The 281662-nt window shown below is 47.1% G+C and overlaps 5 protein-coding genes, 3 non-coding genes and 3 pseudogenes across 12 annotated transcripts; 5 read left to right on the top strand and 6 right to left on the bottom strand.

The window, feature by feature from the left end:
- Positions 1 to 8183: 8183 nt before the first annotated feature.
- On the bottom strand, positions 8184 to 18176 carry STMP1 (short transmembrane mitochondrial protein 1). Its single transcript, XM_075558710.1, has 3 exons — positions 18023 to 18176; positions 9752 to 9805; positions 8184 to 8684 (listed from the first exon to the last, which is right to left on the bottom strand). The coding sequence occupies exons 1-3, from the start codon at positions 18035 to 18037 to the stop codon at positions 8610 to 8612; spliced, it is 144 nt and encodes a 47-aa protein (XP_075414825.1). The 5' UTR covers positions 18038 to 18176; the 3' UTR covers positions 8184 to 8609.
- A 1933-nt stretch (positions 18177 to 20109) lies between these two features.
- NUP205 (nucleoporin 205) lies at positions 20110 to 86109 on the bottom strand. The gene is made up of 43 exons (XM_075558709.1): positions 85918 to 86109; positions 79102 to 79244; positions 77700 to 77871; positions 76323 to 76467; positions 75831 to 75990; positions 75255 to 75483; positions 72446 to 72610; positions 65507 to 65682; positions 64583 to 64699; positions 64268 to 64405; positions 62904 to 63054; positions 60447 to 60652; positions 59420 to 59602; positions 59137 to 59187; positions 58366 to 58575; positions 55083 to 55182; positions 54596 to 54733; positions 53388 to 53577; positions 53033 to 53153; positions 52227 to 52308; positions 51778 to 51942; positions 51185 to 51309; positions 46532 to 46646; positions 45039 to 45188; positions 43819 to 43890; positions 43366 to 43523; positions 42892 to 42972; positions 41513 to 41704; positions 38306 to 38564; positions 38118 to 38216; positions 37281 to 37429; positions 35724 to 35915; positions 35051 to 35172; positions 33480 to 33618; positions 32869 to 32995; positions 27474 to 27550; positions 25586 to 25714; positions 25288 to 25414; positions 24708 to 24874; positions 22876 to 22999; positions 22559 to 22687; positions 22137 to 22210; positions 20110 to 20441 (listed from the first exon to the last, which is right to left on the bottom strand). The coding sequence occupies exons 1-43, from the start codon at positions 85943 to 85945 to the stop codon at positions 20289 to 20291; spliced, it is 6030 nt and encodes a 2009-aa protein (XP_075414824.1). The 5' UTR covers positions 85946 to 86109; the 3' UTR covers positions 20110 to 20288.
- LOC142456589 (tetraspanin-6 pseudogene) lies at positions 28923 to 29950 on the top strand (annotated as a pseudogene).
- A 26463-nt stretch (positions 86110 to 112572) lies between the features above and the next one.
- On the bottom strand, positions 112573 to 112693 carry LOC142457619 (small nucleolar RNA SNORA61). The gene has a single exon (XR_012786321.1). It is a non-coding gene; the product is annotated as a small nucleolar RNA SNORA61 (small nucleolar RNA).
- Positions 112694 to 113974: 1281 nt separating this feature from the next.
- On the bottom strand, positions 113975 to 114138 carry LOC142457660 (U1 spliceosomal RNA). The gene has a single exon (XR_012786358.1). It is a non-coding gene; the product is annotated as a U1 spliceosomal RNA (small nuclear RNA).
- Positions 114139 to 132127: 17989 nt separating this feature from the next.
- CNOT4 (CCR4-NOT transcription complex subunit 4) lies at positions 132128 to 268312 on the top strand. Of its 5 annotated transcripts, none has more exons than XM_075558704.1 (12): positions 132128 to 132344; positions 206032 to 206296; positions 217712 to 217909; positions 224656 to 224742; positions 225430 to 225531; positions 226104 to 226229; positions 228987 to 229111; positions 236797 to 236854; positions 238895 to 239144; positions 240340 to 240834; positions 266165 to 266377; positions 267022 to 268312. In XM_075558704.1, exons 2-12 carry the CDS (start codon positions 206123 to 206125, stop codon positions 267321 to 267323), a joined length of 2130 nt encoding a protein of 709 aa, XP_075414819.1. In that variant the 5' UTR covers positions 132128 to 132344; positions 206032 to 206122; the 3' UTR covers positions 267324 to 268312. The 5 variants fall into 5 exon arrangements, with proteins under 5 accessions (XP_075414819.1, XP_075414818.1, XP_075414820.1 ...); XM_075558703.1 differs by having other exon boundaries at positions 228987 to 229120; XM_075558705.1 differs by lacking the exon at positions 224656 to 224742 and having other exon boundaries at positions 228987 to 229120.
- On the bottom strand, positions 197797 to 198097 carry LOC142456588 (large ribosomal subunit protein eL43-like). Its single transcript, XM_075557737.1, has one exon. It carries the CDS (start codon positions 198095 to 198097, stop codon positions 197819 to 197821), a length of 279 nt encoding a protein of 92 aa, XP_075413852.1. The 3' UTR covers positions 197797 to 197818.
- Positions 202067 to 202579, top strand: LOC142456587 (large ribosomal subunit protein eL29-like). Its single transcript, XM_075557736.1, has one exon. The coding sequence runs from the start codon at positions 202097 to 202099 to the stop codon at positions 202577 to 202579; it is 483 nt and encodes a 160-aa protein (XP_075413851.1). The 5' UTR covers positions 202067 to 202096.
- LOC142457449 (U2 spliceosomal RNA) lies at positions 217003 to 217159 on the top strand (annotated as a pseudogene).
- Positions 264644 to 264747, bottom strand: LOC142457494 (U6 spliceosomal RNA). The gene has a single exon (XR_012786221.1). It is a non-coding gene; the product is annotated as a U6 spliceosomal RNA (small nuclear RNA).
- Positions 268313 to 281615: 13303 nt separating the features above from the next.
- Positions 281616 to 281662, top strand: part of LOC142456207 (farnesyl pyrophosphate synthase pseudogene) — a 1001-nt pseudogene continuing 954 nt past the window's right edge.

Genomic DNA, 281662 nt, shown 5'->3' with positions numbered 1-281662 from the left:
TCTAGCTGCTACTTGTCAGCTACATCCTGTGGGGAAAAGGGTCCCCCCTAGTTACTGTACTGTCTGAATTGATTTTAAGTTACTGCTGTTGCTTGTGTGGCTTTCCACAATAATTTATCAATAGCATCACTCCGTTCTTTGGGAGTCCATAGTGATAGGTACTTTTGGTCCACGTAGCACTTGCACTTTGGGATGAACCAGGCACTACTAGTGTCTGCACCTCAATGAGGGGAGACCAAATGACAGTGAAGACCCTGCTGAGAGACCACTGCTTGGTGTCTCACAGCTGGGCTGGGAGAGTCAGTTTGCTTTAGAATGTGGGTGAGAAGCAGGTTATTTCTGTCTCCTGTTGCCAGGGTAACAGAATCATCAAGTTCCTGCCCCCCGCCCCACCCCTGTACATCAGAGAACTTAGTCCTTAAGGCACTGTGTCAGACATGAAGACAAAGCGCTGATCATCAATGTGCGATTGGGAGCTTAAGTAAAAAAGAGAGCGAGAAGTGGCTTGGAATCATCTCACCCTTCACAGAACCTGATTTGCCCCTGATGAGAAGTAGTACAGATTCCACACCTACTGCAGGAGCTTGCTGTCTTCAGTGCCCTCACCTGGCCAGCTTGGAAACAAGCATTCATTGAAGCTTGAAGAACTGCTTGAAGACCAAGGAGTACTGCGCTTTCCAGAACCAAGGGTTCCAGCCAAACAAAGTTGCCTTCCCGGTGACAGCCAACGCTGGGTCTGACTCCAGCACTGCTTGGTTTGAATCTTTTCTATTTTGTTGTCAAGAGTATAGGCAGCAAAACACACAGCAATTCGACAATCCCCACGTGTACCACCAGGTGACGTCGATTGTAATTTTAGAGTCATACCGCCATCTCACGATCCTTGTTGGAGTTATTCCTCCCACATGAACTCAATGGTCCCTACACTCCTATCTAATTTTTTGAGTTGCTCTTGTCAGTTTGATCCCATGGAGACGGTTCTTAAACGAGCGTAATTCTCAAGGATGAGATGTCTGACTAGTTCAGCCAAACCACTGTTTGGTTTTAAGAAAACGTGCAGGGATGGTTTTGACTTAAAGCTTAAAGATGATCCCAGAGTAACCGTTTCACGAACGCACCCTGAAAGCCGGTGTGACTACAGAAAGCCTAGCGACCCCAAGAACTTGACATTCTGGTTTGCACTCTTGGATCTGGATTCTTCTACAGAACCTTTGATCAGCATGTTCAGTCATGGCAGCCAGGCCCCACAGAGGTTCTCTGGTCTCCGGCAGCAGCAGCAGCAGTGGCTCACACACTCTTTCTCCTCTTCCTACGCCTGTCTGCTTCCTCCTCTGCTGCTCCAGTCAGAGACCAGCTGTCATGGCCATGCCTCGATGGCTGCTGGCGAGCTTTTAAACCCCAGGCACTAGACCACAAACAAGGGGGGGGGGGGACACAGATACATCATAGGCCAATTGACTGGATGTCCCATGAAACCATGACCCTAAACTTCCAAACAAGGCATCAAATCCCACAGTGTCTGGTTGCACTTCCACAGCTCCTCGTGTGTGTGTGTTGTAAATATCTCCCACTCAGCTTTGCCAATTCACCTTTTTATAACACTGACAATGACTGGCTATGCAACTCCACCCTTAATCAATAACCACTCTTAAGGCTTCTTGCTAGTGTTCTGGCACTTGATGCTTCTCCTGTGCTGGCACAATTCTGTGTTGATGGAAGGGCTGTGGGTGGCCGTGTTCCAACAGCTCTGCTCACAGATGACGACGACACAGAGGACCAGAGTTCCAGCTTATTCTGGAATCAATGCCTGCATCACATGTGCTTGGCCCAAGTTGGCGTTGGCTTAAGTCCCCCATAAGAACCTAGCATATACTCTTTTACATTAACATGTGCACGTCAAACCCCACCTTGGAATACATTTTTAAAAATAGGTCATGTTCCTTCCACGGTTGGTATCGATTCCCCTATCTCTAGCTGAAAACCAACCAGAATGGCATCGCACGTGGGGTCTATGCTGTTTGAGAAAGGATCTCTGAATGCTAGAGTTGCTTTCCAGGTAGAAGGAGGCTCCAGCAACTAACAGACAGGGACTCAAGCTGGACCGAGTGCCCAGGCCACCGTCCCCAGGCCGGAGTGGTGCAGACTGCCCCCCCTGGTTCACAGGGCACCTTTCTCTCCCCAATCCTATATACTGTGTGTGTGTGTGTGTGTGTGTGTGTGTGTGTGTGGATGCCACCTTCCATGAGGCCTCACGCACAAGCAGTGACTCATGTAGATCAGCCACCCTGCCCTGCCCACTTTCCAGGAGACCGCATGGCTCTGGCCTTCTCTGTTCCCGTCCTGGCACGCCTTCTCCTTGAGCCCGGTTTCGGACAAGTTCCAACCTGAACATCGAGGGCTCGCCAACTCCCTATTAGGACCAGGCAGGCCCTGGAAATAGTTTCCCTTTCCCAGCCTCTTCCTGCCCACAGGCAGGGCCTCTGCAGTCAGAGGGGAAAAAGGGGCTCATTCAGCCACTCATGCCTCTGTAGTGAATGATGCACCATCCAAGGCAGGAGGCTTCTGAAAAGCCCCATTCCCTCCGGGACAGTAGGCCCTTCAGTAAACGAGCAATGCAGGGCGAGCCCGGGACATGGGCGACCGCAGCAGAGAAGCAAACACCAGCAACGTCTCTGGGGGCTGAGAGAAAGCCAGGTACCTAGTCATCTAGCCGATAGTCACACAAGTAAAACGGGGGCCTTGAGTTCAGGAAGAAAGGGGACTTGTGCCTCTCCATCAGAAGGCAGCAGCCGCACGAACCAAGGCAGAGGGAAGACAAACGAAGGTGCCGTCCTGGCGCACAGGCCTTGCTCCCTTGCACACGCTGCCAGCCGTGCCTTTGCTTGCCTGTGTTCTCCTTTGGGGGCGGGGAGGTGGCTTCACTTAGAGCTTTTCCCTTCCAACTCTTCATTGTGCGTTGCGTAAAGGTTTGCACGGCAGCCCGGTTTCCCGTTCAACAGTCCGCACACATGTGGTTGCACGTCCTTGATTGTGAGCCCCACAATGTAGCACTAAGCCACTTCTGCCAGGTTTCCTGTGGTCATTTCTTTCCTTCCCGACCACTCTGAGCTCCGCCCTTGCGTCAGTGGTTGACTACTCTAAGGCATGCAGACAATCGTATTGTTGTTCCCGTCATAGGCTTTTGGGGGGTTTATGGCTGTAAATTAAGGTGAGCTCATTTCTACACCTGCAGGGTTAGAGGTCACAGCCTTGGGGGTACAAGTGTCTACGCAGCCAGTAAAGTCCAGTCTCTTTTATGATGTTTTATTCCACATTTTCTCCCTATCACCTTCTAGAAGGTCCTGTCCCCAGCAGCTGGGTACTACCTAGTTCTCCTGGTCTTGGGAGTGTGGACACTGCCGTTCACACTGGTCTATAGTCCATTGAACTGGTTATTCCCATGGCTCTTCAGCTACTTCACTAGTGTTCCCTGCAGGCAGGGAATTGCCTCTTGCCTGGCTCTACCCACAGCTTCTCAAATTCAGTGTTCAGTACCCAGCCACAGGCAGGTGCTGCAAAAATTGTTCTTACATCCTTTCAACGGCTCATTCATCCAAATATTTTTACCATTTGGGGTCCATTGTTTTTCCCTTGTCCCTGGGTTTGTTAACACCACTTCCTTACCCCCCCTACCCCCCCACCCCAAGTCCCCCCGGAACTGTCGGTCCCGTTGTTTTTCCTCCAGATAGTTCATCCAGCCTGTCCTATTCAGACAGACCTGAGGAGTCACTAACATGCATGAAAACAAGACAGAAGAAAACAAAGCAACAGTATACAACCAGACAACAAAACAACAAAAACAAACCACTGACAAAGAACAGAACAAAACAGTTCACAAGAGAAAAGCTTGTAGTTAGTTCAGGGATCGTTTGCTGGCCCTTAGGAGCGTTTTCCAGTCCAGTCTGTTGGGGCACCACGCCCTGGCCCCAAAGTCCACTTTCAGCATTCCCTGGGGACCTTGCCACTCCATTCCCTTGCTGTTCCGCTGCACTCCCCCAGTGATTTGCCTCAGTGTGGTGGGATCAGGTCAGGTGCAATTCCCACACTGTGTCTCCGGTGCTGTCCCCTGTATCGCCCTTAGTCACTGAGGGGCATCATGTCTCATAGTAGGGCCAGCCATGTTGTTCTCTCTGTGGACTGGCTGCTCTACTCAGGAACATCCTCCTCATGGCCTGGTGGGCCTGGCTGTGTTCCACTCTCTCCTCCTGCCCCTTCGTCTGCTCCCGTGTGCTCTGATCAGATATGTCCATCTCCCGGAGCTGCAGTCAATGCATCCAAATATTTTTAACGGGCAAAAGGGAGTGCATCTTGCAGCTCTCCTCATACTCCGGTCTGTGAGGAGAGGGGCCTCATAAAACAGCTAAGGAAGAGGTGTTACCCCAGACGCTTAGGCACACCCCACACCTGACAGGGCTGAGTCCCACCTGTGTCCAGGTGGACACCTTGCTGGGAACTCCCAGCCCTTGCCCTGCTGGAGTGTTCTGGATTGAATTGTGCCTCCTCCAAATTCTAAGCCCAGCCCTGTGGTTGCAGGAACCACTAACTACAAGCTGAAAGGTGAGCGGTTTGAATCCACCAGTAGCTCCTCGGAGCAAGATGAGGCCGTGTGCTTTCGTAACGATGGCAGGTTGGGGGTCCCTGTGGGAAGAGGTTCTGTTGTGTCATCCAATTTGACTCAAGGACAGTGGATTTGGGCAATGTTCACACCCATGGTGATAATCCCATTTGGGAGCAGGCTTTGTGGTACCAACGAGGCAAGATTAGTAGAGTATGTCTTGAGTCAAGTTCTTGAGAGGTGTAAGTAGAGATGGGAGAAGGGGCAACACCAGGCCACCTGAAGGCCATCGGGGACGGGAGCCTAGAAGATGGGACCCTCCCCGCCACAGCCCAGTGGAGAATTTGGACCTCGGGCCATGCAGGGGGGTGGGGGGGTAGAGCATGTTTGTGAAGTCACCCGTGTGCTAAATTTGCTGCTGCTGAGCACAACTGCTGAGGACAACTGAGGGCAGTAGCTGGCCGGCTGTGGACCCACCTTGGAACACTGTATGTGGGAAAGGGGAATGTGGGTACAGGGTCTGGGCAACTCCTCTCCCACCCCCAAGGAAACATTCTGGCGACAGACTGTGTTCCCCCTGTGGGAAGCCCTCCATCCAAGTGAGCTTAGTTCACAAGGCACAACAGTGGCCTGACCTTCCACCACTTAAGCGCCTTCATCCCCAAGCAGCTACTACACCCACATCCCAACACGCTATGCAGGCTTTTCACCAGGCATGCTCTTTGACGACAGCTTTCTGAGCGCCACACGGTAGGGCCCCCAGCCTTATCCTTGCTAACTACTTAGTTGCCCCAGGTCCAGGGCTGTGAGCTGCGTGGTCTAAGGTGCTTGTGCAGCTGCTCCTCACAACAGAGGGTCCCCAGAATGATAGCTGCCTGCTTCATCACAGGTTCCCACACAGGTGCCGTGTGTGGACTGGCCCGGGCTTGTCACAGAACAAGCTGCAAAGCTGCACGCCACGCAGCGCAGCTGGGATGCTTCCCAGGATGCCGAGGGGGGTATGATGTCCACTCCACACTTCACAGAGCCAATGGGCTCCGAGATCCCCAGTATCACCCGAGGGCCACCTGCAAGGGGCATGGTTGCTACCCATGCATGACATCTGGCAGACATCACCCATAGGAAGCAGTCGCTTTATTTTAACGTCACTTTAACATCGCATGATCGGTCATATCACAACTCCCCCCGAAAAAAAGTCTCTAAACTTATCAATGAAACTTCCCAGCAAGCTTCTTGAAGCCACACCCTAGTGAGCTAAGTTGGCTGTTGTTAGGTGCCACCGAGTCGGTTCCGGCCCTTAGTAACCCTATGCACGACAGAGACCCATGCTCACAACTGTTGCTATGCCCAAGGTTACCCTTAGACAAATCCCACTACTAGGATCTTATCAAGAGCTCCTGCAGAGACGGGCCCAATAATGTCAAAGTCAAGGTTATCTCAGCAATCCAAAGGCAGGAAATCATCAGATTTCAACGGTCACATCCACGCCGTAGAACCTGGGGCCCTATTGTACCACTACAAAAATCACGCAGCTGTTAGTACATAGAAATGCTGAGTGGGAGACAAGCCAGTCAGGGTGCTGAGTAGCAACAATGAGACAGAGAACTTTTCTCTAGTTCTTAAATGCTTCCTCCCCACCCCCCATGATCCCAATTCTACCTTACAAATCTGACTAGACCAGAGGATGTACACTGGTACAGATAAGAACTGGAGACACAAAGAATCCAGGACAGATGATCCCTTCAGGACCAGTGGGGAGAGTGGCGATACCTAGAGGGTGGAGGGAAGGTCGGGTAAAAAGGGGGAACCAATTACAAGGATCTACATATAACCTCCTCCCTGGGGGACGGACAACAAAATAGCGGGTGAAGGGAAACATCGGACAGTGTAAGATATGACAAAATAATAATTTATAAATTATCAAGGGTTCATGAGGGAGAGGGGAGTGGGGAGGTAGGGGGGGAAATGAGCTGATATTAAGGGCTCAAGTAGAAAGCAAATGTTTTGAGAATGATGATGGTAACAAATATACAAATGTGCTTGACACAGTGATGTACGGATTGTGATGAGAATTGTACGAGCCCCCAACAAAATGATTTTAAAAAAAAACAACAGGTAAAACTTAAAACAAAAAAAGCAAAAGTGGGAAGCCGCCGGCCACTCTGAACCGCTGCTCCATCTCAGTATGCACACCTCTGAAGGCCGTGGTTCCATCTCTTAACCTCCCCAAAGGATTTTCCAATCTCTGGTTAGCACCATGTCAAAAGGCAGTTCGGGCATCCTTGAGGGACTCAAGCGGTCTTCCTTTTGGATGTTGAATCAAGTCTGTAGGGTTGAGGGGGGCTCCCGCAACAGCATTCTTCTAGGACGGCCTTGCTGACCACGGAGAGTGAGCAGGTGCACTGTCACAAGGAATCCCTCAGCGCAACCGTCCTCTCTCACCACTGTCCTTTCTCATCATTTCCCCCCAATAAGCCCCTGTGATCTCCCTGAGTCCTTCAAGAAAACCGATCAAGACAACCCCTTAGCAACCCCGAAAAACAGACCTTCTGGGCTGACCTGTCTTGAGATCCCCGCGGAAGCCACTGTGTTAATGGGCCTTCTTTGTTCCAGGTCCTCTAATGAGCCTGAAGGGCGCCCGAGTGGAATAGTGGGTATTCGTGGTAGGCTGCCAACCACAAGGTCAGCAGTTTGAATCTACCGGGGAAAGATGACTGGTCACCTCAGAAACCCGACTGTCCTAACGCTGTGCTGAGTCGAGCTGACTGAATGGCGGTGAGGAAGGAGACTGAGACGAGTGGATGACGGAGAGACCTGTCTGTGTGTGGGCAGGCTCGGTGCGTCAGAAGCCCGGGCGTGCATGAGCTGGAGCCCGAACAGCAGCACTGACACCTGACTGACCTCCAGAGCGACGGAGCACCATTTAAAAACAGGGCGCCAAGGGGCAGGCGTGGATGTGTGGCGGGTGCCCTGCGCACACGTGTGCCCAACAGGGGGCTGGCAGCATGGAGAGAAGCTTGAGCCAGGCCTCGGGGAGGCCCTTTCCACCAATCACCCTTGTACTTGACTCCTGGAAACCGTGACTGTGCAAACACCTCTTATATGAAGAAAACATGTCTTATTTGACGGACGGCCAGGGCCAGATCAGAAGGCAGGGAAAGCACGTCCGAATGGCATAGGCAGGGCCGGGCCCTCCTCCTAGATGGCGGCTCCGACTGCACACGGCGGCCACACTTTTGAGGAGGCTCTCGCTCAGGTTGTAACATAAAGATGTTGTTTTGAAAACCGTGACAGGGTCTAAAATTTCCTGAGATGACTTCTCCATTACTCGTCTCTCTAGCCCCTGCACTATGCAGTCCCCTGGAGGGAGCAGAGCCGCCCAGACACCATGGGCACCACGGCCGCCTACATGCTGTGATCATGGCCGAAAACCAGAAGGACCTCTGCTCTCCACGGGCGCAATCCCTGGGCCTAGTAAGTTCCCACAGCAGTTTCTCAGAGAGGCAACCGTAAACCTAACCTCTGGTTAAATGAGCAACGCTCGCGCTGCCCACCACAGTGTAAAACAAAGGGGCAATTCCCTGGAAGCTGGCGTCAAGCTCATAATTTTAATTGCTTTGAAACTGCATCATGTAACACCACAGAGTTACCAAGCACCTGTTACAACGGCTGATGCTGTGAAATTGACAGGATGTGTACCTGACCAGCTATACAAAAATCAAGATTTCTTTTGAAAAAAGGGTGGTAGGAATCCCCAAGAACAAAGGCGAGGCGGCGAGTTGCAGGTGTGTTTACTGCCCTAGCAGCCCCATCCAGTCTGAGGGTCCCCTGAGCAGCTGGAAGAAGGGTGGGTGTGGTGGGGATGTGGGATCAATACTGGGAACACTAACTGGTGCCCCATTTGGGCTGTAGAGCAACTCGGGGCCTGACACAGCGATAGAAATGGGTCTGAGTTCAAGGTGAGGCAGCCCTTAAGGGCAGGCCCATCCGTGAGTCCAAGGGCAACGCAGTCGTCTCAGGAGCTAGGTGGCTTCTTCTTGGTGTCCAAGTCCTTCTTAATGTCTTCAAGTTTCTTGGATAGGTTTGGTATCTTTGAAAAGGAAAACAAGATTAATGCCATTTTGCATCTATCAAACCCAAGAAGGTCCCGGCTTATGTGGGTTCTGGTCTGTTCTGACAAGTCAAATACCTTTTTAAAAAATGTTTTCATTATTACTGCTTTTTACGATAAACCGGTCTTTGTTTGCTGGCTTCCACGGAGCCAGAGCCGGAGCTTCAGCGGCCGCATGTGGTGAAGTTCCATGGCTGGGTCAGCGCTGTGAGGTTGGACACTGACTGATTTCCCAGCGTGACAACACTGACTCACCGACCTCAGCTACTGGGCAGCATGTGCCTGGGTAAATCTGCACCTGAGCCCCACCAGTGAACAGCGGGCAGAGCCTCAGCAAACGGCAAGCTGACATAACACACGTTACCAGCAGTGAAACCCACCCCAAGCTCCAGCTACCCAGGCCTTTGTGGACAATTGGCTGACTCTGACCCCAAGCCAGCCTCCCTCCCTGACTTGTGAGTCAGCTGTCATGTCCCATTCAGCCCCCCGCTAGCCACACTGTGCCACAAAGGGATGACTGCCCAGCTGAGAAAATGACCAACAGGGGCCAAGCACAGTGACCAGAGCTTCGGTTAACATGTCTCCCTACGTTGACCCTTTAACCAAGTGCCAGCCTCCTACTTACTCCCTGCACCCCACCTCTAGGCTTGGACAGTGGTCACCTGGTTTCAAGGTCCCCATCTATACGGCGAGGGTGATAAAACCCCGACTGCACAACCCTGTCCTCCCTAAGCCTGTCCTGCTCTAGCTCCCCATGCCTCTGGGACCTCCCCACTGGGCAGGACAAGGAGGGTGGAGCATCCTGAGCCTGTCAACACTGGTAGTAGGGCATTGCCCTCTAGTGGTGACGTGGAGGAGACCCGCTTCAGTGGCGTCTACACAGATACTTTTGAATATCAGAAAACCTTTCTACAAAGTTCCAGATCTTTCCCTCACACCCACGACCCTTCTTTCTGCTGAAAGGCATACCTTACTTACCTCAGCAATGACAAATCACCATAAAACAGTTACATGGGGTCAAGGAGGACATGCAGACAGTCACTTACATCATAGTTCTGAGCCAGATACATCCCAACGATGTTGCCAAACGTGAATCCAAGCTGCAAGCATAGAAGGGAAGGGGTTACTCGGGCCCGAGTTCTGAAGGCAACCTTACAGTGAGGATCTTGTGTCCAACCTGAGGGCGCTGCGGAAGGGAGCCAGTTTTCTTCTATGAAACAAGCACAGAAACACTCCCCAACGGTCATTCAAGAGCGGTGAAGCCAAGCTAAGAATGGTGGCACTGAGCAGTAAAGGCACCCCACACGGTCCTCTCACAGACCCTACAATACTTGGTTGCTAAGTTCTAGAAACCACTTCCTGGTCTTTGACTAATCAAACATGTCTTACAAAGGAGTATTTTACCAAGCGGCAGAGTGACTACACTCTATGGACTGGACCCATGCAGACACAACAGGTTTCCGAACCCAGCGAGAATATTCCATTTGCTTTAAAGAGAGAGAGAGGAGCTGAGAATGTCAGCTCAGCCCCGAGCTGGAAGAACACGGAATTGGAAACACTTTAAGGGAAAAATCAACTGTTGTTTCAACTCTCCCACTGCCTGGCTGCGCACCTTCAGGCAAGACCCTGACCCTCACCCTCTCTGGAACTTGCCAATGTGCACTCCCAGACTCAGAAAGCATTGCCCCACAGTGTCCTCGCTCCTACTTCACTGTCAACGTGGCATCTACCAACAGAGGACTCGGGACTGGTTCACCTGCAACACGGACGGAGTTGGAAAGCATCACGATGCATGGAAGAAGCCCATCATGATTCCCTACACAGGACATGTTCAGAAGAGACAAAGCCCCCGACAGAACACAGACAGTGCTGCCAGGGCTGGGGAAAAGGGCACGTGAGGGGTGAAGGCTCATGGGCATGCACGCCTTTGGGGGCCACGAACACGTTCTAGACTCCGTGGTGGCAGCTGCACAGCAGGAGCTCCTGCGCTAGGGTGCACTTTAGGGTTGGATTGCCCTGCATGTGGGTTCTCTCTCAATACGCCGTTACAAAGACACGAGTACAATCTGCCAAAATGTCAGCTCCCCGGGATAAAGGCTTGAACACACACGGTCTCCCCACGCTTCCTAGAGAGGACTGTGTTTGGAAAGGGGGGCAGTGTGAGAGCAGGAAGTGAGGATGCTCAGACAGGCAGTGCTTCCAGCAATGCCAACCACAGCTTCTCCTCTCAGTCACTCCCAGTTCTTTCCCCATGAGCATGAACCTGCTCTCTGGCTTCAAGAAACGTACAAGCAGAGCCAACTCTAAAGACACCTGACTGCTCTGACAAGCTGCTCCAGGCCCTGCTGCCCCGTGGGAAAGTGGCTGTCACGTGGGGAGGTCAGCTTTTATCTGGGGACAGCTCATGGTAAAAGCCCAGCGTGAACACTGCTGACAAGTCTGGAAGATGACTCATCATAGCCCATCTTCTTAAACTACACCCCGAGTCCTGGTTACAGCGAGAATCTGCAGCAACTTGTATTTGTTTCCAAGGGTTTGTGAAATCTAAGCAGAATGTCCTTTTCTTTACCAAGCACGGCTACAACTGGCATTCCAAACAGCCCCGCGGGGCAGAAGGATTTGGTTTGAGGTGAGCAAAGCCAGAAGCAGTGAGTGGGAGGGAAGCTGCTACTGTGGCTTTCAAGCTTTGCTCCAGACGCAGCGAGACCATCCATCACAGAGGCATGGGTACAAACGGCCCTGTGTGCCTTATCTTCCTCAGCCCTGCAGTTCATTCAGCCGCAGCTGCCTCAAGAGGCGGGCCTGGGGAACCCTTCCAAACAAGCTAAAAATAAAAGTCTCCCTAACCTGCTAGAAACTGTCACACACAAACATCACACTAAAGTGAAAGCGGCACTCCCGTGAACACGGAAGGGAGACACCTGGGAGGTGCCCTGCAGACACAGTCCATAAACCCTGAGAGAAGTCGACTGAAGCCCTTGGGAGGGCACCGTCCTGTCACTTACTGGTGAGCCAGCTGCCTTCACAGTATCCCCTCACCGATTTCCCCTGGGCGCCGCCCGAGCCGCGGCCAGAGCTGGGTAGACACTCAGTCTATGAAAATTGCTAGCATGTCCGTTCATCAGCAGGGAGGTCACCTCACAAAGGATGCCACTCACAACAGCAACACAAACAAGAAAGGCCTGGGAACACAGGAAAGCAGACAACGTGCTGGCCTGTGACCTAGAGGAGTAAAATGCTGTAGAAGGACACGTGAGAACCAGACACCCGGAGAGCTGGGCCCATCCGTGCACGGGCCTCACACCTCAGGAGAGCCTCCTGCAAGGAGCAGGGAGCGAGGCTGGACGGACAAACAGGGGGATGGGACGTGCCTGAAGGCTGGCCGCCCAGAGGGTGGTTAGGATGGAGGAGGCTCATTTAGCCAGTCTGAAACACAGGTTGTCTGTTGCCGCGGGTGAACAGCAGAAAGGTACGGAGAAAGGCAGGTGAGAGGTGAGAAGAGGCAGTTCCATGGGGGAAGGCAGTTTCTGTCAGCTTGTGAAGAGGGTGACTGGGCACAGTCAGCAATGGCAGGTGCGAGTGGAGCAGCAGCCCGGTCCTCCCGTGGCTGGGGAGTCATGCCGTCAAAGGACTGGAACATGACGATATTGGTAGAGGCGCGGGCAGCAGGAAGTGGCAATCACAAAGAAGGGGGGGGGGGAGTGGAGCAGTCTATCCCAAAGGAAATCAAGGTGGAGGAAGGTGCCAAGCACAGCTCTTCAGCTCCCTAAGGGGCTGGCGTGGGGGCTGGCGTGGGGTTGCAAGTGCTCTTTAACTGCAAGGAGAAGAACCAGGGGAGGAGACAGGGACCCAGACTGAAAAGTGATGACCTGTGGAAGCAGTGACCTGGGGCAACTTCAGAGTCAAACCAAGCAGTGGTGACCTAACGCTGGACTAGAGAGACTTCCAAGTGCAAGCTTACAACTGACACCAGCTAGCAGCACAGTAGGGAAGTGCCCAGCAACTAAAGGTTAGGAGTTCAAACCCACCAGCCACTCTGTGGGAGGAAGCTGTGGCAGTCTACATCCAAGATTTTCAGCCATGGAAACCTTATCTAGGATTGCTAAGCCAGAATGGCAGGGATTTAGCTTATGTTTATGTACAGCTGATCCAAGGGCAGCCTAGAAAGATCTGCTCACCAACAAGTTGGAGGGACACAAAGAGAAAAGTTTCCCTTAGAGGGGTAGTGAAGGGCTGGTGGCTTCCAGTACAGCTGATCCTTACTGAGCTGGGGAGCTTCTCACACTTCATGAATGACCTCGGGCTCGCCACAGCCCTGTAAGAGAGGACCCATGACCGCCTGGGCTCCGCTGGGAAACCAAGGGTCCCAGAAGTCATGTTTGCACAGCACGTCAAAATATGTGTGTCTGGCACCCAGTAGGTTCAGAGAACACAAAGCACACCCCCCCACCACACACACACACACACACACACAAACACTCACTCACTCTGCAGGCAAGTCCATTCCAGTTCACAGTGACCCCAGAAAGGGTTTCCGTGGCTGTCCACCTTCATGGGAGCAGGCAGCCTCGCCTTTCTCCCTCTGAGTGGCCAGTGGGTTTGACCTGCCCATCTTGCAGATAGTAGCCCAGTGCTTGTCCTACAAGGCCACAGGGCTCCTTAATATGGAACTTATCATGAAACACGAGCCAAAGATCAGGTGGCTTATTTAGGGTCTGAAAAACTTGGTCAGTGGCGTCAGGGGAGGGGCGAGGCAGTGGGTTCAGAGGGGCTGGGGCTGAGGCAAAGGAGTCAGGCAGAGGGTGGGCAGGGCCAGAACAAGGAGGAAGAGGCAAGCCTTGTGTGAAGCTGTCAAAAGAGGTGAAAGATGATGGCCTGACAGGATTAGGAGGGAGTCCAAATGAAAACAGGGGGATAAGATCAAGCAGCTTCTCAACTGGGACACCCAGATACTGATTGCCACAGTCCCGGGCAGACAACTCTGCCCAGTACATGCCAAGTGTCAAGAGTGCCCTGTGGCCACAGACTTCAGGAGGGGGAGGAAAGAGAAGTTACCAGCCCAACAGGCAGTAGGCTTCCCTTCAAAGGCACAAGGCACCTTAAAATGACCAGACATGAATCACAGTACAGCCAGTAGTCACAGAAGGGGCCCTCATGGCACTGCCATCAGGTGTTGGCTGCCTAGCCAAAAGTTGGCAGTTTGAGCTCATCATTTGCTCTGAGAAAGATGGGGCAGTCTGCTTACATAAAGACTGGGAAGCCTCGGGAAAGGAAGCAACAGGATTAGGAGGAAAGGTTTTCAAGATTGGGATGATGGGGGAATCTTTCCATCCAGGAGGAATACCCGCGAAAGGACTTAATAAACGGCACAAACGAGCACATGGGCTTTCAAACAGGCAGACCGACCCAGAGGGCTTCCGAGGCCGCCCTCTTGGCCCTATCTCTCCAGGTGGATTCCAACCCCTGACCTCTCTTTCAGTCACTGCCCCACTAGGGCTCCTTAGAGAAGACATTTTGAACTGTGTGGTGGCAGTGCACATGCTAATTTAAGTGGCTCATTACTTGCTTCCCTCCCACCCCCACCCCCGAGGTCAACGAAAGCCCTCACCTGAGAAGAAGCGAAGCGAACCAACACTCTGCCAAAGAACCGCCCCTCAAGATTCCAGACCTCAGTGCGGGTCCGCTGTCTGCGGAGCATCCATGTGTTTGTTTGTTTGTTTGCTCCTTGGAATAAGTCCAGGAGGGCAAGTCCAATTCTCAGGGGTGGGACCTGAAGTTGCGGGAACCTGAATAACCTGTCCGTGTTCCCACTGTTGTTATCAACCAAATTCAAGTCCAACTCTTCAGCTATTACATGAACACAGGACCATGTGATGACCGGTCAGGGGTGAAAGCCACAGGCGCACACCTGCGACATCTACCCATCCTTACTTCTTCTCAGATGATGACTCAGAGCACAGACAGTAAGGAGGGGGCAGGGGGAAATGTGGACAGTAAGGCCACCGCACTGCTGCCAGTGGGAGGTAGGGACACCCACCCGAGAGCCCAGCAGGCGCTCCCAGGCAGTTCTGCGCCAGGGAAGGCTTCCACATCACTCATTTGACAATCCCCAATTCTCAGTCACATCTGCATTTGTTACACACCCATCACCTTCTGCCCTCTAGTCAACTACGACCCACTGCCACCCTGCAGGACAGAGCAGACCTGCTGGTTAGGGTTCCCAAGAATGTGACTGTTTATTGGAGCAGTCTCCTCTTTCTCCCGGCTGAGTCTGAACTGCCAACTTTGAAGTGAGCTGCCTAACGCCTAACCCATGGCATTACCAGGGCTCCTTTTATAACACACAGCAAGTGTTTATCCCACACCAAATATGCTCCATCTGGAGTGTGACTGAATCGCTGGCCTTCCAACTGATCAGAGAGTTACAGACAGACTGTCTTACACAGCGGGGCTAATCCAGATGGCTGGCTGTTCATCAGATGAGTCAGGATAAGCTTGGAGTTTGGCGGAATTACAGGTAGGCCCAGCCTCACATTTTGGCATTACGACCAGCTGGCTCTTAGTGTTCGAGTACCTATTCCAGTTAGTGAATATCAACCACACACAACATTGCAGCTCAGGATTTGAGGCCGCTATCACTTCTCAGATGTTGAATCGTATCCTTCAGAGAGAGATTGAGATAGTGATATAAAAGAACAATCATACTCAGGTGGCGACGAAGCATGGTAGTAGGGCAGGAGGAAAGTCAAGGGAGATGGAGGAAAGAGCTAGGAGTCAAAGGGCATTCATGGAGGTCTAGACAAAGACGTGTACATGCAAATATATATAGGAGGATGGGGAAATAGATCTATGTGTCTATATTTATAGGTCAAGTATTAAGGTGGCGGAAGGACCTTGGGCCTCTACTCAAACACTCCCTCAATGCATGAATACCTTCTTTTATTAAATTGGAATTCTATGATGCTCACTCTCCCGACACAACGGCTGGAGCCAAAGTGGGTGAACAAGTAAATGTGGTGAAGAAAGCTGATGGTGCCCGGCTATCAAAAGAGATAGTGACTGGGGTCTTAAAGGCTTGAAGATAAACAAGCGGCCATCTAGCTCAGAAGCAACAAAGTCCACATGGAAGAACACACCAGCCTGTGTGATCGAGTGGTCCCGAAGGGATCAGATACCAGGCATCAAAGAACAAAAAATCATATCATTGACTGCACACCTCCATGATAGGATCGCTGAAGACAAATGGGTGTATAAGTAAATGTGGCAAAGAAAGCTGATGGTGCCCGGCTATCAAAGGATATTGCATCTGGGGTCTTAAAGGCTTGAAGGTGAACAAGCGGCCATCTAGCTCAGAAGCAAAAAAGCCCACATGGAAGAAGCACACCGGCCAGTGCGATCACGAGGTGCCAAGGTACCAGGTATAAGGCATCATGCAAAAAAAAAAAAAGATACAAGTGTGTGTATGTATGTGTATATGTATATATGTATATGTATATATATATATATATATATATATATATACCGTATTAAATGAAGGGGGAAGTGCAGAGTGAAGGCCCAAGTGTCGGCCAATGGAGATCCCCTCATAGAGGGGTTTAGGAGAGGAGATGGGTTAATTAGGGTGCGAGGTAGTACCGATGAAGAACACAGCTTTCCCCCAGATCCTGGATGCTTCCTCCCCCCAACTACCATGATCCGAATTCTACCTTGCAGGGCTGGATAGGACAGAGGCTGTACACTGGTACATATGAGGGCTAGAGGTACAGGGAATCCAGGGTGGATGATACCTTCAGGACCAAGGGTGTGAGGGGCGAAGCTGGGAGAGTGAAGGGTGAGTGGGTTGGAAAGGGGGAACTGATTACAAAGATCCACGTGTGACCTCTTCCCTGGGAGAGGGACAGCAGAGAAGGGGGGAAGGGAGACTCCGGATAGGGCAAGATATGACAAAATAACGAGGTATAAATTACCAAGGGCACATGAGGGAGGGGGGAAAGAGGAGGGAGGGGGAAAAAAAAAAAGAGGACCTGATGCAAGGGGCTTAAGTGGAGAGCAAATGCCTTGAGAATGATTGGGGCGGGGAATGTATGGATGTGCTTTATACAATTGATGTATGTATATGTATGGATTGTGATAAGAGTTGTATGAGTCCCTAATAAAATGTAAAAAAAGAAGAAAAAAAAAGAACAATCATGATGAAAACTAAAAACAACAACAATGGTGTATTCCATTTAGGTCAGAACCAACTTCAGATGGAGTCACCCAACTGGAGCTTCATCTTAAACCAGGGACCACCTGTATTTCTGCTCCTTTCCATGCTTACACTACACCTAGTTAGGACACTGGAGAAACTTCCAGAAACAGAGGTGCAGCCTTGTTGGGGTTGAGTTTATAGACAGGAACCTTCTTTTGGGGACACACACACACACACACCAGTCTGAACTCACTGCCACGAGTGGATTCTGACTCAGCCACCCCGTGGAACAGAGGACATCTGCCCCTATGGGTTTCCAAGGTTGTGACTCTTTACAGGCGAAGACTGCCTCCTCCTTTTCCCAGAGGAGCCACTGGTGGTTTCGAACTGCTGGCCTTAGGTGAGCAGCCCAACGTGTAACGCACTGCGCCACTAGAGTTAAAAGTCAACCACCACCTTTCTAAAGCACAACGGGGACTGTTTCCTTCCCGGATTTGACAACCTCAGGAAAGCTATTCCCACACCCCGGCTCCTACCTCCCAGGCAAAAAGCACCGCGTTTGGAACACACAGAAGCTGGGTGGGAAGGCTCTGGCTTGGGAGTTTGACGGGCCTCTCAACTGAATCCTCTCGCAGGCGATCTTGGAAAGACGCCTGGCTTTGCCCGAAAACCGGTTTTCAGCTGAGTCGTGGTGCCGCGAGCCACACCGTGCCCACTCGTGGGAACACTCGCTGCCCGCCAAAGCAGCATTCTGGAAAGGGTGGCGGGTGCCCCGGCGTCGGCGCCATCCTCAGGGCCTGGCACTTCTCGAAGGTCCCAGGAGGCCTATTACAGCCCGGCCGCGCGGGGACTCGGGGAGGGTCCCAGAAACGCCGGCCAGCGGGGTGCCGCCCCGGCCCGGAGGCCAGAACCCGAGGTCCCGGGCGGTGGGGGGCGGGGCGTGCAGGCGTGACTGGCGGCAGGAAAACACCCGCGACGGAATTAGGCGCAAGAGCACCACACAGCCCCACAGCCCGGCCCGCGAGGGGGGCTCGGCCTAGGCAGGCCCGGCGCAGTCAGCGACGCTGGGGGCGCCCGACTGTGCGCCTGGGAAGCCGCTGGCTCTTCGGACGCTCCGAGCACTCACCAGGAACTGGAGCATGATGTCAGCGGAGAAGCGAGCAGGCAACGCGGCGGACTACGACTCCTAGGCCCGGCCGAGCCTGCCTGCCTGCCTGCCCGGCGCGAGGGGCGGAACCCGCGGTCGGCTTCCGGGTCACGCCCCGCCAGGCCCCGCCCCGAGCCCCTCCGCCAGGCCCCTTCCCGCCGGGACCAGCCCGGCCCTTTCCTCCACTTCGCCCCGCCCCTCCCCGCCCACGCCGTCAGGCTTCGCCCCGCCTCCTCAGGCGCCGATGGGAGCGCGCTCCGAGCTCGCTGCTCTTTCGTAAGCAAAGCCCTTCTCTCCCTGCCTGCTGCACCGACTGCTTAGCGCCCCAACCGCAGGGCATCGCCCCCCTTTCCTCACCCCCCCATTCTGCACATCCGGGGCCCAGGGGTCTTGTGTTTTAACCGCCTGTCCTCCGCAGCAAATGAGTTTGGGGAGGGCCGAGGGACTAGCTTAGAGCTTCAAGTCCAATTCCACCTCCCGCCCCCCCCACACACACACCCCACCCTCGCCAAGCACCTACGACGACCTGTGCAAGTGGCATAACTGGCACTGGATCTCCTCTAAGTGACGTCGTTGGGATCGAGGGAGGCAAACCCCGAGTCCCGCTTCAGTCCCTCCGTGGGCATCTCGGCGCACCCACCTTCACTGCAAGATGAGCCTCTCCCTCTTTGGCCTGCTGAGCTGACCCTGAGCAGCTGCGATCGCTTTAGAATCAAATCACCAAAACGACGAGGCTTCTCTCCACCTCGGCTTTCTTCCAGCTCTCCAGTTCCTCCATTGTTCTCTGCTGTCCTGAATGTGGCCCCAGGATTATCGGAGCTCAGGCACTAATCTTGTGCAACCACACGAGTGGATCACTTTCCTCGCGAATTTCAAGTTGGAACCAGGTGCCCTCTAGCCCATCACCTCTTTGGGACACTTATTTTACCTTGTAAATCTAATCCTTTCTCAGCCCCAAACTAGTGCCTGCCTCTGCCCCCGACAGTAAAGCCTCCCACATGCCTGGCTACACCAACCACAGGCATGATTGCCAATATTTGGATTCAGTTATTGATTCCTTCCCATCCCCTTGGACTTGTTTACTAACGGGAACCTCCCTGCTAACCATGTCTGTCCTACTTGGGTGGCTTAAATACTGCTGGAACAGAGCTCCGCCGCCAGCATTTCCAACAGCATAGGGTCACCTGTGGTGGACAGGTTTCAGTGGAGCTTCTGGCTGAGACTAGGAAGACAATCTACTTCCAACCATTAGCCAAACAAAGCCAAGCATAACACGCCACCACGAGGGGTTATCTGCTGCATAAGCACACTATGCTTGGTAACGGGGAGGACAAGGAGGTGCCTCGGAACATGGACTGGCACAGTGGCTGTTGTGATGGCCTTCAACATGGTGGGGACTGTGCGGCTGACTGATGCAAGACTGGGCCACCTTCCAGTCTGCTGTACACAAGGTCAGGGCCCAGAGATTACCAATAGCAAGTGATGGCAGCAAGGGAGCCTCAAATATAACAGGGACAAGGTGTCTGTAAAGCTACACTGAGAAGTCACAGACACTTCATTACAAGGTATTTAGAAACACAGTACAGACGAGAATGCATTTCCTTCTGCTCCAGGACGGCTCAGCTTCTCACCTCCCCGCAGCAGTCTTTGGGCACACTGGGCCAGGAAGCGGGAAACGTCCCTTCAGATGGGGAGCCACTGGGCAAGAACTGGAGTGGTGGCTGGCCGAAAATGCTCTGGCTCCAACCACAATGCCAACCATGTAAAAGAGGTAAATCTTTGGCTCAGGCGCATGTGCAGAAAAGATGGGCAAGAGGGCAAGAGCACACATGATGAAAGGTGAGGAGGATGGGCTGCCTTGGGGAAGCATTTCTAGAATGCATGGTTCGTGGTTCTGAGAACAGGCTACGTAAACATGGCCGAGGCTAGAGGTGGGTCCCTGTAAATGTCCAAAGAAAGAGGGAGAGAAATCAGAGTAAGTGCACTTCCCATCTGCCAAGGAAATCCACCCCATTGTCCATTCCCTCCCCCCCCCCCCCGCCCCAGATAAAACAGCATACATCTGGTTTTTTTATATTTTTAAAAAGGGTTTATTTTGTACTAGTAAGGACGGGACCAATAAAAGAAGTTTACAGAAAAGATGTCCATATGTAAAGAAAAAAATACAAAATATCTTTTGTTCATAATTTAGAAATAAAGTAATCTCTAAAAAGAACCCCTTCCCCCATCCCTCTTTCCCGGCCCATCAACTCCTGGACACCCTCAGCAGGCCCCGGACACGCCGGACCAGGGCTTGGATGAAGCTATAGCGAGAGCGGACTTTGGAGTACAGTCCTTCAATGTCCAGAAGTTTCTTTTGCAGCGATTCTCCGAAGGCATTGATGGAGTCGGCCTGAAGCTGGAGGGACACAGATGACAGCGCGTCTTTAGAACCACAGACACCAACACTCTCCCCACTCTACGCCCAGCGATCCAAAGTTCCAGGGTGGCCTTGTGCAATGGACTGGACCTGGCTCGGATGCCAGACTCACCGCCCAGCAGACCCAGTTCCCCATTCCCTCCCGAATGCATTTCCCCAGGTCCTTTCCTGTAAGTAGCTGAACGGTTGTGGCTGAAGATATCCTAACACACACAAAGGAGTCCCGGAGGGCCCCTGGGGGATCTGTGGAGAGAGGCTGCCTTGGGGAAAAGAAACAAAGAGTAGGAGAAAAGCAAGGAGGGAGCTTTTCCTTTGCTATCTAACTTCATTTTATAAATTAAAACAATTGCATACTTTCTAGAAAAATGGGGAGGGGTGTAGTGGATAAATCCTGTTAAGTTCTTCAGAGTTCGTGAGCTGTTGGGAAGCACATGTTGTTCCGGATGGACCTTTTAGAGACCAAACCACAAGCTCCCTGTCACCCAGGCAATTCCCACTCATAGGACAGTGAAGAACTGCCCCTGTGGGTTTCTAAGACTGTGAATCATACCTTTCTCCCTCGGAGTTGCTAGGGCTTTGAACTGCTGACCTTGCAGTTAACAGCCTAACAACAGGGCTGCTCTTTTGAATACAGAAATGTTAAAATGAAGCTCAGCATTGGACAGCCCTCTTTGCCCTGGGGTCTGCATCAAAATCACAGCAGACCCTTGTATGAAATGGTCTATTAGTGTCGTGTTTGCCCCAACTGCACAGCAGACCATGTCTACACAGAGCAGGAACACGGCTGTTCATTAAACCTGCATCTGAGTCACCTTCCATGGTGGGTTCTTCAACGATTTCTGCACATGGCAAGCCTCCCTTCCTTCCCCCAGGAACTCCCCACAGCCCAGTCACATGGAGGGAGTCACTCAGGGCGGGGTGATCCCGAGGCTGGGGCCTGTGCTGGCTGAGGTTAGGAGGGACCAGGTGAAGGAAAGGCTACCCGTCAGCCGCCTCGTGGTAGATGGAGCGGGCCTCCGTTTCCCTGCTAAGAGCAGATGTGACCACGGTGCCACAGGAGTCTCTCGTGGTCACTGTCCAGGGCTGCTCGTCCATCCCTCCCCACACGTTGCCCAACAGTGCTGTGCTTGGCACGTGCTTTCTCCAGGACATCACTGGGGAATGAGGCTGTGTTATGGTCGCCACCACAGCGGGGGCTCAACAGCTCCTCCCCACTGAAAATCACATGCCAAGTGATATTTGTGCCAAAAAGCCCTACAAGGTTCATTTTAAATGTGGGTATGTGTGTAAGGGGGTGGGGGTGGGGCGGGGAGACGACAGTGCTCCAGTTCTCTAAATGGCACCTGGAGTTTCCAGGCAATAATGCCTCCTACTTTCTGAGCACTTAACTGTATCCCATGGCCTGGACAAGGGGGTGCATGGCCAGAAAACCGCCCCAAATTCTGACAAAAGTCTATGTGAATGTGATTCTCATTCACAGGGTCCAGGTGAGGAAAGAAAGGCTCAGACGTTAAACTGTTCTAAGTTACACAGCTGCCAGGTGGTCACACCAGGTCTCTGTATGCAGCCCTGGAGTGGATGCTCATGAACACGTCAGGCTTGTGGGCCCTCATCTTTTGTGGTCCACATGTGGGGACAGACCCACCCCTGGTCCCCGGCTGGGTTGGACCTGACCTGGTCTACGTCGTGCTGACTCACGACGGTCAGCCCTCTCCTGAAGTCCAAGCTGGTGTCAGGGGCGAAGGAATCTAGAGATGAAAGGCACAGTCAGACCGCATGGCGAGAAGCACAAGGCCTGGAGGAGACACGAATCAGGGACGCACAGGAGCACACTCCAGGGGAGAGCTCGGGCGCCCAGCCAGCCAGCTGATGCCAGGGGAGGTACCGCACCAGTCTAGGACAGGGCTCTAGCTTGTCTCCTGCCACGGCATGCCCGTGGGCTCTGAGCCAGGGCCAAGGCTGACCATGGAGTTATGGGCCGCCTCTAAGAGGTGCTTGCTGAGCCCCATAACATCGTACCAGGTCCTAAGGAGCTCTGATCCCTCTTGTCCTCTCGCTCTTGTTCTGTCCCCAGCAGAAACAAAGCCCCAGCCTACCTTGCAGCCTCCTGCCGGCACACAGGGTCCTGGAGGGGAACAAGGGGTCCTGGGCGTCGGGGGGTGTGCAGTGCAGCAGGTAGTACTCCAGGTGGCGCCAAAAAACGAACAGGCAGGTCTCTATGATGACTGCAGCACTCATTAAGGACAAGCCCCGGATCAAGTGTGAGAGGCAGGAAGAAAGCAGAGGAGGCGGTGACACCAGCTGGGCATGGGTGCACTGCCCCCATCTGACGGGCAGCCCTGGCAGGCACCCAGCTGTGTGCAGGGCCCTGGGGGGCTCGGTGGCCGCAGACCCGAGCACTGCAGAAGGATACAGGAGCAGAGTGAGAGCAGGGTGGCGCGGTTGTTGATGAGTGTCACCAGGCGCCGGCGCGCCAGGACGTACTTCTGTGCGGTGGGGATTTTGTCAACTCCGGCAGGCAGCACGGACTGGCACAACTGAGAGAGAAAGGGAACAAGGTGCACTGTGAGAGTGGCTCGGGCAGGCAGAAACAGGGCAATCACTGGAGAACCTCTTGGAAGCCCCCGGCCAGAGGAGGGCACACAGGAGTCCCAGGAGTGGACGAACTCGCACACAAATGCCGCCCCTACTGCCTCTGCTAGCCTCGTCCCCCAGACAGGCGACTCCAATCTGATGCCTAACCCGCGGCTTAGGGCTCAGGGTTCTGAGCGCAGCCAGTGGTTTTAGCCTGCCAGCCGCTCCACAGCAGACATGGCCGCCTGCTTCTCAGTGCCAGCCAAGCAGCTCTTCCGTCCCAAGGGACATCGTGGGTGGCTGGGAGTGCCACCAACCCCTGTACTGTCACACTAAACAGGGGACAACGACTTCTTCCCAGGCAGTGAGGATCTCAGTGTCCGGGGAGATCTCTGCCAGCCATGTGGAGTCTTCTGGAGAGAAGGGAAGGAGCGTCCAGAGCAGAACAAAACAAGAGTCCACTGGAGTCTCTCCAACCACTCCTCTCAAAAGGCTCAAGTTGACAGGGAAATTACCATTATCTTTTCATTCCATTTTCCACAAACTCTTTGAGGCTCTCTCCAATAAGCATCTCAGCTCAATTTCACATTCTAACCCTGGGTTTGCCTGTGGCGGGCCTGGCGGGGGGGGGGGGGGGGGGGGGCGCGTTTAGGATGAGGTCACCATCCTCCAAACAAGAACTAGCATCTCCCCGCAAAAGACCCACGAGCTGCCCATACCAGAGGAAAGACTGGCAGATTGAAACGGCAGTCCCACACAAGAGGGTAGGGGTGGGTGTCACCTGACCCCAATCTCACCTTCTTTCTACCTGCTAACCAGGTGTGTCAGTGAGGTGACCTGTGCCTGGTCCCTCACAGGAGAAGCGGAAGCAGCCTCCACCTGCGCCTCGTGTCAATAAGGGAGAGCACTCGGCTCTGGCTGGGGCCGCCCAAGTGGAAGCACTCAGTGCCTGTGCCCTCCTCCTGAGAGCAGCAGGGGGACGGAGGACACCGGGCTGAAATAGGACTGGCGACTGCACAGCCACTTGAGCAGAGTGCATAGGTGCCAGGCCACACACCCCCTTGGAGTCGATCTATGGGCCATGGGGAAGAAGGCAGGCCGGCCACCCAGGGGCCTTGCAGGAGCGAGTAGGTAGTGGAGACACTGAAGGCCACAGTGGTCATCTCCTGAAACAGCGCTGAGCCAGACCCCCGGCTTAAAGCCCAAGGGCACAGAAGAGCTCAGCTTAGAGAGAACAATCACATCACAGACGGATGGATGTTTATATACATAGTGTTTGGTCAATTTCAGGCTCAAGAATTTGGTAGAGTTCTTCAGTTTCGTCATCACTAGCGTTAGTAAATTTGAATAACAGTTGTCTTAATTGGATGGACACCGGGCTGCGAGAACGGGATCAAACATGACAACAGTGAGGGGGGCACAGGACCGGACAGCGTCCTATGTGGTGGAGCCAACTGGATGGTCCCCAACAGTCTACCAATTTCACGGCATGTGATCAGCTTTAGAGCCAGTTGTCTTCCTCCAGCCCGGAAACTGGTATTCTAGAACAAGAGCCCCTGCGCTATTTTCCAACCAGGAGGCGCTCTGCTCATGGGGCATGGTGCTCGAGTGTGGCTTCTCCAAGCCACCCCGCTCACAGGCCTTAGGCCAGCACCTCAGGCCCGTCCGTACCTCTTTTATCTCGTCAGGTGGGAGCTGCTCCACATTCTGCAGCTTGTTGACGCTGCGCCGGTGACTGTCATAGTAAGTGAAGAAATCGTTGGCGCTCTGCTTCAGCAGGTAGAGGATGATGCCCAGGCCGGGCAGGCGCCAACAGGGAACCACCAGTGCTTGCGTATCTAACAGAGTAGATGACATAAAACCACACTGGGCTTGTCATTGTTTGATAGGACTTTGACGTGACCTGCTTTAAAACATGGGTGCCCAGACACTTGAGGGCAGGTAAGCCATCATGAAGACCAGGCAGGCGTTTCTAAAATACCGCCGGCAGATCAAAGGTGTGCCACTCCTCAAAACCACCCTCTCCCCACAGGGCTCCTGCAGCCTGGCCGCAGGAAATGCTCCCCACCCCACGACACCGTTCTCGAAAGCGCTCCAGACTCCTGGCGCTGTGCCAAGAGCAGCTCCAGACCACTCTTTAAAAAGCCTGTGAAAAACCCCATTAGCGACTCATGACAGCAACAAATGTGCTTCCCTGGGGCCCATCGCAGCCACTGCGCTCTTCCCGCGCAGCCAGGCGGCCCAGGCTCACCTTGCCGAGGCCCGTCTCTGTTCATGGTTTCGGAAAGGCTGGGGGTGAAGAGACACACCGTGTGCTGGAATGTGGGGGAGCTCTGCAGCAGAAGCGACTGGCAATATTCCATGACGTTGGCACAAATCTACAGTAACAGAAGAGCCGCCCCAACGGCGTCAGCCTGCAAAGTGACCTGATAGCATGGCACCCTTTCTAAAATGCCTCACCAGTGCAAAGTCTTTGTTATTTAAATTAAGTATTTGCAAAAGTATAACACGTCGGTTAAGACACACATCAAGGCTCCCAGCCTCCGTACCTGCTGCATGGCCAGCTCGATCTCATCTTTCTTGCTCACTTTATCACCTTCCACATTGTCCTCTTGAAACTTAAACTGCCGAAGTCTGTCAGAGCCACCAAAGCGGGTGAGCAGTCCTAAGCACTGACGCTGAGCAAGAAAAGAGATTTTGTTGATGTCGAGGCAAACCAAACACCAAGTTCACTGCCATCGAGTCCACTCTGACTCACAGCAAGTCTAAAGGATCAGGGAGAACTGCCCCTGTGGGGTTCCCAGGCTGTAATTCTTCGCAGGCGTAGAAAGCCCTGTCTTTTTCCCACGGAGCAGCTGGTGGTTTCACACAGCTGGCTTTGAGGTTAGCAGCTCAAGATGAAACCGCCAGGGCTCCAGTTATATCAAGGTTGGAAGTTCAAGATCAGTGGCCTATCTTTCCTGAATGTGAAGCAAAACAAGCAGACTCCCATGAGGAGCATGGAGGGGCTGCTTGAAATCAACCGTATTCTCCACAAAGCCAACTGGAGTCAGAATTATTAAAATTCATCTTTCTGCAGATGTATTTGATTGCAGGTCAATAAAAGAAGCCCAATTGTTAAAAATTAGTCCCAAATATTATCTAAACATTCATCAAGGAATTTTCTGCGGCAAACTGGCATGTGTGTGTGTGTGTTTGTGTGTACCTATAGCTGGGAGCCCAGGAGGTGTAGTGGTTATGTGTTGCGCTGTCATCTGCAAGGCCAGCAGTTCAAAACCACCAGCCACTCCTCAGGTAAAAGATGGGGCTTTCTACTCCCATAAAGAGCCCAAGGGCTCAAGAAAATGTTTTAAAAACAGTGGTGGCAACAAATGTACAAACGTGCTTGACACAATGAATGGATGGATGGATTATAAGAGTTGTACAAGCCCCCAATAAAATGATTAAATAAAGCCCCCAATAAATGATTTAAAAAATTATCAAGAGTTCATAAGGGTAGGATGGGGGAAGGGGGAAATGGGGAGCTGAGACCATGGGCTCAAGTAGAAAGCAACTGTTTTGAAAATGATGACGGCAACATATGTACAAATGTGCTCGACACAATGGATGTATGTATGGATTGTGATAAGAGCTGTACAAGCCCCCAATAAAATGATTTTAATAAATAAATAAATAAAAATAATACAGAATCTAAATAACTGCTGAGGCCATATTAATGAAGGGTAAATGCAAGATAGTATAGATAGCAATTCAAGTAATGTAAAAATTAATACACTACAATCAGAATCCTAATCATGTAATCTGATCAGCTAAATTAAAGTGGACTATGAAAGGAAAAAAAAGTAGAATTCTTGGGAACTCACAGGTGCATTTCTAACCTGTCTTAAAGGGTCGTCATGAGTTGGCATCAACTTCATGGCATTGAGTTTGGTTAAATGTGCCCGTTTGATTTAAAGTGGTAGATTATTCTACCAAGGGGGTGAATTTCAATCCAGACCTGAAGGGTGACTCAGGGCCATAGTCTTGGGGGTCCCACCAGTCTCTACCAGACCAGTCAGCCTGGTCGCTCGGATGATTTGGTCCCCCATTTTGCCCCCATGCCATCCCTGACTGTCCAGTGCGACACTTACCTTGCAGTTCGCTGGTCGTGATAGCGACTCGTAATGAGTGTTACAGAAATGCTCAACTACAGACAACCAACAAGTGGAGCGCAGTGTTAACAATGGCAAGCACATTTTAAAAACGATGGTGCTCAATTCTGTTCAACACCAGGTGTTCCTTCCAGTCAGGTTCAGTGACAGCGGAGACTACCCCACAGACAGAGAGGAGCTCAGTGTCAGACACGCATCTCTGAGAGGGACTGGCATCAGAACGTTTCTCAAAGAGAGTCGATGAGCCAGAGCTGAACTGCTATTGGAAGAAATCAGGAACCATTACCTGGAACCGTCCGATATGTCCCTGGAGCTCCATGAGTGAGCCTTCATTGATGTCAACATCGAGTTCACTCAGTATGCCTGCAAGATTTAGAATGTGCTTTTAGGTTTCATTTTAGAATCCACAGAATGAAAGCCAGAAAACTAGGAAAAGCCATCCTGATGGGTCGCATGTACCTATGATGCACACGCAGACCCTTGCCAGGGCAATGAGGCAGTTAGTGTGTTGGGCCAACCTGGCCGATAAACACAGGTGGGGTTAACTGAAGGGCCGAGGGAAATGGATCGGTGAGCCTCGCCTTTCTAGTTCTCAGGTCTTTTGCTTTGTGATAGTTGGACCAGGGTGCAGCTGCCTTAGCCAGTTCCCTGCTTCAGCTGGCAAAGCTCACTCCCTACAAGACATCCCTGAGGAGAAGCCGCATGGACCTACCCTGATGCAGCCCTGGGTGCTGGAGCACCTGTGTGGAGACCCCTGCCAGCGCTGAGATGCTTACACACTCACTGACTCGGCTTTCCTCCTGCTGTCGGCGTCATTTCCTGTACTTTGTGAGATGGAGGAGGACTTTGTGGATTGGTGTTGGACATATGGGTTAATGTTGGACTTGTGGGATTCAGTAGCACTGGGTTGGGATGTTTTCTTGATGCACATTTAACCTTTATATAATAGTCTCTCATATATTTCTGTGGATTTGTTTCTCTAAAGTACCCAGACTAACACAGGCAGGGCTTAGAGAAATCAGATGCCTTTCTTGATGTGCTCATTCGCATGCAACCTGAACACTGGAATGCATTCATGGAGGGTTAAGAGAAAAAAGCAATGCCTTTTATGCCTAGGGTGGGTTTCATATTCTAAACTCTCCTAGGAGGTGGTAATTTATGCGGCAGGTTAATGGTTAGAAGTAAAAATTAGATTTTCTTGGAAATGTAACGACAATAATAAAAACCAAACTTTAAACCCACTGATTCTATCTTTTAAGCTGCAGCCATCAAAGTCGCCTGGTACTGGCATAGCAACAGGCACATCGTCCAATGGAGACCAGAAGTAAACCCACACATCTATGGCCAACTGAGCATTAACACGGGTGCTGAGTCCATTTGCAGGGAAAGAATAATCTTTCCAATAAATGGTGCTAGGAAAAGGATTTCCACATTCAGGAAAACCAAATAGGATCCATGACTCACAGCATACACATAAAAATAACTCAATCTTTTGTGCAATTTAAGCACCTACACGTATAAAACGAGGATTCTTAGTACAGTGGTAGTAGCACTTTGACAATAAACAATGGATTACCTAATAGAGGAGCACAAAGCACAAAGAGCAAAGACAAAAAAAAGATGGGCCCTGAGAAAAACTTTGAACTTTTGCTCATCAAGACTTTACTTAAAAAAAATGAAAGGGGTCTCCGCGGCTCGCTCCCTTGGTTCCGACCGCCTGGCGTGGCGGTGCGGGGGCCTTAGGCGAGCCATGGCGTCGCCTTCTCAGAGACTACAGACTAAGCCAGTCATTACTTGTTTCAAGACCGTGCTCTTGATCTACACTTTCGTCTTTGGATCACTGGTGTTATCCTTCTTGCTGTTGGCATTTGGGGCAAGGTGAGCCTGGAGAATTATTGTTCCCTTTTAAATGAGAAGGCCACCATTGTCCCCTTCGTGCTCATTGGCACTGGCACTGTCATTATTCTTTTGGGCGCCTTTGGCTGTTTGGCTACCTGTCGAGCTTCTGCCTGGATGCTAAAACTGTATGCAATGTTCCTGACTCTAATCTTTCTGGTCGAACTGGTTGCTGCCATCGTTGGATTTGTTTTTAGGCACGAGATTAAGAACAGCTTTAAGAATAATTATGAGAAAGCTCTGACCCAATATAACACCACAGGAGATTATAGAAGTGATGCACTAGACAAGATACAGAATAAATTGCATTGCTGTGGTGTCACCAAATACACAGATTGGGAAGCTACTAATTATTACGTGCAGCACAGATACCCAAAGAGCTGCTGTAAAACCGAATGTACTCCGAACAAAGATGCAAGTGAAGTCAACCACGAAGGTTGCTTTCTAAAGGTAACGACCATAACAGAGTCAGAAATGGGAATCGTTGCAGGATTGTCATTTGGAGTGGCTTGCTTTCAGCTGATTGGAATCTTTCTCGCCTACTGCCTTTCTCGTGCCATAACAAATAACCAGTATGAGATAGTGTAGCCAACAGATCTGCGGTTTACTCCTCTCCAACTTAAGTGTAAGAACACTTGTCAGCCCTTTTTGAAGGAAATAATGAGATCGCCTGATTGGGAGATACTGGCCCAATAAACTGAAAAGCCACTGAGACAACTCACCAATAGACTGACACAATCAAGACATTAGTCCAGTAGGCTGACTAAACGACATTTGCTCAATATGTTCAAAGTCCGCCACTTAAGTCCCATTCCTGTTAGATCATCACAACATCTCCTATTGCCCTGAAACACTGGAAGAGCTAGTAAATTGTAAAGGGAAAAAAAAAAAATGAAAGGACAAGTATCAGCTGGAAGAAATTCCTCAGGAACTATTTATCTAAAACGAATCTAATGACAGGAAGGGAGCGCTTCAGCTGTGCAGGAGGCTGTGGGTGACCGGGGAGGATCTACATAGATTAAGACCCTGATCGGGGTAGAGAGATGTGAACAGCAGCTATCAGCACCGGAGAAAAGACAATAGTTTAATATGGAACTTGTGATTGGATGCCCTTTGGACACATTTAAGAGTTCTAGCTGTTTAAAAAGCAAAAACGGTGAAAGGAAAAAAATCCATGAGGACGAAGCGCAGACCAGGGGTGGGGGGTCTTGCTCTCCTGCAGAAGGCACTAGACAGTGGGATGTCAGAGCATCCACGGTGAAACCTTACACTCTGATCTTCCTTTGGCCCCTCTTAAAGTTCTTCTAGTTTTTAATATGCTCGGTTTCCTTCCCAACTGGGGTTTTTTTCTCTTAATTTGTTATGATTGTTAGCTTTTTTGACTGTTTTGAGTTGTTGTATGTTTTTCGGTATATGGAATCCAAGAAGGGTGAATCTATAGAGGTAGTAACTGCATTCACGGTTCCTTGGGGGAAGCTGGGGGAAGTGGGGGAGACAGTGACAAGAGCACAAGAAAAAGAAAACGTTCTAAAACTGACTGTGGAAATGACAGTACAGCTCTTCCTGATACGATTGATCTATTGAAAAGAAGCCCGGTATCATTAACCATCAGATACAAATGGAAACCACAGAGAGATGCCACTTCACTGCCACTAGGGTGACTGCGATTTAAAAGAAAAGAAGAAACAACCAACATTGGTAAGGATGCGAGGACCGCGAGCGGTCCTTATCGCCTGCTGGCGGAAATCACAATGACACAGCCACGGCGGCCAGTGTGGTGGTTCCTAAACACACACACACACACGCGTGTGCGCACACCGTCGATGCAGTCAGTTCCAGATCATCGTCACCCTCCAGGAGAGAAGACAGAACTGTCTCCCCAGGGTTGGAAGCTGACTTGCTCATCCTTCTCCAGCAGTGCGGCTGGTGGGTCCAATCTGCCTACATGGTGACCACAGCCCGACACGTAACCCTGCCCACAGGGCTGCAGAGCTAACCTAGGACTGGCCCTTCCACCCTAGCTTGAAGGCAGCGATTCAGAGGAAATGGGTCCATCAATGCTCACAACAATCAAATGGTGAAAAGACAATAAGCTAAAAGCCCACCACGGATGGCTGGAGGAACAAAACGAGGTGCACCCAACGGAATACTGATCCTGTCAGGACAAGATGTCAAGTGTTGCCTCTTGCTGCAGGATGGACGGGGCTTGCGGACACTGTGCTAAGCAAAAGAAGCCAAACACAGAAAGGCAAGCAATGTACAGCGCCTCACTTTCATAAAAGATCAGAGAAGCCAAACCGAACAGATGTACAAATGTACTTCAAGTAACTGATGGATGGTATGTTACAAGAGCTGCTTAAAAGCCCCCAATAGAATGATCTATAAAATTTTAAAAAAGAAAAAGTAGCAACAAAGAAAAGCCAAACGGATCGAGACCGTGTCTTGAGGTTACAAAGGCAGGAGTGGGGTGAGGGCTTGTGCATGTGCACAGTCGGTCATATCTGCTCTAAGTTGTGCACCTGAAAGAAGTCGAACTACCAAAAGCCGCGTGATATATGACAGCCACAATAACACAAGAATTAGCTCAGAGGCTGCTTACGAACAACCAAAGCGCTTCAGGAATTTTGGTGCCTTGGTTCAGAGTCATGGTTTCACAGGGCAGCCCAGGTAATTGGTCTTAAGAATGCTGTTTCGTGCTTCTGTTCTACTGAGATCTTTGCATAGTGCCTGGGATCTTAAAGCTTGCAGCCAGGCCGTCACCAAAGACACAGTAATTGCTTTTCACTGGCATGGAGCAACAGGGAAATCAGGAGAAATCAGGATTAGGAAGAGGATTGTTCACCATGAGATCAGAACTGAAGGTGCCTGGCTACGATTACTGAATATTTTGATAAGCATTAGAAAAATCCCGATGAAAAGGAGGAAATGTAAAACAGAATTTAAGAGACTCTTCAGTTTTCTAAATCCAGGGACTCTGGATGAACCCCTGAAGTCATCGTTAAACCAGACCAAATGATAGTTAGGCATAAGTAGCATGGTTGCTTTTTCCAGAACTATCTACACGGCATCAAATCGACAACAAGCAACTAAGCGCCAAGACAAACACAATGGGAAGCTTAGGGCCAGCGGGTCAATGCTATGAGAAAGGAAAAGGAAGGGGGAGCATGGCTGCACACCTCCAAGAATGCCATCAGTGGCACGGAAGTGTCCCGGTGGAAGCTGTTGGATTGGTGCACTCAGCTTGGTGGGCGTTGTCTCCAGCCACAACAATATACATGAAACTGCAGGCCGCCTCAGCCGTCCTCACACACCCCTAACCTCCAAGAACATAATGCACTTTTTCCAGGGGAGAGGAACCTCAGTACAAACTTGGGGGTTTCCTATCTTTCTCCACTATGACAATGTCTAGGGTTCAGTTTGAGTGTCCTCCTATCACGAAGAATTCAGACTTCATCAGTTTTTAATCGGTTACAAATTTATGAAAAGGGACATAGTTCATTTGTAAAGCAGCCTGCAGACAGCAGCTGCATCCTTTCAGGGACAGCCGCAACACACTGAGGCCTCATTCTGTCTATGTCCCAGAAAGGTCACAGTCCAAGCCCACCACCAGCCACTGCCCCGTGGGAGAAAGAGGTGGCCGTCTACCTCCACCAAGATGCCAGCCCTGGGCACCCTGCGGGGCAGTAAGACTGACAACAGACTGGGTGCTGGTAGGCCTGGCTTCTTGGTAAAGTTCGCTGGTCTGTAAAGAGGTTCTGGAAGCACTTGCAGCAGAATCAACTCACCGGGCAGTGCAGCTTTGCTGATGATTCCTGTCAGCAGCGCCAGCTCCTGCAGAGAGCCCGCACTGATGTCCTGGCAGCGCAGGATGGCCTGGATAGTGTCGGAATGCGAGATGAGGAACTGCAACACCTAGGCCACGGGAAGAGAGGAGACGGGGGCAGGTGTGAGCCAAGTGGACCTTTGTGTGAAACATCTCTTTACCAGGTTTCATTAAAAACAATGAAATTAAAATTGCTAGAGTTTACAGGGAAAAATTATATTCCTACTAGAAAACTTGCTTATGTAAACTAGTCCCCCCTCTGAATCTTCTAAGTTAGATGTGGCCTTTAGCACATTCTGTAGGGAGCACTGCACTGGCCTCCTCGCAGTAAATGCTGCTGGAACTCCATCTCAAAGCTGCAGTGACCACTTCCTGTTAGAGGAGGGCAAAGGCAGCTCTCGAGGTGCTGTCCCCCAACCCCCTCGTCTGCTCCCAGGTTTCACTCACAGGCACCAGAGCAGACCAACATCCCTCAAGGGCAGAGTCCACTGGACCTTGAGCCCTTGGCATTCCTGACTCAGCTCAGCACCCACATGGGATTGCATATGTCTCTGCTCCGCCCAGAGCGCTCACCTGGCCCGCGGCCTGCAGGTGCTGGGCCATGCTGGATGTGAGGATGACCTGGCAGAGCTGGAGGGCGGGGAGCAGGATCTGCCGGTACCGATCCACCGGGGTAGGGATGAACACTGGGAGGTCCCTCAGGCCAAACATTCTACCAGCGCAGAGAGAGGAAAACATTGTGAGGGTTAAGGGGTCCCTGACCAGCCCATTTCCATCAGCGGGACAGACACCATGTGACAAAGAGTTCTGTGCTTCCCACACATCATTATTGGCTCAGAGAGCTTCCGTAGTCAAGGAAGAACTATCTGAATGTTTCAAATTTCATCAAAGAAAAGCTGCATACTTTGAAAAGACAATGCCTAACACCAAACCTCAGACGCTCCTGTGGCTCCAAGGGGTCCCTGGGCCTGTGGGTAAGACACAGAGGCAAACAAAACTCGACCTCTCTGACCTCCCACTGCAGGTGAGGGAGCCCTGTCCATGACAAGAAAGACTGTTAAAAAGCAGAGGTTTGCTGGTAGCAGCACTTCCGCTTTGGGGCTCTGTCTCCGACACTGCCTGATCAATTCCGCTCTGTGAGAACTGCTGGCAGGGTGAGGTCTGTGGCCTGGTGGATTGAGCGAATGAGGGCAGGGTTGTGGAGATGGAGTGGAAGCACAGAAAGAAGCATCAAACAAAGAAGCTTCTCCTCTGGGGGTGAGAGTTCTGCAGATAAACCTGATGGCGTGACTCCGTAGTCCTCAGTCAGCCTGCAACCAGCAGGGTATGTGGAACAGGCAGAGTTCGAAAAACAAGAGAGACCTCATTTCAACTCCCAGAGAAACCTGCTCAAAAGCTTGAACCTTGAGAATTCCACCAGAAGGGGGTTTGCTTGAAAGCTCTCACAGCAGCAGGCATTGAGGGGGTAAAAAAAGGGAAAACTGGGGTAGAAAGAGGGAACCGATCTCGGGGATCTACATATAACCTCCCCTCTGGGGGATGGGCAACAGGAAAGTGGGTGAAGGGAGACGCCGGGCAGTGTAAGATAAGATAAAATAATAATTTATAAGTTATTAAGGGTTCATGAGGGAGTGGGGGAACAGGGAGTGAGGGGGAGGGGAAGAAAATGAGCTGATTCCAGGAACCCAAGCAGAAGGAGAATTTTGAGAATGATGAGGGCAACGAATGTATAAGTGTGCTTTACTCAATTGATGTATGTATGGATTGTGGTAAGAGTTGCATGAGCCCCAATAAAATTTAAAAAATAAAAAATTTTTTTAAAAAGGGAAAACTCTGAAATCTGTAGACATATCACCAGAAATAGGAAATCCACAATTAATCAAATTTCTCAATAATACTGAAAATAGCCACTCTACCAACAAGATGAAGGTGGGCCCGTCCGGTTGCACACTGACTGTGCAGGGCACTCACACTTGCCCTAGAACACACAGCATGCCCACACCTTCCTTCACGCACAGCCAACGGCAGAGGCCACATCCAGATACATGAGGAGGGCCCAAGAGAATGCCACGTGACACCAAGGCTATGCTGGAGGCTCCCTCCTGCTCAGCCCACTTTCTGGGCCTCCCCCGGGGGATACTTACCCCTGAGGGTCCATCTCAGGACGCAGGTCATACACCTGGCACTGTGCCAGCCGCACGATCACCCCGGCCCGCAGCAGCTCCAAAGCGCCTTGCTGGGGCTTAGCCACTCGGGTGAGAAATGCCTGGGGAGGGTTACAGACAGATTCACGGCGATGCAGTCAACAGCCAGGGCCCACATATACCAGGGACTATGCGCTCCGTACCCCGCCACTCTGCAGGAGACCCCTGAGTCTATCTGCTCTAGGAGAGGTACAGGCCCGGAAACCCACTGGGAGCATTCCACCCTGGCTGTGGGACCACTCCGAGTCAGAACTGACTGGAGGGCAGTGGGTGGGGCTTGGGGTTTGTACTCTACTGGAAGTCTTGTGCTGCCAGGAGGATCAGCCCAGGCACGTGTGACTGTGGTCTAGTTGGCCCGGCTCCCCTCTCTCTTTCCCATGTCCTGAACAGGGGGACAGGGACAGCATCAGCATCATCAGCCAGACTCTCAGGATCCCACCCACACAGCCTATGCACATTCAGGATACCCACCTACCGCAGACCCGCACTGGTACCAGTGTGCACACGTGAGGCAGCTGACATGACAAAGGGTTTGAATTGAAGGGCACTGCCACGCTCTGCCCTGGGTATCAGCCCCTAGAGGAAGTCCCACGGCCTGCAGGGCCTGACTTACCATTTTGGATTCGTACGTGTAAAGGGCTTTCAGAAGGGGCGGTTGGGGAGTGAGCAAGCTCTGCAGAATCCGGTCATCTTCCGCCAAGCCGTCCACCAGCACCTTCAGGTAGCCGCTGTTGGACAGGTAAAGCAGCCACTGCTGCTGCTTGTCCACAGAGATGATCCGGTCCAGCAGAGCCAGGGCCAGCATCTGGGGGCAGACAGCATACCCACAGGTCTCCCACATGAGGCCCCAAACCACCCACCATCCTCCTTCCCTGTGAACACTCTGCGTCAGCCCCAAGTGTGAGGTCGCAGGTGGTTTACAATAACTGCCTCGTTTGTGTGTGTTCCAGAAGACAAAATGGAAAATTTTGCACCCAGAATCTTGCTTTACATATCAAAAGCAAAGCTTTGGGGGATCCTTCTGAAACACAGCTAACACACTGAAAGAACGGCAATGAACATATTGCAGCAGTCTAGCCACTGTGTGTTGTCAAAAAAAGAGTCTTTAAAAAGAGATCATTGGTTTCTGACCTGTAAACTTCCTATGTGCTTCACATAAAGCCTAGATACATGGAAATGGAAGGATAAAAATCAGGAGTCCAATAAACGCAATCCATGCATTTTCGTTCATCTTCTACTGGCTTCTTAAAATGACTGCATTCTTGGGAGAGCTCAATAGATAGTACAATTCGTATCCTATTTCTAAGTCTTGTTTTTTCTAATTCTTGTTTTATTACAAGACCTTCAAAGACATGATGTCAATGTGATATAGTTTTCCCACTAACAAGAGGCGATCACCACATGCCAGTATTTTAAAGAAATACACAAATTCTTGCCACAAAAACACAAGCACCACCACCTTTTGGCAGCAGGTGGAAGGAGAGCAGCCCAGTGTTAAGGCTGCCGGTCAGCGTTCTGTGCACTAAAGACCTAGTGCGCTGCGGCTCCGCTGCCTCTACCACGGTCAGGCTCACCACGCAGTCAGCCACAAGGCTAGTCCAGGGGAAAGTTCTGGACAAAATTGAACAAAACTATAAAATGAAAGTAAGTCCCAAATCACAGCAGATAAACACATTCGCTACAGCACAGTGAAAAAAATCTGTTGTGTGTCATGGACTAAACTGTGTCTCCCACAACATATACATCCATTTGGCTAGGCCGTGATTCATGTGGCCCTGTGTGGTCATGCGTGTTCAGATTTAAGGGGCCTGGGGTGGCATGCAACAGCCTGAATCAAGGCCCAGCTTGGATCCAACAGCAGGTGTTTCCCAGTGTGCCTGCATCACCTCTATCTTACGAGAGTGACGAGGAAAGAAGAGTGGGCAGAGCGAGGGGCCTACTACCCACCCAGCAAGAGCCTGGCTGAGGGTCATCTTTGGACCCGTGCTCCCTGTGCGGGGAACCTCCTAGAACCAGGAGACTCCAGAGAAAGCCTTCCTCCAGAGTCGGCACTCGGAATTCAGACTTCCAGCCCCTAGGCAGAGAGGACCAGCTACCACTAACTGGGCCCATGCGTAACACCACTCGGCCAAGTGGCCTCAGCTGACACTGCACTGAGCACAGTGCTCACCCTGCCGATCTCGTGGCCGTCGCAGGCGTCCCGGCACACCACCTCCATGAGCGCCGCGCCGTAGCTCTCAATGATGGCGATGTTCTCTCGCTGCAGCTTGCTAAACACGTCTTCAGGGGCGGTCAGCCGCTCCCACATGGTTTTCTTGGCTGAAAGGGTGACACAGACACAAAGAGGAAGCACCTAGTGAAAGGGCAGTTTGGTAATGGAGTGATCAGCTCCTCCGATAATTAAAGACGCTAACAGCAGTCCCGAGAACAGCCTTGCTCAGTGTTCACGATGAAACTTCACACTAAGAAACTCTACTTCTGGGGACCTATCTGGGGAAAACAGAGCCAGCTGTGCCCCACAGACACAGCGTAAGCTGTGCTCTAAGGATGGGGTTGCCATGCCCACTGCTCGGTGGGATGGAGCCCATGGGAGAAGTCATAAAACTCTATGAGGCGATTTTCAAAAGTCTGTGTAAGTGGAATTTCAAAGATGCTGTAATTTTCCACAGAATTCAAAAGCCCCTTCATAGAGAGCAAACGAGCCATATGAGGCTGCTATCTAGCAGTTTGCAGTACTCAGGTCCCAGCTTGAAAAAGAAAAGACAGCCATCGAGGCAGACTCAGCCTGCTGCGGCTTTCACCCGCAGAGCAAGCCCTGGGCGTGAACTGCTGGCCTTTTGGTGAGCGGCTGAGCTCTTCATCACTGCGCCACCGGGGCTCCTTCAGAGCGGGAAACATGCTTCCTAGACGTCGGAGTAAATGCTGGCACGGTCACAGAAAGATATACCGTTCCAGTTGCCTTTGGTCAATCCCTGAAGACAGAGTGACCAGGGCAGGCAGACTCTACCTGCTTCTAAGGTGTCGGGCTCGTCCGGTCTCTGGGCAATCTGCAGGTAGTAGAGCAGAGAGCCATACAGGTGCGTCCTCACGCGCTGGAAGCCACCACCTAAGAAGGGAAAGCAAGGCGGGACCCTCTGCATTAATGCTGAAGTCGCTACGGAAACGGCTATGTAGAGAGAACTGAGCGGAAAGAACCTGTCTTCAAAATGAAGTCCAGCAGCTTCTTCAATATGATGTGAAGGGACGAGTCTCCAATGGAAGCAAAGCCCAGCACAGGGCTCTCGCCCGAGGGGAACGCCCCATCAGACAGGAGCTCAAAGGGGGCCTCTCCAGGCCCCAGGACCAGCGGCTGCTTCTGTTCTGTGCGCACGGCCTGGCTGAGGTGGGCCGTCAGGGTGAACACGGCACCGGCCACCACAGGCATCAGCTCCTGGGCGGCCTCGTCGTCCAGGATCTTAGGGGAGAAGGAGAAGCTAGGGTCAGGGCTCTGCCCCCAGGACCAGCGGTCACGGGTGTGATGCGCCCGCAGATCTCCACGATGGGAGGCATGGCGGGAGGGACTGCATTGTCTAAGACAAAAGACTAGGTGCCAAATGTGAAACAGACCTTGAATTGCTCATTGGTACGTCCAGTTAAGTCTAAAATACACACAAGTCAAAATACTAGCTGGAGTCTATTCTCCACTTCAAGAACATCTCAAGGACAAATCTGATGCATTAAACAGTAATAGCAGAAGACCTTGGACGTACTGTGCGAGGACAACAGAACATGACACAGGAAGAAAGCAAAAGGTCATTAAAAAGACAAGAAACAAAGAAAAGATCGATGTGGACGTCAGAAGAGACTCTGAAACTTGCTCTTAGAGTGCAGTGATGGTGAATTACCGGTACTTAATGTGGCCCTTCTAGCCAAATGGCCTTTCCCTGCACAGGTCTAGTAAGAAAGCAGGGAGAGACACCAGTAAGAGTCACCTGTGAGTAATTGCAAACAGGACCCCCGGGGATGGCACTGTGCTGTCCGCAGCAGAACCAGGAGGCAGAAAATGGAACAAAGGGATGGGCTTTCCAATCCACGGACCAAGCAAAGCGGAGTGCTTCTGTGCAGGAGGCTGTCTTGCAGCGCAGGGTGCGTTTAAATGGGAAAGTGGAGCTGAGTGCCTTCAGGCTGAGGCTTTCAGAAGTGAGGTGTCTCTGGGCACTTATTCAGGGAGCTGGATTTGCTGCTCCACAGAGCTTAAGCAGAACGGCTTCCAGTTGAGGCCTACAGCAAAGCAGCAAGCTCTTTGGGGCATTTATAATGAGATTGGACAGAATTTTGTGGCACATCCTAATCAACAGCCTTGAGCATTTCTCACTGGTATGACAACTAGTTAGCTTCCTTAATAAACCTTTTAATCATGCATTTTGTCTCTAAGTTGCAATGGATACTAGAAACGAGCCAAGTAGAACAGAGAACCTTAATGAAGACACAGCACAGCTGTGACTGCGACAGTTGCTCGAAAGGCCCACGGAAGAAGATAAAGCCAAAGGGCTGAACTGAAAACGTCAAAGGGCAGTTGGAGACGACAAAGTTAGACATTATAATGAAATGTGCAAAGAACGAGCGTTAGAACACACAGAAAGAACACGTTCAGCAGATCTTACTTACACTGAAAGCAAACAAATTCAAAGCTCGAGTTGCAATCTTGAAAGATTCGATGGCAAAATGTTGAATGATGCAGGAGGCATCAAAAGAAGATGGGAAGAAACTGGTCGACATTCCACCATTTCAGGAGCTAGCATATGATCAAGGACCAAGGGTACTGAAGGAAGTCTCAGGTGCACTGCAAGCAGAGCCCAAAACAAGGCTCCAACATTTGATGGAATCCCAATGGAAAGGCTTCAGCAAGTGCTCACTCTGTGCCAGGAAATTTAGCAGCAGCTACTTGGTCAAGTACCTGTAACTGTGCCCACGTGATGCAAGAGTGCTCAAACGATAAGATAATCTCCCAAGCTTGCTGAAGATCATCCAACAATGGTTGCAACAGTACATTAACAGGTACATTAACAGTACATTAACAGCTGCCAGAGGCTCAGACTGGATTCAGAACAGGAGGTGGAACAAAAGATATCATTGCTGATGTCAGATGGATCTTGGCTGAAAGCAAAGACTACCAGAAAGATTTTATGTGTTTCATTGCCTCTGCAAAAGCCTTCGACTGTGTGGATCATAACCTATGGGTAACCTTGAGAAGAATGGCATTTCCAAATCACTTCATTGTGCTCATGAGGAAACTATGTGGATCAAGAGGCTGTCAATGGGAGGGGGGGGGGAACGGGGGAGGAAATACCGAATGGTTAAAGATCAGGAAAGGTGTGTTCCAGGGTTGCATCCAGAGAAGCTGGACTATGCAACGAACATGACCACAGAATCAGAAGGCTTATTAACACCTGCCATATGTAAATGACTCAAGTTTGTTTGCTGAGAGTAGGAATTGAGGTGCTTGCTGATGAAAAGGGTAAGTACTGCAGCCTTCAGTGTGGATCACAGCAACAACAATGTAAGGAAAGTGAAAGTCCGCACAACTGGGCCAAAGCTGTCAATGATTTAATCTCGTATGGACCCACAATCGATGCTCATGGAAGCAGCAGTCAAGAGATAAAGTGATGGATTAGGTAACTCTGCTACACAAGACCTCTGTAAAATGTTGAAAAGCAAGGATGTTCTATGAGGACTCAGGTATGCCTGACCCAAGCCTTTGAATGGCTCCATATGCCTGTGAAGGTTGGACACTGACTACAGAAGACCAAAGAACGGATGACTTAAATTACAGTGCTGGTGACAAGTATTAACGCACCACAGACCGCCATAAGGTCCAACAGATCTGTCTACATACAGCCAGAAGGCTCCTCAGAGGTAAGACCAGCCAGGCGACTTCTCACATACTTTGGGCATGATGCCAGGAGAGACCAGTCCCTGGACGGCACCATGCTTGCCAAGTGGAGGGGCAGAGAAAAAGAGGAAGGCCCGGGTGAGCTGGATTGGCACCGTAGCTACAACAATGAGCTCAACCGTAAGAACAACCGAGGATGGCACGGGTCCGGGCAGGGTTTCACGTGAGTCAGACTGGACTCGACGTCACCTAACGAGGTGACAGTCTCTAGGAGGTGTGGCCTGTTTTCGGAACTGGGTTCCTGTGCCGTATTCCTCCCCCACTTTCTAGAGCCCGTCGTGGTGGCCTTGATGATAAAGGTCAGGAATGTTAGGCAAGCATCATCTAGTTCTGCTTCTCGAGAACCATCTTAGCATCTGCTCGACTCTTAAGACAAACTCGGCAACTGTCCAGGCAGGTGGCAAGCCCTGTTGGTCTGGGGCCATGTGAGTGCCAGCTGGCCGGGTGACGGGGCACGGGAAGCACCTCACCTTATCGTGTAAGTCTTGCAGGAGGTCTCGGATGATCAGCTGCCGGTCCTCGGCCTGAATGAGGTCCTGGGGACAGGCTGTCAGAATGACTTCCACCAGCTGCCTCCACGACTCCAGGGCATGACGCTTGGCATGCAGACACTGCAGCAGCTTGTTGCGGCTCACCACGTGCTGGAGAATGGTGCTGATCTCCTGGGGCCAGCAACGGAGACAGCAAGTCACAAAGAGACAGACAGGGTCTCACTGAAGTCACCAGCTTCCCAGGCTCTACACTCAGAATGCACCCACGGGCCCTCTGGAAGCACACTTGGTGCACAGCAGACAGCAGGCAACATTTCCGATGCGTTCATCGGCCAACCTGCTGTCCTTGAGTTGATCCCAACTCTTAACAACAAGAAATACAAGAACTGCCCCTTAGGGTTTCCAAGGCGATCATCTTTGTAAGAACTGCTGCATCTTAATCCTGTGGAGGAGCTGGTGGGTTAGAACTGCTACCTTTTTGGTTAACAACCAAATATTTAACCAATGTGCTCCTTCCCCCTCCACCAAAATTCCATTCCCCTCCCCCAAAAATCCATTGCCATGGAGTCAATGCGGACCCAGAAAAACCGTGCACTGAGTTCAAAGCTGTGTATCTTTAGTGAGCAGCCACCCTTATCTTTCTCCTGCAGAGAAGCGTGTCGGTCTAACTACTGACCTTGGGACTGATTAGCAGCCCAATGCCTCACCCACAGCACCACCACGGCTCCTTCTATCAATGGCCAAGGTTATGAAAATCGCAAACTTGTATGTACGTAAGTGTGTGCTGCAGGCAGGAGGCGTAGGTGGTGTGAGTGGAGATAAGTTTTGTTTTTTTTTAAACACAAATTCACTGTTACTGAAGTAATTCCAACTCACAGCCACCCTATAGGGCAGAGCAGAACTGCCCCTGTGAGATTCCAAGACTGTCAGTCTGTTCTGGGAGTACCCAAAGTCAGACACACATCCTTAAGTCCAAGCAAACAACTCACTGCCAACGAGTCGATGCCGACTCAGAGGGACCCTATAGGAAAAGGTAGACCTGGGAGACTGTAAATCTTTATAGGAGGAGAAAGTCTCACCTTTCTCCCACTGAGCAGTTGGTGGGTCAGAACCGCTGACCTTGCAGTTAGCAGCCCAAACCACAACCCACCACACCACCAGGGGCTCCCTCATCTTTAACTAGCCTGGAAGAAAAGGTGGGACAGGCTCATTTTGGTACCCCAGGTATGAACTTCCGCTGCATTTATCAAAACACTAAAGTCAAAGTCAGAGTGTCCATTCCACTTTCAATGTCAACCAGCTCACTAACAAAGGAACTGCAAGTCGGCCGGAGACAGCACATGCTCAGCGGGGCTTACCTCCATCAGGAGAGGCCTCTGTCCTATGGCGGCCATGCCCTGAAGGGCATTGACTTCGGCGATCAGGACCCTGTGAAGCAGCTAGAGGAAAGAGAGGCAGAACCACTTCAGGTGTGAGTAGTGTAGCACAAGGCTGCCGACGGCTTGACCGAGAACTTCACCAGGGCACTGCCCGATGTCCACACCAGGAAAGTGAGTGCAAGACCGCAGGCAGCTTCCTCCTGCTGGGGGAGAGAGGGCCGCACACAACACTGACCAGGGACGGTGAAAATGCCCACAGGGTGCTAACGGAGCGGGATGACTATGAAGAGGCTGCAAACCTTCCAACGAAGTCAGGCTCGCCCAGCCTGTGTGCCAAAGTCTGACAAGTGAGTCACCAGAAGCTCCCGATGGCGAGGCTTTGCTTCTTTCATCCTTTCTGGTGACTCCAAGTCTGCACAACAGGCCACCACACATGCTCAAAATCTCCCTCACCTTCACGTTGCAGACGGTCTGTCCCTGTAAGTTCTTGTGTTCACAGTTAGCAATGACCTGCTCGATCTGGGCCCGATCGAAGAAGTCCAGCTGCAGAGGCTCGGGGAACTCCTGGCTGAAGTCAATGGAGTCGAGGATGCTGAGAATTTTCCGTCGGACTAGAAGACAAAGGGGAAGAATTCCCTTTCACTTCAGGGCGCTGAGGAGGCAGAGACCATGCTGACATCGACAGCAGAGCTCAGCTCTCACACACCTGGTTGCCAACAGTGCGCTCCATCCAGCATCCATATGGCTAAAACAGTCACATGATGAGAATGGGCTCGGGGGGAATGACAATGCTATACATCCCGGCTCGGAAGCTGTGGGCCCAGGCATGGCCACTGCCCAGGTGTTTTACAGGTGATTTCACATGTTAACTCCACAAACACAGATTACAAATCCAGGAGGCAGTACCTTTTGTCGTCGTGTCAAAGTGCAGGAACCCCGAGATGGACCTGTTTTCATCTTCCATTCCACCTTCTGTGTCTGGGGAGCAACAGAAAGAAGGGGTCAGGAGAGAAGCAATTCATACAGCTACATCGATGAGAAAATAACAACCCAAGACGTGCTTTCTAGGCTGATGCCTCTGGGTCAAAGAGCCCTTTCCAAACGGCTAACTACAATGCCAAGGCTGATGTGGCTGTCTCCCTACATTCCCCGAATTCTTGACTTTTCTATAAAACCCACTTCACAACTGTACGGAGGTTAATCAGAACTCTAAAGCAGAGTCAAGGCCTAATCACGGCAATAAGATGATGTACAAAACCTGTGCCTAATTTGTATGCATGAGTCATATGGACTCATTTGGCCTTGGGGAGGCTGGCTCAGGGTGACCAGCTCCACCGAATATTTTGTGTGCATGACTATCAAATGACATTCAAGTACTGTACTTTAAGGAAAAAAACTCTAAAGGCAAACGGAACTGAAGCCCAGCCATGTACTCGGACCCAAGCGTTGTCATGTGGGCCTGGTGCTGCACAGGAAAGCAGGATCCAACAGTCAGTCCCTGGGGACTCAGGTCCGTCGTGTCAGGGATACCAAGGCCAACTGGCATAGCAGTCAGTCCACAAAGGCAGTTTCCGACATCCCCTATGGTCAAGAGGGACTGCAGTCATGAATGCTTGAAAGTGGCCGTGGACCTCAGCAGATAAGTGTAAAGAAAACCAAGGATGCAAGGAAACGATTAGTTATCATTACTGGGCCAGGTGAACCACCACCTCATTACCCTGAGCCCAGATGGACAAGATGGCGTTCGACTAGCACTGCCGACCCTGCTCCCAGAGGACTCACAATAGAAGGTCCTGGATAGAGTGAAAGAAAAACATGGAACAAAACTCGAAACTGTTCAAAAAGAACGGCCTCCCTAGCCTAACCGACGGTGGGAACCCCGGAGACTATGGCTCCCAGCTGTCACCCTTGCGTCTGGAAGTGAACTCAACCGCCAGCCGAGGAGAGACGGGCCTGAAGGGGAGCGACAGCAGCAGGACGCACAGTACACACTCCTGAGAACCAGCTCGGGACAAGGCTCAGGAGGCAGGACAGAGCAGGAAAGAGGGACGGAGGTAACTTAGTGATAAACGCGTGAGGGAAGGGTGGAGAGCCAACTTGGTCCGTAACCCCGGGCACTCTCTTACCCGAGTACGGTTTCACTGGCATGTCATCCAGCAGCAGGTGCAGGAGCCTCTGGGTATGGGACCGCTGCCGATTCAGGGAGGTAACCCTTAGCTCTATGGACGCGGTCTTCATCAGCCATGACATTTGGTTCAGAATGGAGATCTCATAGTCTGGAAAGGCAGGGCATCAGTTCAGTCCCCAGGGTAGCCACACAAAAGCACAACAGGCCTCGCCCCCTGAGCTCATCCTTCAAGCGTGGCCCGGTGCACCCAGTCAATGAGGACACCTGGCAGCACAGGGATGTGTCGCTCTACACACATCCCACACTGGAAAAACAAAGGCTTACACGAGATGAGCTAGAGCAAATGAGGGAAAACGAGAACGGCCAAGTCTTCACTCCCAAGGTAACGTCACTCAGATGCACACATCTGTGAGTCTGTTGGATTTTAACTAACATGAATACAGAGCTTGAGACTTCTTCAAAAATGCATGATTCTCAAATATGTCAGCATGTGTGGAAAGGCTCCCTTGATTTGAATTTCACAAAATAAATGCATTAACTAAATTGGATAAATTGCTGTATCTTCGTATCTTCAGGTAAAGGCATCTAGTTGGCCATACAGGAGGGGTGGGAGTCACTGGTGTGTAAGGAGACTTTCAATCCAATGTCACAATAGCATCCCTAGTTCAAGTTCTAATCTATGATAGCAAACAATAAAACCCACCAAGTAACACTAATATCAATACGACCACTACTGCTTTGAGAAAAGATGCCCTAATTGGAAAGGTATTAGCTGTTCTTTTTAATGAGGTGGGCATATGTAAACAAAGTGAAACGCGTGGTGTGCAATGAAGCGGAGCTCTTCATGCCCTCTCATGCCACCCTCCACACAGCAACCTGGAAGCTGACAGCTACTGGCCCTGAGAATCCTGTGAGATCTCGGTGCCTAGGCTTCCAAAGCGTAGAGATGTGACAAAGTGAAGGTTTGAAAACACAGACCACCACTCGCTGGTTATAATCCAAACTTAAAAGCCATAACAAAGCAATCCAGAGAGAGCCGCACAGGGAGAGCAGCTAGTGGGCCAGCAGAGTGCCTGGGAGGACAGGGCTAGTCTGTCAACAAGCTACAGAAACAACGATCCCTCCACTGGGCCAAGCCTTCTCCTCTTCGTCAGAAAACCTGGACTGTCTTCAGCATCTACAAAGACATCGGTTTAGAGAACCATTTTCATTCTCGATTCTACATTTCCAGAACTTTCTTGTCCTTTCCACCTAACCTTCAATTTTCATCTGTCAGTAAGAGATCGAACTCCACCCTTAGCAGACTGTGTTTCCCTAACTGGCATCTCAAAAACGTTCAACAAAGGTCACCCTGGGTGATAGAACAGCAAAGGGGGACTCAAGGGAAGGCAGCAATTTCCCAATCCTCTAGCTGCTCCCCATAAGTAAGTAACAGCACTCAACAAGGACTTGCAAATGCGTTGTCATCATAAGGGAAGCCAATGGACCTACCTCTGTTGGAAAAAGGCAGATGTTGCAGTTGTGAGAATAAGAAATCCTGGCTGGTTCTCAGGTACCGCATAGTGGGGCCCGACGTCTCAGAGCAGGCACACAGCTGATAGATGACCTAGGAAAACAGTCCCCTTCGCAAGTCAGTCCACCGAGCTTCAATGTCGATCGCTAACTGGATCTACTAAGACCCAGTAACAGCTCAGATAGACACATGTAAAATGTAAGCTCAGAGCTGTATGCAGTCCCTGCCACCCCTAACTCAAGGAAATGTTCTGGAACACAAATGAGATCCCTGACAACAACATTATAACACTCACCTCCAAACCGTTCTGAAAACATTCTCTTTCAGATGCCGTCAAGAAAAAAAAGAGAAAGAAACAGAAAAGAGCTTTCACAGTGTTTATTTTCCCAGCTAGGTTAGCAGCATCCAACAACTCACTCTGAGTTAGTGCTCCCAGTGGCGTCACCTGGGACAGTTTTCTCTGGCCACATAGAATTTTGTTTGTGAAAGCAGTTTCGCTCACACCTCGTTTTTTACAATGGCTGATTTAAGAGAACAGCGTGTGGCTGTGAAATTATTTTTCCTGCTCAGGGAAAATGCTGCTGAAACTGTTATGAGGTTGAACACAGCTTACAAGGACAGCGCTATGGGAAAAACTCAAGTGTAGGAGTGGTTTTCTCAGTTCATAAGAGGTGAAATGCCGATTGATGACAAATGTCATTCCGGACATCCATCAACTTCCTGAACAGACGAAAATGTCAACAAAATTAGTGCACTTGTGCCTGAAGACCAAGTATGACAACGAAGGAGCACTGAAGAGATGGGGGAGCAATCTGGACTTTCCTGAAGCTCAGTTCATTGAACTAAATGGAAGATTTGGGATTGAGAAGGGCCACTGAAAACTTTGTGTCTCAGATTTTCACTGATCAGCAAAACGAGTGACAAGTCAAAGGGCATTTATAGAAGTCCAGATAAAGGCATGTACATATGCAAATATATTCATATATGAGGATGGGGAAATAGCTTTATGTGCATAGATTTATAGGTTTAGTATTAAGATAGCACAGGACATTGGGCCTCCACTCAAGTACTCCCCCAATGCAAGAATATTTTCTTCTATTAAATTGGCATTCTATGATGCTCACCTTCCCAACACAACCACTGAAGACAAAGTGGGTGAATACGCAAATGTGGTGAAGAAAGCTGATGGTGCCTGCCTATCAAAAGGTATAACGACTGGGGTCTTAAAGGCTTGAAGGTAAACAAGCGGCCATCTAGCTCAGAAGCAACAAAGCCCACATGGAAGAAGCACACCAGCATGTGCGATCACGAGGTGTTAAAGGGATCAGGTATCAGACATCATTAAAAAAAAAACAAACCTTACCATAGTGAATGAAGGGGGAAGTGCAGAGTGGAGACCCAAAACCCATTTGTCAGCCACTGGAGATCCCCTAACAGAGGGGTCTAGAGGAGGTGATGAGTCAGTCAGGGTACGACGGAGCACCAATGAAGAATACAGCTTTCCTCCAGTTCCTAAATGCTCCCCGCCCCCCCCGCAACCCACCCCAATACCATGATCTGCATTCTACCTTGCAAGCCTGGATAGAGCAGAGGTTGTACACTGGTGCAGATAGGAGCTGGAGGCACAGGGAATCCAGGGTGGATGATACCTTCAGGACCATGGGGTGTAAGTGGTGATACTAGGAGGTATGGAGGGAGGGTGGTTGGAAAGGGGGAACAGATTACAAGGATCTACATGTGACCTTCTCCCTGGGGGACGGACAACTGAAAAGGATGAAGGGAGATGTGTCGGACAGGACAAGATATGACATAATAATAATAATTTATAAATTAGCAAGGGTTCATGAGGGAGGGGGAAGCAGGGAGGGAGGAGAAAAAATGAGGATCTGATGCCAGGGGCTTAAGTGGAGAGCAAAAGTTTTGAGAATGATGATGGCAATGAATGTACAAATGTGCTTTATACAGTTGATGTATGGATTGTGATAAGAGTTGTATGAGCCCCTAATAAAACTATTTTTTTAAAAAGTGACAAGTGGAAACATGCCATGCTTTGAAAAAACAGCTCCGAAGTGACCCAGACTTTTCTTCCAAGGTCATTACTGAAGACGAGTCTCGGTGCTATTCTTACCTCCCTGAAAGCAAACATCAATCAAGCCGGTGGAAGACGCCATCGTCACCTCACTCTAAAGAGGCTCATCAAAGTGAAATCAAAGATCAAGACGGTGCTCATTTGTGTTTTTTGGTGTGAGGGGATAGTGCTTGTGGAGTTCGTTCCACCAGGTCAGACTGCAAATCAAGCTTTCTATTTAAGGGTTCCGAAAAGAGTGTGTGACAAAAAAAGGCCTCATTTGTGACAAGGCACCTGCTCACACAGCCATTTTGGTGCCCGTTTTTGGCAAAAAACAGCATGCCTCTGCTGTCCTATGCACCTTACTCACCTGACCTTGCACCCTGTAATTTCTTTTTGTTTCCACAAATGCAGAGGGACAGGATAACACAGGAGAGGTGAAGAAAAAAATGATAACACAGAAGAGGTGAAGAAAAAAATGAGGGAGGTGCTGTTCAGCCATCCAAACACGTTTGAAAAATGTTTCCACTAAAAAACATAGAAAGAAAAATGTTTCCACCAATGGCATCGCTGATTTGACAAATGCGTTCCATGTAATGGAGAGTGATTTGAAGGTGGTAAGGTAGTTTTGTACAATAACTTAAATACATAGCTTGGGGAGGAATTCCAGTTATTTGGGGGTACCCTCTTGTAATCAAAGCGTTTTAGCATCTTAACCACTACTGGTAACCTGGAATTAACTTCTGAGGATCTGAGGTATCCTGGTATCAGGAGAAGGGTAAACTCAGCAGGTTGAAGCAATCGCTGAATGAAAAAGGATGGTGGTGCCGTGGTTGCACACTGGGCTGCATCCCACAAGATCAGCAGCTCAACACCATCAGCTGCTCTGACGAAGGACATTACCCATGAAGAATTACAGTCTGGGAACCCACAGGAGCATTTCTACCCTGCCCTCCAGGGTCACTGAGTCAGCACCACCGTGATGGGAGGGAAGGAGTTTGAGTATCTGGCAACGTGACAGTGAAAGCTCCCGTCCACTAGTGACTGGGGAACTAAGCATGTTCAAGTACCAGGTGCTTCAGTCACCTAGGGGCACTGCTGGGTGAGCATAGGACTGGGAACTGCTAGCTTGGGGGTTCACACCTACCACTGCCCCTGTGGCACAAAGATAAGGCCGTCTGCTCCCCTTTCTCAAAATCCAGACCCCCCCCACCCCCACCCCCACCGGGACAAACAAGAAAAGCCATGGGGAAAGGGAGACAGCAGCCGGTGAAAGGTTATGAAAATAATAGTAATTTATAATTTATCAGGGGGGGAGAGCTGATACCAAGGGCACAATATTTAAAGTAATGTCTAGAAAATGATGATGGCAACATATGTACAAATATGTCTGATATGATTGATGTATAGATTGTTGTAAGAGTCCCAATAAAATGATCTTTTAATTAAAAAAAGAATCCAGATTCTCAACTCATCCTTTAAAAACCCATAAAACCCAGAGGGCCTGGCGAAGCTCACAGCTGAACCTGAAGGCTAAAAGGGTGCCCTTTCCCCAGCTGGCCAGCTTCTCCCAGCCCCCACCCCCTTGGGACCCCCGTTTGGCTTCGCTCCCTCATTGTCCCCGCCTAGCTAACATGATTGAGCCTCCCAATCAGAGCAAGCTCGAGGGATCAAGTCTGTAGCTCGGCACGACACCGTACTTCAGGGCTGACCTGACGAAGAACCCCAAGAACCGTCAGGGGCTATGTGGACAGCTGGGGACAGAGTGACAGAAAAAACAGAAGGCCAGGGGAGGCGGCCCAACCACAAGCAGTGACGGCAGCGTTTCTGACACGGAAACGGGAAGTGGGCACCACTTTCCACAAGGAGGCCTTTGTCGTAGCTCATAAAGCATCCAGCCCAAGCCCGTGGCCATTGAGTCACAGAGGCCCTGAGGGCAGAGCAGAGCTAACTACCCCACAGGATTTCTGAGGCTCTAAGTCTACACAGAGCAGAAAGCCTCAGCGTTCTCCAAACAGCTGGCCTGTGGGTGTGGCCCAGCAATGCTTAACCCACGGTGCCACCAATGCTTCTGTTATAAAGTACTTATACAGTAACAATGAATTCTCGTCTCTGAGTAACACAACTGTCCTCATTCAAGGTCACACTTGACTTTCTACCTCCTCAGAGTGCTGAGTGTGCGAGTTCTTACAGGTGTGTTCGCTTGGCTGTGCCTTTAAGCCCACCACGGCCTCCCTCACAGCCCACAGTGGGGACTCAGAAGTTTCAGAGTGAGCCTGCGGGGGGCTGGGGGCCTGGAGCTGGCTACTTAAGGGGCACAGGCAAAACCCAGAGGTCTCTGACCCAAGCCCACGGCTTTCTCCACCAAAATGCTACCCGACCTGTCAAAACCCCACTGTCCTCAGTTTCCAAGTGATGAACTAAGAAACTCAGAAAGCCTTTGACTCTGGGTTCTTGGGGTTTGTGCTTTGTGGATTTTATCTATAAACAGAAGGCTGCTCAAACGACTCCATGAGCTTCCTTCTGCCCCTGACCCCAAACAGACCAGCGGCCCACCTGTTACCTGGTAGCACAGCTCAGCGAGGTGAGGGGACTCCTTCACAGCCACAGGACCGCTTCTCCCCTCGGTGCCCTTCTCCAGGATGTTCAAGATGGCGTGGAGGCACGTCCGTGGGCAGCCTAGCACCCCTGCACACCAGAAATGACATTCAACTTGGGGTTACAGTGTGTCTGCACGAAAAACCATTCAGAATGGGCGTTCACAAATGGTACCTTCTTAACACCCAAAAAGCCCTTTCAATTCCCAACCTTGTCCTTAAGCTTTGTCAGTGGTTCTCAACCTGTGGGTCCAGACCCCTTTGGGGGTCGAACGAGCCTTTCACAGGAGTCACCCGATTCACAACAGTAGCAAAATGACAGTGAAGAAGTAGCAATGAAAATGTTCTGGTTGGGGGTCACCACAACATAAGGAACTGTATGAAAGGGTCGCGGCATGAGGAAGGTTGAGCACCACTGCTCTACGTCCTCAACGTGGGCCACCAGATCTCCTTTCAAATAGCATTTCCTGCTTTGGGGCAGCTATCCTGTGAGCCACAGGTCGATGCCCCACCGTCCAAATCCCCGTGCACAGAGAGGGCTGTTTCTCAATGGCCACACCTGGGTCTTGCAGGTTTGTGGTGGCGACGGGTTTCTTTAACTCAAAGCCCAGCAGGTAGAGGGCAAGGTTGGGTGGGTTACGCTCCAGAGAGGTGATGAGGAGATTCAGGATGTGGATTCTTGTTTCGTGACGAATGACGGCGACTTTCTTTTCAGATTCTGACCCTGAATTTGGAAACCATACATCAAAATGATAAAACAAGATAATGCCAGTAGAGCCAACACTTAAAGTATGAGAACTTTCATTCCATATTCCACACGTGGTTTTTTCCTCTTTCATTTTAAGTTTACGTCCTTAGTCTTTACACTGGTTTCAGATTTGTCCCAAAGACGTTTCCCCAAAGCGTTACCCATTTACTCTAGTGAATGAGAGCTCAGGGAGCTCTTCCCTCACAGTTAGGTATTTCGGCAGCGTAAAAACATCGGCATGGTAACCCTGTAAGGCCTACCCTCTTCTGGCCGTACGAAATCTTCAATGTCTTCACTATCCAAACACTCCACAAACCCAGCCATCAGCTTCTGACTTACACTCTGAAGTCACACAAACAGAAAATGACAAATTATGAAGTTTGTAAACAGTAGCAAGAAAATGAACAGAATGATATGCAGCGATAAGCTCGGATCTCTAAAAAGGCACCTCTGCTCCCTGTAATGCATCTAATAGGATTTGGGTATTATTTTACAGGAAAGCAGCTCCTTCCTTACTTTCCCATCCATTAGTGCTATATAGGAATAGGTAAAAATATTTTGTTAAATCCCATTTTTGGATTAAAATCGTGTGCCCCTCAACCTCCTCCCTGAAAATGCAACTTTTTCCAACTCAGCCTGAGCCTGCTGCTCCACAGCCTCTCTGTCAGCTGCCCACGTCCTGGAGCGCTCAACTCGAGCGTCACACAAAATCCTCATCCTTCTTCCTCTAAGATGTGCCACTTATCACCAGTGGGCTATTTCTGGACAGAGATCGGAGATGCCTCGTATTCTTTCAGAAGTCTAGCTGGATGCTAAAATTGGTACTTATAATACATGAAGGTGAATGGAGGCGAAGTGGAAATCTTCCACTTCACTCAGCATGCCACACCGGCTGCTGACTCACAGCAGCCCCGCCCTCCTGAGCCGTGTTTCCTCGGCACGGACCCTGGTGCAGGACCTGCCCTTACTCTCCGCTGGAAGTTTGACACAAAACAAGAACTTGGTTCCTCCGTAAGCACTGGGGTTTGTGGCTGCTCAGAATGCACCAAACCACTAGCTTACCCACCTGGTCGTGTGTGAAGTCGCCCACCAACTTTATCTGAATGTTGGAATTGCATGAGATGCAGCAGAGGATCTTGGCACTCTCATACGCCAGCTCGGGGCTAGTGTTGCCATGATAGAGGCACCTGGAAAACGCCCAAGAACTGGGTGAGCAAGCACGCAGGTCAGGCACCCGCATAAGCCAAGTTTTGCGGATGAATCAGAAAACGGCACCCCTTTGTGGCAATGTGGCCAGAGGACAGCTGCTCGGCTGCGTTGCAGCCCCACTCCGACCCCCCAGACCCCAAACCGTATCGGGCACTAGACATGAAAGTAGCAGGCCCCCGTGAGCATTTCCCGCCTCTGCTGGCGCAGCCCACCTGGCAATGTTCACCACATTGTCCGCCTTCTTCGTCCTGGGGTTGATGCCCTGTAACAGCTGCTCCAGCGGGGAGACGATCAGGGCCAGCTGGCTCTCTCGGAGCAAGTCCATGAAGAGGTTCTCCTTCTGCAGCGTGAGGTCCAGCAGGGCCAGGCAGTGCTGCACGGCTTTCTCCAGGTGCTTCCTCCCTGGGCGACGAGAACAGAGGCAGGTGGCCCAACGTCAGCTGAGATGCATACAGGCAGCTCTTGCAGCAGCAAGACCAGGGTACAAGTCCTAGCTCCAAAGGGCTGTCAGCTTTTCAAACTTTTAGGAAGAACTTCACAAAAGAGGACTTTTGTGGACCACAGGATGGTTTCTCCAATCCTTTCTCCTTACCTCTTCCCTGGTCATTTAAAGCCGTGGTTCTTGACTAGGGGAGATTTTTGAGGTAGGGAGCTATCACACAAGGGCAGTGTGCCTGGCATCTCAGAGCACAGACTGACAATGCCTAGGAGGGCACCCCCAACGTGGGTCCAGCAGCCCCAGCACCCAGTGCCAGGAGCCCTAACTGTGGGAACAGAAACGACAAACGAGTTGCTGACAATCTTCCATCCATGTTTCACACACTAGCCCATTTCTTCCTAGCTCCTTATGAGGACATTCAGGTTACAGAGCTGCCCTTTGCATTTACTGTGCAGTCACTGTGAGAAGGAGGAAGCCTGAGGACTCGGGGTCAAGCTGTCAGTTCACATCACAGCTCAGCGCCTTACTGAGCAACGGTGTGTATGGGTCGCCTCTGAAGGAGGCCAGACCCAGTCCAGAGGCTAGGTGCCTAGTGAACATTGTGCCAACGGAGGGCCCACGCTCGGGAACAATAATACTTAAAAAAACAAAACCCCTCACTGGCCACTTACTATGGTAAAACCGAGAGAGCATTTACTGACAAAGTGGGCCTGAGGAAGTAGGCGAGAAATGAGAATTGCCACAGGAGAGCCTGGTTAAGAGAGGGCCCCATGGGGCCTGCAACACTGAAATTAGCCTGCCCTCGCTCACAGGCCAGAAGCCACATGTGACTCTGCGTGCGGCTCACTGAGCACACGGTTGCAGGTGCAGGGCCTCACCAGGGAAAAGAACTTCCAGCAGCACCTACCGCAATCCTTCCTCCAGTCACAGAAGACCAAGCGCTCCAGGGCTCGCCCAACACGAAGGGGGCGTAGCACCTACCAGGGAACGGGGCATAGGTGTCCAGCTGCTTGACGCCTTCCTCCAGCAGACTCAGGGCCAGTTCCAACATCGGCGACTCGTTCAGCAGGTGATACATCAGACTGAAGCCAGGGGGCTTGTAGGCTATGATTTCTTCCCCTATACAGAGCAGAGCAGAGCACAGAGCAGGGAGGGTGGAGTGCACGTCTGCCACATCCTCGGTGTGCAGAAAGCATGTGAGATTTCTACACGGCATATAAACACAGGGGGGCAGGCTTCAATTTAGACACAAGGACACCAACCCCGCAGTGGCTGGCCCCGCGGTGCTGGGCTCTGCTACAGGCTAGCTTGTTCCCGAGGCTACACGGCAGTGCCCTGCCTTTTCAGTCAGTCACATTCCATTTCATTGTCCGTCAGACAATGGAAACCATGTCACCGCCCGATTACATTCTAATTGCATACTTTGTACACAGCTGGCACCTGGTCTGACCAGACAGAATCCAATTACCTTGCAATTCCACAAACTGGTCCACAAAATCTTCGAGCTGCGGCTCATAGTCTCTGAGCAGTTTATAAAACACCTCCAGAACCACCTCGGCCACTTCCCACTAGAGGGAGACACAGACAGTTCAGAGATGGGTAGTTCTCGTCCCTCCCAAAATCAAGCCTCGCCCCTCGGCCCTGGAGTGACTTAGACAACAGATTCAAATAAAACTAGCATTGCTTCCTCGTTTAGCTAAGTTTTCAAGGAAGGCACTGACCCCTCTTACACATTTCTAATGCAGCTATCTGGGCTACGACAGGCGGTTGTCTTTAGCCACGAGATCAGCGGTTCGAAACCACCACCTGCTCTAGGGAAGAAAGGTGAGACTCTCTGCTCCCAGATGTAAAATTCGTCTCGGGATCTGCAGGGGCAGTTCTACTCTGTCCTATAGCGTGGCTATCAGTCAGCATTAACTTGATGGCAGTGAGTCTGGTATGGGGGTCCGTATTTGACATGTAATAAACAACACCTAACGCAAGCCGTTCTCTCGACTGTGGGATAGCTCGCGTTCTCTCAGATCCAACTGGAAAGGACATGAGCTCGCCATTGAACCTCTCTCTTATTTCACAGGTCAAGCCAGAGACACTCAGAGTAGATCCCAGGCCCCCGGCCCCCAGACGAGGCTCATCCTTTGGCTGTCGCCCTAGGTGTGAAGCAGACACAGGCCAGGGGAGCACCCCAAATGACCACACAGCCCCTTTCTCAGAATGTACTTCAGAGCTATGTAACAAGAAGGGAAAATAAAGGCCAGGGACTTCGAAAAGTTCAAGGAAACCTGGCATTAGAAGATAACAAACTTTTCTCATGAACTTCTTGAAGCCCCATCACTAATCTACGCAGACAGGAACCAAAAAGCCATGGTGTAGATGTCAGTCAGGCTGGGCTTGGAAACTGGGTACGATTTAACAACTGCTACTGTCCCTGCACATGGGATCTCTGGTGGGGTAGTGGTTCCGAGTTGGGCTGCGATCCGCTTGGTTGGCAGTTCAAAGCCAATAGCTGCTCCAAGGGAGAGACTGGGCTTTCTACTCCTGTAAAGTTAGTCTCGGAAACCCACAGGGGGTCACTGAGTCAGCACTGAGTTTGGGTTTTGTTTTCTTGGGTGTTTGTTTGTTGTTGGTGGTGGTGGTGGTATTTTTTGGGGGGGGAGGGGCATTTCCCCTGCACATAGTTTAGTTAAGGATGAATTTTGGAATTGAGATAACTGGCTGGCATTTCAAATTATGATTTTAAAATTATTCCCCTTTTCTAAAACTTCCAGAGTTACCCAGTGAATTTTTTAAAATTTAAGAATAGACATAGCTGCCTGATAGTGCTATTAGGTTTGAAAAACATAGGTCTGTGACTCTTGCTTCCTCCCATTTCTCAGAGCAAGGCTCTGCCTCTGGTGAACAGCGGGGGCTCCTGCACACAGACTAAGCCTCGAGTGGGCTCAGCAGTGAGGTAAGTGCACAAAGTCCACAGGGCTTGTTGGAGGGTCAGTATGTACAGTCATGGTTATGAACAGTTGAGCTGCTAACCTCAAGGTCAGCAGTTCAAATCTACCAGTCACTCTGGGAGAAAGACCAGGCCTTTCGCTCCCAGAAACCCACAGGGACGTTCTATCCTGTCCTGTAGGGTCCTACGGGTTGGAATCGACTCAGTGGCAGTGATTTTGTGTGGCAGTACTGAAAAGAACGGTGGCCCAGGAAGTGATTGTCCCCTGATCATATGGATTAAGACCTGCAGAGAAGGTGGCCAATAAGTCCGGAACACTTGGGTCACAATGACCTTTTTTAGGAAAGGTGGGGGAGACACTGAAGACAAGCGCAAAAGAAGCACCAGTAAGAAACACAGCAGATCGCTCTGCTGAGGTGTACGCAGCGAGACTCAGGGCCCGCCAGGCCACTGGTGGTGTTTCCAGCCAATCACAAAGCATGTTCACAAGTCCTGCAAGGTTTAAAAGAACGTCTCCCACTCCTGGGGGTTATTTCTGCAACCTGGGGGAACACTTTCCAGCAATTGGCCAAGAATGAACTTCCCTTTAATGTGGGTAATTAGTATGCAGCCACCTGAACTGTTTTCAAAGGCTCTTTAATGAAAAAGAAAGAAGCTCATGATACTACCCTCCACTGTCACTGACCTGGACCAACAGAGGGGAAAGACTGACAATAGTCCACCTTTGGCCAGCCAAAGGGTTACGGGTGATAGAAGTTCTCTATTTTCTCTTCTAGATTTTCTTAATTGCCCCAATTCAGCATCAACTAAATGATTTTTGATCATCAGTAACACACACACACACACACACACACACACAATACACCCAACAGGCTCAAAAAATAAGAAATGAAAGAACAGGGCAATAAAACTATATCCACCTATGGGTATCCAGTCAGGCAATAAATCAGTCATGTAAAGTACAGTGAATTAATTATGGCAGAACATGAAAAGTCTCTTACAGAGCTTACTGCTTATGAGTGTGGATTAAGAATCTTGGAGTTCTAGGTTCAAATCCTGGTCCTAGACCTTAGACAATGTCCTTAGCCTTGCACAGCCTTGTCTGTAAAACGGGAAGACTACCAATGTCCGCCTCACAGTACTTGTGGCATGATGTAAGATGACAACTATAAGCTTGGGTGGCACCTTCAAACCAGACCAAGCTGCACTGAAAGCCAGTGGGCCCTCAGTCTCCACCTCCAAGCCCAGGAAGATCTGCTAACGCACCACAGTCCCTAAGCCCTGGCTCCACAGCCCAGAAGGAACACAAAAAACTCGGGTTCAGGTTTCCCCTCGTGTCAACCTCTAAGCCCAATAAAGGAAGTACACTTCCAGCAGCCAAAGTTTGACCTTTCTGGTTCATTGTGGCCATTCTTCAATGAAAGCTCTCAATGAGTGGTTCTCAGCCTGTGGGTCGTGACCCCTTTGAGGTCGAATGACCCTTTCACAGGGGTTACCTAATACATCCCGCATATCAGATATGTATTTACATTACGATTCCTAACAATACCAAAATGACAGTGATGAAGTAGCAACGAAAATAACTTTATGGCTGGGGTCAGCACCCCATGTGGAGCTGTATGAGAGGGTCACGGCGTCAGGAAGGCTGAGAACTGCTGCTCTAAATGGTAGCACATTCCTACCAACTCAAGAGTCGGCTTTGGATCTAGGGCCCCAGCTTCTCTGTTAGTGCACATGCTGTTCCAGAATTCCCAAGGTGAATTTTACCAGCTTTTGGAGGACAGGATATATGGTTTGCTGGGGACACCACCTTTTCGGCTGCTCTCCGGTAGGCCCTTGTGCGGAATCGCAGGAACACGGAATCTCGAAGGAACTGCAGGTAAGGGTCGAAGCCCGGGGGCCGGAGGCCCGCCCCCAGGTTCGAAGGGAAGGAGCTCTCCACCAGGGTGCTGATCAACTGGCAGAAGGCCCGCGTCAGGGGGTACTCCTCACACCGGGACTCTATTTCGTTCAGTTCAACCTTCCAAAGACACGGACAGAGAAGTCGGTCAGATGAAACAGTTCGGCTGCCACGGCTGGCATTCAACACACAGGCTCCCACTGACACAGCCACCAAAGTGCAGTCCCCAGAGACGCATGGCAGAGCGAGGAACAGGCGCCAAGTGCTGTGTGCGTCTCTATGTGTCGCGTGGGAGATGTTCAAAGTCCCACCCGCTGTTGGCTAGGATGGGTGAGGAACAGAAACCCTGAATGCTGTTTTCTAGGGATGAGAAGGGAGAAAAGGGAAGCGAGAGCTGGACACTCCCCGTTCCAGGCTGCTTCCAAGTGACCTCATTGCAGGAGCACCAACAGAGAGCGCTCGATTGAGAGTTTGCCATGGAACGTTATTTACCGGCTCAGAAACCCCTGAGTATGTTGGTTCTTTTCACTGAGAGGCTTCCTCTGAATCTCAACACAGAGCAGAAAACTCTCCGGTGAAGAGATGTTCCCCTGGAAGATTATAGCCACTTAACAGGGTTGGAAGGGTCTTTCTTCACCTTTTTGCATGGACACAGCGCTTAGACGGAAGAGAGAGCTGTACCTCGATACCGATGGCTTGTCTCTGGCTGGGCACCCTCACCGTCTGCAGGATCTGAAAGGAGGCGGCGCTGGCATCAGGAGCGCCCCTCACTCAGCATGGAGAGCAGGGACTTTTCAACACAGCCACCGCCACAGCACCCACCTTGCCCACTAGTAACCCCACCGACTGGGTCACCAACCCACATGAGAGGCCCGTCAGCCCCGGCCACTCCACACATAGGAAGCACCTATGACCTCAAGCCCCCAACATCCAAGCACACAGCGATCTCCCACCACAACCCTACCTGTGTGTACTCCAGGGACTGCCAGAGGGAAGCAGCGATCTCCGGAGACTTCCCAAAAGCTGCCAGCGTCTTCAGAAGTTCAGCCTTCAGGACAGGGGGGATGCTGCACTGCAGGAGGCCCAGAATCACCACCACTGGCGTCCACTGGGGATGCTCACAGAGTGCCAGCCGGGCATTCTCGCTCTGAGGATTGCACAAGAGGATAGAGGGTGCTCAGGACATGGAGTGCGGCCCTCATGCCAATCTCAACCCTGCCGGGCTGGCACACACTAGACCAGAGGACCCGTCCATGGAGGGGAGCTGCTCACGGCCACCGAACAGAGCAGAGGAGGGAGACTCCTCGGAACTCCTCTCCAGTACAGACACCCAAACACACACAGAGGGGGTCTGCCAGAGCCACAGAAACCTCACTGTGCATTTTAAGTCATTCATGGAATCACGTGAGAGACTGTATGGTAATACACCATATAAATAAACAGATAAATAACCACTTCGACCTTTACTGGGGGAGTGGAGGCGGGGTGTGGTCATCAAGTATCTGTGGATTCAGATTCAAGGAAACTCATGACTAACTTTATGTTCACAGCTGCATGACTGAGCATTATTAGGAATTGCCCATCAACCTGAGCCGGCATAAGGAATGTCAGAGTAGGCAACGGAGCTTTCCAGTGGGTAAGAGAAGATCTACAAGAGATTTCATTAAGATCATTTGGTGTTAGGAGACAGGCACACACACAGTAGAAACCCTTCTAGACGCGCACGCAGGAGCCATTCTCTCCTCCACCTTTCTCTTGTCTCACGGCGTGAGCTATGATTTTCAAAACTCAGCATGTGACAAGAAGCAAGACTACTAGGGCTTACCTTGTAACGGTCAAGATAACAAGGAGGCAAAACACACAACGCTAGGGAGAAGCTAAATGTAATAAATTTTAAGCATGAAAACAAAATTGGGGGTTTCATTAAGATGGCCCTGGGCTAGAAAGATACCCTTCACCTGTAGAGTCCTGTGGAGGCGGGGGCCACCTACCCATGTAATGATGGTGGCCGTCAGCTGCAGGAAGGCAATCAAGCCGTCCTGCTCCTTCTGGGTGATGCCGCGGGAGGGCAGGTGGCGGTACTGGACGCTGTCGGCACTGGGCAGGTCCTTGCGGAGGTGCTCGTGGTACAGCATCAAGGAGTGGAAGAAATGTTCCCAGGACACCGGACTGCCACCAGCCCCCTGGATGTTTTCAACTGCAAAGAAGCAACACAATATTGTAGTCCAAACTTGGTTTCCAGAGGTTTCCTGGAAACGGGAGAGGACACGAAGTCACACTCATACGCTGGTTTTGCTAAATCACAAGACGCGCTGGAAGGCATCTCTGATTCACTTACGCCTCACCTCCCAAGTTGCCGCAGCCAAAGTAAGAGAGCTGTGCTGCAGCGGGAGCTGCGCTGCCAGCGGACTGTGGTCGTGGCAGGCTGATTCCTAAATAAGGCAGGCTTCAGGGTGCCAGGGGGCATCGTGCTAAGGTAGGCAGTGCATAAAAAGCAAATCCAAATCCCCTGGTGAACCAGAACCTGGACTCATTCTTCCGTGGGGCTAAGAAAAAGATGTGGGGCCAATGGTGACTGCACCCAGCTGTGGACCAAAGAGCGGATGGTGTGAAACTCTACTCTGAGATCCTGCACAAAGCAGCCAATAAGTCTGTTCCGAGCACCTGGCCACTAACAGACCCTATGGGGGGAAATTAAAAGCCTCTGGAGACTTCCTGGAGCCATGGAGGCTAGATGGACCCCCAGATAACTACAGACCTGATAACCTTTCAACCTTAAAACCCCAAACCTCTTGAAGTCTTTTTGAAATGAAACAAGAGCTAGCGTATCTAGTAAAGAATGCCTGCCTTGAGCAGTCACACTCTCTCTCAAGAACTGTCTCTGCGAACAAACCAACGACAGCAAGGGCAAGGAGCAGACAGGAGGTCACACGGAGGGGAGGCTGAGCAGGAGGGCTGCACACGGGAAGAGTGCCGCCCAGGGCGCTGGATGGATAGGGCGGGGGCAGCGGTGAGCGTCTTGCTGTATTTCTGCACGATGACAACTTTTTTTTTTTAATTGAAAACTCCACGGTATACAAATCTGTCTTGGAAGACATACAGCCAGAATGCGAGGATGGTGAGACTTCGTCCCTGAGAAGGTAAAGGAGAGGCAGCGAAAGAGAGGAAGGCCCTGGCTAAAATGGGCTGACACAGCGGCTGCGACAACGGGCCCCACATATGTATGATTGTGGGGATGGTGCAGGACCAGGCAGTGTTTCGTCCTGCTGTGTGCAGGGTCACGGTGAGTTGGAGCCAACCCAATGGCAGCTAACAGCCACATGGTGCACAGCTCTGCTCGGACACAGACAGGCCATGGGAGCCTGCACCAGGTGGGCAGCACCAGTCCTTTTTAGATGGAGGTGCTGCCTGGGGGCCTCCAGCCTCCCCAGGAGAGCTCTGTGCAGTTGGCAACTGCAGTGAGGCCCGGAGAGCGCGCGCTCAGCCATCACCTGCCAAGCTCCGAGGGAGAGAGCATGGCCGCACTTCAGGCGATGTGTGGACAGAGCCCGTCAGGCGCCGCTCCAGTCCAGCTCAGACCCTCCAGTTCCCTGTGAGCTGGGAGGGGCACAACATCTACAGTTGTTTCCTCCCCAAAGCAGGCGTTTCATTTATTTCTCTTCCCTCTTGCCCTCAGATCCAAGTCGGAAAACGAAATAAGCAAAAGGGTTGAGAGAAAAACGTAACCGAAATTCCAAAAAGAAGCATGAACTCCAAAAACTTCCAACTAACTTGCTGTCAAGTCAATTCTGACTCAGAGCAACCCTCTAGGACAGCGCAGTCCTGGCCAGTGGGGTCCCCACGCCAGAGGTCTATGCGGAAGCAGAAAGCCCCCTCTTTCTCCCAAGGTGGTGGTGGTGGGTTCACACTGCTGACGTTAGCAGTCCAACAACACATCCCCCACGGCAGCACCAGAGCTCCTTGAAAACAAGCACACCTCACTGTCACAGCGACCCAACAGGACAGGGCAGAGATGCCACTCTGAGTTTCCAAGATTCTAACTGTTTACAAGACAAGAAAGCTTCATCTTTCTCCTGTGAAAAGGGCAGTAGTTTCGAACTGATGACCTTGCAGTTAGCAGCGCATGCATGCGTGTGTGTGTGTGTGTGTAGCAATAAATGAAAGAAATCAAACATGCGCAGCAAGGATCTACTTGGGGCCACGCGCTAGATGTGCCCCGAAACTGACAAAAGGACCAGGCTCCCTGAAGCAGAGCAGTGCGGAGCTCGCGGGTGGGACAGCGCAGTAACCTGACAGATGAGGCCGACCGGGCTTTTCTGCCCTGCGACAGGAAAGGGACTCACACCTTGAGAAGAAACAACCACAAACAGTGCCAGTCTGGAACAGGCGAAGAGATGCTGGCTCACAAGGGCCCGCACCCTGGCAGCCAGTAGACAAGAGCTCCTTACCATGACTGCTCCCGTTGACCTTGAGCAGGCTGAAGCAGTAGTGGGCACACTGGGGCCCGCTGGCCAGGCCCCGAAGCATTTTCAAATAAGGAATATAAATAGTTGGAGGCAGCAGGTCACCCATCTGCCTAACGAACTTTGATAGGACAACCTGAAATTGGGAGGGCGGGGGAACATATAAATAAATATTAATGAGGATAAGTCAAAAAACCTCGTTACAAAAGCCACAGAGGCCCAAATGCACAAGTACTGCTTCCTGACAGCTCCCCGGCTGGGTCTCTACACATCTGAAGGCAGGATTTCCAGCTCTCTAACCCAGCGGTCTCAACCTGGGGGTCGTGACCCCTTTGGGGGTCGAAGACCCTTTCACAGGTCGCCGGATTCCTAACAGGAGCAAAATGACAGTGATGAAGTAGCAACGAACATAACTGCACGGTGGGGGGGGGGGGGTGACCACCACACGAGGTACTGTACGGAAGGGTGTGGCGTTAGGAAGGTTGAAAACCACTGTCCTAACCCTACCTGTCCCCAGGCATTCTGTGCTGGGCACCTCGAGGAACTCGAGACATGTTGCTTCTACGCATTCCTTGAACTTAGGAATACAGGGTCAGAAGGGGCAGGATCAGGGCTGTAGGGCAGTGGGGGTACGGTTTACCAACAGATTCTCATAGGACCGTCCTTGCTTAAATGTGTGGATCAATCACCATCCAACCTCTTCCGAGGTGAGGGACAGACCCACAAGCAATGTTCAGACACACGGTCAAAAGGAAGAAGAAAAAAGTAACGGCTCCTGAACTCAGTCTAGATCACAACTTTGAGCTACAGAGCAGGAGAGCTGTGAGGCTGGAAATCACCCCGTGAATCCTGGGAGGGCCGAATGACGACTGTGTGTCCAAGAGCCTGCCTCTGTGTAACACAGGGAGGCAGGAGCCCTGACTGCGCTACCGACAGGCACTGTCACCAGGATCTTGGCTTCCATTTCACTACTTGCATCTCTCTCCCCATCAGCATGGTCAGAGGGACGCAAACTCCTCACTATCTTGAGGACTAAATCATCAACACACTTAAATACACAGCATGGGAAAGACTTACTGACAAGGATACAGACACCAGACCCCTTTCTGCCGTCACTGCTCCTGACACGCACCCAGGACCTAACACAGGGCTGGACCATGTGAACTCCCGAGTGCTCAGAACTGACTGGGCGACGGGCTTCACACTCCCCGAAGTTCATGAAAAAGTATAGCCTCCTACAGATCACACAGACGTCGTTTGTGTTTAATAGCAACAACCTCAGGGACAAACACTTTCCTTCCCGGGTGAAATGCCCAGCCATCACTGACGAAGAGACGAGGAGGACTCACCTGGCGTTGTGGGGGTCGCTGGTGCGCCACCCCCAGGTAAGAGCCCATGACGGTGGAGGTCTGAAGGGGCTCCGAGGGGCACCAGTACTCCAGGGCGAGCTCCAGATTAAATGAGTTCCTTTTGTACAGCTCCCCCATCTGCAGAGAGCAGGCACAGGTGCCGCAGGGAGACGCTGTCATTACACAGGGCACTGACAGCTTCCAAATGCACACTGCTCGTGAACTTGCACGAGGAAGGTCATAGCCTGGAAGCTTTCCGAAAGGAGGGGAAAGACGCAGAGACTGAGCTCCCAGCTGGCCCACCCAAGGGCTTACCAGGAGCATGAGGTGTTCCAGGTCCTTCCGAAGGGAGAGCGGGGGCTCATTGCCCATCTGCAGGCTCATGTGAACCATGCGAGCGTCTTCGTCGGCTCGATTCCGTAGCTGCTTCACCTGGTCAATGCATTAAGGACGGTTTACCCCGGGTTCATGACAACGAAACCAGACATCAGGCCGCACTGCCTTGAGGAGCTTCCATTGAAAACAACAACGGCATTGTTTAACATCCATGCATTTCAATGATGTAAGAAAAAATGCTGGGAATGTTACTGACTTATTGTTATTATTATCCACATTTTCTAATATCCGGAGCCCTCAGTGAATGTGTACAATGGTTCCACATCTGCACTGGGGGCAGGTTGTTCCCTCACCAGGCAGGACCATCCAGAGTATCCTGGGAAGTCTCGTGTGCCTGCAACGACCTACTAACTGGCAGCCAATCCCACTTCTGGTTATTGTGACAGGCAAAAACAGGCCCATTCTCTTGCCAAGCACCCCAAGAGGGCAGGACAGCCCTGGCTGAGAATCACTGCCTTCCGATCACTGGGTGAAACATAGGAGAAAGACACAAACAACTGTGTCTTCCAAATCCCTAACCACAGATCTCAACACTTCTTTCTAAACATTCGCTGGAACAAAATCAAGCTCCCTGCCATTGCATCAACTCGGACTCAGAGCAGCCCCATAGGACAGGGCAGAACTGCCCGTAAGAGTTCCTGAGACTGTAACTCCTCACAGGAGTAGAAAGCCCACAAAGTTGTTGGGTAGACACAAAAAGGAAAAGAATTAGAGACCCTGGACGTCAAAAAATATTTTTAATTTTGTTCCTAAAAAGATACAGCCAAGCCTTCGTCTTTCCATAAACCAGTGCCATCTGGACACCGGAGCAGGAAGCACGTCCAGCCTTAACAGGCCGCCTACCTTCATGGGCATAAGTGCCAGGAAATCCGTAATGAGATTATGGATTCTGCGGATATAGAACTCCTCCTGGTAGAAGTTCTCCGAGCCGACCACCGACTCCGTGAGGAACAGGAAAACATTGTCAGCAATCGCCAGCTCGGCCATGGCTTCGTCTGCTTCTGTGAACTCAGCCAGAGCTACAGACACATTTGGGGAAACAGCACAAGAGGGTGAAGTCGTTAACCCAGGTTACAGTATCGGCAAACACTGTGCCGACAGTACTGAGTCTCGGTTTCTTGCCAACTCTCTAGCATATGCTATGCACAAAACGAAGCTATCGGTGTGTAACGCTAATAGAGTCACATGCCCAGGAGGCTGTGAGAAAAGTGCACGACAAAGAAAAGTGTCCTTCATAAAAACAATGATGGATGAAGTTAGAGAACTGTGCCATGACACTGCTATCGACAGAGGGCTAGTTCGCACCCTAACAGGGAGACACTGAAATGACTTCAGGCTTTGCTCTCCGGCAAGCACTCGGTGGGGCATTCAGTCTCAATGACAGCCAAACTGCGGCCTAACCAACTGGGTATTTGCCATCAAGCAGCTAAAATTTTAAATAATTAAGCTTTTAAAAATTCTTTTATTAAAAGAGGGGGCTCTTTTCTTATGGCAATCTATGCATCAACTGTGTCAAGCATATTTGTACATCTACTGCCATCGTTAAAAAATTAAACATTTAACAGGTCTACCTAATTTTTTTCTTGGAAAAATGTCAGAAAGATCTCAAAATAGACAAAATTGATGAAGCTCCTCATACCCATCACCCAAACCTCACCATTATCAATTTATGACCACACGTATGTCACCTGAGCCCCCATTTTATCCAAAGAATATAATTCCACTCAAGAAGATATGCAGAGGCTTCAAAAAATCCATGGGGTAAAAAAGGTATTATAAGAAGATAAAGGCGTATGGAAGAGACCAGACCAAAACCAGGGATGTACATGGTAGACAATGGTGGAGGAGGTGGGGAAAGGAAAACAAAAGGATGAATACAAGGAAGAAAAGGGTAGTGGGGTCATGGGGCATTAATCCACCCAAGGGGAGAGTATTGTTTATATCTCCACAGGGAAAGTGGGACCAGACTTCAACCCAGTGTTGCAAGGTGTGAAAGCAATATCCCGGCGTGGATTAGGGAACCAGTGGAGAGGTCTGGGAGGCTGGCCCCAGCACCATAAATTAAGTGGATTCCTGCCCCTCCCCCGAAAAGAATTTGTTCCAAAGGACGACATTGACTCTGCAGCTCCGGGAGATGAACATATCTGATCAGAGCACACGGGAGAAGATGAAGGGGCAGAAGGAGAGAGTGGAGCACAGCCTGGCCCACCAGGCCGTGATGATGATGTTCCGGAGTAGAGCACCCAGTCCACAGAGAGAACAACATGGCTGGCCCCACTATGAGAAATGATGCCCCTCAGTGACTAAGGGCGATACAGGGGACAGCACCAGAGACACAGTGTGGGAATTGCACCTGACCTGATCCCACCATACCGAGGCAAAGCACTGGGGGAGTGCAGCGGAACAGCAAGGGAATGGAGCGGCAAGGTCCCCAGGGAATGCTGAAAGTGGACTTTGGAGCCAGGGCGTGGTGCCCCAACAGACTGGACTGGAAAACGCTCCTAAGGGCCAGCAAACGATCCCTGAACTAACTACAAGCTTTTCTCTTGTGAACTGTTTTGTTCTGTTCTTTGTCAGTGGTTTGTTTTTGTTGTTTTGTTGTCTGGTTGTATACTGTTGCTTTGTTTTCCTCTGTCTTGTTTTCGTGCATGTTAGTGTCTCCACAGATCTGTCTGAATAGGACAGGCTGGATGAACTATCTGGAGGAAAAACAACGGGACCGACAGTTCCGGGGGGACTTGGGGTGGGGTGGTAGGGAGGGTAAGGAAGTGGTGTTAACAAACCCAGGGACAAGGGAAAATCATGGGACCCCCAAATGGTAGAGAAGGGGGAGTGGTAGGCCTGGTGGGAAATGATCAAGAGTAAGGTTGCTTAGAGAAGAGGTATACTCTAGCCCAGGTAGCGACGAAGCATGGTAGTAGGGCAGGAGGAAAGTCAAGGGAGATGGAGGAAAGAGCTAGGAGTCAAAGGGCATTCATGGAGGTCTAGACAAAGACATGTACATGCAAATATATATAGGCGGATGGGGAAATAGATCTATGTGTCTATATTTATAGGTCAAGTATTAAGGTGGCGGAAGGACCTTGGGCCTCTACTCAAACACTCCCTCAATGCATGAATACCTTCTTTTATTAAATTGGAACTCTATGATGCTCACTCTCCCGACACAACGGCTGGAGCCAAAGTGGGTGAACAAGTAAATGTGGTGAAGAAAGCTGATGGTGCCCAGCTATCAAAAGAGATAGTGTCTGGGGTCTTAAAGGCTTGAAGGTGAACAAGCGGCCATCTAGCTCAGAAGCAAAAAAGCCCACATGGAAGAAGCACACCGGCCAGTGCGATCACGAGGTGCCAAGGGACCAGGTATAAGGCATCATGCAAAAAAAAAAAGATACAAGTGTGTGTATGTATGTGTATATGTATATATGTATATGTGTGTATATATATATATATATATATATATATATATATATATATATATATATACCGTATTAAATGAAGGGGGAAGTGCAGAGTGAAGACCCAAGGCCCAAGTGTCGGCCATTGGAGATCCCCTCATAGAGGGGTTTAGGAGAGGAGATGGGTTAATTAGGGTGTGAGGTAGTACCGATGAAGAACACAGCTTTCCCCCAGATCCTGGATGCTTCCTCCCCCCAACTACCATGATCCGAATTCTACCTTGCAGGGCTGGATAGGACAGAGGCTGTACACTGGTACATATGAGGGCTAGAGGTACAGGGAATCCAGGGTGGATGATACCTTCAGGACCAAGGGTGTGAGGGGCGATGCTGGGAGAGTGGAGGGTGAGTGGGTTGGAAAGGGGGAACTGATTACAAGGATCCACATGTGACCTCTTCCCTGGGAGAGGGACAGCAGAGAAGGGGGGAAGGGAGACTCCGGATAGGGCAAGATATGACAAAATAACGATGTATAAATTACCAAGGGCACATGAGGGAGGGGGGAAAGGGGAGGGAGGGGAAAAAAAAAAAGAGGACCTGATGCAAGGAGCTTAAGTGGAGAGCAAATGCTTTGAGAATGATTGGGGCAGGGAATGTATGGATGTGCTTTACACAATTGATGTATGTATATGTATGGATTGTGATAAGAGTTCTATGAGTCCCTAATAAAATGTAAAAAAAGAAAAGAGGAGAAAAAAAAAAGATAAAGGCATTTTTCCAGGAAGTTTTTGAAGTCCTCTTAAAAAACAAACTGAAAATAGGGCATACCCAGGCACAGCATCCCATTATCAGATCTTAAAAAGCTATCAACCGTAATTCCTAAAATCCCTTCCTGTCAAGTATGTAGACTAGTATTTCACCAAGTGGTGGTACTGTCCCAGGAGGGCACTGGAACGATCGGGGTGGGGGGAGGTTGCGGGTTGGGGTTGTTGCTGCAGAAGCAGACCCCTAGCCCCCACACTTGACCCTAGATTACAGGTGGTAGGACAAAAGGGGGCTTTTCCCCTTAGTGGGCTAGGGGGAGGGGGCAGCAGTAGCCCAAATAAGCTGGGAAGCCGACGGTAGACAAAGGTTAAATTCCCAACCGTCTTATAAATACCCAGGAAAGTTTTGGTGGAGTTCTGCTAATAATGCGTTCTATGTTTGCTTCATGAATCGGGATCTACGTAAGACTGCCCAATAACTGGCACGCTCCCTCCCCGTTGCCAGAAACCTCCTGAAGAGACGTGTCTTAGTCCTCCGTGCTTCCCACCCCTGCAGCCTGCCACTGCATCTAAAGGACAGTTTGTTCTAGAGGCCAGATCTGCTTTCCATCGATCAGAGTACTGGTTCTCAGCGTGTAGGTCGAGACACCTTTGGTGGGTCGAACGACCCTTTCACAGGGGTCGCCAAAGACTGTCAGAAAACACTTATTTCCAATGGTCTTAGGAAGCAAGACTCAGCTCCTCTATTCGTCTCCAGGCGGGCACGCCCACAAACAGATATGCCCACCTACAAGTACCCAGCATAAAGACCGTTCGCTACCCATGCTACACCATACTTCAAGCCAAAATTTCATTTATTTGTCGTTAGAAATATTTTAAAAAGAAATATTTCACAATATGTAATTACATATTGTTTTTTGTGATTCATCACTATGCTTTAATTATGTTCAATTTGTAACAATGGAAAATATATCCTGCATCAGATATTTACATGACAATTCATCACGGTGGCAAGATGGCAGGTATGAAGTAGCAGTGAGAAGAATGTTCTGGTTGGGGGTCCCTACCACACGAGGAACTGTAGGAAAGGGTCTCGGCATGCGGAAGACTAAGAACCACTGGATCACAGGTAGCTCTGGGAGTCCTTCTTTCAAAGCACACCTTCCTAGGTAACCATGTGGTGGTCTCGATTGGGAAAAGAACTCAGCATATGGTGTTCTGACGGTCAGAGACCCACACAGTCTGAAAGTGCACTGTGCTGCCTTGAACAGCGTTGGAAGAGGCCTCAGTCAGAACAGTCTCCACCGCAAGAAAGCAGGCATCACTGTCTTTGCTTCTTGGCTTAGGTTTTGAAAAAGACATTTCGTATATTTTTCCTTACCATGCAGAACAGTTTCTCAAATCCTTACTATGATCAGTAATGATTATTAAGTAATACTAATGCCAATGTTTCACTTGAACTTGGAAACACTGGAATTAAAATGGCAAAGTGATCCATTAGTATTTTAAAATTTTGTAGTTTCGTAATATTCCTAACATATTGCCCCCCCCCTTTTTTAATGAGGCTGTTAGTAAGCACTTATGACCAATTTTTCAGAAATCTAGCATGAGAACAGAAACTAATTTTTAAAACTTCTGATCACTGCTCCAACATGCAACCACACCAAGTATCCTACAACTGACAAAGGGACATGCAAAATGTGGTTCAGAGGGACACTGGACAGAGGCCTAGCTGCTTCTCACCCATGTTGTAGTGCAGGAAGACGAACATCCCACTGAGTGAAATATGACGACGGGTGGGTGTCCTTGACCTCACTTATGATACAGCTAGGAACAAGGAACAGTAAGTGGTCACCAGGGCCTGGGGGAGGAGGGGTTTAATGGGAGCCATTGCTGCTCTGGTAGTGTGATGGTTATGCAAGGTCAGTAGTTCAAAACCACCAGCCATTCTGTGGTGCAAAGACAAGGTTTTCTATCCCCATAGAGAGCTTCCGTCTCAAACGCCCACAGAGGCAGTTCTACCCTATCCTATAGGGTCTCTCTGAGTGGCATCAACTCGATGGCAGCGAGTGTCACTGACAAAGAAGTCCTGGGCTTTCGCAGGGAAGGAAGGAAACTATTGGAAGTGGAGGGTGGTGATGGTACCACAAGACAGTGAACATGACTTCACGTCACTGAGGTGGTACACTTAAAACCCGATTCAGAAGGCAAACTTTGTGTTACATGGATTTCCCTATACATAAAAATGAAAAAGGAAACAAACTCTGAACTACTTCAAGAAATCTGCCATTTAAAAAATGCTATTCAGTTTTTCCGTGATTTTTAAAATGCAAATATCCACTGAAAGTCTTCCGCTCTTCTGAAATGTAAGTGATAACGCGTCCAGTTACTGACACTTGTGAAAAGGCATGAGCATGGAGAGCAGGGAAAATCAGAGACATCAGGTCTGAGCCAAAAATCTAGGCCTTGAATCCAGGTCTGTCATGCCCAGCCTGTTCCCACCTGGCAAACTGTGGCATAAACACCCTACCAATGGGGAGTGGGTTACAGCTTAGAGATCTGATGAACCACTACATAGTCACTTCGAATTATAAAAGGCAATTTGGGGGCCAGAAAAATTACTGACATAACACTTACCAAGAATATGCTATAATTGAAAACAGAGTTAACATACAAATGCAAAAGCCTCAATCATCTATCTATCAGCCTTTGTTCTCATACGCCTAAAGAAAGCTGCCACAAAAGCCCTCTTAACACACTGCACGGGCTAAAAGGCTTTCTCAAGACCTCGAGGGCCAGCATGACCTGAGCGAGAGCACCATGTCCCAGAACAGAGCAACTGAGAAGCTGCTGCAGCCCTCACAACAGGGAGCACTGACCTGCAGGGTGAGACGGACTTTGCAGGCTGTGCCGAGCGACAAGCCTCTGAGACTCAAGGCATAATAGCTCAGTTCTCGTCTTGCCAGGTCAGCGTACACCTCGGTGTTTGATGATTACAGGAAGGTAAACAGAGGCTCAGAGCCTCGGGAGAGTTGTGGACAACGTGACTCATCTCCCAGACAGTGGGGAATGGAGGGTGAAAAGGCAGGTCACAAGCATTCTTGCCTGGGCCAAACAACTGTCTCTTTCTACCATCCTGGACTCTAAAGTACTGTGCATTTCTAACCTGACACCATGTGGCAAACGGATTGGTTTGTGAGCAAAAACAAGAAGGGAAAGTATGGAAATATAGTTTTTTTAAGTTATTGAATGCAAAGCACTGAGACAGGCTTCAAGAAAGGACGTAACCGTTTACAACTAACCACCTTTGCAGGGTTCTTTTTGAGAAGCTAAGTTACACTGCTGTTCTCGGTCTCAGATGTTCACTTGCACAGATCAGCTTTATAAAAATAGTGAAAGTAAAAGGGCATAAGAAGGAGAACTGTAAAAAGAATAGAAAAAAAAGAAGAAAGAGGCCTTCAACTTGTGTCAGAACACTCAGTGCTAGTTGTTGGAATGGAGCGCGTTTACAAGGCTCCTTACCACACTCTCCGTCTTGTACTCCATGCTTATTTGGATACTGCACCCGAGAGCCCCTCCCAGACATCAGTGATGCTGACACCTCTCTGTCCATAGCACATTACCTGTCACGTCGGGCAGCTGCGAGATCCCCCTCAGGGCCAGTGCCCAGGCGAGCCTGACGGTGGCCTGTAGGCCGGGCAATTTCCACAGCTGGGAATCTTGCAGGCGAGAGTGGATGGTGGCAATGTACTGCCTCTCCGTCAAGAGTGGGAGCTGCTGGAGTATATCTGGAAACACAAAGACAGACCACTGGGCCAGAGCCGGAGAAAGAACCAGTGCTTATTTTCCACACAAACGACAGGAATGTGATGAACTGACAGGAAGGGGTGACAGAGCAACAAATGCATGATCTACCGATTGTACACAGTCTGAAAGTGAAGGAGAAAACAGACCGTGAGGCTAACTAACTCTCCATTGTTTTTAGGGATTTGTAGACAAGCCCTAACTACCTAAAAGAGCATAAAGAAGCATTCCACCTTCCTGCATATGAAACCTAACATATTAACCAATGCGACCTAAAGATCAAATAAAAAATTACTCTCCAAACCCCTCATGAGAGTCTGTTCCTTGATTTGGAGAAGGTTTCCTGAGACATCAGTCACCTAGTGGACTGATAGGATGGGCTTCTGTCTGTAAGCAGCTATGCAGCACTCAGCAAAACTGATCTCCACGCCCCTGGAACAACAGGGTGAGGAGGAGTCGGAACAGGAATGTGCTGCCTCCATGAACAACTGCCTCCTCTGCCCTAAGACCAAAAGAACCACAACACTGGATGGTGCCCAGCGACCGCTACGGAATCCTAATCACAAGAGGGAGAAGCAGCAAAGAACTTGAAATTCTCATGGACTCTAGGTTTTCTGGAGTCAGGGAGCCAGGGTGAACCCCCAAGAACAATTGCTCCATGATCATCTTTAAACCATCAACCAAATCTATCCCCTGAAATCATTAAAAAAAAAATTTTAAATCATTTTAAAACTGAATGATCGTTTGGTTTACCCAATAAAATGGGATGCCTTCAGCAGTGAGCTCTTCTAAGTTAGAACTCTCTACCTGGGATCAAACTGACAAGAGCCACTCCACAGATCAGATGGAAACCTTAGGGGGCACGGAGTGTGCATTACTGGGGAGGAACCACCCAAAGAGTGTGATCAGTGACACTGAACTGCACACGCAAACCACTGAATTGATGTATGTTTTGCTGTTTGTCAGGAATGCTAGTGGTGTAGCAGTTAGACCCTCAATGGCTAGCCACCCTGTCAGTGGTTTCACCTCGCCAGCCACTCAAGGGGGAGAGATGTGGCCGTCAGCTCAGGTCAAGACTGGCAGTTCTACTAGGTCCTTCAAGGCCAGGATGGGTGGAGATGAACTCAGTGGCAGTGGGTTTGGTTTGGGAGTTTAGCTGTGTTTGCTGCGGTTTGCTCAACAAGTTGAATAAAATTGGGGAAGAATACTAGAAAAGTGGCCTGAATTTAAAACAACAAACAAACACTGATCCAAACAAAAGAAGCAAGGAGCTACTCAGGCTTACAACACATATGAAACAGCCACGCAATCCTAAACAGACTCATCCCGCCATACAGCTCTACAGATAAGCGCAGGATTCTGAATAAACACAGAGAGAAAAATCCAGGGACCATCTCAGGATTCAATGGATTCCTTTGCTATTTTCTGGGAACTATCTAAAAATTCACTTAATTTCATTCATCATTTTCTGATACTTCCTTCTAACAACCATCTTATGAGTAACTTCTAACAAAGAAAAACTCATTTTAAATTAATTCTCTTCTATCACATATGCAGTAACCATTTATGCCACCCATGTATTTATTAGTCAAGACCAACAAGAATGACCTAATGTATTTATTAGAATGACCAACAAGAAGTTAGAATCAACATGAAGTAATAGAAGTACTAGTGGTAGAGTGGTCAAGAATTGGGATGCTAACCACAAGGTCAACGGTTCGAAAACACCAGCTGCTCTGGGAGAGAAAGTTAAGGCTCTACTCCCATGAGGAGTTACAGTCTAAGGAAACCTACAGGGTCTCTAGGAGTCATGATCCAATTCAATGGCAGGGAGTTTGGTTTGGAACTGGAAATGATTTCAACTGAAGTCAAAACACTGCATCTCCACCTGCGATATTTCATTCCACTTGGCTTATGAGGACCCCAGCTTAGCAACTTCCATTAAAGCCTTTGGGCTGCAAGACGCCCCTGGTCTTGCCTACCTCGAGCTAGCTCTGTGCCTCACGCCATTCAACACAGGACTTCCAGCCGATGCTTTAGCTCTCTGCTCCCGGTGACACACGTGTGACAACTTGCTTGGGGCTCAAGGTGGCTGTGGTGACGCCAGCAAAGGACAGTCACCAAGGAGGTGGTGGCGGTACCCAGGCTCCCCCACACCTAACAAGCGGCCTCGACCGCACACCCTCCAGACAGAAAGCACTAGGGACATCTGTGACAGTCAATGACAATCATCTATTTTTGTGGGGCTCACTGAGATCCTCACTTCTGGGTACCAACTGCTTACAAGGTACCCCTCAACACAGAAACTGTAAGTCAGATTACGGAAGTGAGACTTACCCATGCTGACAACATTTTCATAAAAGGTTTAAAAGCGTGGAACATTATTAAAGAAACCAGTAAGCTAGGCCTACATGCAGAGACTTGCCCGTTCCAAATGCCAAAAAAACAAAGAAACGTGCAGGAGACCTGCCGCTTTACTCAAAATGTCACCTCAGAGCTCAACGCCCCAACTTGGGGACACTGCACAGAAGGAGAGGGGGCGGGGGGAGAGACCACTCTCAAAATTTCCATCAGCAGATGCCGCCCTTCTTCCCATGGGACCTAGTGTTGGCAAGCCAGGGCCAGTACCATCGCGTTCCTCGGTGCCCTGCTCAATGAAGCTGGTGTCGAAGCAGTACAGGAGAGCCATGAGCAGGGCCAGGTTCACTGCATCCAACGCGCCGTTGGCCTCTACGGTCACTCTCTCCAGATGCCCAATAAGGAGCAGCGTGTCATCTTTGCCCAAAGGGGACTGGCAAGCCCAGGCAAAAAGGCTTTCGGCCAGGGACTGCCTGCATTCCTTGATGAGATCGGACACCTGGAAGTAAAACAGCATGGTAACATAACAGAAAAACTAAACCAGCCCTCGGTCTTACACTGAAACAGAAAACTATCTTTTCTACCAGCCAACTTGATAAAGCCCCTTTGGATCTACAAGGGATCTAAACGCTCACCCACAGAACTCCGAGCAAACCCGCTTTCCCTAAATCTGCTCCTTAACAGGGTGGCCACTATCTTGAAGAGCAAGTAGACACACACGTCAGGGTCAATTAAGAAGCTGAAATGATTGCAAGCAAATTCTCCCCTGCCTTCTTCCTCTTCTCTATAGGAAGGCCCTTGCGATTCACCCCGACAAGCCACAAGATGACCTCACGGGACCCTTGCCTCTTTGCGATGCTTCTCACTGCCCAAGCCTCTCTCTCGCTGGAGCTTCTCAAACTCAGTGTTCACGTCAATCTGTGACACGAGGGTAAGAATTTTGTAAGTCAATCCTTGCTCCATCAGCTCATCTGTAAAACGCGTTGTCATGGAAACCAGCTCTGGACTGTAATGAAAAGAAATCGAGTGAGCAAAGCCATGAAGAACAATAAACTCGCTAACGAACACCCCCAGCTCTTTTACTTAGTGTGGTGGGTGAGCAGCAGCGCTAAGCAACAAGGGGAACTCTACAACTTGGCTCCGTCATCAGGGATAGACATTGGGCTTCAACGGGTTTCTACGCAAGAATAACCGGATGCTTCTTTATTAGGAAACCCTATCAGGTTTAAGTTGTCACTTCGCTCTGAGCAGAATCAAACAGTGTTAGTTTTTAGAGTTGACGCATTTACACATAGTGAGGGAAGTCAGGCTGCCCAAGATGACAGGAAGCAAACAGACCTGAGTTCCAGGGTCCAGGTCTTTCCTCGCCGCGACTGCACCAAGGCTTTCAGGGAGTCTGCGATGCACCGCTTCCCATCCCAGTACAGGAGCACGGCGACGAGGCCTCGGGTAAGGCCGGGGAAGTGTGGCTGCTGGTGCTCCCCTGGAAAAGGGGGTGGAAACCAAGGCAATGAGCAAACACGTGCATTTGGGATGAAGATGAGAGTCCCAACGGAAAAGTTCAGGTCCAAGATTCTCAGATGCTCTGGGGTGAAGGGTATAGCAGCGCAAACTGCCAACAAGTTTCGCTGCAGACCAGAAGGCTGGAGGTTTGAGGCCACCCTGAAGCAGCACCTTGGAAGAAAGGCCTGGTGATCCACATCTGAAAAGCCAGCCCTGTAAAATGAACCTATGGAACACCTCTCTGCTGTCACAGGGGGGGGTGGCCAGGAGTTGAAACAGACTCGGAGGCCTGTGGCTGTTGGTCTGCATGACCTCTTCTCCTTAGCAGCCTAGAGGGGCCAGCCAGCTAGGCCTGCCCACAGCAACGACACAGAACGCACCATCTAGCAAATTCCCAAGTTGACCCTTACTCCACAGTCTGAGTGCTCTTTAGAAGTCAGAATGACAAGACTTCGTCTCACAGATTTTGAACATGTTGCCAGGATAGATGAGTCCCTGGAGAAAGACATCGTGCTAGGTAAAGCAGAGGGGCAGCACAAAAGAGGACAGCCCTCGACAAAATGGACTGACACAGTGGCTGCCATTTGTGAGGATGGCCCAGAACTGGGCAGTGTTCCGTTCTGTTGTGCACAGGGTCGCTGTGGGACGGAGCCAAGTCAGTGCCACCTACCAACCACACAGTTTACGTGCTCCCTCCCTCCCTCGTTAGGTGACAGTCAGTTCCCAGTTCAAGCCCTCGCTACTGGTCCTGCTTGGAAGACTGTCAGGCTGGCACTCTCACAGGGCCGATGACCTCTTTGGCAGTATCTGGTGACAGCTGCCTACATGCAACCTGCCTTGTTTCATTTCCTCCCTGGGACTCAGCAAGACCAAAATGACCTGTTTTGGCCTCTTCTCCCCTGACCTGCCACCCCAAAGAGCATCTCCACACAGCAGTATGGTGCCTCACAACTCAACTTCGCACCGCGGAATGTCTGCAAGGCTCTCCTCTCCACCACATAAACGCCTCTCTCACAGCATCAAACTGCCGGTAACAGCTCCGGTGCCTCCCCCTCCAGCAAAAATACCACAAAGAACATTCTCTGAATAGGTTTTCCATTTTAAAAGAGGGAAAGGGGAAATCCTTAGAAAAGCATTTGGATCTCGAAAAAGGCCACATCTGAAACCAGGAGCGGGTGATTTTGAAGTACCGACCCACCAATGAGAACCTACCGGCAAGCAGGAGCTCCACGGCGGCCAGCTCCCCGATGTCAAAGAGGTCGCTGAGGATAAAGGCCTCCTTAATGAGCTGCTCAGGGAGAAGGCGGGTCCCCTGCTGCCCTTGGATGGCAACACCCTCGGTGCTGGCTTTCTGAACCTTCTCGTGCTGCTGAACATTCTTTGGCTGTAAGGGTAAAAACGCGTAAATGAGACACTGGAAGGACAAGAGCCCGCAGAAGACAAAGTCCTAAGCACTCCCCAGGGCGGAGTGTGCGTGACAGCACAACCTGGCGACTTTAGAGGCTTCGGTTCGGACCAGTCCACCCAGGAGGCATGTGGCCTACCTTCAACCGCTTCTCCTCTTAACTCCTTCTTCATGATCTCGCTCAACTCCGATCGACAAACATTTCAGAAAACACTCCATACCGCATTCGGCTTTTCAAGTACCAAAGGAACTTTGCCGATTCTACAGTTAATGAATGTAAAAAGTGTGGTCTTCAGACGGCAAAGGGAAGCCGAATCAAGGAACTGCTGACTGATCAGTAAAACTAATGAGTGTGCGCTCACACATTATGTAAAGATGGTCTTCACCCCAGTTAGCCAAGGGCATCTGGTACAGAATTACTTGGTGCATCCATCGTAAAACCTTACAATGTCAGCTCCTCTATAAAACACCACCTGGATCATCTGATCCAAACCGCAGAGGAGGAAGCAGGACACCAGGTAAGTTAGGAGGTCTGCCTGTGGTCATGTAACCCCTCGAGGTAGAGCCACGATTAGAAGCCAGCTCAACAGTCTCCCAGGCTCGGGCACCTTCGGCAGCACCATCCGAGGAAGAGCAGGCCAGTTCTCTGGCGGCATCACCCCACGTAATAGCACGCAGGTGGGCCTGCTAGCATCAGAGGGAAAGGTGCAACAGCACTCGAGGGAGGACCCAGACGTGAAACCCCTCCCTGAAGCACCCCAGCCCTGGCTGCACAAGATTTCAGGGTGCAGTGATAAGCGGCACCCACGAGTTCATTCACTCCGCTCAGGTCCCACAGAAAAGAATGTAAACTTTGGTGTGTGCCTGGAAAGATATCCAATGGAGCCGCCTCGCCAGGCTCAGAGGCCTTGCAACCGGAGGTCAGAACTCTGAGAAGGAAACTCTCTCTGAGCTACACTGAACTTCCCAAACTACATTCAAATTTGACTAGGTTGTCGCCTAGCGACACATAAAGAAGACAGCATTCGCCTCTGCGGAGAACGAGCGAGAACAGCTCCTAAGAAAAACTTCAGCTTAAGGAGAACATGACTCTGGAATGAGCCCACAGCAGTTCATCTTTACAAGCATTCAGAGTTCACTTGCTCCCCTCCAACAATGTGAAAAAAGCAAACCCAAGAAATAAAACCAAACAAGAAAAAAAATTCCTACTGGATTTTTGAAGAGTGAGATGAAGTCTGGCTTGTGTTTCTTCAGAACCATGTCGAGCAGGTGGACGGCTTCGGGTTGTCTTTTCCATAGCGTGCTCCCCACCGTCTGCCAGATGTCCTTGTAGGGACCCCACAGGCTAGCCGCTTCAAGACAGACACAGACAAGTGACCGTCAAGTAGAACACAGCACAGTCAGTTCTGCACACGTCAGTCAGTCACCCTCCAAGTCGCTTACAGATCCCCCGGCACCCTGGCAGCACAGATGGGGAAGGGCTCAGCTGTAAACTGAACCCTACCCAGCAGCTCCACAGGAGGAAGACCTGGCAACCTGTTCCCAGGACACCAGGAGCAGGAGGATGTGGCGCAGAGAAGCCACCAATCCCAGCTAACCTCCCGCATGCACCGCATCAAGGAGAAGCTGTTCCCGCCATCGGAGTTGGAGTGAGTTCATTACATGCGGGACCAGCATGGCCCAAGCATGATGTTATAAGTATGCAAATGGCCCTTGGCAGCAAAAAGGTTCCCTCCCCTTGCGTTAGACAATATACAGTCTGGTTCATAAAATGCTCCAGGTGTCTGGTGCCACAGAGACTAGGGAACCGGTGGGTGGGGTGGGGGTAGGGGTGTAAAAAATGTGATAGTCTCTTAAAAGGGAGCTTGTGGCAAGTCGAAGCTCAGTTATCTAAGGTCTGTCTGGTCTCATGTGGTTGTTTTAATGGACGGAAATCAACTTGGCAACAACCGGCAAGCATGGGAGAGAAAACCACTGTCAACAAGTCAAACCTGACTCACAGAGAGCCTACAGGACAGGACAAAAAGAGAGCAGAACTGTCCCAGGCTGTTTCCAGACTGCAATTCCTTACAGGAGCAGCCAGCCTCATCTTTTTCCTATGGAGTGCCTGGTGGATTTGAACTGCTGACTTTGTGATTAGCTTGCCAATACTTAACCCACTAGGCCACCGGTCTCACCAGCAAGCACGTACAAGTACAAATCAGACATTCAAATAGAGCCATTGAGTATTCTCCATCAGCAATGTAAACATTTTATCTAATATAAATGATGCCCTTACTTTAAATGTTTTTGCCATTAAAAAAATGTTTTTATAAAACCTACTACATCCTTAGAAACAGAATGACCTGAAACAGGGAATGATAAACCACTTTAAACTCCAATTTCCTTATGTGGGAGGGGTCCCTGCGCTCCACAAGGTAGCATGTGTGTGGGGCACAGTCTCTGACATAGGCAGGGGCTCCCCTCCCAGCAACAGGAAAAGGAGATTTACAAGAATCTGAAACTTGCTTACCACATGTATCTCGGAAATCTGATGATAGTCTGTTTCTCTCCTTAAAAATAATACTGATTGCACAGCTTTTTAATATATTTAAAACATGAAACTGTACGGAATGCAAGTTGTCCATGCATGTTAATATGCAAGATAACCCACTGCCATCGAGTCAATTCTGACTCACAGCAACCCAAAATCACAAGGTTGAACTGCCCCTTGTGGGTTTCGGAGACTGTACCTGCAGATGGGATTAGGAAGCCTCCCCTTTCTCATTAACAGCATGCCAGTGGGTTTGAACTGCTAATTTGGTGCTAACACTTAACCCACTCCATGCCACCAGGGCTCCTTGAATCCACAATAAACAAAACCAAATTCACTGCCATCAAGTCAATTGCAACTCATCTTGTCCCTCTATGGGTGTTCTAATGTGTAAATTAATGAACAGGCAACGGAACTTCTTAAAACATGTTTCTTTGTACCACATATATTTAATAAGATCAGTGGGTTCTGACAAACCCCCACAACTCTTTTTATGAGGGCACATCCAGTAACAGAACAAAACTCTACACACACAAAACACTGATACTGGATGGAAGGGTCCTGGTGGCATAATGGGCTACCCACTGAGCTGCCAACTGCAAGGTCAACAGTTCAAACCCACCAGTTGTTCCGCAGGAGGTTTACAGCCTCGGGAGTGCTACTCTGTGGTAAAGGGCCACCATGCCTGAGTCAGAATCAATGGCAGTGAGTTTGGTTTGATACCGGATGGGCTCCTGGGTCCCTTGCTAATGTGACATTACAGTGGGGATTTGTCTACAATGTGTCTTTAGTTGGACCCCTTTTAGTAAAGATCTGTTGCCAGTGACAATGAATGGCAACCACTCAGGACTACGAGTTCTTAAAAGGGTGAATTGTCCATTGAGAATGCCCTGAGGGCTCAGGCCCCCAGCATTGGGGGCCCCCCTGGAACACTATCTGGAACACACTTATCACAGAATCCAGATAATGCACAGTCCAATGGGGGCAAGGAGGTCCCTGGGGCAGGCGGGCTGGGAGGGGAGGCTTCCTCAAGGGAGTGACTACGAGGCTGAAATCTGAAGGATAGGAGTGGACATGCACTGGGAGTGGGAGGTGAGGGCAGGCAGTCCGGTCCAGGCAGGGGCCAGTGTGGGGGTTCCCAAGGCCTGAAGACATAGTGACCTCTGCTGGAACTAAAGCACCCAAGAGAGCTGGAGGCAGAAAACAGGGGAGCCCCCCACCATGGCGGGCTTCCTAGGCCTCATTCAGGACCTGAGCCTTTCTTTCTTTTTTTAATCATTTTATTAGGATCTCACACAATTCTTATCATAATCCATACATATATCAATTGTGTATAGCGCATTTGTACATTCATTGCCCTCATCATTCTCAAAACATTTGCTCTCCACTTAAGCCCCTGGCATCAGCTCCTCGTTTTCCCCCTCCCCACTCCCCCATGAACCCTTGATAATTTGTAAATTATTATTTTGTCATATCTTACATTGTCCAACATCTCCCTTCACCCACTTTTCTGTTATCTGTCTCCCAGGGAGCTTATATGTAGATCCTTATAATCGGTTCCCTTTCCAACTCACCCTCCCTCCACCCTCCCAGTATCGCCACTCTCACCAATGGTCCTGAAGGGATCATCCATCCTAGATTCCCTTTTTCCAGTTCCTATCTGTACCAGTGTACATCCTCTGGTCTAACCAGATTTCTAAGGTAGAATTGGGATTATGATAGTGGGGAGTGGGGGAAGGAAACATTTAGGAACTAGAGAAAAGTTGTATGTTTCATCGTTGCTACGCTGCACCCTGACTGGCTCGCCTCCTCCCCTTAAGGAGATGTACAATTGCCTACAGATAGGGTTTGGGTCTCCACTCTGCACATCCCTCATTCTCAATTATATGATTTTTTTGTTCTGATGATGTCTGATACCTGATCCCTTCAAGCCTTTAAGACCCCAGACACTATATATCTTTTGATAGCTGGGCAACATCAGCTTTCTTCACATTTGCTTATGCATCCTTTTGTTTTCAGTGATCATATTAGGGAGGTGAGCATACAATGATATGATTTTTTTGTTCTTTGATGCCTGATAAATGATCCCTTCGGCATCTCATAAGCACACAGGATGGTGTGCTTCTTCCAGGTGGGCTTTGTTGCTTCTGAGCTAGATGGCTGCTTGTTTACCTTCAAGCCTTTAAGATCCCAGGCTATATCTTTTCATAGCCGGGCACCATCAGCTTTGTTCACCATATCTGCTTATGCACCCGCTTTGTCTTCCGGAAGGTGACCATCATGGAATGCCGACTGAAGCAGATGCAACATCCCTGCTGCAGAGTGGGTGGAAGATGAGTTAACCTTCCGGAGAGCAGTTAGGAGGGTGGGAGTAAGAGGTGACAGACAGGTCTTTGGAGAGGCTGGCTATGAAGGAGAGGACAAACACAAGGTGGAGAAGGGCACCAACGGGGGTGTGAGGGGAACTGGCAGAGCACAGGCAGTGGGCTCGGTCAATCGACAGGAGGGGGAGCAGAGGGGAAGGCTGCAGGGACGGGGCTGCCTTCATCAGGAAAAGGGGGGAGCTTGGTCAAAAAGGCTGTAGATCACGAGGTTCCTGTGTGACAGCCAACCACGCAGACAGGGAGAACTGTCTTCTGGGACGGTAACTCTCAGGGGGGTAAAAGCTTTTCTAATCTGGAGAGGTTGGTGGAGGGACTCCATGGCAGTAAGACATGTGACAAACTAATCACAATGTTCAATATGAAACCCCCTCCAAAGGGCCTGGCCAACAGAAAAGTGGGTGAAGGGAGACAGCGGTCCGTATAAGACATGAAAAAAAAATTATAAATTATCAAGGGGGAGGGAGGAAAAAATATAGGGAGCTGATTGATACAAAGGCCCAAGTAGAAAGAAAATGTTTGAGAATGATAATGGCAATATATGTACAAATGAGCTTGACACAATGGATGGATGTACAGATTGCGATAAGAGCTCCTTATCATTGTACTGCTTCTGTAAGGATGCAGTCACAGAAACCCTAGGGCCGCTAGGACTTGAAATCCACTCTCTGGTAGGGGAGTGCCTAGAACCCTGAGACTGCATAAAGGTAAACAAGTGGCCATCTAGCTCAGAAGCAACAAAGCCCACATGGAAGAAACACACCAGCTTCTGTGATCACGAGGTATTTAAGGGATCGGGTATCAGGCATCATCAGAACAAAAAAAAATCATATCATTGTACATGAGGGGGGAAGTGCGGAGTGGAGACCCAAAGTCCATTTGTAGGCCACTGGACATCCCCTTAAAGAAGGGTCTTGGGGAGGAGAGGAGTCAGTCAGGGTGAGAAGTAGCAACAATGAAGTGTACAACTTTCCTCTAGTTCCTAAATGCTCACCCCCTTCCCCATTACCATTATCCCAATTCTAATTTATTAATCTGACTAGACCAGAGGATGTATAGGGGTACAAATAGGAACTGGGAACACAGGGAATCCGGGACAGATGATCCCTTTAGGACCAGTGGTAAGAGTGGCAATACTGGGAGGGTGGAGGGAGGGTGTGGTAGAAAGGGGGAACCTATTAGATATAACCCTCTCCCTGGGAGACAGACAACAGAAATGTAGGTAAAGGGAGATATCAGACAGTGTAAGATATGGCAAAATTATAATTTATAAATTATCAAGGGTTCATGAGGAAGTGGGGAGGGGGGAAAAATGAGGATCTGATGCCAGGGGCTTAAGTGGAGAGCAAATGTTTTGAGAATAATGAGGGTAAAGAATGTACAACTGTGCTTTACACAATTGATATATGGATTGTGATGAGTTGTATGAGCCCCCAATAAAATGATTTTTAAAAAACCTCACTTCCAGATTCTGACTCATAGCAACCCTATCGGAGGGTAGAGCAGTCTATGTGGGTTGCTGAGACTGTTAACTCTTTACAAGAGTAGAACGCCTGGTCTTTCTCACAAAAAATGGAGTAGTTATATATGCTTCAGTAGTAGCCTATAGTAGTTTCTAAGGAACCCAGGTGGCATAGCACTGGTCTGCTAAATTCAAGGTCAGCAGTTCAAAGCTACCAGTCACTCTGCTGGAGAAAGATGAGGCTTTCCAGGAGTTATTGTCTCTGAAACTCAACAGTGCAGTTCTCCTTGGTCCTAAGGATCACCTGAGTTGAAATCCACCCAGTGCCAGTGAGTTTGATTTTATAGTTCACGCTACTTAGATGAGGAACCTGGGTGGCACAGTGATTACACATGATGGGCGGCAATCCTCAGGCAATTCGAAACCACTAGCCACTCCTTGGGAGATAAGGAATTTCCAGTTGCCTACACTCACTGAGGCAGTTCTACCTAGTCCTATCGGCATTGGCGCTATGGCGGTGAGGTTTGTTTGGGGAAGTTACTAAGCCTCTTGAAGTCTCCATTTCCAAACTTGTAAAATGAGGCATTTAAATGCAGGCCACGGCATAGGTACATCAAAGGGATTAAATGAGATGACACGATGTCAACACTAATGTTTGGGCTGCAGCTGTGCTCAAGACATAAACGCTGTCAATATTATTAACGAATTTGGCCTGGTGTTACTTGTTCCGGGTAGCAATTCTATGAAATATAGAACCAGAACTCTTTCTCCACCCCCCGCCCCACCCCACCCCTCAAAAACGCCCTGGCTACTTAGAGACTCCCAAGAAAGCGTCCTCCTGAGCTAACTTCGCTACAAGAAGTCACTCCATCGTTTCGTCATTGTGCCCAAACTTAAGGGCACCTCAGTTACTGGCATTCTCAGCAGGGAAGTCCACGTGTTCCAGGCTTCTGACACCCTGGCTCCGCCCATTACGTAAGCACTGGAAGGGGAGCCCAGGTAAAGCACCCGATATCAAAGCGTTCTTGAGAGAGGTACGGTCCGCACCCCAGATCTTCCAGAGCTCCTTCACCGCCCTCCAAACCGCACCGACGCCGGGAAAGCCGGCGGTGCAGGAGCATCCAGGGCCGCCACACCCGCAGGGCTGGGGGTCACCAGCGGATCCCGTGGGAACCCCCGTCCCGCCGGCTTCCGGATTACAAGCTCCTAAATCGAGGGTCCTCAGTGCCTGCAGGTCTCCCCTACGAGGGGCTCAGGGGCCTCCCGGTGGATTTGGGGTTGGGGCTTGTCAGGCTCCGCTCGTGGCTCAAAGAGGAGACCTGACCCGAAGTCAGGGCCGAAGCCACCTAGCAGGTCGCAGGAGGGAAGCCAGACTCGACCCGGGCTGCGAGAGGCTGCACAGGCGACGGCAGGCGACGAAGCCTCACGGCCTCGAGCCCCACACGCCGTCCCGGGCGCGAGCCGCAGCGCCAGCGCGCGCCATTCAAACGAGAGGGGCGGGACCCGAGGCCCACACTTAGACACGGGCGGGCGCCCACCCCAAAGGGGGCCTTGGCCTCGGAGGGGCTCACAGCCCGGGGCTCCCCCGGAAGAACCGGCCCTCGGCCAACGCTGCCCGGCCGTGTTACTTCTCCCCCAGGCGCACTCACCCGAATTTACCGCCAACGGCGCCGCCATCTTGCAGGAGAACTAACGAGCCTTCCGGCCGCGCGGAGGACCCCGCTGGGCGGGCTGTCCGCGGCGCCGTCCGAACAGAAAGGGGCGCGTTGTCCCCCGAAAGGCACGCTCTGCGCGGTGCGAAAGGCTCGAACGCGCGCTCCGAGTCACAAATGTCACTTTTCACCGGGATTCTTCATCGTATTCAAATGAGGGGACGGCGACCGGGGGAGCCGCGAGGGGGCCTCGGTTTTACGTCCTCTGTGCGTTGCATCCTGGGAATTGTAGTTTTTCCTAATGACGAGCGAAGTTGGCTAAATGTGGGAAAAGACATGCGGAGACAAGTTATTAAAATGATGCCTGTCGCTGATAGCAAAAAACGACGTGCATTAAAATAATTATCTGAAATAAAAATGAACTCTTCTTTACATGATACACTTCAAACGCCATTGAACAGATACAAACCGTAAATTTTCATTACACTGCAATAACAATAACCCAATAATGTATTGTGGCAACATAGTTGCAGAGAATTAAATAAAGGGGAAGCAAATTATAATTTTATTATGAAAATTAGACTAGTGAGCCCCCAGCTTTAACAACTTAGCCAATTCTCACCTCTCTTAAACCAATTCCAGACATATTGCATAAATAGTAAGTATTTTCCTACTCAAGTACCCCAGCTAGAGTCTATTTCTTCACTTGTATAAAACTAAAATACAAACAATCATTACCATTCACTATCATATGCTGGGCATATATCAAGAAACTCGTAAAAAAAAAAAGAAAGAAACTCTTATGTATTATCTCATTTAATCCCAGCGATAACTCTATGAGGAATGATAAGAATTATTAGCTATTTGTGGTGCTCTGTGTACCTTTTAATCTCACATTATCAATTTCTCCAAGATTCCACTGACACTCAGAGGAAATAGGGCTTACATTTCCAGTTGACTATCAGAAATCAAAATTAGGCCGTGTAGACAAATTCTGGCATACCACCAGAATGTTGTTGATGTTAGGTGCTATGGAATCATTTCTGACTTATAAATCACCAGGAAGCTACCAAACATTCCAGCCTGGTTTAGCAGAGGGCATGGAAGGAGGAGTATCATTGATGCCATTACACGGAGCTTAGCTGAAAGAGTATCACAAAGAAATAGGAGCGGTACCCCCCCCCAAAAAAACACAGATTTTTTTCAAAGCTATCTATTTAATTTGTTTTGCAAAACAACGTTATCATCTTCATAGTACTCTCTACTGCATTTAATACATTTGTCAAATCTGCTATTCCATTCTTGGAAACATTTTTCAAACTCATGTTTAGATGGCTGATAGCATCTCCCTCGTTTTTGTTTTGTTTTTTCTTTACCTGTACTTCATCAAATTGCTATCCTTTCATGTCCCTCTTCATTCGAGGAAACAATGAGAAGTCACACGGAGGAGAACAGAGAAATATGCTGTTTTTTGCTAAAATCTGGTGCAGTGACATGGCTGTGTGAGCAGGTACATTGTCATGGTGGCAAAAACAGTCCTCAGTCTGCCCAAATTAGGCCTCCCCCTCACACTCACTGTTACACAATCTTTTCAGAGCCTTGATTAGAAATAGCCAATAGAAAGCTTGATTAACAGTCTGACCTGGTGGAATGAACTCCAAACGCACTGTGAGTCAATGTTTTCCGTCCATTTGGGAAGTAGACATTTGTCATCAATTGACATTTCACCTATTTTGAAATGAGAAAACCACTCGTACACTTGAGTTTTTCCCATAGAGCTGTCCTTGTAAGCTGTGTTCAACCTCACAACAGTTTCTGCAGCATTTTTCCCAAGCAAGAAACAAAATGTCATTGTGGCATATTGTTGCCGTAAGTCAGCAATCCCCAAAACAAGGTGTAAGTGAGTGGTTTTGTGAAAAAACTCACTGCGTCCAGAAAGAACCTCTCCAAGCGGCGCCACTGGGTGCAGGAACTCAGAGCGAGTTGCATGCTGCTCGCCTTCCAGGAAGAATGCGTGCCATGAAAGCTCTATCTCCGCCGAGCACAATTCCTGTTTGGGGAGCACCCCTTCATCAGCCTGTGCTTCACTGATTGTGCAAAGGTATTCAACTGTGTGGATCAGAGATGACAGATACCATTGCAAACGGGACTTCCATGTCAGTTCATTGTGCTCACACAGAACTTGTGCATAGACCAAGAGGTAGGAGTTCAAACAGAACAAGAAGATGCTTCCTGGTTTCCAGTCGGGGAAAGTGTGCGTCATGGTAGTAGCCTCTCCTGATACTTGGTTAATCTGTATGCTCCCCAGAGGCAAGGAGGTCGAGACTGCCTTCCATGAACTTTGGACATGTCGTTAGGTGAGCTCAGTCCCTCAAGAAGGACATCGCGTTTGGGGAAGCAGAGGGGCAGCAAAAACGAAGAAGGCCCTCCATGAGATGGATGGGTTGACAGGGTGGCTGCACTGATGGCCTCAAACGAAAGAGCAATGGTGAAAACGGCACAGGACCCGGCAGTGTTTCCTTCTCTGTGCACAGGGAAGCCACGAGTCGGAACTGGCACGGTGGCACCCAGCGGCAGCATTCACAACAATCTGTATGCCAAAGAAAGAACAGGAGAATCTGGACTACATGAAGAATATTGTGACCTTGGGGTGGGAGGAAACTTGCAAACAACCTGTGTGATACGCAGGTCCTACAACCTTCCTTGCTGAAAGGAAAGGGGACTTGAAGCAGTTACTGATGGAAATCAAAGACTGCAGTCGTCCGTGTGGATTACACCTCAACTTGCAACAAAAGCTCTCACAACCAAACCAAGAAGCACCACCACAATAAACGGAGAAAGGTTGGAAGTTGTCAAGGATTTCGTTTTACCTGAATCCACGATCGATGGATCAATGCCTGTGGAAGCAGCCGTCAAGACATCAAACGCCATGTTGCACTGAGGCAAATCTGCCTTAAAAGACTTCTTTCCAATGTTAAAAAGCAAAGAGGTCACTTTGAAGACCAAGATGAGCCTGACTGAGCCATGGCACTTTGAAGTGCCTCGTGTGTGACAGGGTTGCTATGGGTCAGCATTGCCTCAGTGGCAGTGAATGAGAGCAGGTGTTAATGAAAGGTGGGCCAAATAAGAGCCTGCACTAGAATGGATGCCCCTTGGAATGGTGGTGCTAGCAGTGAATAGACTACATACCACGGACTAACAGAAGAGCCAACAATCTGCCTTAGAATATTGCTTAGAAGCAAAGATGGCGAGACTTTGTCTCACATACTCGGGGCAAGCTATCAGGATGGACAAGTCCTTGGAGAAGGGCCCCACGCTTCCTAAAGTGGCGGGGGGGGGGGGGGTCAGGGAAAACGAGAAAGACCTTCCTGAGATGCACTGATACAGGGGGTTCCAACAATGCACTCAAACAACACGGATGGCTGTGAGAACGGCAGAGAACCGAGCACTCTTTAAGGCTGTTCATGAGGTCACTGTGACTCAGAGCCAGCTCAAGGGCACCCAACCACAGGACAGCAGGAAATCGTGGAATAAGCTGATAGGAATCGTCAGGGGGTGGGGAGGTGGCGGGAAAGAATTTTGAGCATATCCATTCTTTGGAACAAATCACAGTAAGTTGGCTGGCCCTGTGTGTAGTCAGGGTACGTGCGGAAGGATTTTTTTGAAAGTCATTTCCATTTAGAGGCCCATGCCGGAACTCCAATGACAATGCTTTCAAGGAGGGAAGGGGGAGAGAATGAAAAAGCTAAGGGGTTTTCCATGACGTTTTGCCGGAAAGTGAGAAGGAAATGGGCAGGAAGTGGAGTTCAAAGAAGATTTTCTTTCTCTGCACCACGTTGTACGAGCCTTCCTCCCACACACAGTCCTGAAGTCCACACGCTGCCCTCTCCACGGATCCCTTTGCTTTCTGAGAAAGAACTCTTCCACCTTCCTGCGGCTCACCCACAGCCCTCACCACCCGTCTGTCCACACTCTAGCTCTCTCACCACATTCCTCCACCGTAGCAAGCAGGAGATTGCCCCCTCACTGCCTCATTTTCAATCTGCTCTCAGGAAGGTCACCAACAGTGACCCACTATCAAATCCCATGACCTCTTTTCGGAGTTTCTTAAAAACGTGTTTCTCCGCCTGCTGTTGGCCTGTAGATCATCACCCAGTCGGGTGTGCCTTGCTTTCTAGTTGTCTCTTATACGGCTCCTGCATGAAGCTCTATTCTTCTTCCCCCCCCCCCACTTAACTGTGGCCCTTCCCCTGGGGGTCCCTCCCCTGGGCTATGTTCCTTTTATTCTACACGCTTTCTCTGAGAGACCCTCTGACTTCTAATTCCCACCTGCTGACTGATGGACCTGATTTGGGGTCTCTAGTCTGGGCCTCTCCCCTGGCTTCGGGTGAGAGAATGCCCACGAACCAGCTGAGGCCATCCTGGAGTGCAGGATCTGTTTGTGTTGGTGTTTGCTGGCCCCACGGCCTCTCTCAGGAGCCCCGGTGGCACCACATTTAGGCACGTGGTTACTGGCCAAAATTGATTGGTGGATGGACTGAACCCATCAGCCATGGCTCCTTAGAACGGTCCGGCCATCTGTCCTCGCAAAGATGACAGCCATGGAAACCCTGTGGGTGGGGCCTGTCTACGTGTCCTACAGCATCGGTAGGAGTCGGGATCAAATCGCCAGCATTGGATGTGGAGGTTTGGGACCTTAGTAATCTACTGGGAAAGAGAGAAGCCATGTAGAAAAGTGTTAAGAAACCAGACCCTCGAGTTGGGCTTCTGGGGTTCAGATGAAGATACCCTGCTTGTCGACAGGGAAGCTGTCCTTGATGCCTCTGTGTCCTCGCCCACAAGGACCAGGATGACAAGAGTCCTCGCACGTAACGTTGGGGATGTGCCCGACACACGTGCTGCTAACAAGCGCTTGTTGAGTGAGCATGAACTCTCTTCCAGGTGGTGGTATGGTGGGCTAGGCCTTGGGGTGCTAAGCAGCGGCTCAAATCCACCAATGACCCCACGGGACAAAGAGGGGCTGACTGCGCCCCTAAAGATTCACAAAGTCTCAGAAAGCCAACACAGGGGTGAGTCAGAATCGACTGATGACAGGGGGCTAAGATGTTTGATGGCGTCTCCATCAGCTAGTGTGACTTCGGCAAACTGCGCTCTTTCAGTGGGCACATGAAGGGAAATTGAAAAAATGTAAAGGCTGTTATTCACACACTGGTGATTGCGTTTGTTTGTAAATATATATTTATGGCTCGCGGATAATGTTTAAATGGCTCTGAGGGACAGGATTGGCTCACCCATCTCAAGAGTTTGCCAACCCCTGCTCTAGGGGAAGGGCCCATCAGTCAGTCGACTGGGCAGACTGAAGAGCAGTTCAGCTGGTCCATTGCAAGAAAAGGAAGTCCACCCTCTTCCTCACCCAATGAGTTTAGATTGTGCATAACTCAACTCACTTCCCTAATTAGTTGGGATTTAACTACAGACACAAAGCTCTTTGAACTCTGTTAAGGACTGAATTGTGTCCCTCCAATATGCATCAGGTTGGCTAGCTTGTGAGGCTCACAATTATGGACTTAATGGCCATTTTGTGATCTGATGTAATCATCCTCTGAGTTGTAAATCCTAACCTCTGAGAAGCCCAAGAGGCAGGATTTGAGGTGGCTATAGTCATGACGCAGGCTACAAGCAACAGGATTACCTTGCACCTTTGTCAGCCTCTTGGCAGGGGCAGTAAATTATTTAAATAGCTCTTTTGGCCAAAGTATTTACCTCCCACCAAATGACTTTTTCCTGGTACGAAGGTGGAGAAAGAGACAGAGAGGATTCACCTGTGAGTAATTGTGAACAGGATTCCCTGGCATGCCCTCCTGCTGTATATAAAATGAGCCCTCTGAGAAGTAAGAGGAGGGATCTCATCACCAGCAAGAGCCAGGAGCACAGCACATCTTCTGGGCTCTAAAAGACTGTGCAGTGAACCTCCTGGATCCAGGAGACAGCTGGGGCATCACAGGAGCAGAAGCAGAACCAGGAGCCAGACATGGAACAGAGTAATGAACTTACCAACCCAAGGAGCAAATACAGCTGAGTTCTTTTATTCAAGAGGTTGGCTTGTGGAGTGGCGTGCCTCTAGGCACTTAATTGGGGAAGCTGAGCTTGCTGACCCACAGAAGTGGATTTGAGTGCCCTCAGGCTAAGGCTTACAGCAGAGTGGTAAGCCCCTTTGGGCATTTATCAACAGACCTGAAAGAACTTTGTCCTGATAAACCACTCAACCTCGAACATTTCTAGCTTCACTTGTTAACTTCCTTAATTGACCCTTTAATCATGAATTTTGTCTGTGAGTTCTATGTAGTCATTGCAATGGCTATTAAAGCCCAGAGAAATAAAACCCAAAAACCAAACCAAACTCACTACCATCAAGTTGATGCCAACTCATAGCGACCCTATAGGACAGGGTAGAACTTTGCCCATGAGTTTCTGTGGCTGTAATTCTTTATAGGATTAGAAAGCCCCATCTTTCTCCCACAGAGTGGCTGGTGGTTTCAAACTGCTGACCTTGTGGTTGGAAGCCTAATGCATAACCACTACACCACGAGGGCTCCTAGAGAGGTAAAATAGAGAACATCAAGACATCGCAGAACAGGGCCAATGGCCCTGGAGGGTCTTGGGAAAAGAAGGAGGTGGGGAGAAGGGTGTGGTGAGCAGACAGGGCCATGGACAGGGGAACAACTCGGGAATTGAAACCAACATCTAGGAGGGTATAGTGATCCTGTGTGTATTAGAGCAACACCAATCTATCTCAGAGGAAGTACCAAGAGGTGGAAGAAGGGGGAAAGTGATGGTGGGGAAGGAGGAGGAAAAGGAAATGGGAAAGCTCTAGGAAGCAAAGCTATAGATAGAGGTATTAACAGAGGTGTGTACTTATGTAAATACATCAATCCATAAAAATACAGATATCCCCCCACCCACTGTCATGATCCAAATTCTACCTTACAAATCTGGCTAGACCAGAGGATGTACACTGGTACAGATAGGAACTGGAAACAGGGAATCCAGGACAGATGACCCCTTCAGGACCAGTGGTGAGAGTGGTGATGCCTGGAGGTTGGAGGGACTGTGGGGTGGATAGGGGAAACCAATTACAAGAATCTACATATAACCTCCTCCCTGGGTGATGGACAACAGAGAAGTGGGCAAGGGGAGATGTTAGACAGGGTAAGATATGACAAAATAATTTATGAATTATGAAGGGTTCATGACAGAGGGGGAAATGGGGAGGGAGGAGGAAAATGAGGAGCTGATATTAAGGGCTCAAGTAGAAGGCAAATGTTTTGAGAATGAGGATGGCAACAAATGTACAAATGTATTTGACACAATGGATGGATGTATGGATTGTGGTAAGAATTGTACGAGCCCCCAATAAAATGATTTTAAAAAATAGAGGTATTGGCCTATGTACATAGATTTATAAGGCAATTCAGTGAGGCTGCAGATGGGCCTTGGGCCTCAGCTCACACCCTCCCTCAATACAAAAGCACTTTGTTCTAACAAAATGTCATTTTGTGATACACACACACGATCGCTGAAGACAAAATGGGTGCATAAGCAGATGTGGTGAGGACAGCAGATGGTGCCCAGCTATTAAAAGATACAGCGTCTCGGGTCTTAATGGCTTGGAGTTAAACAACAGCCTTCAAACATGCTCACATGGAAGAAGCACACCAGCCAGTGTGTGTGTCATCGGGACCCGGCATCAGAAGATTCATAACAAACAAGCAAAACCTTGTTGATCAGAATGAGGGGGTTGGAGCAGAGACCCAAAGCCCATCTGTGGACAATGGCACATTCCCTCACAGAGGGGTCGCAGGGAGGGGATGAGTCAATCAGGGTGCAGTGTAGCAATATACCTCTGATCTTTTGAGGCCTCCTCACGCCACACTATCATGACCTCAGTGCTCCTTCCCTCTCTGGACTGGACGGGCGGAGCATGTCCATAGGTATAGGCAAGAGATAAAACCCACAACACACGGAACCCAGGAGCAGGAATGGGAATAGCGATACCAAAAAGGTCGGGGGAAGGGGGGGAAAGGGGGAGAAAAAGAGGGTACCGAAAGCAATGAATGGCACACAACAAACACCCCCATCCAGGGGGAAGAACAACAGAAACCAGAGGGGAGGGAGACAGCGGTGGGTGTGAGGTATGGAAATAATAATCTGTAATTTATCAAGGGGCCTTGTAGGGGAGCTGATCCCAATGACTCAATGGGAGGTAAATGTCTAGAAAAGAACGATGGCAATATATGTGTTAATATGTTGGATACAATTGATGTATGGATTGTAACAAAGGTTGTAAGAGACCCAATAAAATGATCTAAAAAAAAGACATTGCAAAGTTATAAAAGATTAAATGAGCAAGCAGAGATGAGCAGTCCCCCTACGTCCAAGAATGAAGGGTTGGGGTCCCTACCCGGAAACCCTCCCATGGGAAGGTTCATGCCCATATTCAAGGAGATTTCTGAGGAACCCTAGGCTCACAGATGTTGAGAGGAGACAAGGCCCGTCCCCCAGAGGCCGTCTTCCTCTAGGGATGCTGCCCTGAATTCAGACTTCTAGCCTCCTAAATTGTGAGAAAACACAACAAACAGTGTTTGTTAAACCCCCGTGTGTGGTATGTCATAGCACAACTGGATCATTGAAACAAGATCTTAAAACAGACACCGCTGCAGTTGAGTTGACTCCGACTGGTGACGACCTTCCATAAAACAGAATGAAACCTTGGCGCGGATCCTGCATCGTCCTCACAATTTTTAGCACGTTGGCATCCTTTATTGCAACTACTATGCCAATCTACCTCATGGTGAGTCTCTCTCTCTCCATCCCTGGCCGTCTACTTCACCAAGCATGGTGCCCTCCAGCAGCTGATCCCTTCTGATGACACAGGCAAGGCAAGCGAGTGGGGCAGTGCTCGGCTGTGCCCCGCGGGGTCTTCATGGGCTGGTTTTCCTAAGTGGATCACCAGGCCTTTCTTCTTTGTCCACACTCTGAGTTTGGGATGGGAGCTCGTCTGTATGAGTCACCATGCTGGTGTGCACCAGTGGTGGTGTGTTGATCTGGGTGCGTTAGAGAAACAAATTCATAGACACTCATGTGTGTAAGAAAGAGCTTTATCTAAAGAGTACTTATATATTAAGAAAATATCCCAGCCCAGTCCAGATCAAATCCATAAGTCCATATTAGCCCATATGTCTGATGCCAGTCTATAAAGTCCTCTTCAGACTCATGCAGCCATGCAATGACACCGAAGCAGGAAGCTCACAGGCCATTGGGTGGAAAGTCTTGTGGATCCAGTGGTGGTGGAAGCATCTCAGTACTGGCGAGGGTCTCCACATGGCTCTTCCAGCTCCAGGGCTCCGGCTGCATCAGTGTAACTCCACGTGGCTTGTCAACAGCACTGTCTCACAGGGAGTGAGTGTAACTTGGCCTCCAGTGAGCTACTTATCTCCTTCGTGCCTCCCACTGAGGTCATCAAGCTGTGACTGGATTGACAGGCTAGACTCCACCCCTTCGCAAGTTGACAGGAGGTGATGTAACTGCCACAAGCCGCTTCCAACGTCACAGCAGCACCCGAGCTCCCACGGTGCAACGGACAGAACGACAGGTGGTGTGAGGGAAGTTACTTGGGGTTGAGGAAAATCAAAATTAGGGGAAAGACTTTGAAGTGGCATGTGGATGGGTGTGGGACAGATGATAGTGTCAGGGGGCGGGGCGGTGAAGAGGCGAGGTCTCAGGTTTGCTGTTGCCCCAGCCTCCACAGGCCTCAGGACTCAGAAGCAAAGGAGCCACAAGTACCTTGGGTTCCCGCGACTTGCACTGGAGGGAGTCTGGCTATCAGGACAGGTCCCAAGTGGCTCCAGAGCCGCAGCTGCCCCACGGGCATGGAATGCATGCAGTCCCTGAAGGAGAAAGCAGTGGGCCCAATGAGGGCAGGTTTCCCCAGGAGAGGCCTGCCACTGGCAGCAAGTGCATCCTGTGGAAGGGCTTCCTGCTCTAACTGACCCTCATGCCTGCCCGCCTTCAGCCTTGCTCGTATCTGGTTCACCTCCCGCACTGCCGTCCACTTCATCCTTGACGTCAGACCCCCCAACATCCTGAGGGGAAGGCCACCCCACTTCAGAAAACTCCTAGAAATCAGACTCCTCCTTCCCCTCTGTGTCCAAGTCCATTCTCATTCCTGGAGAGCCTGGAGAGCAGTGGTTCTCAGCCCGTGGGTCACGACCCCTTTGGGGGTTGAAGGACCCTTTCATAGGGATCGCCCGATTCCTAACAGTAGCAAAATGACAATGATGAAGTAGCAATGAAAATAATGTTATGGAAAAAAAATAATGTTATGGTTGGGGGGTCACCACCACATGAGGAACTGTCTTCAATGGTCACGACGTTAGGAAGGTTGAGAACCACTGTTGTAGAAGAATTCAGAGTGGCCCTGGTGGGTGCCCAAAGCTGTGCATCTCGTCAGTCTTGATGATTTAATTTTTCATCTTTTTTTTTGGGGGGGGGCGCGGGTAAGTCTTTGAACTGGGCCACTCGGCTGCAAAAGGCCTCTTTAATGTGTTTAAAAGCAAAGAGGTCAGTGTGACGACTAACGGCCTCCTGACCCAAGCCACAGTATTTCCAGTCCCCGCCCGTGCAGGTGGAGGCTGGACAGTCACTCCGGAAGACCAGAGAAGACTGGAGGCCTTTGACTTACGGTGTTGGGCAAGAATATTGAAAGTATCGTGGACTTCCAGAAGAACAAACAAATATGTCCTTTTTTAAAAAAATACATTTTATTGGGGCCTCATACAGTTCTTATCACAAGCCATACATACATTCATTATGGCAAGCACATTTGTACATTTGTTGCCATCATCATTTTCTTCTTTCTTTACTATTTTTAAAAATCATTTTATTGGGGCTCGTGCAACTCTTATCGCAATCCATACATCCATCCATTGTGTCAAGCACATTTGTACGTTTGTTGCCATCATCATTCTCAAAACATTTGCTTTCTACTTGAGCCCTGGGTATCAGCTCCTCATTTCCCCCCTCCCTCTTTCCCTCATGAACCCTTGATAATTTATAAATTATTATTATTATTTCATGTCTTACACTGACTGCTGTCTCCCTTCACCCACTTTTCTGTTGCCATTCCCCCAGGGAAGTGGGTATATGTAGATCACTGTGATTGGTTCCCCCTTTCTCCGCCCACCTTCCCCTTCCCCTCCTGATATGGTTACTCTCATTATTGATTCTGAGGGGTTTATCTGTCCTGGATTCCCTATGTTTCCAGCTCTTACTGGTACCAGTGTACATGCTCCGGTCTAGCAGGGTTTACAAGGTAGAATTGGGGTCATGATAGTGAGGGGGAGGAAGCATTAAAGTTGTAGGTTTCATCAGTGCTACACTGCAACCCGACTGGCTCGTCTCTTGCTTGTGACCCTTCTGTAAGTGGATGTCCAATTACCTACAGATGGGCTTTGGGTCTCCACTCTGCACTCCCACTGACAAACAAATCTGTCTTGGAAGGTGTGTAGCCAGACACTCCTTAGAAGTGAGACTTGGGCTATAAGACCAGGAGGAACCAGCCCCTAGAGAAGGACATCATGCCTGGTGAAGTAGAAGGGCCCTCAATGCGATGGACTGACCCAGTGGCTGTAACCATGGGTTCACGTTTATCAAGGATTGTGCAGAAGGTGCAGGGCGGCCGGGCAGTGTTTTGTTCTGTTTCCAGAAGTTCCCTTTGAGTTGGAACAGCCTCGATGACACCTCACAACAATAAATCTTTAAGGGAGCACATGGTCACACATGTCCTCCTCAGAGCCACTGGGGGATTAGAACCACAAACCCATCGTTCACAGCCGAATGCTTAACACAGAGCCACCAGGGCTCCCAAACTGAACCTCGTAGTCACTCCCCTCAGCTCTGTGGTCGTAATCCCCATAGTGACTGAGAGCCACGTGCTCAGCCCCTCCAACGCTTGAGACCCCAGGCCCTGGGCCAGAAGAGCTCCCTTCTTCATGGTCGGCAGATTCCTGGGTGGTCCTGGGTGGTCCAAATGGCTAGGCGGGAGATTCGGTGTTTCTGTTTGTTCTATCTCCCGGTTTGGTTGCTTCGTGCCTGGGGTTTTCAAAGCTTGCAGGAAGACACCCACGGCACAAAAGTGGTTTCTGTTGATCTGGAGCCACAATGGAAAGGAGAGGCAGGTACAGGAGGAGGGCTGTGGGCTGTGTGGCCAATCGCCTCCATGGACAATTGCTTCCTTTGGCAGGAGACTGGAGGAACTGGATGGTGCCCAGATGGCAGTCTTCAACCTGTGGGTCCAAGATTCCATAGAAGAACTGTGGGAAACTCACCCTGAGGGAAACAGGACGAGGACTGCATTCCCTAACTTGTCACAGAGGGAATCTGGGAAGCTGCATTCCACGGTAGGAAAGCCACCACTCCGGTAAGTTAGAGATCAAGCCCAGGTACATGATCCTGCTTTAAATATCCTTCCCGCAGATTCTCCCCTAACAGCTATGCTGCCTTAAAGCGAGCACACGGGTGATTCTGTCTCCTTATAGAAGCAGACTTTTTTGTTATCGCCTCCCACCGCAGCACCCATCCCCAATCAGTCTTCCCCACAATGCAGGTGTTCGGTTTCCTCACCTGTGAGCTCAGGGACTTTACTGTGGTTACCACCCACCTTGTGACGTATGTAACTCCCGAGTATGCTACCGACAAATAGCCCAAGACAGCAAAGAGTCGCTCTCTCCTCCTCCTGCCCTCTGTGCGTGGACCTGGCTGCTAAGATCATGGCCGTCCCAGAGGTGAGCATGTTATCATGAAACGTGTCTGATACTTTCTTTTACTTTCTCTCCTCTCTTCTATGACTCACTATGATCTTCATGTGTTATAGCCGTACAATCACGTCCACAGACCCCGCTGCAGTTGTTAGAAGCTGGTTTCCTCTGACAAAGAGCTCTAACCAAATTGGGGAACCATAGAGCAGAATTTCACATTTTCATGGACTCTCGGTTTTCTGCAGGCAGGGAGGTTGGAGGAACCTCTTAAACCGAAAACCAAAAATAACCCCTGAAGCCCTGTGAAAAACCGAACAATTGTTCCGCATAACTGACAGACCAGGTCTGCCTGGAGCGGGATGGTCTTTAAGAACTATGCAGGAGACGTCGGACAGTGTAAGACGTGACAAAATAATAACAATTTCTAAATTGTCAAGGGTTCATGAGGGAGGGGAGGCTGAGAGGGAGGGGAAATGAGGAGCTGATATCAAGGGCTCAAGTAGAAAGCAAATGTTTTGAGAATGATGAGGGAAACAAATGTACAAATGTGCTTGACACAATGGATGGATGGGTGGCTTGTGATAAGAGCTGCATGAGCCCCCAATAAAATGACTTTTTTTTTAAAGAACTATATGCGAGCAGAGGAGCCCAGGTGGTAGATCGAGTTATGGGTGGCCTGGGATGCTGGTTATGAGTTGGGGTGCTGACCTCAAGGCCAGCAGTTCGAATCCTCCAGCTGCTGCTCAGAAGAAAGATGAGACTTTCTTCTTCGGGAAACATATACAACCTCGGAGCCCACAGGGCAGTGGTAGCCTGTCCTGGAGGGTCGCTGTGAGTAGGAATGACTGACGGCCGTGAGAGCAAGTTGACAATAGCCGCGGGAAAGACTAGAGAGCGGACGTAAATGAGGCAGAGGAGGGTGAGCATGTGTGCACAACTAGAAGGATGGAATCAATGTCGCTGACCAGTAAGTGTCGAAACGGTCGGGTTGCTGTGTGTTCTGCTGTGGACAGCCTTCAACAACAAGAACAGCTGAGATTTCGAGGAAAGGGTTGTCCTGGAGCCAAGGGCCCGTCCCTTGCGTGTCAGAGGGGAACTGTGCTTCGCAGGGTTTGGTTTGGCATTTGATGAATTTTTAATTGGGGGGTGGCTACATTTCAGACCATCAAGTCTGCATTCAACAGTTCAAGACACTCACCCGCCGCCTAGCCTGCCCCCCGCCCACCCCCTGACTTCTCCTCCCCCTCTTACAGCTCCCATGCTCCCTTTCAGCCCAGCCAGAAGCTGCCAGCCCGCTACCCACTGCTTCACCTTCCCAGCCTGGCCCTCCTCCCTCCCTCGGGACGCTCCGAAGTCTGTCCCCTCTGCTATGCAAGTCTTGGTCTTGGTTTGATGCTACTAGTAGTGGTCTCGGACAGTATCTGTCCTTTTGTAATGGGCTAACTTCACTCAGCAGAATGTTCTTGGGGTCCACACACATCATAAGGCGCTTTGTGGTTTCATCGTTTTTACTTTTAGTGGCACATTAACATTCCACTGTGCGTACGCATCGAAGTTCCTTAGGCATTCTTCTGCTGGTGGGCATTTGGATGTTCCCAACTTCTTGCCATTGGGAACGGTGCTGCGGTGACCACGGGGATGCATCTCGTATGGCTCACCAGGTGGTGCTCTGGGCATGCACCCAGCAGAGGGATCGCTGGCTCCTACGGAACTCCTATTCCCAGTACTTTGAAGTGGCACCATATTGCTTTCCACACTGGTTGTACACCCATTGGGTTCTTTTTAGTAGTAGAACTGCAGGCCTTTCTGTGAATAACATGTGAGCCAGTTACTCACTCAACTTGTTGGAGCCTGACTCTCCCCATCTATTAAAATAGAAATACTAATACCTCCTATGGATGGCTGCAAAAAGTCAGTGAAGTATTTTAACAGACAACACTAAGCAGATATGTTTAGGTAGTCACGGGAGGATCAAGGAACCCTGGTGGTGCAGTGGTTAAGGACTCAGCTACTAAGAAAAAGGTCAATGGTTCAAACTCACCAGCCTCTTCAGAGGGAGAAAGATGTAGCAGTCGGCTTCCACAAAGGTTACAACCCAGGAAGCCCTGATCAAAAACCCAAACCCAAACCCACTGTCAGTCCAGCTCATGGTGGCCCTCCAGCATAGAGCAGAGCTGCCCCAGGAGGTTTCCAAGATGCTAAATCTTTGCAGGATCAGACAGCCTCGTCTCCCTCCCACTGAGTGGTTGGTGGGCTTGAACTATCCACCTTGTGATTAGCAGTCCCATGTCTAACCCACAGCACCATCAGAGCTCCTTAACTGATTTCATGGCAACGGGTCATAAGAGGGCCAGCCTGAAGAGTGATGAGAGTGGGCGTAGAAGAAAGAAGAACCTTTGAACGGGGTGTCTGCTGCAGATGTATTAATTCAGTACAAACAATAGGATCACCTTGATGAATTGTATTGATGAGATTCCCGTGGCAGTGTTAACTCAAGCAAGGTGCACATCCCTGTACATTTTAAACTGCACATTCACTAAGTGCGTAAGTGGTAATAAGAAGGGATCTAAATGCACTTTAAATGAGGCAGCCAATTGATATGGCTATCGGGATTCATAGTTGAGTTTGTTGTGATTTTAACACTTCAAACCCCAGCCATATGCCCGGTAACCCCAAAGTGAGGCAAATTTAATTTGGGGGTGCAGTGGGGTAGAGGAACTATTTTGCATTCAAAAATTGTCGCTTGTTTTTGTATCTAAAATTAACTCAGTGGAGAAGACTTGAACAATGCTCATTGAAATTTACCAAGCGCGCCATCACAATGGTACAAAGCACATTCTCTTGAAATGCCCAAGAAACAGGCGACCAGAAGGACAACATAAAGTCAGAACCCCGTAACAAGGACAATCTGCCCCCACAAAATGTAGAAATTAAACACCACACTGCTAACTAAGGGCGAGAGAGAGAGAGAGAGAGAGAGAGAGAGAGAGAGAGAGAGAGAGAGAGAGAGAGAATCACCAGCCTAAACTAGATGAAAATGAAAGCACAACCTTAAAAAGGTGTGAAACACAACAAAAACAATACACGATCGAGGGGCAGGGAGCTGCATGCGCCCCAAAAAAATGATGAAAGAAAAGGAAAAAAAATAATAAATGGGGAAATGTATACCTTTGAATCAGAAGAGGAAGCAATCAGTGCTGAGGTTGTCATCTCACGTGGCTTGAGGAAAGCACAAAACAGGAAACCTGGGAAACACTGCGCAGGGTCGCTCCAAGTCAGAAGGGACTTGATGACAATGGGCAAACCTAAAGCCAAACGCGCTGCCCGATTCCCGGCGATCCCAGAGGTCAGAGAAGAACTTCTCCCTAAGGTTTCTGAGGCAGTAAATGCATACAGGAAGAGACAGCCTCGTCTTTGTCCCACAGAGCGGCAGGCGGGTTTCAGCAACCCAATTCAGGGCCCACGGTGCCACCAGAGCAGGGGAGGAAGAAGGTAGTGAATAGTGGAAGCCAGCCCAACAGAAAGCAAACAGGTAACAGAGAAAAGGGTGAGTTCTTTGAAGAAGCAAAAGCACGATTGATCACAAGGCGCAATCTGAGGCCACCAACATGAGGAATGAAAGAATCAGTTCCGATTCTGCAGACACTTTGAGGCTAATCCTCCCTCGCTCATCGCCATCCAGTCAAGGCTGACTCAGAGCGCCCCTGTGGTTTCTGAGACTGTGACTGTTTACAGGAGTAGAAAGCCCAGCCTTTCTCTGAGGAGCTGCAGGTGGTTTTGAACTGCTGACCCTGCGGATCTCAGCCAAACACATAATAAGGGACTATTAAAAAGAACATTTTGCAAATACATTCCACAAATTAGATGAAATGGTCAATTTCCTTAAAAGTGAAAAAACTGTCCAAAAATAGAAAACTCCAAAACTCTCCAATGCTGTGCAGAAAATTGAAGTCATAATTCAGATCCTGCTGCAGAAGGAAAACTCCAGCGCCCTATGGTTTCACTGGTGAACATTAGCAAATGTTTAGGCTAAGACCTGATACCAGCCCCATACAAACTATTTCAGACACATGAGGACTAGTTCATTTTATAAGGCCATAATTAACCCCTTAAAATGAAAGACATTGCAAGAACACCACAGATCCAAATCCTTCATGAACACAGCTGTCAAAATCCTTGATATCAGCCACTAGTAAAAATAGCAAGACGCATTCAGCATCGTGTTAAAAAAAAAAGTTAGTATCTCAAGACCAAGTGGGCTTTAAAATTCAATTTTAGTCACTTTGTTTCAGCCACAGAGGTGCTGACTCTTACTAATCGATTCTGTAAGGAGAGTAAAATGGCAAAAGAGAGCGCTGATTCATTTACCCGGAGAAATCCTAGGCGGCGGAAGCCTGGGCGCAGGCTGGTCCAGGCAGCGCCCTCCCTACAGATACAAATCAAGCTCTTTGCTCAACAAGAAGCAGAACTCTCAATTTTGGTTACCTCGATTTTTTACTTTTTGTTTTTTTTCCCAGCGCTGAGTCTGTTCGTGGCCTTTTTAATGAGATTGAAAATCACTCCTGCTTTTTGGTTGTATCTTGTGGTGTGTCTGTCTGAAACACTTCTGGTGGGAGGGGTGGCGGCGGTGGCGTATTGTTTGCAAGTTGGGCTGTGATCTGAAAGATCAGCAGTTCGAAACCACCAGCCCCTCCGAGGGAGGCAGACGGGGCTTTCTACTCCTTTAAAGAGTTTTGGTCTTGGAAACCCATGCGGGCAGTTCTCCCTTGCACCAGAGGGTCTCCCTGAGTCAGAATCGACCCGGTGGAGGGAGGTTTATTCTGAGTTTTCATATCTTGTCAGTGAGAGTCCTGGGCAGACTCTTCCTTTCTCTGCTGGAGACCCAGTTTTGATGCCAGTCAATGCTTTCCATATGCAGCCTCCACCATCTGTCAGGGGAGGGTTTCCTGTTTCAATCAGGCTGACCCAGTTTCAGGGCAGTGTCCAAATTCAGGTAAACTAGGAAGAAAGGCCTGGTCATCTGAAAATTCAAAAAACAAAAACAAGCAAACTCTTGACACGGAATTGATGTTGACTCACGGTGACCGCCTTGTGGGTTCCTGAGACTCTAACTGTTGATGGCAGAAGGAAGCCCGTGTTTCTCCGGCGGAGCAGCTGATGATTTTGAACTGCCAACCTTGTGGCTCACAGCCCAAGGCGTAACCATTACACTACAAGGGCTCCGAAAAGCCAGCAAACAATCACATTTCTTACAAACGATCATTTCATCCCTTCAATAGTATACTGAGCAATCTCACTCTTGGATAAATTTATTTGTGAAATTACACATTTCATAGCTAACTCCCTCCACCCTTCCTTGTAACTTCGACCAAGTAGCCTGGATCCTGACATACAGAGTCTCACTCACTCACTCACTCACTCACTCACTCACTCACTCACTCACTCACTCACTCATTCACAGCCATAGAGTGGATTCAGACCCCTCACAGAGCAGGGTAGAACTGCTCCTGTGGGTCTCTGGGACGGTAATGGCTTACCGGAGTAGAAAGCCTTATCTTTCTCCTGTGGCACAGCTGGTGGATTTGACCTACTGACCTTGTGGTTAGTAGCCCAACCCATAGCCCACTACATCACCAGGGCGCTGTACAGTTCTCTAATTGCTTATTTTTAAGGCAAAAGTTAACCAAATTTTCGCTTTGCTTTTTTGTTAAACCCCTTGACTCCTGAGTGTTTTGAGTACTGTCTCAAGAAATAGTGCTGTCAAAGGAGCCCTGGTGGCCTAGTGGTTAGGGGTTGGTCTATTAGCTACCAAGGTAAGCAGTTCGAAACTGCCAGGAGAAAGACTAGGCTTTCTGCTCCTGGAAAGATTCTCCAGAACACACAGGGGCAGTTCTCCTCTGTCCTGCAGGGTCACTAGGAGTCAGAATGGACTCAGGGCAGTGAGTTTGGCTTGGAAGGAAACCCTCTGTCACTAAGATGCTGAGAATCAGACTCTACCCACAACAGCGGCGACGGCAATCCCAGGGGTGGGGCCACCTAAGGGAAAGGCAGGCAAGCGTTGGAAACCACCCAGTGGTACCCTCGAAGAAGAGTCCTGACCATCGGCCTCCACTAAACCTTCACCCAGACCCACTGGCTCTAAGTGGATACCAACCCACAGTGACCACCTAGGCCAGAGCGGAACTGCCCAGAGGCTTCTCCAGGCTGTGCATCTAGATCAGCGGTTCTCAGCCTTCCTCACGCCGCGACCCTTTCATACAGTTCCTCATGTGGTGGTGACCGCCCCCCCCCAACCATAACATTATTCTCGTTGCTACTTCCTAACTGTCATTTTGCTACTGTGACGAATGGTCATGTAAATATCGGATAGGCAGGATGTATTTTCACTGTTACAAACTGAACATAATTAAAGCATAGTGATTTAATCATAACACAATATGTAATTAAAAAAATTATTTTGGGGGCTTGAACAACTCATCACAATTCATACATACATCCACTGTGTCAAGCACATTTGTACATTGGTTGCCATCATCATTCTCAAAACATTTGCTTTCTACTTGAGCCCTTGGTATCAGCTCCTCATTTTCCCTCTCTCTCTCCCTCCCCACTCCCTCATGAGCCCTTGATAATTTATAAATTATTATTTTGTCAGATCTTACACTGTCTGATGTCTCCCTTCACCCACTTTTCTGTTGCCCATTCCCAAAGGAGGAGGTTATATGTAGATCCTTATAATTGGTTCCCCCTTTCTACCTCATCTTCCCTCCAAATATGTAATTACATATTGTGAGATAGTTATGTGTTTTCTGATGGTCCTAGGCGACCCCTGTGAAAGGATTCGACCCCCAAAGGGGTCTCAACCAACAGATTGAGGACCACTGTTCTAAATGGTAGCAGACTGCAGGTCTTTCTGCCCAGGGGCCGCTGCTGGGTTTAAACAACTGATTTCTTAGTAGGTAAGCACTAAGCCACGACTTCACCAGGGCTCCTTCTATTAAGATCACAGCCAAGAAAGCCCTAGGAGGCAGTTCTACTCCGTCACACACGCGTCACACACCAGGGGTCAGAAGCAAGTCGACCGCCCCTAAAGAGAACAATTTCTCACTTCAGCCACGAGGGGTGGGGAGGAAGGGCAAGGGCCGTGGTCCAGGACCCAGGCATGGATGTGGTTGGAATCAGATGGTCAGCAGGGCCAGCTGGGAAGAGTGGCAATGGGGCTTCCTCTCCAAAAGCAAACTCACTGCCGTAGTGACCCTGTAGGACAGGGTGGAACTGCCCCATGGTTTCTGCAGTGGTAACAGTTTACAGGAGTAGAAAGCCTTATCTTTCATCTGTGGCACAGCTCGTGGATTCGAACTGCTGACCTTGTGGTTAGCAGCCCAACCCATAATCCACTACATCACCGCGGTGCCTTATAGTTCTCTAATTGCTTGTTTATAAGACTGTAATTCTTTATGGGAGTAGAAAGCCTCCTTTCTCCTGAGGAGCAGCTGGTGGTTTTGAACCGATGGCCTTGTGATTTGAAGCCCAATGCATCCCCCACCACACCACCAGGGCTCCTACATAACTACTTAGGGCCCACCAAAAGATTAGAATGGCAGCAGCCTGGAGGAGGAGATAACCCACCCGACAGACCATCTTGGCCTTTTTGACCTCTAACCTATTTCACACCATCTCCTAACTTACTCCTGTAGTGACCTATTAGAATGTTGTTTGGTGTGCAGGTGGAAAATGTGGGTCCCGGGTCCGTAGCCAAGGATGACTCTCCAGGGCAAAGCTTCACCCGACAGAGCCAGCTGCTGGCCCCCACCCGCTGGCTCCTGAGTATCTGAGAAAGATGCCTATCACCACAGGGTGCGAGAGAACCTCAATTGCTTGCGCCCAAAGGGTCTGGTAGACGTTGGACCTCCGCTAGAGGAAAAGCTGCCTCCTTACAGCCCACTGTCCCTGAGTCGATGCCGACACGACTTTACAGGAGCAGGCGGCCTCATCTTTCTTCCAAAGAGCAGCTGGAGGGTGTGAACCACGGGACGGATATGTGGTTACCAGCTCCACCTACTGCCCCACCAGTTAATCTAACTTTAATCTAATCTCGGTTTGCCGAGCCTGGTTAAACTGTGCAGCACCGGCCTGTTCTCTGTGCAGGGGGTTCAGGCACCCAGGGAGAGAAGGGTGTCCAGCTGTTCAACAGGGTAACTGAAAGCCTTAGGCTGAGAAATGAGACAAGAGGAGTGTTAGCTGCTGTCCCCCAGGGTCTGGGCCGAGGCCTGGAAGCCAAGTCGGAGATAATGAGTCCCCAGGAATTTTGGAGGATGGTAGAATACTGAGCCTCCAGAGCTTGTCGGGGACACAGCACAGGGCAGGCCACCCCCTCCCCCTGGGGCAAGGGCTGCCACCAGCAGGGCACCATCCCAGTGTGATGCCGACACACTACCACTGAGATGAGTTAACTCAGTGGTGTTCACTGCGTTGATAACCGGAAGGCCAGCAGCTTGAAACCACCAGCTGCTTCTTGGGAGAAAGATGGGACTTTCTATTCCCATCCAAAGTTAGTCTTGGAAACCCACAGGGGCATTTCTATGCTGTCCCATAGGGCTGCTTTGAGTCAGAAGTGACTTGATGGCAGAGAGCTTGGCGTTTTGAAGATCTTGGGGGATCCCCGGTGACACCATGGTTAAGCACTAGGCTGGTACCCAAAAGATCAGTCGTTCCAAACCATCAGCCCCTTCACAGGAGAAAGAGGCAGCCATCTGCGGGAACACAAAGATGAGGGAAGGTCTTGGAAGCCCTGTGGGGCAGTTCTTCCTTTAAGGTTTGACCCTTCAGCACTGAGACTAGATGCAGGAGCCCTGCTGGCACTGGACCACTGACCTACAGGTCCATGGTTTAAATCCACCAGCACCTCCGGGGAGACATGGTTTGGCAGTCTGCTCTCCTGGAGATTACAGTTCAGTCGTCCGCTCTGTGCTACACGGCGCTGTTCCCCACTGCCATAGGGTTGGTTACAACGCATCCTGATCCTATACAGAGTTTCTGAAGATGTCTATCTTTACAGGAGCGGATAGCCTCACCTTTCACCCTATGAGCAGCTGGGGGGTTTGAACCGCTGACCTGGCAGACAGTGGTCCGAGGCCTAAACGACAGCGCCACCAGGGTGCTATTAGGTCAAATCAACTAGGTGACACCCAGCAAAAGCAGATCTTAAAGAATAGAAAACACAACAGCAGAAAACACCAGAGTGTCTCCTGATTGATGAGGTTATTGATCATCTTTTCTCTGCCCTCCCACCCACTCCAGTTCCTTCTCCACCCAGCAGCCGACCGGGCCTTTCCATGACATAAATCCAGGCTCGGCCGTCCTCCACTGAAAGCCTTTAGTGGTGCCTCACTGTGTGAGGTTGGACCAAAGCAGCATAGCATGACTTGTAAAATTTTGTCTTGACTAACTTTTAAGGTTAGGTGTCATGCATTTCCAGCTAGTAGCTGCTGCTACTGCTGCTGTTCAGTGCAGCCGAAGCAATTGTGATTCATAAGGACACCCCCTCCACACACACACAATTATTGTTCTGTTTGAGCCCATGTTGCAACTCTGATACCAAATCCATCTCATCGAGGGTCTTCTTATTTTTCGCTGCCTCTCCGCTTTACAAAGCATGGTGTCCTTCTCCAGGGACTCTCTCCAAAGTGTGTGAGGAGAACTCTCGCGTCCTCGCGTCTAAGGAGCGTTCTGGCTGTCCTTCTGCCGAGACAGAGCTAGTTGGTCCTCTGGCGGTCCGCGGCAGCTTCGATGTTCTTCACCATCATGCCAACGCAGCACAACTTCCACAGGCAGAAGAGCTGTTGGCACAGGTGCACCTTAGACCTCAACACCACGTCTTTGCTCTTCTATATTAAAAAAAATCACTTTATTGGGGACTCATACAACTCTCATCACAATCCACACATCAGTTGAATCAGGCATGTTTGTACATATGTTGCCCTCATTCTCTTCTAGACATTTACTTTCTACTGAGCCCTTGGTATCAGCTCTTTCCCCACCTCCCTCCCCTGACCCGCATAACCTCCTGATAGATTGTACATTGTTATGACTTTCATCTCTCACACTGACCAATGTCTCCCTTCCCCCATGTTTTCTGTTGTTCTCCCCCCCTGTAGAGGGGTGTATGGTTATGTGCCATTGCGATGATCGGTTCCCCCTTTTTCCCTTCCTCTCCCCCTCTTACTCCTACTCTTCCGGCATCACCATTCCCACTCCTCGATTCTGTGTCGTGAGCTCCCATCCCTTTCTATGCCTGTGCACATGTTCCCGTCTAGTCTAAACTGGGAAGCAGCACTGGGATCATGGTGGTGGGGGTGAGGAAGCCTCAAGGAACCAGAGGAATATAGAGTGTTTCATCGATGCTTTACTGCACCCTGGTGTCTCATCCCCTCCCCGTGGGCCCTCTGTGGAGAGACTGTTGCACTGTCTACAGATGGGCTTTGGAGCTCCGCTCCAGCCCCCTTGTTGTCAACAATATGGTTTTGTTATGTGTCTGGTGATGTCTATTACCCGGTCCCTATGACTCCTATTCATATATACTTTAAAGAGATTTTTTTTCTTTTTTCTCTGAGAGAGTTCCAAAAATAGTTTGATAGCCGTATTGCTAACTCCCTCTGCTCTGATCTTGTACTTCCAGTGTAAAGAAATGACATTCATCAGAACATACAAGAATTCAGGCTGCTTGGGAATTGTACTTCTCAGAGTGAATTAAAAAGAACCTGGCATTCTGAGTTTACTATGATCAATCTCTCATGGATTGCTTGTTAGCCTGAGTCAGGCCCCCAGTGTTCACACCACTCTGGCTGATTCACAAAGCAGATTTCCAAGCCAGCATATCCAAGGACTCAAAATGAGGCAGGCTCACTCACTTCAAAGCAGCTTATGGTTTACTGGTTTTTTCTCTGCCCTCCCACCCACTCCAGTTCCTTCTCCACCCAGCAGCCAGCCGGGCCTTTCCATGAGTAAATCCAGGCTCTGCCTTCCTCCACTGAAAGCCTTTAACGTGCCTCCCTGTGTGAGGTTGGACCAAGTGAGTTCTCTGGCTGGAATGAAAATCGATGACTTTGTATCACTCAGCTCAATCCTTCAGACAGAAGCTTCCTAGCTGGAAGGACCTGGAAAGCCTGGACCCAATGTCTTCTCCCCGTTCACCTCTCAGCACTCAGTGGTTTTCTGGTTTTGTTTTTTTTTTTTTTGAAGTAAGTTATTTATTTATTTACGAGCACCCCCGGTTGGAAGTTTCTTTTGCATCATGATCTCCATATACTGGCTGCCATAGTGTTGATTCTGAATCAGCGTGACCCCGGGAGGGCCACATTAGGGTCCTCAAAGGCTGGTTTCTTTCAGAAGCACACAGACTGATAGGTCTTTTCTTCTACAGTCTATCGATGGGTAGACTTGAACCGTCAACCTTTCCGTTAGCAGCTGAGTGCTATGAGGGACATACATGTAAATAAATGTGATGTCATCAGTTAACATGGCCTTTGTGGTCATAATTCCTTCTGTGACGTATTGTTCTGGGCCCTGTACCGGTGGCTCTGATCCCATTTTGGAGGGTGTTCTCTGCTGTATAGATGGACAGAATGAAGGTGGGATTAAGTCCTGACCGTAGTGGGGGTGTGTACAAAGCCACACCCTTTGCTTTCTTTGGGGTATGGTCCGTGAGAGACAAAACCTACACCTTCATCAAAGCCCTTCCTCTGGCAGAAAACCCCCTGGAACACACAGCGAATTTCCAGGACTACCAGAAGAGCACATGAGATCTCTGTCTGGAGGGGCAGAGACTGAGACCAGAGGCATCCAAGACGGTGCCACAGAGACGCAGAAGAGCAGCGCTGACACTATGGGGTACTGTGTTGATTAGAGAAACAAATCCAGTGACACCCAGATACAAGGGGGTACCCCCCCTAGATGGATTTTTTTTTACCTCAAAGCTGTGTATTTAATTTTTAAAACAAAATCTCCTTATCAGCTTCAAAGTACTCTCCATGACACTTAATGCTTTTGTCAAATTTGTGATTCCATCTTGGAAACATTTTTCAAGCTCATCTGTTTGGATGGCTGACAGCACCTCCCTCTTTTTTCTTCACCTCTTCTATGTCATCAAATCAGTCCTTTCATGTTCCTCTGCACTTTCAGAAACAAAAAGAAGTTGCACGGAGCCAGGTCAGGTGAGTAAGGTGTGTGGGGCAAGAAAGGCATGCTGTCTTTTGCCAAAAACTGGTGAACTGGGATGGCTGCGTGAGCAGGTGCATTGTCGTGATGGCAAAACCAGTCCCCCGTCTGCCACAAATCAGGCCTTTTCCATTGCACTCTGTTAAGAATGAAATCTCTTCAGAACCTCTAAATAGAAAGTTTGAGTAACAGTGTGACCTGGTGGAATGAATGCCAAATGCACTATCCCTCTCATATTATCCAGTTTTTGTGGGTACCCCATCATATGTATAAGAAAGAGCTTTATATCAGTAAGTAATTATATATCAAGAAAATGCCCTATCCAGTCCACCTCTAGTCTGTTAGTCCAATACTAGGCCATAAGTCCCTCTTCAGACTCCAGCAGCCATGTGCAATGCTGCAGACAGAATGCAGGACGATCACGGACCGGTGGATGCTGAGTTACGTGGATCCAAGGTCTGTAGAAACATCGCAGGACCAGTACCTGTCAGGGTGGACACCAGGGTCCCAGCCAGTGGGAAGGTGGAGTGGTAGAGAAAGGGAGACCCCAGAGGAAGCGCCATCAGTCTGTGATCTGATTGACAGGTTGGATTCTACCCGGACACTTTCGTCCATCTTCAAGATGACATAAAGTTATCTATGGACCACAGGTACCTTCTTTAATCTGGCCCAAGACTATGGGAGAGTGCAACAGAGCAATGGGCAGCCTCACGTCCTGACCCCTAGAGGCAGAAACCAGGGGACCATGTGGCTGAGAGGCTGGGACAGAGACTTGGCTGCTGGTAATGGAGCGGTATTGCTGTGGCCCAGTGACCAATGGCCAATGCTGTGGACCAATGACCTTGAATAAAGAAGACAGAAGAAGTATCAATGTTGTGAATTGTGGTGCTGGCAAAGAATATGGAAGGTACCGTGGAGTGCCAAAAAAGACAGACGAATCTGCCTTGCAGGAAGTATGGCCACAGTGCCCCTTCGAGGCGAGGACGGTGAGATTTGTCTTACATACTGTGGACCTGACATCAGAGGGGACCAGTGTCTGGAGAAGGACAAAGTGCTTGGTAAACTAGAGGGGCAGCGAGGGAGAAGACTGCCACACAGTGGCTGCAGCAATGGGCTCAGGCATAGGAAGGATTGGGAACCCGGCAGTGTTTCATTCGGTTGCGCCTAGGGTCACGATGGGCGAGAACTGGATTGATGGAAGTGATAACAAAAATGACGATGACTATCCTTACCGATTATTGATCCTGACTTGTGCTGACCTATTAGCTTCCCTAATAAACACTCTACATAGTGAGTATTGGCTGTAAGTTCTGGGTGGCCACTTCAGTGACGTGCTGAACCCAGCAGAGAAGTAGAGTCCCGGGGGAGAAACGGTTGGTGTCAGAATAGGTGACGACTGGCGGAGTGTGTAGACATGTCTGACCCTGCCTCACAGCAAGAGAAGCCAGAGGATGTCGAGTATGGCCATGTCCCCTCAGCTGCTTTAGTGCAGCCAGTCAGTCCTTCTCGTCCTCTGGGTCTTGATTGTAACATTACTAGTGAAGCTTTCTTCAACCCGTGCCGGGGGTGCCGCCTGCACACTTGGTTTCTCCCCCCCCCCCCCATGGCATCCTTTCCTGTTATTTTTCTAAAGCTGGCTCATGTGTCACAAAAGAATCTACATCAGTTTCATTTTTACTTTTCCTCCTTTTAAGCCCACTCAGACCAGTGTTTAGATCTGATGGGGGAGGAATCTAGAGGGTTTTTAAGGCTGTGACCCTTCTCTTAAAATTAAAAAAATTTTTTTAATGTTGATTATTTTCTCTTTTTATCTGTGGAATATAATACATATAAAGAAAAAAATGTTACTATTCATAGTTGCCCAGCACATTGAACCAGCACAGTAATGGGGTCCCAGTAAAGCCTTTTGTATGTGGTTCTTTCTTTTTTAAAAGTCATTTTATTAGGGGCTCATACAACTCTTATCACAATCCATCCATCCATCCATTGTGTAAAGCACATTTGTACATTCATTGCCCTCATCATTTTCAAAACATTTGCTCTCCACTTAAGCCCCTGGCATCAGCTCATTTTCCCCTCCCTCTCTGCTCCCCACTCCCTCATGAACCCTTGATAATTTATAAATGAGCATTTTGTCATATCTTGCTCTGTCCGAAGTCTACCTTCACCCACTTTTCTGTTGTCCATCCCCAGGGAGGAGGTTATATGTAGATCCTTGTAATCGGTTCCCCCTTTCTACCTCACCCTCCCTCCCCCGCTCCCGGTATCGCCACTCTCACCACTGGTCCTGAAGGGATCATCCACCCTGGATTCCCTGTGTTTCCAGTTCCTATCTGTACCAGTGTACATCCTCTGGTTCAGCCAGATTCGTAAGGTCAAATTGGAATCATGATAGTGGGGGGGAGCATTTGGGAACTAAAGGAAAGTTGTATGTTTCATTGTTGCTACATCGCACCCTGACTGGCTTGTCTCCTCCCCGAGACCCTTCTGTAAAGGATATCCAGTGACCTACATGTGGGCTTTGGGTCTCCAATCCGCACTCCCCACTTCCCCTGATTCACAATGATATGATTTTTTTTTCTGATGATGCTTGATACCTGATCTCTTCAAAACCTCATGATTGCACAGGCTGGTGTTGTTTCTGAGCTAGATGGTCGCTTCTTTACCTTTGAGCCTTAAAGACCCCAGACGCTATATCTTTTCATAGCTGGGCACCATCAGCTTTCTTCACCACATTTGTTTATGCACCCATTTGTCTTCAGCGATTGTATCAGGGAAGTAAGCACACAATGATATGCTTTTTTTTGTTCTTTGATGCCTGATAACTGATCCTTTCGGCATCTCGTGATCATGCAGGCTGGTGTGCTTCTTCCATGTGGGCTTTGTTGCTTCTGAGCGAGATGGCCGCTTGTTTACCTTCAAGCCTTTAAGACCCTAGACACTATATCTTCTCGTAGCCTGGCACCATCCGCTTTCTTCGCCACATTTGCTTATCCACCCTCTTTCTTCTTTTTTTATCCCCCCAGGGGAGAGCGCAGACACAGTCCCCCACTACCACAAATTATGCAGTCTAGTTTCCCACATTTGGGGAAATCGCAGGGGTCAGCACATCCAGAGTGCAATGGATAAGCCTCGCCCTGGGAAAACCACCTTTGTGATCAATGTATCTCCCCTGCCAGGTAAGTATACCCTCTTTCTTCTTTCGTACTCCCGGCCCCACTCTCCTTCCTCCTTGTCCCGCCCCCTCCCAACGCCATACAACCCCACCCCCACTCACCAGTACCCCTGGCCAGTCACAGACTTCAAAGTCTTTTCCTTTGGTGTGAAAAACCATGTTATTCATTGCTTTTTAGTGGTCGTGCAGTGAAATAGTTATCTTTATGAGAATGACTAACTTTGCTTAGCATAATGTCCTCCAGTTGGGTCCATGTCTTGAGGTGTTTGACAAGTCAACTCACTCTTGTTGTTTTTTATTAATAAAACATTTTATTGGAGGCTCTACCAGCTCTTATAACAATCTATACATCAATTGTATCAAACACATTTGCACATACATGTTACCATCATCATTTTCAAAACATTGTCTTTCTGCATGAGCCCTCGGTATCAGCTCCTCTTTGTTCCTGTCTCCCCCACCCCACTGTTGTTTTTGAAGGATGCAAAATATTCCATTTTGTGTTTGTACCAGAATTTATTTATCCAATTACTCCTCAGGAGGGGTTTTTTATTGTTTCCTTTTTTTTTTTTTGCTATTCTAAATATTGCCATGCATATATCTATTCACTTCATCCTTTATTTCTTTAGGGTATATGCCATGTACTGAGATTACAGGATCATGAGGTATTTCCATTTGCATCGGTTAAGGAACAGTCATACTGGTTTTCCTTGTGGTTGGACAGTTATGCAATCGCACCAGACATCCAAACTCTCCACTTCTTCACCAGCATTTATTATTGTTTTAAAGTTTTTTGCTGAGTGTCCTTGTGAAGTGGTGTGTTATCATTGCTGGAAACCCACCAGCGGGCCCTCTTGCTTGTTATAGGGCCTGGATACACATGACCCCAAATAGGACAAAGCCTTATACCAAGAGAGAATATTTTAAATCAAAACAGAAGTAGCAAAGCCAAGATGTATGGTTGCCCTATATTTTATGTCATGTTGACTTCAGAATTATGGGTGGAGGAAGGAATCACTGAGTCACAACTTCAGGGGATCAAGATTGAGGGAAAGATTTCTATAACTCTTGCTGATTTATGAAGTGCTCCCGGGTTGAGCTGTGACTGAGATACACGTTGGGAGGGAAGAAAGGTTGGTGGTGGAATCCAGATGGAAAACATCTCAGCCAAAGGATCAGAAGTGCCCAGATGTTTCCCTGGTGGTATGTTGTGATTCTTTGTGTCTTGTATTTTTCCTACAACAAAGACCCTAGCCAGTAGCCAGAGCTTTTCTTCATCCCTTCCTCAAAATTCTCTGCACAAAATTGCCCGGACTCAAGTCTATTTTTTAAAATCATTTTATTGGGGGCTTGTACAATTCTTATCACAGTCCATCCATCCATCATCCATCCATTGTGTCAAGCATATTTGTACATTTGTTGTCATCATCATTCTCAAAACATTTGCTTTCTACTTGAGCCCTTGATATCAGCTCATTTTCCCCTTCCCTCCAGCTCCCCCTTCCCTCAAGTCTCTATTTTAATCCCCCTTGAAATCCCACCCTTGAATAAACCACTTGTTCAGAGTGTGCGAGATGAGCTAGGTGCTCCAAATGCCTTTGGTTACACTACATTCTATTCAGGTAAATTCAATCCAACAAATATTTGCTGAGAACCCACCTTAAAAAATGCACTATTGTATGAAACTGGTATTATGTCCCAATAAAACTTCATATTTAAAGAAGAACAGGCCAGAGGGCCAGCCACCAGTAACTGAAAAACAAAAACCAAACCCACTGCCATCCTTCCCATTCGGGCTCCTCGTGACCCTGCAGCAGATGAATCAGCAGAACAAAGCCCACAACACACTGTGCTAGAGAGATATGAACAGAGCACCTGGGAAATATAAGTACGAAACAGAGAAGATGAATACCTCTTCTATAGCATCATGGGTGGAAAGGAGTTTTTCCCAGAGTACAGGAGAGGAGCAAGAGAATGGACCAGAAAAGGGGAAAACTATGTCAATTGCTTTCATTTCCCCCTCAAAGCTCATGCATTGAAGTCCTAGGCAGGCTCCCTGGTGGGTGGACCCCTGGTGGCATAGTGGGTTATTTGCTGGGCTGCTAACAGCTACAGCAACCATTGGCACTCACCAGCCGCCCTGTGGGAGGAAGAGGAGGACTGCTGTTCCCGGGAAGATTTATTCTTGGAGACCCAAAGAGGCTGTTCTACTTTGTCTTAAGGGGTCACTAAAAATCAGAATCAATTCAATGGCCAGTGGGTGAGTAGGTTCATGGTTTATCCAATCTCATGTCTGGACCAACCATAGAAAACTTGGATTGGATATTGCATGTGGCTGTATTTCTAATGGGCTGGATCTTTACAGCTTACAAAACCACGTCCCCTTCCATATATTATCTCATCGGTCCCCAGAACAACTTGGTGACTAAGATATTTATTATTCTCTTGTACTGCAGATGGGAAAATGGAAGACCAGACAAGGTACGCGACTTGATCAACACCAATCCAAAAATGGCACAGCTGGGATGAAAGTCTAGGTTTTCTGGTGGCAATTCAGTGTTCTTCCCAGCAGGGGAAAGCTGCTGCTGTGATCTGTGTAGGTGATGGAGCAAGCTTCTAGAGCTGCTCTGATATTTCCAAAGGGGCCCCCTTGGAACCTGTACTCAAAGCTCTTCCTAAGAGGGAGACGAAGGAAGGGGTTTTTAGTTTTGTCGTTCATCTAAGCAAAAGACACAGGACAACATAGTGTTGCAGAAATTGTAACTGTCTCTGAAAGAGGAGGTGGAGGAGACATGTGGGCAAAACCAGCTGCCCTTATCTTGTCGTATCACTAGTTCGGTCTTAGCATGGAGGAAGAAAAGCAGATACAGTCATATAATGCTTACACATGGCAAATATTGTGCTAAGTGAATGTGAATTTATTCCTTACAAGTGAGGATGACAAGACTTTGTCCTGTGTACTTTGGGCATATGACCGGACGTACCAGGCCCTGGAGAAGGGCATTGTGCTTGGTAGAGAGTCGGTGGAAAAGAAGAACTCTCAATGAGGTGGATTGACATGCCTGCAGCAATGGGTAGACACAGCAATGATTGTGAGGATGGGGCCGGACTCGGTAGTGTTTCCTTCTCTTATGCATGAACTTGCTATGTGGAAAAACCAACTTAATGGCACCTAAGGATAACAACAAATTCACTGACGCCTCGATGAGGGGCTGGTGCTGCAATTATTCCCATGAGACGGAAGAATCGGAGGCACAGAGAGGTTAAGCGGGCTGCCCAAAGTCACCCAGCCAGGGAGGGAAGGAGCATGGTGCAAGCCTAGAGAGTTGGTGCCCTGCAGTGAATTATTTAATGGGACTCTTCCAGCCCTAACTGGTAGATTCCTCGGGCGGGAAATGCCTTGGCCCTCAGTGTTGCATGAGAAAGAATTCACGCTGAAGCCTAGTTTGTGATCCACGTGGGTGTTTATAAAGGATAGAAGTTCCAGGCAGTACAGTAACTGAACACAGGCACCCTCGTGGTACCTGAGGCCCAGGAGAGACCACGGAGGACCTGAGTGCAACCATGGTGGAGCAGCTGGGGGGAAAAAGAGGGCGGTGGTCTCCAGGTTCTGTTTAGGGTCTTCCACTAGGAGGCATGGTCAACAGTACTGGTTGACCCCATTGGCTGGATTAAGCCCACCTGGCCTATTTGGGGGCCCACCCAAGTGTACCTGGCTCAGGGGCCTGAATTGGCGCTTACCCTTTAGCCTGCACTGGCTTCCAATCTCCTGTAGGGGGCCCCTAGGCATGGAAACGAGCAACCCCCTATCTTGCTACCCACCATAAGCGCTGTACCTCCCACCAAAAGACCCTTTCCTGATGGATCTGGGGAAGAGAAAGTAGGGAAAGCTATTGGTTGGGCTCTATGATTCAGTTGTGAGTGATTGTTAACAGGATTATTTGTGCTGGCCAGCCGTCTGGGTGTAAAATGAACCCTCTCCGAAGTAGGAAGAGGGGACTTCACAGCCAGCAGGAGAGAAGAGCAGGAGTGGAGCATGTCTTTTGGACCCTGTGTCTTGAACTTCCTTGACTGAGGAGACCGCTGTGACATCAGAGGAGTGGCAGAAGCGCAAGGCGCAGCAGCAACAGAACCACGGACCAGAGCCTGATCGGTGGTAGAGGTGGGGACTTCCAAGCCTACAGAGCAAATAAAATTCAGTACCTTCAGGCAGGTGGCTGGCTCACTGGAGTGGGTTGGGGGGTGGGGGCGGCTAGGTTTGCTGACGCAAGGAGCTAGAGCTGAGAATCTCCTTCTAGCTGAGGCTTAAGGTAAAGTTGCTTGCCCTTTGGGTATTTACTGGCCTAACAGAGCTTTGTAACATTGACCCGCTAAGTTCCTTCATAAATCCCCAAACTGTGCGTGTTGCCTGTGATTCCTATGTAGCCAATGCAGTGAACTCTCTAAGCCAGCGGAGAAGCAGAGCGTGCCTTGGGAGGGATGGCTGGAGAGGGAGGTGCTTGTCTGGTCTCAGCCTTGAGCACTGTTGACAGGGAGTTTCATTAGTCTCCCCTTTTGAGTCACTGCAGGAGGTCGGATGTCACTCCCCCAAGTCACTTGCTTTTTAAAAATATTTTTTATTACGTCATTTTCTTTTTTACAGTTGGGCTCATGGACCACTTAACCATTGTAATAGATTGCCTCTTTTGGTGCCAGCAAAGCTCCTTCCTTAAACAGCCAGGGCTCCCTCTCCCCTTGGCTAGGGGGGTTCCTCCCTGTTGTGCCCCATTCACGTCTACCTAACTTCATCAAAACATTCCCCACTGGGGAATAAGTTGCTGGCCCTAGGAGCTGAGGCCCAAAGGCTCAGGAGACACCAAGTTCAATTGACGTCACATAGTCCATAAAGACAGGGTTCTACGCCCACTTTGGTGAGGAGTGACTAGGTTTGTTGCTTGTTAGCGGCCATCTAAGGTGCAATATCTGTCTCTTCCCATTCAAAGCAATGAAGCGTGAAGAAAACCAAAGAGCCAAGGAATCACCTCAAAAAGTATGACAAGCGAGGTAGGCACTGCTTTGCAGTGAAGGAAACAGGCCCAGAGAGGGTCAGCCCTCTGAACAGGCTCATACAGCTAGTAGAGCTGGCACGGAGCAGCAAAATCAGAGCTATTGTTCTTAACTGTTGCTGGCCCAGTGCACGGATGGAGGGATCGTTGGATGGATGTATGAAGTACCTACCTGTGTGTACCGCATAACCTGGCCAGCATTCTGGGGCTGCTCTCCTCCAGGCTGTTACAGTCAGCTGGTTTTTCTAGTGGCTACTTGACGACTTTCATTTGGGCTCTGACTTGTCATTTTCACTGGCCTCTCGAGGGGAAAGATGATGACTATTTCTGATGCTGCTGGGCTGGATGAAGAATCACATAGTTCTGCCTCTTGTGATTATGATTTTTTTTTATAGCTGCTACAAACATCTCAGGGTGGAAATACCAGTCGTTCTCTGAACTGGGATCTCATGGCACGGCTTGGTGCCAGTAGAACACCGAACGGGAAAGCTAACACTCCAAGAATGATCTTGATTTCCAAGCATGAGGCCGCGTTTTGTGGAACTCTAAGATTCCCCAGCAAATTGGTAAAGTATTTCAACAAAATTGCAGGTACAGGCCTAAAGTGCTTAAGCAGAACTTTCCACTGTGACATTTTGTACGGGTCATTACTGCTCTGATTTGTTCTACAGAAGCTTGAAAATAGGATCCTGGCTGCTTAAGAAATACTTGACATCTTCAAACTAGACTCTTGGGTGGGGAGGGGGGGAAGAGGCAATAGTTTGGAAGTTGATATGCTTGAACATACAATGATTTAAACTTATTATTTCCTGGTACTTCAAGAGCGGAGAGCGAGAAATGGCAGTGCTCCCTCTGTGATAAATCACGAGTTCCTATCAGTTTACCTTTTCTCATTTGTATGGCCAGTGCTAGTGATCTTGTGGTCTGCCATCAAGTTGGTACCCAATTCATGGCACAGTGGGGGGAAAATGTTGCCCAGTATTGTACCATCCCCATGGTCATTTAAGAATTGGACCATTGTGACTAGAATTTCTATGGACCAGTTTTCGGATTTCTTCCTAGTTCGTCTTAGTCTGGAATCTTCGATGAAAGCTGTTCAGTAGTAAAGCAACACGTCAGCCTCTGCTGACACTCAGGTGGTGGCTGCCAAGGAGGCTCACTGGCCAGGAATCGGACCTGAGGCTCTGACATGGGAGGAGAGAGGCGACCACGTGCGTATTGGAAATCTTGACTCAAATGCAGCCATTCTTCGTTTGAATTCCATCGGCACAGTTGAATGATAGTGAAGCATAGTGAAAGTCCCATGGACGGCCAAAAGAACAAACGAACTTATCTTGGAAGAAGTATGGCCAGAGTGCTCCTGAGAGGCAAGGATGGTGCGACTTCATCTTACATACGCTGGACGTCTTGTCAGGTGAGAGCAGTGCTTGCAAAAAGACGCCAAGCTTGGTAAAGGCGAGCGGCGAAGGACAGGACGGCCCTCCACGAGGTGGATGGACCCAGTGGCTGCAACAACGGGCGCAGGCATAAAAACAATTGTGAGGGTGACGCAGGACTGGACATTGGGCATTGGACCCTGTTGGGCACAGGGTCACTATGGGTCGGAACGGACTGGATGGCACCTACCAACTGTAACAACATCTGCCAACTACTTACCTGATATGGATACCTCAACACGCAGCGCCCTGTGGATACTTGTTAAATGAGTAAGTAACCCGCTTATAGAAATGATGATGTAGTCAGATGGCCCCGCTTATGTTCTAGAGCGCTTCCTCTCCAGCACAGACACACGTCCACAAAGAGGTGGTAGTTAGCCCAGAGTCCCTGTCTGCCCGTGTTTCTGTGCCCCTCAAGCCCAGAGAAATCAGACGATTTCGGCTCCAAAGGAAATTGCTTCAAATGAACTAGTTTTTCAAGCTCACCCATTAGAATCGGATATCACTATGGTTTCTTGTCTATGCCTCTTGATTTTCCCCACTAGAAATAATGTCTTTTATTTTGGTACCATTTTGAGCATGTCTCTCCTCTTTCCCTTAGCCAATGGATTCCTTCCACAGAAAGAATGGCCATGACCAGTTCTTGTGTTATCCCTTCAGGAAGATTCTCTGCATATTAAAAAAAATCTCCCCCTACAACTTATGACCACACACACACACACACACACACACACACACACACACACACACACAGTCCCCTGCTTTTTCACTTACTGGCATCATTCTTGGTGGTGGTGTGGTTACATGTTGGGCTGCTCTCCAGAAGCTCAGCAGTTTGAAAGCACCAGTTGCTCTTTGGGAGGAAGAGGAAGCTGTCTACCTCCATAGAGAGTGACAGTCTCGGAAACTCACGGGGCAGTTCTACCCTGTCCTGTAGGGTCGCGAGGGGGTGGGCATGGACTCAATGGCTATGAGTTTCTGTTTGGGTGTCCTGCCAGTCTGTAAGCATCTGCATCCTTATTCCAAATGAATGTCTGAATTCTATAGCACAAATATGCAGTCATTTATTTATAGGAGCCACAGTGGCACAGTGGGTAAGTGCTTGGCTGATAACCGAAAGGTAAGTGGTTTGACCCACCAGCATCCCTGAGAGGCAGAGATGTGGCAGTCGGCTTCTGTACAGATTCACAGCCTTGGACGTTCTTTGGAGGGTATGAATGGGAAGACCGTTCTTTTCAGTCCCATGAGTCAGAACTGGCTTAGACAGGAATAGATTTTTATTTATCTGGTCAGCGGTGTACATTTAGACATTATGTTTTTGTGCAGGTCTGGGAAGTGTTTTGTTCTTTTGTACACCTACTCAACAGCGCTCGACAGGAAGTTGACGACACCAGAAGCAGGGCACAGTTCTTTATGACGCTGTAGCACAGAGGGAGTGGAGTCCTAGTACCTTGCGTTAGGAGAGTGCGCTTGGGTTGTTCTTGTAACCTCAACAGTGTCTGTTACACTGTAGGTGAAGGCCGAGGACAAGGAGGCGTCACAGGTGTGTGGAGCATTCCATTCGCTTCTCATTCCATTTTCCCACACACTCCTTGAAGTCCCCTCACATTTGTCGACCGAATGAAGGAACTGTTAAGTTTGGACCCTCACCATTAGTTGGCACATGCCTGGCTGAGGGGGATCCTTGCGTCAGTAGACAGGGGGTTTGCATTCAGACCTGTCTTGACTCAGAAGTCCAACTGCTTAATCACTGCCGAGCTCACAGTGGGGCCATGCCCACCGCAGACGCGCTCATCAGGCTGCCTCATGCCCTCCTCCTCCTCCATCTACACATCAGCACAGCAGGTGAGCTGGCATTTTTTAAGGTGCCAAAGCTACTCTGTATTCTAGGTAAGTGTGCTCCTACTTTCTGTCCCAAGTCTTCAGTGAGTGCTGGCGGCAGGCTGCTGCGGACTTCAGGGAAATTGCTCTTCCAGTGTTGATTCATGGCTCACATTGCCTCCTTGGCCCAGAACAGACACACATTTGGTGGCCGCATGACTCAAGGATGGGCCTTTGGAGCGGGTTGGCCAGGACCTAAATCTGAGTAGCAACCTTGACTCAGCACCATCTTCAGTTTCTTCCAGTGGCAAAGGCCCTCCCCTGGAGATTCTTCCTTTCAGGAGATTCCTTGGAATCTTCTTCAGGTGGACTTGATGCAGATATGGGTCTTTCAAGGAGGCCACCCCTCATTCTCAGTGAGGGGTGCAGACTCATCTGAATCCCAGCTTGTGGACACAAATGACCTTCTCCCTGAGGCCCTTTCTGAATACTGTGAGGCGTTTCAATCATAAATCATACAGTGAAATCTACAAGAAGGGAAGCTTGTGCGACCAAGTCTGTACTTCATATGGAAATTTATAAAAAGCCAAACAATGGTGACCAAAATGGGGTTGGGGATGGGGAGAGAGGAGCTACAGTGAAGGGGCAAGAGAACAATCAAGAGGGTGAGGAAGCCACTGTTTCTTGTTGGTGGTTGTGGTAGTTACATAATCTGGTGTCAATTTGGGAGGATTAAGAGTGAAGAGGTGGAGTCTAGTCTGTCAATCGGGTCACAGCCAATGAGGCCTCTGTGGGTACGGCCTTCCCCTCAGGATTCTGGGAAAACTCTGGTATTTCTTCCTTGGAGGGGAGACACATTCTTTCTCTCTCTCTCGTCATTCCCTTGGAGACGCTCTACTGACAAGACACATGGCGCTAAGCCCTGGAGCTGGAGAAGCCACATAGAGAACCCTGGCAGTGCTGAGATGCTTACAACGCCACTGGATCCAAAGACTTTCTACCCACTGGTCTGTGATTATCCTGCATTGCACATGTTTCATGAGTCTGAAGAAGACTTTATAGATTGGTATTGGACTTATGGGCTAATATTAGACTTATGGGCTTGGACTGAACTGGGTTAGGATGCTTTCTTAATGTACAGTGCCTTTTATATAAAACTCTGTCTTATATGGGTATGAATTTCTATGAATTTGTTTCCCTAGTCTACCCGGGCCAACACAGCGGTGGACGAAGTGATTGCGAGCCTGCCCCAATGGTTCAGAGTCCTTCCAAAGCCAGTGTGAGGTTAGGGCTTAGGCGAAGGTACACGTGATGTGGGACAGGATTCCAAGAAGTACAAGTGGAAAAATAGGAGAAGTAAAAGAAGGAAGAGAGAGCAAGCGTGGGCTAATGGCCAGTTACCTGCGGTGGGCAACTGTGACTCAATCCTGCGGAAGCCCCTCTGACACACCGTGTGGCATATGCTCAAAACAGTCCCGCCAGAGGACAGAGAAGCTGTCTACCTCTGCACCGAGCCCCAAACTCTGTCCTTTGAGGGTGCCCTGTGCCCAAACACTCGCACACTTCCAGGCGGTTGTAGCTGGCAGCTCAGCTTGCGTGACGCACAAGAGAGCCAGACATGGAACTTGACTTTGGAGACTGGGAACTGGCTTCACCATTGGCAGCAGCCGTGAACTCCGGTGGGCTGATGGGACCTGGCAGAGAGCTTCACTGGCAACCCTCAACACGCCAATGTCACACAGACTCCTTTACTGCAAGTAATACAACATTCATCTTCAAATGGTCTGAGTTAAAGATGAGCGGTTTGGGCTCCTATCAATCAAATAAAGTCTGAGGCTGGATTATGAATCTCAAACAATGCCATCAAGTCTTGCTCCATCTCTGAGAGATGATATCTGCTGGGCGGACTTCACTGTCAGGGTTTGTGCGGTAGGAAGCTAGCTTCTGAAAACTCTCACATTGATTTCCTCCTGGATCCTGGTGGCATACTGGTTATGAGTTGAACTGCAATCCCCAAGGTCTGCAGTTCGAAACCACTGCTCTGAGAGAGAAAGATGGGGCTTTCTACTTCCTAGAGTTACAGTCTTGGTAACCCACAGGGGCAGTTAGTTCTATCCTGTCCTACAGGGCCGCTATGAGTAAGTATTGACCCCATGGCAGCGACTTGGTTGGGATCTGTGAACTCAAGATCAGTGGAAAAGAGAACCTTGCCTCCGGGGAAGGCCGTTGTTTAGTTGTCCCTATTTTGAACTTCAAAGAAAACGTCATAGGTATGACTTCCTTCCTTTGCCCTATTTCTGTTACTGAAATCTAGTCAGTAAAGTGTATAGCTCTTTTTTTTTCTGTGTAGTGTTACACTGTATTCAGTTACGGCAATTTATTTATCCGTTCTATTATTGATTGATATTTGGGTGGCATCCAGCATGTTTACTATCCCGGTGAATGGTGTCCGGAACAGGCTTGAACAAGTTTCCTGCTATACTATGTACATATGAGGAGCCTGCCGAAAGTCCCTGGGGAAATCCCATTCTCTTTCTACACAGTACAAAGGCTCCATTAGTACAGATAACCGAGCAGACCACTCCTACCAGGCAATCCAGCTACCCTAGTCAGCTCTAACTCACAGAGACCCTATAGGGCAGAGCAGAGCTGCCCGTGGGTTTCTGAGACTGAAAATCTGAACTGGAGTAGACAGCCTCATTTCTCCCTGACAGCCGCTGGCGGGCTCGAGTTGTTGTTGATCTTGGAGTCAGTACCCCAATGTCTCTCACTATGCACCAGGGTTCCTTAGACCACGCCTAGGCACACCTCTAGACATATACAAAACCAAAACACCAAACTCATTGCCATTGAGCTGATGTCCATTCATAGCGACCCTGTACAGCAAAGCAGAGCTGTACCTGTGGGTTTCTGAGACCGTTTCTCTAGATGGGAGTAGAAAGCCTCATCTTTCTCCCATGGACCAGCTGGTGGCTTTAAACTGCTGACCTTGTGGCTAGCAGTCCAACATGTAACCATTATACCACCAGGGCTCCTAAACATATACAAGTATATATTATTTATGTGTATTCATATACTCACATACAGCAGGCTTCAAATGTTGTGGGAAAATTCCATACTGTTTTCATGTATTTTTCCAGGAACATTTTTAAACCCCTTCATATAGATGCTCAGGATAGTCATTTATATTATATATGAGGGAGAACTTCAAAAACTTCACAGGAAAGGACCAGTACCTTTTAACCCCATTTTCTTTTTAAAAATAGTTTTATTGGCGTACACTTCACACCTCACACAATGTAGTAATTCAGAGGAGCTGTGCCATCACCACACTCAGTGTCAGAATATCTTCTTCTCTTACTCGTTGTTAGAACCCCCTTTGTGCCCCAGCCGCCCCTGCCCTGCCCCTAGTAGTTACTTCATCTATTTCCAATTCCACAACTTCTGCTTGACTCTTCATGCTGTACAGCCATTACTGATATCCTTTTCCAAATTATTCTGCCACCATTGACATAAACTCAATGGCCCCTTCAGGACAACCAACTCTTTCCCCTTCACCTATGGCAACCACTGGTCAGGTCTGTCCCCCCACCCTCTCATACGCAACCCCCCCCCCCCCCCCCGACAACCACCATGGTTTTCTTGATATAGTATTCACATATCACATACTTCCATGGTTAAATCACTTTTAAAATGCGTTGTGTAACCACAATCAGTTCTAATGCTCCCTTCCCCTCCCACATTGTTTACTTCCCAAATCTTATCCTCCCTATCTCCCACCCCCCACCCCTACATCCCCTATAAACCCTTGTATCAGTTATTATCTCTATGCATCTACTCCTTCTGTGCTTTACAAACTGGGAAAACAAACAGAAACAATAAAAAACAAAAAGGAGATAAAGTGGTGAGGATAAACTAATAACATTAGAAAGATAAAAATACAAATAACGAGTAAGAAAGAAAAAACTACCATCACTCTTTAAAAAGCCAGGGAAGGAATTTTTTCATGGAACAAGCAAAAAATTTACAGCTAGAACAAATTCAGGTTGGGTCAAGAGGGGGTCAACTGACCAAGAATCAAGTTTGATTCAGCATAATCAAGATTACAAAGATCGCTATCTGACAGTAGAGCTGTTTGAGACCCTTGACTGGCTAGAAGGGGTCTGCCAGCAGTTAATCCGACTCCATACTCTGCAGATGAGTTTTGGATTCACTGTTCTCTATAGCCTTCTACAAATAGGTGTGCACAATCTAAGCTCTGATAAGTTTCCCTTCCTCCTATCTGGATCTTGTTATTGTCATCTTTGGATCACACTGGTGTGCTTCTTCCGCATAGACTTAGTTGACTGCTCACTTAGATGGCTGCTTGTTTGAAAGCCTTTAAGAGCCCAGATACTATTCCGATTGATAGCCGGGCACCTTCCGCTCTCTTCACCATACTCTGCTGTGGCACCCGTATCTTCCACCTCATGAAGGTGAGTATTGACCGAGGCCACGCTATCCCAGCTAACTGTTCTTGGATTGGGGCTGGACTTTAAACTAAAGACAAAAAACCTTAGAAGAAAAAGTCGTCCCCCCCCACCCCCCACTGTCATGACCCCAATTCAACCTTACGAATCTGGCTAGACCAGAGCATGTACACTGGTACAGATCAGGGCTGGAAACACAGGGAATCCAGGACAGATAAATCCCTCAGGACCCATAATGAGTGTAGAGATACAAGGAGGGGAAGGGGAAGGTGGGGGAAAAAGGGGAACTGATCATAATGATCTACATATAACCCCCTCCCTGGGGGTCGGACAACAGAAAGTGGGCGAAGGGAGACATTAGACAGTGTAAGACATGAAAAAAAAAAGATAAATTATCAAGGGTTTGTGAGGGAAGGAGGGTGGGGGAGGGATGGGAAAAAAATGAGGAGCTGATACCAAGGGCTCAAGTAGAAAGAAAATGTTTTGAGAATGATGAGGGCAACAAATATACAAATGCGCTTGACACAACAGATGTGATGAGAGATATGGATTGTGATAAGAGTTGCAGGCGCCTCCAATAAAAGGATTAAAAAAAGGAAACAAACAAATAAACAAGTGAAACATTGGCAATCCGGAATACACCAATAACATCATCACATTTTTTCCCAGTGACAGCACTCCGGCCACTGTTGTTATGAGGCGACTTTGTGAGAACAGCTTCACCATGAGTGTTGTTGCCCTACACAGTTTGCTCTCCCATTTGACTGAGTTCTGTTACCCAAGTATGGGGATTGGTACCAGAGGGAAACTTCCTGGATTACCGTGATTCTTCCAAGTGCAGATCCCTGCCCAAAAGATCAAAACCTGTCCTATCACTGCGAGGGGGAATCGAGGTACTAAATATATGGTGATTCTGGGTCCCTTCCCATCGGACGCCCCCCCAAGCCAAGGGCTCTCCACAAGGTCCAATGACTGCCACTTCCACAGCCCTGGGGCAGCCCCACTCTGCTTCCTCTCCCATCTGAGCACCCCAGTTCTCAGTCCAAGGGTGCAGGCAACTTTGAGGCAGGGCTTGGTACCTTCAGCCAGGCTTCTATGTTAAGCCCTTCTGGTGAAGCCCTTAGCCTATTTTCCGTGAACTTTTTGAAGCCCCCTTATATACATTCCTAGGGTACGAATATATATTGGAGTTCCTGGGTGCCAAGGGTTAATGTGCTCAGATGTTAACACCAAAAAGGGTAGTTCGAGTGTACCCACAGGCATCTTCAGAAGGAAGGCCTGGAGACCCATTTCTGGAAGAAAATAACCCAACAGCCAGCCATCGAAAACTCCGTGGAACAAAGTTCTGCTCTGACACACATCGGGTCACTGTGAGTCAACTCCATGGCAACTGGAGTTGTTTACTTTGGCCTCCAACCCCACCCCCCACCTCCGGGCCATCATGCTCTGAGGACGGGGCAGAGCTGGACTGACCATGTTCTGCTGGCTAGTGCCCAGAGCAATGCCTAAGATCCAGGGGAAAGGAAAATAACTCATTAAGCAAAGAGAGGATATGTCTCACATTGAAGAGTAATATTAAGCAAGCTGGGTAATAGAATTTCATGACATTTAATGTTATACAAGAATGGCAGAGATATGGACAAGTCTATATCATATAGACGCATAGATAGGCATACACGAGGATTGGTAATAGTGTAGTGAAAAAAGACTGGCTGGAGAGGGCAGTGGCTCTATTACTAATTAGCTGAATTCTAGGTCTCCAGCCCTGCTGGGGTAGCAGTTCTGTGTTGAGCTGCTGAGCCCAAGGTCAGCAGTTTGAAACCACCAGCTGTTCTATGGGAGAAAGAAGACGCTTTCTATTCCTGTAGAGTTATGAACTAGGAAACTCAGAGGCAGTTCTCTTCTCTTCTATGGGTCACTTTGAGTCGGCATGGATTTGAAGGCAGCCAGTTAGCTTTGGTTTTGGCTTATCAATGAATGCAACTCCACACATGGGATAGTGGCCCCTAGTGCTGGGCATTCCTGGGAGCCAAGACTGTCCTGTAAAGTGCAGAGCCCGTCGACTCTAGATGTCCTGCGATGCATGGGAACCCAGGGGGCACAGTTGTCTACATGCTTGACTGCTAACTATCATCTATCTCTTCCAGGAAAGGGAGATGTGGTGGTCTGCGTCCCCAATGATTTCAGCCTTGGAAACCCATTGGGACAGTTCTGCTCTGTCCTGTAGGGTGGCTATACTTCAGAACTGGTGGATGACAACGGGCTTGTTTGGGTTTTATTTGGTTCTCCCAGTGAAGAGCTGTCTTGAGTTCATCATGTTTCGAAACAGCCCACCATGTGTGAAAAGCCCGTTTATGAGTCTGAACCTACAACCTAACCTCATTTTACATGTGAGTTCAAACCGTGTTTTTGCTTTTTAGGCTGGTTATAGTGTACAGGGACCACATACTAGAACCATAGTATCCATTATAAGGCGTCAGTCATGGTCACTGGAGAGTCTTAGTATTGTCCATCCAACCACCAAAACCACCCCCCCACACCCACCCCCCGCCATAGAGTTGATTATGACTCATCACGACTCTATCCAGGGTCTTGAAAGGTTTGTAAATCTCTGTGGGAGCAGACAGCTTCATCTTTCTCCCTCAGAGTAGCTGGTGAGTTTGAATCGCTGGTCTTGCGGTTAACAGCCAAAGGTTTACCTGACAACTCTACCAGGGCCCCTTGCGGTGTCCACCAGAGGTGGCCAAACCATCACTTGTCAGTTGGTGTAAGAACGTGTCACATTCATGGGGATTTGGTTTGTCAGTGCAAGCAAATGATGATTCGAACATAGTTTCGAGTTTTATCATTCCTGGGCATTTACATACAGGAACATCAATCACTTTACCTCCGTGTTTGTTTTTCTTTGTCCACCACGTATCTGTCAGTTGTTTTGTACTGTGTGATGTTATGCCGCTGATAGGTGTTGTTACCGGGTCTTTATAAACACCAGCAGGGTCACCTGTGGTGGGCACATTTCACTGGTGCTTCCAAACCGGAAATACTAGGAAGAAAGTGACTTCTGAAAACTAGTCAATAAACACCCGGTAGATGACAATGAAATATTCTGGTAGTGTGCTTCAAGATGAGCCCGTGGCTTGGAAATCAGAAAACCAAACCCTTGGCCATGGCCACTGAGCCGATTCAGACTCAGAGTGCCCCTACCGCCCAGGGTAGAACTGCCCTGTGAATTTCCAAGACTAACTCTTTAGGGGGAAGAAAGCCTTGGCTTCCTCCTGTGCAGCAGTGGGCTGTTTCTAACCGTTGACCTTGCCGTCAGCAGCCCGATAAGTAAGCACTGCATCACGGGGCTGGAAGGCATACAAGATCCACAGTGGCTGCAACAATGGCCTCAGACATGCCACCCATCGTGGGGATGATGCCGGACTGGGCCGTGTTTTGTTCTGTTCCCCGGGATCGCTGTGAGTCAGTGTTGACTGGTAGCAACAAAAAACAGCATTTGCTTTGTATTTCTTTAAATTATAAATAGGGCATTCTTTTGATTTCAAACAAAGGAAATCAATATGTAAGTAGGCTATACTATCTAGGGATTTCATTGTAGGATAATTAAGGGGACATTTTGAAAATACTTAGTATCTCAGAAGGGCTACTGGGTAAGCCAAAGTTGCCAATCATTGGATTAGTGATATGTAAGACTCATCCCTTCCCATTTTATGGCTATAGTTCTGAACTTCAATAATGGGAAGGAGTCTTTTTATTTTTATTTATTGATTCCATTATTTTGTTTTTATCCTATTAAATTGGTTACATTTATAAGCAAAATGAGCATAGAATAAAAGAAAAATAACCTATCACCTATACTGATGGTTGAGGCATTTAGCTCCAGGAGAGGATGACCCACACGACGAATCAGATTTCCTTGCTAGGAAACTCTTATAATGATTGTATAATTTCCAATCTATGGTGAAGTGTGAGCTTATTACATACTTTAATTCTCACCATACACTCGCGGCCTGAGCTTGATAGAGAAGGAATCGAAACATGGAAAATTTGCATTGGAAAGGCAATGTAATGAGCGCTTCTCAGCGTGAGGTTAGGTTCAAAGACCTACAATCTCTCCCAACGCCTCTTGCTGTTGTTTTCTTTATTAGTTATGACATACAGTTCCTGGTATGTTTTACATCGTTTGCTTCCTCGTCCTTCTCCACCACATCAACACACACACACACACACACACACACACACACACACGCTCAGGAGTCCGACGGCTATTGGTAGCATGAATGTGCGAAGGAAACACGCAATAAGCAAAATAACAACTGCTTGGAGCGCCACTTCCACCAGAATTCCAGGAGGCGGGCGGAAGGGGCCGGTGCATTGCTTTGACGTTTGTGATGTTGGTTTCCCGGCGCTCCTAAGAGCCGTGGCTGCAGTCTTACCTTCCTACCTTCCCTTACCACTCTTACCTTGGACTGTGTGCGGCGTTTGTGAACTTGACTCCCAGAAAGTGTCCCAGGCAGGGTATCGGGCGAGCCGTAACTTGCACCTTCGCCTGCATAACGTCCTCACATTTCCATCATCAGGCACACAGGCGTGGGTCTTCGGTTCCCTTGCACAGGGCAGTTTAGGGTATGTCTTCCTTGCAGAAGCACGGCGAGGTGGGGACCAGGGGCGGTGACAGCTGCAGAACGTGGTTCCCCCTAAAAGCGCACAGACCCCCGCTCGCTCTCGGTCCGCACGCAGAAGCCAGATCCCGCTGCGAGTTCAGCTTCCCGATCAAATCCCGCGCTCCACCGGGCCGACCTGCTCGCCCCGCCCCTTCAGATACCTACAGTGGGCGGGGCTAGGGGCGCCGAGGACGCCCCTAAAGTCGCCTCAGGTGCCCCGAGTTTTGGGGTCCCATGCTTCAGCAAACCCCGAATATACGGACCCCCCTCACGGAAACCCCTGGCCAAATGACTGCGCAGCGATCCCAGCGGACTGAGCAGGGAGCAAACCCCGAAGGAAGGCGGCAGCAGCCCGGCAACCACGTGAGGCAGGCGACCCCGCCTGCCCTCGCAGCGAGGACTACGACTCCCGGCGTGCCGCTGGCAGGCGGCCAGCCGAAAACTACAACTCCCAGCGTGCTGCGGGCGCGCACGCCGCCTCCGCCCACTTGGCCGCCTGCCGCTCCTCCGCCCCTCCCCCGCCCCGCCCGCCCGGATCGGCGTGCGCCTGCGCACGGCAGGCCGGAGGAGTCTTACCCTAATGTAAGATGGTGGCCCGTCTGGCTGTAAAACCCACCGAAAGCTGAGAGTCTCTCCCTCTCAGCCGTAAAGGTCGGACTCGCTGAAGCAATCAGGCCCGGTTGTAAGGAGTTTTTTCCCCCGGCCCGTGTTCACTGGTCTCCGGCAAGGACGCGGCGGCGCGTGGAGTCGGCTCCGGGAACAGCGAGGCACGGCTGGCGGGTGAGTCCTGCGGGGCTGGGCGTAGGGGAAACCCGGGCGGACCCGCTACGAGAGAGCGGAGGCTTCGCCGGGACTGTGCAGGCCGCACCCTCCCTCCCCACCCCCTCGCCTCATCCTCACCCAGCTCCGGCCGGGTCTTCCTCCTCCTCTTCCTCCCTCTCCGCTCTACGCCACAGCGGTTACCGCCGGGAAGAGGCAGCGGGCCCGGCTCGCCGTCGGAAATTTCCCCCGCCGGCCCGGACCCGCGGCGGCGGCTCGCCTCCTGCCTTCCTCCAGCCCCGTGCGGGCAGGGCAGGCACCCCGGGCCCCCGGACGCCGGAGCCCCGGCCCCGCTGCCCGCGCTCCTCCCGGCTCCCGGCTCCCGGGCCGGGAAGCCGGCAGTCCCTGCCGACTCGGCGCAGCGCCGCGCCGAGCCCCCAGCCCTGCGCCCCGGGGTCGGCGCCCGGAGGTGGCCTTTGCCCCCTCGCCGGCCCGGCCCCCGGAGTCCCTTCCCCGCCGGGGCGTCCTCCGGGCGGCACTCTCGCCCGGGGCCACATCTGTCAGCCTCCAGCTGCCCCGGGAGTGCATGGCTTCGGCCGCTGCCCGGTCCGAGCCACCTGTTTCGCCGCCTCGCTGGGGACCGCCCGGCCCTGCCCTCTTCCCCCCGCACACAATTCCAGAGACCGGGGAGGGCCCGCGGTGACCCTTGCAAAGAAAGTCCAGGAAGTTGAGCCGAGAAGGAAGCCAGGTGGGGACGCCGGAGACGTTCGGAGGGAAGACGCCCGGCTCAGGCTCGGCGGGCAGGGACGTTTCCCCTGGGCTCGGAGGGTTCGCTCCGTTGGGGCTTGGCTTTTTGATGTTTGGGGGCTGTTCCCCGCCCCTCCCCCACCCCTGCCCCCTGGATCTGTTTCCCTTGCTACCTAGCCATCCCCCAGGCCGCTTAATGTGGGCTCCGTATCCCAAACTCACCGCCATCTAGTCGAGTCTGACTCCCGGAGACCCCATCCATGTGCTAGTCTCAGCGTTTCCAAACCGGATCGCAGTGGCGCGCACCCCAGCCTTGGCTGTGAACTCCGCAAACGACTGGAAGGGCTCCCCGCCCCGCCCCCCACCCCATTAGATGCGTTACCTGTGGTTCTCAAGGCGCTAAGAATTGGTTCCTGACCGATGGTTAACGTCGGTGGGTGACCGAGTTGATGACGGCTCCGTTTTGTGTTACAGTGGAGAAGGACCACTTCAGCGATCCCCGTATTTATCTAGTGTTTCTGGAATTGGGGATTCCTCGCTTTTAGCACTTCTAGGATAGTAGTTATCTGGGGGAACAGGGCTTCTCTTGAGGGGAAGAGAAAAGTTAGGTATATGTATACAACAGAAAAATCAATAGTTGTTTTGCTGACCTGAATCCCTCAGATTTTTTCCCACAGCAACGGAGGGGGGCTAGGAAGAGAGGTGACAAAACTACACATGCCTGCATTAGGTGGCACTCATTGGCACTGTGAAAAGCATTGACAAGGAGAAGCCAGAGGTGGCTTATGATGTCCATGTCCATGCTTTGCTGACAGCTTAAACTGGCAGTGATGTATTGACTGAGGGCCTAATGGGAGGAAGGCGCCTTTGCTGTGATCAGGCACTCTGGAATCATTTGCGAGAAAAGTAAACAACTTTACATAGACTTTGGAGAAAAGCAGACAGCTACATAGATCAGATCCTTACATCTCCAGTCGAAAGAGAAATAGGACACTGTGTTCTTAAGAAGTAGGAGAAAACATGGAAGGACTAGCCGGCTCCTGCATCTTTGAGCTGTAAGAGCAGTAATACTGCCTTTAGCATGAAATCAAATGCATGCAGTTGCCTCAGTCATTTCTGCACGTTACTGGATTATTGTGAGTTTTACAAACATTTTCTGTAACCTTGGGAACCTCACTTTGGACATTTCTGTGTACTTGCTTGTGACAGTTGATTGCCTTTACCAAAACGTACCCTGAGGTTGGAAGCGCTGTTTATAAAACTTTTTTCCACTCAGCCACTTAAACCCATTCAGGGAAGCTAAATAAATCCGTACTCCTCTGAGAATTGGAAATACTTTATATAGAAAACCATGACTTAAGTCATTACTTGACTTTTTTTTTTTTTTTTCAAAAAAAGCAATCTTCCTTACATCTAGTTTATCCACAGGAGCATATTTAGTACAGCGGAGCTTCACCTTGGAGTATAAACCACTTCACTTTTCTTTGTAGTATAGAAGTGGAGACGTTTTCCACAGTGAGCAATACCAACATGCACAGGTTTAGAAATTCTTGGCAAGTTTTACTCGCCAAATTGTAAGAAGTGCTGTCTAGGAGAGGACTGTGTGGCGCAGAGGGGTCACTTCTTTGCATGCAGCTTTACTTTGCTAAAGATACTTTGTCTCCCCAAATATTTTCTCAAATGACTTTCCTCTCCCTGTACTTCTTGATGGAGCCATTGCCTTCTTTAGCATCAGCACCTTCTTGCAGTGCAAGTAGGTCGGGTAGGGTCTTTCGTCTGTCTGAAGAATACAGATCAAGTTCTTTGACATTTTTGCCAGAAAACAGGGAGCTGAAATTTCAAAAACGTTTTTGTGTGCTTAAAATTTCCTCTGACATTATTAACCTTGCAACTTCATACTTTTCATGGTGTCTTTTGAGAATTTGTAGCACTTTCTGTCAGGCAATAGTTTGAATTCTTCAGATGAATGGGTTATTTTCAAGGAAGATTTATTGTTTTTAATATGAATTTCTTAAAGTTGGTGTATCATAAAACGTACTTACAGAAATTCGGGTAGACAGAGCTTTGATTTCCTCAGGATGAGACAGAATCACATGCCAAGATGCAGGTAAATAAAATGGTGTGTGATGCCCTTCAACTTCAGTCTGTCAGCATTGACAAGCGGTGCTGTCGACGTTGTAGAAGAGGGAAGTCATTGCTTAAGGCTCAACTTGCATTAGGGGAGTTTTGTCTCAAAGATGATTTTACTTAGAAAAATCCTTAAAAGCTCATTGCCATTTAGTTGATTCTGACTCATAGTGAGTCTACAGGACAGGGTAGAACTGTCCCTGTGGGTTTCCCAGGCGATAACGCTTTATGGGAGTAGAAAGTCTTTTCTTCAGCCCATAGAATGGCTGCTGATTTTGAACTGCTGACTGTGTAGTTGGCAACCCAGTGCATAGCACACTAGGCCACCAGGGCTCCAGTGCTGACCTCTGCTTTCCCGCTGATCTCTAACTGGCCCTTGTCTGGGAGCTGTCCCTTCTACATTGCTTTCTGAATAGTTATGCATATTTTTGCATGCCTGCAAATGACATTGGATTGGGTGTATTTAAACATATTGTTATCATAGCAGAGACTAGAACTGCCCCGGGAGGTTCTCAAGGTTGTCCTCTTTGTGGAGACTGACTACCCTTTCCTTCTCGCCTGGGTTTGAATCCCTGACCTTTAGTTAGGAGTGGAGCACTTTAACCATTGTGCCACCAAGGTCCCTTGTTGGGACTAACACAAAGCCACCAGCAACTAAACCCATTTCCATCCAGCTGGTCTCCGCACCTCCCTTCTTACTCGCCCCCCAGCAACCCTGTAGGACAGGATTGGATTCTGCAGGTGTGTATTTTTATGAAACCCGACTTTTTCTGATGGAATGATTGATGGGTTCAAGCTCCTGAACTTTTGGCTTGCAGACAAAGTACTTTAACCACTGCATTACCAGGCCTCTTTCGAGTGAGATGCAAGTTTTCGTTTCTGGAAACTCTAGCCTGTGTTGGAAATGCAGCCAGCTGTCATTAAGGATAGATGTTTGGACAAGTCAATCAACTTAGTTGGTTCTGGAGAAAACAGTAGAGAAATAGGTTATAGAGAGTTGTACTGTTCTAGAAACACTATAACTAGAGTGTACTACATCCTTTTCTCAGAGGAGTTCTTAAATCTAAATGGAGCTTGTAAATGGTTTTCATCCCACAGAACAGCATGTGTTTGATATAACTTGTTAACACAGTCTGCTATTATAAATTGCATGCTACCTGAGCGATCTTGGGGGAATAGTAAATGCCCATCGTTGAATAAAACGTGGCAATATTCCTGATCTTTCAAAGATTGTAGGATAAGAACTGAGTATATCAAATCATAAAAAAGTATAATTTACTGGTTGTGCTGAAGGAAAGAAGGTAAGCAATGTGATTGTAATTGCTGTTTAACAGTTTCCTAAGGGAACTGTTGTCAAAACAGTTTTTAATCTCATTATTACCTGTCCTTTTTTTTAATTAGAAAAGGCTATGTGGTAAAAATCACCATATGTATTTATGTATGTATGTATGTATGTATATATATGTATATATATATTTATATATATAATTAGAGATTTACTTACTTAAGAGCTAATCTCAGCATTATTTTGGACTCTTGGAATAGCTTTCCCCTCGTAGAGTTTTCCTCAGAGCAGAAGGGAGGAATTGTCTGCCGCTTAACAGGGTGATGCTTACTTTTACTTGTAAGGAAACTGAACTTTAAAAATCGTCCAAGGCGAGGCCTTCTGCGCTTGAGTAACTGTCCTCCCGAGGAGAGTATTCTGGAGGATGGCTTCACTTTGGTCAACTCTTGTTTACATAGGAAGTTGTCCTATTTTAAACTGTAATTTAACTGGATGATGGACAGATGATGTATTGCTATTAGGATAAGCCTTGCTATTTATATATATCATCTGTTAAAAAAAACAAACACCCAAATGTGTGTTTACCATGTTAATTAAGAGCTCACCTCTTGAGTATTTTAAACAAAATGAGTAGAAGAGAAAGTAGGAATAATCAAATTGGCTCCTGTGTTTGCCTAAAACCAGTTTTTTTGTTTTGTTTGATGGTGGTGAGGGAAATCAAGTTAAATAAACAAGTATAATGAGTAGAATAAAACACCTGCATTCAAAAATAGATGCTAAATGACTGCTTTTGGAGGGAAATTGGTGAGTGATATAGGGAAGAATGATTGAATTTTAGAGTGACTATCGACTGAAATATCTCAGTCCTTTGCAGCAACAAACAGATACATTGTCCTTATGCCAAATATCTGGAATTTGTTCTGCATGATTTCCAGGTGCTGATTTTTGATTGTTTACGAACCTGTAGTTCATTTTCTATTCTGACATCAGGTGTCTTCAGATAGGGGGTTTTCTGGAAGAACATTCCCTGATTTTCATTATAGAATATTGATTATACTTACTTTCCCACATCTTTTCTCTCTTAGTTTTCGGCCTCTCAAGTTTTGCTGATGATTTTTTTCTTAGTTTTTGATTTCTATAATTCTATGTTTTCCTCTCTCTGGAGACCAAAGTATTTGTGGGTAAAGGAAATGTGATGTATTTTGTTTTGCCACTTAAAATGAAGGAATGGGACCACAGCTAATTCCATACTCAACTACTAGCCGGGAAGGCTGGCCTTTCAATCCACTTAAAGAAGTGCCTTGGAAGACCCACCTGGCAACCTGCTTTCTAAAAGGTCGCGGCCTTCAAAATCCAGTTTTAGAATCCCCAAGGAACAGTTCTACTGTGTCCTAAAGTGTTACCATATGTCCGAATTGACTGGATGGCACTGGGTTTGAGAAAGGACACATCTCTTCTAGGAACTTGCCCTCTTCTTGGGAATACAGTTACTGAAATACCCAGTAAGGGGCATGTTGCAGAACGAACCTTCACAGGGTGGCACAGTGTCTGTCCGGGGGTGGGAGGTTGGGGGTACCTGCAGAGTAACATGGGAGTGCTAAGCTTTCTGGAGAAAGTGGGGCTTGAATCAGGACTATATGCAGTTTGTATGGGCAGAGTATCTCCAGCAGGAGAACATTCCAGACATCTAGGGGGGGGGGACGGGAATGAGCGAATCATGTATTGGGATGAGGGGGGAGGCAGCAGGCTAATAGAAGATGTCAGGTGTCACCTCAGTGGAAGGAAGTGCTCTTTCTGGGATGGTGTTCTGCAGGTGTGTCCCTAGGTTGGAGCTAGATAAGGAAAGTGTAATCCATGGCAGGTTGCATTGGCGCTGCTGAAGCCAGTGGTTGTCAGCCCTCCTAATGCTGCGACCCTTTAATATGGTTCCTCATGTTGTGGTGACCACCCCCACCCATAAAATTATTTTTGTTGCTACTTCATAACTGTAATTTGGCTACTGTTATGAATTGGGTGACTGCTATGAAAGGGTCGTTCTAACCCCCCCAAAGGGGTCGCGACCCACAGGTTGAGAACCACTGGCAGAAGCAGTGTTAGAGACTGGTGGTAGTGGTAGTTAGTTGTTTGTGTGTCAGAGGCGCAGTGAGGTCGTGGCACCATGAAAAGGATTTTGTAGCAAGATTGCTCTTTTCACCATTATAGCACACTGTGGGGGTGACAGCTGAATAGGGCTTGAGGTAAGGGGCCCTTCTGAGACGGGAGGGTGGACAGTCTCAGACTCGAGTCGCTAACGGATCCCATCTTCTTTTTAGTGCTTCTACAAAATTGTCACCAAGGCTTTTGGAGAGTTGAGGCTCGGAATGTGCTTTCTCTTTGCTGTTGATAGTAAACTGCTGTTTGTTAGCCACGCCCAGCATTTGCAAAGGAAGTGATGCTTGATTACTCAACAATCGAAAACAGCTATCACTGTGTTCAGATAATTTTGCTTGTTCAATCACTGGGGGTTGTGAGTTTGGAAAATGAAGACAGAGCCTTGATTCCTTTGGGTAGTAATAGATGGAGCATATTTACTTTGTAAGGAAGAAAATTATGTCCCGTGTGCTTCCTATGTGTATATTAGTTCAGTTGGGGTTTGCAGAGACTTCCTGTGTTTGAGTAGCTTATAACCAGCATATATTATTGGCTACCTACGAAGTACAGGAGCGCTTGGAGTCGAGGGAATGGTGGGAAATACTGATGAAGCCGACTACTAAATATTGCCCGTGAAGCCCCGGTTCATAAAGGGTGAGGTCAGGTTGGGGTGCTGAAGAATGTACAGAGGTGTCTCTGGTGACCCTGTGCTGCCCACCAGCTGTTCCAGGGAGAAGGATGAAGAATGTAGGGGCGTTGTGAAATGAAATTTTATTCTTTGATGTGTTTTACCTTACAAAGGCAATCTTAAAACCCAAGTCTGTTTTGACACCAGACAGAGCTATTTGGGTGGCCTTTCCCCCCCTAGGTTCTGAAACCCTTGACGCTATCTTTGTTGGTCTGTTGACCCTTCGTTAAGCCAACTGTGCGCATCTATTGTATATTTCTATGTAACATATTCATTCTCCTTGCCCTGGGGAAGAAATGTTCACAGAATTTTCTGGAAGCTGGGGGCAAAGCCCCAGGTTTCTTGCTTGTGACTTTGTAAGTGATAGATGAATAGTACCGACTGGCTGTTCGTTTTCCTCCTGTTGCCTGTGGCCGCACAGGTAGGCCCTCAAGGTATTCAGCGTGGGGTCTCAGGATTCTCACCATGAGTCTGGACACAGCACTCGCCCAGGGTGCTCACCTGGTTTGCATCCACTTTGTTGTAATTTTCTCAGTGATTTCCTTACCCGCCATTGTGGAAGGTAGGAGCCAGTCATTTGCTGGGGGCTTTTTAGACACTGGGAAATATTAATGACAAAGGTGATGATGCACTCTAGTACATGTTGGGAAATGTCTGCTTGCTTGTCATTGACCTTCTCTCCACTCTAAAGCCTCTTTAATCCTGGTAACACGGCAGACTATTTTTGATATTTTTTGCATCTTTATTTAGCCAGTCATGTCTTACATGCTATGGCCACGTGCAGGACACTAGAAGAGGACATTGTTGCTGCCCGAGCATTTGTTTTTTTTTTTTACATTTTATTAGGGACTCATATAACTCTTATCACAATCCATACATATACATACATCAATTGTATAAAGCACATCCATACATTCCCTGCCCCAATCATTCTCAAGGCATTTGCTCTCCACTTAAGCCCCTTGCATCAGGTCCTCTTTTTTTTACCCCTCCCTCCCTTTTCCCCCCTCCCTCATGCGCCCTTGGTAATTTATACATCGTTATTTTGTCATATCTTGCCCTATCCGGAGTCTCCCTTCCCCCCTTCTCTGCTGTCCCTCTCCCAGGGAAGAGGTCACATGTGGATCCTTGTAATCAGTTCCCCCTTTCCAACCCACTCACCCTCTACTCTCCCAGCATCGTCCCTCACACCCTTGGTCCTGAAGGTATCATCCACCCTGGATTCCCTGTACCTCCAGCCCTCATATGTACCAGTGTACAGCCTCTGTCCTATCCAGCCCTGCAAGGTAGAATTCGGATCATGGTAGTTGGGGGGAGGAAGCATCCAGGATCTGGGGGAAAGCTGTGTTCTTCATCGGTACTACCTCGCACCCTACTTAACCCATCTCCTCTCCTAAACTCCTCTATGAGGGGATCTCCATTGGCCAACACTTGGGCCTTGGGTCTCCACTCTGTACTTCCCCCTTCATTTAATATGGTGTATATATACATATACACACATATACACATACATACACACACTTATATCTTTTTTTTTTTTTGCATGATGCCTTACACCTGGTACCTTGGCACCTCGTGATCGCACTGGCCGGTGTGCTTCTTCCATGTGGGGCCGAGCATTTGTTTTTACAGGGCACCTACTGTGTCAAAGAGGAGCGCTGGTGTCTTAGTGCTTACAGGTTGGGCTGCTTGCTAAGCTCATGGTCTGCACTTTGAAACCATCAGCCGTTCCGAGGGAGACGCGGCCTTCGATTCCTGTAGAGTTAGTCTCAGAAACTCACAGGGGCGAGTTTTTCCTACCCTGTCCTATTGGGTTGCTGTGAGTCAGCATCAACTCAGTGACAGTGAGTTTGGCTTTTTTGTGGTTGCTTCCACAACCCCTTCCAGATAGTTTGTGAATTAGGGACTAATGTGAACTAGTCTCAAATTATTAGTAGTTGACATATTTTGTTCTTAGAGTGGTTAGGAGGAATCTGGCTGGGGAGAAATGCCTACAGGTGTACCTCGGGTAGCCAGTCGGTTGGGTGCAGTGCATGAACCAGACCAAGGAGAGCAGCAGACAGTGAAGTAGAAAAAACCCTAGAATTTTCTTGGTGGCATTTTGCTGTAAGGCATTGAGAGCACTGCCCTGTAGGCTTTCTTCTGTGTGTGTGTGTGTGTGTGTGTGTGTGTGTGTGTGTGTGTGTGGCTGTTCTTCCTTTCTGGGAAGGATATATACACGTTAGTGTTTTCCACATCAAGCTCATGTCTTTTTCTAGGCCTGTGTATTTTAATCTCTTCATTGCAAAAATGGACAGTGTCCTGCCTTTTCTTTTTCTGCTGGAAAGGCAGGGGAAATTGGAAGGAGAAGGGAGTAGTAGTTATGAAATTCATTTTCTTTGGTTCATTGGTTTGAGATGCTGTTGGGCTAGTTCCGACTCATAGCACCCTGCCCAGCCCTGCGCCCTCCTCCCACTTGTTCTTATTCTTGAGCCCATGGTAGCCACTGTGTCAGTCCATCTTGTTGAGGGCTTTCTTCTTTTTCGCTGACCTTTTGCCTTTCCAGGCCTGATGTTCTTCTCCAGGGACGGGTCCCTCCCGATAATATGTCCAAAGTATGGGAGATGACACATGCAAAGTCATTCCTGCCATCCTCGCTTCTAGGCAGTATTCCAGGAGTCATGTTACAGTCAGTGTTCTTCGCCAACACTGGGATTCAGGTGCATCAGGTCTTCCTTATTCGTTGTGCAGCTCTTGCGTGCATGTGTTTGGGTCAGGCTAAGCTTAGTCTTCAAAGGGACATCTTTGTCTTCGTCTTCAAAGGGACACGGCAGATTTGCCCGATAGCATTAGGCGGTTTGATTCCTTGACTATGACTTCTCTGGACATTGGTTGTGGATCTGAGTAACATGAAATTCATGGCAGCTTCAATCTTTTCTTTGTCATGGTGTTGTTTATTGGTCCAGTGGTAAGGAACTTGTTTTTTAAAATATTGAGGTTTAATCTCTATTGAAGGCTATGCAGTCTCTGATCTTCATCAGTAAATGCTTTAAGCCCTCTTCAGCAAGCAAAGTTGTGTCATGTGCATATCATCTGACCCTCATGCCCTGTTCTTCATGTGAGTCAGTTTCTTGGATTATTTTCTCAGTGCACAGTTGGAGTAAATACGGTGAAAGGACAAAAAACCCTGTTGCAGACCATTCCTGATATGTAGCTTGTTTTATTTGCACGACTGCCTTTTGGCTCATGAAGTGCTGAAAAGGAAGGATGGCATTTTGAGGACAAAGGTGTGCTTGACCCAAGCTATAGTATTGTGATTTGCCTCATATGCATGTGAAAGCTGGGCAGTGAATGCGCAACACTATAGAAGAACCGGTGCTTTTGAGCTGCCTTGCTAGTGAAGACTGTTGAAAGTACCTTGGACTGCCGATGAGCGGATATTGGAAGAAGTACAGCCAAAATGCTCCTTAGATGTGCGGATGGTGAGACTTCATGTCATGTACTTGTGGCTTGTCAGGGGGACCAGTCCCTGAGAAGGACATCGTGCTTGGTAGAGCCAACACAAGAGGACGACCCTAAAGGAGCGAGGAGGACACAGTGGCTGCAGCAATCGGCTCAAACAGCATAATTGTGAGGGCCTGGCGGAGTTTCATTCTGTTGTCCGTAGGGTTGCTGTGGGTCAGAACGAACAATGCAGCACCTAGCAAACACACTAACGTAGGATCCACGTAAACTCATTGAACTGTTCTGGAATTCTCTTTTAGGAATGATATTCAGAGCCGTAATTTCCCAAGTTGAGTGCCTTTGTGTATGTAGTCAAGAACACAGATTGAACAATTTTTTGTGATCTCAGCTTTTAGCCAAGACTGCCTTCAGCAGTGGTGCCCTTTGTCCGAGAGCCTCTTCCGAATCCAGCTCGACTATTCGGCAGTTTCTTGTCACTGTACTGCTGCTAAATAGAATGTTACTTACGTGTGATAATAATGATTTTACTCAGTCATTAGAGCTATTCCAAAATTATTTTATGCAGGACCTCTGCCTTTCATTTCCACTTTTATTTAATCAGTTATAAAATCACACTATGAGCCTTTGAAAAGATTCTGTAGCCAAAGAGTTGGTGACAGAATTAAGGGTACCTGCTTGTATAAGCTAGCTACCTGTGTTTTGTTTTAAAATTTCTATAGCCTACTAAGTCTTTTCTGTCACAACTAGACCTGCCCCAAGATACACATTTTACTACCGGGAAGTAAAGATGGTAGTCTTTGAGGTACATATGTTTCCTGCATGCTATTGAAGTCTATTTTGATCCTGAGGAAAACAAGGATGACAGTAAGATACTTTAATATAGTCATGCTAACAAAGAACACTTATTAGTCATGTGTCACCCTGCACTCTTTTATCTTGCTGAGTGAATATTTTCTGCGGCATTGGGGCTCTCTGAATAATGTATGGTGTTTGTGTTTAGAGACTGTGCTCTCTTTGTTATGCGATTGGATACTTTTAAAAACTTGGCTTGATACTAAAGGGAATACTACTTAATACTCTTTAATACTTAGGTCTAACCCAAGAGCTTTTTTACTTGTGAGCATAGTTTTCCATCACCTCTAGTTCTCAGCTCAGGCCCTCAAGCTGCCCTGCTGTGGTTTCTTCTTCACAGTGAATATAGACAGCAGGAGGACGCGGGCTTAAGCTAAGGGCCCTAACGCTGGGGACTGGCGGACGACTATGAGCTCATCAGCGCTATCCCTTTCCACCTGTGAAGCCATTGCTAACTACTAAACGCAGTGCCTCTCACCTTTGTGAGATCCTTTGTAAAATGGAGCCAGTAGAATTGTATGGAACGAATGCATTAATGTATGTAAAGTGAAAGTGACAGCGTATATGTGGCATCTACCCCCTGTCATCTGCTCACAGCTTCCCCAAAGAACAGAGTAGATTTGCTCCTGTGAGTTTTTGAGGCTGCACATTTTTTATGGGGGCAGACAGCCTCTTTTCTCTCCTTCAAAGTGGCTGGTAGGTTGGAACCACTGGCCTGTTGCTTAGCACACCCATGCTTAACCCGTAGCACCACCAGGGTTCCTAGTTTGGCGTATGGCAAGCCAAATATGAGTTTTTGCTAATATTACACATTTGAAAAACTCAAAGAACATTTACCTTTTAAGTCAATTACCTTTATTTTTAACAGTTTATTGGCTTCATCCGCATATCATACAATTCAAGAATTCAATCATACCAAGAAAAGTTCAATCATTACCACAATCTAAAATTTTTTTTGTCATTTTATTGGGGGCTCCTACAATTCTTATCACAAGCCATGCGTCCATCCATTGTGTCAAGCACATTTGTACATTTGTTGCCATCATCAATCTCAAAACATTTGCTTTCTACTTGAGCCCCTTAATATCAGCTCCTCATTCCCCCCTCCCTTATTAACCCTTGACAATTTATGAATTATAATTATTTTGTCATATCTTACACTGTTCAGTGCCTCCCTTCACCCACTTTTCTCTTGTCCATCCCCTAGGGAGGAAGTTATATGTAGATCCTTAAAATCGGTTTCCCCTTTCTACCACACCCACTCTCCCATCTCCGCTGTATCGCCACTCCCACCACTGGTCCTGAAGGGATCATCCGACCTGGATTCCCTGTGTTTCCAGTTCCTATCTGCACCAGTGTACATCCTCTGGTCCAGCCAGACTTGCAAGGCAGAATTCGGATCATGAAAGTTGGAGGGGGTGAGTGGGAGGAAGCATTTAGGAACTAGAGGAAAGTTGTATTCTTCATCGGTGCTACATCGCACCCTGCCTGACTCATCTCCTCCCTTAGACCCCTATGCAAGGGGATCTCCAGTGGATGACAAATGGGCTTTGGGTCTCCACTCTGCACTTTCCCCTTCATTCACTATGGTAAGATTTTTTTTTCAGATGATGCTTGGTACCTGATCCCTTCAACACCTCGTGATCGCACAGGCTGGTGTGCTTCTTCCATATGGGCTTTGTTGCTTCTGAGCTAGATGGCCGCTTGTTTACCTTCAAGCCTTTAAGACCCCAGTCGTTATACCTTTTGATAGGCGGGCACCATCAGCTTTCTTCACCACATTTTCTTATTCACCTGCTTTGTCTTCAGCGGTTGTGTCGGGAGGGTGAGCATCGTAGAATGGAACTGACCCCTTTTTAAAAAGTTTGAGGACCCCTGATTTAAGAAGTACAGGAAAATTGTATGTTTCATCGTTGCTACCCTGCAACTTGACTAGCTTGTCTGATCCCCTCGACCCTCCAGTAAGGGGGTGTCCAGTTGCCTACAGATAGGCTTTGGGTCTCCATTTTGCACTCACCCTCATTTACAGTGATATGATTTTTTTGTTCTTTGATGTCTGACACTTGATCTCTTTGACACCTCGTGGTCACACAGGCTGGTTTGCGCCTTCCATGTGGGCTTTGTTGCTTCTGAGCTAGATGGCTGTTTGTTTACCTGCAAGCCTTTAAGACCCCAGATGCTATATCTTTTCATAGTTGGGTACCATCAGCTTTCTTCTCCACATTTGCTTATGCACACATTTGTCTTCAGCGATCCTGTCAGGAAGGTGTGCATCATGGAATGCCAATGTAATGGAAAAAAGTGTTCTTGCATTGAGTAAGTACTTGAGTGGAGTCCAATGTACATCTGCTGCCTTAATACTAAACCTATAAATATATGCACGTAGATCTATTTCCCCACCATCCTATGTGAATACATTTACATATATACATGCCTGTATAAGTACCCTTTGTCTCCTAGTTCTTTCCTCTATTTCCTTTTACTTTCCTCTTGTCCCACTATCATGCTCAGCCTTCATTTGGGTTTCAGTAATTTCTCTCAGTTACATTGCCCTTACCAGGCCTCTCACACCCTCCTTGCCACTAATTTCGGATCACTTGTTGTTCCCTTGTCCCTGGGTTGGTCAACCCCACCTACTTACCTCTGCTTCCCCCTCTCCCATGTCCTGTTTCCTCCCCGCCCCCCCCAACCATTTGTCCTTTGTTTTCTCCTCCAGACTATTCATCCAGCCTATCTTATCTAGGTAGATCTGCAGAGGTAATCACCGGGAAAACAAGGCAGAGCAAGACAAAGTGACAAAGGAGAACACACACAATGATGACAGCAAAAAAGAAAACCAATGACCCATAAAAGAATAAATTGATTTAAAAAAAGAAAATAAAAAATTTAAAATTAAAAAAAGAAAGAAAAACCTGTAAATAGATCAAGGTCTGGTTTTTGACATCTAGGCGTGTCCTCCAGTCAAGTCTGATGGACATGCGACACTCTGCCCCCCGAGTTTATCCTTTGTACTCCCTTGGGAGCTCCCTGCTCTGCTCCCCCCTTTGCTCCGCCGCACACCTTTAGTGGTTTGCCTCAGTGTTGTAGGGTCAGTCCGGGCCAATCCCGACACCGAGTCTCCAGTGTTGTCCCCCATAGGGCCATGGGGTCAGCGAGGGACGTTGTGTCTCATAATGAGATCAGCCATGTGGTTCACCCTGTGCATTGGCTGTTCTGAGTGGGCCTTTCGTCCTCCAGGCCAGGATGTGTACCACTCTCTCTTCCGATTTTTTTTTTAAAACTTAGTGGTACATTTTGGAAATCTTTTTACTCCCTCCTTTCCTACAACTACAGAATATTTGTTTGTGTGGATAGCCCACAAGTCACTTCTTCATTTTCTCTTGTGAGTCTTTATAACTCTCATTCTTTTTTTAAAAATTGTTTTATTAGGGGCTCATGCAACTCTTATCACCATCCATCCATACATCAATTGTGTAAAGCACATTTGTACATTCATTGTCCTCATCACTCTCAAAACATTTGCTCTCCACTTAAGCCCCTGGCATAAGGTCCTCAGTTTTTCCCCTCCCTCCCCGCTCCCCCTCCCTCATGAATCCTTGATAATTTATAAATTACTATTTTGTCCTATCTTGCCCTTTCCGAAGTCTCCCTTCATCCATGTTTCTGTTGTCCATCCCCAAGGGAGGAGGTCATATGTAGATCCTTGTAATTGGATCCCCCTTTCTAACTCACCCTCCCTTCACCCTCCCAGTGTAGCCACTCATACCACTGGTCCTGAAGGGATCATCCGCCCTGGATTCCCTGTTTCTGGTTCTTATGTGTACCAGTGTACATACTCTGGTTTAGCCAGACTTGCAAGGGAGAATTGGGATCATAGCGGGGGTGGGGGGGTGGGGGGGGGGAAAGGAAGCATTTAGGAACTACAGGAAAGTTGTATTTTTCATTGTTGCTACCTCGCACCCTGACTGGCTTGTCTCCTCCCCGAGACCCTTCTGTAAGGAGATCTCCAGTGGCCGACAAATGGGCTTTGGTTCTCCACTCTGCACTCCCCCCCTTATTCACTATGGTAAGATTTTTTGTTCTGATGATGCCTGATACCTGATCCCTTCACCTCGTGATCACATAGGCTGGTTTGCGCCTTCTATGTGGGCTTTGTTACTTCTGAGCTAGATGGCTGTTTGTTTACCTTGAAGCCTTTAAGACCCCAGTTGCTATATCTTTTGTTAGCGGGGCACCATCAGCTTTCTTTGCCACATTTGCTTATGCACCCATTTGTCTTTAGCGATTGTATCATGGAGGTGAGCACACAATGATGCCTGATAACTGATCCCTTTGGCATCTCCTGATTACACAGGCTGGTGTGCTTCTTCCATGTGGGCTTTGTTGCTTCTGAGCTAGATGGCCACTTGTTTGCCTTCAAGCCTTTCAGACACCAGATGCTATATCTTTTGATAGCCGGGCACCATCAGCTTTCTTCACCACATTTGCTTATTCACCCGCTTTGTCTTCATCGCTTGTGTTGGGAAGGTGAGCATCATAGAATGCCAATTTAATAGAAGAAAATATTCTTGCATTGAGGGAGTACTTGAGTGGAGGCCCAATGTTCTTCTGCTACCTTAATACTAAACCTATAAATATATACACATAGATCTATTTCCCATCCTCATATATAAATATATTTGTGTATATACATGTTTTTATCTAGACCTCTATAAATGCCCTTTCCTCTATTTCCTTTGACTTTCCTCCTGTCCCACTGTCATGCTCAGTTCCCATCAGGGTTTCAGAAATTCCTCTTGGTTACATTACCCTTGATTATACCCTACCAGGCCTCCCACACCCTCCTTACCACCGATTTGGATCACTTGTTGTTCCCTTGTCCCTGGGTTTGTTAACACCACTACCTTTCCCCCACCTCCTCCTCCTCCCATGCCCCCCCCAGAACTGTTGGTCCCTTTGTTTTGTCCTCCAGATTGTTCATCCAGCCTATCTTATTTAGACAGACCTGTGGAGATAATAACATGCACAAAAACAGGACAGAGCAAAACCAAGCAACAATATACAACAGACCAATGACAAAAAACAACACAACAAGAGAGAAAAGCTTGTAGTTAGTTCAAGGATTGTTTGTTGGCCTTTAGGAATGTTTTCCAGTCCAGTCTGCTGGGGCACCACGCCCTGGCCTCAAAGTCCACCTTCAGCATTCCTCGGGGACTTCGCCGCTCCATTCCCTTGCTGTTCTGTTGCACCCCTTTAGTGTTCTGCCTCTATGTGGCGGGATCAGATCGGGTGCAATTCCCACACTGTGTCTCTGGTGTTGTCACCTGTAGGGCCATGGGTCAGTGAGGAACATCGTGTCTCATAGTGGGGCCGGACATGTGGTCCTCTCTGTGAACTGGCTGCTCTAATTGGGAACATTGTCCTCACAGCCTGGTTGGCCAGCATGTGCTCCAGTCTCTCCTCCTCCCCCTTCATCTGCTCCCATGTACTCCAATCAGACATGCCCCTCTCCCGGAGCTGCAGACTCAAATGCAGTCCTTTGAAATAAATTCTTCTGAGGAGAGGGGCAGGTGTTCGTTCACATAGTAGTTGGGATTGGGGCCAGCCCCCAATCTGAACCTTTTAGAAAATGTCTGGATACTAGTAATGTGTTCAGTAGCTATGTGACCTGCTACAAATACAATACAAGTAGTATGTTTGGAGGGGTAGTTGGAGGCCTGGCCTGGAAAATGAAGTTGAGTTGATGTGATCAGAAGTGGCTGTGGAGCATTTTTAACTCAGGCAGATATATTGGTAAGACAGATGCAGAAGTGTGTAAAAATGAGAGGTGTTATTCATACCACTGCCACTGAATCAGTTCTAACTCATAGTGACTGTTTAGGACAGGGTAGAACTGCCCCTTTGGGTTTCTGAGACTGCTAACTATTTCTACCCCCCGAACTTTTATTGGCATATAGTTCACATTTCATACAACTCAGTAGTTGAATCACATCAAGAAGAGTTGTACAGTTACCATCACAATCAATTTTAGAACATTTTCTTCATTCTAGTACACATTGTTTTTAGTCCCCCCCCCCAATTTGTCCCATCCTCCTTTGCTATACCCTTAAGGAACTTTTTATCCAGTTACTGTATAGATTTACCTATACTGGATTTCATATATAGAAAAGACATTAAGATAAAAACAAAACAAACAAAAACAAAACCTAAGAAGAATAACTCAGTAACACATAAAAATCTCAATAGCAAAGAAAGCAGAAAATATTAAAAACTTTAATATTTAATTAAAAAGTTAGTGGATCTAAGGGAGATCAAATGATAGGAGGGTGTTAAATTTTAACCTAACTGCATCTGCAGCCGTCCACTTTTCAATACCTTCTGCCTGATAGGATAGTTATCCCCATCCCTGGTCTATAAGCAGAGGGGCTTCACCAGTGCTCAACCTCGTGGGGATCCTGCACATGGATTGTGGGCTTCCACTGCCATCCACAGCTTTCTGTAAACTGGGTGTTCAGAGACTGTAACTCTCTTTTTAAAATTATTATATTGGGGGCTCTTACAGCGCTTATCATGATCCATCCATGTGTCAAGCACTTTTGTACATGTGTCACCATCTTCGTTTTCAAAATATTTTCTTTCTACGTGAGCCCTTGGTATCAGGTCCTCATTTTCCCCCTCACTCTCCCACAAACCTTTGATAAATGATACATTATTATTATTTTCATATCTTACATTGTCCTCTGTCTCCCTTCACCACTTTTCTGTTGTTTGCCCCCCTGGGGTGGGGTGGTGGTGGTGGTTATATGTCGATCATATAGTTGGGATTCGGGCCGCCCCTGCAGACCTCTCTATTGGTTCGCTGCTTCATTCCAGTGTGTTGCATTCACATCTTGGCGCGCCGGAGTGAAGTCTGGTCCCTCTCTCCCTCTCCTGTGGAGATACAAACAACACCCTCCCCTTGGGTGCATTAGTGCCCTGTTCCCCCGCTACCCATGTCTTTTTTTTCTTTCTTTTCCCCTCCTTTTCAGTTGGCTGCCATATGATATGTATCCCTGGATTGGTCTGGCCCCTGCCATAGTACCTGGACCTCCCGCCAGGAATGTATGTTTCGAATAGCTTTTCTCCTATGCTCCTTTTGCATTTTGCAGCTTAACCTCAGTGGACTTATGTTCTACTTGTCCTTTTGTACTTGGCTTACTTTGCTTAGCGTAATTTCCTCCAACTCTTCCCATGCGGCGATGGGTTGCATGAGTCCACCACTGCTTTTTAAGGGGTGTGTAGTACTCCACTGTATGTATGTACCACAGGAGAGCGTGACTCTTTATTTGGTGGTTTCAAACTGCTGACTCTGCTGTTGGCAGCCCACCACCAGGCCTCCCTTTTTCTGAGTCACTCGGTTATTTCTGTCCAGTGGCTGCTGATGTATAGCCACCCTGTGTGGAGGGTAGAGCTGCCCCTGTGAGTAGTAAGTCTCATCCCTCCCCGTGGAGCAACTGGTGGTTTTGAAAGGCTGACTCTGCGGGTAGCAACCCAAGGAGTAACCACGACTTAATATGGGAAGGTGGTTTTTCCTTAGTGGAATGCAATTACTTGACTATGTGAACAGACTATAAAAAAGTACATAGCGCTTACTTATTTGTCAGTCATAGAAATCCATTGTTTGTGACTGGACTCTGAGAAGACAGCCCACATTCTGCATCCTGCTCTCTGATGTTTTCTTTTGGCCTCCGCCTCCTCCTCTCAGCCAGCAGCTGGTTAGCGCCTGCAGATGCCTCCTGAGCTCTCTCAGTGCTTTGTCTCCTGAGCAGGGTGCCAGCCACAGGGCGTGACAGGATGCTGACTTCTGGACTCCTTGGTCCAGGGCTTTTTACGCCTTTCTTCTTTCAGGGCTTCCCCACAACACAGGCAAACATTGCTGCTGCTGCTGCTGCTGCTGCTGCGGGCTCCTTTGGGCCCCAGGCAGCCAGGCACTGTTGTATTCCTCGGTCCTGGGGTCTCCTCCCTTGTTTTGCAGTCATGAAATTGAGAATGCTCAGATTGGCAATCCACAACGCACCTGACAGTGGCACTTTCTTTCTTCAGTTCTCCTTGGTCTGTGACAGCAGTGCCCGGGACTCAGGACATCCTGCTTCATGGGAAAACCATGTTTGTTAGTGTCACCATTGATTTGGACAGCGCAGCCCTCCCACTTGTCACCCAGCGTCAACAGCCGCCTCCGTGGCTGTTTGCTACTCATCAAAGACTGGAGCTTGCTTTCATCTGGCACGTCAGTGAGGGTCCCGCAACCGATGGTCTCCCCTCCCCCGAGCTCCATAGAGAGGGTTGGACAGACGTTTGTGTTGGTTTTATTTAGTCTGTTTTGTTAACTGATCTAACTACCCAAGGTGCCCAAACAGTGCCTGGTACATAGTAGTGGCTCTGCCAGTATTTGCTGGATGAGTGACTCTTAAGGGAGACCATGAGATAAGGTAGAGAGAGGCACAGAGGACCAGAGTTAACCTACTGTGGTCCCTCACTGTAAGGGATATGGGTGGGGCTGGCTCAGTGGTAGAATTTAATGTGGAGACCTGGATTCTCGTTCTGGGCCAGTATACTTTGAGTACAGCCATCATCTGTCTCTTCAGTGGCTGCCTGAGCATTTCTGGGATTGTGGACAGATTTAAGTGTAGCTTCTACTGATATATCAGAAGAAAGGCCTGGTGATTGACTTGTGAACATCAGCCAGTGAAAACCCTGTGGATCAAAACAGATGGATCAGCAACTGCACCTGACGAGTGCCGGACTGGCCACCATTCTGTTTAGTTGTGTAGGGGATTGCCGTGGGTCAGAGACCATCTTGACAGCAGCAACAACATGTAGGGGCACCATTAGGAATGACATGATGGCAGCTAACAGCAACACCACTAAAGGGACAACCGGAGAGGTAGATGGACGATGGGAAAGACGTCTTGGAAACCAAAAGAGGTTTTGCATCAAAAGTCAGGAAGAGGCTAGGATGACCCACGGTCTTGTTGGTTTTGGGTAGCCAAGAAGGGATGTTGTTGCCATTGTCTAATACATCAGTCAGGGAGAAGGGTCCTTCACGATACTATGATGATTGACAGCCACTGCACCTTAGGACAATTTTAGGAGACGGGTGGGAAGCCATTTAGGGGCCAGGAGGTGTGTGGAAGATGAAACGTAGAGTCTGTAGGCCAAGACCTATAAGTAGGGGAGTGACTGTAAAACTGGCAAGAATAGAAATGATCCCAGCTTCTGTGGTCTTGGATTTGTGCTATGAGAGATTTTATTTATAGGAGATGGGAAGACTGGAGCCGTTTGTGTTTCCTCATTCCACACACATCCCCAGGTCTCTGACTCAAGGCAAGGTGCTTAGTGTGTTTGTCTCAGTCTTCTCCCTTGTGCAGTGGAGACCACAGTAGAAGCTGTTCCATCAATCTGTGTGAGGGTTAGTTGATTGTGAAGAAACACTTAGAGACATGCCTGGTGTGTGGTCGACAGTTGATCAAGGTTAGCTGTGCTGGTGGTGGGGTGGTGCCACCATCATCCTCTGCTCAGAGGGAGGTAGAGAGTGAGGCCAGAGGTGTGAAGGGAAGAAATATGGGGAGCAATCAAGAGCGTGTTGCCAAGTCGGGGCAAGAACTAAATGAACAAACTTCTGCTCTGGCTGTCCCCACTGCCTCGAACACTCCCCATCGTTCTCCCTGGATTGGTTGGGGGTTTCGAACTGCTCAACCCAACACATTATCACTGTGCCACCCAGGCCCCCCTGGAACACTAGTCCACCAAGTAGCCCTCTGGCTGTCTAAGTTCCCTCAGGCCTGTGCTCACCTTGCTAACTTTTTAGAAGGGTCTACTTTGACCATTTATGTACAATTGTCATCCTGACCTGTTCCCCCAATGTCTACCCTGTTTTCTTCTGTAACACTTCCTCTCTGATAGAACATCTAGTGTACGCATCCGTGAAATATATTTTTGTTACTCATCTCCGGTAGGGCTGCTTGCTTTGCTCTCTGCTGTATCCCAGGTGCTGGGAATAGTATTTGGCACATCATGTGCTTAGTATACAAGTGGGGGCTTCAAAAAGTTTGTGGAACAATTCCATTATCTTTCAGTTACGTTTCCCCCCACAGTTTTTGAAGCGTCATCTGCTTGTTGAATGAAGACATTATTCTGCCACTGGGACAATGCCTGGGGAAATGAATTCACGTGCTGGTAGTGATATGTTAGTGGAAGACAGCCCAGCATCAGAGCTTGTTGGACACGTCATGGTTAACTTTATTCCTCCTCTTTCTTTAAAGGAGTTTTCTCAGAGTTCAGTTGGCACTAATTTTCCTAGAAATTATGTGGAGGATAAAATTTGTAAAATCTGGAACCTATGTAAGGCGGAAATGCAGGTATTTTCTACTAGTAGAAGGTGATAAAAATGGCACGACTGGACCCTGTTGAAAGTGATCTTGCAAGGCCTGTGTAAACAAGGCAGCAGTCTGGGTTCTGGGAATGTATGTCTCACACTAACAAGCCTCCAGGTGTGAGGCGAGAGTGGTGCTGGTTTGTTATTAGTTGAGGCTCTGTGTCAACCTGTCTGGACCGTTGTTGCTTCTAAGGAACGCTCTGGCCGTACTTATTCCAAGACAGATTGGTTTGATTATAGTTTATATGTAATTAGTCAGCACAAGCTTATATCGAGTACTTGATAGATACTAAGTGCTGTTCTAACCTCCTCATAGTATGCTTTAAAAAAATTCCCCAATATCCCAGCAAATAGATTACAGTTTTAAAGTACTTTATGAAGATTCTCATTTTTCCTTGCAAGACTTCATCAGGGGCATGGGGAAGTCCTCTGCACCAAGACTGGGAGCATGCTTCCCAGACTGCTGACTTCCACTGTCAAAAACCTCACTGCCATCCCATGGAGTCGTTTCTGATCGGCGCTGTGGGTACAGGAGGAACAGCCTTGCCTTTCTCCTGGTCTTCCATGGTCAGGGAAGTCCACATGCCCTATTCCTTCTCTTCTCCTCTCCCCTCACCACTCCAGTCTACACCGCGACGTGCCTGCAGTCAGCCGAGACTAACCTCATCATGTCCTTTCCCGGTTTATGCAGGTACTATTAATCTCCAAAGTGACCCTTTGTGTGTCCCATTGTCATCCCCACCAGGCTCTGCCCACTTCTTCTTCTGTGCTCCGCTCCAACCTCTGACATCCAGCTCTTTGTGTGTACCCAAAGAAATTCACATTTCATCATTTCCTGTATCCCTGGTCCAAACATTTCCTCCACCTCATACTGCTTCTTCCCCAGCAACCTTCTTATCTTAAGAGCCATCATTAAGCGCCAGTAGGAGCCCCATGCAATGAGGCCTAAGGCCACCTTTCCCCATTCTGACCTCCACTGAGCAGAAGTCAAGAGGGAGCCCGAAGATGGGGCATATGTCCTCTGCCTCTTCCTGTCTTCCCCCAAACTCACTTGTTATCAGACTTGGTCCATAAACCCTTATGTCTGATGGCATCTACAGTTTCTCTCTCTGGGTATTGTAGCTTTTAGCTTCTGGTCTTTCCCCGGCAACACCAGACCTCCTTTCATTCTCGACGATTTCAATATATACCATCTGATCCTTCAGATAAAGAGCCCTGGTGGTGCAGGCCTTTATGCTTCCACCTTCTAACCTCTAGGTCAGCAATTTAAATCTGTGCTCTTCAATTTACACTACATCACCTGGACAGTTTTGGCATCCTTGGGGGGCTCAAACCATATTTCTTGTATCTTGTTCTTTGAGTTTTGGGAACAGAAGGAAGTCTGAAGGCGCAAGATCAAGACTGGAGGGTGGATGAGGTAAAGTTTCCCGAAGAAATTTCTGTAGAAGAGCCTTTGCTTCCCTAGAAGAACGAGTAGGTGCATTGTTTTAATGGAGAATCATTCTTCTGTGCAACTTTCCTAGCCTTTTCCTCTCCACTGCAGGTTTCAACTTCTTTATAATAAGCCCCCTGTGACTGTCTTCTATCCTTGGAGAGAATCTATCAAGAGCACAACTTTGGAATCCCTCAAACAAGTGCTATAACCTTCTGAGCTGGCCCAACAGATCCTCTTCCAAGTCACTGTTTGGATCGGACTTTTTTGGGGAAGGAACCCTAATGAGACTAAGACAAGTGTAAGACTGGGAGAGCTTGTCTGCAGCGTCCACTGCTCACAGAATCTGCATGTGTGAAATGGAATCTCAGTAGCAGCAATACTTTTTTAACCCTCTTTCTGTTTTCTTCATCCATTCATTTTCTCTCCTAGAAGACTTATTTTATATCTCCACATTCCTCCCAAACTTCCAGCCAGCTTCTCCTTATTCACTCCAGTTGACAGGCCTACTTTCTACTTCACTGAGAAAGGAGAGGCAGCGTCTCGTGACATCCACCACTGTATCTGTGCACCTGAAGTCTACTCTGGGCCTTGCCTTCTCTCTGTGACTGCAGAGGAACTGTTTGTGCGTCACCCAATTCCAGTTCCTCCAATTTGTGCATCAGATTTCTCATATTTATTCTGTATAATGCTCTAGCAATTCCCTCTATTGATGTGCATCAACTTTTCCTTTTCTACTGTATCATTCCCATCAGTGTGATTTTTCTCATTATAAAAGCATCTCCTGACCACTCTAGGCTGTTTCCACTGCTGCCGAACTCTCAAGGCATTGTCTAAGTGCTTTGGTTCTAATCATCTTGTCTTCTCTCATCATCTCTTACTAGGTCATTGCAATAGCCCTTGAATAGGTCTCCCAGCTTCTACCTTTGCCCACTACAGACGATTATTTACACAGCAGTTAGAGTGGACCTTTGAAAACATAAGTCTGATGACCAGAGATCTTGCACAGCAGTTAAGAAATTGGTGAGTTGGTAAGAGTAGTGATCCTTGTACCTCCACACCCCCCAAAAAAGATGTGTTTTTACCCCAAGGAAATTTAGAAGAGGGTGGGCATTGCTAGCCCTCCCTGCACACTGCGCTGAGTGGAAGTGCTCTCTTCAGAGAACTGTTGCTATAGTTCAAGCCCACTGTCCACCTCCTCTAGTAGTACCTGGCTCCCCACCACTCCAAGTTGATGGCTCGCCGTTTACCCCTGCCCTTCTTCTGTTTTCCCAGACCCCCAAATAGAAATGCATTTCCCACGACTTTCAATTCTTCTTTGAATTAGTTGTCTTTTTAAAACTCACTATTGAGCCGGTTCCGACCAAAAGGACAGAGTGCAATTGCCTCTGTGGGTTTCCAAAACTGTAGCTCTTTTAAAAAAAAATCATTTTATTGGGGGCTCATGCAACTCTTATAATTCATCCATCCATCCATCCATCCATCCATCCATCCATTGTGTCAAGCACATTTGTACATTTGTTGCCATCATCATTCTCAAAACATTTGCTTTCTACTTGAGCCGTTGGTATCAGCTCCTCATTTTTCCCTTCCCTCCTCTCCCCCTTCCTGATGAACCCTTGATCATTTTTAAATTATTTTTTATATCTTACACTGTCCGATGTTTCCCTTCACCCACTTTTTCTGTTGTCCATCCCCCAGGGAGGGGATTATATGTAGATCATTGTGATTGGTCCCCCCTTTCTACCCCACCTTCCCTTTCCCCTTCTGGTATCGCTACTCTCATTATTGGGCCTGAGGGGTTTATCTGTCCTGGATTCGCTGTTTCCAGCTCTTACCTGTACCAGTGTACATGCTCTGGTCTAGCCGGATTTGTAAAGTAGAATTGGGATCATAATAGTGGGGCGGCGGGAGAGGAGGTAAAGAGGAAGCATTAAAGAACTAGAGGTAAGTTGTGTGTTTCATTGGTTCTATACTACACCCTCTGTCAGGGGATGTCCAGTTGCCTACAGGTGGGCTTTGGGTCTCCATTCCGCGCTCCTCCTCATTCACAATGATAGGATTTTTTGTTCTTTGATCCCTGGTACCTGATCCTATCATACCTTGTGATCACACAAGCTGGTGTGCTTCTTCCATGTGGGCTTTGTTGCTTCTCAGCTGGATGGCTGCTTATTTATCTTCAAGCCTTTAAGACCCCAGACTATCTTTTGATAGCGGGACACCATCAGTTTTCGTCACCATAGTTGATTATGTATTGCTTTGTCTTCTGCAATCGTGTTGGGAAGGTGAGCATCATGGAATGCCAGTTTAATAGGCCAAAATTCTTGCATTGAGAGAGTACTTGAGTAGAGGCCCAATGTTTGCCTGCTATCTTAATACTAAACCTGTAAATATATGCACATAGATGTATTTCCCCATCATCATATATAAATATATTTGCATATGTACATGCCTGTATTTAGACTTCTATAAATGCCCTCTGCCTCCTAGAGACTGTAACTCTTTGTGGGAGTGGAAAACCTTAACTTAACCTCTTGCAAGTGATTCGAAGTTTTGAGCTGCTGACTTGTGTTAGCAGTCCAGTGTGTAACCTAGTACACCACTGGGGCTCCTTAATTCTTTTGTCACATATCTGAATCTCATTTTTCTGGCATAGGAATGAGTGGGTTTGACTTTTATTAATAAAGTTCTGACAATTATATTGCCCACGACGGTAAAAGGGCAGTTGATGGAAATAGATGAAGAAGAAATCATGTGTGAAATTGTGGGGGAAATGAAATATATATTTTGTGTGTGGGGGGTGGTCCTCTGAATGTACTTGTCATAAACTAATGCAGATAATTCCTAGTGGGGTTAAATTGTATTGCATATATGGAATCTTGTAGATTAGGTGAAAAAAGGACTTCACAGTCCATTTCTCTCTCTAAATTATTTTCTCTGAAGGTAAGTGCTCTCTAATCAGTTTTCCTTTCTGTGAAGGCTCTTGTGGTGCTCTAGGGTTGTGGTTTAAAGTTGAACTGTTAAGTAGTACATTTTTTAGAAGTCTGCCTTTTGTTATAGACACCAGCACATGCAGAACCCTACTTTATCAGCCCTCCTGCCTCTGCTCTCACCCCCACTTGATGTGCCGATGCTTGCAGCATTGCGTGCATCTCAGAGAAGGCTTTTGTACTGGCATCAGTGTCTGTATGTTACATTCTTTCAAATCATCACATTGGCACTCTTGGACTGAAAGGAGCCCTAGTAGTTCTATGGATTAGGCCTTGGGGTGCTCATCACAAGGCTGACGGTTCAAATCCACCAGGCCCTCTGGGAGAAAGATGAGGCTGCCTACTTGCATAAGGATTTAGTCTCAGAAACGGTATATGTCTTCACTATGAATTAGAATGAATTTGATGGCAGTGGGTTTGGCTTTTCTTGGCTCTTATATAGGAGCCCTGATGGTTTAGTGGGTTATGTGATAGGCTGTCTACCCCTCCCTCATTAAGACAAACTCATTGCCTCCTTTGAGCTGCTGTTGTCACTTTGAGCCCATGTAGGTAGTTCTTACAGACCAGACTACTCAAGGCAGCCCTGTTTTATCAGCTATGCTAAATGATCACTTCAGGGGGTTCCAGATGGCTTCAGGAGTTATTTTTGGTTTTAGGTTAAGGTGACCAGATTTTCACATTGGTAAAGTGGGACACCATTGATAAAACTCATATCCTGGTGAAATAGCCACACAGCAGCTGAAAACTGTATACCCTACCTTGTTGTGCATTCTTTCCAAAAATCTGGATTTTTAAAAAATGCCACGGGATGTGTGAAAAATTGTTGAAAATTGGGACGTCTGGTCACCTTATTGTAGGTTTAAAGATGATCTCGGGGCAACAGTTTCAGGGGTTCATCCAGCGTTCCTGCCTTCATGAAAATTTGAAATCTTTGAGCCTCGTCACCAAGGAGGCAGTTGTTCATGGAGGCAATTAACCACACATTCTATATCCTCTTCTGTTCCTGATTCTCCTTCTTCCTATGTTGCTCCAGTTGAATTACAAAACCCAAACCAAACTCACCGGCAGCGAGTCAATTCTGACTCATAATGACCCTAAAGGGCAGGGTAGAACTGCCCTGTGGATTTCCGAGCATGTGCTTCTTTGTGGGAGTTGAAAGCCTTGTCGTACTCTACCTCTCCTCCTAGTTTAGTTTTTATCATGAATTTTGTCAAATACTTTTTTTTATTTAGTAAATCATTTTATTGGGGCTCATGCAACTCATATCACAATCCATACATACATCAATTGAGTAAAGCACCCTTATGCATTCATTCCCCTCGCCATTCTCAAAATTCGCCTTCCACTTAGGTTCCTGGAATCAGCTCGTTTTCCTTTTTTTCCCTCCCTCTCCCCCTCCCCATGAACCCTTAATAGTTTATAAACTATTATTTTATCTTACGTCAAATACTTTTTAATGTCAGCTTATTATGGTTGGTTTACAGCTGTTGAACCAGCCTTGCATACCTGAATTAAATCCTGTTTGGTCTTGGTTTATACAGTGATAACTTAGTTGTCGAACTCATTTCGTTCCATATTCTTGTTTGAACATTGTAAAGTTTGAGAATTGAACATATTTTTCCCATAGTAAATAATGGAAAAACAAACACTTTGTTCTGAGGTCTAAAAATTACACTTATACATTCACTGTGGAGACTTTTAGCCCTCTTGAATATCACTGCCCCAGATACTCTATTGCCATGGAGTTGTTTCTGATTTATCCAAATTAGCAGTGATTTTTCAGCCTCTTCAGTGGCCTGGGTTCTTTGTTTTGTGGTTGATGGTTTTCATCTTTTGCTACATTAGCCACCCTAAACACTTTTTTTCCTCCTCAGAAACGTTGATAATTCAACTTAGCCATGTTACATTCAGCCAGATCAGACAAATTTCATGATGATTTCTTCAACTCTGTTGTGGATCTTAACAGTTTTCCTCTTAGCTCTACTGCTGGTATCACTCATTTTCTCTGGATAGTTTACATATACACATGCATACATGTGCAGGTGTGTAGGCGCACCAACAAAATTAAGAAGCACACTGACAAGTGTTTTAGTGCACTGACACAGTTCTATATGTTGTCTGCGGGAGGGTGGTTCTTAGACTGAAGCATCACCTCTTGGTGTTTGAGTTGAGATGTGACATACTCACTCTTGTCTTAGACAGATTTTTTTCTTTCTTTACTTTTTAATCATTTTATTGGGGGCGTGTACAACTCAGCATCATCCATCCATCCATCCATTATGTCAAGCACATTTGTACATTCTCAAAACATTTCCTTTCTACTTGAATCCTTGGTATCAGCTTCTTATTTTTCCCCCCTCACTCCCCCACCCCCCCATGAACCCTTGACAATTGACAGATTATTATTATTTTTGCATGTCTTACACTGACTGATGTCTCCCATCACCCACTTTTCTGTTCATCCCCCAGGGAGGAGGTTATATGTAGATAATTGTGATCGGTTTCCCCTTTTCCCCCCACCTTCCCCTTCCCTTTCCCCTTCTGGTATCTCTACTTTTATTACTGGTCCTGAGGGGTTTATCTGTTCTGGATTCCTTATGTTTCCAGCTCTTATCTGTACCCGTGCACTTGCTCTGGTCTAGCTGGATTTGTAAGGTAGAATTGGAGTCATGATAGGGTGGCAGGGGGAGCATTAAAGAACTAGAGGAAAGTTGTATGTTTCACAGATGCTATACTGCACCTTGACTGGCTTGTCTCCTCCCTGTGACCCTTCTGTAAGGGGATGTCCAATTGCCTACAGTTGACCTTGGGTCTCCACTCCGCACTCCCCATCATTCACAATGATATGGTTGTTTGTTCTAGGTCTTTGAGGCCTCATACCTGACCCCATGAATACCTCATGATCACACAGGCAGGTGTGCTTCTTCTATGTGAGCTTTGTTGCCTCTTAACTAGGTGGCCACTTGTTTATTTTCAAGCCTTTAAGACCCAGACTATCTATCTTTTGCTAGCCGGGCACCATCAGTTTTCTTCACCACATTTGCTTAAGCACTCACTTTGCCAGACAGATTTTTCAAGTCAGATTTTTGGTTCAAGTATGGAGCAACCTACAAACACTGAGCAGATTTTTTCGAACTTTGCTTTCAAGTGGTGGAAAGTTTGACTTGGAACAGTTCAGCAACAGGTGCATCATTGTAATTCTTTAAAATGTTTGATAAGATTCCTCAGTGAGACCATATGGGAAATGGATTTTAAGTAGTTCTGAATTCTACTTCTTTAATGATTATAGGACTGTTTCCATGGTAATGTTTGATCTTGATTGAGTTTTGAAGACTTGGTCCATTTTTTCAAAATTGTGATTTTATGGGTACTGTTTGTAGTATTTTTATGTTTTTAAATGCATGCAGGATCTGTAGTGATGATGCCCTACTTCATTCGTTATTGGTGTTCCACACTGTGTCATTTTAAATCTTTGTCAGTCTTTCTAGAAGCAGAACCATTTCATTGACTAATTTTTTTTATTTTTAACAAAGTACCAGCTTTTTGTTTCATTGCCTTTTATTTTTCTGTTCTCAATTTCGTTGGTATCAGTTCTGCTTGGTTTGGGTTTCTTTTGCTCTTTTTATAGTTTTTTGAGATGCTAGCTGGGATTATTGATTTGAGACCTTTCCTCTTTTTAAATTTATGCAAATATTTCCGGGGAGTGCAGCTTTTTCAGCGCCTTGTTTTGCCTTTCACTTAGCTCTGTGTGTTTGTTTTAATTTCCTTGGAGACTTCTCTTTGATCCAGGATTATTCAGTAGCAAGTTGTTCATTTCCAACTGCTTGGAGATAATGCCTATTGTCTTTCTGTGATTGATCATTGGTTGAATTCCATTGTGGTCTCAGAAAATACTCAATAGGATTTTAATTCTTTAAGACTTGTTTTATGGCCTATTGGATTACTTATTTGGAGGAGTGGTTGTAAAGAATGTGTTCTATTCTTGAGCCCGTAGTTTTGGTGGGTAGACTTTACTGGAAGGAGCCCTGGTAGCACAGTAGGTTAAGCATTGGGCACCTAACTGGAAGGTTGGCTGTTCAAGCCTACCAGCTGTTCTACAGTAGAAAGATGAGCCAGTTTGCTTTTGTAAAGATTTACCATGTCAGAATCCCAATGAGGTGGTCCATCCATGTCCCGTACGTTCGCCACGAGTTGAATTAGTGGGACAGTCTTACTGAGAATGAGCCTTGGTAGTTAAACACTTGGCTGCTAACCAAAAAGCTTCACTGGTTGAACCACCAGCCGTTCTGGTGGCAGTCTGTCTCTGTAAAGGATAACAGTCCTGTGACCCACACACAGTTCTCCTCTGCCCTGTAGGATTGGCTACCCTTCAGTGTGTGTTTTTGGTTTTGGAGTCTTACTGGAATACCACCTTCTTCTCTGTAGACAGTTCTCTTCCATTCATGGGGTCAGATTCCCACTTTGGGACATGCTAAAGATGAGATCAGTGGTACTGATATTGATGGTTTCTTTCCTTTTGTCCTTAGTTTCTTCTTTTGGAATTCTTTAATGGTCTCATTTGACATTTTTTTGTTGTAATTCTAAACACAATTTAATGTTCTTCATCTAAATACTAGTTTTCATGTTTACAGTGTCATTTCTATTTCTTGAGTGGCACACTGACCTTAAAGTACCACTGCTACAAGGTGGACTATGGCAGTATGTTTTTGTCATTCTTCCAAAAGCCACCCACAGAGTATATGTTCCTTGGATAAACCTAGACTGGATTAGAAATTGTTTGCCTAGGATATTGCTAGGCATTACTAGGGAGGAAAATTCAGTGTTCTCAAGGCATTTCATCGGGCACAAGATTAATTACCTCTGTATTTTACTAGAATAAGGCACCAGACATCCAATTCTCCTCCCCTTCCTTCCCTCCTGCCCCCTTTTTCTTTTGGGCTTTTTATTGTGATTTGGGTGAAAGTTTACAGAGAAGATAGGTTTTCCACACAACAGTTCCTACACAGGTTGATTCATGACATTGATTGCATTCTCCACATGTCATTGTACTTTTCCTATTTGCTCCCTCCCTGTGTTTCCCATTTCCATAAACCCTTCTTCTTAGTCCTTCCTGCCTTTGAGCTTTATCCACCGGGAGATGCTGCCCTCTGATCCCTTTCGATAGGACTCTTCTAAGGAGTGCACACGTCCACTCACTTGGCAGGCTGGTGTGTCATTTGGCTGCAGGCTGAGCCACAGGGTGAGTTTGCAGAGTGACTGAGGGCCATATAGTCTCAGGGATCCACCAGGAAGCCAGATTTTAAAGAATTATTTTGAAGACACCACATTCTTAATGGGAAAGTCTCATAGAAATTCAGAAAAAGGAGTAATCAAAAACTGTGACCAGGATTAATGCATGTGGTATCATGGGGAAAATCATATTTGACTAAGACTTAGTGGTTAGTGGAGTAGGAGAGGAAGTTGAAATGGGACTGGGCTACACACTGTCTGCCCCAGGGAATTAATTGCTGAGCCAAAGGCCTGTGGCCTGCAGAGAGGAGGGAGATGTGCTGTGAGGCAGCAGGAAGATGGAGGGCATTCTCCAGGAAGGAGGAACCCGGACTGCTGAAGGCAGTTTCTGGGGTAAAACTTCTTAATCAGTAGAGTGACTTGAAGAAGGAGAATGAATAGCAAGCATTGGCATCACCTGGGTTCGTTAGAAATACAGAATGTCTGTCCCCGTCTCAGGCCGACTGCATCAGAATCGGGTGTTTTGTGTGCACAGCCAAGGTAGGTAAGTGCTGGTTGGAAGGGAATTATCAAACACTCCTTGGTGTGGGTTGAATTCTAGGGGCGGGATTATTGTAGGGAGGATAGATAGACTAAGGTCCTGCACTAGCCATCCATTTGAAGGAGAACCGAAGGCCACAAAGAGAGACTTCTTAATGGAATGCAGTCAGTGGAATTTAAAGAACAGGATTAAAAGGATGGAGGATGCTGAGTCAAAGACTGATCTAGTTTTGGTGTTGGCAACTGAAAACTCGGTAGACCGGTGCAAATAAAGCCCCCAGGTCATAAAAAGCAGTGCTTGTTCTTCATCGCCAGGCTCCCAGAGCTTTTTGTTAACAGAGAAAAATCCTTACAAAAACTCTGGAGAAAATCATGAAAATGAGCTTGAGTGAATCAAGCTCTTCTAATTCCAAAATGTGAGCTGACAACAGTGCTTTCATGTACTTGCTTGTTATCGTGATTTCTTACTAATATGTGCACTTGACTTTACACTTCGTTACTAGAATAAAACAGTTTAGTATTTCTGTAAATAATTCTTCATGTTTCTTCGTTTTTAAACTCACTTTAAAGGAATTTTTATCATAATAAAGTGCATACCCCTCAGTCAGATTAAAACAAAGTGTAAATTAAAACCAACATTGATTTTCTAGTCACTTTTTACATTGGTAAGGATTAAAATATTTGGCTCTGGCTTTTTTTTAAATAAAGTTTTATTTCGTATATAAATCATTTTATAGAGGGCTCTTACAGCTCTTATAACAATCGTTACATCAATTATATCAAGCACATTTGTACATATGTTGCATCATCATTTTCAAAACATGTTCTTTCTACTTAAGCTCTTGGTATCAGCTCCTTTTTCCCCTCCCCCACTTTCCCACCCCCATGAATCCTTGATCAATTATATATTATTTCGTATCTTGCACCATCCATTGTCTCCCTTCACCCACATTTCTATTATTGATCCCCCTGAGGGTTATTTATCCAGCCTTGTCATCAGTTTCCCTTTTCTCCCCCTTCTCTTGCTCCCTTCTTGGTTCTGGGCTTTGATGAGAATGTAAGATGGGTACTTTTTTGGGGGGAGTACAACTTTTTGTTTGTTTTTATTACTATTTTTAATCATTTTATTAGGGACTCATACAACTCTTATCACAATCCATACATCCATCCATTGTGTAAAGCACATTTGTACATTCATTGCCCTCATCATTCTCAAAATATCTGTTCTCCACCTAAGCCCCTGGCATCAGCTCCTTACTCCCTCATGAACCCTTGATAATTTATAAATTATTATTTTATCATATCTTGCACTGTCTGACATCTTCCTTCACCCAATTTTCTGTTGTCCGTCCCCCAGAGAGGAGGCTATATGTAGATCCTTGTAATTGGTTCCCCCTTTCCAACCCACCCTCCCAGTATCGTCACTCACACCACTGGTCCTGAAGGGACCATCCGCCCTGGATTCCCTGTGTTTCCAGTTCCTATCTGTACCAATGTACATCCCTGGTCTAGCCAGATTTGTAAGGTAGAATTGGGATCGTGATAGTTGGGGAGGAGGAAGCATTTAGGAACTACAGGAAAGTTGTATGTTTCATTGTTGCTACATCACACCCTGACTGGCTTGTCTCTCCTTCCCAAGACCCTTCTGTTACGGGATGTCCAGTGGCCTGCAAATGGGCTTTGGGTCTCCATTCCGCACTCCCCCCCCCATTCACAATGATATGATTTTTTTTGTTCTGATGATGCCTGATACCTGATCCCTTTGACACCTCGTGATCGCACAGGCTGTTGTGCTTCTTCCATGTGGGCTTTGTTGCTTCTGAGCTAGGTGGCCGCTTGTTTATCTTCAAGATGCTATATCTTTTGATAGCCAGGCACCATCAGCTATCTTCACCACATATGCTTATGCACCCGCTTTGTCTTTAGCGGTTGTGTCGGGAAGGTGAGCATCATGGAATACCAGTTTAGTAGAAAAAGTATTCTTGCATTGAGGGAGTACTTGAATGGAGGCCCAGTGTCCATCTGATACCTTAATACCAAACCTATAAATATATGCACATACATCTATTTCCCCATCCTCGCATATAAATATATTTACATATGTACATGCCTTTATTTAGACCTCTATAAATGCCCTTTGCCTCCTAGTTCTTTCCTCTATTTCCTTTGACTTTCCTCCTGTCCCACTGTCATGCTCAGTCTTCATTTGGGTTTCAGTAATTCCTCTTGGTTACATACCTTTGATCACACAGTACCAGGCCTCCTATACCTTCCTCACCACTGATTTGGATCACTTGTTGTTCCCTTGTCCCTGGGTTGTTAACACCTCCTTCCTTTCCCCCACCTCCCCCTCTCCCATGTCCCAACAGGACCGTCGGTCCAGTTATTTTCTCCTCCAGACTGTTCAGCCAGCCTATCTTATTTAGACAGACCTGCAAAGATAATAACATGCACAAAAACAAGACAGAGCAAAACCAAACAACAATATCAACAAAACAAAACAAGAAAGAAAAGCTTGTAGTTAGTTCAAGGACTGTTTGTTGGCCTTTAGGAGTGTTTTCCAGTCCAGTGTGTTAGGGCATCAAGCCCTGTCCCCAAAGTCCACCATCAGCATTTCCTGGGGACCTCACTGCTCCGTTCACTTGTTGTTCTGTTGCACCCTTAGTGTTTTGCCTCAGTGTGGCAGGATCAGATCAGGCGCAGTTCCCACACTGTGTCTCTGCTGTTGTCCCCTGTAGGGCTATGGGTCAGTGAGGGTCATCGTGTCTCATAGTGGGGCCGGCCATGTGGTCCTCTCTGTGGAGTGGCTGCTCTAATTGGGAACATTGTCCTCATGGCCTGGTTGGCCAGGATGTGCTCCACTCTCTCCTCCTCCCCCTCCATTTGCTCCCCGTCTGCTCTGATCAGATATGTCCCTCTCCCAGATCTGCAGATTCAGTGCCGTCCTCTGAAATAAATTCTTCTGGGGGGAGGGGCAGGTGTCCACGTTGTTGGGATTGGGTCCGGCTCCTCAGGCCTCTCCACTGGTTCCCTACTCCTTGCAGCATATTGCATTCACATCTTGGAGCACGGGGTTGAAGTCTGGTCCCTCTTGGGTACAACTTTTTAAAGGAGAATTTGTTAATGTTTGTCAGAGTTAAAGTGATCCATACCATGCTTTGTTTGTAGAACTTTGTTATACAAACAGACTGCTTGTAGATTAAGTACCTAGCAGGCCAATTTATCAAGATGACCAATGTATTTGTGAAAATTTCCTCTAATAAATATGACCAAATTTTCATAGTTTTTTGGGGATAATATTTCCAGTTTATTCTTCTCTTCAATTAAAAAAGCTAGGTGATTTTATTTTTTTCCTTGTCAATGCTTTTAGGACTCTTTTTCCAGTTTCAAAGGTATACTTAACAAATTTGGACTAAGTTTTATAGCTGTTTTATTATTTTTACTGAAAGATTTATAGCTGTTTGTACTGAATGGTAGGATTCGAACAGTACTTGATTTTTTTATGAGTTCTGGTTGGTGATTTTAATTTTCATTTTAACATCATTTCTAAGAATGTTCAGTTTGTAAACTTTTATCAAATTTTGACTAAAATTTATAGCTTTTTAATGTTTTTTTACTGCAAGATTTATAGCTGTTTGTACTGAATGGTAGGACTCTAATAGTACTTGATTTTTTATGAGTTCTGGTTAGTAATTTTCATTTTTATCATAACATCATTTCTACGAATATTCAATTTGTAAACTAAGGATCATACCATGGTTGATTTTTTTTAATGAAAATATTTACTCTTCAGAAAATCTGTTCATGTAAACACATCATTATGTAACTATAAATTTAATAGATAGACTTGCTGTAGATGTGTGCAGAAAATGTCTAGAACAATCACATTTGTAAGAACACCAATACTTTGGTTACTAATTTCTGAGAAAACAAAGCCTGGTATGCTAGTTGAGGCATTGGGGAATAACATTGTAATTACTTAAAGAATGAAATTCTTTATTCAAAAAGAATATCAAAGAACTCAGAAAGGGGGTAAATCTTGTCACAAAAGTTTTTATTGATTAGATATGCAACATTAAAATTTGTTGATATGCTCTTAAGTTTATAATCAGTTACATATGTCCAGTTTGTGTAGATCTTTGAGATGAATATGTGAATTTGGTAATTTTAGTGAATCTATTGCTTAGCAAGTTAAGTTTTGGAGACTTGATTTACTTCTGATATAGAAACATACTGGAACATAATCAAGAATTGCATTACAACATTGTTATTTCAAAAGAATGAGCTAATTGGAATAAAGTCGATTCTGTTGAACTGTGATCCATTTGGCTTTCAAGGACTGACTGAGATGTAATCACCAGGTCTTTCTTCCTAGGCACTTTTGCATATACTTAAAACTCCAAGCTTTCCGTTAACAGCCGAGCATGCATGTTTTACCATTTCCACTACCACTGAACGACTAGAAGCTACCTAATTTCATGTGTAGTAGGGGTACATGTCCAGTAGGAGGCACCAGCCTCTAGAGAAGGGCATCATGCTTGGTAGAGTCAGCATAAAAAGAAGGGAAAACCCACAGCGAGATGAACTGACACAGTGGTTGCAGCATGTAGGCTTCGACATAGTGACTGTAAGGATGGTATAGGACATACTGTGTGCATAAGGTTGCTATGAGTTGAAACCAACTTGGGAGCACCTAATGACCACAGGGGGCTTACTTAATTACATGCGCATCCATGTGATGGGCTATGTTGTAGTCATGAAAAGAGACTGTGGCAATTTCCGTAACAAGATAAATAAAATTCTAGAGTAAGGACTTCATGCTTGGTAAGGAAGAGGGTCAATAAGTCTAAAAAATTAAGGTTTAGAACAGCACACACAGTCAGTCCTCTCCAGTTAAAAAAAGGGCGAGGACAGGGAGACCTTGACATGTACATGTATGTTTAATATCCCTGGAAGAATATGCAAGCATTTTTTTGCACTAGATGCCACTAGAGTTCAAAGATGGAAACAAAGTGTAATATGGATACCATTTCACAATGTTTGAAATAAAGATAAAAAAATATGGCATATTCATTACAAAAGCCAAAAAGCCCCCCAAAAACTTGTTGTTAATGAGTTGAACCCAACTCAGAGTGAGCCTGCAGAATGACTCTTTGGATATCTGAGGCTATCTTTCTCACAGAGTGGTGGGGGTTGAACTGTGGACCAGTTAGCAGTCAGGGCTTGGCTCCTTCATGTGTCAAGTTGGTTCCGACTCCTGGTGACCCTAGACCACGTGAAAAATGATCCTCTCCCTCAAATCTTGAAAAATAGACTCTTAGTGATAACTCTTAAAAGCTTATTTTACTGTAGTTACTTTCGATCTTCATTTTGTATTAGCTCATTTGATGATTGTAGATCTGGTGTTGTCTGGTTGTTATACTCTTTACCACCTTAAGATACTGTGTTAGTCTGAGTGCTTTAGAGAAACAAATCCACAGAAGCTCATGTATAAGAGAGAGTTTTATATAAAGGTTAGTGTGCCTTAAGAAAACATCTACACTCTGTGCTGCCCAAGCCCACAAGTCCAACATTAACCCTCATGTGCAACACCAATCTACAAAGTCCTCCTCCATCTCACAAAACGGACACAATGATGCCGACAGCAGGAGGAAAACCAAGTCAGTGAATGTGTAAGCATCACAGCTCTGGCAGGGGTCTCCACATGGTTGTTCCAGCACCCAGGGCTACATCAGGTTAGGAGGTCCATGTGGCTTCTCCTCAGGGATGTCTTGCAGGAAGTGAACCTTACCAGCTGAAGCAGGGCACTGGCTAAGGCAGCTGTACCCTGGTCCGACCATCAGAAAGCAAGAGACCCAAGAACTAGAAAGTTGAGGCTCACTGAGCCAGTTATCCCTCCGCCTTTCAATTAACCCCACATGTGTTTATCTGTCAGCTTGGCACAACAAACTAAGCATCTCAGATACTTTCTGAAATAAGGTGAGGTTATAAACTAAATTTTTGTGGTTAGTATCCCCACTCATAACCACTACGCCACCAGGGCTCCTATAAACTAAATTTTTAAGCAGTGTTTTTAATGGTCATTTAATATCCCATTATACTTCTGTTGTGAAAACGGTGCAGTTGTTGTGTATTACCACATTGATTATCTGGGTGATATTGTGAGTTGGGTGGATAAGCATCTGTCTTCCTCACTGTTATGTGTCTCTCACTCTAAGAACTAGAGCAGGGGTTCTCAAACTTTTTAAACAAGGAGCCAGTTCACTGTCCCTCAGACCATTGGAGGCTGGACTATAGTTTAAAAAAAAACTATGAACAGATTCCTATGCACACTGCACATCTTATTTTGAAGTAAAAACCAAATGTGGCAAAAACACCCGGCGGGCTGGATAAATGTCCTCGGTGGGCCGCATGTGGCCCGTGGGCCGTAGTTTGAGGACCCTGCACTAGAGAGTGGGTTGGGGATGGCAGCCCTCCCAGGGAGAAACACCGTCTCAGTCTTCGATGTAATGCATATGAGGGATGTAATGAAGGACAAGAGAGGGTTGACATGTCTGACTTCCTTTGGCTTTTGGATTGCCAAGAGGCAAGAGAGTCAGGCATTCCTCCACATTCTGACTTTCTTTGCCTCCTCTGACACCAGCCATTCCTCCCACACCACTCTGCATCTGTGCTGAATTCAATAATTCTTTGCAATGGCCACACAGAACTCACAATTAGGGTTTTTTGGCGTGTGTTTTTTTTCTCCCTGGACGTTAATAGGTTACCACAGTCAAGATCAGTGAACATCAAGGATACTCATTGGTTTCTTCAGCTAGCAACCAAGTCTCTCTCCAGTTCTCAGTCTCAGCCCTTGACCTTTGCCTTCCTCAATGGGCCAGGAAGCCAGCCCTCCTGTCACTCTGTCCCACAGTTCCAGATAAGGAGAAGGTACCCCATGTAATCACGCCACTGCCCCACTGGGTCTCTGTGCCACAGTTTGTGACCCAACAGAGGTCCTGGATGTGCTCTGCTGAGAACCTCGGGGATGTGGGGGAGGGCTCGTCTTCTGCTGCTGCAAAGATGGCTGGCTCATCTGAACAGCCAAGGGGTGGTCACAAAACTGATCAGTCCCCTCTCTTACTGTTACACATGCCCTGTTTGCACAAGAGATATCACTACACCACAAGGGGCCCTCAAAAAGTTCATGGCAATTCTCTTGTGTTCTAATTCCATTTTTCCATGAACTTTTGGAAAGCCCCCTCATGTGCTTTTTTGACTCACTGGATGTAGAGACCCTCCAAGGATATTATGACTTTGAGCATTTTAATCAGTTATACCAACGTTGATGGGATTTTCATCCGATTGTCTTCTGGGGGAAATGATAGTAAACTCTGAAGTTTATTGGTCAAGTTTCTACAAAGACATATTACACTTTTTCAGATGCCTCTCCCATTTTTATTTTACACAAACATTTTTATAGCAATTGGTTATTCATTTGCATTTTATGCGGAATGGTTTACTTATTAGAGGTTTGTCCGTAATATATTTTGCAGACGTTAGCTCTTGTATTTGTACGTTTTCATTTGCACTTCTGCCCTGCGCAGTGTTTCTCCACTAGATTCCACACAGTGCAGTTCTGTCAGGAAGAGTTGACTCATCAGTTTGGGGTCAGCAGCATATTTCACCATGTGCAGTTTAAGTTGTTAATTAACTCTGCCAGTAATACTTTTTATGAATTGGATAAAAGATGGATGCTTTATTTCATAGTTAATTCATGAGAAAATTATAAGCAATTTGTCTTAGGGATCATGGAACTCCTAACTATTAACAAATTCCCTGATGAGCCCCAGAATTCTCCCTCCTTGTGTATTGTAGTTTCATCTTCTTGAAACCATTTCTCACGGGTTGTCCTCTTTAGTGCTGGAGCCTTTCTGTTGCAGAGGGGAGGGCCTAGCGTTGGCGTCTGCCTGTTTGGGACTGATGCAAAGCTTGGATAGTGTGTAAGCCTCTAGTTGCCACGGATGGTTTCTGGCTTCAAGAGCCTGGCGGAGTAAATCAGCACAGTCTGGGCACCTCAGGCCACATAGGTGAACTTCATACCAACTGACCCCGCCGAGGCAGCTCAGCTACACGGACCGTTCACTGGGCTCCCAAGTACTAGGCAAGGTTGAAGCAGCTGTGTTTCTCTTAATTAAATTAATTCACTTATGCTAAATTTGTAGACATGAGAATATGAGGTCGGAAGATAGTCACATCATTCTAGCTTTTGCATTGTATTGATTTTCAAGAAGATTGGCCCAATTTATAATGTTAGCAGCAATGTATAGGCCCTTTGGTTTTAAAATGTTTGACTTAATTCAGCGTAAGTGGTTGGTTTGTAGGGTTGCTTTCATTTGTATTTTCCAATAAGGACAAGCCTGAAGCAGGTGGAGCCTTTCTGCACTGCTGGAATGTTTTCCGTCAAAATTGTTTGGAGCTAGGTGATTGCGCCCTGAGATTAGTGTGCCTCTGGGTAGAAAGTCTGTTCTTCTCTTGGAACGGGGCAGTTTGTTCTTCTTTTGTCGTATGCTCTTCAAGACTGAATCCTGCAATTGGAGGAGCCCTGGTGGCACAGTTGTGAAGCGTTTGGCTGCGAACCCCAAACTGGGCAGTCTGAACCTCCCAGCCGCTCCACAAGGAAAAGGTGCGGCTGTGCGCTTCGGTAGAGGCGTAGCGCTGTGCTGTCCTGCACGGTTGGCAGCAACTTGACACTACTGGGCTTGCTTTTCTGGGTGCCCTGCAGTTGAACTGCCACTGAGCTTGAATCTGTTTCTCCATGTGTGCCTCTTGGTATAGACCCTTAAGCATACTTTTTCTTTTTTTGCCATTTTAGTAGTGCCATACTATCTTTAGCAGAGGAGTAGATAGAAGAGCTTTTTGTTGTGTTTACTGACTTGTTGGTTAGCCCATGAGATTAGCTGTACTTTTTCCTTGTCTTTGTTGAGTATGGCTCTTTAATAAGTGATGTCACCAAGAGGACTTTAGATAAAGCATGCTTCTAGTCTATCTGTCTATCAGGAATAAGGAACACAAAATAGGAGCCTGAGTGTTCATTTCTTTCCCCTTTCTGTCACTTTCAGGACTCATAAACCTCAAGCCAACAGTTTGATTAAAACCAGATTTTAAGACAAACTATTTTTTTATGTCAGTAAGAGAGTAAATTGTGGTTATACTTATTAAGAGATTTGCCTCTTATCTTACGATTCAGCTATTTGCCTGTAGCTGTAGCTACATGTCTTCGTAACTACATAGCTGAGGCGTTGCCCCCACCCTCCCGCTAAGTTTCGTAGAGCCCGTTATTTCCATCCGGAGCTAGCTTGGTGATGGGAGGGGTGCCTGCCATGGCCTACTTGTAGTGAGGATAGTCTGTCTGTGCAGTGAGAACTCATTTAGAACATGTGCCTTGCACGCTCTGCTTGTTGTAGGGACACTGCCCTTTCAGGACTAACGTAGTGACTAGTGGAGTGACAGATGTCACACATGATGTAAGTTAGGAAGCCAGACAAATCAGTGTGTGCTTGAACTGAGGAAGTGGTGTCAGAGAATATAAGAGCATGCCGCTCAGTAGTTCGCCTTCAAAGCTAACGGTTCCACATCTAACGTTCCCTGTCGTCCTGTGCTTAACCAAAGCACAATATTATCATACTCTTCTAATGGTTACGTCATAGGTCCTAATTTATTTACAATTCTCATACCAGTTGCAAAGGGGCTCCTTCTAGCCATGTGTCACGATTCTTACAATTAATAATTGTAAAGTTTTTTTAATGAACTTAGAATATTATAAGGTAACAGAGTGTCTTAGCTTTCTTAAAAGTATCAATACCTCCTCTCCCCCAATGAAATGTATAAATCTAGAACAAGGGTTCAACAAGAAGTTTGCAGCCCACTGTACTTTCAAGTATTCTTCACCAGCACCTTCACTGAAATACATCAGTTCTTATTCCTTGTCGAGCTTTCCATGCATGGGAAGTGATGGAAAGCACCATGGTGTGGGTCGGGCGTGAGGAGCCCTGGTGGCATGGTGGTCAACCTGTTGGGTTGCTAATTACAAAGTCAGCAGTTCCAAGCCAATACCCACTCCGAGGGGGAAGATAGGGCTTTCTACTTTTGTAAAGAGGTACAGTCTCAGAAACTCAGAAATTTACAGCGTCCGTTCTGCCTTGTCCTGTAGGATAGCTATGAGTCAGCATCAATTTCATGGCAGTGAGGTGGTTATTTGTGGTCTTGTTTTGGGGTCGGGTACACCTTAGTCCTCAAAGCAACGTCCTTTTTCTTCAGCACTTTAAAGAGAGATCTTGTGCAGCAAATTTGACCAGTTTCAGTACATCCTGTTTCTTCATGGCTGCTTCCATGAGCATTGCTTATCCAAACAAAATGATTTACTTGGCAACCTCATGGTTTTCTCTGTTGACTATGATGCTTGCTGTCTATTGCTTTCTCTATGGCTGAGTAATGCTCCACTGTATGTGTGATAGGCCACGCATTTTCTCTGCCACGTGACATTTTTTATTGTTTCCACCTTTCGCTCATTGCGAAAAGCCGTGTATCTGCATCTAAGATTGAGATGGCTGACTCATATGTTCATTTTGGGGGGGCACTACCAAACTATGTCTTCTCCTGTTGTTGATGACACGTATCCTTTGTTTTAGGGTGTGTAATAAAATCCTATCGTTATAAAATGCCTGTGATGATGGTGTGGTGGGTTATGTGTTGAGCTGCTAACCACAAGGTCAGTAGTTGGAAATCACTAGCCCCTCTATGGGGAAAGCTAAGGCTTTTCGACTTCTGTAAAACTCTACAGTCTCGGAAATTCAAGGGGCAGTTCTGCCCTGTCCTCTGTTAGGAGTTAGAATCGGCATGATGGCAGTGAGTTGAGTTTATGTTGACCGTGCTTGTCTGTGATTATATAAAAACCCAGAAAGGCTCTGTATTAGATACAGCTGCTGTCCTAAGACGACCCTCATCCCAGGACCCACAAGACCTTGAAGTCCAGACTGCTTTACTCTTAACAGGAGCCCTCTCGGAGCTGGGCCATTGGTTCAGTCAGCTCTATCATCCTCAAGGAGTCTGCCCTTTGGTTGCCTGTTTCCTGACTTGTGCTGTGGGCGAGAGGGCCTGGGCAGAGCCACTGTAGCATTAGGAAGGTGGTCAGGAGGGTGTACAAGTCTTGCCAAACTAATTGCCATGGAGTCTATTCTAACTCATGGCGACCCTGTAGGGATTGTCCCTTTCCTTTTTCTGAGCCGTCCATCTGTAGTGGAGCAGAAAGCCTCATTTTTCTCCCCTGGAGCAGCTGGCAGGTGTAGGCTGCAGACCATGTAGTCAGCAGCCCCATGTGGAGCCCCCTGTGGCATCAAACTTCTAATGTATAGTCTTTAGCTTGACTGAATGTGCCCACCCAAACTGTGGGAGATGCTTTTGCTAGAAGAGCAGGAGAACAAATGTTATTCAGTGACAAGCTCTGTCAGAAATACAATTGTGTCCTCTTGCTATTTGGGTGGAGTGGTCATTGTGTGTACCCATACATAACACATGGGCACGGAGCCCACCAGGAGAGGGAGAGAAAGCCATTCTGCATTAAGATGGATGTGGTAGGAGTTATTTGTATGTTTATATAAAGTTATGTGTATAAATGAATAAAAGAATGAATCCTGCCATTTTATTTAAAATTAAGGAAGTTAGTTTGTTGAGCCCAGAGAGCAGTGGCATAGAAATAATCCAGATTTATTAACGTTTAATCTGTTTTAATAGACACTTTGTCTTCCGCCTCATCTTCGACTTAGTGCATCAACAGCAAGCTGACGTCTAAATTGCTGTGGGTATGCGGAGTTCTGCTAGTGTTCAGACTCAGCTCCAGCCCACATTAGTACAGCTCTCATCGCAAATGTGTTTTTATTCATTAGGCAAATTCCTTTGTGCAGTAACATAGATTTTTCAAGTCATGGAAGCATTAAACCTGTAGGATCATAAAACACTGGCTATCATTAACTGTTTCTTAAGCAGCACTGTCTTTTATTTCTGTTGGCTGTCTTTTTTTCATGTTTTTATTTAATTTCTTTTCAATGCAATCATTCTGTGCTTAAAATTTTTTTTGATCCAAGAGAGACCATAGAAGTTTATGTAATTAATATAAACTCTTCGTTTTACTGATGAGGAAGCTCAGGTCCATAGTGAGTTAATACCTTCACCAACTTCTAAAAACTACCTGTTGTATGAGGGTCGGCAGTGTAGGCCACGCATGTCTTATTCCCTGACTCTTGCCAGCGAGGCTGTGTGGAATTGCATTACAGCATGTGCTCTCGATTTGCATGCGTGCAGGTCTTCCTGGGAACGACGATCTGCAGGAACGGTAGTGGACAGAGTCAGGGAGCCAGGGGAGGAACGAGTCCACTGAGCAAGGGTCTTCATCTTTGGGACACGTGCTCATTCATTATTCACAATTTGAATATTTCATCGCTCTTTTATTTTCTTAGGGAGCCTGGTGGCATAATGTGGTTCAAGTTGGCATGCTAACCACAAGGTCAGCAGTTCAAAACCACAAGCTACTCCAGGGAGGAAAGTTAGGCTTCCTACTCCCATAAAGAGTTAGAGTCGTGGAAGCTCACAGGGGGCAGTTCTCTCTGCCTCTAGGGTTCTTATAAGTCAGAATTGGCTTGATGAAAGTTAGTTGAATTGTTTTGAGTTGTCACTGGCCATAATGTGATTGTCCAAAGAATAAAATTTGCTGAAGCTGTTCAAATATCTTACTGAAGTCATATTTTGGTAAGAAAATATTTAATATTTGATTTATCTTTTTATTGTATTTCCTCTGCTTTTTTGCTTCAAGATTTTATGTGAAAACAAGGATGGACTGTGGAATAAGATGGATACAATCTATGTAACATGAAATAATAACTTTTCACATTTGAGGGGCTTCAGAAAGTTTGTGCAAACCTGGAATGAAAAGATAATGAAATTACTCCATTAGTTTTTGACACCCCTTCACCCCCACCCTGCTGCGCTCTTGTGGGCACTCTTGCCTGGACCAAGACATTGAAACATCTCCATCACCCCACAAGTTTGTCGTGCCTCTCTCCAGCTAAAGGTCCACCCGGGTCACCATTGCGCTGACTTCTCGTTAGCTCCGGCTAGTCTGGAAGTTTGTGTAGTGGAGCCTTGCTTAGCATTTTTGAGTTGTATGCATTCCTTTGGGTTTATCCTCATGCTCTCGAACGAGTGCTGGTGGCAGTGTTGTTAAAGTGCTTAGTTGTGAACCCCAAGACAGGCAGTTGGACCCACCAGCTGCTCTGTGGGAGGAAGACGGGTGGTCCCTGTGGAAACCCTGTGGGCCAGCTCTCCTCTGTTCTGCATGGTGGCTGACTTGGGATCTGTCCGACAGCAGTGGAGCTGGGCTCGCTGCTCTCAACGTAATGCTAACAGTTTTGAGATTCAACAAAGTAGTAGCTTCTGTCCTGCTGTCAAGTAGGATTCCATTGTAGGAATATCTTGATTTTCCTACTCATACTGTTGATAGACATTTAAATTGTGTCCTTTTCCCGCTGTTCTGAATAATGTTGTGGACCTTGTTATACCAGTGTTTTTGTAGGACTGTGTATACCTAGGAGAGGGGTTTCTGGCTCATAGAGTAGGTATGTGTTGAAATTGATTAGATACTTGGAATTGTGAAGTTCCTTAGTGAGTGCTATTCGGGTGGTGTGTAATGGTATCTCTGTGATATTTAATATGCTTTTCCTTGTTGACCAAGGATCTTTAATACCTTTTTTTGGTGCTTAGTGTCTGTGTAAATAGATTCTCTGCTTTTCTTCTTAATCTATAGAAGTTCTTTATATGTGAATATTTGGGATAAGAGCCTTGTCCGGTGGCTTTGTCATGAGTGTTTTCTTGTAGTATGCAGCTTGCCTTTCATGTCATTTTAGTGTTTTTTGATGTACAGAAGATTATAATTTTAGTGAAAGCCATTTTATCCATTTTAAATTTTAAACCTAGTGTTTTTTGTGTCCTAAGATAACTTCCCTATCAAGAAGTCCTGAAGATATCCCATGTTTTCCTTCTAGAAGCTACATGAATATTCTCCTTAACTCTTAAGTTAAATGATTGGTCTTTTAACCTTTCTTTGTCGGAGTTCTTCACATATTTAGCACGAGTCCTTTGCCAACAAAAGACCAGCGAAAGCATGTTCTTTGGCATTTACGTTTAACCCTGTGGTTAATTTAAGGTTAATTATGTGTATATTGTGCGCTCCAGTGTAGAGATCCACTTTTTCCCCCAAATAGACAGGCACTCAGTTTCTACAATACCCTTTATTGAAAAAGCACATCCTTTTTCATTGCTTATAGTTATAGCTGCCCAAATATCAAGGATTACCAATGCCAGCACTGCCTTAACATGACTGCAACTGAATAGTAAGCTTTGAAATCTGGTGTGCAAGTTCTCCAACTTTGCGTTTCTTCAAAATTGACTTCTGTGTAGGTTCTTTCTATTCCTATATAAAAGGGGGTCCACACAAAAAAGACCCCAGGGGCGAGCTGTGTCACACTACGCGTTTTCCCGCTAGGCAAGCATCAAGCAACTTGCTCTGACTGAGTGCACCCAGTGGTGTCGCCTGGGAAGGTTCTCTCTGTTCACAGTGAGTGTTTTTTTTGCAAAAGCTGTGCTAGAACCTCGTTTCTTGTGATGGCCAATTTAAGAGAACGGCATGCAGCTGTGAAATTTTGTTTCCTGCTCAGGAAAACTGCCGCAGAAACCGTTGATGTTGAACAAAGCTTTCAAGGACAGAGCTATGGGAAAAACTTAAGTGTACAAGTGGTTTTCTCGTTTGAAAGAAGGTGAAATGTTCATTGTTTGATGACAAACCTCATTCTGGACGTCCATCATTCCCAAACAAAGGAAAATGCTGACTTGTAGTGCATCTGGAATTCTTTCCACCAGGTCAGACTGTTAATCAAGCTTTCTATTTAGAGCAGTGATTCTCAACCTTCCTAATGCCACGAGCCTTTAATACAGTTCTTCATGTTGTGGTGACCCCCCCCAACCATAAAATTATTGTCATTGCTTCTTCATAACTGTAATTTTTCAACCGTTATGAATTGGGCAACCCTGTGAAAGGGTGTTTCGACCCCCAAAGGGGTTACAACCCACAGGCTGAGAACTGTTGATTTTGAGGTTCTGAAAAGATTGTGTAACAGTGTGGGACAAAAAAGGCCTGATTTGTGGTAGACAGGGCACTAGTTTTGCCACCACAACCATGCAACTAACTACTCAATGCAGCATCAGTTTTGAGCAAAAATCAGCATGCTTCTCGTGCTCTATGCACCAGGCTCACCTGAACTAGCTCCAAGGGCTTCTTTTTGTTTCTCTGAATGAAGAGACATGAAAGGACAGTGATTCAGTGAAAAACAAACAAAAAGAGGGCGGTGTTATCAGCCATCCAAACAGATGAGTTTGACAAATGTTTCCAAGAATGGAATTGCAGATTTGACAAATGTATTAAGGGTAATGGAGAGTACTTTGAAGGCAATAAAGTTGTAAAAAAAAAAAAAAGTAAATACATAGCTGGGGTATGTGTGTCTAGTTTTTTTTTTTTTGGGGGGGGGGTATCCCCTTTTATACTTTAGCATCAACCTGCCAATTCCTATTTAAAAAATCCTGTTTGAATTTTGTTTCTAATTGTGTTGAAAATACTCATCAATTTTAGGATAATTGATTTATTAAAAGTATTAAGTTTTCCAAGCAGCCATCTAGCTCAGAAGCAACAAAGCCCACATGGAAGAAGCACACCAGCCTGTGCTATCATGAGGTGTTGAAAGGATCAGGTATAAGGCATCATCAAAACAAAAAAATCTTACCATAGTGAATGAAGGGGGAAGTGCAGAGTGGAGACCCAAAGCCCATTTGTCAGCCACTGGAGATCCCCTTGCAGAGGGGTCTAGGGGAGGAGGTTAGTCGGTCTGGGTGCGATGGAGCACCGATGAAGAATACAGCTTTCCTCTAGTTCCTAAATGCTACCTTCCCCCCCCACCCCCCCCACCATCGTGATCCGAATTCTACCTTGCAAGTCTGGCTAGACCAGAGGAGGTACACTGGTGTAAACAGGAGCTGGAGGCACAGGGAATCCAGGGTGGATGATACCTTCAGGATCAGGGCTGTGAGGGGCGATACTGGGAGGGTAGAGGGTGAGTGGGTTGGAAAGAGGGAACCGATTACAAGGATCTACATGTGACCTCCTTGGGGACAGACAACAGAAAAGGGGGTGAAGGGAGAAGTCGGACAGGGCAAGATATGACAAAATAATAATTTATAAATTATCAAGGGCTCATGAGGGAGGGGGGTAAGCGGGGAAGGAGGGGAAAAAAGAGGACCTGATGCCAAGGGCTTACATGGAGAGCAAATGCTTTGAAAATGATGAGGGCGAGGGCAATGAATGTACAGATGTACTGTACACAATTTATGTATGGATTGTGATAAGAGCTGTATGAGCCCCTAATAAAACGTTTAAGAAAAAAGGAAAAAAAATAATTGTTTTCCAAGTCATAAACATGATCTATTTCTCCATTTATTGAGGTCTTTCAGTCTCTGTAGCATTTGATGTTATTATAAATGGGCTAGGCATCAAACTGCTAACCACAAGATTGGCAATTCAAAGCCTCCCCCCTTTTCCCCTCGGCTGTTCCTAGTGAGAAAGGAGAGGCTGTGTCCTGTCAAGATTTACAGTTTCAAAACCCTATGTAGGGTCACTATGGGTCAGAATTGACACGGTGGCAGGAATGGTTGGGTTTATTGTAAATAGTACTGCGGTTTTTACTGTGTGCTTTCATTGTATAACACTAATGTTTAGAAAAGCAATGGATTTTGTATATTGGTCTTATATCCAGTGACCTTGCTGAATTTATTCAGTAGTTCTAGTAGTTTAATTTTTTTCTTTCTTTTTTAGGTGGGGGGAGGGTTTCTATGGACAAAATTGTGTCACCTGCAAATAAAGAATGACTGTACTTTTCCAAGGTTTTCATATTCATTCAATATATTTTTCACTTTTCACTCACGAGGTTGTCTGGGGCAGATGTTCAATAAATAGATTGAAGCAGACATCTTGATTTTAGGAAAAAGTTTGATTGTTTTTTTTAACCTTGCGCGGTAGTGGTGGGGGAGGAGGAGGAGGGGGTGCTAGTGCTGGTGCTGGTGAGGTCACGCTTGCTCTGACTCATACTGACCCCATGTGCAACTGAACAAAGCATCCCCCAGTCAAGTTTGAAGCCATTGTTGCAGCTGTGGTGTCGCTCTGTCTTACCAAGGGCCTTCCTTTTTAGCTTGGGCTTTTTGTAGATGCTCTTACGACATTCAAGACCTTTTCCTTATTCTTTTGCTGAGAATTTCTCATGAATAGATGTTGAGTTTTGTAACTTTTTTGCATTTATTGAGGTGATCATTTGATTGCTCTTTGTTTTGGTAACGTGAATTACACTGACAGAATTTGAATGCTCAGCCAGTTTTGCATTCCTCTGATAATCATGTAGTCATGATACATTCTTTTTAATATATCCCTGTACTTGATTTCAGGAGCCTGGGTGCAACAAGTGGCCTGTGATCAGCACGACCACAAGGTTGGCTTGTCAAACCCACTCCATGGCCCCAGAGAAGTAAAGGCCTGTCAGTTGCTTTCTGTCAAGTTGTCCACCAAGGAGATCCTGTGGAGCAATTCTCTGTAACGCAAGGGGATCATTGTGAGTCAGGACAGACTGGACGGCAGCCAACCAACACATTCGATTCATTAGACTAATGCTTTTAAAGTAGAATTTCTGTTCTTTAGGGTTCTTGTTTATGCATTTTTTGGGGTTATTTGTTTTTCTTTGTAATGTTTTTGTCAGGTTATGATAGCTCTCGTGAAATGACTTGTCTCTTCTGTGACACAGCTATCTTGATGAGTCCATTTCAGAAAGTTGTGTTTTCAAGGAATCCAGGCATTTCTTTTCATTTGTTAAATTTATTGACATAATTCCATGATTCTCACCTTCCCAGCACAATCACTGAAGACAAATGGGTGCATAAGCAAATGTGGTGAAGAAAGCTGATGGTGCCCGGCTATCAAAAGATACAGTGTTTGGGGTCTTAAAGACTTGAAGATAAACAAGCGGCCATCTAGCTCAAGCAACAAAGCCCACATGGATGAAGCACACCAGCCTGTGCGATTGATCACGAGGTGTTGAAGGGATCAGGTATCAGGCACCAAAGAACAAAAATGCATATTGTGAATGAGGGGGAGTGTGGAATGGGGACCCAAAGCCCATCTGTAGGCAACTGGACTTCTCCTTACAGAAGGGTCTCGGGGAGGAGATGAGACAGTCAGGGTGCAGTGTAGCAATGATGAAACATACAACTTTGATCTAGTTCCTAAATGCTTTCTCCCATCCACTATCATGATCCCAATTCTACCTTAGAAATCGGCTAGACCAGAAGATGTTTAGTGGTACAGGTAGGAACTGGAAACACAGGGAATCCAGGACAGATGAACCCCCTCAGGACCAGTGGTGAGTGGTGATACCAGGAGGGCGGAGGGAAGGTGGGATAGAAAGAGAGAACTGATCACAGGGATCTACATATAACGCCCCCGCCCGAGGGGAGGGGGGAGGAGGGGAATAGACAATAAGAAAGTGTGTGGAGACGTTGGAGAGTGTAAGACATGACAAAATAATAATAATTTATAAATTATCAAGGGTTCATGAGATAGGGGGAACGGTGAGGGAGGGGAAAAATGAGGAGCTGATACCAAGGGCTCAAGTAGAAAGCAAATGCTTTGAGAATGATGATGGCAACAAATGTGCTTGACACAATGGATGTATGGATTGTGATAAGAGTTTATGAGCCCCAATAAAATGATTTTTAAAAAGAAAGGAAAAAAAAGAAAAACAAGTCCAAAAATTTATTGGCATAAAGTTGTTCATAGTATTTATGCTTTCTATATTTGTGGTATCTTTCTGACACTGCTAATTTGGTTTGTTTTCTGTCTGTCCCCCAACCCCCTCCCGCCAGTCAGTCTTGGCTATTGATATTTTCATTTTATCAGTCTTTCAAAGAACCAGGTTTTAGTCCTTTGTTTCATGATTGCTACTTTCTTTGGTACTGTTTCTGTGTTTTTGAGATGGAAATTTAGATTTTAAACTATACCGTCTTCCCTGGTGTGTGCGTTTAAGACTGAATTTCCTGCTCAGTACTTGTTTAATCCACTTTGACATGCTATGTTCATTATAGTGCCTAACTCAGTATATTTTAAAATTTCCACTGGGACTTGTTATCTGACCTAAAAGTTTTTTTGTAGTACATTTTTAAAGCTCCAAACATTCAGGAATCTTCTAATTAATCTTTTGTTATTATTTTCTAATTTAATTCTTTTGTAACCCTGTGTGATTTGAAATTTACTGAGACTTGTTTTATAGCCCAGCATGTGACATATTTTAGTGACTCTTTAATATGTTGTTATGGGGTCTGTCATTTTGTAAATCATCAGCCTGGTTTATAGTGTTGAGCTCTCTTTTGCCTTATTGATTTTTAAATAGAATTAATTTTATACTTTGTTTTTGAGTGTATATACACAGCAGATTATACACAAATTCAACAATTTCTTCATGTACAATTTAGTGACACTGACAGCATTCTTTAATTGGATAACTGTTCTCATTTGTGTTTTTGAATTGCTTTTTAACAATTAATGAACGTCACTTTTTAATGTGGCTTCTCATATGTAGCTTGTGATATATTGTTATGGACAGCTTGCTCTGTAAGGGGCCTGATGTCCAATTGGTGTATTGGGTTTGTGGGCTGCCAAGTCTTTCACACCTACTCAGTGATTTTAATCATTTTAGTGTGAATGCAGCCTCAGACATAATGTTAATAAATGAGAAGGGTTTTGTTCCAGTAAAACTTCAGATACAAAATTGAGATATTTGAGTGAGAGACTGCTCTCTAACCCGGGACCATTCAGCAAACTTTTAGAATGACTATAGTGTTCTCATTTGTGGATAACTTAATAATAACTATTTTTAATCTTTCTATCTCAAAGCTTGGATTTGAGAGATTGGATGTTCTCATCTAGTGTCTTATAAGCAGCACTCTTTTTTATGCCAGCCTAAGAACGGATGTGGGGCTGGTCAAATGGGCCTCAGAAAGGGCAGGAACCAATACAGTGCCAGAAAGCAGGCCGGAGAGACCCCACCGAGGTCTTCTGTAGAACGAGTAGTTTAGGACCTTTCTGCTCAGAGGAAGGTTACTGCCAATTCTTATTGCCATTGTTCTGCTCAGTCTTCAAAGTCCAGTAGCAGTCCTCAAATTGGTTTAAATACAGGCATTGTAGTAAACTGGCCGTCAGAAATTTATTTGTATAGATGTGAACTGGAAACTACCTTTTATAGTGTTAGTAGAACCGTCAGGTTTGTGATATGAAATTAATGGGAATGATAGAATCAACATATCTAGACAGAGCACACGAAACAATCCAGTTATCAAATTCATTTCTATAAAATGGGCCTCAATAGTGGTAGACTTTCTTAGTACAGCGCTCACAGTAGATTTATAATGGATAAAATCATTTTTAGATTTAAAGTACCTTTCATTTAGAAAACTAGAAGTCAGTATTGGAATATAGAGGTTTATGTTTTAGTGGTTACAGTTCTTTGGTTGCAAGAAAAAGCATCCAAATTGAGCCACTCAGAGTCCCCAAATATAAAAAGGGGTGTGAGGACTGGTCAGGACAAGGGGCTAATTGGAAGCACCCCAAACAGGAATGTAGCTCGATGTAAAGGGCTTGGAAGGGCAGCTGGGACACCGTCAACACTGTTAACTCTCTGTCTTGTACCTCTGCTTTTCCCCTGATTATGCACCCAGGTTCTCTTTTCCGAATCTGCTTAAATAGTGGAGCATGGCTGCCCACAGCTCCTGAGCTTGCACATTAGAGATCTGTCCACCTAAAATTAATCTTTGTTCTCAGTCCTCCAGGGGTGACATGTGCTGTATGTAGTTTGGTCAGTTTAGCTTTAAAAACATGGAGGTCAGCACCCTTCTCTTGAAGCCAGGCCACATAAGTCACAGAGAAGAAAATAGGGACAACACACAGTCTACTATGTATCTGGACACATTTATCTATACTCGTAAAAGATTACAGTGATCCTGTTGTTTGTGACACGCTGTTGTGCCATCTGCACACTTGTTGTTGGGTTAGAGCAAGTTTTGCAGCCACTGTGTCAGTTCATCTCACGGAGGCTCTTCCTCTTTGTCACTGCCCCTCTACTTTACCAGGTGTGCTGCCCTTCTCCAGGGACTGGCCTCTCCCCATAGCATGTTCAAAGTACATCAGATAGTATCTCCCCATTCTTGCCTATAAGGAGTGTTCTGGCTGTACTTAATCCAAGACAGATTGGTTGGTTTTTGTGGTAGTCCATAATACTTTCAGCATTTTCACCACCACTACCACCACAGTTCAAGTGCTTGGCATTTTCTAGTGTTCCTCATTCAACATCTAACTTTCTTTTTTATTGTTGGTGTGTTGTGTTTTTTTTCTTTCTTAATTGTTTTATTAGGGCTCATACAACTCTTTTAAAAAATCATTTTATTAGGAAAAAAATCTTTTTATTAGGAGCTCATACAACTCTTATCATAATCCATACATACATCACTTGTGTCAAGCACATTTGTACATTCATTGCCCTCGTCATTCTCAAATGATGAGGCCTTGGCATCACTTCAGGCCTTGGCACCTGGTCCTCATTCCCCCTCCCCTTCCCCCCTCCCTAATGAACGCTTAATAATTTATACATTATTATTTTGTCATATCTTGTCCTGTCCAACGGCTCCTTTCACCCACTTTTCTGTTGTCTGTCCCCCAGGGAAGACGTCACATGTAGATCCTTGAAATAATCAGTTCCCCTTTTCCAACCTACCCTACCTCTACGCTCCCAGTATCGCCACTCACACCACTGGTCCTGAAGAGATATCCACCCTGGATTCCCTGTGTTTCAGTTCTTATCTGTACCAATGTACATCCTCTGGTTTAGCAAGGTAGAATTAGGATCATGATAGTGGCGGGGGAGTGGGGGGAGGAAGCACTTAGGAACTAGAGGAAAGTTGTATGTTTCATCGTTGCTACATCACATCCTGACTGGCTTGTCTCCTCTCCCAGACCCTTCTGTAAGAGGATGTCCAGTGGCTTACAAATGGGCTTTGGGTCTCCACTCCACACCCCCCGCCCCCCTCATAAACTATGGTAAAAGTTTTTGTTCTGATGATGCCTTTCCCTTTGACACCTCACGATCAATCCATCGATCGTACAAGCTGGTGTGCTTCTTCCAAATGGGCTTTGTTGCTTCTGAACTAGATGGCTGCTTGTTTACTGATGTGATTTTTCTTTCTTTGATGCCAGATAACTGATCCCTTCGGCACCTCTTTGTTGCCTCTGAGCTAGATGGCCGCTTGTTTACCTTCAAGCCTTTAAGACCCCAGACACTATCTCTTTTGATAGCCTGGCACCAACAGCTTTCTTCACTACATTTGCTTATTCACCCACTTTGTCTATATTGGTTGTGTTGGAAAGGTGAGCATCATAGAATGCCAGTTTAATAGAAGAAAGTATTCTTGCATTCTTGCATTGAGGGAATACTTAATACTAAGCCTATAAATATATGTACATAGAACTATTTCCCTATCCTCATATATAAATATATTTGCATAGGTACATGTCTTTATCTGGAGTGCTATAAATACCCTTTGCCTCACAGCTCTTTTCCTTTATTTCCTTTGACTTACCTCCCATCCCACTATCATGCTCAGCCCCCACCAGGGTTTCAGAAATTCCTCTTGGTTACATTACACTTGATCATGCCCTACTAGGCCTCCCACATCCTCCTCCCCCCTGATTTGGACGACTTGTTCCCTTGTCCCTGGGTTTGTTAACATCACTACCTTTCCCCCCACCTCCCCCTCTCCCATTTCCCCCCAGAACTGTCGGTCACCTTGTTTTCTCCTCCTGATTGTTCATCCAGCCTATCTTTATTTATGTAGTCCCGTGGAGATAATAACATGCACAAAAACAAGACGGATAAATACCAAGCAACAATATACAACAATGAAAACAAGCCAATGACAAAACAACAAAACAAAACACAACAAGAAAGAAAAGTGTGTAGTTAGTTGAAGGATAGTTTGTTGACCTTTAGGAGTTCTTCCCAGTGCAGTCTGTTGGGGTACCATGCCCTGGCCCCAAAGTCCTCCTTCAGCATTCCCTGGGGACCTCGCTGCTCCATTCCCTTGCTGTTCTGTTGCACCCCCTTAGTGTTTTTCCTCGGTGTGGCGGGATCAGATTGGGTGCAATTTCCACACCGTCTCTGGTTCAACATCTAACTTTTACATGCACATATGGAACAATTGAAAATATCATGACTTGGGTCAGGCACACAGTAGTTATCAAAGTAACATTCTTGGTTTTCAACACTTTGCAGCTGTTTTGTTCGACAGATTTACCTAATGCAATGTATTATTTGATCTCTTGACTACTGGCTTCCATGGGCTTCAAGCAGGATGTGGCTTCAAGCAAGATGAAATTCCCAACAACTTAAGCTGTTGTCATGATGTTCCCTTTGCTACAGTTGTGAGGATTTTGGTTTTCTTTACATTGAGTTGTAGTAGATATTGAAGGTTATAATCCTAGATCTTCATCAGTAAGTCCTTTAAGTCCTCCTCACTTTCAGCAAACAAGTTGTGTCATCTGCACTCGCAGGTTGTTCACGAGCTTTCCTCCGATCCTGATGCCGCATTCTTTTGCACCATCAACAGTTGTTGGGAAGCACAGTTTAAAATGGTTGCACACTGTTTGGTCACATGACCGCTCCAGGTTTTATAGACCAACCTCTGCTTTTTCTTCTTTTTTTGCCCCCCAATCTCTGTTTTTTAAGATTTAAATAATGTTTTTTTTCTAGTGTAAACCGTGATACTGGGTAATTCCTTATGTGCCTCATTACCTCCAAATCGGAGCACTAGACAACATGTTGTGAAGCATAAAGGGTTTGCAGAATTTCAAAGCATTTGCTAACAAGTGCCCTAACCCCCCAAAGGCACTGGTGATTGTGGCTTCGCTCAATAGAGTGTGGCACCAACTGGTGTTTGTACATCTTTTTGACACTAAATTTTGTGCCCTCTGTTTGAGTCTAGATTTCTTTGGTTTAATAAACACAGCTGAACTTTAATAAACGATTGCTGTGTATTTGTACTTAAAATTTGCTCTTCCTACCTCTTGTCCATTATTTAATTTTGCTTTATAAGGGTTCATCATGTAGTAAGAATAACATTTTTTCCTTTATCATTTGCTCTACATACATATAGTTTCTATCAGTTGCTCTAAAGTTTTGTATATAGTGCATTTTGAGCATGTATATATTTTTTAGGATGATCAAATAGATCAAGTTCTTTTGTGGCTTCTCTGCCTTTGATATGTGCAGGCAGCAATGTTGATGCCTCGTGGCTGCAGTGATTTGTTGTTGCTAGGTGCTGTTGAGTTGGTTCTGACTCATCGCGACCCCATGTACAGCAGAACAAACACTGCTCAGTCCTGGGCCTCCTCAGAATTGTGTTTCAGTCCATTGTTGCAGCCACTGGATCAATCCATTTTCTCGAGGGTCGTCTTTTTTTTTGTAATCCTCTACCAAGCAAGATGCCCTTTTCCAGGGCCTGGTCTCTTCTGCTAATGTGCCCAACATACATGAGACAAAGACTTTTTATCCTCACTTCTAAGAAGCGTTCTGGCTGTACTGTATTACGTCCACGATAGACTTGTTTGTTCTTCTGACAGTCCATGTTCCTTTGCATCGTCTTCACCAGCTCCTTAATTCAAGTGCATCGGCTCGTCTGCGGTCTTCCTTATTCATTGCTCATCTCTTACATGTACACGAGACCCTTGAAAATACCATGATTCGGTTGGGCATACCTTAGTCGTTAAAGCTGCAGTGATTAGAATTTTTTAAAAAAATTATTCATTTTCTGTTATTTACTGACTTCTGTTAAAATTGTAACTACACAAGTAATACATTTATAGAGTGCTTTCTCCTAAGAGATTTGAATTGTATTGGTATATTGAATATTGACTATCTCATCTTTGTTCTAGTACTATAGGTCTTTTTTAACTACTATAGGTTTTTGATTCAAAGATATAACTAATTATAGACATATCTGTGATTAATGAACAACCTTTCGAGGGGAAAAGAAAACACTGCCCACATTAAATATGCACATTGATTAAAAAACTGAGCTTAATTTCAGAAGTACCACAATGTGGGGAAGTCTGAGAGGAAGTACATTTTAAGATTGAGTACTTTTTTATTTGTTTTTTATTAAACTGAGTAGTGTCAAAGTTGATCCATTTGATTTTTCTGGGTCAAGATTTTTATGTTTTTGACTTGCTCTTTACATACCTTGATACTGCTTTATTAAAGCATTTTTATAGCATTGGTTATATCGAACTTCTGGAATCATGTTAACATTAATGTTCATCAGCATAATTATTATACTAGTACTGATTAAGATTTTATTTTATTAGTTCTTAGTGGTGTTGTAACAAAAATACCACCCACTAGGTGGCTTAAAGCAACAGAAAAGTATTCTCCCATTTCTGAGGCTGGATGTCCAGAACACAGCTGCCAGTGGGATTGGCTTCTTGAGGCTCAGAGTGATAGTCTGTTCAGTGCCCCTCTTTTACCTGTTGGGGATTGCTACCATTTCTTGGCTTATTAGACAGGTCACTTCAGTCTCTACCATCGCTACCATGTTTGTCTCTGTATCCAGATTTCCTTCTTACAAGGACCCAAGTCATGGGATTAAAGCCACCCTAATGCCGGATTCTTTACCATGAAAACAGTGAAAAGTCCATGCTAAGGTTTGGGGATGGCTCCAAGCACACCGATGGCACAGGACTGGACAAAGGGTCCTTTTGTGTTGTGTCAGGTTGCCGTGAGCCAGAGCCGACTGGATGGCGCACTTACTGAGTGTACATTTTCGGAGTGGAGTTTTGACTTTTTTAGATGGCAATGGTATGGATGGGTTGTGTATTTTCTGTTCAATGAGTAAATAAAGAGACTATCCTCTGTCATGTTTTATGCATGGGAGAATGTCAAAAGCTGGTGGAAAAATAGAATTAAAAGTTAATGGCGTTTTTCCATGAATTTTTTGAAGCCCCCTCCTATGAATTCATTTTTTACTCCTCCTTGAGGACAGGTTAATTGAATACATAATTTTGTCTGCAAAATAAATATGCTTCTAAATTGTTGCACTCTTAGATGATTATGGACTTTTATCTGTTTTTATTGTAAAGTATGCGTAGTGTACATAATGTACATGTAGTTTAAATATTCATAAAGCAAGCCCTTTGCACACTGACTGCTATTTTGTGCATTGGAAGAACCTCTTCTGAGTTAGTTGAATGGGTCTTCGTTGCTTTATACATAGAAACCTTAGTAAACACATTTTCTTTTGGGAAGTAATAGACTTCAGTGTTTTACTATGAGAATTGGTCTAGTGTTGTAGAACAATGGTCCTTTATTTTAGAGACTGTCTTTTTCTTAAAACATTCTGACATCAATTATTTTGGAGACTGTCTACAAAAATTGTAATTTGGTTAACTTTTATAAAAATTTGAAATGGAAATGAATTAGTTGTACATGCACCTGAGGATTCTTAACACATACTATTTTCACATAACTTCATAGTGTGAAATCATTACTTCTCTATATTTTACAGAGTCATAATAGGGACATGGAGATTACGGAGGAGCAGAAAGGGCAACTTTAATTTTCTTCTGGATGTTAAAGATGTAATAGCTATTTCTGTATTAGGTCCCTTTGAAATTGTAATTTATTACTCATTTAACTTCATTCTGAAGGAGGGCATGATAAGGCATCTAGAAATCAAATATGTAATGCCATTTCCGCATATAGTCCTGTGAAAGTTTATTTCATTTTTGTTTAGTATTAATGTTAAGATGGATTTCCCCCACCCCCCACTTAAAAATCATGTATTTAATCAAATTGCTTCTTTTATATCAGTCCTGAAGATCATCCAACAACGGTTGCAGCATCACATTGACAGGGAACTGCCAGAAGTTCAGACTGGATTCAGAAGAGGATGTGGAACAAGGGATATCATTGCTAATGTCAGATGGATCTTGGTTCAAAACAGAGACTACCAGAAAGATGTTTAATTTTGTTGTTTTTTTACTGAGTTTATGGTATTATCCATCCATAATAAACTATGGATAACCTTGAGTAGAAGGGGACTTCCTCACTCCTCATTGTACTCATCTTGAACTTGTACAAGGATCAGGCAGCATTGAGTGAACAGAACAAGAGAATACTGCATGGTTCAAAATGAGGAGAGATGTGCATTCCAGTTGTATCCTCTAACCATACTTTTCATTCTATGCTGAACAAATCTTCAGAGAAGCTGGATTTTATGAAGAAGAGTGTGGCATCGGATTGGAAGAAGGCTTATTAATATCCTGCAGTGTACAGATGACACACATCTTGCTTGCTGAAAGTGAGGAGGAATTGGAGCACTTGCTGATGAAGATCAAGGATTGTACCCTGCAATATGGATTACAACTCAATGCAAGAAAGACTCAAATCCTCACAACTAGAGCAGTAGACAACATCCACGGTAAATGAAGACAAGAATTTTGTCGTAGTTGGATCCACAATCAATGCTCATGGAAACAGCAGTTAAGAGATCAAAAGATGTATTGGATTAGGAAGACCTGTACAAGACCTCTTTAGAAGGTTGAAGAACAAGTAGGTTGCTTTGAGGACTAAGGTGTGCTTGACCCAAGCCATGATTTTCTCTCTTACAACATGTGCACGGGAAAGTTGGACATTGAATAAGGAAGACTATAGAAGAATAGATGCATTTGAAATCTGATGCTGGAGAAGAATATTAAAAGTACCATAAACTGCTTAAAAAAGGACAAATTGATCTGTGTTGGAAGAAGTAAGGTCAGAGTGCTCCTTAGATGCAAAGATGGCAAGATTTCATCTCACATCCTTTGGACATGTTGTCAGGAAAGCCCAGTCCCTGGAGAAGGACATCATATTTGGTAAAGTGGAGGGGCGGAGAAGAAGAGGACAGCCCTGGGCGAGGTGGATTGGCATTGTGGCTCAGGGACAGGAATAATTGTGAGGATGGCGAAAGGACTGTGCATCGTTTCGTTGTGTTGTGCAAAGGGTTGGTCCGAGTTGGCGCTCACTCAGCAGTACCTACTAGCAACCACCTGTCAATCCTGTCTTGCTCTACCTTCCTTTCTGGCCCAAGCTCAGAGTGGGGGCTTCCCAGTGAGCCAGTGTGTGCTATAAAGAGGAGGAACGATCGAATAGTGTCTAGGTGTTACTGAAAGAAATTAGGAAATGCAAAGACTGGAACTCTTCTCCAGAGGAGCATTGGATTGGCAGGATGCCATCCAGATCAAAATTTAAGAGGTGGTGTGACAGATTTGGGTAAAAAAGAGGCCACACTTAATCCTGAAGAAAGCCTGCCTTCCTGCTTCCTTCCCTCCCTCCCTCTCTTCCCATCTTTCTCATGAGTCAGTTTTGACTCTCTTGGTTGCTGCTACTTGCGTACTTTATATTAGCAGTCAGAAGCTTCTCCAAAGGGATTGATTATTAAGTACAAAGCCAGTAGGAGAGTTTTAAGCTGTGTGCTATGGATGTATTTGCTTCAGGTAGGGTCAGTCTTTAAACTTTTTAAAAAATAGACATCCTTTTCTACAGATATCTTTTCTTCAAATGCTTCTAAATTTGTATATTGTTGTTTTTTTGCAGTTGAACATACACTGATGTAGGCAACGCCTTTTCTAGACAACCTGCACAAGTTTGGTAGAGAACTCCTTAGCACACTAATTAGCCTTTGCTTTGAATTTGCTATTTGAATGTCTCCTTAATAGCACTTTCATCAGGCTTAGCCTTCAATTTCTGAATCCTGGCCGACTTTGCATTGAGCTAATAGGAGACATGTGATGTTGATTCTCTACACATTTACAAGTTTCTTTTATCTCATCAATTACTTTATTTTCTCTTTTTGATCATCATTTCGTAATTTTTAACTAATTTAAAATTATTTTCCCCCAATTATGAATGTGAATTTTTTTTAAAGATCAGAAAATAGTGGGAAATGAAAGAAAGAAAACAAACTACCCATGACCTTACCAGTCAATGACATATACTTCTATTTTGTCCCCTGTACGACAACTGCCCAGCCCCCATATACAATTGAGGCATCTTACATTTTCCTGCAAATACCTGTGGTATAGTGTTGAATGAAACACGCCCTGCTTTTATAGTCACAATTTAATATCCTTTAAAAATTATTTAAAACTAGTATGTTTGGAATCACCAGAGATTAGAAGCAACCAAGTTGCCCCCTCAATAGGTAATCAAGGATAAGAAAGAGGCGATGGTACTTCCATACAATGGAGCATTAGTGATTGAAAGGAATGAACTACCAAACCATGAAAAAGGTAGTGGAGTACCTCAAATGCCTACTGCAAAGTGAAAGGAACCAGTCTGGGAAAAGCTGTGTCTCCCTACTCAATGGTCCTCAATCTTCCTAATGCTGTGGCCCTTTCATACAGTTCCGTGTGTTGTGGTGACCCCCAACCAGACAGCTATTTTCGTTGCTACTTCATCACGGTAATTTTGCTACTGTTATGAATCGTCATGTAAGTATCTGATATGCAGGATGTATTTTCATTGTTACAAAATTGAACATAATTAAAGCATAGTGATTAATAAAAAACAATGTAATTGTATATTGTGAAGTATTTATTTCTAATGACAAATAGATGAAATTTTGTCTTGAAGCATGGGGTAGCATGGGTAACAGTCTTCACACTAGGTACTCGTAGGTGGGTGTATCTGCAAGTGGGCGGACCTGCCTGGTCTTAGGCAACCCACGTGATGGGATTGTTCAACCCCCAAAGGGGTCTTGACCCACAGGTTGAGAACCGCTGGTCCAGACCAATTTATATATATATATATATATATATTTTTTTTTTTCAATTTATATTTCTTAACAGCGAGAGTTTCAATTCTGCACATCCTTGTCGAAACTTTTTACCACCTGACTTTTTGTTCATAGCCCTCCCGGTGAGTGTGAAGTTGTATCGTGGCTTTTCATTTTCATTAAAAACATTTTTGGCTATTGATGTTTACCATCTTTCCACATTCTTAATGGCTTTTTGTGCATCTTTAGATAAATATCTACCCACTTTAAAAATTGGGTTCTCTTTTGGCTGTCTTGGGCAACTTTGGGCTGCTAACTACAAGTTGAGCAGTTCGAAACCACCAGCTATTCCAGGAGAGAAAGATCAGACTTTCTGCTCCCGTAAACATTTACAACCTCTGGAATGCAAATCACCCGAGGGACTTCTCAACTTTCTTTTCCATAATTTCTCTGATAAACTATCCTACAGCTTAGCATGGATCAAGAGGCAGTTGTGTGAACAGAACCGAGGAATACTACATGGTTTAAAATAAAGAGGGGTGTGTGTCAAGGTTGTATCTTCTCACCATACTTGGTCAATCTGTATGCTGAGCAAATCATCAGAGACACTGGATTATATGAAGAATTTGACGTCAGGATTGGATAAAGGCTTATTAGCAACTTGAGATGTGCAGATGACACAGCCTTGTTTGCTGAAAGTGAGGAGGTCTTGAAACACTTGCTGATGAAGATCAAGGTCAAGGGTTGTAGCCTTCAGTATGGATTACAACTCAATGTAAAGGAGACCCAAATCCTCATAACTGGACTAGTAGTTAACATCATGATAAATGGAAAAAAGATGGAAGTTGTTAGGATTTCATCTTGATTGGCCACAGTCAGTCCTTATGGAAGCAGCAATCAGGAGATCAAACGATGCATTGCATTGGGTAAGTCTATTTCACAAAGACCTATTTAAATTACTGAAGAGCAAAGATGTTACCTTGAGTCCTACTGTACCTGACCCAAGTCCTGGTATTGTCAACCGCCCCATACGAATGTGAAGCTTGGTCATTGCATAAGGAAGACTGAAGGAAAATGGGTGCATTTTAATGATGGTGCTGACCAAGAGAACTGAAAGTGCCGTGGACTGTCAGAGAACACATGTGTGTTGAAAGAAGTGCAGCCAAGAATGCTCCTTAGAGGCAAGCGTGATGAGACTTCATCTCCGATGTTTTGGATATGTTATCAGGAGAGACAAGCCCCTGGAAACGGATATCATATTTGATAAGTAAACACTCAATGCCGTTGAGTCAGTACCGACTCAAAGCAAGCCTGTACAGCCCCTTTGGGTTTCTAAGACTGACTCTTTATGGGAGTAGAAAGCCCTGTCGTTCTCCCATGGATCAGCTCGTGGTTTTGAACTGCTGACCTTGTAGTTAGCAGCCCATTGAGTAACTACTACACCACCAGGGCTTCTTGGTAAAGTAAAGGGGTAGTGAAAAAGAGGAAGGCCTTCAACAATGTAGATTGATAAAGTGGCTGCAACAGTGGGCTCAAACATGACAGTAATTATGAGGGTGATGCAGGTCTGGGCAGTGTTTTCGTCCCGTTGTAGACAGGGTCCGCCAGGAGTCAGAACCAGCGCCATGACACCCAACAACAATACCTTAGTCTGTATTGCCAGTGACTCCATCAGTCCCTTCCCAGTTGCAGTTCACCACAACGTGGAGGAGTTGGGAGTGCCTTTAGGCTTGGGTCTCTTTTTGCTCTGTACAAAGTAATTTACTTTGAGGAGGAATGTGGCGGTGTCTGTTTTAAGATCTGCTTTCCTCCCACTAGGCAAGATCTTTGGCTCAGGAATTGGAGTGAGGACAGTGTGACACTGATCTGAAGCTGAGGGCAAGTGGAGATGGGCACAGCGCTCCAGGTCTTTTTGGGTTGGTCTCCCTCCCAGTTTCTGCTTTGTGAAGGAGCTGGGCTGAGGGCCACCTGGGAGGCCCTAGTATTTTGTTTCCTTCAGCCGAGAAATGTTTCCATACATGTCTGAAATATTTTAAATAAAAATAATACCTGATTTAAACATATATATATGAATAATACATCTGTGACATACCACATAATAAATAGGCAGACCTTGAAATGAGATTTTTTTCCTGACAGGGTGGTGGTTCTGTACCATTGAGGTGATTGTGACTCCTGGCACTGTAGTATGTTTAGAGTAGAATGACACCCAGAGGGTTTTCATCACTTTGGCTTTTCTCTAGGAGACCGCCAGACCTTTCTTTTGATGTGCCTCTGGCTGGGTTGGAAGCACCAACCTTTGGCTAGCAGCCAGTCACATAACTGCAACCAGGGTCTATAATCACATCACTGTCACTTGTTAGTCCATCCATCTCGACAGGTTCTAGATGAAGACTTTGCCATTGTAACAGTTCTTGTGTATGTTCAGTCATTCAGTGAGTCAATAAATATTTATTGTTTTTACTATATTTCAAAATCTAGTGCAGGCACTTGGAGACATTAGTGATCATGCAGGCAGAACATCTCTGCCCTTGCTTAGCCTGCCTTTCAATGCAAAAGTAATTCACATCTCTAAGTAACATCCAGTTAAGCATGATTACAGTGTTCCTATATGTTGGGTGTATAGTATAGTGAGCCTTGTCATTTTTACTTACTGTATTCCATGGAATTCATCATGCATTCATTAAACTTCCACATTAAATTACTAGATTGTTTTAAAAGCATTAATTTTTAAGCCTTTGTCAACTAGTTACTTTAAAATCTTAGCAAAATGATCATGTGTGCTGTATTTAAATGTAAATAGTATGGTTTTATACTTACCCGTTGAACCAGGTTCTAAATTCAAAATCATGAATACACAGTGTTCTGAGGTATTGAAGAGATTTTTCTAGGATAGTTTTGAAGATGTGGGGCTTTGTTTTGTGCACTTTTTGACATCGTGTGTGATTCTTGGTGACTCTGGAACATTCTTATGTGGGTCAGGGATTATACTCGGCCAGTATTAGGTGCTCGAGAGCAAGAACTCAGGTGACAAGGAAAGATTTTCGGTAGAACATACTTTTTGAAAAAGTGCCATTTTCCTTTGCAAACATTTGCATTCCATCCCCAGGATGTGCAGCTGCTCCTTTGATGGGGGGGACTGCTGTTCCACCTGACTTGTGGGAAGGTACTGAGGGTGACCATCTCACGTTTGAATTTTGTCCTTACCACTGAAGTCCAAGTAGCCCTTCACCTTTTGTAAAAGGGTTCGCATTTCTCACTGAGTCACTGTGAGAATTGGATCAAGTATATGAACAGGCAGCGCTTCCTGTAAAATAATGAATAAAATATGACTCAAACTTGACCATGTCTGTCCTAAAACCTGCCTGCCCCACCCCATCTATAAATAGACTTCACTTTCCTTTTCTGTTTAAAAATGTACATTTATCTGTTTTATAAATCTTACTGTTTATTAATTATTAACCTTTATTAATCTACTTGATTGTCTTTTAAAAATCATTTTATTGGGGTTCATACAATTCTTTTTTTTTAACATAAATTAACCCATTTATTATAGGCCAGAGAGGTTTCAGATAGTGGAGCTTCTACTGGTCTTTCAATTTCTTCAGTCTTCTGCTGGCAAACTTTACTGTGACAGCAGAGGTGGTATTGTAGGTCCAGGCCCCACCGGCGACTGTCTTCATGCAGGAACCGCAGTGCCAGATGCCCACGGCGCGTCTCTTCATCTTGGTTTTGCCACAGAAGGAGCAAGCGTACTTGGCATGTTGGCTAATTTCAATTTTCTTCACCATTTTCCTGAGGGAGGCGCCGTAACGGGTCCCATATTTGCCCACAATCCCGACCATCTTGGTGCGTTTGGCCATCTTGCTGCAAACTAGTCCTGAGTCAGAGAGCGTTCATACAATTCTTATCACAATCCATACATACATCTATTGTGTCAATCACATTTGTACATTTGTTGCCATCATCATTCTCAAAACATTTTCTTTCTACTTGAGCCCTTGGTATCAGCTCCTCATTTTTTCCTCTCCCTCTCCCACTCTCCCTCCTTCCCTCATAAACCCTTGATAATTTATTATTTTTTTCATGTCTTACACTGTCCGATGTCTCCCTTTACCCATTTTTGTGTTGTCCATCCCCCTGGGAGTAGGTTATATGTAGATCATTGCGATCGATTTCCCCTTTCTACCCAACCTTCTCTTTCCCCTCCTGGTATCGCTACTCATTTTTGATCCTGAGGGGTTTATCTGTCCTGGATTCCCTATGTTTCTAGCTCTTATCTGTACCAGTGTACATCCTCTGGTCTAGCTGGATTTGTAAGGTAGACTTGGGATCACACGGTAGTGGGGGCGGGAGGTGAGGGGAAGCATTAAAGAACTAGAGGAAAGTTGTATGTTTCATTGATGCTATATTGCCTCTTCTGCTCCCCATGACCCTTCTGTAAGGGGATGTCCAGTTACCTACAGATGGGCTTAGGGTCCTCACTCCATACTCCCCCTCATTCACAATGATATTATTTTTTGTTCTTTGATGCCTAATACCTGAGCCTATCAATACCTCATGATCACATAGACTGGTGTGCTTTTTTTTTTTTCCCATGTGGGCTTTGTTGCTTCTCAGCTAGATGGCCGCTTATTTATCTTCAAGCCTTTAAGACCCCAGACTCTACCTTTTGACAGCCGGGCTCCATCAGCTTTCTTCACTGTATTTGCTTATGCACCTGCTTTGTCAAAAGTGATTACATTGGGAAGGTGAGCATCATGAAATGCCAGTTTAATAGAACAAAGTGTCCTTGCATTGAAGGAGTACTTGAGTGGAGACCCCTTGTCCATCTGCTACCTTAATACTAAACCTATAAATAAATACATGCAAATAAATCTATTTCCCCATCATCATATATAAGTATATTTACATATGTACATATCTGTATTTAGACCTCTATCAATGCCCTTTGCCTCCTACTTCTTTCCTCTATTTCCTTTTCCTTTCCTCTTGTCCCACTATCATTTGATAATCTATTGCACTGGCCACACTGAAATCAGACAATACTCACAGTTAAGGGAGTTTAATCGGGCAGTTAACAGTTTACTTACCACAAGCCAGGATTAGTAAAGATGCAGTAATTAATCCATAGCAACACCTCTCCTCAGCCAGCAGCCAGTTCTCTCATCTTCAGACTCTCAGCCACTTGGCACTTGGTCCCTTGCCCTCTGCTTCTGTTGGTCAGAAAGCCAGCCCCCTGCTCTGTCTCACAGTCTCATAGTCTCAGGGCTGCTCCTCTGTTCTGTCTCATGGTCTTCTCATGGCCTCCATTGCCTTGGCCTGGCTCCTTTGCTCTCATGGGCTCCATACTGCAGCCTGTGGTGCTTCTGGCCTTGGCCTTCCCCTCTTGAGACAGATTTGGAATTTGCTCTATTTGTCCCACCTCTGATGGTTCAGGGCAGGGCCTTCTTTCTGGCTCTTATATACAGGGGAATGGTTTTGATGGAGGTGTGGTTTTAGTCTTTCAGCAGACCATATCCCCAAGGAAACTGGGTATAATTTGGTTCACACCCTCTACAAAAAGTCAAGATTTAATCCTACCATTAACTTTGCATTAGCTTAGCAGAAAATTCCCTATAGCCACAGGCACAGAGCCCAGAATCCTAACACATCACCCAAAGAATTCTCGCTGTAAGGGCCACATTAACTCAGTACACACAGCCCAGGCCATCCTTTGGCTTTTTTAGACAGAGTGCATTCATACTTGAGAATTAACTTTCTCCTTTCTGTAACTTCTTCTACGGTCACCATTAACCCTGTTAACTGACAGTCACACCTGAATCATATAATCTGATCAACATCCCCCCCCCCACCCTTTCTTCTCCAGATCTATCAGGAAAAGGGGAAACTATTCCTATTCAGTGGGATCCCCCCTTATCCCACTCATTTGAGACACCTGTGAAAGCTTGTCAGTCAGTAACTTTGTGCATAATCTCCCCGTGTTTTAGAAAGTCAGTTTCTAAATTGCCTGTTCCTAGCCACCCAACCCTTTGAGTTGACAAGTATGTTGTTTGATGTGAAGAGTCTGCATCTATAAGCAAAGTTCAGTCAGAGCAGCCATCAGATTTCAGCAGTTTACAGCAGTTCATAGGATCAAACATTTCTCTTCATTTGGCTGGGTTCTGGCCAACTTGGCCTAAGCCATCATTCCAAACTAGGTCAAATGAGTACCAGTATCAAGGTCAAGAGTTCACACATTCCTCCCTGTACTCAAACCATCTGGTCTCTTCACGTATTTCTCATCACCGGGGCATGTGGGGGGTGGTGGTGGTGGTGTGACTGGGTCATGCCCCCCACCCGTAGGCCTGGCATTTGAACACCTCTTTAAACTTCAGACCAGCACTTTATTGTTCTTCTCTGTCATCGGTAGACTGTGGACTAGGTCAACAGGTATACAGTCTTGTCCAAACTCTGCCTGCCTCTTCCTTGTTGCCTTTCCTCCACTTTCACTACGTTTTTCAGATGAGTGAATTGAGTTCTTGAGTTTGTGAGTGTCCAACAGTATGGCCCTCTCAGGGGAAGTGATAAAGTAGAAGGCAGGTCTTTTGCCTTGTTTTCCAGTGTTTACTACGTAAGATTGCCTTGCCTTCCTACACTGGTTTATCTGTGTGATGACATTTGGTACCTGGCTTGCATAACTTCTCCTCGGTGCTGGAAGTGAACCAAATGTGCTTACTTTTTATATTAACTCTCTTAGGAGTTTCTTGCTGCCTTTTCTCTTTCACACCCCCTAATTAGCAGGACCTCATCTCACGTTCTTTAGGTGTGTGGTCAGGAGAGACCAGTTTCTGGAGGACATCTTGCTTGGTAAAGTAGCAAAGCAGCAGAGAAGAGGAGGACCTCTAACAAGGTGGACTGGCTGAGTGGCTGCATTGGGGTCCGACATTCCCATCGTAAGGCCAGGGCAGTAAACACTGCCTGTACCATTCTGTAGTTCTGTTTTACTGTGCTGTACGCGGGCCGCTATGTGTCTGAACAGGCTGCTAACAACTGTCAGAAAGATAGACGTGCTTGTCAACTTTTTCATTTTTTCCTTGTCGACTTTTAAAATGGAAATAGAAGCAATCAAAAAGCAAATTCTCAACATGTCACCTTTTACTTAAAATTATTTGTTGGAAACATTTTCAATTTGATAAATCCCAGTTTTTTCTCCCCAGCATTCCATAAATTATGTCACTAAAACTAATAAGCTTTAGTCATGGAAACAAAGTCTTAGAAATGTGGATGATGCCTTTTGATTAGTTTGCTTTCCTATTGATAAGGAACCCTGGTGGTAGATGAGTTGAATTGCTAACCACAAAACCAGCAGTTCAAGTCCACCTATGGCTCTTAGGGAAAAGAATGAGGCTTTTGGATCCTATGAAGATTTACAGCCTCAGAAACCCAGTGGCAGTTCTGCTCTGTCTTCTCGGGTTGCTGTGGGTTGGAATGAACTTGATGGCAATGGTTTTGTGTTTTTCCTACTGGTAGAGGAGCCAGCGCTTGTTTGCATAGGAGCCCTGGTGACACTGTCGGGTAAATGCTGGGCTGCAAACTTAACCACCAGCTTTGCTAGAGAAAGTTGAGGCCGTCTGCTCCCGTAAAGGTTTACTGCCTTGGAAACCAGATACAGGGTTTTTGAGTTGGAATTGATGGATTGGCTGTAGGTTTGGTTTGGGTACGTCTTTATGGCAAACTTAACAAAGAGCATGGCCCTCCTGTATGAGCGTTCTTTGATGGCTTCCTAATGAGGACCGTCTAAGCACAGATTCTGGGGCTAAGACACAGCCCCAGCTCTTCCGGTCCCTGGCGTTCCGGGAGCTGCAGGCGTCGGTGCAGACATGGCCAAATCCAAGAACCACACCACGCACAACCAATCCCAGAAATGGCACAGAAACGGCATCAAAAAACCCCGGTTACAACGATACGAATCTCTTAAGGGGGTGGACCCCAAGTTCCTGAGGAACATGCGCCTCGCCAAGAAGCACAACAAGAAGGGCCTGAAGAAAATGCAGGCCAACAACGCCAAGGCTGCGGCTGCTCGCGCTGAGGCCATCAAGGATCTTGTGAAGCCCACAGAGGTCAAGGCCAAGATCCCAATGGGCGTCAACCGTAAGCTCAGCCGACTGGCCTACATTGCCCACCCCAAGCTTGGCAAGCGGGCTCGGGCACGTATTGCCAAGGGTCTGAGGCTCTGCCGGCCCAAGGCCAAGGCACAAAGCAAGGCTGATGCTCCAGCCAAGGCCACGACCCCAGCAAAAGCTCCCAAAGGCGCCCCTGCCCCAGCACAAGCTCCCAAAGGCCCCCAGGCTCCCACAAAGTAGAGTTCTCTGAGGGCGAGAGGGACTGGTGTGAGCCCTGGGCTGCCGCCTGCATGGCGCTGGTGTCTTCTTGTGCTGTTGGTTGTACAAATAAACCCACGTGGCGCTGAAAAAAAAAAGACACAGCCCCAAACCTGGAGCTTCCTTTCTCTGTTCTCCCGCGACATCAAGGACAATCTCCACTTTGTTGGACCCCTTAGAGTGACCAATGGGGAAAGGCAATAATTTTTTACTGACTTGAGAAGTGGACTATCTTTTCTTCTTTTTAAAAGTTTTATTGGCATATAGTTCACAAATTGTATCATTCTGTAGTTCAGTAATATTGCTAAGAGTTGTACAGTCATCACTATAATCAGATTTAGAACATTTTCTTCATATTATACTCCTCCTTATTAGCTTCCCATTTTCCCCTAACCTCCCCTGCCATAGGCCCAAACCAAGAACAATACTCACTGCTATTGAGTCAGTGCTGACTCATAGCGACCCCCTGTAGGTTTCCAAGACTACAACTGAATACAGGAGTAGCAAGCCCAGTCTTTCCCCCATGGAGCTGCTGGCAGTTTTGAACTGCCAACCACGGTGGATTGAAGCCCAACACATAACCACCACACCACCAGGGCTCGCCATACCCTCAAGAAACCATGAATCCAATTGTGTCTCTATAGATACACCTATCCTATATTTCTTCTGCAGAAAAGCACTAAAACAAACCAAAGCTAGGAATTACATTGTTGTTGTTGTTAGGATCATCTTTTCTTAACACTTTTTTCTGTGTTTTTGCCACTTGTATTTCTTATGTGAACTTCTCAAAAGGCTCTGTTAGTTTCCTTCTTTTGAGATATTTATTTTTTCTTAATGCTTTGTAAGATTTCTGCATATATCCTCTTCATTACTCTTTTCTCCATTGCTTGCCCTGTGTTTTATGTCATTCTGCTTTTTGTGTCAAAGCTGATCATACACATTTTTTAATGTTTTATGAGTACTGTTTTTTACCCCCCTTGTTTAGGACCCCTCTCCCTTTTCAATCTCAAGATTAAAAGAAATAGCGCCATTGTTTTTCTTAAAACACTTTTAAAGTTTTTGATGTTTAAGCTCTTCAGACAGATCATCTGGGAATCTATTTTTATTTCAGTGTTAAGCAGATTTTACCCCTTTGAGTAGGTAGTTCAGTGCTCCTTTACTATGTATAAGCTAGTCCATTCTTTCCTTATTGGTTTTGCTGTCACTTTTATCAAATGTTAAACTTCCATGGGTCGGTTGCTAGATTCTTTATATTTAGTTTCTTTGGTAGTTTATGTATTCTTGGACAATTGCTTAAATTGTTTAAACTTCATATAGTATTATTTGTATCAGATAAGCAAATCCTCCATTTCTTGTCTATTTGTCATACTGTGGTGGTTATTTGTGTGTTGCTGTCAGTAAATTTCCAGTTTTTCCCTCCTTAGAAACTTCAAAGGTATTCTCATTATTTTAGAATTATTTTTGTCATTCCTCTTTAAATCTAATGGATACTGCATTGAATTATAGATTAGGTTGAACATGACCGCCTTTTATGCTTACATAGTGATTTCAACGTAACCTCCCTCCCTGCCTTTTCCCCAAATGAACATCACGTAAGTTTATTTCTGATGTAACAGCAATGTTAAAATTGACAATTTTAATTCTTGACTGCACCAAGTAAGCTTAGCCGTTACAGTATTTTCAAAGTTATTCTCTCCAAAATACCAGGGGAGCTTTTTCCCTACCAGCTCACACCATGGCACACACCGTTCAGAGGCTTTCAGTGAAGGAGGAAATTACTTTGGGAATATTTCAGAACTTCTTCACCCTAATAAAAATGAATGGGAACAAATGATTTATTGTATAGCTTTCTCTACAGGTTCTTTTAGAACCTAAATGCAATACTATATGTAGTATGATTTCTTTTCCAGTATGATTTTTACTTATTTGCCCCACAGTAAAATCTCTGTCCTGAAAAATATCATAGGCAATCTATGAGTTTACAGTCTTTACTGACTGGCCCATGGCCATATGAACTCGAGTAGAGTTCATGACTGTAACTGTGTAATACGTGATAAGTGCAAGAGAATTCACTGTCCACAGACCCTGGCTATTTAGGTTAAGCCACTGACTGACTAGAGTGGAAAAGAACATTCTAAGAAAGGGAGCCGATAGTCTCAATTCAAACTTTAGTAATTTCTCTTCCCTTTTGAAAGAACCTGTACTTAGTTGCCATGAGGCAGCCATTTTTCTTTCAATAACCTCATGTAGGCACACATTTGTAGGGCTGAGTAGATGGTCCAAGTGAAAGGGTTATAGAAATAGAGGTGCAGTGCCCTCTCAGAAACTCATTCAACCTAACCCTTTTATTGGACCGTAAAACCCTAAATCTTTAACCTAAAAGTTTTACATTTACAAAAGATATGTTAGCTAACTTTTAAAACCCTGTTTGCGAGTGTGGAGATGTGCTTATTCCCTTAGGGTGTTTTATGGGTCTTCTGCACACAGCTGCAGAAGCACTTTCATCTGGCTTCCTCTGCACTTACTCTCCCAGGCTCTCAGTGGCATGCTGGTACTGCAGGCACTGCTAGGCATGTGCTATTTATTTATTAATGTTCTCCAGCTAAAGGCTGTGTTTTCTGTGCGGCTTTGCTGCTAATGTTATAGATTATAAATGAAATAAGCTTCTCTTTCCCCTTAGGTGTGTCTGTAAATTGTGACAGTTTTAGAGTACTATACTACTCCTTACTCAGGTGGCAGTTATTACCAGCTTTTAGGTCACAGATGAGGCAGCTTATACACCCACTCTTCACTTATCAGCTCTCTTTTTACCTGGCATTTCATATTTAAAACAACAGTAGAAAATTCGCTATTTGACTACTTTGTGCATTAACGTACATCAGCCAGTAAAGAATGAATGCAGGGGTGTGAGGTGAGAGTAACGTTGGCTGTGATTGTGAGAGTTGTGTGTCAATTTAACTCGAGCATGATTGTCTTTGATTCGGCAATTATGTAATAAAGTAGTCATCCTCCATTGATCTGATGGTGGTCATCCTCTGTTTTCACTGAATGGCTTGTCCTTTGTTAGAGAGAGACTGTAGTGTGTTTTAAGAAGATTCTTTTTTATTTCTTCCCTTAAAAGGTTTTATGATTAGTGTTTGGTTAGCACTAAATGTTTTATCTAGATAAAAAAGGAATCTTTTCATTAAAACATTTTTTTTACTTAATCATAAAATAAATGCATGTTGCTGGGCTATTTATCTTGACATGCAAAAACTCACAAGAATGTATGTATCTTGTTGATAGGCAGAGGAAAATCCATTTTGAGATAACAGCAAAAAATGGCACAAATAAATAATTGGGAAAAAATTAATACCATGATTCTAGATAGTTGAACTTGCTTGCCATTCTTGCTTGCCAGTTTTAAACAATATACTTTGTTTATTCTCACACAGGTCTTCAAAGTCTACATTTTAGCTCTCAGCGCTCAACTTCCTTCTCCCTTAAATTATTATAAACTTTTGCTGCTGTTTAAAAATCGTGAAGATGTCTCGCAGTCCTGATGCGAAGGAAGACCCTGTGGAATGCCCTCTTTGCATGGAGCCCTTGGAGATAGACGACATCAACTTTTTCCCCTGCACCTGTGGCTATCAGATCTGTCGATTTTGTTGGCATCGAATTCGCACTGACGAAAATGGGCTTTGTCCTGCATGTAGAAAGGTAAATATACACCAAGAACTGTGTCTAGATGTCCCTTCATGCATAAGTACATGGATTTAAGAGCCTCAATTTGCAGGTTTCTGCCGGGGTTATTTGAAGTGTTGTGTTTTTAGGATCTCAGTGAGGTGATAAAAAGATTGAACTGGGTCTGACCCGGTCTTCTGGCCTTGGCTTCGTTGCTGCCTAGCTGTATGGCATGAGTAAAGCTACACAGTCAAGTCACTCTGGTTAATGATTCATTTTCTAGTCCAAGGAGATGAAGTAGATCAGTAGAATTTGCTGGTTAAGGGAATTCGGGATGAAGGGATAATGGGTTTGGATAGGCTGGTGTGTGATTGGAAAAAAAACATTCAAGATGATTTGTGGGAAGGAATTTAATTTTCTGATAGAAATTAGATTTTTTGACATTTGTTAAAAGGGGTTGTGAGTTAAAATGATTGGGAAATTTTGGCTCTGGCAAGAATAGCTGCTCCCTTGGTGAGCTCTGACTCCAGTTCTGGACACTTGCACATGTCAGGGAGCTGGGGCCTGGAGAAGGTGCAGCCCGCTCAGTCCCCACCTCGTGCGCAGCACAGCTGGGACTCACAGGTAAGCCTTTGTTCTGAGCTGTGCCACGGAAGAGTCCTTTCTGACTAGACATTGATGATGTTTCTTTTTCCTATTGTTTGGGTGAGTAGCCTCCGTCCAGTTCCAATCTAGTGATCTGGCCATTGGGCTAACGAGGACTACTGTGCTTTTGATTTTGAAGGACTTTTGGATCTGGTGACCCCAAGATTTAATGCAATTATCTATCACTTAGATATAGAATTTACTTTCTCGTTCATATTTCTCTATATGACTTAAGCTTTCTTTTTCTACTTAACTGTTTGAAAGAAATCTTGTGTTCAGTACCAGCAACTTTTGAGAAATCAAAAATGTGCTCAGGTACCTCAAAGATAAAACGTAATCTCCTTCTTGACTTCTTTACTTGGTGATTTACAATAAATCTCAGAAGTCCAGGCATTCAGGCGTTTTTCTGTTTTGTTTTTTAATGTAGAGCACTGCAGTATGTATTTAATTCAACAGAGAAAGGGGTTAGGTCTTTGTAAGTCTAACTTAGGTCTTTGTAACTTAATGAAGTTTATATGCTACATATAATTACACATTTACGAGTAAATATATATTGTACTTTTTTTGTGTTTGCAGTATTGGGTATATTCCAAATTATAGGAACTATATATGAAAGAACACAATTGTCCCCTTAGGGTTTCTCAGGTTGTGATATATATTTTGTTGTCATTAGGAATATACACAGCAAAAATACAAAACAAAACAAAAAACTCACCACCATGGAGTTGAGGCCTACTTCCAGTAGCCCTGTAGGACAGGTGGAACTCCTGGATCTCAGAGACTGACTCTGTGCATATAGAAAGGCTCGTCTTGGGGAGTGTGAACGGTTCGCAGTCCAAAGCGTAACTGCTGCGACACGCAAACTGCCTCCACTTCAGCCAGGTCTGCGTGTACCAGCTGTGTCTACGCCGTCTGCACACTCACGCTGTGGGCTGCTCTCATTCTCCTTTTCTGAGGAGCTCGTCCCTCAGTGAGCATAAATTTAGGTTTTAATCTTGACAGGAGCAGATTGCCAGGACTGTTCTCTACTGAGTTGCTCGAGGATTAGAACCACCTACTTTTTTTTTAGTGGTTAAGTTATTCCACCAAGACTCTTCTATTGTGTGTATATAGAATGAATGCATAATAATGAAGAGGCTTCAAGAGTTTTTTTTTTTGCTTCAAGAGTTTTTAAGAGAATTTTTTAAATGAAATTTAAAAGATGATGGAATTTTCCACGAACTTTTGATGTCCTTTTTGATATTTAGTATATACAATGCATACTTACATCTCTTGCTGTCAATCAGTCAATTCCCTTTCATGGTACCCAGTAGGATGGAGAATCGCCCTTGTGGGTTTCTGGTGCCAACTCTTTAGGGGAGCAAAATGCTGCCTCTTTCTTAGGCGGATGTATATAAAACGCTTACACACACAGAGTTCTGGGTAGTGGTGCAGTGGTGATGCATGGGGCTGCCATCCACAAGGTCAGCAGTTCAGGAGCACCAGCCGCTCCCCAGGAGAAAGACAGGACTTTCTACTCCCATTAACATGTGGGTCACTATGAGTCAGAATTCATTTGATGGCAGTGAGGCGTTTTATTTATTTAATTAATTATGTTTCATTTCACGCATACTTTCTGTAGAGTTAACTTATTTTAGGAAATGGGAAAGATAAATGATATTGGCATAAAAACCAACCCATCCATAGCCTTCAAGTCAATTTTGACTCATAGCAATTCTATAGGACTGAGTAGAGCTGCCCCTTTGGGGGTCTAAGGCTGTAAAAAGAGCAGAAATCCATCTCTTTCTCTCAAGGAGCAGTAGGTAGATTTGAACCCACAATACCACTAGGACTCCTTGACCTTCGGATTAGTTTTGTTCAAAATCTTAGTGAAGTCTTGTTAATGGATTTTAAACTTTTAGTTCAAAAAAATTGGTTCCTAATCAGTCCTTAAGAACTCAGCCCTTGTAGCACTGATGAAATACACAACTTCCTCTAGCTCTGTGGTGCATCCTCCACCCACTATCATGATCTCAGTTCTACCTTATAAATTGGATTAGATGAGAGCATGCACACTGCTACAGATAAGAGCCCGCAACACAGGGAATCCAGGATAGAACCCCCTCCCCCGCCCCCAGGGCCAACAATGCGAGTAGAGATACCAGCAGGATTAGGGGAGGGTTAGGGGAGAAAGGGGGAATCGATCAACCTATAACCATCTCTCAGGGGGACAAACAATGGAAAAGTGGGTGAGGGGTGACAGAGGATGATGTAAAATATGAAAATAGTCTATAACTTATCAAGGGGTTGTGAGGGAGGGGAAAGAAGTGGGGAGCTGATATCAGGGGCTCACGTGGGAAGAGAACACGTTGAAAATGATGGCAGCATATGTGCAAATGTGCTTGACACACTGTATGTATGTATTGTGATAGAGCTGTATGAGCCCCCAGTAAAATGATTTATTTTTTTTAAGTTCATGAAAAAAAAAATGCAGCCCTATGGAAGTATTTCTTTGAAAATGATGACTCTGCAGATAACCTAAGACTCACAAACTTGTAAATTTAACTGGCTTTTTGAAGTTTCTCAATTTTCCCCTTTGTCTTAGCCTTGTCAGCATTTTGGTCTCTGCTCAGCTTTCTTTTTGAAAGAATCTCTAGGCAAAATATTGAATGATGCAGGAAATATCAAGAGGAAATTGAAAGAATACACAGAGCCACTGTACCAGAAAGAACTAGTCGATAGTCACAATTTCATGCAGTAGCATATAAGCAGGAATCAATGGCACTGAAGGAAGAAGTCTAAGCTGCACTGAATTCATTAGCCAAAAACAAGGCTACAGGAATTGATGAAGTATTCATTGAAATGTTTCAGGAAGCTGAAGAAGCCCTGGAAGCACTCACTCGTCTATGCCAGGAAATTTGGAAGAAAGCTACCTGGCCAGTTGATGGGAAGAGATCCATATTGTTACCCGTTCTAAAAAAAGGGGACCCAACAGAATGCTCTACTTCTATAACAATAACATTGGTATCACATGCAAGTAAAATTTTGTTGAATATCATCCAACATCGGTTGTTGCAGTTCATTGACATGGAGCTGCCAAAAATTCTCTGGATTGAGAAGGGGACATGGAACAAGGATTATCACTGTGAATGTCAGCTGGCTCTTGGCTCAAAGCAGAGAATACCAGAAAGATATTTATTTATATTTCATTAATGATGCAAAGGCATTAGCCTGTGTGGACCATATTAAACTGTGGGTAACATCGAGAGGATGGGAATTCCTGAACACTTCATTGTGCTCGTTTGGAACTTGTACACGGATCAGGGGGCAGTTGTGGGCATAGAGCAAGGGAATCCTGCATGGTTTAAAATCAGAGACGGCGTGCATCAGGTTTGTGTCTCTCACCATATTTTTTCAACTGACAATGAGGAAATCTTCAGAGAAGCTGAATGACATGAAGAAGAGTGCAGAATCAGGATTGGAGGCCGGCTGATCCATAACCTGCTGTATGTAGATAACACAACCCTACTTGCTCAAAGTGAGGAGCAATTGAAGCACTTGCTGATGACGATCAAGGGTTTTAGCCTTCAGCATGGATTACAATTCAATGTAAGGGAGACCCAGATCCTCACAACTGGACCAGTAGGCAACATGATCCATGGAGAAAAGGTTGAAGTTGTCAAGGATTTTGTCTTAACTTGGATCCACAAATCAATGCTCATGGAAGCAGCAGTTAAGAGTTTAAAAGATGTGTTGCATTAGGGAAATCTGCTGCACAAGACCTCTTTAGAGCAGGGGTCCTCAAACTACAGCCCGCGGCCACATGCGGCCCGCTGAGGACATTTTTCTGGCCTGCCGGGTGTTTTTGCCCTGTTTGTTTTTTTACTTCAAAATAAAATATGTGCAGTGTCCATAGGAATTTGTCCATAGTTTTTTTCTAAAGTATAGTCCGGCCCTCCAACGAGCCTAGGGGACAGTGAACTGGCCCGTTTAAAAAGTTTGAGAACTCTTGCTTTAGAGGGTTGAAGAGCAAGGATGTTACTTTGAGGATTATGGTGTACCTGATCTAAGCTATAGTAGTCTCCATTCTCATCATATGCATGTGAAAATTGGGCTTTGAATGAGGAAGACTGTAGAAGAATCAGTGCATTTGAAATATGACGCTGGAGAAGTGCCATGGACTGCTAAAAGGACAAACTAATCTATATTGGAAGGAGTAAGACCAGGATGTTCCTCAGAGGCGAGGATTGCAAGATTTTGACTAACATACTTTGAACATACTGTCAGGAGAGACCAGTCCCTGGAGAAGGACATCATGTTTGGCGAAGTGGAAGGGTGGGGAAAAAGAGGAAGGCCCTCAATGAGATGGATGGACACAGTGGCTGCAGCAATCGGCTCAGGCACAGGAGCAATGGTGAGGATGGCCCAGGACCTTGCAGGGACTCCTTCTGTTGTGCATAGGGTCGCTATGGGCTAGAGCCGAGTTGATGGCACCTAACAACAATAACAACTGCTCAGCTCATTGTGTCATGTGGTGCCTAGTGCTGGGGCCAGTGAGGGCCAGAGGATGGGAGGCTTGGCTTTCACATCAATGCCCTGCTACTCCCCGTCTACCATCCAGCATCTGAAAACCGTCACTTCACACCTTTGAGCTGGGTGTTAGCGCTTTCAGCTTGCCGTCTGTGTCTCGCTACAGAGGGTCCCTAGAATTGGTCCCAACAGCTTCTAACAGGGGTTTTCCCTAACTACTTGGCCCTTTTCTTAGCTTGTTCTGACCTCTGCATTCTTTGGGAAAAGGAGGGGTGGTGGGTACAGATCTGTTTATTCTCAGTGTGAAATGACCGGTTGGTTGGTGTCTGCTTCCCATCTTACGAACAGAAGACTCTCCACCTTGGGCTGGCTAATGAACTGAGGGCCGAGTATGTATTCAATGGTGTGACTGGCCTTGTTACTCTCGTTATTGGCCTCTATCCAGAAAGTGACTTAGGAGCTTCCCACTGTAAATTATTCATGCTTTTAAAGTGTAGACTTAAAAAAAAAGTTTTATATAGCACTTTTCATTATCTTAAACAAGAGGGTTAATTGTCTCGCCATTATTGGAAACTAGAAGCCCCCCCAAAGAATACAACAGAATTAGATGCTCGGAGCAAAAATCTGTCCACCCATAAAAATTTTAAAATATATTTGTTTGTAAATGGTTTAAATAGAACAGAATAGAAATTATAAATTACTTTAAATCCATAATTGGAGTACTACTTCCCAGAATCTCTGGAATGAGGCCAAAGTGGTAATTTGAAGAAAAATTGAAACCTTAATTGCATTTATTAGAAACCAAGAAAGAATGAAACCAAAATGAACTTATTTTCACCTCAGAAACCAGAAAAAAAGAATAAGCATTGTGGCCGTGGAAGATGGGATTAAACAGAATTTAATAGCAATAGGAAGAGGAAATAGTCTTCCAATAAAGGCGAGAGGGCATAAAATAAAATCAACTCTTGACAATCCTGATGTGGGTGGAGAGCACGAGGAACAAAACACGTAGAGGAAATGACGCGATTACGCAAAAACTGGCAAACCATCTTGCTTGGTTGTTTGGCAGTTTATTGCCAAATGAATACCATTAAAATTTGTGCTATGTTTAAATGCTGCCCCATGGTGGCCTACTTGGTGGTTAGCCTTCTTCGCAGGCGTGGTGGGGCTGTCCCAACTTTCAGCTGCCTCCTGCTCAGCAGAAGGAGTTCCTGCCCGGTCCTGGCATAGCAGTCCCCTTAGCGGGCATCCTTCTCGCCGCCGCAGTCTTTCATTTGTTGATCTCGTTCTTTTTCCCCTCTCTCTCCCCTCCCTACCTACCCTCTTCCCCCCCCCCCCCCGCCCTTCCTCTACCTTTTCCTCCTCCTCTCGCCCTGCCGGTGTGCCTCTCTACCCCCTCTCCCTCGCCCTTGCCCTCTCTGTTAGCCTTCTTCCACTCCCTCCCTCACATCCCTGTGCTAGGTTATTAGCTTTCAGCCATGGGATGTGTGGAATAGTGCATGTGGAGGTGCTGTGCATATACGTGGGCCATGTGAGGTTCGCGCTTCTCCAGGTCCTGATGAGACTGTTCAACTAAGGCTAAGAAGACTTCGATTATGCGGTTGCTACTTGTGTTTCTTTAAAGTAGCATATTTTTATATGGTCCAGAGATATTCGGTTCTTCATAACAACAGAGATATAGCTTCCCCAATAGTTGAAGATTTCAAAACTACTGTTCATCATCTCCTTTAAGACTAACTCTACAGGAGGAGGTAGCCTTGCCTTTTGGCTGTAGTTTCAAACTGCTGACCATGCAGTTAGCAGCCCAAAGGGTGACCGCTATGCCCCCAGTATGTAACTAATTTGATCGTTCGTCTCTTGTATTATCTTTTGCATCATACAGTGGTTATATTCCAACAGAGTTGACTTTAAAGCCAAATAGAGGTAACCTTCCATAGGAAAGCGCTTGGAATAAGGAAGAAACCAGGCTAGGATAACAATGTAATTCAGTATTATGTACTTAACATGATGTGATGTGCTCAACACGGTGGTGTATCAGTAATGTGGGTTAATGCTGCAACCCACTTTGACAGTGTCAGAGCCTGTTGGCACAGAAAGACCCCTTAGCACGTTTGCCAGCTCCCTCCTATTCTCAGACGATCCGGGGTGCTGGTGGGTGCCTCTCCAGTCTCTGCCAAGAAGGACGAAATTCTCTCTGGCTCCAGGCTGTTGAAGGTGGCTGCAGGGTCCCGCTGCACATACCTGGTAGTCTGTGCTGTGAGATTTACAATCTAAGTTAATAACAACCAAGCTGAGAAATGCCTCCTTCTGCAGAGTCTGCTGTTACAGCTGTGTCAGCTTGCTGTAGATTTCCAAAAGTTTTCTGGACTTTTCTGACTACGAACAGGAAATGTGCAGTGCTTGGAGCACCCCTGGGGTAGCACCATCTCATGGCTGGTCCACTGCACCTTACAACCTGAGTTAGGGTCAATCCCCAGACTTTGCGGTGCTTTACCAGAGTGGGGCTGTCTGCCTCAAGATACATTCTCACCTGTTCACTTTGAAGCCAAGCTTTATGGCAGAAGACTAATATATCTGGTTGTGTGTGTGTGTGTGTGTGTGTGTGTGTGTTTGCTCTGCCACTTTTTTCATGTTGTAAGCATGGGCTCTCCTACCTGCACAGCAACGTTAGGGATTCGATACTGTGGCTCCCATTTTGCAGATGAAGCTGAGCCAGAAAAGTAACAAAACTTAGACACCATCTCTAAGTTAGGGGAGGATAAGCCAGGATCCCAAACCAGGCACTCTGCCTCCCCCCTCCCTCCCAAGCTGCCAGCAGCTCTGGCATAAGTACTCAGGAATGAAAAATGGCCCTGTCATATTGAAAGAAAAAGATAAAGACACGCACAGTATAATATCTAGTATTTATCAAGGACTTGCTGTATGCCAGACACAATAATAATGGCTTCATAAGTCTTATTGCATCTTGACACCAACTTTTGAGATGATTTTCAGCGTACATGGGAGGAGATTGAGTCATCAGGCTGAGAGAGTTTGTCTAAGCCTGTGTGGCTAGTAAGTGCCGAAGTGAAAATCAGCTGCCCGAACCCAAGTCTGTTCCGTATTTTCCCTTTGGCCTCCCTCTTAAGCTGAGACTGCGAGCGAGCGTTGGAGCTGGGACTCTGTTAGCATTTAGAAGGCTTTCATTACATTCATCTTGATTGCAATACACAAGCCCATGGCCCACATATAGGGGAGAGAACTTAGAACGTTTGCCGCTTGCATACCCCCCAGCAGCATAGCCGTCTGTGAACTGTGCACGGGAGGGGGGGACTGTCGGGTGCCTCAGAGAACTGGTTCTTGTTTTCAGGAGCATCAAAGTCACAGGCACAGAGAGTACAGCCAAAGGCACCTACGGAATTAATTCAAGTCGTTTTTCAGAACACTGGGTGGTATGGAAAGTTTTAACAATAATCGTACTCTGCGCTGTTAGTCGTGGTTGCTAATGGCCATTGAGTTGGTTCCGACTCTTGGCAACCACACATGTGCAGACTGGGACTAAACTGCTTCCTAAGGTTTTTAAGACTGTATGACTTTTCAGATGCAGCACCCACCCCCCCACCCTCCGTCATGTCTTCTGAGGCACCTCAGGGGGCTTATCAGCCTTTGGGCTCGTGGTGGCATGCTTAACCATCTGCACCACCAGGGACCCAATTTGCGCTGCTGCTTTGGTGGTTGCTAGGTGCCCTCAAGTCAGGTCTACTCCGAGGGATCCTACGTACATTAGAACAGAAGGCTCTCCAGTTCCGCGCCATCCTCCCCGCTGTTAGGTTTGAGCCCGCTGTTGCAGCCTCAGTTAAAGGCCACCTTTGGGAGGGTCTTCATCCACCACGCCTGATTGCCTTCTCCGGGAACTCCTCTCCACTGATAACGCCTCCAAGTGTCGGGGAGGGAACCTCACCATTCTTGCTTCTAAGGAGCACTCTGCATGTACTTCTTCCAAGACCGATTTGCTTGTTCTTTTGACAGTTCAGGGTACTCTGGCAGCACTGTCATTCAAATGCATCAACTTTTCTCTGGCCTTCCTTACTCCTAGTTCAACTTTCACATGCACATGAGGCGATTGACAATACCATGGCTTGGGGTCAGGTGCACCCTTGTCCTCAAAGTAACCAACATCTTTGCTTTTCAACACGTTAAGTCTTGGTCAGCACGTTTACCCAATGCAGCGCACCATTTGATCTCTTCATTGCTGCCTCCATGAGCACTGACTGTGGATCCAAGCAAGAGAAAATCCTTGACAACTCATCTTTGCTGGTGGCTTAGTAGTTAATGCGTTGGGCTCCAGTCCATAAGGCCAGCAGTTTAAAACTACCAGCTGCTCTGTGGCAGAAATACGAGGCTTTCTGCTCCTGTGAAATGCTAGTCTTGGAAACTCACAACAGTAGTTTTACTGAGTCCTATAGGATCATTTACTATACGTCAGAACCGACTTGATGGCATTGAGTTTAGTTTATGGTTTATCATATCTATTGGTCCAATTGTGAGGATTTTAACTTTCTTTACATTGGGTTATAATCTATACTGAAGGCTATAATCCTTGATCTTCATCAGCAAGTGCTTCAGTCCTTCCTCACTTGCAGCAAGTAAGACAGTGTCTTCTGTATATCACAGGTTGTTGATAAGCCTTCCTTCAATCCTGATGCTGCAGTCTTATTTATAAAATCCAACTTCCCTGATTATTTACTCAGCAAACATACTGAATAAGTATGATGAGAGGATACAACCCTGACACACTTTTTCTGAATTTAAAAATCGTGCCTTATTCCCTTGTTCTGTTCGCACAGCTCTCGATCTGTGCACAAGTTCTGTGTGAGCACAATGAGGTGTCCCGGGGTTCCCATCCTTCTCAAGGTGATCCATAGTTTGTTTTAGTCCCCATAGTCACATGCCTTCACATAGAAGATAAAGCATGAGCAAACATACTTCTGCTCTGCTCTACAATGATGCCTTTGTTCTACTCCTCTTCTGAATCCAGGCTGAACTACAGGCAGTTCCCTGACAGTGTATTGCTGTAACCATTGTTGGAAGATCCTCAGCAAAATTTCACTCGCATGTGATATGAATGAAATTGTTTTATAATTTGCAAACGCTTTTGGGTCACCCTCTTTTGGAGTGGGTACAAATATCTTTGTCAGTCAGTTGGCCAGGCAGCTGCCTTCCCAATGTCTTGGCAGAGATGAGTGAGTGCTTCCAGTGCCGCATCAGCTTGTGGCAACATTTCAGTTGGTGTTCTGTCAATTCTTGGAACCTTGTTTTTGGCCAGTGCCTTCAGTGCAGCTTGGATTTCTTCCTTCAGCGCCATTGGGTTCTTGTTCATAGACTAACTCTGGGACTGGTTAAATATTGACCAGTTCCTTTTGGTACAATGACTGTATTCTTTCTATCGTCTTTTGATGACTCCTACATAGTGTAACAATTTATCTATAGAATCTTACACTATTACAACTCCAGGTTTGAATTTTTCTTTTTTCTCTCTTCGCATTTTTAAAATCATTTTCTTGGGAGCGCTTAGAGAGATTACAGACTTCCAGAGTTAAGTTGCATGGATCGCGTCTCGGCCTTTTGGCTAAGATCAAGTGTAGGGAGTTAAGTTGCATGGGATTTTTCTTTAGTTCTTTCATCTTAAGGTAGGCTGAACTTGTTCTTCCTTTTTGACCTGTCTTCAGGAGCTTCAAATTCAGTTTGTGCTAAGTTCTAAACATTAAATGTTAAAAAAAAAGCATTTTTATTTAACGTAATTCTTATTAATTGAGAACCATTTAAAGTAATTAAAACAGTCCTATAATCCGTCTGAACCAAACCCACTGTCACTGAGTTGATTTGGACTCAGAGTAGAACTGCTCTCCAGGGTTCCCCAGGCTAAAATGGACAGGAACAGATAGCCTCATCTTTTCCCAGTGGAGCAGTTGCTGGGTTTGAACTACTGACTTTGTGGTTAGCAATTCATTGCATAACCAACTCTGCCACCGGAAACCAAAAACCTACTGCATCAAATTGATATGGACTCTCCTGCCAGTAAATCTTAATGGCAGTTGATAGTTTCTTCTTTCTCCTGGGGAGTGGCTGGTGAGTTTTCCGACCCATATTACAGTTAGCGGTCTGACGCTTACCTGACATTGCCACCCCTGCTGCCTAATACAGTCAGAGAAACAATCTGCCCAGGTACCTGCCATCCAGAATTTGATGGTTGTTATTCATGCCGTTTTTCTGTTTCTTTCTTTCCCGCTAACATCTATGTTTGTTTTATGCTTAAAGCCATATCCAGAAGACCCAGCAGTATATAAACCACTCTCCCAGGAAGAACTGCAGAGGATAAAGAATGAGAAAAAACAGAAACAAAATGAGAGAAAACAGAAAATATCAGAAAATCGCAAACACTTGGCTAGTGTACGCGTGGTACAAAAAAACCTCGTCTTCGTTGTAGGGCTGTCTCAGCGCTTGGCAGACCCAGAGGTAAGGCTTTTTCTGCTGTCTTCCTCAGTGGCACCTTTCCCCTGGTTTCTGTCCTACTTGGAAATCACAGTTGACTCTGTTCAACTGTAGATTTATCTGAAAATATTAGAGTTTAAGTGGAAATTAGAAATTAATTTGAAGTACTCACCTGATAAACCCTGACAGCTGTGTTCTTAGACAGGTGTGTGATCTTTAAGCTCTCCTGGAGTAGGGTGCTTCTGTTGCAAACTAGGGAGTGGAACCAGGTCTTTGGGGCCACTTTGGTGCCAGCGGTTTGTGAAAAGGAAAACATCACCATTGACTTCTGTTTGGTCGTGAGGTCTTCAGCCCGATTGCTCTCTTTCTTTGCTCTTTACTACAGCTAGACGAGAGGGCTTCAAAGAGTTCTTGGGAAAATTCCGTGATCTTTGAGTTCCATTTTCCAGGAACTTTTGAAGTCATCCTGTGTAAGCACTAACAGTGGAGTTGCCCTCGCATGAACCCACTGGATAGCTTAAAAAAACCTGTATATATTTTTTAATTTTACCTGTTTCTTCAGGTAATTCCCAGTTTTCCTGAACTAGTGTTATACTCTGCCAGCATTCTTCACTCCTTCCATTTCATCCTAAGCCAGTTTTGTGGGGAGATGGCTAATTTGGGGAAAGGGAATAATGGACCATTCTTCACACAGGGGAGATAGTCACCCTTGGAAAAAAATGCTTCTATTTTTTTCTGTCCTACCACCACCCACCTCATTCGAATAATGTTCAACTCATAATTTCCTGGATACCTTTGAGTACTCATCTGCTAATTTTCAGTTTCTGATGTACTAGGAGATGCTGACTCCTAAGTCGCTGGGAACGTAGATAGAAATGGATTGACCCACAATGTTTACTTCAAGAAGAAAAAAACTAGATTGTGGTGACTTTCCAAAATCATTCCTCATGGAGGGTTTATAATAATAGCCACTGTGTTATAATCAGAGGGATACACGTGTATTGATGATGATGCATCTGTTTCGTATTGAGGCAGTGAGGGATTTTCCCATCAATAGAGGAGAAACTCATGTACACTTCATCAGAGTAGTAAGCACGGCGGTGACTACCAGGTGTGAGCTTCAGGGGTGCTGGCAGCCATGGGCCAGGGAACCAGCTTCTTTCCTATGCCAAGAGGTGAGTCTAGGGTTCAAAAACAGAAAAAGACTGAAAAAAGAGTGAGCTCATTGGGCCTATCGCTCACCTCACAGCTAATTCTCCATTTTTTGGGTTAGCTAGTGCTTACCCTCCAAGCAAGCAGAGTCTCCACCCATGACCGGCCCCTGAAACATGGTCATGGGTTTGTGCTGCCTCTGCCCTTTTCTAATCACAGGGTGCTGATTATTTCTATGAGGGGGTTTTGTTTTTGTTTTGTTTACCTGCTATGTTAGTCTGGGTTGACTGAAGAAACAAATTCATAGATATGTGTATAAGAAAGAGCTTTATATATAAGAGCATTTGAATGTTGAGAAAACATCCCAGCCCAGTCCAGATCAAGTCCATAAGTCCGATATCAGCCCATATGTCTGAAACCAGTCTATATACATTCTTCTTCAGACTACTCACAAAACACATGCAGTGACTCTGAATGCAGGAATTTCATAGGTCAGTGAGTGGAAAGACTTATGATCCAGTGGCAGTGTAAGCATCTCAACACTGGTATGGTTCTCCACGTGGTTCCTCCAGCTCCAGGGCTCTAGTGTAGCTCCATGTGTCTTGTCAGAAGGAATGTCTCGCAAGGAGTGAGCGAGTGTCCTGCCTCCAGGGAGCTATTTATCTCTGTGGTGCCTCCAAATGAGGTCATCAAGGTGTGACCTGATTGACAGGCCAGACTCCACCCTTCCACAAGTTGACACTAGATTATGTAACTACCCCACCTGCGATTTCTTGACTGATGCTTCCCTTGGCATTGATATGAATCCAAGTAAAAACAAAATCCCGCACAACAGAAATCTTTTCTCCCTTTATCATGACAATGCTCACTGACCAGCTGTAAGGATTTTTGTTTTCTGTATGCCACAGTGTAATCCAGACGGTAGACAGTGGTCTTTAAATCACCAGCAGTAAGTGGTTGAGTCCTCTTTACCTTCAGCAAGCGTGTTTGTCATCTGCATGTCACAAGTTGCTGCCTAGTGCCACCTTACTTGCTGAGGGTGACCAGGACTTACAGCACTGCTGATGAAGACCAGAGACTGTGTCCAGACAGAAACAGAATCCTTCGCAACTGGCCCAGTGAGCAGCATCTCGATAAAGGGAGGAAAGGTGTATGTTGTAAAGGGTTTTGTTTTACTTGGATCCATAATCAACTCCAGTGAAAGGAGCAGTCAAGAAATCAAATAATGTATTATATTGGACAAATCTGCTAAAAAGAATTCCTTTAAGTGTTAAAGAGCAAAGGTAACACTTGGAAGGCTCACATTCTCCTGACTGACTGAACCCATGTAAATTGGCACCTCTGCATTTGAAAGCCAGGCGAGGAATAAGGAAGACTGCAGAGCGTTGCTACCTTTTGAAGTGTTGCTGAGGAACGTGGGCTACCCCACGAATAGTCAGAAGGATAAACCAGTCTGTTGTGGAAAAGTGCAGCGGGAATGCTTCTTAGAGGCAAGGATGGCAAGACTTTATTTCGCTTGCTTTGGCCATGTTGTCAGGAGAGATCAGTCCCCAGAGAAGGACATCATGCTTGGTAAAGTTAAGGATCAGTGAAAAAGAGACAGACCCTCGACAGGTGGACTGAAGCAGTTGCTGCAACAAAGGCTCACACCTAGCGATGTGTGGGTGACGGCACGGGGCTGGCAGGGTTTCATTCTGTTGTACTGATGAACTGGAACCAACTCGATGGCATCTGCACAAACACCATCTCTTAATTAACTTTCAAACCAACTTTACGTTTACTAGTCCAGCTGCCAGGAGCCTTGGTGCCCTAACTGCTAATGGAGAAGTCGGAGGTTCAACCTACCAGCCACTGTGTCAGTCCACTGTGGTCATACATCTCCAGACACATTTACAGCCTTAGAAATTCTATGGGGAACTTCTTGGTCATGGATGGTCTTTATGAGGGAAATTGACTTCCCTCATTAGGAACAGGAGTACAGCTTCCAAGTCTGAGACTCCAAACCAGACTCACTACCACCGAGTTGACTCACTCACGGTGACCCTGTAGGGCAGAGTAGAACTGCCCCTTTGGGATTTTGAGGCTGTGAATCTTTATGGGAGCAGATAGCCTTATTTTTCTTCTGCATAGTGGTTGGTGGTTTCGAACTGCCGACTTTGTGGGTAGCAGCTTGGTTCATAACCCACTATACTACCAGGGCTCCTCCAAGTCAGGCAAGATCTGTGTAATGTGTTTATCTTTGAACACTTTTACATTAGATTGGATCTTGATTAACAAATCGGGAGAGATTAGGAAGATTTAAGATGTATTTTGAAAATAACGTTTGAACACCAAAAGGCTTCACACCAAGATTTATTGTCAGATGTATTCATTCATTTGTCTGTAGAAACAAAGCTGTTTTAGGAGATACAGTAATTAGAGACTAAAGTAGAGGTGATGAGGATGTGTTATTCACTCCGAAGTTGGGGATAAAGTCACTGACAAGCCAGGCACAGTCTGTCCTGCAAGGGCTTACCGATTAGTGGAGTGAAGAGACTTCACGTAGTTGTCAGTGTGCTGAGCAAGGGGACTCGGGGCCTGAGGGAAGGGAAGGCTCTCTGGAAAAGGTGCCTACGGTTAGGCTGGAAGGATGGCCTCCGCTTAGCGAGGCAGCAGGGAAGGTTAGGATTGCCCCAGGCTACGTGTAGTTGCCAGAGGTGAGCAGCTTGTTCCAAGGCCTAAAGGACTGAAAAGACACAATCATTTCATTTTTACCAATGAGAAACGGAGGCAGGTGGAAGTTAAGTACTGCCCTGTGATCCCAAAGCCGTTTCACATCAGGACTTAGATCCCCCAGGTCTAGTACTTTCAATCCATTCATCCTTTTGACCATCTGTCTGATGACCAAGTTTGTTTTTCTTGGTGTAATGTTCACGAACACTTGACTGTGTTCCCGGAGACTATGTAGCAAGCTATTGTAGCTACGAGGCACATCATTGGGCATTTATAAATAATTCTGTCACAGGCCCTTTATGTTTCTTGTTAGTATTAAAATAGGCTCACTGTGTGCCATTGCGCATGGTGGCGGCGTGCTGGTAGACCAGGCTTCTGCTTCCTCCCACACCCTTTGCTGGCTTTATTCAGTAGAACCCTCGCTACTTCTTGACTCTTGTTTGTAGGCAGAGCCTGGAGTGCTCGACTCAGTGTGCAAAGCTTGCATTTGAACCCTTTTCTGAGCCACTGCTGGCCATTTGGTCATGCTCTGAGACCCACCTGTGTGCTCTTGCATGGAACTTTGGTTCAGTATTAAGATAGCTTGTTCTTTTAAGAACCTCTGTGGAGTACCTGTGTGTGCTAGGACGGCGTAAGACACTGAGCACAGAGTGCTGCCCTGGGTGGCCTCTGCTGTTTACACGAGTAATGGTCCAGAATGAGAAGCACTATGTGCTCTGAAGGCATACGGATGGCCCCTGGCCATGGAGAGGACATGCACCCCTCTGCTCTTCTTGGGGTGCCGCCCTGCTGCAGGAAGTGCACAAAATGCTTCCGAACCAGCAAGAACCCTGCCCCCACAAGAGTCGTTTGTCTGTGAGATTAGCATGCCAGTGGTCAGAGATGAGGTAGCCAAGGTAAGTGGTCACAGATCCTGAAGAAGTTTGGACTTCATCCTGCAGGCAGTGGGAAGCTGGTAAATGTTCTTAAGAACAGGGAATGAGTTGTCAGAAATCTTTTGACATCACATTCGAGAGTAATTAAATACACATCATGAACTTTCATGAGGATGTTATACTCAAATACTAGCCAGAAAGTCTTTCTATACACCAGTGGACTTTAACAGACTCACTGCTCACTTAAATACACACACACACACACACACACACACACACGACCAAAATGTGTCTATTGTTGTTGAGAACATACGCAGCAGAACACACATCCATCCACCAGTCTGTACAGGTGCACTAGGTTCAGGGGCCAGGATAATACTCTTGGAGTTGGGCAACCATTGTTTCATCCTGTTTTAAGTTGCCCGTCTGCAATTCAGATAAACTCATTGCCACCCAAGTTTTGTGTGTAATCTTGTAGAACATTCAGAGGTTGGGTGGGACCTGCCTGGGCATTGAGATGTCTAGTGTCCCTGGCTCCCATCCACTGGACACCAGTAAGTCCCCATCACCTGGACAATTTCCACCAATAACAGCTCCTGCAAATTTCAAAAATAAGCAAATAAAACACCCCAAACCACTTGGGCCGGGTCCCTGGACTGTCCCATTGAGAATGACTAACACGGTGGGCGATGCTGCGACAGGACTGCCCGGACTTCTTGCTGAGTTGGCAGACATCAGCTGAGTGCTGAGTACAGCTCTGCACGTCCTCCCTTCAGCCTGGGACTGGGCTGAGAACAACTGGCAGGCCATTGCCTCAGCCGCTCTTACTGCCACTCTTCCTCCTGGGCCTTTAGTGGGAACGACTGTAAACCAGTATCTAGTGTGTATTCAGATCGGTTCAGGTCCGCTTCTAAGCCACTGATTGGCTGTAGCAACCCGACTCCCCTTTATGAATCTCGGTGGGAAAACCAGCACAAGACCTCTTCAGAGTGTTCAAGAGCAAAGGTGACCCACCTTGCGGACTGAGGTGTGCCTGGCCAGGTCCTGGTGCTTTCGTCTTCTCATCTGCGTGTGAAAGCTGGCAAGGCACAAGGAAGGCCAGGAAAGAACTGTTACGTATAAGTCATGGTGTTGCTGAAGGTCACTGCATACATCGGGATCTGCCAGAAGAACAAGCAAGGTTGTCTTGGAGGAAGAAGTGCTGCCAGAATATTTCTCAGAAGGGAGGGTGGAGAAAATTCATCCCCTATGTTTTGGACATGCCTGTAGGTGGGACATCATGCTTGGCAAAGTCAAAAGTCAGCACAAAAGAGCAGGACGGCATGGTGGCTGCAACAGCGGTTCCAGCATAAGGAAGATGTGAGGATGGCACAGGACTGGGAAGTGTTCTGCTCTGTTGTCCTTCTGAGTGGAAACTGATGGGATGGCGCCATCCCACAACAGCAATCAAGTTGAGGGTCATTCAGTATACGTGAGCTACCTGAGTGCACAGTCCACGTAGGTCATAGAAGACGGAGAAAGTTGGAGAGCCACTCGGATTTGACGTTGTAGTTTATAAAAAGTGTTTTTATTTGTACTAAGTATCGTTGCATACTGTAGATTTCTGGATAAAGACAATTTGTCCTCGATTTCTTACTTCTGTCTTTAATTTGTAATTTTGGCCATTGTTTTCAGAATTACCTATCAGGATCATGTGTTAATAAAATTGCACTTAACAGTCTTACCTGGTGTATATGTGATAATATTGTGCAGGTGAGAGCCCTACCTAATCTTGGTGCAGCTATTGGCGCCTAGAAGATAATCCCAAGTTTAGTGAGTCCTCGTTTCTATTTACTGTGTCGACATGGAAGCTCTCAGAGACTTGGAGGAGGAAGGGTGTCTTGAGGTTAGCGCAGCGGTGTCATTAGGGAGCAAGCCCCGTTGATGAGAGTGTTTCCTTCCACTGAAGAGGGCTGGTGAATGTCCCCCATTATATGGATAACATTGATGAAAACGGGGACAGTTTATACCTTATCTCTTCTTCTTTTATAGGTTTTAAAACGACCAGAATATTTTGGGAAGTTTGGTAAAATACATAAAGTTGTCATCAATAATAGCACATCATATGCAGGCTCACAGGTAACTAACTATAGGGATTTTTGCCTTTCCTCCCTACGGTCTGGGCTTGACCTGGGCTGTTCAGAAGGAAAACTTGCTCTCCGCGGTTAGAAAGTGGAGGATCAGGGACCTGCGCAGTGTAGTGCCCTCTCATGGCGGGATGGGGAAGTGTGGGTGCTCACTGGACGCCTGTAGAACAGACTTAATGGAATTACTAGTCATAAAAGGGAAAGCACAGGACAGATTTAGAAAAGGCGGAAAGGGGATGGGAAATTGAGTCTGTTTGCAGGCATACTATAATTAGAAATTTCCAATCAATAATATTTTCAGATATTGAAAACCTAACAGAGCATCGTTGCTGTGCTGATACAAGCAGATGGAATAGTCTTGTAGATTGTCTTTATTTGGGGGAGAACATAATTTGACACAGCGTGGTGACCTTTTGTTTTTTCCTTTTTCCCTTCAAACTAAATAAAAAAAATTTAATAACCTTGACGAGCCTGTCCAATCACTTTTTAGAAAAAATAAAGACGAAACCTAAGATGTTATTTTATCGAGTTATGTCCAACCACTGTGGTGGAGTCCATCCCGACCCTATGTTAATTAGCATGCCAGAAAAGGACTGTGGATCCCCTAGTCAGGCTGAAAGAGGGTTTCGATGATGTCCTTTGAAACTAACCACCGTGGGACGGGATGTCTCCCCTGTAGGGTCCCAGCGCCAGTGCTTATGTGACCTATATCCGGTCCGAAGACGCGCTCAGAGCCATACAGTGTGTCAACAACGTGGTGGTAGATGGCAGAACACTTAAGGTAATGTGGTCCTACTTGAGTCTTTGCAGGGGGAGGGAGAGAAGCTAGCACGTGGAGGAGAGCCTGGCACCGCCGAGGAGCTGTAGAGGCCCTTCATCCAGACCACCTTTTAAGCACCCGTAGCCATCCACAGCTCTCTCTCTGGGAGAATGGAGCCATTATTCTCCATCAGAAATGGGAAATGCTTCCCATTTGTTGTCCTGAAGTCTTTGGACCCTGGTGAATGCCAGGGTGAGTCAAGGCTCCTGCCAGGCCAGGCTTTCATAGAAATGGAAGCGAGACAGCCCCTATCTGAAAAGGACTGTGGGGGCTTAAGAGCCCGAACCCCTTCCAGGTGGGAGCAGACAGACAGAGCGAGTGGGGTGTGCCCTGTAGTTCTTGAGGGGCCGCTGGGAAAGAACCTCTCAGGAGGAGCTCGGCCCTCCAGCGTTCCGTGGTCGGCCCCCCACAGCTGCTGCCAGGGCTGGGCCGGCCGCCAGTGCAGAGAGGTCACTGTCACGAGGACATTCTGCTTGCGCTATCAGCTCACATTTTGAGGCCCTTCTCCCCCCCCACCCCTCCTCTTCTTGCAGGCATCTCTAGGCACAACAAAGTACTGCAGCTACTTCTTAAAGAATATGCAGTGTCCAAAGCCCGACTGCATGTATCTCCATGAACTGGGGGACGAGGCGGCCAGCTTCACAAAAGAGGAAATGCAGGTAGTAAAGTAATGTGAATGACCAACTTTGCAGACAAGGGAGTTCATTCGACAAAAGTAAAGTTAGAGGGTTTTTTGCTTTGTTTTTTTAAACTGTTCTTTAAAGTAGTATTTTCCAAACAAAAGTGTTCTGTGGGATGTCAGACCCACCGGAGACTATCATAGTACAGAAGACTGTGCTCACCTCAGTCTGAGATTCACTCAAGACAAGCAGATTCCTTCCTTCAGGCTTCTTCTCAGGAGTCTTCACTGGGCCAACTCACAGTCAGCAGGGGGAGGTCGAGTGCCTAGCACAGCCCCAACACACGGGCCATGGGAAGCTCCTTGGGAAATGCTACTTTAAGAGAAATGTCAGCAAAATAAACGTGGAGAGGGAGACTATAATTACTAGTTGGGTTTTTGCCTAATCTCTACTCCTTTCAGAATATGCTAGAAAATTATATTGTGTCAAATGATGCTGCTGAGCTAACATCTGAACAACGCTCCTCCCCTTGAAAATGTCCACTGCGTCAGTGTCCTGTGAAGGGTGGATGGAAGGTTTAACATCTCCTGTGTTCTTTTTTACATTTCCTCTTCTCCTGTCTCCTTTCAATTTGTAGTATAAACATGCCTTTAGAAGTAAAAATGTTGACCATACGGCATTTTAAATGAGGATTATACCAAAGCACAATGCTGCCCGTCCCTATTGTAGATGAGGACTTCAGATTGTGGCTGTGGACTTTGGCAGGAGTACTTCTCATTTAGAAGGTGGGGGGCACTCATTGCTACCTTTCGTTCTCCAGGTCCAACTGGAGAAGGCCGGCTAGGGCGCCCTTCTTGGCTTGGAGTGACTGCAGATTAAATCCCGTTATAATATATACATTGGAGTTGCTTAACATCGATGTCTTTGCGGTCAAAGACGCTGTTAAAATTAGGTCCTCCTGCTATTTAATAGGAATGAATGACGTGCTGATTTTCTTACATAATAAGCACTTGAAAAATTTTTTTAATGAAAACTAAATTTCATGCCGAGAATATATTATACTCCAAAGCACTCTCACAATGGAAATTTCTGCCTATCAAGATTTCCGAACTCTATTTGGTCTCATGTTATGTCTTATTGAACAATGAAAGAAATGGGATGGACAGTCCCTTAGGACTTACCTGTAATGGGATTTAACCTGTCTCTTAGGAACTGCCCTGGAGAATCATGAGAACGATCACTCTGAGCTTTCTGTGGCTACCAAAAGCCCCAAAAGCTCCTCGACTGACGGTAGAAAGATTTGTCATGTTTTAAAGATGTAACCTCCACATCTGACTGCATTTTTTTCTTTCTTGATACTTTAAATTCATTTCAGAGTGTTCTGAATCTGGCTCTTCTTTCCTGGGTTTAAGGCACTTTGAAAAGGAAGCGTATAGAAAGGAAGTTGGGGGTCATAGCTTGTTACAACAGCCCTCAGAGTTTGGTGCCTTGTGAAGCCTTTCTAGGTCTACTTGAAACAGGCCCTGGGACCAGGGAAGGATGCTGCATTGGGCAGGATTGCCCTTGCTAGCTTTTGTGGTTTTGTTCTCCTTTGGTTTGGCAAGAGTGTTTATTTAGACCACACCCCTGGAGGTAAGTTAAAATACTGTGATCCTTGTTGGTCCAGGCCCGATAAACACACAGACTGCAAAAGGTGGGTCAAGGTCATTTCATTGCTCTTCGTGTTTGTGTTCAACTAGATTCCACAACCAGTTTATGAGTATTTTCTCCCTCCATGTTTGTGATATTACCTTTTAACAGCTCATCCTCACTGCCATTGAGTCAATTCTAACTTACAGTGACCTTATAGCTTTCCAGACTTACACCTACCCATGCAGTCAGCAGTCTTACTGTGCCTAGAGCAGAGGCGGGCAGAGGTTTTCAGTGAAGGATCAGCAAGTACCTGTTGTAGGCTCTCTGGACCATCCTTTCCCCAGATCAGGAAGATAGCTTAAGTCAGGATGAAATAGTAAATAGATGAGCATGAATGTGTTCTGCTAAGAGTTTCTCTATAAAAATGGGTGGTTGACTGGATTTGTCTCATAGGCTGTATAAATAACTGACCTCTGCAGCCCTGGTGGTCCTATCATGTAAGCTGTGGACGACTAACCGCAAGGTCGGCAGTTCAACTCCATCAACTCCACAGGAGAGAAAAATGAGGCTGTTAGAAACACTATAAAGGATTGTAGTGAATCCAAAATGACTTGATGGCTATGAGTTTGGTTTTGGGTTGGCCTAGAGTTTAGAACACATTCGTTTTTATTTTGTTCTTGGTAACAGCAGAGGAAAGGGGAAGGTAGACACAGAATGATGGAATTTTAACTTCATGTTGGCATAGTGGGAAGTTGAGTCAAACTTGCTACCAGTGTAGTCCACCGTGTTTAGCACTACAAGAAAGAGCCGGAGGGATGTTTGCCTTGGGTTGCTCTCCAGTGAGGCCTGTTAGAAAGAGACTTCCTGTGTCGATTACAGACATACAAGTAGTTGAAACCCAACTGTCAGTTATTTGAGCCAGTGAACAGTTCTCTTCATATGTATTTCTATGTCATAAGTGGGTTCTGACCGGCAAAGAGCCTTACTGTGCAGCACGTGGTTGTGTGGGGAGAACTTGCAAGGGCCTAGGGGTGGGATACCAGCCTCACAGGGTTCTGCGGTGCCGCTTTCCCTAGGGCACCACTCACAATCCAGAATGTAGTTCAGTAATTTGCACCAGCTCCATGGTGAATCCCACTGCAGTTTTATCTCTTCTCTCACTAGGCGGGCAAACACCAAGAATATGAACAGAAGCTACTTCAAGAATTATATAAATTAAATCCCAATTTTCTCCAGCTGTCTACGGGTTCCGTTGACAAGAATAAGAACAAAGTGACAGCACTGCAGAGGTACGACACGTAAGTACTGATACTCCTGCGGCCAGCCGGCCCCTCCTCCTCTCCTGATGAGCGCTGCCACGGGGCCTTTCAGGGCAGACTTGGTTAGCTAGAAGGAAGGCCTCTTGACTCAGAGCCCTTGCTGTTTCTGGCGACACTTCTGAGACACCCTGGGTAGGGCCATCTTCTGCAGGGATGTGCAGACTTTCCTGGGCCCAGGGCCACCCTCCTTGTTAGAAAGGAAGTAAGCCATCTTCGTGTCTCCGCACTAGCTGTGGGTTCCCCTTGGTCTAACAGGGGGGAAATACTGTAAAAGGGAGAGTGGAAGTTAGCTGAAGTGTAGGTGCCACAGAGCTGGCCCCAGGCCTCACTTAACATCTTGCATCCTATGAGTGGGAGGGTAGCCGATACTCAGAATCGTACCTTTGGAGTGTCTGGTAAACCAACATCATACCTGTGCTTAAGCAAATGGAGAGTTCTGATTGCCACGTCCCATTCTGTTGCAGTAATTTGCAGACTTTGGATCATAGTTGGGGATGGTCTGAAACAGTCTAATTAATAAAACCGTCTATTTTGGGATTGTACTCAATCCTGAATAGCCTGTACATTTGGGGCTGCAGGATCTTTGTTCTGTTTATTTTTAATTTACAAACTGAAAATTATGTTATTTATTTAAAAGAAATTGCTACAATTAAGTTGCATGCTCCGTTTTTACATTCCAGAGCTAAAGTTCAGCGATACTTTGAGGTGTAGGAGCTCAGTGCTTAGCGTTGATTTTAAATGCAGATACTGGTAACCATGTGGATCGTTGCCAGAGTGGGTTTCTTCAGAAGATGTTTTTATGTTTAAATGTTTGAAGTGTTTAAGTTCATTCCTTTTAATACCGTTTCCCTAAAAATAAGACAGTGCCTTATATTAATTTTTGCTCCCAAAGATGCGCTAGGTCTTATTTCCAGGAAATGTCTTACTTTTCCATGCAGAATACGGTGCACATTTATTGCTCACTGTTTTATTAAAAGAGGCCTTGCACTTCTTGTCTGCTCCGGCTGCGCTGCGGCCAACAGCGAGCTGTGCTACAGTCTGGAGTCCAGAGTTATGGTAGCTTTGGGGGCCTTATTTTCGGGGGAGGTCTTACTTTTGGGAAAACAGGGTAGCTAAGATATTTACTAAAGATTATTTAAATTTAAATATTTCTTGTTTATATACACATATACATATCCATACATATTTATGCATAGAAAGAGGTACTTGTTACTATAAGATATAATAAATGTATTTGTTTGTATGAGAACAAAATATCTATCTTGGAAGAAATATAAGCAGGTTGCTCCTGAGAAGCAAAGATGGACGAACTTTGCACCACATACTTTGGGCATGTGCTCAGGAGAGACCTGGTCAAGTAGGAGGTTGGCGCAAAGCGGAAAACCCTAGGCCAGAGGGATTGACTCAGTGCAACACTGCAACAATGGGCTTAAGCCTATCAACGATTACGAAGATGGCACAACACCAGGAAGCGTTTGGTTCTGTTTTGTGCAGTGGGTCACTGTGAGTCAGACCTGACAGCAGCAACAACAACGCTAACACAGATACTGGGCTAACTGCGTTAGTTATCTGAACCATATTTATCTGTTCCAATCCACACGCAGAGTTGACCTAACGCCAAGGTTAGGAATAGGCCTCGTGTTTGTAATCTGGGGCTGGTTTGTCTCACAATGCCTAAATCACATCATATCCAGTTTCACAGAATATATCATGGGTGTTAAGCAACATGGTCACACATAAACTTACTATAGTAAAAGTTGTGAAATTTCTTTATATTAAAACCAAGAATACAGTCTAAGTTCATGTAATAATCTTTTTGAATTGACGAAACACCCCCCCCCCCGCCTTTCTTTGGGTTTTTTGTACTGACCCTTCTTCTGTGTCTTTGTGGGTCATTTGCGAGGACTTTGATGCTGGTTGTCAGGTTGTAGTGCTTGGCATAAGAATAGGATTACTGTGATAAATTTCTATTTCAGATGCTTTTAACATTTAGACACATCATTGTGCTCGTTTAAACATTGTCATTCTAATTAAAATCATATGCTGGGTCCTTAGAGAATGCAGAGTAGAAATTTAAAATTCATATGATCCCTTTTAGATCACATTTAGTATTTTCTGAATATAAAAGTCACAAATTTTCATGCAAGGCAATTTGAAAAACTCCATAAAGACACACTGAAGGGACTAAATACAGTGTGTGATTTCAATACCCAGGGGTTTTAACTAAAAATGATTTGGTGCATTTTCTTAGCAGCATGAATTTCCTTGTAATCTTTGCATCTTTTTGATATACAGGTAGCCCCACCTCCCAAACCTAGCATAGGCTTCTGTTCTTTCAATTTTGTCATACGTAGGTTTTGATATAAGTAAAAATCTTTTTCTTTATTAAAACTTTTCACTATTACTGCCTTTTAATATCAGTTTCTTGAAAAAGCTGATCTTCATTTATCTCTGGGGATTGAAACATTACATTAAGCATCATCAAATTACACATTGCAACATTATATGTAGTCCAGCAGGTCTGGATTATGAACTAATTCCATTCCTGAATCGTTCTTAACGGGGATTTGTAAGAAATGTAGCAGGTAGGTATGGTGTGTGTCTGGTGTAAGTCACATGTGTGTCTTAGAATACATTGTAGCTTTCTGTGCATTCAAACAATGCCCCGGTGAAGAGCAGTGATCCAGTCATAGCACTTTGGTGGGATGGAAAGTAGCTCCCTTGATTATTTGAACCAATTTATACCTCGGATGTTATACATTGGGTTTCTGTTCATAACCCGGGGACAGCAAACAGGCTCTGCCACACTGTCCACAGATCACATTGGTCTGTTATATTTCAAACCTTAATACCTATCGTTAGTGAATGTGTCCTGAGAAGGGAATTCTTGGTAGCTACATGGTATTCCACCATACACGACCCTTTCTTATGTAGTAACAAACCCCCTGTTGTGTACTCTGCTCTTTTCACTTGGGGGTATTATTTTAAGTGGTGCTGAGATGAACCTGCTGTAATGTGAAAGTTTGGGCTGTTGTATTGATTGTGTGTAGTGGGAGAACAACAGAATCAAGAAGCAGGAGAGAGTACCCCTTTCTTTGAATTGAATATTTTATCTCCAATTATCAGGGGCACTCGTATGACCCAGGGGGGCTGGCAAAGCAGGTACCTGTACTTGATCCTGGATTGTGGGCTGTGATACAAAAGTTTTTTTATTTCCAAAGGTGAGGTGGGCTAATCATACGTTTGGGAACCTGTGCCCTACATACTTGATAATTAGATAAATCGACTTCCTCGTTTTTACTGAGTTCATACCTGCCTTGGGTTTGATTTGTGCTGCTCTCTTCTTGCATCTGTGCGACGTCTCTCTGTGTTAAGGACATTCGGCCTGTGTGCACAGGCAGTTAAGACCAACCAGGGAAATACCTGCCTGTGCACGTTTCTTGTTTGGTGTCTTTGTAGTTGGCATCGTTTTGTTTTGGCATTCACTAAGTGTTTTTACTGTATAGAGATCTGTCTCTCCCCAACTCGCTGACCAGTTATTTGGGTTTTGAATTATGTTGATTTTATTGATCCATTTTGGCAGACCTAAACACCATCGAGTCTTTCCAGCTATCACATATCTATATAAGTCTCTTGTCTGTCTAAGAACTACTTTCACTTCGCTCCCATTTTCCTCTAATACTGGGTCTCTGCCATCTCCTCTACCTGTGGGAATCCCTGTGTGCAAATTAGATAGGTTCCGTGTTGTGCTCTTCAAGGGAAGTCTATATATCTGTTTTGGTTTTTCATATTTTGTTTGAGAGAAACATTAGTAACCACGTTATGAAAATACTTAATTCCCAATGTACTGTTTTCCTGTAAACGGACCATGGATATTGGAATCCTGTAGCCCTGGGATCCTTGGGGTCAGGGTCACAAGCTGCAGAGTTGGGATTTCTTGATTTTGTGACGACTCAGACACACTAGCCACTCTTACATTGTGGGAGCCAGGTGCTCAGTTTTAGACAGAAGTGAAAGGAGGGTAGAGCAGGACTTGGCACCTTCTGTGTTCACTTAATCTCCTGCGAAGTCCTGTATGGTTGGGATCATTGTGTGAAAATGAAGTCTCCGAGAGGGGACAGGTTGACCAGTTTCCCACACAAATCGTGGCAGGCCAGGGTCTGACCATGTCTCCATCGCTTTCATGCCTAAGCTCCTTGTACTCCCACTCTCCCATTGTGTAGACGAGGGGATAGAGGGAATGCTGAAGACACACTGGTAGGGCAGGTGAGCATGGCTAGCAAAACTATGCTGTAACCATAGGTACTTTGACCTTGAAGATGTGTGATGCTGGAAGTCTCTTACCTTAGGCTAGATATGAAGGGGTTCAAAAAGTTTGTAGAAAAATTTCGTTACATTTTCATTCCATGTTTCCATAGACTCTTTGAAGCCTCCTCATAGTGGTAAACTGTCAACTACAAGAATTCCATGAGGTATTGAGGCAAGTCATTCCTAGATCGTAGATTGGTGGCAGTAGAGGATTGGCTAGAGAAGTAGGGAAGAGGAAACTTCTTTAGGAGTGTGTAAACTCTGATGGCATTTAAGGCATTGACAGAAAATGCACACCTTAAACGTACATCTGAAAAAATAGCGGGACTTTGAAGCCACGACTGGAGAACGTGTGCATTCAACAGAACGGGTGGGCCCATGCAGGACCCTGGCCTTCTACCCTGCCATTACTTGGGAACCTCCTGGGGTGTACACACTCTGAGACTTGTCAGAGCTGGTGTTGAGCAGAGCTGGAGGAATCCTGAGTAGGTACAAGATAGGATGTGTACATTTCCCTGGAGAGAACCCGCAGCCCGGCGTAGTGGTCAGTGGTTGATGTGGAGGGGCAGGCGGGTCTTCTGATGCCAGGACTGGATTGGGGTGGCCTCAGGAATGGTCTGGAACATTGAGAGGATGTGCAGGGGGTGCTGCGCTGTGTAATGTGGGTCTTCAGAGAGACACTCTCTCCCTTTCTCACTGAGCACTGTTGACTGGTAAACTAAATAGATGCGTTGTTAAGGTTTGCTAAAATTTCACACTGCAGACAAAGTAGTGAATTTCTAGAATTTTTCTGAGACTTGTTTTTCCATTTCTCTTATAAAGCGCCCTTCCATGTTGTGCTTGACACACACAGGGGTTTCAGAATGCTCTAAAAACCCTGGCGCTTTCCCCCAGGTGTGAAGTGCTTTCATTTGTGCACACAGTAGCCAACTGGCAAATGAGCCAGGGTGTCTTGTGAACCACTGACCTCACGGTTAGCAACTCAGTGTATCTCCTACGGCACCCCAGAACTCCCTTCTCAGTAGACGATAGTTGAAAAATTTAGGGGCCCACTGTCTTTGTTAGGCCTACTGTCTTGGTTTTTCAGTTGGGTAGCATGGAACGAGTGGACCCTGGGGCAGTTAGAGAGAGTTGTTATACCCCTTATTTCTTGGAAGAAAAAAACACATGGAAATGAGTAGTTGTGTATCTAAATTCAACTGAAATACATAGTGTCTTTTCAAAGGCTACACTCTGTGACCAAATTGCAAAATTATGAATAAGGAGAGACTTGCCTCCTTGTTTTACTCGCTGCTACATTGCTTAGGTGCCTTTGAGTCCTTTGAACCCTGTCTATATAGAGAGCAAAACACTGCCTGATCCCGTGCCCCATCCTCACGCTCCTATGCGTGAGCCCAGCATTAACAGCCACTCGGCCAAGCCATCTCCATTTCTTTTTCACTGACCCTCTGCTTTACCAAGCCTGATGTCCTTCTCCAGGGACTGATCTCTCCTAATAGCTTACCCAAAATATATGAGACAGAGCCTTACCATTGTCCCTTCTAAGTAGCATTCTGGCTGTACTTCTCCAATTTCATAATTCAAATGTATCAATTCTCCTTCGGGCTTCTTTAGTCCTTGTCCAGCTTTCGTGTGTGTATGAGGCAGCTGAAGATACCAGGGCTTGGGCCGGATGCACCTCAGTCCTTAAGGAAGACTGGCCTTACCTGTGTTGAACACTGTTGTTACGTGCTCTCTATTGATGGCGGCTGGGGAGATGGACTGAAGTAACGCAGACGCTTCTGCTCACACTGAGGCCCTTGTTTTCACGTTACAAGAACAGCTCAAGTTTGACCTTCGTGCCATCATCCTGCCAGCCGTCCTCAAGCTCAGCTGTTTGTCATTTCTGTGCACACACATTTCTTTGGCTCCTGCAGTCTAGCCTCTTTCTACCTTTCTGTCAATACCTCTCAGTGCTACTCTAACCACCTTGTACATTCGCTCCACTAGCTTTCTCTCTCTCAGCCCCGTTTGTAACTTTAGGAGCCTTCCTGGATGCGCATGCTGCCCTAGCCCTTCATGGTGTCCTTTCCCCTTCCATTTTCCTTCCTCAAGAGTGTAAATATTCTTAAGTACCTGACAATTTGAGTTCCCTCATGGGACTCCATAGCCTAACTGCCCCTTTGGAAGTAACTTTCCTGTTCTGCGCTAACTTGAGATCTGCGCCATGAGCAACAGTGCTCTCTCTCCCAGTCAATGTCAGAATCAAGAACATGGGACGGTGTCCCTGCAGAGGACACACCTGGGACTCACAGCACATGCCAGCCCTGGTTAAAATGTTGACTGGAGCAAATGCCTAAGTGTGGTCCCAGGTGTCTGCAGTTTAAAGTGATGTCCGGGAAATAAAACATTTGGAGGGTATTTTATGAGGACCCATTTGGATACTAATACTTAGCCCTCGCTATGTGCTGAGCGAAATAAAGCCCAGTATAGGAACGGTGCCACTCAGTCAGTGGTAGATGTTTATGGAGATCTTATTTTGTCTTTAAAGGCAGACAGTAAAAACGAACTTAATGTTAGCCGTTTGCTTTGTACTTGTTTTTTCTCGGTGGAAATAGAAATTACTGTTTCCGTCTGTCAATAATTTACACAAATGTTTGTTTCTCTGTGTATGTACACATGTACTTTTTCTGTGGTTACAATTAGAATGTTGAATTATTTAAAGAAATGTCTGGCTCTTAAGAACCTGCAGAGAACATTTCAGGAACGTAAGTCCTATCATATAGAAAAATGGGAGTGCTATTTAAATAACTGTAATGGAAGATGAGTATGTTATATATGCACAAAAATAAAAGAGGGATTTGAATCTTGCATTGGGCAGCATCCAATTTAATGGGTTTGTTTTCATTATCACAAGCTAATACTCAGCCGTTGGTCTAGAGCAGGGGTCCTCAAACTTTTAAACAGGGGGCCCGCTCACTGTCCCTCAGACCCGTTGGAGGGCCGGACCATAATTTAAAAAAACTATGAATAAACTCCTATGCACACTGCACACATCTTATTTTGAAATAAAAAACAAAATGGGGTAAAAACACCTGGGGGCCATTTAATTGTCCTCAGTGGGCTGCATGTGGCCCGTGGGCCCTACGTAGTTTGAGGACACCTGGGATAGAGACTTTAATTGGAATGTATGTTTTCCTTGGCCAGAAGGTTGCTCCTTTTGTGTGTCATTACCTCATTTAATGTGCATTGAGATAATTAAAGAAATTTTTTTCCTGGATTTGGGGGGTGGGTAGATGGTTTTTATTGTGGAAAAATAAGACTTGACTTTGTTTTTTTCTTCTTTTGCATGTGTTTTCTTCTTCTAGCCCCATTGATAAACCTTCAGATTCACTCAGTATAGGAAACGGTGATAATTCCCAGCAGGTAAGATGCTTCAACAATGCTGTTGTACTTACTGGTTGTGCCCTGAAAGCAAGCTGTTGTACACAAGTGAATTTCCTTGGTAGTGAAAATTATCTGAAGTTGTAAAATGATGGGAAGACACGTGTGGAAGACATCTTTTAAAGACATGTTACAAGTAGTTTTCTTCTCCTCAGAAAATGTAGATAGAGCATGGCTTACCCCTTTCTTGATGCTGCAGAATGATCATTTGACCTCTGCGGCCCCAGAGTAGCACACCTTCTGTGTCCTCGGATTTCAGTTGGTTCTCCACCAGAGGCTTCCTCACCCCGTGCTGTGGGCTTTACTCTCCCGTTCCTGCCCCAGTGCTTGCACCTAGTGGTTTTCTCTCTGGCCTCCCCAGCGACAAGTGATCCATCAGTTCATCTGTTCACAGTGACTTCCTCCATGGGCGTGGAGGGAGGCTTGACCCTCCCAGCATGTTTTGTGTCATCTCATCTAGTCGCTCAAGGAGCATTTCCTCTGCTCTTTCTGCCCTGCTTCAATTTTTGTACATTTTCTTACATTGGTTCCACAGACAGAGTTCTCTTTTCTTCCATAAAGAAGGACCAGTTCCCCACAGAGTCTGTCAACAACTTAGAGATCTCAAACTTGTTCTTTGAAAACTTTTGCTCAGATTGAAGAATTTCAAAATCAGTATATTCCCATGCACATTTTAAGTTGACATTACAATTATTTTCTGAGATTGAACAATTGAATTATGTGGATTGTGTGTCAATAAAATGTTAAACAAAATGATCTTTGTGATTAAAAAATTTTCTTAATAAGTTACAAATAGTTGTGAAAGGAGTCATTTCCAGAAAATTGAATATATTGGCATTTAAAAATAAAAATTACATGGTACTTTAAGGTATAAAAATTTTAAAGAAAAAAAGGAAAAATTAAATATTAGTGTTTCAATACCCTATTTTCTGTTAAAAATATGCTCACGCTCATCTTTACTAATCAGACATTTAAAGTAATTTCTTTGTCCCCTTGAATTTTTGTCATTTTTTAATTTCTATTGCCATCCTGGAGTTTTAGCTTAATGTGATATAGTTTATGCTTAGAAGGCATACACTTCTTTCTCATAAACAGAAAAGGATATATATATATATATATATATATATCTGTCTAAGGATTTAAATGCCACCATTTCTTTGGATTTTCTGTTAGTAGTTTTGATTTGATCAAGACAACACGTTTGTGTAGATTTTGGTAAAATTACATAACCACCAATTTTAAATGGCGAAGTTCTGTTATTGGAAATGCATCAGTGAATGAGATGGACAGAGCCGTTTCAGTGGTCATTTTCAGACACCCCAGGCTAACTTTGGCTGTTGGCAACCTGTGGCCAGGCTCAGCAGCAGTCCATCCCAGTCATGTCCATAAGTAGATGCCAGACAAGGAGGAGGAGTGTGTCATCACTCACCAGCTGAGACACCTAATTTTACCACAAAACCTGCATTAAAAATGTTGTAAAAGCCCCCAATAAAATGATTAAAATGTTTTAAAATACTGTTTCTACATGAGTATGTACAGTACATGCTCCAAAGAGATGATATAAAGATTTATCGTAAAATAAACTTTGAACGGCCTGTCAGTGAGCAACTTGATTAGGTCCCTCTTCAGTGTGAGCACAAGTTATTGGGGATCTCAGGCTCTGCAAAAAGGCTGTCCCCGTCTGAGTGTAACTGATGCGTTATTACTGGGCTCTGGGCAGTCCTCGTGTGGACGGAACACTGGAGCTGGCTGCAGAGAGGGAGGCAGCTTCTTCCTTTGTCAAGCGAGAGAAGGAGGCTCGTGGCAGCAGCGGAGGCCAGCTCGCTGCTTTCCAGCCGCTCAGTGAAGGTGCTGGTGATCTTTCCTCGTGGTTCTCAAAGTCCAGGCTCTCCTAAGAATCTTCAGTTGGCCCAGCTAGAAGACCACTATTCCAACAGCTTTAATCGTAGACCTTTTTAATTGTGGCTTATTCAAATGGATGAACTTGTACCGATTACTAATTTCTTTTCCCGCTTTCTTTAGATATCTCACAGTGATACGCCTTCACCACCACCTGGTTTATCAAAATCCAACCCTGTCATGCCCATCAGCTCATCCAATCACAGCGCACGGTCTCCTTTTGAAGGGGCAGGGACAGAGTCACAGTCTTTATTCTCAGACAACTTCCGCCACCCCAACCCTATCCCCAGCGGGCTGCCTCCTTTTCCCAGCTCCCCACAGACGTCCAGTGACTGGCCGACAGCACCCGAACCACAGAGCCTCTTCACGTCAGGTATGGCTGGGCTGCCGGCGCCCATCTCTCCTCACCGCTGCCTCGCAGATGGCCCCAGGCCCTCTGCTGGGTGTCTGCTTAGCCTTTTCTCCCCGTCCCTTCTACATAGAACAGCCTTTCAAACTATGTGGAGTTGGCAGCTAGGTAAATTAGTCACGGATGCACTGTCATTGAGTCAGTTGGGACTCGTAGCGACCCTGTAGGACAGAGTAGAACTTCTTGTATGGTTTCCGACACTGCAAATCTTTACAGAGTCGGCAGCCTCATCGGTTCTCCTGTGAAGCGAATGGTGGTTTTGAACTACTGACCTTGTGGTTAGCAGCCCAATGAAGGCGTAGCCTACTACATCACTACTGTGTAAATTGCAGTAGGACCCAGAAGTTTCGGTTAAAAGACCGACTTCTCTAGAAACCAAGGTCGATAGCTTCATTCGCCCCAAATAAGCAGCGTTCTTTTCTAGGAAGTACTGGGCGCTTAGGTTTTTAAGCAGGTTCTTACTTGCTAACTTAAGGTTTAGGCACTCCCTCCACCACAACTGATAGAGAAGTAAATGTTTTTGTAATCCAAGGTGTGTCTTAGTATATTTGAGCCATTTCTATTTTTGTTATTCATTGTTTTCTTATTAATATAAAAGATTGCAATGTTAGGGTAACATTGCATTAATAAGCACCTCAGGAAAAAAGCAGTGATGAATAGACATTGTTCCACTAAAGTGTCATTTTTTTCTTATATATTTATAATTATTCATACTTTGTGCTTGATGGGGAACATTTTAAAAATAAACTTTGCTCACTGACTCGACTGAGAGTGAAGATTTTTATATACTGGTAGTACTACTATATGTTATCTGAATGACGTGTTTTAGGCTTCAATTATAAATGACTGAGAGTATAGTTTTGCCTGATGGGCAAAAATTAATTAATGGAATTCAGCTTTTGGAATTAGCTTAAGAAATATATCATAAACAACAGCAAATAAATGAGAAACATTTTTTAATGGCCAGAGGGGCCCACTCCCCACCCCCCTTGAGGTCCTGTTGTAATGATTTCCGGTCACTGTGCCACAAAACCACACAGCTTTTGCGGGGTTTGGTCCGTCTTGAATGTGACACGTTTTGATTTTGAGTAGTGTGGGCGCTTGCTCAGTCTGAGGCAGAGAGTTGACCTTGGGGTAACCACATGTCTCCTCCCCACAGAAACAATCCCAGTGTCGTCCTCTACAGACTGGCAAGCAGCTTTCGGCTTTGGTTCTTCTAAACAACCGGAGGACGACTTGGGATTCGATCCCTTTGATGTCACTCGCAAAGCCTTAGCAGACCTGATTGAGAAGGAACTCTCCGTTCAAGACCAGCCTTCGCTCTCGCCCACCTCCCTCCAGAACTCCTCACACACTACAGCCGCCAAAAGTCCAGGCTCTGGCTTCCTGCATCCCGCTGCATCCGCAAATGCCAACTCTCTCAACAGTACCTTCTCAGTCTTGCCACAGAGGTTCCCTCAGTTCCCGCAGCACCGAGCCGTTTACAATTCCTTCAGTTTCCCAGGCCAGGCTGCCCGCTATCCCTGGATGGCCTTTCCACGCAATAGCATCATGCACTTGAACCACACAGCAAACCCCACCTCAAATAGCAATTTCTTGGACTTGAATCTCCCGCCACAGCACAACACAGGTCTGGGAGGGATCCCTATAGCAGGTAGGTTCCTTTACAGCCTTCAAGAATCTGTGCATCGCTCTTGCCTTTGGGCCGGTGGGTGGCTGCTGTGACGGCAGAAGGGAGGGAGCTACTGAATAACAATTAGAGTACTTATTAGTTTCTGAAATTTTTATGTGCCGGGGAGATTTTCATCGTAATCTAAATTTTTAAAAAGCAAATGAATGCCTTGTAATATTGAGCTTTATACGGATGGTGGAGTATCATACCTCATGATTGTTTAGGAGCATTTGACTCAATAGGACAGTTACCAGCTGCTCAAATGTTATTTAAAATTCAAAACGAAAAAAAAATAAGGGGGGGGGCTCTGAAATGATGGTGCTATAAATACAGCTCAGCCCCCTGATAACAATTCTGAGATTGCATTCTGAAAGCAAAGTGTCGGTAAAAAAAAGTCTTAGCATGGTGACCAGTATGAAGGGTACAGCCACTCTGACTGCTCTCAGCAGTTATTGACCGTGTCTGCTACACACACACACACACACCCACACACACCCCTACCCCCAGCTGTGCGACTCACGGACAGTCAGTAGTCTAGGAGCACTTGTACTGTGAGTTATTTTTACAAGTCATTTTATTGGGGCTCTTACAACTCTTATCACAATCCATACATCCATCAATGTGTAAAGCACACTTATGCATTCGTTGCCCTCATCATTCTCAAAATTCACCTTCCGCTTGGGTTCCTGGAATCAACTCATTTTCTTTTTTTCCTTCCCAGCTCCCCCCTCCCTCATGAACCCTTAATAATTTAAAAATTATTATTTTATCTTATCTTACACTGCCCGGTGTCTCCCTTCACCCACTTTCCTGTGGCCCATGCCCCAGAGAGGAGGTTATGTGTAGATCCCCGTGATTGGTTCCCCCTTTCTACCTCCCTGCCCCCCTTCCCTCCCGGTATGCCACTCTCACCCTTGGTCCTGAGGGGTTCATCTGTCCTAGATTCCCTGTGTTTCCAGATCCCATATGTACCGCTGTGCATCCTCTGGTCTAACCAGGTTTGCAAGGTAGACTTGGGATCATGATAGTTGGGGAGAGGAAGCGTTTAAGAACTAGAGGAAGGTTGTAAGTTTCATTATTGCTACACCGAACCCTCAATGACTCATCTCCTCCCCACTACCCCTCTGCAAGGGATGTCCAGTTGTCTACAGATGGGCATTGATCCCCATCACGCGATCCCCTCATTCACGATGATATGATTTCTCCCCTTCCCCCCCCCCCTGTCCCCCCCCCAGCCTTTGGTGCTCGAAACCTGGTCCCCTTGGCCCTTCATGATCACACATGTTGGTATGTTGCTTCCATGTGGGCTTTGTTGTTTCTGGGCTGTACTCTGAGTTTTACACAGACATAATATCACACATAGACTTTCTGTGTAGAAGAAATTTAAGGAGCACTCTTTGCATTCTTGGTCTGTCATGTTTTTTATTTTTAGGAGGGGTAATGTTAGAGTCCTGTAAGTTTGATATCATCGTACTTCTGGTTCAGTAATTGCTGTCCGTGACGTTTTCAGACCTTTGGATTACTGGTGACTCCAGCTTTCGAGGCGTCTGCTGGGGCGAGGGTTTGTCTTTCTCCTGATTTTCTCCATTTGAGCAGAACAGCCTCGCTGTCTTGCCGGAGCCTCGTAAGTGTGGCAGGGCGCAGCGTGCCGCGGGAAGGTGCTAGTACAGCAAGTTGCTTGATTGGCTGCCTGTTTTCATAAGCAAGGTGGATAAATAGATGCCTAGACGCCCCAGGCTCCCTGACTTTATTCCCTGTGGCACCCACAGCATTGTATTTGCAAGGAAGTTGAATGTCGTGGCTGTTGGTGCCTAACAGTTGACAAGAGAAAGCTCATTTTCACAAACATAACAGCACCGGACTGTGGTGATCTGCGCTTTGGGGCTGACGGTGTCTGTTCACGTGGTGACATTCGTTGGCACCCGATCCAGATTGGCATGGGCTGTTCATCTCCTTCTATGTTGGATTTACTTCCTGAGTTTTCAGTGCCTGGCATCCTTGTCTTCTTCCAATCAAGACAGCATCTTAGAGTACAATCTTTTGTTTCAATCTTTTACATACATGGTAGATTAATGACAACATTAAAAAGTTTACAGTGCAGTTCCCCTAAATAGTTTAAACATTAAAAATAAGGCATTAAATCAGCTAAAGTGAATATTTGGGTCCCTGTCTGACCAACATTGAACTAGGCCGTGTGGGAAATACCAAAGAAACACAAGGTAGCCATACTTTCCAGGAACGTTGCAGTGCACGTGAAGAGAGAACATTCGGAGCCTGTGTGGAAGTGGTCACTGCGACACCGAGCCGCAGGCATGTCCTTGTGCCTCTGGTTGTTGGGGAGGCTTTGTTGCGGAGGTAGGGGTTGGTCTGGGCAGTGCTAATGAGGATTTGCGTTGGCAGCAAGAGGAGAAAGGCTTTGTATGTTGATGGAAACCTGAGTGTAGGCATCGAGGCAGAGGGAGGGGGAGTGTGTCATTGCTTTGGGGTAAGTAGCAGGCTGGTCCTCTCTGACAGGACCCTCTTCTTAGTGTTGTTTGGAGAATGGAGGAGAAGGTGGCTGGCCCCCGGCCGCCAGATTGCATGAGGGGCAGGGTGCCGTGTGCAACACCAGTTCTCAGCTGTCTTCATGTCTTGCTTTTATGCGGCTTATTACACAACCACTTTTGTTAAAGTGTCTCTTCGTCCACTCCCAAAGCCATCAAAGAACAGTTTCAACCCGAGCATTTCAAGCCAGCCTGGCGATGGCACAGCGCGTCGAGGAGTCACTGATGGTGGATGGATGCGGTTGTCCTCCTGTTTGCTACTTGAACCCTTCACCCAAAGTCGGAGATGGTGTGACACTAAATATGATCCTGTCTTTGTGGTTCCTCTTATTTTCCCTTCCACACATGGCACTGAACCATGGAGAATTAATTACCCGCCCTCCCTTTGAAATTCTATGGATTGAGTCGCCAACTGTAGATTATGACTCTTTGGCAGGGCAGGTGAAGGGAGCCTTGTTAGGGCGATACACAACTTGCTTACTATTTCAGTGGTGACTGTGGTTAGCTTGTTATCAGAGTCTATATAAATAGGAAAATACTAGTTTTATTGTACCAGAATGGTTGAAATTATTATCAAGGGTTACACCAGATTCTCTCATAACTTAGAAATATTTAGCAGGCACCCCAGGGGACTGAATATTTCATTGAATAATTTTGGCCAGATGATCTAGGATATTAATAACATTTAGAAATGACAGAGTGAAAATTGGAAACTGATGGACATCTTAGCACTGTCTCATTTGCAGCCGTGTAGTGCCTGGCTAAGGACCCCAGCTGGAAATAAGTCGTGCCTGCACTGGACCATTGCAGGGGCCCCACTCGTGTCTTCCTGTGGCTCCCAGGACAGTTGTTCAGGAAATGTTCCAGAGCGAATGGTATCTCGGTGAGACCTGCTGCTTTAGAGTATGCTTCAACTCTCCCCACATCCCAAAGCCCCTCAGACCACCTCAGCCAGCACACTGACTGTCAAAGTCGGTTCTGACATGCAGTGACCCTGGATAAGGCTGTACTTCTTCACAGGAGCATATCGCTGTATCTTTCTCAAAGCAGCTGTCGGCTTTCAGCTGTCAACTTCATAGTTGACCACCCTGCAGCGCCAAACGTGCGTGTGTCTATTCTTGAGACATGCACCCCAAAACCGAGTCCCTGTCAGAGGTGTCAGCACCTACATATGCAGATAATATATGCAGATGTTTGTGTCTGTTACGCATTTCCATTTAAAATTTATTTGGGGTCTGTTTCAGTTAATTATTAAAGGTTAAGATAACTGAAGCCAGAGGTTTGGCCAGAAATGTGACATCTATTTCATCCTCGCATAATTGGAAGTGGTTCTTACAGCGTTGCTTCCTTAGTGGCGAAAGTGAGCCACATTTTGGGGGGCAGCATGTCCAGTTCACTGTAGAGTGTAGGAGGATTTTTGAAAGAATTCTCGTCGGGACACATTGGCATCCACTTCAGTGTTCTTTATTGGAACCACGTACCTCTGTTTGAACAGTGGCTTCTCCTTTCCCTTGAAATGACCTATCAGTTCAGCTCCTTCATCTTAGGCGTGGCATGCCTCTGGCCCAGAAGCAAGATAGCGTGTTGAGGGCACACCGTTGCTCAGATGGGAAGCTTCCCACTGACAACATAGAGGCCCTCCTTCCTCAGTAGGTCTGGCCTGTGCCTCTTCCTGGCCTTCTCCAGGCTTGCTCTCACGCCTGCAGGGCCCTTCAGCACCAGGACTTTCTCCTGAGTCTGTGGGCCCAGCCCAGGGCTCAGAGTGAGGCTACAGGTGTGGGTCTCAGCACTCTACCACTTAGCCTTTCTTATTGCTGGAGTCCGACGCAAGCCCTCGCGCCCAGGTTCGCTCTGCACAGCGTCTTTGCGGTGGACGTGGGGTGTCAAGGCGTCAAGGAAACCGCCTGTTTGAAGAATCACAGACTCCTGTGGGCACTGCCGGTTTCGCAGATGTGGCCCCACGAGCTCCCGCTGTAAGGTCAGGTCCTTCCGTAACGCTCAGACTACTCTCAACACTGATGATGTATTCAGGAAAACACTGGAGACTCTTTAGGACAGCTCTTCCCCCACGTCTCCAGGTTTGGTTCGTTCCAAGTTTATGCAAGCAAGGACGTTTTCTTTACACTGTCTTTGTTTCTGAGTTAGTGATATTAACAGTGACTTGATTGTTGAGTCACGTGTGGAAGAGTCACTTGGAGTGAAACAGTGACCCATTGTCAGGAGCACTGTGGGGCCTCCTCTCGCTCCGTCAATGGACCCTGGTGGTGGCGGCTCTGATGCCTTTCCAGTCGCTTGAGATGTCTGCATTGAATTATCTGATGCTAGGCATCGACAGGTTACTCTTTAATGTGCAGTGATTTTTCATTTTTAATGTACTTGTTGTGCCTTTAAAACATGGATTTGTAAAGTATTTTCCACCTTCCATAAATTGAGTTTTAATTTTTCTACAAAATAGAATTCACCATTAAGAACATCTGATTTGTTTGTAAGGGGTCTAAGTTGACTTGGAAAAGAAGGGCTTCCCTGGTCTTTTTTTGTTGTGATTTCCCCCTCTTCTATCCCCCTCCCCTTTGCTATATTTATAATCCATAATCTGTTATATGTACTTGTTCTTATCTCTGACATACTGTTAAAATGAAGGGTGTGTGTTCGAGTACCTCTACTTTCCATGGACTTGCTAGATTTATCTTTTAAGACTTGTGTCTACTTCACACCTGGATTCCAACCATTAAGCATGTATTTTATATATATTATCAGAATTCCAAGTATTGAAGCCATGTTTTAAAGGGACTGTTACCAACTCCAGTCACCCATAACTGGACCATGACTGACTTTCCACAGGGGAAGAAGAGGCGAAGGTTCCGACCAGGCCACTGTCAGCCTCTTCCCATTCATTACAGCAAGGACAGCAGCCTCCGGGTCTCCACACTACTGTGGCCTGACAACAGGACTGAGGAGAGGATTAGACTCTGGGGTGCTTGCATGGGCAACTGGACGTTTGCATGACTCCTTTCTGATTTTGTCTGTAATGTATATTCACCGGAAGAGCAATTATAAATGTTCCCCTTGCCTGCGACGAGCGTGTTACTGAGCACTGCTCAGTGTTTCTGCACTAGGCCTTCGCCGCCGCTTCTTGGCCTCAGGATGCTGCCGTTATTCCTCAGGGGCAGTGGTGGTTTCCACTCCTGCAGACAAACCTGTGGTGCTCATCCCGAGCCCGGCCGAGATGAGCTAGACCTGCCCTTACTTTGGCTCTGTTATTGAAAACACACAACAGTAATATAGTAGTTTTCTTGTTTACTAATCTGCCAGCAAGTGGTAATATCCTAATCTGCCCCTGAAGAACATGAACATTAAGAAGAGTGTGTCCATTGGATCCTTGAAAACGTGGCACGGGAACGTGGCGATGTCTCGGAGTGCACAGACAGGTGCCCGCAGTTGCTGTCGCAGTGTGGGTTTAGAGCCTGTGGTGTGAGATACGTGTGCAGACACTGCGTGTTCTCTCGTTTGCACATTTGCACTTTCTTTTTGAATGGTGAATTATACGTCGATGGTCTAAAGCAAACTGTGATCGTTCAAGTGCAGTATAACTCTTCCCCCATTCACTGCCCAGCATACCAGGAAAGGCCTCGAGAACAGAATGACAACTTAGGATCTACTCATTGAAAATGTAACCTTGGGCTCAGCATTGTGTGTAAGGCGCCACTGTAGCAGTTTAAGATTTCTATCCCATCCCCTGCTAAGCAAATAGCGCCATGCCCTTGAGCAGGGGGAGCTGCCCATGATGAGGCAGGTTATGCTAGCTGCTCAGACAGGCGGTGCCTTGCAGGGAAGGTGGTACCAGGGCGTGAGGGCAAAACAAAATGTCTCAAAATCGTTTGAAAGCTTAAGGTGAAAGTCTGATTGGGAGAGTGTGGCCGCACTGCACGGAGAGGGCATGAGACTGCTTGGCTTCCTCCTGAGAGTTAAGAAAACAACGTGGTTTGTGAAAGGTTCTAAAGGACTCCAGGGAATCCAGACAAGAAGCCCGGGGCCTACTGTACCGGTGCTTTCCCAATACTGCAATACAGGGGCCCCACGGTCCGGTCAGCATCCTTCCCTTGAGGCAACAACGAGGTGGAAGAAGTTAACAGACTAGCCACGTGTGTTCTGTTTTTGGTAACATTCAGCATATGTGTCACTCTCCAGTTTGAATTAGAAGTGGCATTAGGACAACATTACAAGAAATTGAAAAATCCAAATAAAGCATTGTTGATTAAACCTCAGCCTTGCATCATAATTGAATTGAATGGTGGCTTTCATTGTATGACGAGAGATGGGGACTTGTAGCTCAAGTCCCTGGGGCGCTTGGCTCCCATAAAGCAGCTTCTCTCCCCCTCCCCCTCCACCAGCCAGCCTGCCTGTCCCTGTGTCCCTCACAGAGCCCGGCTAGCCATTGCTGCCCTGGACTCGCTCTTCAAGGTCAAGAAGCTGCTACTTGACTGGAGTAGCTCTCTGCCCTCCTTAGCCAGGCGGACAGACCGGCAGGTAACTGGCTCACATCAGAGCCCTGGGCCCCAACCGTTAAGTGCTCAGCTGCTAACCCATTAGCTGCTTGGCGGGAGAAAGATGTGGCTGCCCGCTTCCATAAAGATCACAGCCTTCTCGTGGCCCTGTGAGTCTGAAGTCCACTTGATAACCATGGGCTTTGTTTGGGGTTCAGTTTATCCTGAGTAACCTGAGCCCAGAATAAAACCACCAAATAGCCTCCCCACCCAACCTTCTCCTCCCTATTCCTGGCCCTCCATAACCAGGAAAAGGCCTTCGTGGACAATGGGGTTTTATTTTCATGCACACACACAGTGGCTGCAGATCATCTACCTTTAGGTAGCTTAGCAGCTCTTAGACCTTGTAAACCGAAGAATACTTAGCCTCACCTTTCTTGCTTTCTCGGTATTTCATTTGTTATGATTTAAAGAAAAGCACAACTGAAGTGTGAAAGTCATTGTTACCATCAGTGTGATGTTGAAGCACTGACAATGTGCCCACCGCACTGAGGAATTCCCACTCCCAGCAGGCCCGGGATGCAGCCAGATGGCGGCAAAGCTAGAGGCTCCATCAAAAGCTCCAAGTTCGTTTGGGATCAAGCTGCCTGATGGCTCTGTCATCACCCACCAGGAGAGCAAGAGCAGGGTTTGCCTCTACAGCCTTAACCTTTTTAAAGTGACGAGGGTCGCTCGGAGTTAGAATTGGCTCAGGGGCAGTGAGTTTGGCTTGAGTTTGTTTTATCAAACCAGGATTATTTAGCCCGGGGCCTAGACCTCTTTGATGTGACCTGCTCGATTGTGGGCTCGTGTAGATGTGCAGATATGCATGTCTCTGAGCGAAAACCCATACAGACTGTGACGTTCAGACAAGCCTCTAACAGACAGACAACAACAAGCAAAACCAGGAAGGAAGGTGAAGAACCTCTGCTGCAAGTTTTCGAGAGCCTCTGCCAGCAGCGACCCTGGGTTAAGTCACGGCGTAGTTCCCTGATGGCTCTCAAGTGCCTCCCTGCTCCTTCTTCCTAACACTTCTATTGGAACGTGGTTTTCTAATTAATCAGACTTTCCTTTACATTCTCTTTTTGCAATTGTTTTTCCAGGTGGTGATTTTGCATACCTGCCCCCTATTTCAACAAGGCATTGATTAAATATCTGAGTCTAGGTCTTAAGGAACACCCGGCTGAAAAAACAAAACACAAACAATGCAGACTGCATCATCACAGATGACAGTTGAGTAATCATTTCGTTTCAGATAATTTCTTATCAGATCAGTTCTTTCATAAATTTCCACCACAAGGCCAGCCAGAGCAGCCAGGCTCATTTCTTCATGTACCTCTCAGTCATCTCGCTCTGTAACCGTGACAACAAGGGGTCGGAAGTACCTGGACTCCCCTTTTTTCTATATGGTATTGCTTGGAGGGAAGTGAAAGTACCTTAACAGGGAGATGCAGTCATTATTCTGATTTAACGATTTTACAGCCGTGCGTGCGTCTGATTTTCCACTTACTGTCTTGAAGAGCCTCCCATGTTTGTGTTCTTGTAAATGTAAACAACTTGAACACATTTGGTTCGTGTACATTTCTATTTCCACACTCCTATTTGGATGGTATTCCAAGCACCGTCAAGTCTGAGAGAGTCAGAGACAGACAGACTCCATTGGGATGTGTACCTTGCCTGCAAAAGCTCCTAGAGAAAGGGATAAACTCTAGGTTCTTAAACTATTTGTAAACTGGGGCACATTATATCCTGGGTTGAGTTGTTAGGTTTTAGAGATTTTGTTTGATCTTGAATGTTTCCCCCAAATCTACTCAGTTGACTTTTAAGATAGCAATACCAGACAAGGGAAAATACAGTGATTCTTAAGTTACCTTGTGCGGTTGTGGTTAGGTGTTGTCAGGTCAGACTCACAGCGACCCTGTGGCCAGCAGAGGTCATCCTTAGTGATTTGTTTGAAGCCACAGTGCCCACTGCCGTGTTACTGAGGGTCTTTCTCTTGCTCACTAATCCTCTACGTTATCAAAGAGGATGTCCTGCTGGTCCCCCTTGATGACATGCCCATTGTGGAGGATTGTTACTTTGAGGAGAGTCTAAGCGGGAGACGGTCTCGCCTTTCTCACATCTGAGGAACCCAAGACCTAACATAGTATGTCTTTAGTCTACAAAGGAGCCCCCAGTGGCATCGTTCCAGGATGGGCTGTCAACTGCAAGGCCAGCAGTTCAAAACCACCAGCTACTCCGCAGGCGAAAGATGAGGCTTTCTATTGCCGTAAAGAAGAGTTACAGTCTTGGAAAACCCACAAAGATTTGGGTTTTCCCTGTCCCATAGGGTCACTGTGAGTTGACAGCTACTTGATGGCATGAGCTTTGTTTTGGAAGATGATCTCAGGAGTGGGTTCAGTTCTGAATTTGAAGGGGGTGTGGAGACCATAATCTCAGGTTTTCGCCAGTCTCTCAGACCAGCAAGTCTGGTCTTATTTTAAGAATTTGGATTTTGTTCCACATTTTTCTCTCAATCCCTCTGGGACCCTCTACTGTGATCTTGCTCAGAGTAGTTGGTAGTGGTAGGTGGGCACCATCTAGTTCTTTTGATCTCTGACAATGGTTCATGCAGTCCATTTGCCTTTTGGACTCATTGTTTCCTCAAGACGTTGGTGTTTTTGTTTGTTTGCTTGTTTATTTGAACTCTCTTTTTGCTCCAGAGAGGAAGACTGCAATATCTGTAACTTCCTTGGTTGGCCGCGCACAAGCATTTTAAGACTCCAGGTACTACTCGACCACAGCAGGATGTGTAGAGCATCCCCTTTATGGACGGTGACATTCGAGTTGACCTTGATGTCCTCTGAGACTGTGGTCCCTAACCCCCTGGCTTCTTTGGGCCTTTTGACTGAGTAGTGGCGTGAGCCTCCTTGTAATGGATAAAGCCGTGTAGAGGTACTCCCATGGCAGATGGGTTGTGACTGAGTAAGACCCTCTGCTAAAGCGAAAGTAAGAGATTTCAGACACGAAAGTTGGTCTGAACTGATCAAGAGGAAGGCTTCATAAAAGTGTGGGACCTTTTGGAGGATGGCAGAGGAAAGTCATTACAACATGGGAACAGACTGGACAGAAGACCAGAGGCAAGTCATAGCAGTGTCTGAGGAATTTAGAAGGAAGGAGACAGGCTCGTTTGAGGGAAACAGGTCATGAGGGCCCGCTGAGGTAAGGGTGCAAAAGCCCAGAGACTAGGAAGAAGAGTTTAGCCTCAGTGTACCTGTGGTAGAGAGCAAGTAGGTTCTCTACCCCAGGCTGCAACCGGACCATAGCATTCTGCATCGCTGTGGTATTATGTTAGCTGCAACTGACAGCAGTTAGGAAGCGTCTCCAGTATGCCCGTTGCTGGTCAGACTAGAACAGCAGTAGTCAAATCTAGCCGAAATTATGAATTAGAAATCAGGAGGCAACCCCTAGCAATTTGCATACAGAGGTCTCGGAGAAAGGCTCATTTTCAGGATTAACTGGGTTATGGACGCCTCAGTCATTGGCTACTTCTTTAAGACACTTGACTGCAGAGAAGATGAGACAAAACGGGTGCTAAGTAAGTAGTTCATTAGACTCATCTATGGGTACATGCACATTGGAAGGCATTGCTCTACGTTACAGGAGAAAGAAGCCCAAATACTTAAAGGCCGACAGCAAGATTGACGGTGCTGAAGGGGCCGGGTCCTTCCTGTAGGAGAGGTTTAGGAGTTTGATGGATTGAGAGCTGACCTGGGGAAAGTGTAGCATTGAAAAGAACAGATGCGAGACTCTCATGGTGCCTCACTGTGTTTTGCACTGGTGTTGGAGACGGGAGAAAAGGGTGGATTGGGAGCCTACGAAGAAAGGAGATTATATATGAATAGGCCTGAAGAAATCAAAGACGTGCCGAGTAAAGATAGAAATCAAATGAAAGATCCTTAGAGTTTGGAGATGTACTACTTCTTTGTACTTGTGGTTCAGCTCAGAGGACTAGAAGTAGGAAAAGCCAATGTTGACCGTTTGGTTTGCACCTTAGAATGAACAAGCTCATGGTCAAGAACAGGGAGGACCCACTAAGCCAGGAAAGGCCCAGTAGGTGGATGTGATCTTAGATTTTGATGAGGACAAAGAACAAGGAGTGACAGGAGATGGTGGCCAGTGGGAGAACAACTTACCATTGAGGGAAGAGAGGCTGGTGGATAGAGGCCCAACGGGAGAGCTGGAGATTAGACGGAAGACCAGCAGTCCTTTCTTGAGAGTAAGGAGTCAGTGGGAGGGCGAGCTGTCAATGACCCTGGGCACTCAGGGTCATTTCTCCTATAAGTGGACAAGAAACTGCATGAAGACTTCTTATGCAGAGCCTGGGGAGGCCCAGGAACAGGAGGCTTGCGCTGAGGGTTCAGAATTCACCCCAATGGTACTCGGGAAAGCATGCTATATTTCTGTGCAGGAAACGGCTTCAGAATCATCTTCAGTATCAAGCAACTCCTCTACCCCCGCTTCCAAACCTGAGAAAAGGCGGCCTAATTTGTTTGGTTGATGTAGTAAGGTTTTATTGCAGTTTAACTGCATACCACATTTATACAAGGGAGCTTCAAGAATTCCTTATTTCCCCTCGAACTTTCTGAGCCTCCTCATTGTTCCCAATCATCTGTCTGCACGGTGAGACTGTCGCTGGGGGAGGGGGTGGGTGGGAGGGGCAGCATCTGGACGCCTCCAGAGACCAGCTTTCATGGTCATTATTAAAGTGTGTCTGTTTCAAGGATTTCACCGTGTCTCGGGAAGTTAATGCAGGCATCGGGAGCTGTCCCAGTCGGTCTTGGGGATGATTGTTGCCATGCACAGAAATGCTCCCAAAGGCTGTGACAGGAACTCGCGGAACCACTGCAGGGCAGAGACCTGCCTTCCCGAGGAGGTCCAAATGGAAGCCACATCTGGCTGGTTGCACCAGGTCCTTCTGTCTCCATAATCATCAGGGTTATGCATACAAGGATTTGCCGTGCTGACCGACCTAGCCGGTGCTTGCCGCCGCGCTGTGTACATGGCAGGTAGATTCTCCCCTGAGCCCCCCCCGGGAGAAGCTCCACCCACCTCTCCAGAGCTTTCTGATGAATTCGTGTGTTCATGCAGGCTAGATCTTGGTCCACTTTTTCTTCAAAAAAGAGAAGAGGTTCTTATGGAAACCTCATGTCAATGCAATGAGGCCACCATCCCTGTTCTCCTTCACTGTGGTCATGAATTTATCAGAGCAAAGATTTTCATAACTTCTCTCACCAAACGCTACCCCCCCCCACCAAGCACACCCGTCAGTCCGTCCCATGCATGTCACACGCTGCAGAGAGCCTCAGGAATTGATAGTACAGGGGAAGAGTTGGCGTCATAAGGTTCAAAGCTGTAACAGACCTCAGATGAGCTACAACAGCCTGCTCACATTTAACAGGACCCAGACGGATGTAGTCACGTCCTATCAGCCACCTTGCTCTTCTCATCTGCCTTCCCTCTCGTGTCTGTAGACCTCTTCCCTAAATTAAGTTGCATCATGCATTTGATTATGGTCATTTCTCACATTGGGGGTTTCCCTCCCTAGCAGTGTGAATAATGCCTTGAAGACTTTCACAGTGCCCTTCACCTGATGGCTATTCTCACAGGTTGATGGCCTGCCCTCTCAGCCAGTGTGGAATCTGCAGGGATGTGGGAGGGGGTAATCTCTCAGGTTCTCTCACTGCGGATGTGAAACAATTAACCTACCTCCTTGGCTTCTGACACAAGGAATCCACCAGTGGTGCAGTACCATTCCCAGAAGGACTCAGGTGTTCTCTGCAGTGCCAGAGAGCATCTTAGGACCAGCGTGCATCTCGGGTACAGAGAACAACGGTGGCACTCACGCATGCACGTGTGCTGGAGGTGGGAACTCATCTTCCTCTCTGGAGGGCCATCCGCCTGACACCATGTAAGCCTCTGTAAGATGATAGCCCCCCCGCTGGTTGGCATGAGGAAGCAGGGAGAGTGCCACGAGGATGTGTAGACTCCCCTCAGCATGGCCAGGCAAGCTGACCGCAGCCAGCCTCTGCAGCCTTGGCAGCGTGCTGCCCCAAGGAGGGAGGCCAGGGAGACCTCTGTAAGCAGTCCTGCTTTCCGACTGAACCTCTGCTGCCTTTCCACGGGGCCATTTGGGCTGCTGCTGTTGGCAGGCAGTCTGCCATCCTCGAGGTGGTGGCTGTTTCCTTGTTTCCATGCACCGAGGAGTAGAGAACCCAGGTCATAGCTAAGTGTTGCCCTGCCTTTCAGCCCAGGCTTGGATTGCGTGCCGTGGTTCCACCTGTGTTTTCTCTATTGTGAGAGGGAAGTTTTGTTCTCCTGTACGCTTACAGGTCTTGAACTGCCGCTCCTCTGCCTTCCCAGTTTTAGAGTAAGATTTGCTACCAGGTATGTATCTTGTTCCTTCTAACTTGTCAATACAACCTCTTAACCATACTCTTCAGTACGGCCGAAGTGTCAATTCCCAAGACCTCACCTGCGCTTGTTTCGGGAGCCGACTCAAAGCCTAACTCTTGTTCAGAGAGGAGTGCTCATCTCCACTCAGTCTGAGAAGCGCTCGCAGCTACTGTCGGGGACTGCCTTGGGCCTCTTGACAGGTCCTGAGTGTCCTTTTTCAGAGGAGACCACACTCCCCATCTGACCACAAGGTTCCCCGAGTCTCAGGGTTGCCAGCCCTATTGGCTCCCCAGTATAGTAGCAACTAGCCTTTCAACTTACATCTAAACTGGCTTTTGATGTTTAGTGGTCTGAGCCCCCCCCCCCCGCCCCCCCCCCCCCACCCGGCGCTTTGAAACCTGGTGGTGTGAGAAGTGTGATCTGAGCAGAGAGCTTGTCCGGGTCAGATGCTGGCAATTCGCTGCCCTTCACACTTACCACTCAAGACAAGACAGTGAACTCCAGCGCTTACACACAACGGGGTTTATTTGAAGTTGGGAAAAAAATAAAGACATTGCCTTGAATTCAGTGTGAAAATCTGGACTGTAAGGAAATAAGACTCCCTCGCTTCTTCCTCCCTCCCTTGTGGGCTCTCTTCATCAGAGGCCTTTGTCTTGTGAAAGGCTGCTCTCCAGACTGTAGTAGGTCTGTCTGGAGGAGACCAAAGCTTTCACAATGGAGACATCTCTTAAAAATTGGAATAAAGATTTTTCTCTTGTATCCGAACCAACAGTAAGGAGAAAAAGCAAAGCAACCATGCATTGCACCTAACCAAGATAGTTAAAATTTTAAAATATGCATGCTTGTTTCAAAAGGCAGGTACTTATTTAGAAAACAGGGCCAAACCCGCATGGCTCCCATGTGGTGTAAGTTGCCTGCCCGGGAAAAAGTTTCTCTGGAGCTGCGAGCGCGAGCTGTGGGGCAGGAAGTGTCCACTGTGTCTGCATCTGTTCAAGCCGTGAGCACGCCCTTCGTTTTCCCAAACAGTTGATTTCTCTGACATTAGTGAAATTGAGTCAATCATAGGTCCAAGGCTATAAAAGATAGCTTTTAAACATGGAATTCATGACTAAGTTATACAGATTTTGTCAAAGAGTTTTCCTTCTTGGGAAAAAAAGTAATTTCCATCTTCTTATTTGGAGGTGTGCGCATCTTTGGCGTAATTAAGTAATCCCATGCTGTTGGGAGCCTCTTGCTGCCCCCCCTGGTTCCCCCCCCCCCAAGAAGATGAGACTGACCTCTTCACTATGGGAATGAGAGGGTCTGTGTTGTCAGATGCAGAACTCCAGTGTCTGACCAACACTGGGAGACTGGGCTGTTAGGCACTCCAGAAGCCGCAGGGCTTGGCGGCAGACCCATAGCTCAAAGGGCATTTGGGGCACCAGCAGCAGGCTTCTTTGATGGAGGGCCACCCTCCAAGGGACTGCTGGAGGCACACAGGGCAAGCTGCGAAGCTCACTTGTAGGAGAGCGTGATGGTATCAGGCTTCAGGGGTGCTGGGGGCAGGCCTGCAGAGCCCAGGTCCGGTTTGTGTTCCATCTGGACTTTGGAAACCTTTAAACCGATGACCTTCACACACATTGTGGCTTCAACCTCTGCATTCTGATGTGGATTCTCTGAGAGATTCCACATCCCCTACCCAGGCCAAGCCACTTCTGTCGCCTCTGAGCCCTGCAGACTCTGCTGGACTCGTCCCTGATGTACCCAGGTCCCTGGCTGTTGGTTCTCCTCACACCACTCCTTCTGTTCCTTTCCTCGCCAGTCAGTCGGTTTTTCAAATATCAGCAAATCCCCATCTCCCCCACACACCATGCGCGTGTGCTGCCGACCTGTCTGGGGATGCTCTCCCCAAAAGGCAGTTCTTTACACAACTGATCCTTGTGAGAAAAACGAAGTGAAACCAACATCTACACCTTTCCCCGTTTGCTGTGCTTCAGTGTAGTTTGTCAGATACGTGACGGCAGCTCCCATTTGATCACTTTTAGGTATAGCTCACGGTGGCACCCTCAGTCCTGTCAAACACCTTACTCTTAGCATGACTTCCAGTTTCTTCTGGAGCCTGGAAGGAGCTGGGGTGGCGCAGTGCGTAAGCACCTGATGGCTAGCCACCACGGAAGAGAAGACCCAGCGATGTGTTCCCATAAAGATTTCAGCCTTGGAAACCCCGTGGTGCAGTTGTGCTCTGACCGAGAGGGTGTGGTGAGCCGTGTGTACCACCACCACCATTGCTCTGCTTTGTGCCCATTCTGATGAACCAGCACCTTTCTTAACAACAGGAAGCTCACCCTTGAGTAGCGTGGTTGTCAGGTGCCATCAAGTCGGATCGGACTCACAGCCACCCTGTGCACAACAAGACCAAATGCGGTCTGGGCCTGGGCCCTCCCAGCAGTGGTGCAGCCACTGTGTCAGCCCGTCTCCTCCACAGCCTTCCTCATTTTCGCTGACCTCTACCACGTCTGGTGTCCTTTTCCAGAAAAGCGTTTCTCATGATGACATGTCCAAAAGCCCGTGAGACACGTCGCCTCGCCGTTCTCATTTCTGAGAAGCAGTCTGGCAGTGCCTCCTTCCAGACCGATCATCATTTCTGTTTGCTCTGACAATCCACAATCCTTTCAATAGTCTCTCTAACTTCTTAATACTGGAGTATCACTCAGTCTCCCGTGTTCATTGTCTAACTTCCACGTGCACACAGGCGAGCGAACAGCCCTGGCCACCGGTCAGGCGCCCCTTCGTCCCTAAAGGGACCTCGAAAGAAGGCTTTCGTAGCAGGTTTGCCTGGACACACTCCAGCCTTTGATCTGAGTATAGTCATTTCAGCTCTGATCAGATCATTGTAGGTGATAGATGTAACTCCACTTTCTCATTAAAGGATGATAACTACAGTTGGCATATTTCTTTACAGTTTACCTGGCCCTTGTATAAAAGCATCCATTTTAGAGAAGTGGAAACTGAGGGTCCGAGTGGCTCTCATTCATGATTTGACCAAAGTCATACAATTGATCATCTAGACATTGCCTATCAGTGTACTTGGATCTCCAGGGTACCTTCCGAGAAGTGTTATGACCCAGTTCTCCCATCAGATGCTGTCATCCTATCCTGGAATACTCACAAGACCATTCCCATGCACACTTCTGGTTAGCTAGGTCGCTCTGCCCTGCATTTTTAAACAGCTGAATGTTGAGTTTGCATCTGGGCTTGGTGTTGGCATACAGAGTGTATTCTGTCCTTCCATTCCATCTTGTTAGTCTGTTCCAGGAAAGCACTAGATGAGGAGACACATTGCTCTCAGTATTAGCAGGTGATGCGTTTGAGAAACTTAAGGACAGTTATTTATTTCATAATTGATTCCACCAGCTGTAGCATTGATGTTCCATTGTATTTCTTTAGTTAGTTTTGTGGTTTTAATCAGGATAATAATTTTTTTAAAACCTGGAATCAGAGGTAAGCCAAGTGCTATTACAGAGACTTCTGGGCTGACTCGGTATTTCAAATACAGTAGAACCCCGGACCTCGATATTAATCCGTTCTAGAAGAAGCATTGAGATGTGATGTACTTGAGTTCCAACTCAATTTTTCCCCTAAGAAATAACTGAAAATGAATTAAGCCTTTCTCGACCACCAAGTTTTTACCTTAACTTTTTAATATAAAACATTACATAGAAATTTTAAAGTAAATAAGTTCAGAGTTAAATACTATAATTTAAATAAGAAACACAATGTTAAAAAAGATTTTTAATAGCTGCAGTATGGCCCATACCTTGAGATTGATGAGGACTGGGATTGGTGGACACGGATGTGGAGAGGAGGGATGGAGAGAGAGTCATTGTTTGGAAGGGGAATCCCCTTCCATAAAATCAACTGGTAGCTGCTTTTCAGGAGTTTTTCCCCTTCTTTGCCTTTTTTTCACTAAGACCTGGGCTGCCTTTCTCTTTAAAAACAAACAAACAAACAAAAAACTTTCTAATGTGGTCTGCTGTTGGCATTTCCTTAACTGTTTCTAAAAGGGTTTACTAAATTGTCAACAATATTGGTAACACAGTTAACCAGTTCCTTATCATGATGATTCATTTCAAAAAAATCTCTTAGGACCCATGTTGTTTTTTTATCTAAAAACAGTACAAAAACCACAAAAACTAAGAAAATTATAGCAAAACGCTTGTAACACAGCCAAAAAATGTTTAAACACAGGCCAACAACACCAACTAATGCCCAGTAACCGAAATACAAAGTGCTTTTGTTTACAAAAATCACACGCGGCAGGTCAGAATCCGATGTTTGGTTCGAGGTCTGATGCAAAATTTTCTCACATTTTGCGTCAAAATCTGATTGTGTTGAGTCTTGATGTGGTGGAGTGCCGGGGTTCTTCTGTCGTCCTGTGTAAGCTCACCCAAACACGGGTGCTTTCCCCGCTGTACTTTTCCACCCTATCCCAAAGGTACAGAGTCGGAGAACCTCACAGAAGCTGAGACGGTCAAGGTGTGTTCGGCCATTTTAAGAAACCTGTCCAAGTGGTGGACGACCTGGGCAAGACGGGTTGCGGGTGAATGCAGTTTGACTCTCATGGGCCACTGTTCTGTCTAGGGGTGGAGCCAGCTGCAAAGTTTGATGGGAAAGGTAGCCCAAAAGGGAAGGAAGGGCCATGGGAGATGAAGGGCTAGTAGACGCTGTCTTCGAGATTGCTGGTTCACTTTCATAGTTAGCCAGGCCTGGCTGCCCTGCTTTTCTAAGGGGAAGGGGGCTGAGAGTCTACTCAAAACACTGCATCTTATTTTCCATGCAGAGGGCCCCAGGCTGGTAGAGCAGAGGCTGAGACACATGGTATCCATTTCTGAAGAAACCACCCAGCCCCCAGTCTGTTTGAGCGTTGAACCAAGAGCTGCTATTTGTACTAGATGAGGAGGTTCAGAAAGGTTGTGGAGATAGTTCGTTCTTCCAGGAGCGTCTTGCTCCCCACCCCTTCAGTAGAACACGCGGCCCCGCGCACATAGCGGCCGGCTCATTCCCAGCAGTGTTTCTGGGGGCACAACCGTGAGGACTGACCAGTGCCTGAGGGCTGGGTTCATTTTGCCCCCGAGTGATTGGCCACCTGTCTGGTGAGCAGGTGCTCTCACTGCCCTTGTGGTGCTGCGTCTGTCCTTTCTGACTTGAAGAGTGGCCTCTCTTCTCACGAAGATGGATGGGAGCAAAGGGAAGCCGGGACTGGGGAGCCCTGCCTGCTCCTCCGTGCCTGTCATTTGGGGGCTGAGCAGTGGCCACCCCTCAGGTTGTCCTGATTCCAAACAGAATTTTGCCATCCGTCAGCATTTCTCAGAAGCCGCAGATCACTGTGGACTCCTAATTCTAATTCCCAAGGACCGTGACTCTCGTGCAATCAAGTAGGTTGTGCTCCTCCACCCACATCTCAGCCCCCTTACAGAGCTCCTTTCACCGCAATACCCTCCCTTCTCGGCTTCCCCTGGTCCCAGTGTTATAAGACTGCCTACTCATGGCCGCCTTTGACCAGAATCTGCCCGTGACCCAAGAATCATTGCCCCTTATCACCAGAGAGTCACCCCACCTTCTTTTCTTTAAAAATGTGGAAGCAAATGTTCAGGGGTGTTCGCTTAGGAAACATTACAACCTTCCTGAGACTCTGGTGCAGCTGACCATCTGCACAGGTGAAGTCAGTCCCCTGCCCTGGAGGAGCCAGCGTGGACGCGGATGGCAGTGACTCCCTGTGGTCTGAACACAGTACACCGGCAGGCCTGCCCGCCCTTGGCCCGGCTCTCCCATTCCCGCTGCCCTCGTATCCTCCACGGTCTCTGTTCTGTCATTGGTCAGTGAAGTCGAGGATAGCCCTTTCCCCCCTGGTTTTCTTCACTGTGGGAAAGATGGGTGTCCAGCAAGGGGAAGCTTCTCAGCTGTTCTTTGATCCCACAGAACGGGACCTTCATGAAAGGACAGAACAGAACGGCATAAAGGGCGATTCAGGAAGACAAAGTTTTATCATGGAATGTGTAAACTCGGAGGGAGAAAGCCAACAGGGATACTACTATGCTCAGCAGGTCTCAGACGGAAGGGGCAGAAGGAAAAATCCAAGGCTCTAGTAGCGGGACTGAAGGTTTTTATGGCCGAAGTGAACCATTCAAGACACATCAAAAATGAAGGGAGGAATGCGCACAGCCACTCTACCAAGAAGTATCAGTTGATGTCTGTCTAGTCCTTTCCGGAGGCAGCATATTTTCTAGAACCAGTGGTATTCGAGGAAGGAATCCTGCCTACTATGACAGTATTGATAAAAAGCAAGATTGTAGAAAGTGACAGACTACCAACCAACAGGTGCAACACACAAAGTGCTTCATCAGTGCCATGAAATTGGGAAGACAGCCACCTGACCAACCAACTGGAAGAGATACGTACTTGTGTCCATTTCAAAGTTGTCCAACAGAATGCAGAAATGATCAAGCAATATCATACACCAGTAAAAATTCAGGGATGGTACTTTAAAAAAATCATTTTATTGGGAGCGCCTACAGATATTATAATAATCCATCACTTAATGAGATCAAGCATAATTGTACAATTACTGCCACCAACATTTTCAAAACATTTTCTTCTTGAACTCTGATAGTCAGCTCCCCTTTATCTCCTCCTTCCCCTCCCCTCCCCTAACCCAAGGAATCCTTATTCTGATATTAGAAATAGTTATTATTATTTTGTGCCATACACTGTTCACTGTATTCGTTCCCCTCGAGTGGGGCTATATAGTTAACTTTGCTATCAGTCTTGTTCCTCCCCCCATCTCATCCCGTACCCCATCTTGGAGTTTAGGCATCAAATGATCTTATACACATGAATATTTTCAGGTGTAACAAGCTTAATGAGGTAAAACTGGGACCATAATAGTAACGGGAGGAAATATTAAAGAACTAGAGGATCGTTATGTGGTTCATCAATGCTATACTGCCCCCTGGATATATCTCTCCCACCCCCACCCCCGGTGTGACCCTTCTGAGAGGAACTGTCCACTTATCTTACAGGTGGGTTTGGGGTCTGCACGTTGTCTGTCCTTCACATCAATTTGACTGCTTGATTTTGAACTTCTGAAACCTGTTGCCATCAATACCTCATGATTACACAGGCTGGTGTGCTTCTTGCATGTGGGCTTTGTTGCTTCCCTGTTAGATGACTGCTTGTTTAAGTATAAGCCTTTAAAACCCTAGACGCTATATCTTTTGATAGCCAGGCACCATCAGCTTTCTTCACCACATTTGCTTATGCACCCATTTTGTGGGATGATAATTTTTGTAAATGGCTACAGTGGTAGACAGGGAGCTTCCAGAAATTCGAGCAGAATCAGAAGGGACATGGAACAAGGGCTGATATTACTGATGTCAGGTTGCTCTTGGCCAAAAGCAGAGACTACCAGGAACATGTTGATCTGTTTTTTTATCAGGTTTTTGACTGTGGATCCTGACAAACTGGGTAACATGGAGAAGAGTAGGAATTGTAGAACACTTCATTGTGCTCACGTAGAGCCTGCACACGGGCCCAGAAACAGCCATCCTAACAGAACAAGGGGACACTGCCTGGTTTACAATCAGGAAAGGCGTGCGTCTGTGTTGTATCCCTTTGGCATACGTACTCAGTCTGTATGCCGGGTAAAACTGAGACGCGGAGTGTATGAGAATCGTGTGGCTTCAGGATTCGGGAAAACATGCAAGATAAATATGACACAACCCTACTTGCTGAAATAAGCCAGGAAGGCTTCATGAAGATTGAAGACCACAGCTTTCAGTGTGGATTACATCTCAACATAAAAGAAAAAATTTTTTTAATGATCCTCACAACTCGACCAGGAAGCAATATATTCTGGTAAGCAGGGCACATATTGAAGTTATCAAGAATAATTTACTTGAACCCCCACGTCAATGCCCATGGCGGCGGCGGCGGCCAAGCAATCACGCACTATGTTGTAGTGAAGATCTGTTGCCCAGAGTGTTCAAAAGCAAGGGTGACTCTGCGAGAATGAGGATGTGGCAATGGTATTCACATTTGCCTCTGCTGCATGAAAGAGCTGGTGGAATAGGGATGGCTGCATTTGGATTATGTTACCAGTGAAGGTTGTTGAATATACGGTGGCCGACCAGAAAAATGAACAAATTTCTCTTGGACAAAGTACAGTCAGCTGCTGCTTAGAAGTGAGGATGGCACAATTTCATTTCATATGCTTCCAGCATGCTATCAACAGAAAAGTCACGAAGACCCTCTTTAAGATGGATTGACACAATGTCTGTAACAGTGGGCTCACACAGTAGTGATTGTGAGAATGGCTTAGGACTGGCAGTGTCGCTATGACGACTTGAGCCCTGCGTGATGGTCCCTAACAACAAACACTAGCAGCTTATATTGCTTTGCACATAATTGGTTTTCCACTGTACCATCTGGTCAGCGCTTTAACCTCTGTTACCAGGCCTCTTCCATGAGGAGGAACCATTGGCCAAGACGTCAAGGCTGAAGAGCAGACTACAATTTTTATGCACTCCTGGAGGAAGGAGGTAGAGAGCACTTGAACCTGCAACCTGAGTGCTCAGGCCCCAGCTGCTGTGTCTGGAGTGGCTGGGCCTGTGGATCCCACTGAAGGAGTGAGTCCTTACATGATGCAGGCGCATGGAGGCAGCTCACTGGATAAGGATGTGCCAACCAAGAACCAAGCCAACAACTGAGGCCAGACTTCCACGAGGAGCTGAGCACACAGCCCTGGTAGTAGAAGGTGTCATGGGGCAGCCTTGGTTGGCAGGGACCCCTCAGTAGGTGGTCATCGCACCAAGGTGGTCTGGGTGGTTCCTCCGGGTGCTGCAGCGCTGCCTTTGACATGGAGTCTCGCCTTGCACCCAGGAGATGGTTTGTCCCTCCAGTGGCCTGAGATGGTTGCAGACTGTGAAACCAGCCTGAAAACCAATCTAGCTCATGAGCTTTGTGTCCCACTGGAATCCCTGGCTCAGGGGCTAGAATCCCTGGCTCAGGATGGCTCCTAGTACCTAGGAGCAGGTGCCGCCACCTGTAGTCAGTCGGCTGGAGTTTTTGCATTTGGTAACAATTAGCATATTGCAGTGAATCTGGGAAACAGAGAGGGAAGAAGCCCATTTTGCTGCCACCACCTCCACCTCTTCCTCTGCCTCCTCCACCTCCACCTCCTCCTCTCCCTCCACTGCTCATGCCTGCCTCAGTCATGTGTTTGTGCTGGGGGCGGTCTGAGGTCAGAACACAGCCTTGCTTGGTCTTCTGGACCAGCCACTGAACTTCCTAGAGAGGGGTTGATGTGTCCAGGGTGAGGTAGAAATAGCAGTTTCCACTGCCTGTGAGTTTTTTCGGGTTGAGAGGGTCCATGTGTAACGAGCGCGTCGACTGTTAGGTCACCGTGGCCCCTCACCCCAAGCACAGGCCCCTCCTGGCCCTCCCTTCTCTGACCAAGCCTTTTTCACATTCACTAACCAGGCACAAGGCGATACGTGTCTAGACTGTGCTTGCTGGGCTTTGTGCATGCGCCGTGCTGCTCCCCACGTGGACAGGAAGCCCCTGGAGAACAGGCCTGGCTGAGGGCTGTCGTGCTGCTGCTGTGTTGGGTCACCTCGATTGTGGTCTTGGCAGGCGTACCACATGCGCTCATACTATGTGGGCGGTGCTTGCTAAAAGCTAGATTTCCCCACTTGCTTCATGGGTGATGCTTGGCTTTTGCTATGGCCTGGGTGCTGGGCCCCCAGCAAGTTGGCGGGATGTCAGCCTCAGTTTCTTCATTGAGAGGCTTCTAAATCAGGTAAACAGCAGGTCTGCCTGTACCTCTCCCACAGTGGACTTTGAGGGTGTGGTGCATGACATCTTGACGTTCCTTAGATCGTGTGCATTTGAGCCTTGTACCCCAAAACCAAAACTATGTCTACCCAACCCCTCCTGCTGTTAGTTTAGAACTGAAAATAGGGTTTTGTTGTATATGTTCAGGTATTATAAATGAAGATTTTTCACACCATAAGACATTTAAACAGTAGCAAGCCTTTAAAAATACATAGTCCTCTTTTTAAAAAAATTAATTGGGAGGTAATACATAGCTCGCATCATTCCATAATTCAATCACGTAGTCCTTCTCTGCTGCATTCTACTACTTACTTAATTTTTAATCATTTTATTGGGAGCTTGTACAACTCTCATCACAATCCATACATCCATCCATTGTGTCAAGCACATTTGTACATTTGTTGCCGTCATCATTCTCAAAAAAATATGGAACGCTTCACGAATGTGCGTGTCATCCTTGCGCAGGGGCCGTGCTAATCTTCTCTGTATCATCCCAGTTTTCTACTACTTACTTAAAACTGCATCATTTTTCATAAAACATGTTCAGTGCTTTGGTTGTCGTTACCCTTTGCTAGGTCTCGCCGCATCTGTTCTTGGGGGGCGTTCAAGCATATTCGCGGATCTCCCTTGCCTGTTCAGTCATCTGGTGGCGGGACAGCCTATGATTTAGGCAGGCTGCACAGAGCCTAGTGAGTGGGCGGCGCCTAGTCCAGTCTATTCATTGGAAACAGAAGTGGGCTTGAAGAATTTAAATATTTTTGCTTCTAGTTGACTGGTTTGTAGGGCCTAGAGTTCCTTTTCACCATTGTAACCAATAAGTTCAGAAGTGACCATTGTTAGGTTTACTGGAAGTATTTCTTGTCAATAGTTAAAGGCTTCAGGTGCTGAAGCACGATATAACTTGGCACACTTGGGTTAGCTGATGGGTGCAAAGCAAGATTCTTAAAACAAAAATCACGTAGACTGTTCAGTAGAGCTTCCTGTTTGTCACCACTGCTGTCATCATAGGGGCAATGCCTGTCAGTTCTTTTAAAATCAGATGACTTTTCGTAACTCTTTGAAAAACCCAAAAAGTCCAGGAAGTAGTTTGGCCTGTATTCCAGTCTTCAAGAAAGCTGCTGTTCAGAGGAGCTGTTATCCTTTATCCTCTTGTTTTCCTGACCAGTTAGTTCCTTGTGCTGAGGATTCTGGGTGGCACTCAGCAAGTGATTGTAGCCACACCTTCTGAAAAGCCCGTTTCCTTCAGAAGTGTCTTATCCTGAGTGACCCTGTTCAGAGATGGGCCCAAGAACTGCAGGTCCCCAGAGGTATGGCGGGCATCGTGGCTGACTGCCCTATTAACACCATCCCAAACAGGTCTCTTAGCTGCTGCCTCGGCGGCCTTTGTGACCACAGGACAAGTCGCGGCCCCTTCCCTCCGACCTTTCTCCTCTGATGCGCTTTACCAGGTTTAGGAGCAGGCAGAACTTAAATGAGTTTTCTTCTCCCATTGACCTCTCTGTTTGTTCTTCATCAAGGGGCTTTCCCTCCATTGAAGAGGCTCCTTCGCACTGTGCAGCCTGCCTTTTCCTTCGCATAAGCTGTCACTGAGTGAGACGCGGTCCACAGGGTAGCCAGAAAAGCCAGCTGTGCTTGCGCGCAGCCGCTGTCCCTGGTGGTTGGTTCACAGAGGCGTGGTGGTGAGAAGGCTTGGAGAACCGAAGCCCTCCCTGTTCTGATCTCTGAGCTAGTCCTTGCTCATTCTCGACGAGGCCCTGCGCTCACCAGCAGAAGCCTCATCACGAGTATCTAGCTAGGACAACCAATTTTAAATGCTCAAGAAAGAAAGAATGCATCTTCTCCCGCTTACCCACTAAAGAACAGGATATGTTTCTAACGTCAGTTTTTTATTTTTGTTTTTGTTTTTTTTATCTTCCATTTTTCTGTTGGTAAATCTCCCAGACAACAGCAGTTCTGTAGAGAGTTTAAATATGAAGGAATGGCAGGACGGGCTAAGGGCACTTCTACCCAACATTAACATCAGCTTTGGTGGACTGCCCCATTCCTCCTCCCCCTCCAACGCCAACCACAGTGTACCAACGTCCAACACTGCCACCAGCGACGGTCTGAGTTGGGACAGCCCGGGCAGCTGGACAGACCCGGCCATCATCACAGGTAACTCCCTCTCTCCCTCCCTCCGCTCTGCTGACTCTCAGCCTCTGGTTCTTAGCACAGCCTGAAGAGGAGCGAAGGCTCCTTGTCCCAGGGCCACCCGCGCGGGGCACCTCATTCTGTTCCTTGGGGCCACGTGGTCTCACTGAACAGTGCTTGCTAGCTGGGTCAAGCAGCCTTCTTTGCCTTGGTTGCTTCTTTCGGTCTCAGTAGGTGTTGGTGTCTGGCAGCACGCATACATTCCATAGGCCTCACGGTAAAACAGGCTCCGACGTAGCCGCCTGGGAAAATGAACATACTCCACTCTGTTTTTATAAAGCTCTCTATTATAAGGCTGTGGGCGTGTCCTTCGCAAAGAAGGGGCCACCCAATTGGGAAAGAGCATTGTGCAGTTGTGGGGACTGATGTCTGAGCTCGGCAGTGGGGTCTGATCTGGGTCTGTGGCGTAAGAGGAAGATGCAGGCTGGCATGGAAACCCACCTCTGTCGTGGCGGTGGGAGATCACAGGGGTAGCTTCGTGATGAACATGGTCTTCTCCGACAGGAGGTTACAGAAACCCCAGTCACACACGAAGGGAACCATGTGTTAGATGGACTTACGGTGCCCCTGCGCAGGCTCATGGCTCTCGTTTTCTCTCTCCCTCCCAGGTATTCCAGCCTCTTCAGGAAACAGTTTAGACTCTCTTCAAGATGACAATCCTCCCCACTGGCTCAAATCCCTCCAGGCCCTCACAGAGATGGACGGCCCTGGCGCTGCCCCCTCCCAGCCCCACCACAGCGCCCCCTTCAGCACACAGATCCCGCTGCACAGAGCCAGTTGGAACCCCTACCCCGCGCCTTCCAACCCTTCCAGCTTCCACTCGCCGCCCCCTGGCTTCCAGACGGCCTTCAGACCCCCCAGCAAAACCCCCACAGATTTGCTACAGAGCTCGACACTGGACCGCCACTAGGGTGAGGGGCTTTGGAGACCAGGATCTGTCCCGCCCGCCCTCTCATGTCTCACGTTCTGAAGAATCGGTTCCTGATCAGTTTATTTCCTCCCCCCCTTTCCGCCCCCCCCTCCGAGGCAACGCTACCACAGGGTCATGACCATCTTCTGTTAATGATTACTGTAAACGTTTCTGCTTGTTCAGCATGTGGGCCACGCTGTCGAATGTGTCCTTTTCCAGGAGGGCAAACGAAAACAAGGAAATCAAAGGCAGTCTCAATACTAGAAAATTACTGTCTGTCTGTTGCGCATAATAATGACATAATCTGCTTAGCGGAAAATGACGATTAACCTCTAGGGTCGGTCACGTGGACGCCCTGTCAGCTGCAGACGTTGGGGAACCAGGTCGGTTTCACAGATTGCTAAGTGCACAGTGACCTCTTCGCATAGCACTATCCCAGGGAGAATGAAATTCCATTCTAGCTCGTTCCACGGCTGGCTGGGCGATGGGCAGGGCTGGATGGTGTCACTGAGTAAGATCCATTGGAAGTTGGTGGAAAGACCATTGATCAGTAGTCAGAACCTGGCCTGTGATTAAAGCGTTTATAAGGGGGAGGGACACGGTTTTGTTTTTTTCCGAACAGGAAGGGGGAAAAATTTTTTTTTTTTGCTTTAGATTTAAAGCAAATCCAAATGTTTGAAAGAAAAAGGCATTCTCAGATGTGCTCCCCGGAGCGGCGTTCCGTCTTCCCCTGTCAGACTCCTCCTGGACGGAGAGCCCGGCCGGGGGGGCTGTCGCCCGGGGGTGGGGGTGGGGTGGGGGTGGCGGGGCCGCCTGCAGCTTTTCCTCACCCGGTAGTTTGTGGACGTTTGGGCGATGTTGCAGAGATGGGAGGAAAGAAAGCAGAAACCTGGTAATAACCCGACGCTAAAACTAAAACCAAGGAAATGTACCTCTTTCTTCAGAATTAAAACTAAAATCTTAAATAAAACAGAAAAACTTGATGATGACCCCTGGGGTGGTTTCGATTCTGTTCTTCCACGGGCAGGGCGGGGCGGCCGGGTTCCCGCTGCGGAGCCCCCCTCCCCCCCCCCACCCCGTGCGCGCACGTGCGTGTGTGCGTGTGTGTACGTGCGCGGCGGGCTGGGACCGCACCACGCGGGGCCCTGCCATCGCGGAGGGTGATTTTTTTTTTAACAATTTATTGGGGCTCATACAATTCTTATCACAGTTCATACATATACATACATCAATTGTATAAAGCACATCTGTACAGTCTTTGCCCTAATCATTTTTTTCTCCTCTTTTCTTTTTTTACATTTTTTTAGGGACTCATACAACTCTTATCACCATCCATACATATACATACATCAATTGTATAAAGCACATCTGCACATTCCCTGCCCCAATCATTCTCAAGGCATTTGCTCTCCACTTAAGCCCCTTGCATCAGGTCCTCTTTTTTTTTTTTTCCCCCTCGCTCCCCTTTCCCCCCTCCCTCATGTGCCCTTGGTAATTTATACCTCGTTATTTTGTCATATCTTGCCCTATCCGGAGTCTCCCTTCCCCCCCCTTCTCTGCTGTTCCTCTCCCAGGGAAGAGGTCACATGTGGATCCTTGTAATCAGTTCCCCCTTTCCAACCCACTCACCCTCCACTCTCCCAGCATCGTCCCTCACACCCTTGGTCCTGAAGGTATCGTCCACCCTGGGTTCCCTGTGCCTCCAGCCCTCATATGTACCAGTGTACAGCCTCTGTCCTATCCAGCCCTGCAAGGTAGAATTCGGATCATGGTAGTTGGGGGGAGGAAGCATCCAGGATCTGGGGGAAAGCTGTGTTCTTCATCGATACTACCTCGCACCCTAATTAACCCATCTCCTCGTGGAGGGTGATTTCCACCGTGAAGCGACAGACCGAGCCAGCGTCGCGCCGCCGCCCTCTGCCCATCTGGTCCTCGGAGCCCGCGGCTCGCGCGAGCCTGGGAGGCCCCGCGTGGCCGAGACCGTGCACACGGGCTGGCCCGTCCACCCCCAGGCCTGCCCTCAGCCGCCGAGCACCACCCAGAGACTCCCACCAGAAAGAGGGTCGGGGCTCCGAGGGCTGCCCCAACCCGGCAGTTCGCAGCCTTGCCGGGGAGCATGTTCAGGGTCAGAGACCCACCATCGACCTTCGTGTGTCAGTCTGGTCAGTGGAGTGGGGGCTTCAAAATCCTGCATTCCGGGCCTCCGGGTTGATTGCCCCATCCTTAACTTCGTACCTTAACTTGCTGCCCCCAACATGAAGGAGAAAGGTCTGATGGCGTAGTGGACACGTGTGGGGGCAGCAGTTTGAAACTACCAGCCAGCTAGCTCCCTCAGAAAGACGAGGCTTTCTACTCCCCTAAAGTTAGTCTCAGAAACCCACAGGGGCTCTGCCCGCGTCAGAATGAACTTGAGGATAGGGACTTGAGTTAAAGTTATTTAAATAGGATCATCTCAGACGAATATGAATAGTACTTCACGTTTACTGCTTTAACCAAAATGCTGCTGCCCTGGCGAGGACGGTAAGTGGCAGGCTCTCGGCCTGTGTTACCTCAAGGACAGTGGAGTGGACAGGCGGACCTCGGAGAGACTGCTTCCGCTCCAGCCCACTGCAGCCAAGCAGGTACGACGGTGGAGTGCGTCGCCCGGGGAAGCGCATGCACAAGGTAGGTTGGCGTCATATGCAGTGTACGAAACCGTGACCAAAACACTTGGGCCAGAGTGACCCAAACATGACCTCGACAGGGCTGGCAGCACCCTTCTCTTCCCAAAGCATGCAGTGTCTTCGAAGTGCAGTGAGACAAGGCTTTGGGGGAGAGGGGTGGGGGTGGGGCTTCTCATGAGACATGGTGTATCAACCCAAAATCCTGTCACTTATGTATGTGTTATTCTCAAATTTTTTAATATTGAGGAAAATTGCAAAACAACCCAATCCTGGGTGTAAAAGCATTTTCATGATAAAGGAATTGCCTTGCCCAAATATAGTACATTGTTATCCGTTATTTTGTTATGTTGCCAGCTACACTTACCTTTCTAAGCTAGTCATTGAAAAACAATTTTCCGAGGGCCACATAAATAGGGAGAAAAATCTGGAGTCAGCAGGAAAAATCATAAAACCACACTTGATAGGAAACACGTACTACAGTATTCCATATTCTGATACTGTAGTCACATTTGACAGATGTGAACATATGCCATCAGAAACAGTGAAGGCATGCAGGGTGGATTGTGCTGTCACTTCCTAGTGCACGAATGCCGGCCCTGCCAGCCTAGGCCGCCAGGGAGGGTGTGCAGTGAACTCTGCCTGCAGAGGACATGACGAAGAGCAGGCATGCACCGCTTACAGAAGGGGTGCACAGCGGCAGCATCCTGGAAAGGCCCCACCCCCTGCTTGGACATCTCCTCCTTGGTCCTCCACCAGGACCAGTGGCCTGACTGTGTTCACCAGGCTTCTCTGCAAGGATTTCTCACGGGGGGTGGGGGGGTGTCCCTGAGCCATGACTGTCAAAAAGCTGGGCAGTGGCCCAACGCTGGTGGTGTAGGCAAAGCACAGTTGGTCCCCAGTTAGATGCAGGCTCTTTGCAGGGGAGTCTGGTCAGAGTCTGGCTTGAGCTCCTCTTGTAAGTTCTGAGCCCCTTCTGGGAAGGATAGCCGGCGAGTTCCTGGGTGGGTCCCGGGAAAGGGGCGTCAGTGTTCACTAAGGTTGTGGTGGTGGGGGGGGGGGCAGGACTTCACATCAGGCAGAAATGAGGGCTGAAGTAGGCCACGATCTGTCTGCTCCGCCTTTCTCCATTCTCTTAAAACCAATTCCAACCCCACAGGACAGAGTAGATCCGTCCCTATGGGTCTCTGTGACTGACTCAATGGTAGCAGGTGCATTCGAACTGCTGACCTGGTGGTTACAGCCCAACCCCATCTGGCTCCATTCATTGGGGGCCATCCAGTCACCCTATTCTGGGATGGGGGGTGGTCACTCAACTTGTTGTGGACCCTCTTTTCCCCATGTGCCCCCCACTAGGGACTGTGGTTTGTATTCCTTCATTTCGGTGGAGGGAGATCCTGCCCTAACTGAGACAAGGCCCCGGGGAGCCCGCGGGAGCGTGATGAGGGTTCCGGAAGTCTTGTGAGGTAGTCTGTTTCTTCACATTGCTCACATCTGTTCGTTCTGTCTGCTTCCTTCTGTGAAAGACTTAGCACTTGCTGGTCCTTGGTTGGAGCCATGGAGTCAGTTTCCATCTATCCATCCCTGAAGGACAGGTAGACCGGCCCACTAGGGTTTCTGAGACTGATGTGTTCTTGTTGCATATTGGGCTGCGGACCTCAAAGTCAGTAGTTTGAAACCACCAGCTGCTCTGAGGACCAAAGGTGAGGCTTTCCTCACCGCCACCAAGTCTGTGGCGGCTCACAGCAACCCTGTCGGCCAGGGCAGAATGGACCCTGTGAGTGTTCAAAACTGCAACTCTCGACAGCAGTGGAAAGCCCTGCCTTTCCCCTGAGGGTTGGCTTATGGTTTTGAACTACTGGCCTTGAGGATGGCAACCCTTCCCTTCACCACTGTGCCACCGGGTGCCTCCAGAAAGAGTTACAGTCTCAGAAACCAACAGGGGCAATTCTACACTGTAGGGTCTCCGTGAGTCATAAGGTCGCCGTGGTGGTGAGTTTGGCATTGGTCTGTAAGGGACCAGTTCACCAAGCCTTTCCCCAGGGAGCCGCGGGGTATCCCAGCAGCCAAGCACTCAACTGCTGAGCCACCAGGGCTCCGAACAAGTTCAGAGTTTTGAATGCAGGAGGCCTGGTCTTGAAGTTTGAACTCCATGGCCTGGAGATGTGGAAGTTTGTGGCCGTTGTCTTTGGGTTGGTTGGGGTCCATGACAATAGTCTCCCCATGGTTCTTGTGGCCTTGGAATTGGCAGGGCTTTCACACATTTTAGTAACACTCCATTTCTGAGGTCCTCTGAGATAAGAGCCCCCCCCCCCCCAGTGCTACCATGGGAGCACTCGGTGACCCCATGGCCAGGATCTAGGGAGCCTGCTCTCTCTGGCTTCTAGTGCAAGAGGGCATTCTGTGGGACTCCGCTGTCCCCACTGTGGGCCACCGACTCAGCCAGGTGTCCCGGGAGGATCCACTCTGCGACCACTGTCTCCTCATCCATTTTCCTCAGGATTTAGAGGAAGAAAGAATCAGATCCGACGACTTGATCCACCATCATGGCCCGGAACTGGGTCCTGACTTTAGAAGCTAACAGGTGAAGCCAGTCAGCCACTCAGGTGACTGAGTGCCTTCTTCCGCTGTTGCCCTTGTGTGCACTTGGCCATGTGGCATGCTGGGACACAGGGCACACCCGCGGGAGCCCAGTGCCCTCGGCCACACTGCGTTCCTCCCTGTAACTCCCCGTCTCCCAACAAGGATGACTTAGCATCAATGATGCGTTCCCTGAAGGAGAATCATACGTGGGATTGCCTTTTAAATTCTTAGTGTAAATTTATTATAAATTAATCATATTTAACTCAGCCATGATTTCCTGTTCATCTAAGTTCATGATAACACCTCCAAATTATCCCTTTTAAAGCAGACAGTTCTGGGACGTTAATCACCTGCATAATGTACAAGCATCCCCAAGCAGGAACTCTGCACCCTTCAGCTATACCTGTGTGTCATCATCTGCTTCCATCCTAGACCGGTCCTACCAGGTGGTCCACGCAGTACTCGTCCTGTTGTGACTAACTGACTCAGAAGAGCGTGTGCGTGGTGCGTCCCTGTCATGGGCATGTAGCCTACATTTCTCATGATGGAGAGAATAATAAAGCGCCACCGTCGATGGCAGGGCATTTCTGACAGTTTGCAGAAAAATGGAACAGGAAGAACAGTCCTGGTTGTCTAGGAACTTTTTGAAGCCTGTACATTCATATAATTCACACATACATGTATGCACACATGTGTACGTACACACACGACTAGGGTGTCACCATCATCACAGCTGGGCACTTGGGCTGCGTCTGCTTTGTGGCTATTATGAATTACAGTGGGAAGCACTGGGGTTCTTTTAACAGGTGAGTTTTTAGGCTGATGGTCAAATGCAAGTTTGGGGCTTTGCAAGGTGTAGCCAGTTAGAACAAGGCTCGGCATTGTCAGGGCGGAGGCCAGCCCACCCTGCACTGAGTGGAGCTGCATGGTGAGCTGGGGTATTTACACGATTCTCCACCTACTGCTCTGGCCTCCATTCTGACTCTGAGCAGCCCTAGGGGATGGAGTGTGACGGCCCCTGTGGATTTCTGAGACTCTAGTGTTTTAAGGGAGCAGACAGCCTCATCGTTCTCCCCAGGAGCGAGCAGTGCATTCGAACCGCTGACTTTGTGGTTAGCAGCCCAACCCATAACCCCCAAACCCCCTAGGGCTCTATGCTGTAATAACCCACTGGCACGCGCAGGGCTACAGCTGAAGGACAGAGGAGCCTGAGAGCCCTCATAGATGGCACTCTGGTCGGAAGCTCTCCGAGCAGGGACGCCCACCTCGTGTCCACCTCACTTCTAATTGGCTGGTGAATCCCGACCTCCCAGCCGCAGTGTGACGAATGGAAAGATGCCTTGTGTGGAGTGTGAACCCAGGTGAGATCGTGAGAAGCAAGGCGGTTGGGGCTTTGGGACTTCCTGTGTTTGGGGTCCAGCCAGTCGAGGGGAGCAAGAAGTAGCCGGACATTTGAGTGCGAGAGCACTTGAGAGGAAGATCCCCGGGCAGAGGTTCCAACAGCTTGCGCTCATCTGCGTGCTAACTGGAGAGCGGTGATTCAAATCCACCAGCAGCATGGAGGAGGCAAGGCCTAGCCATCCACTGCCCAGAAAACCCTGTGGACTGTCCTGCTCTGTGGCACACAGGGCCGATGGGAGGCAGAGGCAATGCGAGGACAACAGGTCAGAGCTAGGTGGACAGCCCTGGAGTCATCTCCAGGAAGAAGAGGGGTCCCGGGTAGTAGAGACAGCTCTGTGCTCAACTGCTCACCGGAAGGCCCGTGGTTCAAGCCCTGCACCCCACACCCCGCACCCCAGGTACTTTGGCAGAAAGGCCCAGTGACCGGTTTCCAAAACACAGCCTTGTAAAACCAATGGACTGGTTCACCATGAGTCAGAACCAATGGCAGTGGATGTGGCTTGAGAGAGGCTAGGCGTGTCAATGCGGGACGTACTTAGACTGGAGTGCCTGGATGGTCTGAGGTTCATGGGAAAGGAGGCACTTAGCCGGATGACGCGTCCCTACCACGGATGAGCTCAGATGTCCTGGAGACCTGAGTGGACAGTGCAAGGTCACAGGAACATGTCCCAGGGCTCCAGACCATGCAACACCAAGGTGGATCCTTGAGAGACAGGGCAGTTGCCAGGGGACACCACTGGAGGGGCGGCTGCCCCTCCCCTACCCTTCAGGGGCCCACCACAGAGCCTTACTCGGAGTAGGCTTGCAGGGAGGACACGCAAGTGCGCTCAAGGGCACGGGCCCTGGCTTGTTGGCCTCACAAGCATCCACCACAGCAAAACCAGAGGCATGCGGACCTCCTTCCAGCCTCCACATGAGCTTCAGTCTCCTGCGTGCTCCTGCTGTGCCTGACACGCCGCTGACCGGCTGAGGTACAGGTGCAGGGCTTGATGCTTCTCCAAGATGGGCCATGTTGTCTTCTACTGAGCTGGATTCGCAGGGCTGGCCCTGGGGCAGGGTCACCGTCAGGGCCAGTGCTGGTGAAGGCCTCTGGAGCTTCTTTGTCCACAGATAACAGCTCTTCTTCCGTTCCAGCTTTTGCTAGCATGTCTGCATCCAGAGACGGGGAGCGATAGCTAGTTGGGGGCTTTGAGGGCAGTAGGGGGCGGGCTCCACGGAGGGGCCAGCAGACAAGCCAGCCTGGCGGCATAGGGCGTCCTCCTGTGAGGACTTGTCACCTCCCCCCAAACTGCCAGAGAAACCAGCCCTTGGCAGTTTTTCTGGGAAGTCTCCGCTTTGTTGTGCTGGTTCAAACCCAGCAGCCACTGCAAGGGAGCCAGGTGAGGCCATGCGCTCCCTTAAAGATTGACGGCCTCAGAAAAGTCTCAGGGACGGCTCTGTCCGGCCCCATCGCGTCTCATAGTCTACTGGCTGGCACTCAGCTTGAGGTTTGCCTTTGAGTCTGTTCACTGTGCCCCTGACCCTCGGCCATATCTGTTCTCACACTGCCCCCCTCACCCTGGTAGTCTTGCCCCTCCTCGCTTTCTCCTGCAGGCCGGACAGATTACCACCGAGCTGTTGGTAAGCCATTAGAAAGATGTGGCGCTCTGCCCTGGTTACACCCGCAGCCTTACCCACCTTCGCAGAGTGGCGGCGGCAGGCAGCATGGCCATCTGTGGAGGCATGGATTCATGAACCCAGTACACACCCACAGCGGGACTTTAGGTAGTGAGAGACCTCATCACCTGGACAGATTTGGAAGACTTCATACCCAGCAAAGTCAGTCTCACAAATACTGTATGAGACCACCTGACAAAGGGGGAAGAAATCAAGATCAATTGCTTTGATACCAAATGAAGCAGATCTCGAAGGCTTGGAGATCAGGAGAGAGAAAGATCCATGTTCGCATTCATGGAGGGCGGGGCTGGGGTGGGCGGGGCTTGCTGGGCTATTGTCCGGGGTCTGGGCAGGTGGTGACCTGGGATTTACTTCCTAACAATGAGTAATTGAACTGCACAGTGGTGTTGAGCATGCGTTCCCGATGTGTGTTATATTCCACAAGAAAAATACAGGATTTAAAAAAATGTATCGGAGAGAGAGACTCACTCCTTATGAGACATTACTTAAGAGGCTCCATCATGTTGATGCAGCCAGAGCTCCGTAGTTGAAGGAGCCACGTGGAGACCCACGCCAATGCCAGATACTTCCACTGCCACTGGATCCACAAGACTTCCCACCCACTGACCTGTGAGCTTCCTGCATTCAGCATCATTGCCTGTGTTTCATGAGTCCGAAGAGGACTTTATAGATTGGTATCAGACATAGGGGCTAATATCAGACTTATGGACTTGATCTGGACGGGGCTGGGTGATTATATAGTTGTTAGGTGCCATCGAGTCAGTGCTAACTCATAGCAGTCACCCCTGTCCTGCGGCAACCTCACCACAGGTGCCATGTCCCAGCCCGCTGTGATAGCCTCTGTGCCCATCCATCTCGCTGAAGCTCTTCCTTTTTTCACTGACCCTCCACTTTACCAAGCATGATGCCCCTCTCCGGGGACTGCTGTCCTCTGCCCACAGTCCAGAGTGCTTGAGACTCGAAGTCTCCCTCCCCAGCCTTGCCTCCAAGGAGCATTAGGGTTGTACCTCCTCCGCCAGCCTATGGGTGGCTCTGCCCTGTCCCATCGGCGGTGTGAGTCAGAACCCCGGACAGCAACAGACTTGCTTGGCCTGTGTGTATCTTTCTTTGTGAGAAGTTAAATGTGCTCACATTTTAACCCAAATTCTGGCGGCTCACGCCCAGCAGCCACGTCACAGATGCCTGCTTCCAGGAAGATCACAGCCTTGAACCCCCTATGGGGTGGTTCCACTCGGGGCCCCGGGGCGTCAGAATCGGCTCAACATCAGTGCGTTTGGTTTTCGGATTACTTTCCTCTGTAATAGTACACGTGGCTTCCTCTGGACTGTAATGTCCACTTGTCCGTGGGCACATGCCTCCCCCGTGGACTGATACCTCCTGGAGGGACCTGGAGCTTTTGGGGGGCGGGGGGGTTGTCTGGCTGGCCTAGCAATCAGTCTGGACAGTGCAGCCTCGTGGTGACACCCATGTGCATCAGGGTGACTGTCACACTATGTTTTGCGAGCTGGGCTTGCTTTGGGGAGTGGATGGCTAGACCTGACTTCTGAGGCGCTGGGGCTGGGCTTGAACCTGCAACATCTTGGTGAGCAGCCAAGCATTCCACTGTGCTTCCCTTCCAGGGACTCGTTCTATTCACATGAAGGGCTGAAAGAAGGAGGTAGAGGGAAGCAGGAGGGGAAAGCCGAGGGTGAGATTAGGCTTAGGAAAAGAAAGTGAAGAACAAAGTTAGAGTTTTTCCCCGGGGGTAGGGGGACGATTCCGTTTGGCCAGCGAATCAGTCATGACCTCCAAGGATTGGGTGTGCACCAGGGCAGGTGTGAGACGCTAGAAGCCAGCACAGCGGGCCAGTCAGCACCGACGGCGAGCAGGAAAGGTGGACAAGACAGCTCTGAACCCCTGGGGTAAAGAGAGAAAGATCTCATTTACTCCGTTGTATTTTACTTAAGTCCTTTGGTCGTACATTAGTCATGGTGTAGCAGATTATATGCTGGGCTGCTAACCTCAAGGTCAGCAGTTTGAAACCACCAGCTGCTCTGAGGGAGAAACAGGAGACTTTCTCCTCCAGTAAAGAGTTCCAGTCTGGGAAACTCACAGGGTCAGTTTTACCCTGTCCTTGTGGGTCACCACCGAGCCGGAAGGGACTTGAGGGCAGTGAGTTAGGTGCTTTTGGTTTGGTGATATCGTGCGCTGCTCACTGCAAGCCCTGAAGGAGAAAGATGAGACTTTCTACTCCTGCAGTGATGTCCCGTCTCATTGAATAGTCTGTGAATTCTGTGCAACAGACCTGGAGGGACAAACCAACAAACAAGACCGACCGTCTCAGAAACAATGCACTGCACCCGGTCTGCTCCGATTTGTGGGGTTGCTATGAATCAGAATGGGCTTGAGAACAGCGGGTTTGGTGTGCAGTGCTTTCCATCTGATTTTATTATGATTATTTTACTAAAGTCAGTTAACTTTATTGTACTTATATTTTATTTATTTTAATGTGTCTTATATTTGTTTTATTTTTATAGTGTTCTGTTTAGTTTTATATTCCTTTCTATTATACATATTTTATTGTATTTCTCTTACTTACTATATTCAACTAGTGATTGATAGGATCGTACATGAGCTTATTGTCCTTTTATTGTGCTTTATTTTATTTACTTTATTTATTTACAAAGTGGTGTATTTTATTTTATTGCCTTTTACTTTATTCATTTTGTTTTATAACTTCATTTAATTTATTTTTCTTATCCTAGTTTTTGGTGTCTTGTCATCGTTTTCACTTCGATTCTTATTTACTTACTTGGTTGTCTTTCTCTTTTTACTGATTGCCATGTACTGCTGGTTTTGATTATTTCAGAAAGACACCCCAGCTTGTTGGGTGTGAGAGGAGAGACTGAGGTGAGTGGGCTGCGTTGACAGGAGTGGGGGACACGGGAACAGGGTCAGCCGAGGAGAGAGGCCCTGGAGAAAAAACTAGTGCTGTAGGGAACCATCAGCTCAGGGGAAGGATGGCTTGCGGCTCAAGACCAAACGCCAGGTACACGATGCTCTGGGGGTGTCCCAGGAAAGCAAAAGGAGAGACGGGGTGCTCGGCAAAGAAGGTGCTTAGTGAGGTCCTCTTAGCTGTGTCAGGATCCACTAGGGCGGCCTGGTCATTCTGCCCCCGGGGCCCATTAATTAGTCTTGGATGAACTTTTAAGTAGAATCAACCCAGCAAGATGACCTCAAAGCGCTCACAGAAGGCCAACAGCAGGGGGCGCCCTTCCACCATGCTGTCCACCTCCCAGGACCAGGCCTGGTGCCCAGGAAGCCACGCATGTAGAAGCGATGCTCTGGGAGCCATGTCTGTACAAGCTACACGGCTGGTTGGCCTGGGACAGACCCATGAGGGGGCGCCACACCACCATCCCAGAGAGTCTCCAAAATTCAAGATTCGTGATCATTTTAGGAATCTCTGCAGAATAGCAAATTAGTACAAAATTGAACAGAGCATGCCTGGGCACATCCTTGAAAAACTGCACAATAGCTAAATTCCCTAGACTGATTTTTCTCTGGGGATGCCCGTCTGTTCTTGTTCATCACGCCCATGCTATCTTTTCTCTGCGGCTACGTTTATTGATCACCGGCCGAAACACTAGGTGCAGGGTATAGTCAGGACCAAACAGACCGGCCGCTCTGTCTTACTGCTCACAGCCGTCGAACTAGCTACTCCGCACTAAATACAGAATCAGATAAAAAATGCGGAAGAATATACCACAACCTTGGGATAAGCGGGATCCAACAGACGCCCCAAGAGTGACCGCTCCGTTCACAAACACTAAAACGAGACTTCCGTAAGACCAAACACCATCGGTAAAATCCCGCCAGCAACAGACTGGGAGAGAAATGTTTGCAGCCGGGGTAATAGACTGAGGATTAATACCCAGGCCATGTAAATAATGCCTGTAAGGCAGGTTAAAAAAATAAAATCACATTGCAGGAGAAGGAATGTGCATAACCAATACATACAGAGGAAGACAGGTAGTCTCCCCGAGACATTTTCGCTCTTAGAATCCACTCACTGCATCGAGTCTACCCCTTAGCACAGAGTAGAACTGTACTGGGGGCTTGCTAAGACTGCAACCCTTGACAGGAGTAGAAAGCCTCCTCTTTCTCCCAGGTGGCGGCTGAAGCTTTCGAACTGCTGACATTGACCTTGGCAGCCTACTGTGTAGTCACTCCACCCGGGCTCCTCACCAGGGCTCAGAGGGCTCTTAAAAGCAAAAAGCCTAACTCATTGTCCCTGTGGGGTCCGAGATTGTTGCTCTTTTTAAAAAAACAAACATTTTATTAGGGGCTCATACAAACTCTTATCACAATCCATACATGTACATACATCAATTGTATAAAGCACATCTGTACATTCATTGCCCTCTTCATTTTCAAAGCATTTGCTCTCCACTTAAGCCCTTTGCATCAGGTCCTCTTTTTTCCCCTGAGGATTAATACCCAGGCCATGTAAATAATGCCTGTAAGTCAGGTTAAAAAATAAAATCACATTGCAGGAGAAGGAATGTGCATAACCAATACATACAGAGGAAGACGGGCAGTCTCCCCGAGACATTTTCTCACCCTCCCTGTTCCCCCCTCCCTCATGAGCCCTTGATAATTTATAAATCATTATTTTGTAATCTCTTGCCCAGTCCGACGTCTCCCTTCACCCCCTTTTCTGTTGTCTGTCCCCCAGGGAGGAAGGAGGTCACTCGTAGATCCTTGTAATCGGTTCCCCTGAGATTGTTACTCTTTATAAGAGTAGAAAACCTTGTATTTATCCTGCTCTTAGGGCCAGAAAAACAAAACCAAAAGCCCCCAAAAGATCAATAAGGCTGCAGGACAGCTGGTGTCCGTGTTCCACTGCCATGCATGGATGCCTGGGTTTGACTTTTGGGGAGAACAAATGGACCGAACTGAAACTGCCCATTCACTTGAACACAGAAAGGTCTAACAAAGATGTTCATGATGGTACTGTTTGTGCGCTCCTCCGCCGAATGCTTATCAATAGCTCAGCAGCAGCCCCGTCAATGCTGTGGAATACCATGAAGAGGTGAAAGGCACGAGGGGATTCACAAGAAGCAGGGGTGACAAAGTGGCAGCACCCTGTGTAAACACACACAGACGAGACCAACGTGCTTACACAAGACGAAACCCACTTGCTCTTGAGCGACTCTGGGCCAGAGTAGAACTGTGCTTCCCAGGACTGTCAGCGGCTGGTGTGTGAGAACGTAGATTACCAGGCCTTTCCTCGGAGGTACTCGGGGGGAACCTGAACCTCCAGCCTTGGAGTCAGCAGCCAAGGGCATGTGCAGCGACTGTGGCACGGGTGTAAATACTTAGCTAAAGGCCTGACCCATCATGGCAAATGCCCCTGGGATGGGGCATACCTGGGGGGTGGGGAGGGTGGAGATGTCAAAGCAACATTAAGAAAGACTTCTTGCAATACTTTGTTCTATTAAACTGGCATTCCATGATGCTCACCTTCCCGACACAATCGCTGAAGACAGAGTGGGTACATAAGCAAATGTGGTGAAGAAAGCTGATGGTGCCCAGCTATCAAAAGATATAGCGTCTGGGGTCTTAAAGCCTTGAAGGTAAACAAGTGGCCATCTATCTCAGAAACAACAAAGCCCACCAGCCTGTGTGATCAAGAGGTGTGGAAGGGATCAGTTATCAGGCATCAAAGAACACAAAATCATATCATTGTGAAGGAGGGGGAGTGGGGACCCAAAGCCCATCTGTAGGCCACTGTACTTTCCCTTACAGAAGGGTCGCAGGGAGGAGACGAGCCAGTCAGGGTGCAGTGTAGCAACGATGAAACACACAACTTTCCTCTAGTTCCTAAATGCTTCCTCCCCCCACCCCCTTCATGATCCCAATTCTACCTTACAAATCTGGCTAGATGGGACCAAGCAGGAACTTGCATCTTGGAACTGCATTTTGCTCCTCTCTCAGAATGAATGGAAAGCGGAAAGCGGACGCTCGTGCCCAAGA

Source organism: Tenrec ecaudatus, chromosome 9, assembly GCF_050624435.1.
Source record: "Tenrec ecaudatus isolate mTenEca1 chromosome 9, mTenEca1.hap1, whole genome shotgun sequence".
In the NCBI taxonomy this organism is placed as follows: domain Eukaryota; kingdom Metazoa; phylum Chordata; class Mammalia; order Afrosoricida; family Tenrecidae; genus Tenrec; species Tenrec ecaudatus.
Note: the sequence above shows the minus strand (reverse complement) of the source record. Positions and strands in the feature narration are given on the sequence as shown.

What these genes read in the sequence shown, in the direction of transcription:
- STMP1 (XM_075558710.1), bottom strand. An exon ending in ATCTGGCTCAGAACTATGAT is followed by an intron (nt 8,685 to 9,751) that starts GTAAGTGACTGT and finishes TCCTTTTCAAAG; the next exon opens with ATACCAAACCTATCCAAGAA.
- NUP205 (XM_075558709.1), bottom strand. Translation starts at nt 85,945, where the DNA reads ATGGCGGCGCCGTTGGCGGTAAATTCGG. An exon ending in GTGAGAAGCATCGCAAAGAG is followed by an intron (nt 75,484 to 75,830) that starts GCAAGGGTCCCG and finishes TTTTACTTCCAG; the next exon opens with GTGTCCGATCTCATCAAGGA. An exon ending in TGCCGGCAGGAGGCTGCAAG is followed by an intron (nt 22,211 to 22,558) that starts GTAGGCTGGGGC and finishes TTTCATCTCTAG; the next exon opens with ATTCCTTCGCCCCTGACACC.
- LOC142456588 (XM_075557737.1), bottom strand. Translation starts at nt 198,097, where the DNA reads ATGGCCAAACGCACCAAGATGGTCGGGATTGTGGGCAAATATGGGACC.
- LOC142456587 (XM_075557736.1), top strand. Translation starts at nt 202,097, where the DNA reads ATGGCCAAATCCAAGAACCACACCACGCACAACCAATCCCAGAAATGG.
- CNOT4 (XM_075558703.1), top strand. Translation starts at nt 206,123, where the DNA reads ATGTCTCGCAGTCCTGATGCGAAGGAAGACCCTGTGGAATGCCCTCTT. An exon ending in TCACAAAAGAGGAAATGCAG is followed by an intron (nt 226,230 to 228,986) that starts GTAGTAAAGTAA and finishes TTCTCTCACTAG; the next exon opens with GCGGGCAAACACCAAGAATA. An exon ending in GGGAGGGATCCCTATAGCAG is followed by an intron (nt 240,835 to 266,164) that starts GTAGGTTCCTTT and finishes TAAATCTCCCAG; the next exon opens with ACAACAGCAGTTCTGTAGAG.